At 40.4% G+C, this 284,164-nt stretch overlaps 8 protein-coding genes and 1 pseudogene across 27 annotated transcripts; 3 read left to right on the top strand and 6 right to left on the bottom strand.

Annotated features, from left to right (window-relative positions):
• Nucleotides 1-6,655: 6,655 nt before the first annotated feature.
• On the bottom strand, nucleotides 6,656-16,813 carry gata6 (GATA binding protein 6). 3 transcript variants are annotated; one of them, XM_074651598.1, is made up of 7 exons: nucleotides 16,673-16,813; nucleotides 13,910-14,831; nucleotides 12,203-12,375; nucleotides 9,934-10,059; nucleotides 9,720-9,807; nucleotides 9,526-9,623; nucleotides 6,656-8,762 (listed from the first exon to the last, which is right to left on the bottom strand). In XM_074651598.1, exons 2-7 carry the CDS (start codon nucleotides 14,763-14,765, stop codon nucleotides 8,601-8,603), a joined length of 1,503 nt encoding a protein of 500 aa, XP_074507699.1. In that variant the 5' UTR covers nucleotides 14,766-14,831; nucleotides 16,673-16,813; the 3' UTR covers nucleotides 6,656-8,600. The 3 variants fall into 3 exon arrangements, with proteins under 3 accessions (XP_074507699.1, XP_074507700.1, XP_074507701.1); XM_074651599.1 differs by lacking the exon at nucleotides 16,673-16,813 and adding an exon at nucleotides 16,264-16,445; XM_074651600.1 differs by lacking the exon at nucleotides 16,673-16,813 and adding an exon at nucleotides 15,519-15,590.
• A 26,062-nt stretch (nucleotides 16,814-42,875) lies between these two features.
• On the bottom strand, nucleotides 42,876-113,946 carry mib1 (MIB E3 ubiquitin protein ligase 1). Of its 11 annotated transcripts, none has more exons than XM_074651608.1 (22): nucleotides 113,078-113,946; nucleotides 111,431-111,602; nucleotides 106,773-106,902; nucleotides 100,489-100,593; nucleotides 99,381-99,447; nucleotides 97,898-98,102; nucleotides 96,096-96,279; nucleotides 94,596-94,740; nucleotides 94,341-94,474; nucleotides 92,325-92,432; nucleotides 91,968-92,165; nucleotides 91,699-91,850; nucleotides 59,379-59,511; nucleotides 58,235-58,321; nucleotides 57,606-57,764; nucleotides 54,738-54,919; nucleotides 53,159-53,348; nucleotides 52,976-53,054; nucleotides 52,692-52,865; nucleotides 51,105-51,176; nucleotides 50,275-50,375; nucleotides 42,876-43,028 (listed from the first exon to the last, which is right to left on the bottom strand). In XM_074651608.1, exons 1-22 carry the CDS (start codon nucleotides 113,304-113,306, stop codon nucleotides 43,005-43,007), a joined length of 3,030 nt encoding a protein of 1,009 aa, XP_074507709.1. In that variant the 5' UTR covers nucleotides 113,307-113,946; the 3' UTR covers nucleotides 42,876-43,004. The 11 variants fall into 11 exon arrangements, with proteins under 11 accessions (XP_074507709.1, XP_074507714.1, XP_074507708.1 ...); XM_074651607.1 differs by lacking the exon at nucleotides 42,876-43,028 and adding an exon at nucleotides 44,163-44,292; XM_074651602.1 differs by lacking the exon at nucleotides 42,876-43,028 and adding an exon at nucleotides 46,374-48,710.
• Nucleotides 113,947-117,417: 3,471 nt separating this feature from the next.
• On the top strand, nucleotides 117,418-131,627 carry abhd3 (abhydrolase domain containing 3, phospholipase). The gene is made up of 9 exons (XM_074651597.1): nucleotides 117,418-117,716; nucleotides 119,227-119,390; nucleotides 121,601-121,783; nucleotides 124,824-124,869; nucleotides 127,524-127,636; nucleotides 128,063-128,236; nucleotides 128,608-128,656; nucleotides 128,751-128,916; nucleotides 129,005-131,627. Exons 1-9 carry the CDS (start codon nucleotides 117,555-117,557, stop codon nucleotides 129,187-129,189), a joined length of 1,242 nt encoding a protein of 413 aa, XP_074507698.1. The 5' UTR covers nucleotides 117,418-117,554; the 3' UTR covers nucleotides 129,190-131,627.
• Nucleotides 131,628-134,730: 3,103 nt separating this feature from the next.
• greb1l (GREB1 like retinoic acid receptor coactivator) lies at nucleotides 134,731-188,616 on the bottom strand. Of its 5 annotated transcripts, none has more exons than XM_074651596.1 (34): nucleotides 188,428-188,616; nucleotides 163,922-164,033; nucleotides 160,082-160,241; nucleotides 159,373-159,546; nucleotides 158,983-159,159; nucleotides 158,618-158,794; nucleotides 158,395-158,517; nucleotides 156,538-156,660; nucleotides 154,558-154,695; nucleotides 154,299-154,427; nucleotides 153,569-153,706; nucleotides 152,394-152,579; nucleotides 151,891-152,190; nucleotides 151,652-151,780; nucleotides 150,691-150,825; nucleotides 150,246-150,443; nucleotides 149,954-150,134; nucleotides 149,229-149,418; nucleotides 147,488-147,621; nucleotides 146,987-147,329; nucleotides 146,343-146,458; nucleotides 145,300-145,532; nucleotides 144,635-145,200; nucleotides 144,425-144,530; nucleotides 144,148-144,294; nucleotides 143,465-143,598; nucleotides 143,098-143,259; nucleotides 142,714-142,918; nucleotides 140,514-140,676; nucleotides 140,121-140,336; nucleotides 139,895-140,036; nucleotides 139,607-139,807; nucleotides 138,844-138,982; nucleotides 134,731-137,166 (listed from the first exon to the last, which is right to left on the bottom strand). In XM_074651596.1, the coding sequence occupies exons 3-34, from the start codon at nucleotides 160,236-160,238 to the stop codon at nucleotides 137,003-137,005; spliced, it is 5,826 nt and encodes a 1,941-aa protein (XP_074507697.1). In that variant the 5' UTR covers nucleotides 160,239-160,241; nucleotides 163,922-164,033; nucleotides 188,428-188,616; the 3' UTR covers nucleotides 134,731-137,002. The 5 variants fall into 5 exon arrangements, with proteins under 5 accessions (XP_074507697.1, XP_074507693.1, XP_074507696.1 ...); XM_074651592.1 differs by having other exon boundaries at nucleotides 147,488-147,624; nucleotides 150,246-150,446; nucleotides 188,428-188,615; XM_074651595.1 differs by having other exon boundaries at nucleotides 150,246-150,446; nucleotides 188,428-188,615.
• A 6,325-nt stretch (nucleotides 188,617-194,941) lies between these two features.
• Nucleotides 194,942-231,807, top strand: rock1 (Rho-associated, coiled-coil containing protein kinase 1). 2 transcript variants are annotated; one of them, XM_074651591.1, is made up of 33 exons: nucleotides 194,942-195,803; nucleotides 208,124-208,205; nucleotides 210,544-210,644; nucleotides 210,848-210,985; nucleotides 211,128-211,303; nucleotides 212,938-213,022; nucleotides 213,195-213,339; nucleotides 214,128-214,266; nucleotides 214,492-214,583; nucleotides 215,524-215,683; nucleotides 216,609-216,684; nucleotides 216,800-216,888; nucleotides 217,237-217,285; nucleotides 217,533-217,668; nucleotides 219,257-219,348; nucleotides 219,493-219,739; nucleotides 220,736-220,842; nucleotides 221,005-221,155; nucleotides 222,263-222,423; nucleotides 222,550-222,734; nucleotides 223,306-223,375; nucleotides 223,462-223,565; nucleotides 223,918-224,083; nucleotides 224,189-224,282; nucleotides 224,369-224,457; nucleotides 224,546-224,737; nucleotides 224,830-224,995; nucleotides 227,495-227,565; nucleotides 227,698-227,786; nucleotides 227,941-228,019; nucleotides 228,190-228,451; nucleotides 229,383-229,590; nucleotides 230,227-231,807. In XM_074651591.1, exons 1-33 carry the CDS (start codon nucleotides 195,711-195,713, stop codon nucleotides 230,228-230,230), a joined length of 4,098 nt encoding a protein of 1,365 aa, XP_074507692.1. In that variant the 5' UTR covers nucleotides 194,942-195,710; the 3' UTR covers nucleotides 230,231-231,807. The 2 variants fall into 2 exon arrangements, with proteins under 2 accessions (XP_074507692.1, XP_074507691.1); XM_074651590.1 differs by having other exon boundaries at nucleotides 229,783-231,807.
• A 2,102-nt stretch (nucleotides 231,808-233,909) lies between these two features.
• On the top strand, nucleotides 233,910-243,253 carry usp14 (ubiquitin specific peptidase 14 (tRNA-guanine transglycosylase)). 2 transcript variants are annotated; one of them, XM_074651588.1, is made up of 16 exons: nucleotides 233,910-234,119; nucleotides 235,282-235,427; nucleotides 237,094-237,126; nucleotides 237,246-237,350; nucleotides 238,581-238,684; nucleotides 238,807-238,865; nucleotides 238,968-239,098; nucleotides 239,232-239,312; nucleotides 239,425-239,507; nucleotides 239,681-239,795; nucleotides 240,016-240,081; nucleotides 240,208-240,300; nucleotides 240,389-240,517; nucleotides 240,645-240,708; nucleotides 241,933-242,040; nucleotides 242,171-243,253. In XM_074651588.1, the coding sequence occupies exons 1-16, from the start codon at nucleotides 234,104-234,106 to the stop codon at nucleotides 242,314-242,316; spliced, it is 1,479 nt and encodes a 492-aa protein (XP_074507689.1). In that variant the 5' UTR covers nucleotides 233,910-234,103; the 3' UTR covers nucleotides 242,317-243,253. The 2 variants fall into 2 exon arrangements, with proteins under 2 accessions (XP_074507689.1, XP_074507690.1); XM_074651589.1 differs by having other exon boundaries at nucleotides 233,944-234,119; nucleotides 240,389-240,519; nucleotides 240,650-240,708; nucleotides 242,171-243,061.
• A 52-nt stretch (nucleotides 243,254-243,305) lies between these two features.
• On the bottom strand, nucleotides 243,306-250,349 carry thoc1 (THO complex 1). 2 transcript variants are annotated; one of them, XM_074651586.1, is made up of 21 exons: nucleotides 250,209-250,349; nucleotides 249,931-250,004; nucleotides 249,779-249,839; nucleotides 249,595-249,664; nucleotides 248,770-248,888; nucleotides 248,625-248,673; nucleotides 248,447-248,542; nucleotides 248,283-248,365; nucleotides 248,117-248,190; nucleotides 247,820-247,928; nucleotides 247,557-247,691; nucleotides 246,885-246,985; nucleotides 246,700-246,766; nucleotides 246,506-246,556; nucleotides 246,318-246,388; nucleotides 246,088-246,183; nucleotides 245,850-245,915; nucleotides 245,649-245,732; nucleotides 244,181-244,328; nucleotides 243,996-244,080; nucleotides 243,306-243,758 (listed from the first exon to the last, which is right to left on the bottom strand). In XM_074651586.1, exons 1-21 carry the CDS (start codon nucleotides 250,254-250,256, stop codon nucleotides 243,454-243,456), a joined length of 1,992 nt encoding a protein of 663 aa, XP_074507687.1. In that variant the 5' UTR covers nucleotides 250,257-250,349; the 3' UTR covers nucleotides 243,306-243,453. The 2 variants fall into 2 exon arrangements, with proteins under 2 accessions (XP_074507687.1, XP_074507688.1); XM_074651587.1 differs by having other exon boundaries at nucleotides 243,306-243,731.
• An 8,252-nt stretch (nucleotides 250,350-258,601) lies between these two features.
• LOC141776274 (aquaporin-1-like) lies at nucleotides 258,602-260,816 on the bottom strand (annotated as a pseudogene).
• A 6,477-nt stretch (nucleotides 260,817-267,293) lies between these two features.
• Nucleotides 267,294-269,645, bottom strand: LOC141777385 (aquaporin FA-CHIP-like). Its single transcript, XM_074651585.1, has 4 exons — nucleotides 269,212-269,645; nucleotides 268,392-268,553; nucleotides 268,114-268,194; nucleotides 267,294-267,837 (listed from the first exon to the last, which is right to left on the bottom strand). Exons 1-4 carry the CDS (start codon nucleotides 269,572-269,574, stop codon nucleotides 267,658-267,660), a joined length of 786 nt encoding a protein of 261 aa, XP_074507686.1. The 5' UTR covers nucleotides 269,575-269,645; the 3' UTR covers nucleotides 267,294-267,657.
• Between the last annotated feature and the right edge of the window lie 14,519 nt (nucleotides 269,646-284,164).

Below are 284,164 nucleotides of genomic sequence, written 5' to 3'. Positions count from 1 at the left end.
GGTTACCACGGTTTTGCACTCGGCGGGTCACGTTAGCACAGACTTGGAAAGGGAGGAGTGAGCGGAGGGGTACTCAGCTGGTTGCAATCTGCAACCACACCACTAGATGCCGCCAAATCCTACACACTGTACCTTTAACAGACATTTACTGAAATGAAAATCTTCGAGATTATTACTTTAATCAGTGTAGAAACACAGAACTCTCTTTTGAAAATCAACCTGCCGCGATTGACCAAACAATAACTTATCACTGTGATCCCAATGTAATCAATACAATAATGTTCAAATGTAAAAACATAGAGAATGACTAAAGGTTGGTAGTTGGCCAACTAACAGGCTACCCATTAGGAATACTCAAGCAAACTTCTGGTTCATCAAATTTTGAAGACTTTTCTGTACAGTTATTTTCACTTAATTTTCCCTCAAGTTCTTTAATGTGTCTGTTGGCTGGCAAAAGACTTCCACCCACTCTATTCAAAATACTGTATTAAAAAAAACACCAGATAATATATAGGAAACAGCTCAGTGCTATTGTCGTAGAAAGACAAAAAAACATCAACGTTTAAAACATCAATTTCAACTGAAATATATTTGTTATAGCAAAAGACACATTAAACAAACCCAGATCTATAACATAACCCTGTATTAATATAGGTTGCACAGTAGTAATCATGCTAGCAGCAGTATAGCGCGGCTAAATGACATTCGCCATGCAGTTTGTAGCGGGCAGAGTCTCCTGTAAGCCGCGGTGGATGTTTGCAAAGGACAATTTGGGTCATGGCTAGAAGGTAACTCTTGCAAAACTCTTTGGGCTGAAATTTTGCCTTTGTCTTTTCTCCAAATAAAGTTGACTAGCTTGGGAGTTTGTTTACAACCTGTATCTGACCGCTCAAGCTTGTAGCCCCGGTGTTGCCCTCATTCTTTTTTTAGCAATGTCACCACGTTTCAAGATCTCATCACTTTGGTGAGTATGTTATCATAAGAGACGGCTGAAGCTACGAAACCCAAGTTGTGATAGTTTTCCTGTAAGATGTTGGCTTTGTATATTCACTTCAAAATGAATATGAAATATTTTTTATATTTTGGTAATTTGTAAAAAGTAAAACACATAGTTTAACTAATCTGACTACAATGGCTGGTGAGATTTTAATGAGCAGCTATATCTTCTGTGTAGGAGCCTGCCATCCGTCAGCCTGTTATTTATTTTAGATGCTCATTTGGTTATCAGGAGCGTTCGTCAGAGAGACACCCAATCAGCAGGCAGGAGAGGAGCCTCGCTGGGCTCCTCTGTCAAACTGCTGCCGCATCCTACAATTCATCCCTCGTCTTCACTGTGTGGCTGCGCTGCTATCTTGAGCTGTAGATGAAAATGTATTACATTTCAAGACTTCAGTGAGCCAAATGGTGTTTACACAAGCATACCTCGTTCAAAAGTCCTAAAGTCTGAGATGTTGTGTTGCATTCTGGGTAGGAGGGGGGCTGGTAAAGTCCCATCAAACTTAACATAGCCCTCGGTTGACCCATATGACTAAAGCTATGACTCCATGCAGCAGATTCTCTAGAAGCCTGGAGACTCTTAGCTAAACGACTGATACCATTCAGGAAGGCACTGTTTCCCTCCCCCCACCCTCCCCTCCACCCATCCATCCATCCATCCATCCAAGTCAAACACAGACACACAAACACAAACATACAACATCATGGAACGTGGAAAAAAATCCCCCGTCTCTCGCCTCATTGTTTTATCTGTTTCACACCAGACCTGAACAATACAGATACTGGCAATGACAAACTGAAACAAAGATTTATGCCAACTATTTCCACAAAATGTAATCAATAGTGTATATTTCTCATCTAAAAAACTGAACTTTGTCCTCTCACAATCATGATTGACTTCTGATCATACATCACCAGGAGAGAATTTGCTCTCGCCGTCGACGTAATGATTAGCATATTGCTTGTTGACATATGCTTAATTGATTAAAACAGGCCTGCTGTGATTTCACTGTGTTTTGTTTTCAAAGGCCGGGGTTCTGACAGAAATACTCCGGGAAGTATTGCATTTGGCGGTGAGCTCGGGTTCCCATACACGAGAGCGCTGAACTTAATTCAAAACGCCTTGGACGCAAGGCTGACTGTTGGGCTAGTAGGAGAGGAGAGATAGCTGTAACCTTGCATTGAACTCCCAAGAATCTCAGCGTTCTCTTTGGATCGCAGCAGCAGAAAATACGAGTTACATGATTTAGTGGCTGAGTATCAAAGCTCAGACTTCTTTAGGGAGAGGGCTTTGTAATGAAATAACTTTCAGTTAGAGTCAGAGCTCTTACCTGACAAAACTGACATCACATTTTCTAAAAATATTCTACCAAAAGTTTAGATTTATTGACAATGCATGGAAAGTCACCATTCAACTAGGTGGCAGCAAGGGAGTTTCAATAGGAGGCCTAAACGCAGGCCATAATAAAGGAGGAATGGAGTAAATTGTACAGTTAATACATAAATCAAAAACAATAAATGATCAGGTAAATTAAATAAACAACGTGGGACTAGAAAGTTAGGCGTATAGAGGATATTGTCACAAAATATGTAGGCAAATTATTTTAATGTAAGGTTCAATATGTGGTGGTTGGATCACTCTTATTGAGAAGAAACAGCCAGATGGAGATGGATAACTTTCATAAAGGTAGAGTCGGTAACCAGCGAGAGTACACTAGATTAGAAAAATGATCCAACCGAAAAAGCGAGCCCAGTGTTGTCAACTCTTTTCCAATGAAAGTAGCAAGCAGCGCTAGCTCCAAAGGTCCTTAAATCCAGCCAGAAAGTCGTCAAGTCGGCAACACTGACAGTCCATCACTTCAGGACTCCCTCCAAAGCCACTCCCCCAAAATGATCATAATGAACATAAACAACGAACATGGCTGTTGTTGGTAGCGATGTTACGTGCTGTGCCAAGGCTTCAGAGCGTGTGTATACATTTGGAGAGGGTTATTTAACCTCCTTTCTGACAAGTTAGCATGACATGATTGGTACCAATGGATTCTTTAGGTCTTCTAGTTTCATGTCCTCTAGCTTTCAGACTACTGCCTCCTAAATACAGTAATGTTGGTCGGGATCCCACGGGTCTCAGAGGGTTAATCCTTTGAGCTAAAAGATATATGTCATCGTTCTACAGTTCCACTATTACAATCATGCTTTTAAACATATTTTTTTTAAAAAGGGAGCCTACCAAATCAAACACCGAACAATAATGGTCTCTCTCAGGTGTAAAGCCCAGGTGAGCTTCCCGCCCCTTTTTATGAACTCTGCTTCTTGCCTGGGACTCTCCTGGGTCCTAGTGCTTGTTAATTACCCTTCAACACTCCTATCGTTGACTCCATCATGAAACCAAAAATGGTCCTAAATAAGATAAATACATTTTATTAATACTCGTGAAATTTTGTCAAGAATTTATTACCACAGTGCTTCCACACTGTCCTCATTCAAACGCAAACTCTCTACAACTCTCCTTTACAATGACCTCCTGTTTGTGTTCTCCTGAGAGCCAGCTTGGCTCACCATTCATAGCCGAAAGTTCCCAGCAGTCTCTGCACCTTTAGGAGAAACAACAGATTGAACAAACACAAAATGCGAGCAGCTTTTTTACTGGCAGGCCAGGCATTTAATCGCAACGTCGTTTTATTTATCTTGAATGTTTGCACATCAGAGTAGAGCTTTATTTACTGTGCGTCCAGTACAACATGCTAAAATAGTCAGGTTCCCAATATACTGTACATGTATGTGTTATTTCTCGGCAGCATCTAGTCATCATTGTTTGATGAGGGATGGAGGACATATGGGCTACAGAGTTTCCATCAATCAAAGGACAAATATAAAAAAAAAAACTGAAGCAAACTGTCACTTGCCTCCAATAAAAGTAAAACCCAAGGCCAAACATTCAACCACCTCCTCACCTTGCCATCACTGTGGGATTGTTTTGTTGGTGATTGGGTGCAGTGAGGTCTTTGTCATGGAAAAAAATAATTCTAATCATCAGTCTTTCTTATAAGATCCCAACCACATGTACAATCATAAGGCCCCATGTTATATTTAAGGCTGTATTTTCCTTCATGTAGATTGACATTTAGGAAGGCAACAGGTGCTGTTGGAGTGGGAGATACAGAGAAAATACACTATATGTAATTTTGTATGGCAAAATGTCATACGTTATTGTATAGATAGTAGAAACTCTGTTTATGACGGTATGTCTGCTAATTCAGTAAATTAAATAGCTGAAAAATCAAGTTTCTACATCCAAAAAAATATAGAAATCCAACATCCCTATAGGAAAACTGTAGAGATGTGTCAATGAGATACACCGCATTACTATTGGTGCCAATACTGACCTTATTAAGCGGCTCACGTATCGACCATTGCATGACAGATCCACATTAAATACAGTTCCTTTGTCAATGTCATTATGAAATTCATTGTTTCCACTATAAGGTACATTATTCAGTCAAGGTGGCTCTCGACTCAGTTTTAAGCAACAACAGCAGTCCCTGGTCTCATGTTAAATGTGCAGAATACAGGATTGGGAGTGTTTCCACGGCTCTCAACATGGCGACGGCTGCTTGCAGCTAACGCAAGCCCCCAGGAAGAGTGCCAGTTGTTGATGCCAATTGTCAATTGTAGTATTGAAACTAGAAAATCTAAGGAATCCATTGGTACCAACCATGTCGTACTAGCTTGTCGTGAAGGAGGCTAAATAACGCTCCAAATTTGCGCTAAATTTTGGCAAGGAAAAACTGTTATGGCCATTTTCAAATATAGAGTGTTTGTTCCCAGGTAACTGGTGTAGCTTTTGATACTCTATTAGGTTAAAGTATTGTAGGTTGCCAAGGAGCTTTTCCTTTTTCATCAGAACAAATTCCTTTTGTCTTTTCCTCCACTTTGAGCCTTCAATCACATCTCCCATTAGGCCCTACTGTTTGTTCCGATTATAACTTCCTGGCATTTCTTACAACTCATACAATCACGTAATAACACGTCACTTTCCTTCAATAGAAGTGTCATTCGTTCCAACACCCAGCCTTCCCTGAACACACTCCCACTGTTTCTGTAATAAGTAACACACACGACATAGTATTATTTAGCTCTGAACCTTCCCCTTGTGTGTGTGCGTGTAACAAACTTCCTGTGAGTAAGTGGCTGCGAGATATATTTATGATGGGGTGGAGGAGGTGCCTTTATTCTTTCCTGTAGTGTTTGCTATAACTGAGAAGGCAAAAATGCTGTGTGGACATAGCTTTGAGAGCACAGTTTGGCTTTCTATGAATGTGACAAGGCGAATAAATCACAGAATCCAGAAATGGTTTATATGCACAAACTCACTTTCCATTAGAGATCTTTTTGATGGTACTCCCAATCTGAAAAGACTCCACGAGCAGGACGGCTATCATGTTTTCTAAGTGTTGTTTCTCCCAGAGTGTGCCCCCATGTCTGTCGAGGAAACCCAAAAGGGCTGAGTCAGAGATCCCATCTCTTCCGGAGGCAGGGCCAGCAGTGCTCCCCTTTGAAAGGCAACATGGAAAGATCAACGGGCATCTCCTGAGGGAGCCACTGGGACCATACTGGGCTGCTGCTGCCCCACGGCCAAACAGCCCTGGGGCCTGTAGTCTGCTGCTGCTGGGTTAGTCTTTGCTGTTTACTTTGGGAGGACTTTCAACCCTGAGCAGCCATCAAGATCTCTGCATTCTCCCTCTTTGTCTGTTTCTGTCTGCATCACTTATTATTCCCACTCTCTCCCCAGATCTGCAACCCTCATTCACAATTACATCCCATCACTTTACAGATAATAACTGTAAGCTCGCCGTTTGCATCACTCTATGTGAATGTGGTGGTTGATGTGACCCTCAGCTCATGCGAACATCCATCCACAGGGAGGATTTCTGTGCTGTTGTGTTTATATTTCCTCCCTCGCAGCACCATGGATACCAGTCAGACAGTGCCAAGGTAGGACCACCTCATAAATTCACAAACCTATAAATATTTGCTCGTGTTTTGAGTTCAGCACTAGTTTGCATTTACATATCTGAAGGTGGTTTTGTAATTTATCTGCACGGAGGCTCAAGGACTTAACGCCTGGTGGTCTCGGTACACGAATTGTGTTATATATATATATTTATATATAATACCCAGCAGCGAGTGAACACATGCCAAACGTTTCCATTTACAGCTGAACTCGACACCAGTAACACTAACACTGAAAAAATGCAACATTATGATGGATGGCTAAAACAAATGGCTGCATCATTCTAATGAAATGTCAAAAAAAAGTTTGACCTTTTTTGCAAATGAAAGAAAAACAATCACAATGTTCACCTCCAAACTGTGGATGTGGCTGTTGTGTTGTGCAGCACATTCCTCCACGCTCAATAAACTCAGTTAAATCAATATGTCAAAGAGCAGACAGATAACGCTAAGCCCAGACATAAATCTTAAGCATCTCTAAAAATCTTTTCATGTGGTATTACTCACAGGCCATATTCGCCTAAGTACAGTAAACATTGTGACAGGTACTTTGAGCTGCTGGTTCAAGAGGACACAGGAAAGTGGATTGTGCTTTGAGCCTTCAGGGGCCGGTAGAGAAAAGAGAAACTCTTAAGTAAAAAAGCTGTCAGGAACAATAAAGGTTTGCTTTAATGAAACATAAGCAGAATGTGGAGGCAAAAAGCTGGAAATCAAATTTTTTTTGGTTTGCAATTTAATTTTTTTTTTTTCCCAGGTCTTTATTTTTCCTCCCAATCATGAAAACATCCGAGAAAACAAAGCCAGTTTTTGTTCCTCCAGGGAGAAACAGGAGTTAAAACATGGCTATGATTGCCTCACACAAAAGTATGCCTGAGTAATATTAATATTATGCAAGAACACAGTTCTTTCCACAGCTTCGAAAATACTGATTATTTTTTTCTTTAAAACACAAACTAACTGTAAATTCATTTGCATCACCAGAACAATTTATTGGACTGAAATTTAAATAAAATAATTTGTTATAAAAAAAATAAAACAACAAAAACAGCAAAAAAAAAAGAATGCTAAAATAAACATGATATTTTTTTAAAAAAATAAATAAATCCAGAGAATGAATGACATTGCCCTTTTTGGATGTTGTGAGGAAGAAAAAAAGATAAGCAATAACCCTCTTTACGCCAAGTTTCACATGTAACTCATCAGATTGCCTTCATGATTGTGTTGTGGCCTGAATGCCTTTTTGAGCCTCCACCCACACTCTGCTGGAGGACAAACAGGGTGGAAAAACAAACATAATCTCTTTAATTTTGATTTTTGCATGCCACCCATGCAGCTGTGGATCCAAAATATATACCACAATGAGAAATATCACATTGTAATATAACACCCTTGCTTCCTTTATTCCCTTTTTCCACTATCGTCCACTTTAACACCTCATTGTGTGAAACTACTGGGCCGTTACACTCCCTTTAATCCTCACAGTCAAAGTCATCAAAGTAACATGAATTTGTTCAGAGGTGACCTCACTCTCCGCTTTTGGTCTAATTTTGGTATAAAATGACGCAATCGTACATGCTTGCATTGTGAAAGGTACACAGTTTACAGTGAGTCAGGTAGTGCATGCAGCCAACAGTCTTCTTTTGCAGTTTATGTCTTGTAACATAAAGGTCAGAAGGCCTCACAGCTATTCTGGGTGTGCTTTGTTCAAACAAGCCATCCAACTGCTTTACATGTCAAAGAGTTTTTGAGAATAGTACCTTAACGCTCCCCCAACAGCTGACAACATTTCAGTATCAAAAATTGGTCTGAAAGAGTTGATTATTTGCATTATTTTTTCAGTAAATAATTAAACAAAACCACTAGATGACATTTATACCCTGTTTAAACCAAACTAGTTTCAGTCAGATACAGTAAGAGCTTTCAGTGGAAAACATGTGCAGATTCAACACTATACTCTTCTACAAGAAAACAAAATTAGAAAAGAAGACATCAGAAATGGTTTAACTTCTACTCTATATTGATATCTTTATTAACAATCATAGCCATGTTTTCAACAATGGAAGATTTATAAATATTTTTTTTTCTTTTTGATTCATAAAAGTCGTCTTGGCACTTGTGGCATGATTCCAGTTTGTGGAAAGAAAACAAAAACAAAAATCTAAATGTCCTTAAAGAATATAGAGCTTTATGAAGCAGTGGTATCCAATCAACAGCTTGAGGAAATCCGTTATGTACATGATGGCTTTTTTTTTTTTTTGTTAGATCTGGTTCTGTGCCACGGTGGATGGGAGAGAGTGCATGGCCGGGTCCAGAAATCATCCACAGCAGGCCACCTGATTGATCATCTGGGCCTGGAGATTCCCTTTGTGTTTTCTTTAAGGCAACAATATCCCTCTTACACCAATCTGGAAACAGCTATTCCACGCTCGGTTCAGGCTCGCAGTGTGACTGAAGGTCGCCTTCTTCTCACCCTGTCTGACTCTTCTTGCATCAGCTGCGAGGAAGGAACCAAACATCGCCCCCCAAATACTTCCACACTACATCCAGACAAGAGGGGCCAGGGACTGCTGTCCTCCCAAAGATTTAGATGTTCAGGCTAAGGCCATGGGGCACCAGGGTTCCCCCCTCACTGCAGCTACATCTGATGGCTGGGACAGACCCACGCTGGTGTACAGGCTGTCCTGTCCCGGGTACTTCACCGCCGAGCCAGAGCCGGTTCCCTCCCCTGAGCTGGACAGCACGGACGAACTGACCTACAAAGCAAATATGCATCATTATTATTAGCCCTAATTGCATTTTCAAAGCAGACATTTCTTGTATAGAATAAGATGTCTCTATTTGGAATGTGATTCATGTTTGGCTTTTTGACTGAGATGCCAAAAAAAAGCACCAGATCCTGACTGAGCAATGTGGGGGCTCATCTCACTCTCATATTATTTATAGTGACACATAATGTGAGCATCAGCATGTGATCTTTTTTTTTTGTGCAAAAAAGCACCTGCTGTAAATGCTTTTAATGCTTTCAACGTGTTCATTACAAAGATATTCAACCCTGAGGATCCAACAAGGACAAAGTTTGACATTTAAAATTACTGTGAGAATGGTATTTTCAGGTTTTATTAAAAACAAACTTCAATTATAATAGGAAACATGTACATACTCGCCTTTATGTAGGCTATTTATCAAATTATTTTTCTTATTAGAAAAGTTTGAATAGCGTTTACTAATTTCATAATGTTTGTATATCTCATTTTTGTTGCATTGTTTTCCTTTTTTTTGTTATTGACTCAATATCACTGTAAATGATGGTCACCCACACTGATGTCTCCAGTATGAATAAATGTTGAATTAATAATATAGCTGATGCTTTGAATTCAAATGCAGCAGAATAATTATAATATACGTATATATTATAATTAATATATTATATATATATTAATAATATAGCTGATGCTTTGAATTCAAATGCAGTAGAATATATATATTTTATTTTTATTTTTTTAGATAGAAACTTACCCCTGACACCTGTCCAGAGGGAGAGCTGGTTTTCGAGCAGTCTTCTGAATTAGATGAAGATGTAGATGTGGGAGTCATAGAGACAGAGTTGTTATTTCCTAAAAAACAATTTAAAAAAATAATATTTGGTTAAATTATATACAAATAAAATTAAAGCAACAATTTGATGATAATTCTCCACAAGAGTGTCTCACCAGAGGATCCCTTTGCTTTATTCAAGGTCTTGGGTTTTCTTTTTCTTGTCTGGATTCCCTCTTTCTTCATGGCGAGAGGACGAGGAACCTGTACATTGCATCATTTTTTTGGAGCCCAGTTATTATTTTGTGATTTGCAAATGCGTTGATTTTGTCTAAGTGGAAAAATGACACGTTTGAAAGAGAAATGAAATGAAATGAAATCTCGACTCACCCCATGCAGTTTAGTGTAGAGACCACAAGCGTTACACACCGGCTCTCCCTCCGCGTTCCTGCGCCACAAAGTGGTCGTGCTGGTCTGACAGTTCGCGCAGGACAGGCCGATTCTTCTGGAGGTTGACTGGTGACCAAAACAAAACAACAAGTTCTTGAGTTTCTGTAGAAATTGCGTTGTGAATGCTGGATGCTGTAGAGCTGACGCTACGCTGTAATGCTGCCTTAAATGTTGTGAGAAGAAGGTGAAGAAGTCGGAATAGTTGGAAAAGTGGGAATGGGTTTAATTTGTATGAATATCATTGAAAAGTTGAATAATACCAATAGTGTATAAAAGATGTGGAATATGTGAAGGTTTTTGAATAGCTGACACTAAACTGCATTGCTGTCTTTAATCTGTATGAAGAAGGATACAGAATCAAAAGATTATCAATCAGTAAATAAAAGTTGTAATAACATGAAAAGCAGCTGAAGCCTTATAAATAGTTAGTTCTGAGTTCCCTGTTAAGAAAGTTACCTCCTTGGGCTTTTATTTTGAAAAAATAGGTGAATCCCTAGATTTCCTGTTCTAAGATGTGGAACATTTTACAGTTTGAATGGAGTTTCTATAAGTGAAAGTATTAATGAGCAGTGAGGAGTTGAAAATGCTTGAAAATGTTTAAATTCTGAACATTTCTTCCATTCATTTCAATGGAGAATGTTTGATGAATGAGAAAAGTAATAGCCATCGATTCCTAATTGAGCTGCACGTTTTGATGTTTGAATGGAGTTTCTATTTTGAAAAATGTGGAACGAGTAGCGATGCAAAAAAATGGTATGATGAAAAATAAAAATAAACTCAGTAGAATAACATATGTTGTGAATGCTTCCAGCATTCACACCAATAAATAATAGAATATCATTTTTGAGCGTGGGTGGGATACTTTGAGTCAGGGTGAGGATTGGAGTTAAACAAAATTAATAAATAAATAATGTCGTTAAAGGTCTATATATATATATATATATATATATATATATATATATATATATATATATATATATATATATATATATATATATATATATATATATATATATATATATGAATGCGCGTGTGGATATAGACATATGTATACTGTATGTATATATATCTATATATGAGGTTGGTTGCATGTATATGAATATGAACTTATCTCTTGACACTGCACTATTACAACGGGTAGTACTCTTTTTATATATATATATATATACATATATATATATATATATGTTGTTGCTGCTGTCTGTATGTCCCTTTACAAGTATGTGTATGTATTCCTTTAACCTTAAATTAAAAAAAAAAGGAAAAGAAAAAAACATTAAAAAGAAAATCAATTAATGATTATAATCAATATATAACTGGGACATATCAGAGAGGAAGGTGATATTAATAATAGATCTGTCAAGACTTGGGAGTCTTTGAGAAAATGTTTTTAAAGTGAAAGACACTCATTTAATTACAATTCAGCCATTCACGCCCTATTTCCTAAGAATAATACGAGCCCTATTAGGATCTCCATTTACTTACCGCTTTCCACAGGATGTTTATTCTCAAGGAGCCATCAGATTCCTAGTAAAAACTGTGCGTAATGCGCGTAATGGCACTAGGAAAAGATTTGCCCTTATTGTCATATTAAATCATTCAACAGAAGCACTGAATAGGGTGACAGATGAAGTGTTACTTTAACAAATCACTCCATGTAATGGGTGGTTTTTAATCCAATTAAATCAGTGTCTTCAATTCCGTTAAAATTAATTATGGGACATGTACTAATAAACCTCTAATATTATTTGGTAACGTGCTAAATGTCATCAATTTGCACAAATGTAGTCCTACTTTTCTGCCCATTTTACATGATCAGTCACAGATATAATGAAAAAACTAAATTATTAGAAGTTTGATATATCGCATAAAAACCTCACTTTTAACAGTCTCTTCTGCACTATATTCACTTCTTTTTAATAGTCGTGTATCACAGCTGTTACTCTGCACTATATTCACTTTTAACAGTTTTCTTCATCTCCTTGTGTTTTTATATCTGGTATATTTTTTTTTACTTTGCACTACTAACTTTTTTTACTAACATGTTTTGCATTATGGAACTGTGATGCTGGAAACTTGAATTTCCCTCAGGATCAATAAAGTTACTATCTATCTATCTATCTATCTATCTATCTTTTCTGCGTCAGACACTATGGATATCATCGCAGCCATTAGGCAGCAGGACATTGAGCTGTTAAGTGCTGCTTACCGTCCGTTTCTGTGGTTTAATTAATGGCCGGCTGAGTCCGTTCATCTTGCTGTAGAGGCCGCAGGCGTTGCAGAGAAAGTGTCCGGTGCCGTCGCGCCTCCAGAGCGGCGTGGAGATGGAGCCGCAGTTCACACACTCTCTGCCTTCACCCATGTCGTCCAGAATATCTGTAACTGGAAAAAATAAATAAATACTGGAATCAGCATATAACGCACGCATTTGAATAAACATGGAAATATGACAACAGGTTGTAATTTCATAAGGAAACTCATAAGGTTTCTCAGATATATAATATGCGAGTTGACAATAATCAATCAGATCCACTGATTATAAACCTGACACTCTTTCAATATATTTAAACTTTTTTTTGTTTACTTTTTAATATTATGTGTACACATATTTTGGTGAAATTTTAAATATAAGAATAAAATTGTTGTGGTACTTTATAAAAAACATAGTTTTGGGTGTTTTGAGCTCCACATGGAGATCAGCTTCTGTTACAAAAGTGTACTGGAGTTTCAAAAACACACTTCATGCCTTCTTCATTAAAGGATCATCATCATTAACCCAGACAGTTATTCCATCACTATTTGGCTTTTATTGCTATAATCCTATTTATATGGTTCTTATTGTAACTTGTCCCTTCAACTGCCCCTATGCCTTTAATATGTTTCCTTTGACTTAACTAATTAATTGGTTGTCTGTTGTATGTATGTATGTATGTATGGACTGGGAATGCTACAAATGAATTGCTCCCTTGGGGATAAATAAAGTTGTCTGAACTGAACAGAACTGAACTGAACTATGCCCATTGCATTTTGTTTCTCAGATATTGATATGCGAGGTGACACAAATTAAATCAGATCCACTGATTATAAACCTGACACTCTGTCAATACATTTATACTTTTTTGTTACTTTTTAATATTCTATATTTACACATATTTTGGGGAAATTTTAAATATAAGAATAATATTTTTGAGCTCAGGCCTCCACATGGAGATGAGCTTCTGTTACAAAATACGCACTGGAGTTTCAGTGCTTTGCGTAAAGACACTTCATGCCTTCTTCATTAAAGGATCATCATCATTATTATCCCAGACAGTTATTCCATCACTATTTGTCTTTTATTGCTATAATCCTATTTATATGGTTCTTATTGTAACTTGTCCCTCCAACTGCCCCCATGCCTTTAATATGTTTCCTTTGACTTAACTAATTAATTGGTTGTCTGTTGTATGTATGGATGTATGTATGGACTGGGAATGCTACAAATGAATTGCATTTTATTGTTATTATATTATTATTTTTATATATATATTCGTATTATTTATTATTATATTAAATTTTATTATTATTATATTATATTATTTTATTACTATTTTTTTATTTGAGTAAATAAAGTTGTCTGAACTGAACCAAACTGAACTGAAATAAGCCCATTGCATTTGTTTCTCAGATATTGATATGCGATATATTTGTTACTTTTTAATATTCTATATTTACACATATTTAGGTGAAATTTTAAATATAAGAATAATGTTTTTGTGCTTAGGCCTCCACATGGAGATCAGCTTCTGTTACAAAATACGCACTGGAGTTTCGGTGCTTTGCGTAAAGACACTTCATCCCTGATTAAAGGATCATCATCATTAACCCAGACAGTTATTCCATCACTATTCCCTTTGCATTTTTCTTCTCTTCTTACCTCCGTTTGGCCCTCTAACAAAGGGCGCCCCTCTGCTCTGCAAGGTGTGCAGCATGGTGTTGTCGAAATGTCCCCCTGTCGTCCACGGCGAGGGCAGCTGTGTGAGCTGCGGTGCAACGTAAGGAGAGTAGGGGCTCGAGTAGGTCGCGCTGAGAGGCCGAGAGAGGCCGTACTGGTCCCGGGTGTTAGAGTAGCTGGTAGTGGGCGTCCCGGTGTTCATGGGCGGACTGGGAGGATAGTGGAACCGACTGGAGGTGTGCGGACTCCCGGTGCCGTACGACGGGCTCTCCGGAGCCGCCTGCGACCACACCGAGTGGCTCGGCTGAGAAGAGCTGCTGGCCTGCAGGTAGGACAGGCTGGGGATCATGGGGCCCACCCGGGAGCTGGGCACGTACACCGGGGAGTTTGGGTTGGAGTGCATGTTATAACCACCAGAGGAGGAATCATATCCAGTCTGGCTCTGCGCTGCAGCTATAGCCAGCGTCTGGTACATGTCGGATGGGTCCACCAGCAGACTCGCCTTACAGTGGACCAGTTTACCTCCTCCCTGGTCTAAATCCGTAAACAGCGGGATGTCCTCCACGTTGCTAAGGGTGTTGTTATGGTGACCGAAGTGAACGTAGGAGTGTAGTGTTGATCTGCTGCTGTTGTCGGAGCGGCGGTGGTGGTGGTGTCCCAGAGAGTCGAGGTCGATGATCGGAGGTGTCCTCAGCTCGTCCGAGGTGGGACCGTCCCTCCTGCTGCTGTCTCCACCTCCACCACCAGACAGGTAGGAGGTCTGCTGCTCAGCCGGGGACCCTGGGCTGCTGGTGACTTCTCGCTTGACCATGGACCAGCTGTTTTCGGCCAGGTCCATCCAGGAGCACTTTCCATACACCGTTGGGGTTAACAACAAAAATCAGCCAGGGAGTAGTAGTCTACCCTATAAGGAAACAAATAAAAAAGAGTTGGGTTAGGATTGTATAAAGAAAAAGAAGAAAAGAAGCTTTTAAGCATGAGTTTTTTAAATGTGGTCCAAAAAAACATCTGGATTACTATACATTTCTGGAGAAATCTACCTAATCTGATGCGCTCGGCTCGTTTTCATCTTTTAAAAGAGAAGCAGCTTACATTTCCACAATATGAATCTGACTATATGCATGTCCACTGTGTCATCTCTTACTCCAATAAAAACGCATCCAATCCGCCATACTCCACATCAGGCGCTCTTAAAGAAGTGCACTGGATCTGTCCATGTCCAAATCTCTATCCCCCCACACGCACACACAATCAGAAGAAAAGCTTTTACGCATGAGTTTTTTTAAATGTGACCCCAAAAAAACATCTGGATTAAAAAAGATCGCTATAAATTTCTGGAGAAATCTACCTCTGATACGCTCGGCTCGTTTTCATCTTTTAAAAGAGCAGCAGTTTACATTTCCACAATATGAATCTGACTATGCATGTCCACTGTGTCATCTCTTAACTACAATAAAAAAAGAGTTGGAACTGTTGGGATTGTATAGGAAATCAGAAGAAAAAGAAGCTTTTACGCATGTGGAGTTTTTTAAATTGTGGCCCAAAAAACATCTGGATTAAAAAAGATCGCCATAAATTTCTGGAGATCTACCTCTGATACGCTCGGCTCGTTTTCATCCTTTAAAAGAGCAGCAGCTTACATTTCCACAATATGAATCTGACTATATGTATGTCCACTGAAATTGATTGTATAGGAAATCAGAAGAAAAGTGATCCGTTTCATTCCGAAAAAGTCAGCTTTTTCTCTAAACCAACATGGCTCAGTTCAAAATTTTGTTTCACAACAAAACTCCTCATCTCTCCTCTGACATCAGATGATTTTGCTGCCACTTTACACTTCATAGTGTTCAAACACAGAGAAAGAGAGACTGAAGTCTCATCTGTCACTGGATTTAAATTAATACCTCTGACTGCAGTAAAATGCAGAAAAATTAAAATAGTGCCCAGGTCCTAACATCTGTCATTAAAGGAATGTATAAAAATAAGACGCGTCTTCTGATTAATCTAAAAAATCAGGCTTTTACAGAGAAATTTGTAGCTTTTACGCATGTGGAGTTTTTTTAAATGTGGCCTCAAAAAAACATCTGGATTAAAAAAGCGATACAACTTTACTGTCAGTTTGCACTGCAATTCATTTTGTAACCATAGGCAGTTCAGTTTGAGAAAAAGTACACATACAATAGACATACTGTTACCATAGACAGACAGTTTGTGGAGTTTTTTAAATGTGGCCCTAAAAAACATCTGGATTAAAAAAGATCGCTAAATTTCTGGAGAAATCTACCTAATCTGATGCGCTCGGATCGTTTTCATCTTTTAAAAGAGCAGCAGCTTACATTTCCACAATATGAATATGACTATATGCGTGTCCACTGTGTCATCTCTTAACTCCAATAAAAACGCATCCAATCCGCACAGTGACTTCCATACTCCACATCAGGCGCTCTTAAAGACGCACTGGATCCGTCCATGTCCAAATCTCTGTCCTCCCACACAAAAGCACACACACATACACATATACAGATAGGAAACAAAACGCAATATGTCTTCACAGCAAAAGAGATAACCGTTTGATAAGACCCAAAAAGAGATAAGGGCTGAGAGAGGCAGGCTATAGAGCGATACAACACAATACCCCCGAAATGAGGATTTTAGGTTCCAGCTGCGCCAGATGTTTAGAGAGAGAAGACAGTAAAGAAAAAGAGAGAAGAGGAAGAGACATTATAGCCGCTTTCCAGCACATACCTTGCTATTTGTGTGCCATAGGTTTGCACGCAAAGTTCCTTAATAGTTGAGCCGCTGCTGCTTCTCTCCTGTGAAGTAATGGGAATCGTTGGTGCGGTCTGACTGACGAGGTTTATGAGAGGAGGCGCTTGTGTTGTGTTGGTCGGTGGCTGCAGGAGGCGGACCAATCATGAGGAGTCAGACTGAGTGAGTGAGCTGCTGGAACACGATGGGGGTGCCAGCCTATAAACTCCTCCAATCAATCACACCCAGAGAGAGAAAGAGAGAAAGAAAGAGAGAAAAGAGACGTTGATCATGTCTGAAACTTAAAAAAGAATAATTTGCAAAATGCAATCAGAGAGTTTTCAATAATTATACTTTTGGATAGATATGGAACTCCACCCTTCTCATGTCTTTTACTTTTAAATTGTATCAAATGTAATTCCTATAATCAATAACTAATACCAGTCTAAAGTTTAACCCCTATATATTAATATTTTTCCCCCAGTATTGTTATGCTGCTGTTTTTGCTCTACAACGTTGGTTTGGATTGTATTTTATTCAAAACTTTACGCTGATTAAAATGGTGGAATGTAACTTTTTTACTCAAGTACTGTATTTAAGTAAAAGTTTGGAGGTACTTTATTAGAGTGCTTAAATTTTAGAGAGACCTATTGTACTATTTACTGCACTATATTCATATGACAGCTTAGTTTCCCGATTATGATATTTACATAAAAAAATATATGATCTGTTAATAAAATAAAACAAATTATTACACAATTAAACTACCCAACAGTATGCAATTTAGTAAAAGTAGCTCCAACTTTTCCTCCCCATTAATGCACCATTAACAATAATAATCAAACAATATAACATATTTAACAATATATCACAGGGTTTGTCTGCATAAGATATATTATAATATCATAATATCCCTGTAATTTGACTTAAAACGTATTTTGAAAGCAAGGATAGAGTATTTTTACACTGTTCTTTTGCTACTTTTACTTTGGTAAAATATCTGAATACTTCCACCATTGGCTGATTATTGCATCAATATTAAAATGTTATTGACTTTGATTGATTCACAAAATTCACAATTACCACCAACTTTATATAGTGCTACATGTGTCATTGAGTAGAGTCGATTATTAATCAACTAATACAATATATTCTCTCAAGAGGTAATGTGACAAATTAAATGTTGACTTATTTGCGCATTTTTAATTCCCAGTCTGATCTGTATATTCCAGGTAAAAGTCTTGATTCAGGCTAAATGTCCTCCTCTTTGTTTATTCTCCTCGTGTTCACTGCGGTGATCAATAAATCTCCTCCTAATTAGTTTATTTAAGTCAGACGCTTTCATTGAGGATGAAACGCGACGAGCTGTGGCAGCTTTGAACCGCGATGATTCGCTCAGCCTGAATATACATAGTAGAGTAGTTCATATACATTATACATGGCGCTGAGTGAAGTGATCACAAGTAGAGAGAGGTGTCAATTGAATCATTCACTCACTCACATGCAGCAGCTCGTCCTCGTGCGTGTTCACCATCACAGAGGTTAACAAACAGACAACAGTTCATCACACTCACAACCATCCAGCTGCTGTTGGGTCTGTTTACAGGCTGTCTGGATAGAAGAGAGCTGAGAGCTCAGCACTAAAGAGCTGCACACAGATCTGAGCACTACACCATTTAAATACTACCAATACTAGTACCGATACTAGTACTAACACTACTAACTGGAGGCTGCACAGAGACCTGAGTACTCCAACATTTAATTACTACTAATACTAATCATAATACTAAAACTAATACTAGTACTAATACTGAACTGAAGGCTGCAGAGAGACCTAAGTACTCCAACATTTAATTACTACTGATACTAATACTAGTACTAGTACTAATACTAATACTGAACTGAAGGCTGCAGAGAGCCCTGAGTACTCCATCATTTAATTACTACTAATACTAATACTGATACTAATACTAATACTAGTACTAGTACTAATACTTATACTGAACTGAAGGCTGCAGAGAGACTTGAGTACTACATCATTTAATTACTACTAATACTAATACTAGTACTAATACTTATACTGAACTGAAGGCTGCAGAGAGACCTGAGTATTCCATCATTTAATTACTATTAATACTAATACTAGTACTAATACTTATACTGAACTGAAGGCTGCAGAGAGACTTGAGTACTACATCATTTAATTACTACTAATACTAATACTAGTACTAATACTTATACTGAACTGAAGGCTGCAGAGAGACCTGAGTACTACATCATTTAATTACTACTAATACTAATACTAGTACTAATACTTATACTGAACTGAAGGCTGCAGAGAGACCTGAGTATTCCATCATTTAATTACTATTAATACTGATACTGATACTAATACTAATACTAGTATAATACTAATACTGAACTGAAGGCTGCAGAGAGACCTAAGTACTCCATCATTTAATTATTACTACTAATAATACTAGTATTAATACTAATACTAGTATAATACTAATACTGAACTGAAGGCTGCAGAGAGAACTAAGTACTCCAACATTTAATTACTAATAATAATAATACTAGTACTAATACTAATACTGAACTGAAGGCTACATGGAGACCTCCAACATTTACTTTTAATAATATATTAATATTATTAGCCCACCACTATTACTGCTACTAACACTAGAGTCTGTACTGCAAACTGTGGACAACTATACTCACAGATGAATTGCTAAATTACCACTAATATATTGCTATTATATATAACTATATTACTAATATTTCTACTATTACTACTACTACTACTACTATTAGACTACAATGCTATTACTCTGCATACTGGGTGCCTGTGGACTTTTACTAAAGCTACTATTTCACAACATCCAGTCTTTACTGGAAGCTGCAGAGCTGGACTCACAATATAATAGCTACTAATGTATGGTATTGCAAATATTTATTATTATTATTATTATTACATTCAGAAGTTAGCAATTTTTTCAACTTGAATTCCAGCTATGTCACTACTGTTTCTATGGCTTCTACAAGCTTTCTACTTCTGCTACTACAACAACTACTACTAGAGCCACAACATACTATAATAATATGTTATTATTAGCCTGCTGTTACTGCTACTTTTTTATACTACTATTATTATTATTATTATTATTATTATTAATAATAATAATAATAAAAATAATAATAATAATATTTTTTTATATTGTTACAAATACTAGCCTACTACTATTATTCAACTATTCAAACTACTATTTCAAAAATTACATCATAGTAGCCTATTACATGTAATAGTGCTGCTAAAACTGCTGCTATACTGTTGCTTTGTCGCTGCCACTAATATTAAACATTAAAACACAATATTATTTTCTAAGAGGGAAATCATTCTACTAAAGCTGCCAGTGCTACTGAGTATATTTCTGCTGCTCTTAATGTCTAAATGGAGATAATATAACGATGGTCTGAAGTTGTCTGTGTGTCTATTTGTGAGCTGGATATGGAAATGAATATAAGTCTGATTGTAGACTGCAGTTCCAAGTTCCCATAACTTTAATAACTCTACTCACATTAATTTATTATATTTACGCATGCAGACACACAGTGCTGTCCTGTAGGTCTCACAGCTGTTCTCAGCTGGATCACTGTGAACAGCCAGAGAGAGATTTTGGAGATGTGATTGTATCAGAGGGAGTAAACCAAACCAACTACTGTCTCCATCCCATCGTCTCTCTCAGTGAGCAGTTGTCAGGGAGGTGCGAGATAATACAAAATCCTGTTGTTGTTTTTTCTTCTCCTCTCCTCTCTAACTTCTTCCTACTCACTGCTTGCTGGCTGCGGAGCCTCGACTTGATGAATGAGGTGTTTTCTCAGTGATGTCAAAGTGTGCTGCTCTGACACACGGAGCCTGAGAGGAGAAGTGGCAGGACGCCGCCCTGTCTCACAGTTTATCCGCAACACGGTCAAACACTGAAACACTGAAACTCTGCGGGCCTGCACGTCAGCCGCCGCAAAGAGACATAACAGGCCTCTAATCGAATTACCTCTCTCATGCATTCACTGGGAAAACACACACACATACTGTATATCTCGGAATTATAGACTAATAGCACTGCTGTGACTGCTGCCAATCATAATAATAATAATAATAATAATGATAATAATAATAATAATAATAATGATAATGATAATGATAATGATAATAATACAAATAATAATAACAAATACTACTACTACTAATAATAATAATATAACTATAACACCAATAATAAGAATAAAACGAACTAAAACTATAAAACAATAACAACAACAATAAGAGCAATAATAAGAATACAGTAATAATAATTAATTAATTATTCTAGCTGGTCCCACTGCGAGTATTATAGGCAACAATAATATAATATAATAACATTATAGCAATATTAGTTTCGTTAGAACAAAATAAAAAGAACCAACAACTATTACTACTACTACTATTATTACTATTACTATTACTACTACTACTACTAATAATAATAATAATAATTACAACAATAATACTAATAATTTAAAGGGAAATTCTAACCAATTGTCATATTAATTCACATTTTAAAGCCTCTGTTCCTCTTAAAATGATCGAAGTTTGTATTTGCATTGTTTTTTTCCTTTTTGCTGGTTTATCTGAATCCTGTTTGTTTCTTTCAGGAGGTGTACAGCTAATGGCCGACCCTCTTCAGGTGTCAGAGCCTTATATGTACCGACTTGATAATGATTATCTCCAACACTCCAGTCGTGTTACAGCCTGCTGCTGCTGATGAGCCAATACTGCTGCTATATGCACCATGTTATGGAGATAACAAGGAGCAACTGAGATTAGAGATCATTCACTACAACAAGGATTAATACCACACTATGAATTATTCATCATTGTGATTACTTTTTTTTTATTTATTTTTTTTTATTTAAAAACTGGCCCTGGATTGTGACTCAGTGAAAAAGCTGAATCAGTTTTGATTTCTTGGGTAATAAAAAGTGTTGTGGACATTTAACACGCCCTAAACACACGGAGGTCTGTGATGTCTCCATTATGATTAATGACAAACGACTGCAGCTTCATGTAAAACACGCAGGAAATAAGCTCAATTCATCATTTTAATCACCATTCAGCTATTTTACAGCATTTTCTTTTGTCTTTCAGACAATGACTGGTTGTATGTCGAGCCATACTGTACATAAGAGGCTCTTAATGGTAATATGGGAGGTTCGTTTTGATTTTAGGGAATTGTTTCAACTTGAATGGGGGACCTTTGCACCATAATGATCACAAAATAATTTTTGCTACCATCAAAATAAAATAACATTTTTCCTGATAATTTGACACTCAAAGGTCCTTTTGGCTAGACATGAGTTTTATCTGCTGATAATACTGCAGCTCGAATGTAAAAACAGAATTATTTAAGTACAGATATCACTCTGAATGATACACTGCTTGTATTTTAAACACACACACTTTCAGATTAAATATTATTTACTGATATTATAATGGACAATATGAGGAGCCTGATGACCTTTTTATAAACCAAACATTTTATTTTCATCATTTAAAAAAGTCCCAGGGAGATTAAATACTTAAAAAATATATAACTGACAGTATATCCAGTATAACAAATATAAACATTGATTCAGTGCACTCTACAGTACATTAAAAGGTGAGTTTTAAAGAAAGTTATCATTGTTTTCTAATAAAGACACTGAAACACTCAATTTCAAATTAAAATATACATTATGTTTGAATAAATGAATGAATGAATGAATAAATAAATAAATAAATGGCACATCCCCTCCCTATTGGGTTGTGTAGTGAAATTAGTAGTCCTCGTAAAAAATACAACTTTTCTTAAAACTCTGAATTGTTTTTTTCAAATAAAAATGATTGATTATTATATCATATTTTTGTGTGTAAGGATTACACTATATATTCTGAATCATTGCTATGTGCCATCACCTTAAAACGATTTTGATTTTAACTTCAGATTTAATGTTTTGTTTGTCTCTCATACTGAAACTGAAAAGAAAAGAAAACTCAACTCATGAATAAAGCTCCCATCAATTGTAAATGTGTAAATCCATACAGGATGCATCAGTTCAATCTGTCACTTTATGAGAGAAGTCTCTGAATTTGTCCTAACGTTAAATTAGCCACAGCACCTGTGAAAGCCATTTCCCTTATTTATTATCTCTGTGTCTTACTGCTGGTCTGGAGCCTTTAAAACATTGACCTATTTGCTCTTATTTTATGGAAGACACAGTTAAGTTTTATACTGTTTTTCTCTGTCCTTCTACTGAATGGCAGCCTGTCCAGAGCTGCTGGAGCAAAGGCTGCTGGGAGGCCGCCAGCTCAGACTCTCCTGTTTGAAGTGGTAGATGATTAAACGGGCTGTGACAGGTGTAAAAGCAACCTTTGTCATGTCAGACATGTACCGTCATTGCTTCCTCGGCTCGCCCACAACGGAACGCCCTGCTGCTCACCTGCTTGCTCACACCGAGTGTGTGTGGATGAATGAGTGTGTGTGTGTTGGAAGTAGATGTTCTGGTGGGGATTGGAGGGAACAATCCTGCACCATCACACTCACTGCCAGCATCATGCTGAATGATAAATACATTCATCCTCATTCGAGAGGTGCAAAGCTTGTTGTCTGTGTATATATGGTCTTGGGGTTAAAAACAAGTACATGAAATGCCACAAATGATGGTACACACTCCCGGGGGAACAGATGCATGTCTGTCTGTGACTTGAGAGAGATGGAGGCACATTTATCTGCTGTTATGGGTTATCATTTGTGTCTCCAGCAGCTCCAGTTTATCACTTCAGTGTCATGATGTCACATCAGTTTGACATCAGGGTTCATTTGACCTACACTCTCTTAACGTTGGCTCCAATCGTGCATCAGCTTGTATCATGAGCTGTTTCTATCATTTGTGCCGCTCTTGTCTTCAAGGACCCTGGATATCAGTGGGAATACTCCAAGATAAAAACTTTGTAAGATAATTCACTTTATGATTTGATATAAAATACAGGGCTTATTCTGTTATGGAGTCAAACGAAGCTTTGATAAAACAAACCGAGGCTACGCACACTGCCGTGTAATATGAGGGATTAAGTGGATTAGCAGAGCAAAGTCTTGCTGCATGTAATTATAATATTAATTTGCACACTCTTCAGGTTGTGCTTAGTCATATTGGATGTGGGATTAAGTGGATAAAGGAGCTCCTGTTGCTAGGATTATGAAATAAATGTGAACACTTTTCAAGCTGTGTTTCGGTTTTGATGTGGACTCTTCGATCAGCAGCAAGTTGTCTGCAAAAGATCCAAAGTCCATTTACTATTTTTAGATATCTTGATGGATGAGAGAGCTCCATTGATGCTTTTATTTTTGTGATTGCTTATTGTGACACATGGTAAATAGAGTTTGCTGTATTTCTGAATGAAAGTCAGGGGGATTAAGTGAAAAATGTCTGGCACTTACCTCTTAATATCTTAGTTCTTTTTAATTCCCATGAAGCTGACTCATAATTCCTTTTTGTTTAACAAGCAGTTGACTCATCTTCCAGGACCTCAGGGAAAGTTTTGGTCCCACGTCAAAGGAACCCGACCTGGAAGGAGCCAATAGTCAGATAAGCCCCCCCATCCATCACCTATAAAACTTAAGTGTTTAAAAAAGCCATTAAAACAAGATAAGGCATGAACAATTCAACACACTTAGCCACTGAATGCATTTACAATGTGATCACTACAGTGGAACTGTATTATGTGTTATTCGGGGAAAAAATGACCACAAAAGCAACATCGCCGGGCCAGAGCTGCAGGGAAACTGAAAAAACTCCCCTCTGCATCAAAACAAATGAAGATTAGAGTTTGTATTCGGCAAATTGTAGATCTGCTAGTGTAAAATGAGACACACATTTCATTTATGTCTTTTAGCCCAAGAAATGCCTTTGAAGTTCTCAAATTCTTTGGTGATTCTGTGATTTTGTAACTGAGTACCAGTAGAGTACCATAGGGGTCGCGACCCCTCCAATGGGTCACAAGATAAATCTAAGAGGCCACAAGATGATTTAATAAAGACATACTTTTATATTTTGAGAAATACTCATATTTACTTTCTTGACAAACAAAAGTTTCGGAGTTGGTGTGTGAACGCGATTGACCCAACGGGAGGTCGTATTCATTTTTAAACATGTGACAATTGCGGATGAAAAATACGGACTTGGTGTGCAAAGGCCTTAACTCTTGGCAAGAAAGCGAATAAGCACATTTCCCAAAACTATTTATAAAGTTTATGTTTTCCTGAATTTTCTCCAATCTTTATTGTTTTTGATAAGTTCTTCAGGCCTTTAAAAAAATTCCCACTATCAAATTGAAAAGGGAAAATCAGTTTCTGATTTGATGTTGACAACTTGCAGACACATGCAACAAGCACAACAAATGATTTGGAGATCAAAGCGAGGTCGAGTGTGGATGCCGAGTTTCAGACGCCAGGCCGCCTGTCTTTCTGTCTCTGGAAAACCGAGCCTCATCTCGTGTCTAGATGCATAGGCCGTGTTATTGTTTCCACGCTAACGCCTCCATCCTGTGGAGTCAGCCAGTCCCTCTCTATGTGTTTTGTCTCAGGAGAGAAGGTCAGGTCTCCGGTACACTTTGTGACTTTCCCTGAATCAGCTGTTTGGAGCCTCAGCTCGAGAGAAAACAACCTTGGGCAGAGGTGACGTCACTGATAGCAAAACACAGACAATTTGGAGGTGAGTGGGTGGTGGTGGTGGTGGTAGTGGTGGTGGTGGTGGTGGGGGTATGGAGGTTGGATACTTGGGCCTGGTACTGTAGTGGATTATGTACAGAGCAGCTGGCAGACCTTGCAGGCCCACTCATGCTTTCAAGGTCTAAGGAGGCTCAGCTGCTTGTTAGGAAGATATGAGAGGAGTGTGTGGTGCAACTAAAACAATCACCAATTGTTAGAATCTAAATTGGGGCAGATGGAGTAATATAGGTGCCAATTTTGGATGTTGACCAAGAAGAGATGTTTTTTTCAGAAGGAAAAAGCACATAACAAAATGTAATGCTTCAGTTTCAGGGTCCTGGTATGGTGCATGCTGGCTCACTGTCACACTATCATGGCTTACTGAATACAACTAGAATACAACAGAGCCATTGTTACTGTTATTAGTCAAATCTGTGCTTCTCCAACTATGACAAGTCAAAATGTCTGCTGTGAAAATAATATTGTTCCGTCTGAGAAGATGACATTTCTGTGTCATTTTAAAGTGTCAGTATTTACAAAAACAAATATTTTTTTCACTTTCCTCTAGTGGTATCTTATCAGGGTGAGGTATAGCTTATCTCTGAGATTACTGACTCTTTATCTGTATTCTTCTCTATCTATCTCTTTCCAAAAGAAGTTATTTATATGGACTTCTTCATGCACCTGCAACCTGTGTGTTTTGGATAATGTCTAAATGTAAATGTCTCTCTCCTCTCAATTCCTGTCATCTCTCTAACTTTTTTTTTCTCACTTTTATTTATTTAGGGGGGAGTTTCACTTCTCTTTTTCAGGAACGCCCTGATCACATTCACACAGTTACACATTTACACCTGGAAGCGGTCCAGTACAACCACAGTCTGATCTGCTGGCCAGCAGTTGGGGTTAAGGGCCTTGCTCAAGGTGACACCTCTGGTGACACCCATAGACTATATAAAATATGGACGTAGTCTCCGTGACGTCACCCATAGGTTTCTGAAGAGCCATTGTGAAGTTCAAAGTGGGCGGCTCTGACCTTAGCCATCTTGGCAGCGACGACACAGCATAACTCCCGGCTAATCCAAAAATGGGTTGCTCGTCGATGGAGCTGAGGCGGGCCCGGGTGACGCAGCAGAGCAGACAGTTAGCAGCTGTCGACCTGAGACGGCACCCACCTGTCGCTCAAAGCGGCCACGCCCTCAATTATGACTAACTTTATGTTTATGTAATCTAAACGGGTGAGTTATATAAAAATCTCCCCCCACATACAGTTGTCATGTTTATTTCTGCTGTAAAGTTTGCCATTTTAACATGGGGGTCTATGGGGATTGACTTGCATTTGGAGCCAGCCTCAAGTGCAGTTTTGGGCATTTGCTTCACTTCACAGCACCGGGGATTGCCGCTTGGTGACACCCAGATTTATCCTGCCGGTCCGGAGGGATTGAACCGACGACCTTTCGGTCACAAGCTCGCTTCTCTAGCCTTTAGGCCATCTCTGCCCATTTGTGTGCCCTCAAATAAGGGCCTATGTATGTAGCCACTGTCGCTGTTGAACGTGCCATCTTCAGAAGACGTCAACAAGAAGTTGAACAAAAAGCTCAGTAGTCTTCTGCTTTTGAACACACATCTAGCAAAGCCATTGTTAAATGTTAACACAGTGATTGCATGAAAATAGTTTTCTATTTAGTGATGAGATGAGGCAAATTATCCCATAGTTACTCTATATCACAAAACTAATGTAAGAATCACTGTGAGGTTTATAATTAAAGCAAGATATCATGTACAATACATCTGTCTACTGTTTGGGCGGTGCATATCAACAGGTCAAATCTGATATGAATTAAAACCTGTGCAGTAAGTATCTACAACATAACTCCTTGTATCAAGTCTAAATCAAGCTTTAAAGTGATTCATTTACAGAGACCACAGTCAACAGTTTTGATAAGTAGAAAGTAATTTCTTTCAGTTGTGGAAGAAGTCGAATTTTTTATTTAAGTAAAAGTAGTAACACCAAAGTGTAAAAATACTCTGTTACAAGTAAAAGTCCTGCATTCAAAATCCTACTACAAAAGTATTAGAATCAAAATTTACTTAAGTATCAAAAGTACTTATTATGCAGAACGGCCAACGTCAGAATGATATTATATTATTGGATTATAATTATTGCTGCATTGCTGTATATATCACATTAATATTGCAGCTGGTTATGGTGTGGCAAATTTGAAATACTTAACTGCTGGGCAGCTTAATATACAATAATATATCCTAATTTATTAGTCTATTCAGATTATTAAGACAAATATAAATCTGTAAAGTAACTAAAGCTGTCAGGTAAATGTAGCGCAGTAAAAAGTACAATATTTAGCAGAAAATAGAAATCTGGGACAAATGTCTCCAAGCCTGGGCAGATAAAACTAAAAACTATTGCTAGATACCACCAGAGGTAAATAAGAAAATAGTTTTTTTATGTAATTTGGGTGAACCGAACTTCTAAATGCACGCAGAAATAGCAGCAAGATTCAAAACAATGTTTCAAAGAAACTGCATCTCCAAGTAGGAAGTGCCCAAGTTTGGCCTTGACCTTCTGTAAATACAGTTAAACTTTCTTTCCAGGGCGAAAATGTGTTCAAATGTGTCTATAGCTTTTCAGCCAGAAGAACAAATAAGCCCTCGGAGATCTGATAAGATTTGAGCTTCACTCAAAGGGGTCTGGAGCTCCACCAGACATGGCCGCCTTTGCACTGCGCTTGTCCTTCCATGACCGTACAACCTCGCCTCTCACACTTAAACACACATCATGCAGACAAACACACACACAGCTCCCCTTCCGCACACATTAAACACACTCTCAGACCGACTTGGAGGTTTCTGTCGCCCTCTCCTTCACTTTAGTCAGTTGCCAGACAATGAAAACATTGAGAGGCAGTTTCTATGGCGTGACCAGGGCTTTTGTTTGATCGAAAAACATATGCATTCTACATGCTCCAATTATGGTTTTATCAGATCGCTGTCAAACACACCAATCATGCGCCTTCCTTTGTGCCCTCTCTAACGGTGTGTACTGTACCAAGCAGAGCAGTGGCTCGCTGTGTTTGCATGTTTGCCCATGGTGGGAGTATAATATCTCAGGCTGGTTTTGTGTCCCCGTTGGCGGAAAACACGCGGCTTAGTCGAAACACAATGTGTCACGATCCCTTCCACTTCACAGTAACAGATTGGTTTCGAATGCAGAACTTCCTTGTGTGAATGTTTTGGCAAAATTAAACACAAGCGGTGCTGACATTCTCCTATCCAGCAAACACATCCAGGTTTCTGCTTCGACCGCCACTACGAAAAAAAGGAGGCCATATCAGGCTGATCTGCAGCACGTAGTGTTAAAACTTTCATTGTGACTTGCACTGTACGCCTCAACAAAAGAGGCCAAGAAAGACACGGCTTCCGTTCAGTGTCAAAGTCACGTCCACATTGCCAGTTATTTCACAAGAACACTGTTATCATAACTTAAGTTATTTAACCCTAATATGAATATATAAAGACTGTATGGTACACCTGCAGCTGGAAAATTGTCGGTATAGATAATTTTCTAAACATTCAAACTGTCTTTAAGAATAAAAGACAAACTTCAAAAGTCTTCCAGTTTGACCCCAGCCCTTTGACACAAAGACAAACCCTGGCCAGTGAGCATGGTTTGTTTTACGCCATTCAGCAGCTTAGGTGCTTAGGCTCCACTAAGCCCAGTGTTTACAGATCTGCTAAAACGCAGCCTCATAGCCTCAATATGCTGCATCCATGGCAGACAGACATCGCTGAGGTCTGGACCGGCTGATATTATCCATGAAACATGATTAACATAACATGATAATGCTGGTGACTCAAGGCGAGGATGGAGCCGTCGTCACAGCCGGTATCGTCAGTGTGGCTCCATGACACAATGTGAATTGGAAAAACAAAATTTGTGGAACAACAGTAAAGAATACCACAGCTTGATATAAACGTCCCACGGGGGGAAAAAAATACAATCTGACCTAAAATTTTTAATTAAAAGGTGAAACACTGGCTGAAACTAAACCAAACGTGTGATCACTGATTTCTGATTGGGAACATACATATGTAAATTGATTGTAATATACAATGTTTTATTATGTGATTTTATGTATGATGTGGTATTAAAGAGACTGTTCCTTTAATAATATTTTAAATTTTTTAAATTAACTATTTATTCTATTCTATTTTTTAGCGTACTTTTAGCTTATTTATTAATGCCCTTAATTATTAGTTAATTACTTTATAGTTTTCACCAATTGTTTTGCACTGAATTTCTGAGTGGTGGATGTAAGAAACACAATTTCGTTTTTATGTGGAGCATAAAAATGACAAATAAAGGAATCTTGTTATAATCTTGTTATCTTGTTTATTTCTATTTTTTCTTAAAAAGCCTAACCAGGGACAAGGTCTGCAAATAAGCTACGGCTAGAAGTCCTAGCAGCAGTTGCACTTTAATTAAGTGTAGCAATGCCTACATGTATTGTCCCTGTCAAATAAATAAATAAATAAATAAATAAATAAATAAATAAATAATTAAATAAATAAATAATTAAATAAATAAATAAATAAATAAATAAATAAATAAATAAATAAATATCTTTTAGGATTTCTGCCTCCACTCCAATACAATGGAGAGGAATGGAATTTCCTTTGTGCACAAATGGCAATTTAAAAAAAAAAAAAAATGATTTCCAGAATTAGTGTCCATACGTGGAAGTCAGAAGGGATTGTTTCTTTGGTAGAAAGTACAAACTGTAATTTTTTATATCAGTGAACTGACCCTTTAAATAACATAAAAAGGTAAATGGGTAGCACCTAGGCTATTATTTTGTCCTCCTTGATTTTGAAATCTGGGATGTGCTACCCTATCACATTTTTATGCTTACTGGATTCAGGGTCTAGCACTTCACTGTGAATCCCGTTGTTGAGACCATAGACTGTATATAAAGATGGACGACATGACAGCTCCCCAATAGTGAGGCCAAAACATCTCGATCGCCCCCTGGTGGCAGGCTGCAGTATAGGTCATAAAGCCTACCCCCTCCATGTTAGTGAATGGGACATGGGCCAAACTAACAAGTCAAATTACACATCAAATACATTTTTATTTAATTTGTTTTATGTCATTTGAGGTAGTTCTCATCACACTGATGTATGTTCAGCATAATGTTTTCTGATAAGTTTGGTTTTAATTAGTTATTTGATGCTATAAAAAGGGGGTGAGACGTCATGATTGGCAGCTGTGAGTCTCTATCGAGCTGCGGCCGTACTCGGCTCATGATTCGTTTGAGCGGGTGACCTCGGTTCTACTGTCCGATCACTACTGCGCAGAGTCTGGCTCCAAAAACGTCAAAATCTCAAGATAGCAGCTCCCGTATTGGGGATATTTTGGCTTCACTTCTGTACAGTGGGAGGAAGTGGAGATGCGTCGTTTAAAAAAAGTCTGCACAGCTGAGTGCGGCTGCAAATAATAATTTATCAACACCTCAAATAATTAAGGTGTTGACTTTATTGACAAATAACAAGAATAGTTCACTTTGGGGGAAACTCGTTTTTGCTTTCTTGCTGAGAGTTCAACGTGAAGGTCAATATAACTAGCCGGGAGACGATTAGCTTAGCTTAGCATAAAGACTGGAAGTAGGGGAAACAGTTAGCCTGGTTCACTCCAACATTCAAAAGTTAAGTCTGTCTACACTACCAAAGCGTAATAATACTAGTAATAAACATGCTGTATCTCGTTTGTTTAATCTGTATAAAAACTGAAATGTAAAAATGTAAAAAATGTAAAACTCTTACGGGGAGTTACATGCTGTAAGGACGTATAAACGGAACTAACCCGCTGATTAAACAAACGACATAAGACGTGTTAATTTGTTGGTGAGCGTTAAGCTGCGTTCATACGAGCAACACAGCGACAATTCATTTTCAATTGAAGCCAATGACATGAAGCTACAAATTGAGGCCCAACACTTGTGGATGTGATGCGCTACAAATTGAGCTGGTCTCAACTTTTTTCAGCACTCCAATGATGCGGTGAAGCGTCAACCAATATGTTTGTTCCGTTCCATTTTAAAAAAATACCGTTAGCCAGTTCAGTGCTATTTCACGACATAATACGCCAACGAGCGCTTGAGCAACACTTTAATGGCGACTTGCCTACAATGTAGCTGGCCACGCTGGCCGTTTTGTTGCTCGTAGTATGAACATAGCATTAGAGGTGTTGCTAGACACATTGCTGAACAAAGGAGAGAGCTTGGCTAGCTGTTTCCCCCTGCTTCCAGTCTTTATGCTAAGCTAGGCTAATCGCCTCCTGGGTCTAGCTGTAAACAGACATCAGTTTGGTATCAATCTTCTCATCTAAGTCTAACAAAGTGAACTAGTGTATTCCACGAAATGTTAATCTATTTCTTTAGAGACATTTTCTCATCACTAGGACCAATTGGAAGCTCATAGCGGTTAATGACCAATAAAGTGCAAGAGTCTTTATCTTCCTGCTGTGCTATGTTTTGAAATATTACAACGTAATGTAGCATAAGCTCTTATCACCGAGCGGGTTCGCATTGCGGCACAACACCTTGACATTTCCTCATCTCTCAGCCTTGCTGTACATGTGCTGTGAGTCATTCATCAGTGTCATCTACACCTTAGACTTTTGCCCCACAGTAAAGCACCCGGGCCACTCCATGTCAAACATGGCTCCTCTTAACTTTGTACAAGACATATTTACGTCTCAGCGTTTTATGGCCCAAAAGGATAAAGGTCGTCGTGAAGGTCGTTCAGCGAGGGAGAGGACTGAACTGCGTGAACGAGTCTGCGTGGGAGAGAGGGAAGCAACGAGGGGGTTGAATAGAGGGAGGGAGAGGAAGAAGAATAAGAAAGAATTACGACTATAGAAGGGAGGCTGCTTTCCAACGCCCGCATGGCAAAGGCCGGAGTGTAAAAAGCCACACCGTAAGAGCGTGCACGCATGCAAACACACACCTAGAGGGATTCCTACCTGTGACTCAGGTCAGTGGGAGTCTCAAGAGCGAGAGGCGGTAATCAGTAACAGTGTTATATGGCTGTGTTAATAGTTAACATGGCCCCTGGAGGCTGTGCCCCTGGCCCAAGCACCTGCAGCCCCTTTCACAGGCATCATCCATGGAGAGAACAAATAGTCTGAATGCTTGTTGGGCACATCAGCTTTACATCAACCATCTCATCTGACATGCCAACAGGTGTTTGGTGAAAAACACTCCTAAAAGAAACTTTGGTTTTGCAGAACAGGGTCAGTTATTGGAGGTCAAACTTTGTTATTAGCTCCATAAAACTTTGGCATGCTCCGTAAAAAATTTACTGCTTCTTCTCTTCTCTTCTCTTCTCTTCTCTTCTCCTTTTCTCTTCTCTTCTCTTCTCTTCTCTTCTCTTCTCTTCTCTTCTCTTCTCTTCTCTTCTCTTCTCTTCTCTTCTCTTCTCTTCTCTTCTCTTCTCTTCTCTTCCAGCTTTCCTTCCAGGGTCATAGTAACTAGTGCTATCTGTCTGCCCGACTCCCCCAGATGGCCTTCTGGCTTCACACACAAATGAATATTTGACAAACACCTATGTCAAAAATCTGAGTAGCTGCTTTGAAATTAGCCCTCGCTTTCTATCGTCTCTCTCTCTCTCTCTCTCTCTGCACATAGACCCACAAGCAGGCATTGGCCCACACAGAAACACATGCCTCCCTTGGTTCTTGATAAACAGAGGCAGCATGAAATGGAGCTCAGGTCAGGATAACCTCATTGTGACCCACCGGCTCCATCTCCTGTACTGACCTCTCTCACCAGCTGCTGAGTGTGGCCTAGTCGGCCCATCCCTGCAGCCGGGTCAACCCCACACACACACACACACACACACACACACACACACACACACACACACACAACACAATGTAGACCAGTAGTGCAAAAAACTCCACAGCTTTCACGTCTCTTCTTTCTACAATCGGTTCGTGACACCTTTCTTCACTTCCGAGCCGAATTGATCAAGTCTCAAAGTCCGAGGGCTTGATGCGAACGTAATGGCAGTGACATCCAGAGAGCACTAAGGCAATGTTAATGCTTCTCTATCCGGGCAGATGGAGGTGTGTGTGTGTGTGCACAGCGCAAACAGACCCTTGTACCGAGGAGGCTAAGCTGGAGCACTCGGTAGTGTAAAAAAATCTGGGCTAATGTCTGTTTCTCCCACTAAATTGTTTTTTGATAAGGGAATATCTGGAGATAAGTGTTGTCACTATCCTATCTGAGAAGTGGAAGCCGGTTCGATAAATCTCCTGTGTAATCTAATAGGAGTCATGGGCAGTAGCTGCCATCCAGGGAATACTCTGTCTGTCTGTCTGTCTGTCTGTCTGCTGAAGTGAAGACTCACTCTGATTAAAGAACAGGAGAGAAGTTAGCCAACACGGCCAGCTTGTAAAAATTGATAACATCTTTACATTAAACAAATGACTATCGCTACTCATTCAGGATTACTTTGGATTTGTTGACATATTAAAGCAATACTGATAGCCTTTGTCAGTTGCCTAGTGACAGTATATCTCTGTTACGGCACACAGAGCCAAAAAAAGTGAGACAAAGTGGACAAATGTGGCATTTGTATTATATTCTGTGTAACTGAGGCAGGGCCAAGATGGTGAGGGAAATGTCAGATGTCAAATGGAAATGCCTTTATGATAACCACCTACACAGAGGATGTTTTTAAATTATCCAACCGAAAAACCAGCCCAGTGTTGCCAACTCTTCCAATTAAAGTAGCTAGCAGCACTAGCTCTAAACCTGGCGACACACCAACCCGACATCTGAGAACTGAGCAGCGACGAAGGCCGCATGTTGTGTCGCCTCACGTCACCTCTGTTTTGGCCGACAAGTTGCACCCAAGCACACCGCAACTACTACAGCTGACGGCCAGTTAGCGTGTACGTTCTGTGCCTGCGTGAGATGAAATAACTCTCCACACCAGCAAGTCGCGGTAGTCTGTATTCGTCATTCAAAAAAGGGAAACCGGAAGACCGAGGACTATACAAGCCGTTGTTATGATACGTACATGAAACAAAGCGGCCTTTGCCGACCATTTCCACACCACTCTCACTCACCACGTAGCTTCATTCCAGATGGATATATCGTTGTGAACATATCCGTGTATTGGAATGATCAGATGAGCTGAAGATGAAAAATTCAGATTTAGATTTAGATTCAGATTCAGACAACTTTATTGATCCCGAGAAGGGCAATTCAATTAAAAATGAGAGGAGCCTTCTGTGTTTTTTTTCTTGATGTTACTCATCGCCTTGCTTTCCTCACGTCCGTTTCTCTTCTCTTGCACTGATTAGTTAAAGCTGAACAGCCAATCAGGGTAATTTCTCTCACCAAAGGGCACCGCCAATCCAACATGCTGAATTGACCAAAAAACCTCCAACACGGGCAGACTAGAGCCGACGGTGGCGGACACACTGCAAAAACTAGGCCGATCGACGCTCACCGACGACCCCAAACTGTCCGACGGCCAACTGTCGGCTTGGTGTGTCGGGGCCTTTAAGTCCCTAAATCTAAAGAGAAAGTCACCAAGTTGGCAGTCCGCCTGTTCAGGCCTCCCTCTAAATTTAAAAAAAATTATCCAAACATTATCATTATGAACGTAAACAGCCCGTAAGCAGGTAGACAGGTCGTTCAACCATTATATCTGGACCTAATGAAATGATTAGACAGGCTTATTACAGTCCTTTTTTGTCAGAGCTTTTGATTTATTGATTGCTGTCGGCATGTAATGAGAATTTCAATACATACAACAAAAAAAAGGTTTCTAAAACACATTACCTACCCTAGCTTTAAGGTGCATAAAGTTGCAGAGAATCTTGTTTGAGACAGCTAATCCATCGCAGCAAACACTGAGCCGTTTCTATCTTTTTGTATTACCACTGTGAGGTTAACTGTGAGAAGCTGGGCAGTTTTTTGACAAACACTTCCTTGTTGGTGGATTTTACTGTGGAAAACTCCAACATCTGGGATTTGAAAGTCAGCAGCAGAAAAGCATTACATTTATGGGATATTACGTTGTCAGGAAATCAAACCTGGATGGCAAACAATATGCTAAAAAAAATACCGTCTAAAGTACCACAGAGGCTGAGAGCAACTGTTCTCCAGGTCTTTTTCTCTGTGACAACAATCTCTCTGAGCTGGAGGCAAGCAGGGTCTCCTCCCCCCGGTGACCCGAGCTCACAGGGGTTGGTGTTAAGTAAACTTTGTCAGCAACGCAACGATCTCCAGCAGAGAACTGTCTCTGTGCTCATCAGGAGACCTTCTCCGTGACCCCCACCTCTCCGCCTTGGCATTCCTCTCTGCCACACCACCTCCCTGACCCACCTCGTCTTCATCTCTCCCGCCCTCCCCCCCCCCGTCAGCCCCGCCATCCGTCCGTCGCCTTGGGTCCTGCTCTCTGTCCCAGCAGCCCGTGCGGCCGGCTGGTGTCTCCTCCGTTGGAGACAGCCTATCAGGGGCCTCACGTCATCTGTCTCCAGGACCTGACTGACATGTCGACCTCAGAGATTACCAGCTACTATCAGAGAAAGGGGGGTTGTCTGTGCTCCCTAAGTGGATGCTCCTTTCTCTCACCATAACACTGGTTGGGAACTGGAACCTGCTTGAAACTCTTATGTGGCGTTTTATCTGTCTGGGAGCTGCTCTGTTGATTCACTACAAGGTCTGCGGGGACAAAATGCCAGACAGTGACAGATATCAACTATCTTGGCCGGCGTAGACGCAGAGAGAAGAGAAAACCTCAAGCTTGTTGGTGGGTGCTGTAAACATCTAGCGAGTTTCTGCTGTCCATCCTAAAGGGGTTTGTAATAACAGCACGGAAAATGTGCCGGTCTGCTATCAAGGTCCAGATGCTGCGTTCCCAGGCTGCATGCTGAGACCTTCAACAACCCCGAATATTAACAGGGCGGTTGTTTGTGAAAATTCTTCCAGTGCAGGTTGAAAATCAATATTAGTCTCTTCCTTTTTTTCCCCGTAATAATTTAGTGGGAGTAACATCAGGTGTACAGAAACATATAAATAGAACACAAATGTAAATGACTGTCCCTCCATATTTTGGTATTTTTCCCCCAAAGCCCCCTCCCTCCCAACCCTCACCCATTGCTGATGCAAAAAGGATAAAGAACAAAAAACAAAGTTAAAGAAAAAAAAAATAATTAAAATAAAATAAATAATAATAAATAAAGTAAACTTTGACAGTAATAATATTTATAGGACAAATCTCAAACTACAAATAAAATTAAAGTAAATAATAATAAAAGTCAAAATTCTCTGAATTTCTCTCTTAAATGTGAATATTTTCTGGTTTCTTTCCTCCTTTATGACAGTAAACTGAATATCTTTGAGTTGTGGACAAAACAAGACATTTGAGGACGTCATCTTTGGTTTTGGGAAATGCTGATCAACGTGTTTCCCCATTTTCTGTCATTTTAGAGACCAAACAACTACGGTTTTCAAAGTTAACGCAATAATGCGTTATCGCAAATTTGTTTTAACACAACTAATTCCTTTAACGTATTAACGCAACTTGCGATTTTTAGGTTGTAGCTCAGTTTTAAAGTTAGAGTGAAGATACTGGCATCATATGAAACTAAAAAACCTAAAGAATCCATTGGTACCAATCATGTCATACTAGCTTGTCGCGAAGGAGGTTAAATAACACTCCAAACTTACGCAAAATTTTGGTGAGGAAAAACTGTCATGGCCATTTTCAACGGGGTCCCTTGACCTCTGACCTCAAGATATGGGAATGAAAATGGGTTCTATGGGTACCCACGAGTCTCCCCTTTACAGACATGCCCACTTTATGATAATCACATGCAGTTTGGGGCAAGTCATAGTCAAGTCAACACACTGACACACTGACAGCTGTTGTTGCTTGTTGGGCTTGAGTTTGCCGTGTTATGATTTTTGCATATTTTCTATGCTAAATGCAGTACCTGTGAGGGTTTCTGGACAATATTTGTCATTGTTTTTTGCTGTTAACTGATTTCCAATAATAAATATACACATACATTTGCATAAAGCAGCATATTTTCCCACTCCCATATTGATAAGAGTATTAAATACTTGACAAATCTTTAAGGTACATTTTGAACATCTATAAAATGTGTGATTAATTTGCCATTAATTGACTATCGAATATTTTTATCGACTGACAGCCCTACAAACAACTAATCAATTAATCGAGAAAATAATAGACAGATTAATCAACAATGACAATGATCGTTAGTTGCAGCCCAACAAATATGAGTGGTATCGATCTTCTTGTCTAACTCTCAGCAAGAAAGTGAATAAGCATATTTCCCCAAATGTCAAACCAACATTTGTTTTTCAGATGTTAGCCAGGTTCAACCTTCAAAACTGTCAAAACGTGACTTGAAAGGGTTGATAAAGTCTTTCCACAGGAGCCCTGCTATATAATCTAGCCTCCCTCTTTCTACATTGACTCTCCACCACATTAGAAAAAGACCTTCCTCTCTGCCAGGTGCTGTGAAGCCGGCTGACTCTCAAGCTCTCGTCATCGCTCTCTGTCTAGAACATGGAGCCCTGGGATATTTGTGTATCATGTATTGATTTGGAGGTACAACCCTTGGCTGTAAAACAAAGATAAAGAAGTTAGGCATTAACTATTTTTTTCCAGGGGTCACTCTGAGCTTGTTTCACATAGCTTGAACCCACCTGGAAAAAAAAAAAAAACACCAAAATGCCTGCCCGTGTGATGGACTCTGGAATATTGATTTTTCTCTCCGAACACAAAAAAAGGCCTTTGCTGCAGTCAGTATTTCACTCTGAGCTCAGATAGGGCTGCTACATTCCTGTCTACTCCCTCCAAGGTTACTGCCTGCTCGGCGGAGGCGAGCACCTGTCAGATGTACGCTTGTTTTGTTATACAACGTGTCTTTGTAGCATTTTGCTGTCTCCATAGAACCCCCTTTTTTCCTCCAGTAACAAGCAGAAATTGTAAGAAACAAAAAGAGTTGCTCAGGGGAATTCAGTAAACTCTGGCTCGGGGAGTTTCCTTGTTGTCTCTATCAGAGTTCACAAGGATTACAAACTGTTGAACTCTCTACTCGCATGTCGGCTTAAATACTGATCCCACAGCTAACCCCGTTTAGAAACCCTCACCTGGCACCCTGCAGGAGGACAGTGTCACCGACGCCTCCTTGTTTGCTTAGTTGAGAGTTAAATGTGATGAGGTTTGCACTTGTTGATTAAGTATGTCTACCCCATTGTTCTGCATAAGGTGTGAAATTAAGCACATCTAAAGAGAGACACTATTGGTTAATTATCTGAAGAATTTACTCTTATGTAACTAAGTACTGGAATGTAACTTAGTACATTTACTCAAGTGCTGTACTTAAGTACAATTTAGAGGTACTTGTATTTTACTTGAGTATTTCCATTTTCTGCTACTTTTTACTATTATTGTATGGAAATATTGTCATTTTTACTCCACTGCATTTATCAAACAGCTCTAGTTACTTTTTACATATCATGTGCTTATATAATATGATACTACTAATATACCCAGTAGTATATAACGTATCTAAAATTGAAACATTAAAATACTAATAACAGAATAATATAATATTCTATGATAATATAACAATTTGAAAGGATCCATTCTGCACAATGACTACTTTTACTTTACATACTTTAATTTTGTTGATAATACTTTTGTACTTTTACTTCAATACCATTCTGAATTTATTTATTTATTTTTCTATTATCATCTGTTTGTCTAAGTGTTTTTCTTTACTTTTTCTTTTGAGGTTATATTGTGTTTTACCTGTATTCATTTCATTTATCAGACAGCTTTAGTTACTTTTTACACATCATGTACTTATATAATATGATACTAATATACCCAGTAATATATAAAGTATCTAAAATTGTCTCTACATTGAAAAACTAAAATACTAATAACAGAATAATATAATATTCTATGATAATTTAACAATTTCAAAAGAGACATTCTGCAAAGTGACTACTTTTACTTTTCATATTTTAAGTACATTTTGCTGATGATACTTTTCTACTTTTTCTTAAGTAACATTTTGAATGCAGGACTTTTACTTGTAGTGGAGTATTTTTAGGCCATGGTTTTTCTACTTTTACTCAAGTTAAGGATCTGAGTATCTCTTCCACCACTGGATGTAACTGATAACACTATTGAACAGATCCTAATCATTTTTTATTATATTGTCATGTCATCATATTTTCGTGTTTGTTATCTGTATTTTGCCTGTATTAAATAAATTAAAAAAAACGGGATAATACTGGTAGTTATTAATGTTTCTTCAAGGAAATAAATCTAAAACACAAGCATACTAATATGAATTCTTTAAAAGTCATGGTTTCTGTGTTAGCGAATGCACTTAACCCATTTGTGCCCAAAGACTACTGTATATTTAGTATGATAAGGGAAAATGCCACAACATTTGTTCTTGAAATTTGGTACACACATAATTTGGGTAAGTATCTATCAGAACAACTTTTGAAGAAAAAGGCTCACATTGTGATTATTAAATGTTTTCCTTATTAAATATATTTTTTTTACACTTACACATGTGTGCATATCTTTGATATTCAACTTGTTATGAGTTCATAGATACCAAATACTTGATTGTGCTTCTTGTAGTTTCTGAGATACAGACATTTTCTTATAATAATAATAATAATACATTTTATCTGGTGGCGCCTTTCAGGATTATCATATCATCTTATCATACTATATCTAATATTTGGGCACATTGAACTACTGTTTCTTCCTAAAATATAATCTAATCTGTTGCAAAAACAGTCGTCCCATGTACCCAAATACTAGACATAGTATGATAAGAAAAACTCACTTTTCAGCCAAACAGTTTGACCGATTTTGAAAATATTTTCACATTTATGTTAAGGCAAAGGAAATTAAAAATGTCATGAAAAAAACACACGACTTATTTATGTGTTTTAAACCATTTTACGTGACTGGAAATGACTGGTGTGTTAGTGTTTGTAATCTAGCCTATAAAATTAATAGGTTGCAGCATTTCTAACCCTCGTCAGGAATCTTTTCAATCTCAGCATCAAAAGCACTCGACAGTTTACTGCCCAGGCAAAGGTTGCACCTCCACAGTTTTATAGAATTATTAAGTAAGCAATTATGATAACCCACTGTTTTAAAGATAATAAGATGATAAGGTTCTGCCAAACTCACACTGTAGTTTGCCCTCACGCTGCTCTTCCTGAGGAGGAAATCAATATCTTTTGCACTTAGGCCACTTCGTCCTCTTCACACACCAAGTGTTTATTTTACCTGCTGAGCATTAAAAGTTCCAGATGATCCACGGGAAATAATAATGTAGAAATGTGCCTCGTAGCTGCACGTTGTAATGGCCCTGCATGGCTAGTGGCATTTTATCAAAGCTCATAAACCTTGAATGACTATATATTGATAAAGGCTGTTTAAAGTGTCATTGGAACGATAACATTTGCACTGTAAATGTGGCTTGCAGGCTCCGGCCTCCAATCGTGCCGGGATGATAAGGACAGCGACTGACTGCGGCTACGAGCAACAGGTCAAAAGCCACACAATATCTGGTGTGGTGATGTTAAAAGCCAAGTTTTACTTTGTCAAAATCGTTAAACGGAGATAATTAAATCACCTCAGAATGAAAGCTGTGGGCCTTTAAAAGAGAAGCTAAATTAACTGTGATAATGCCAAAGTATCTGCAATTGATGCAATTTGTCCTTAAACACTGAACTGGGAGTAATTTGTATTGGGTAAGGAATACTGATGCAGCCGTCTGTTCTTATACCGAATGCACATTTATGTTTGTATAATACAAATGTAATTAGAAGTATATTTTTTTAAAATATTGTATTACATTTCCACACAATCTTATATCTCCAGGTGAATAGGGTAAAAAATTGAACTAATAGATATCATTAAACGTTCCCAGTTCATTACTTACATTAAGGCAATTATTTTTTGTATTACAAGTTTTCTGAAATTGAATATGCAAATGAGGCATTATCTTATCAAATATGTGCTAATTTGCATACATTTCCAGAACAGAAATCTGAACATTGGATAAAGCCAGGTTAAAAAATTCTTGGTTTTTACAGAGGGGATTTTGGATATCTCTTTTTTATCACTCCATAAATCATAAAATACTGTCAGCTATAAAAAAAACTATTTCCGCCATGTGAATAAAATATTCCATAAATCAGGCTGTGAATGATATATGAACAAACCCCTCTGCAAAAACCTTCAGAATATAGATAGGAATGAAAATGCAAAGTTTGGTGCATGTAAGTGCTACTGAAGTAGAGATTTCTGGCTCAGAGTCTGAGAAAGAAATCATTTTGAGAAAACGGCCTTTAAAGATATGGATTGTAAAATTTCATAAATTTTTGCAAGACACTACAGGTGAATAGGATAAAACAAAAAATAATTAATAGATATCACCATGAAACTTCCCCGGTTGATTACTTACATTAACACAATTCATTTTTTTTATCACAAGTTTTCTGAAATTTTATATTTAAATATGCAAATGAGGCATTATCTAATATTAAGTTTGGTTGAATTTAAGAGAAATCTACAGACGCAAACAGACAAAGTAGTAAAATAAACAGCTAAATGTGTATTTTGGATGTTTTCTTTCCACTAGTCTGAAAGACGACATGTTATGGAAGCAAAATAGCCCCAAATCTCAAAATTGACCATTTTTTTTGCCAGTTTTCTTACACACGTTACTTTTTGCTTCTTTTACTTATAGGAGTTTTATACCAACGCATACGGGAGTGTTGTTTGTGTTAATCTTCTCCCTCTGCATGCATAAATAACAACCACCCACCACTGAGAGAGAGATGGACGAGTGGTTTGACACTTTGCCCTGATCAATATCAATAAAGCAATCAGCACGTCAGGGGCCTATATGTTGTGAGGAGAGATCTGTAGGAGAGTTTATGGCTTTACTGTGGAGGTGGGGCTGCTGCTTTCAGGTACACCAACCCACCCTGCGAACACACAAACACATGAGTGCTTATATCACATTTGGAGACATTGAGTGAAACCAAATCCCTGAATGTTTGCGATAACTGCAGCCATGACTGAACTTTATTCTAACTGTAAATGAACCACAACAAAAACAGTTTATCGAATGTCCCAATTAAAAGTCCAAAAATTGGTCCCACAAATAAATCTTCAGGCCGTTCCCTTCTCCTCTGGTCCTCGAAGAGTCCAGACAGCTAGATTGCACTTTGCTCAGCCCTGCCATAAACCGAGACAATAAATCCAACCAGACTTCTGAACTGGATGACATGAGGCAGGAAGAGAGGGAGAGGACCTTCAGACAGCCAGCGATCGATTCCTTCCAACATGGAAGGAAAGCCCAAGTGGCCAAAATAGATGGGAAGAAGTGTTTCTCCCCTTTTCTTTTATCCGTGTGGTCCGACTCAAATCCAGGGAAGAATTGATTTCTGCAGGTTTTAAAAAAGGAAAAAGGAAACACTGACATTGAGAATTTGAAAAATAACGTTGTGTAAAAAAGAAATGTGTTGCAGATGGCAAAGATTCAAGGTCTAATACACTGACTTTGCCCTCTTTTCTGTTGGTCGAACGTATGCCAGACCTAGAAATCATTTTCCAATGAGACCTCATAAATCGATGCGGTGAAATCAGAAAAAATGCATCTAGTGTTCATTTGGTAAACCTTTTGTTTTGGATGCTGAATGATCTTCGCTTCTTGTTCTCTGGGCTTCAGTTTGGCTCAGACAGTTACTCATCAGACTGTTTCACACAAGGGGATCACAACATGTTTAGCTCAAGTTCTGAATCAAGACGTGGTAGTAAATTTAAACTGTTGCATTTCCTGCCGCCGGCCCCGAGGTGAGGATTAACAACTCGAGCCTGCAGCTCTGAAACAACTAGTGAATAACCTCTATAGATGAATGATGGTATCTCTGTCACACCAAAATAGAATGTGTCCAGCGTGACTTATTGTACATTTTCTTGATTTGTCCTCTGCACCACAAATAAAAAGTGCATCTATGACAGCGGAGGCCTGCAGTGTTTAGTCATTGGATGTACTGCCACCTTGTGATGCGCTCTGAAAGCTGCATGTCAAAGCCCTGTTGTCAGGGCTTCATTTTACAGTAAATGTGCAGTGAATGTATTCATTTCTGTCAGGTCATAACTTCAAAACCAGCGCCAAGGGCGAAGCCTGAGGGGGGAACGCGCTCTTTCCTCCCCCGCGGCCATGCTGACTCCACCGGCAGATGGATGTCACTGACCCTTCTCAGTGATCACAGCAGAGACTTGAAGCAGGGTCACAGTCACTCTCCCGATCGTGGTCGCCCGCTCTCCTCTCCAGGGGTCCAATTCATCTCTATCTTCTGCTCGGTGAAGCCTGCAGCTCCGAAGCCACCATCACTCACGCTCCGCAGGGCGGCCGGTGGATTAGCTGACCCCCCATGTGTGGGAGTAACAACCCCTGCAGTCCAGTCAGCAAACACTGCACTGCTGAGAACGGCATGCAGGCGTGGCAGTCAGGGATCCTCCCCAGGATCAGACCGCGGCCAGGGGAGAGATAGCGGCGTCTCCAGCAACCCTGACAGTCAGTCAGCACGGCAGGGCCAGTCTGGAAATGATGGACATCAGCCTGGTCCTGACATTCACCCCCCTGGATGTCTCTGTTCAGCATGCAGACTATTCGGATGGTTGAATTTTATGGTTTCTATGATTCTGACATGGCCAAAAGTAAAAGGACAAGCAAAAACTCTGGCCATTAATATGCTGCTAACCAGCCTTTTCTCCTATTCAGCCACAAGAGCATCAGTGAGGTCAGCCACTCATGGCAGGCTATAAAGGGCCTTCCTCAAGCTGTTGCCATCGGCAACTATTTTAAAAATGTATTCATCATTTTTGTAATTTATTAAGCATAAAATACAAACATATTCTGGGTCCAGCTTGATCCAGTTTTAGGATTTGTTGCCTTCACCTTGGGTTGGGGGAAATTGTGATGGGCATTTCTCACTATTTTGTGACTTTAATCAAGGAAATAATCAGCAGATTACTCGATAATGAAACTAAGCCTTTGATACAGCCCTACTTTTGGGTGATGGATAAAGCCATATCCCAGCTTCTGCAGGGTAACTAATACATCACTTCACTGCATATCACTCCGCCAAGCCAAACAGCTACTAACACTACAGGCAATGTGCAAACTAGAGCTGCAACGATTAATCAACTAGTTAATTAATCGTTAACTATTAATTGCATACTATTTTGATAATCGATTGATCAGTTTGAGTAATTTTTTAAGAAAGAAAAGTGAAAATGTTCTGATTCCAGCTTCTTAAATGTGAATATTTTCTGGTTTCTTTACTCCTCTGTGACAGTAAACTGAATATCTTTGAGTCGTGAACAAACAAGACATTTGAGGACGTCATCTTGGGCTTTTGGAAACACTGATGACATTTTTCAACATTTTCTGACATTTTATAGACCAAACAACTAATCGATTAATCGAGAAAATAATCAACAGTGAAAATAATCAACAGTGAAAATAATCAACAATGAAAATAATTGTTAGTTGCAGCCCTAATGCAAATGCTTCACAAAAACAGGGACATTTTGAACAGTAAAAATTACATAAAACGATTAATTAAAGAATGTCAATCATCCTAAAAAGCATTGGTAAAATGAGGTAATCTACAAAAATAATTATCATTTTACAACATCATTGTATGACAAAGCATTAAGATTTCCCTTGAGTGAAACTAAGGGGCCCAAACATTTAAAAAAGCTGCAGAAGTAAACATGTTGAAGCGACTGGAGTGTCCACTAGGGTCGTACTCGACCAAAGAAATTCTTAAGTCGATTGTTGTCGGCTAATCGATTAGTTGATTTAATCGACAGATCAGAGTTTCTCCACAAAGAATCACACAAAAGCACCACTTTAAATCTTGTGTTTACCAGAGATGTGCTCATAAGTTTCTTGGAAATAAGAAACCTTAGTCGACTAATCGACTAAGAGGAGGCAGCCCTAGTGTCCACATACTTATGGCCATATAGTGTATATATATATATTCTCCATGCAGGAAATGGTGACAAAGAGGCCAGCAGCATCATCTGCCATTCACGTCACTGTCTAACACTGTAACAGGTAAACCACATGAGGGCCCGTTGGTTTAAAGACAAGTACTTGAGTGTAAAATGACAAAGCACCACAGACATGACACCAGACGACACAGCGACCGTCTAGGACTCGCGCCAAGTCACAGAGATCTGAGAGGGAATGAAAAGGTGTCAGAGTCTCCCCTACAGTCAGCGTGCAGTGACGGAGCGAGAGGGGCGACAGCATGATGGATGCCTTTGTTATGAGCGGCCGCATGTGAGCCGAGGCCCCAAAGATGTCCAGGTTATGAATGGACTAGTCGATGAGCTAGAACATAAATGGCCTTTGGTCATAATTTCTTAGCGCTATAGGGAGATGTCACCGGCTTCACTGGAGAAGATGCATCACTCTATCTGGGTCTCCTGAGTGGTTTTACTTTACTCTTTTTTCCCCTCTCCTGATTAGCATAGCTGACCTATCACACGCTGGTGCTGAGTCATTATTAGGTGTTAGCATTTTCAATTAGCTCACACCTCCCATCTCTGCCACCCCGTCTCCCTCTGCGAAGGCAGACGCTGCACAGCAGGACAAAAGCAACAAAATGCTAATTTTCTGCTTTTAAAAGAGGATAACTACATCTGAGCTCGAGTTGGAAAACAAAACAAGCTCATGAAGAAGAAGTTAGAAAAACACTTCTAAATGTCCCCGTGGTTCATGTCGAACTTTATTTCAGCTATATGGTTGTTTTTAAAAGCACTTATTAGCAATACAGACTGAACGGTTTCCATGATACATGTCGTACTGCATATGTCAAAACATTCATGCCAAAGAAAAAAATACTACTGATACATTTCCAACAGGACAGTTAACAGGTATTGAAAATAAAGTACAAAATAGGCTTTTTTTCATAACAACCATAACAAGACAACACTACCATAAAGCGTATTAGTGCTTCTAGCTTAAAGTGTTATCATGATCAATGAAAAGAATCAAAACTGTTACTCAAAAAAAAGTTGCTTTCAGTCATAAAAGGGAAAGAAAAAAATGCTTGTATGCGGTTGCAAATCCCACATAGCGGAGCGAGCGAGCCACCTTTGCTGAGCCTCCACGTGGGCAACTGCCTTTTAAAAGAGGTAAGGCAAGTTCTGTCTTTAGAAAATCATTAGCTTTCCTCCCAAATAAAACACTGGTGAAAAGATACTTGACACTTTTGACAACAAAATGTCTTTTTTTTTCCTGCTTCACAAACAAACAGGTTAGGCTTACAGAGACCTATTTTTAGAGACTTCTACTGATGATTGCTAGAAAGCTATTGCCAACGAAAAAGCAAAAACGAAAAACATCACAAACGTATCTCAACATTAATATCAAAGCAGAATGTTAGAGATTTTTGAGGCTACATATTAGGAAGGCAGTGATACCTATAAATCCTATTTTTTTTGGGCAGCAATACAAAATAATTTATTCTACATTTTCATCTTAGTGTTCTAATAGATTGTACTCTCTAGCTCAATAAATGTTGATTTTTTGAGAAAAAGGAAATACACTTAAATAAAAAAAAAAAAAGTAATACAAGATAAAGAGCACCTTATCCCCATACATGTTATTTAACAAGTAGATTTTTGGAAGCAAATGGCACAGAGTCGTCAATGGTAAATTAGCAATGCTCGTTGAATTGTACATTTTTTTGTCAGACAATACCACCTCAAAGTTCAAACAGTTTAACATCAAGTTGTGACAAGATACTCTTGTTACAGAAGTGTTTTGCATCGTGTGAGTTTGTGTGTACAACAAACAGGTACAACTGGGGGGGCTGATCACTGGACAGAAGCTGAATGAGTTTGTGTTGAATCGCTACACGGCGGCGGAGGGATTCGCAGCCAAAAAAAAAGGGCGTTGCAACACCGCCACCGCCGCCGTTCTTGGTACAGCTTGGTAAACAAAGTACGGGTGTGGTGTGCTCCCTGGCAGTTACTACAACTCTATCTGTGTTTTAGCACTGAGCTGAAGTGGACCTCCAAAAAGTCAGCGCAGAAAAGAGCTTTTTTTTACCCTGACTCAGCTTTTCTAGTGCAAAACTGCCAACATCTGGTCTTCAACTGCGAGGACAGTCGGCATACAGCGTGTCACGACGGCCAAACTGAACACAGACATGAAGCTAAAACACTCACCGGACCTTTGAACAGTAATGTGTCACAAGTTTGCCATACTGTCGTGAAAAAATTAAGTACTTTAAGATCCACATCTGGAGCTTCCGATACCAAATACACGTGCATAAAGATTTACAAATACAATAAAACTCGACTGCAGCTGGCAATCGACTGCGACAGATGCGTGAGAACTTTACATCAAAAAAAGGTATCAGGCCGACCGCTACATCGCCTCCTTTACACTTCTGAAATTGCTCGGAGCCGTTTCTAGGATGAAATCCAGAAATGGGCCCCTCAAGTTCATATCCAAAAAGGAGCCGTCATGGACTCAATCAGAGAAAAGATCTTTCACATATCAAGTAAAAACAGAGACACAGAAAAGGAGAATGAGAAAGGGGGACGGCGGGAAAAGAAAGGTGGAGAGAAAACTGAGAAAACGGGTCGACGCCTACGATGCAAGCATCGTTCTTGCTCCAGTTAGGACACACGACAGAACAGCAAAACCGATATTTTTTTTCCTTGTTTTGCAACAGAAAATCCATCTGAACACAATCAAACCATTAAGAGAGCATTTGTTGTGTCCAATAAGACATTTGAGAACGCCCTTGGCTGGCTGACTCGGGTGCTGTGGGGATGGTCGAGCAGCGGCAGCAGCAGCAGCAGCTGGTGTGATTGTGGCTTTGCGGGCGCGGTGTCGGTGTTTAAGAGAAAGAGAAAGAGTCTGTAGGGAGAGAAAGAGAGGGGGGGGGGGTCTAGTAAAGGAGGATGCGGCGCTCGATGGCCTTGCGGCAGATGGGGCACTCGCTCATTCGGTCCCCACACAGCTGGCAGGTGCCGTGGCCGCACATGAAGATCATGTTCTTCAGCCGGTCCAGACACACCGGACACATAGTCTGCAATCACAGTTCAGGTTTTGTTGTGATAAAAAAGTCATTTCAACTTGCAAAAAAAACTTTATGATGCAGGCATCCGTTTGATCACACAACATTTTATATCACCCATTTTCATTTTATACTGCCGTAGTAGTTCACGAGCCACACCTGGTGGTTTGTGTCTATATAAAAAAAGTGTGACGCCACATCAAGGTAAAACATTATCTTTTAACAGAAATGGTAGAGCTCTGAATGTCCTGCAAAGCCTTGGTGCTAGTTACTATAGCAGCTTCTATAGCAGCTATTTGGTTTCATTCAGGGGGGAGTTTCACTGAGAGCAATGCTCTCTTCTTCAGGAACGCCCTGATCACATTCACACTTGGATCCAGTATAACCACAGTGTGATGTAAGGAGCGGCTCCACTGGAGCAGTCGGGGTTAAGGGCCTTGCTTAAGGGCACCTCAGTGGTGGTAATGAGGGATGCGGTCCGGGGGATTGAACCGACCACTGCCCCGTCATCAATTTGGTCTTAAAAATAAAAATAATTCTCAGTAGAGCTGAAATAATTAGCTGATTGATTCATTTGACAATCAAGCAAAAAATAATCATGGGCTGGGCGATATGGTCAAAGTCTTCTATCACGGTAAATATCATTTGATATCACGGTAACGGTATATATCACGATACATAGTGATAATCTGTAAATTCAATTAAGAAATGGTTAAATATAACCATACTGTACTTCATCACATTTGATTATTTTCTTCTTCTATTTGGAACTTCTACACAAACAAATACAACCGCTTCACATGAGACAACACTTGGGTTTAAAACAAAAGACTCAAAGGAGTAAAACAAAGGTCCTGATAACAATGTCAAGGTCATTTTAAGGTTAACAGGTGTAAATAAATTCCAGCTTGGCTTCAGTCAGCGATATAAAAATCACACAAATGTGTATTTTAGAGTATACCAAAACAACAGAAAGACGACTTTTCCTGCATGATTTGCTCATGTTTTATTTCAAAAAAGCTGACGATACAAAACAAACTACAGTGTGCAAATGTCTGGTAATCGTGTAACCGGAGTTCTTCCTTCATCTTGGGTTGGTTGGGATGCCTCCTCCTTCCTGCTGTGTGTTTACAACTTCACTCTCCTCCTCCGTGTCTGCCCAAATCACGTTACCTTGCGAGGAAGCTGGATTTGCGAGATCATGATATCGCGAGATCAAAAGAGAATCGTGAAATCCTGCAAGAATCATGCGAATTGCATGCCGCGGTGGAAACAGTATTGCCAAATCTCTACCGGTTGACACATTTCTACCGTTGCACGGTGTATACCGCCATATCGCCCCAACCCTATTTAAATCATTTATCAAGGAAAAAATGCTGCAGATTTAATGGCTCAAATGTGAAGAATTGCTTTGATATGATTTTAAGAGCAAATTGAAGACATCAACTGGGAACTTGTGATGGACATTTTTCACTATTTACCACTTTTTTAATCCATTTGGAAAAACCCTTCAATAGACTAATCAAATATAGGTGTGTGTGACCTCTGTCCTACAGTCCAGACAGTTTGGACTCACCTGTTCCTTGATGTCCTGGAGCTGTTGCTGTAGCTTCTGAACATCTGCGTTGACGTTGGTGTTGTCCTTGTCTCTCTGCAAGGCCGGGATGTTTCCGCTGGCTGTTTGGATGCGACAGCACACAGATATGTTGAGGGGGGGAAAAAAGGGAATTCAGTTACCAGCCGAGAGACTAGACAAATTAAGAGGCTGCGCCAGCGGCCACATCAACCTTCTCCTAATCCTCATAATGATAAACTATATTGCCAATAAAACTGAAAAGCAGCCACGCCGACATCGCCGTTCAGAAACAAGCTGGGAGCTAGATTTCTGTTTAAAACATGTGTTTTGTAAACAAGCGTGGATCACAAACACATGCACTGTGAATTTTAATGTTTGGCAGATCAAAATTTGGGCTCTAGCAGTCTGTGTTGGCATTCATTCTTAAAGGACTTGAATTCAATGTAATTATCTGAAACATAAACTGACACAGGCATCATACAACCCTATTGGCACTGTACGAGCCACAGGATGCATGAGTATAATGATACCAGTGTGAATATATTATCTGAGCACTCAACAAGAATTAGCTGGACTGAGGCCCTGTTGTGCACTCCAGACTGGCAAACATCTGCCAGAAACAGTGAGCACCAATGTGATTCTTATATACTGTATATCAGCATATACTGTTTAGTGTGTGTGTGTGTGTGTGTGTGTGTGTGTGTGTGTGTGTCACTGAAAAACAAAGGGAGGGGGGTTTAAGGGGAGGGGATGGGGGCCAGGGCAGCACTGGGGGGAGCTCTTTCAAAAAAGGGGTCTGATAAGGGAGGGGATCATAGAGGTATACTTACACCAACTTAGTGCCAGATTGTTGGGCTGGAGAAGATCCTGCGATCCCCCTGCCATAGTGTTAGAACTCCCTGCTGGGGATAACCAGTCACATTGTTATAGCGGGAGCGGTCCTCGCCAGCTCAACAGCTGGCCTGGGGACCAAAAACTACTCACTACAGCCTCTAAGGGAGGTTTCAGAGACAGGATTTGAAGAGAGAAAGCTAGCAAGTTGGAAACAGTGATCGAGGGGAAAGAAAGGGAAGCCTCCTCTGTGTGGAATTAATAGTTCAAATGCAGAGCGGCAAGTGGTTCCTCTCTTTGCCATCAGCCAACGCTAAAGCATGAGTCTAACGCCTGTTAGAAGTACATTACGTCAGAGAAGTAAGGGAAGTCAAAATAACCAAAGTGACAGATGAATCTCGTGCACTAGATTTGCTTTCGTAACAGACGTCGACAGTCAGTGTTACTGGGATGAAGGGAGAGGAGGTAAACAATCAATGCTGCCCCTTGCATGAGTGTATGTCGCTTTTTTTTGCACGTTTTGGTAACGACTGCTGCGAGTTCGATTTGCCAACAAGGTGACACGCGGAGAAATGTAAAGATATTTCAACATGAAGTTAGTGAACTTACAACAGTTTCCCTTTTAACTCAACATAAAAAATGTGGAAAACACGATAGGAATAACCACCGGTGAGATGCACCACTAAAAGAAGGTTATGGGCAATAAAACACTGTGTTCAACCTGTAGACAAGAAGATGGATTGTGAATGCAACCAAAAATAAATATACTTACACACTATATTAAATCACTAGCCGCTGGACAGTTCTGGGTAAAACTGATGACATTCAGGGCGTGTGTGCGACTGAAAGAACACGCTTGTTTATGTAAAATATGTTATCATTCCAAAACTGAAATGTTCTCCGAGGTAGGGGTTATAATTCACTTATTTTTCACATTCATGGGAGTATTAATATGCGTATTTATCATTATGACTACAGGTCGTTTAGCATATGTTTACAAATAAGTTCATCCATTTTTATGTGAACGTGATTAGTCAATCTCTTAAGAGGCCACCGAAACATCAATAAGGTAATCGGGTTGTCTGTATATTAGGACATTATTGTATTATTCAGTGCGGGTCAGCAAAACTCAATTTGGAAAATGGCTTCTGAGATCCTACATATAACAAGATTATGATCTGAAAACACAAAATCCTCTTTCTTTGGAGGATCTCTTTGGCAGCCAAGCACTTGTGAAGCCACTGTCCATATCAGCCAGAATCTAAATAGAAGCTACAACAAAATGAAATGATAAAAAAATGGATGCAAAGATTAAAAACATGCCAGATCTTGTAGTGGTAAAAGAAATAAGATTAACTGATTCAAATGTCTGACTTCATTTGTACATTTTCTAACAAGTCTACTAGGATGAAAAAACAACAACAAAAACAATGTATCAGTGATGCAAACAAAAGGAATAAAATGCGTAAGCAAGGCAGCGACAAAGCAAAAAGATAAAAGCAGATATTTTGAAAGAAGTGGAAACTAGAAAAGAAAGAAAGGGAAATTAAAAGAATTAAAAGGGAACGTGTGGAAGATTCACTCACTAAGGTCATCATCATCATCATCATCATCATCATCATCATCATCATCATCATCATCATCATCATCATCAGCGGCTTCATCCTCCATACCTTTCCCTCCACAGCAGAGAACAAAGGGAGTGCGGCGTTCTACCACAGCCCGGCACTGTACGCACTTCTTCATGAGGCTAGCACAGTCTGGTGACGACAACAAAACACACATTGGTCAGAACCTGAAAGCAAAGTTGATTCTGGGTACAGTGTGTTTTTTTATAATTCAGCAGCTGGTCAGAAGAGGTATAACTTACTCTCACAAGCGCACATGTGGCCACAGGGCTGGAACAAAACGGCTGCCTTTTTGTCAGAGCAGACTACGCACTCCTCAATCTGCAGGGGGGACAAATTAAAAAAAACAAAAGCGAATAAAAGTACCCACTCTTTATCGTGTATCTAGTTCTGCGTGGGACAGATAGTAGTACTGCTTCTGATACCTTAGTTCTGGACTGGACCTGATCCTTGCAGATGAGACACTTCTTGACACGAGGCGAGCAGAGGGAGCAGGTGGCGATGTGTCCGCAGGGCCCGAACAGAGTGTCTCTCTTCATGTCCGAACACACCATACACTCTTCCAGCGACTCGATGTTGCTGTTCAGAGACGGGCTGCGGGTGCCGACCTGGCCGCTGGAACATTGAGAATAAAAACCACGGTGTGTGTGAGAACAGAAGAGATTAAAAAAGGGAAGAGAGGCTGATGGAGAGCAAAGAAAATAGGGTGAGACAGAGAGAGACTAAATAAAGGAATAGAAGGAGAAGGAAACAAAGCCTTACATGAAACATTTTTAGCAAAGAATGGAAATCAATAAGGTCGCTGATGATTTTCCTGAGATGGTGCTCTCTTCTTTTTTTTCTGGGTCAGGTGTTATGCTTCCCGGCTGGTTCCGACTACACAATATTTTTGTCGGTTATGATGGTTCTATGTCAGATTTGGCGATTGAGAGTCATAAATTCTTGTCGCGACGTGGCCGAGAGACGTGACAGACTACACGCCGGACCCCGACCAATCATCGCTGGTCGTCTTTCGCGACGTGTGTGATGTCAAACTTAAAAAAGGCTGGGAAGTTGTTGCCATAGCTCCACAAATGTTTCCTCAATTTCACAATTCCACCTCACAGCACCAACATCGTTCCTCTTTAGCTTCGCCACAGTTTACAGTTGAGCGCGCCTGCGCAGCAGATCGCTCTGTGCTCCTATTGCTCAAAGTCACAGCTGTGATGAAATAATCAAACATGCTTGACTTTCTGTCGGGACGTCGTGAGGCGTCCCAGACACGGCGTCAGTTGTCGTCTACTATGCCACTCTACAAAAGATAAAATGATCGATTGTCGAACGAGCAGACACCATACGACGGCCGTGTCTGGTTAAAATCGGGCTGATATTGTGTAGTCTGAACCAGCCATTACAGTCACTGTGGGTGCATGAATATACTTAAAAACACATTCCTGTAATTTCATCCTTTTCATTCCTGTGTGTAGCAAAGGTTTTCTTCTTTGTTTAAAGAGTTTTTCAGAAGCATCGTAATGTCAGTTTGATGAGCAGTTAGGTGCTGTTTGGACACATGAATGTGAAAAGCAGAGGAAATAAATAAAATAGATCTAGGTCTCTAAATCTAGGTCTGTCTGACTGTTTTGATAGTTAATCCATAAAAACAGCGAAGCATAAAAAATGAACCCCCGTAACACCACAAGTTGATGACTTTTCACCTTATCTTTTGTACAAACAAACTAGATATGTGTTAACTATTGAGCTTTAGACATACTAGTTTACTTGCAGTCCAGGCATTACATTACATTCATACACTTTTGTCCAACTTACAACTCGAGAATACGCTTTGTACTGTTTCCCCCCCGTTTCCAGTCTTTACACTAAACTAAGCCAACTGCCTTTTTGTCTCCAGCTTCATATTTAACAGACAGACATGAGAGTGGTATTGATCTTCCCATCTAACTCCTGGCAGGAAGCAAATAGGTGTATTTCCTAAAATGTCAAACCGTTCCTTTAAGGGATGTTTACCTGCTCTTCTCTTTGTGACATTTGGCCAGAGCCTTGCAGAGGCTGGGGTCTGGACACAGGTCTAGAGGGGACTGGCCCTTCTTGTTACGAATGGTCAGGTCCGCTCCGTTGGCTGCCAGGAAGCAGGCGATGGATGCTGCACTCTTCTTCTCTGCCCCCTGGGTGCCCAAGCCCATGATTAACTGCAGGGAGCCAGACAGACACACGAAAACAGATACATCAGAGGCACATCAGGCACTTTTGACATAAAAGATTGTTTTCAAGTTCAATCCAGTGGGACCAGAGTCTCTACTTTCACTAGAGTAAAGAGCATGACGAGTAAGGACTCCTGATTTTAATATTAATCAGATGGCTTCAGAGTTAAATTCAGATGGACCATGTTAACGTATTATCAGATCACCACTAATTAGCCAGTCAAAGACATGCTTTAAGATGGCCGTCAGGCAGCGTGACCCCCCTCACCCCCCACCCAAAATCCCATTAACTGTCCCGTCTCTTTCTCCCTCCTCCAGCTCATCGCCTCCCTCAGTCTACCCCAACTCAAAGCCTCTCTCTCTCTCCAGCAATTTGGGCCTTCCATGTCTGATTGTCTTCAACCAGTAGCTTTTACATCTCTGCTGATGGAGCCATCGGGCCGGCTAATTCAATTCTCATCTTGAAGCAGAGGGGAGAGCTATGGGAGAGTGACCCAACTGCACATATCTCAATTAGGCCCGCTGTCTGTCTGTTCTGCTCCTCCGCGGGGAACCAGGGAGGGCAGGAAAGGGGGATAGAAGAGAGGATGCGGAGGAGACGAGAAAGAAGTAGGAGGGAGACAGAAGGTGACAGGTAAGTCTGTAGCTGCAGCTAGCCTTAAACTCGTCCCTGTAGGGATTAGTGATGTGGTGTTAACATGGAGCGGGTTCAGGTCTGACATGGCCTCTACAGAGGGACAAACTCATTCAGGCTGGTCAAGAGGCTGCAGCGAGCTGGTTGGCTGCTCCGTGCTGCTGCTGTCTGGATGATGGGCCGGTGCAGACTAGGCTGTCCAGTGATGCAGATGACGTGGGGGGACTAAGGAGAACTGAGCTTCCTGTCTGAGCCAGTGGTTCACTTACTGATCGTCAGACAGGTGTGTGTATACAGGTCCTGCAGAATGCTGCCAAGATAACTCTAAATATAATCAGCCAAAAGCATAAATGCTAAATGTCATGACATGATTACACTCTCTAATCTAAGTATTCAACTCTTGAAAAAGCAAACGTGCCTCATACTTCTGAAGGTGACTGCACACTCTACCTGATGCTTTAGAAGAAAAAAAGAAAATCCTACTGAATGTGGTTTGTGTGTTCTCTCGCGTTAAACCGATATAACGCGCTAACGTTCGTTTTAACGCCACTAATTTATTTAACGCATTAATGCAACTCTCGATTTTTAGGTTGTAGCGGGCTCGGTTTTAAAGCTAGAGTGAAGATACCGGCATCATAAGACATTAGAAAACCTAAGGAAACTCCGGTGTCTCCCGTTCCCTCCGGCCGCGGTCGGTAGGCTGAAGCAGGAAAACACAGTATCAGCATCGATTCACGGAGAGACCTTCGTCTGGTCAGCTAACATTACTGCCAAGCCGGTGAAATATAGAGTGATATTGTGGTTTTAGCTGACGTGTGTCGCCTCACTGTGTTGAGCGATGCTCGTTCATGTCTATGTAGAGCAAGCACAAGCGCGAGCCCGAGCAACAGGATGCTGACTTTCGTTGACTTAACGGCAACAGGTGTCGCTGTTAACAAGCAATTTCTGATTCTTACAAACAATCCCTTTAGTTTGTCTACTGATTGGTTATTTTTCCTGCTTTTTATTGTCATTCATTTTTTGTTGTATTTTTCGACATTATGTTAGCTTAGTTTCCTTTTTACCTTTTTTTGGTATTATTTGTTTTTCTCTTTATGTTGAGGGGAGATCCGTTGTATAAGCCTGAGGCTTCTTAACCTCTCCTGTCACATTTCTTATTTTTTCATTATCTGGATTTTATGAAGTCTTATGTGTTCAATTCAATTTTAAAAAAGAAAGTTCAATGTTTGCTCTTAGTTAGAAGTTAGAAGGGGTTAAAGTGAGTTAGCCAACCAGAATTACACGACCTTGCTCCCAACACAGATCTGACACTGTTAAGCTTTGGTATGAAAAGATAACCATGGGTTTCTATTACTGTGTGTTTACTCCAGAGTTATTATAGGATTACTAGAAACACAGTAGCCATTGGTGATGACTTGTTGCCCTCTCAACCATGAGTACTGCTCTTCAATCTCAAATACATAAAATCTGCAGCAAGTTGCAAAAGGTGCATTATTCTGTTTCATGCGCCGGGCTGTTGTATAAAGGAGGTAGCAACTGTCCCCAGGTGTGAATATGTTTGTATGTGCCTCAGCCCTGGAATACACTGGTGTCTTGTTCAGGGTGTCTCGTAGTGTTCTGTCAAATTTATGCTGGTAAGACCCTCAACAGGAAAAAGCAGGTGTAGAATATAAATGGGTTTTAAACGTTGAAGAGCCATGAGTGGCAGTTGAGCAATGGACGGTAGTTTAAAGTTAACATGCTGCATTAATGTGCGTGCCTTTTGTAGACAAATACATCGGGGAATGTTTAACTGAATCACATCAGCCTATTGGATAATGAGGTGCCACATTTCCTGCTTTCTACGATTGACCTCCAGGGTTTTCAGTTTGTTGTTTTCTTGTTGATAACTGCATCTCTTGGCTGTTAGACAACACACAAAGCGGTTTCATTTCACTGTAATGTTGTGATGCCTTATGATACCTTAAGGAACCTTGACCCAAGTAAACGACTGCCATCTAAGAGGACCAGTGAGGTGGTTAATAATAGATGTGTACGCACTGTGTTCTTTGAGGGTTCCCATGGCTCCACTTTGCTGACGTCCTGCATATCTTGGAGCTGTCGCAGTTGGGACAGCGTGTGGTGACGCAGTGCCTCATGAAGTGGTGTGTCCCCGTCCTTGTCCTGCACGTCGAGCTTGGCCTCTGCCCGCACCAGCAGCTGTTAAGAACGACACATAAATAAGCAGTCACGCAAACAGGCAGTCAAACAGAAACCCTAGCAATAACCATAAAGCAGCTTTAATTTTATGCTACAATGCAAATGCCACAGTGCTGATTTATAAGGTTGCTGCTCACAATGAGCTGCCTCGGTGTTGTACTCCCCAATTATGGAGTGCATTTTTTCTTGAGTCCACAAGATGGCAACGTGGCAATCTCAATCCAATACTACGCCAAATGACTCTAACCAAGACACTGCCTCAGAGCATTTCCCTACACAGCATCAATCTGAAGCAGGACTTTATCAACTGCAGGACATCCACCAGTGTAAATTAAATGTGGGGCTGCGCTGATGTACTGCTCCCCCTTTGTGTATACTCCAGAATGAGGGACTGATAGAGAGATAACTAGAGACAGTTTGTGGTGGAAGTGAAAATGATAGAAGCATAAGAAAGAAGAGGACCCACTAACCCGGACTATCTGGGTGTGTTGACGCTCCACCGCCAGGTGTAACGCCGTCTGCTGGTTGACGTTCTGGATGTCTAAGCTGGCACTGCCCTTGAAGGAGAGGAGCAAACACACACAATAAACATATGGACATTTGTGCATACATTAACAGCCAACCATAATGAGTCACACATACATTGTGTGCCCGTAAATATGTGATAAATGTAGACAAAAAAAATAATTCAGTTAAAAAGTAAAATAATTGTTCAGCACATGAAAGATTGTATTCTGGCTTTATGTGCCTTGACAGAACCTTCCTTCCTTCCTTCCTTCAACCCTGCCGACCAACAAAGTGTCACCTAGGGGGTTGGAAAAAAAAAAACGCATCCTACAATAACGCTGCATGTGATTGTCATTTCCAATTGCGAACACCTCAGCTGAGGAGATGTGGAGGGAAGATAAGCATTGTGATCAGGCAGTGTGTGAAATCCCCAAGTAATAAGACTGACTGACTGGCTGGCTGGGTTGGCTGGCTGGCAGGGAATCTGCAGTGCACCTTGTAGCGTGGTGCAATTTCTGAATAGAAAGCTGAGCCATCACTGCGAACCAGCCCATTGCAGGGACTTGGGAGGAAAAAAGGCCGTCCCCGGCTGAAAGAAAGGTAGCTTGCACAGCGAGCGTTCATGCGTTGGAATGTTGCAGCAACATTGCTGCCTTGCACCATATCCAAATTAACCCAGTTCACCGCTTGGTCAGGTGACTTCTGCTGTAAACTCCTGTATGTGTTAATCTTCAGAGAGTTAAACCTGCAATCTCAGAAGGGAAAAAGAGCATGAACCTATGATTGCAAGAGGAGGAGGATATGAGGGCCCAACAGCACTAAAGAATACCCCTGGCGGCTCTGTGAACCGTATGGATTCAATAAAAAAAAAAGGCACTTATAGCAGCTTCAACTGGTCTACAGCTTGCTGGCTGCAGGGAGTGCTGTAGAAGCTGCTCTTAATGGTCTGTAGGCAGGGAGAGCCAGAAGTTCAGGCTGAGCTGATGCAGCTATGCTTTGCGCTAATAATTGTAAACGAAAGGGGTCTCTTATGGAGTGTGAATAATTTTGATAAGCATGCATTCAAATGAGCTATTTATATGTCTATGAGTGCTTGTGTTTTGTTACCTGGTGCACCAACAGCTCAGCCACCTCCACGTGGTTGTTGAGGGCAGCCAGGTGCAGTGCGGTGTAACCGTCGTCCTTCTTCTCGTCTACGATCCAAGGCCTCGGGAGTTTAGATAGCAGCACACGCATGGCACTGCACAGAGGAGAAAGGGAGAAAAAAAGTGAGTGTTTGACGGTCTAAACTGGGAAGCATGACGGAAAAAGCCCAAGAAGGTACAGAAAGTATAGTCGATAGTTTCTGATGTAAACTGCCAAAACGAATGACTGAAAGTCGCATGCACTCTATGATAGCTGGGGGCCAGACACAAGCTGCTGTAAGCAAACACATCGCAGTGTCTGTACTGCTGATACACAGCATATTTCAACACTTTTTTTTTTTTTTACAGCAGAGCATATCCCATTTTCACACATAGGGACAAGAATACTAAATCAACTTAGGGAGGAGTTGCTTTCCCAAGCAGAGTGTTATTTACATCAAGCTCTGAGCGATACAAGAGCTGTGTTTTATTTTAGAGTACCCGTCCCCCTGCCATCTCTTCAGTTAAAAAAGAAAGCCACTTTTCCCTTGATGATGCGCAAAAGCGCCTATCATTGGGAGGCAAAATGGTAATTACACAAGGTTTAGCTGCATTCACTCAGGTCTCCTCCTGGGGATGAAGCAGGCAGGGTGAGAAGGGGGGCATTGTTTAAACAGCGCTGTTTAACAGAAGTAGCCTGGTGTGGTGAAAAGAGTCAGTCAGTTCTGTGCCATTGAAGGTCATTTAGAGGATGTGTGCCACAGAGAGAAGTGGCTGCAAAGACAACTGTACAAGAGTCACAGTGGGGATAGAGGGAGGTTGACTGTCACTTCCTACCATTGAAAAAAAAAAGAAACATCTGTTTTACTAGTAAATGGAAGCCACACATGTTTCCATTCCTTGTTAAATGCAAAGAACGCAAAAAAAGACAGAAGGGATACATTTAAAAAAAACTCCATGAGATTTGACTTAAGCAGTAAAACTGTTGTAATTATAAATAAACAGTTAACACCCTTCTTCTTACTAGATTTAGTTTAGTGTTGGAACTAAACCATTATCTTTTTACACCCAACCTCTACCTCTCTTCTTGCTTTAGCCCCTGGGCACACATCCAGGCATATGGTACATGAGAAGAGACGCATCCGTAATTTAGTGTGTGACCAGTGCATCAGTCGAGGACATGTGATGAGGAACAACGGTTACAAACGCAAACTCTTCAATTTGTGCAAATGCTATGGAATATAAAACAAGACACTTTAAAGCCATATCCCTGAACTGCTCTTCTCGCATCTTGTCTGTAGTTGGGTACACAATGTACCTTCAATAAGCATTAAAGCAGCAACGCTGGAGGGAACACTTCTGACCTTGATTAACCCTGAATAATCATGCAGGGCATATCTTTGAACTGCGACAAAAAGGGAGGCAGCCCATTTTACTCTGACTTTGATATGGCTGAACAGCCCCCCGAGCGAGCGCTGGAGTGTTTACATACACAACGGTGAGGTAAATAGGGTCGGAAACAGCACGGGGAGGAAATGGGCTCCAGCACAGAGCAAGGAGGCCACAGCCTGCCCTGCACAATCAATGGAAACTGTTAACTATTAAGACAGAGGAAAAGAGAGAAATGCAAACCAACATGCTGGCAGGCTTTCAGACTGAAGGTAATCAGGATGGCTGGTTCCCTGCGGGTTTTTTGCTAAACCTACAGCTTGTCTCCCTCCTTCTGGAGTAATGAAAGAGAGCATCATCAGCACAGCCTCTTGAGGAAAGCAGAGAAAGAGGGGCAGGGAGGCAGGGGAGTGGTGGGGGGAGGGGGGGGGGGCAGGCAGTCAGCACCTCTGTACGGACACAGATCCGGGGCTGGTGTACTGCTGCAGTGATGAACAGCGCAGCACACTGATCCCAGGCTCCCTCTTGCTCTCTCTCTCTCTCTCTCTCTCTCTCTCTCTACCTCTACCTCTCATTGCACAGAGGCTTTACGCACACACACACACCTGCATTGCTTGCAGCCATCTTCAACCACTTAATGCAGAGAAGCACTGCTTAAATGTGATAGCAACCGCACCCACTCTGCCTAATCTCACATTCGTAATGTGTCGCCTTTGTTACAAAGAATTACTTGCTTGCATGCTGTAGATTTACCATCTCAGGGGGGACTTTTTGAGTAATTTCATCCATGGCGCTCCCACTGGGTAGGAGTTGAGACTTAAAACAAGCAAATTATTCAAGAAAAAGACCTTGCCACATCAGATTCTTGCCTGAAGCTGTAACATAAAAACTTATTCCCAGCGGTTAAACACTGCACTCTTTTAGCTTTCTTTCAAGTGAGGCTGATAGACAATACAGGAATGCAGTTTTTTACTACAACTGTTTCCATCAGAATCAAGGGCAATTGTCCCACATAAAGCCTTTGTTCTTTTTGTGCCAATTTCCTTCCTCCTATTGGTGCAATGTATAACATTTGTGCGATCTGGATTGGCTGGAAATATCTCCTATATGTCGAACAGCTGGCCAATAAATGCACGCCTGCAACACTACAGGGGCAGACTGGCGCCTTCTAGTGTCAGAAGCAGGCACTTGAGTGCTGGGCAGGTGTTTGCTGGTGTAAGGAGCCCCTCCAATAGAGGTCTAGATTGACAGGCTCCCTGCCACGCTGGGCGAAATGGGCGGACATTAATATTAATGCCCCATACTGGCAATGCTGCATTGCAGTTAAGCTATTTGCTGTAAAGGCAGAAAAAAAAGAGAGTGAATTAAGAACCAAGAAATAAATCCTAGTTGTTTTTTTTTATCTCTTGAGTAAGTGATGTTAGCGGTGACCGAGGGTGGTGTGAGAGAAACTGTGAGTTGGCCCTTGAGGTAGGTTGTAGAGTGGCAGCTCAGGCTGCAGATCTTTTACTGAGCAGGAGACGCCGACTTGACCCGGGAGTTAACATTTAGACAACTCAGGTTATCTGCTACGAGAAGGAGGCAGATATTTAGAGTGAAGTGAGGATCCCCTTATAGCAACTGAACTTTAAAACCAATGCTGTGTGAATGCAGGAGGACGTGCAGCTGAGGGAAGGGAACGGTAGAGGAGAGAAGGGGAGACGTGATGGAACTGGGTCACCCTGTGAGAGATCTCAAGAGTCCCTGAGGAGAGCTACACCGGGGCCCGTTGTCTTGGGCTGCAATTTGTCATTGACCAGGACGCTCTCTGACGCCCTCAGCTCTGTGTGTGTCGGCGTTTGTCATTGTATGTAAGACAGCGGAAGCGTGCGTGTGCGTGCAATTGTGTGCGTGCAATTGTGTGTGTGTGAGTGTGAGCGTAGGGGTCGACAGGTCCCTTCTGCCGCCCTCGCCTGGCTGACAGCCATCTGTGTGGTGGTCAGTAGCCGTTATTACAACAGGAAGTGAGAGTCGGGGGACAATAACTTGGGTAGGACAGGGCAAAACGGGAACAGTCAACATCCAGCCTGAGATTAATGGCTGTGCACAAACATATGGTTACTCTGATGTAGGAGACGTGTTTGGCATACCGTCATCCATTAACCGAGGCTTCAAGCTCAAGAAAAGAGATTCTGCATCGGAAATTAGTCCCCAAAAAGTGCCACCTGCCTTGGAAAAATAAAATGCTTTATACAACTGATAATGGAAATGATCAGTGCTTATATGATCAAGCATACAGATCAGCTCTATACTGGTGGGTGTAAATACTCCGTACCCCAATACATTAACCAAAATGTTTGCAACCATCAAATTTCAGTCTTGACCTTGGAATACAATACAACTCAAGGTGCATTTACTAACTTTTACCAGAGCTTTAACCCTTGGAACTCTGCAATAGTAATGGTCCTTCAGTGCCTATATTGGTATTTTTCATTTCTCAAACTATCTTCAAACGCTTCATATCACTAAAATTTGTACAAGCTAAGCTACAAGGTTATGTCAGTCAATAAACTATTATAATTGATAAAGTACTGAAATTGTGTCAAATAAAATGTTACTAAATAAACACACAAAACAAACTGATCCGAAAGATTTCTAAATGTAGAAAAATTTAAATATTTCTTAACACTCCATAAATTATTTTAATTTCGCAATCTTTTTTGTTTCTGAGCTATGCTCATTTATAAGAGCAGATCGAGTGGAAAAGACGTTTTGATAGTTTCGTTACGTTCCACATGTAACGTAATGACGTCATCACAAGCGGAAAATGTGATAACGCGAAAAACAAAAGCCTTCGGTTTCTGCTGCAAAAAAAATGAATGCTGTAGTTATTATAGCTTGTATTTTACATTGATTTTAAACAGAACCATGCAAACAATGATCTCCGTACGGGGCAATACTCTGGCGCTACCGCACATTTCACCATGTTCACGAGCCTACAACGTAATGACGCGAAAGACAGAAGGGTTGCGTCCCAAATTCCACACTAACATGCTATTTAGTACGCTAAAATAGTATGTGCGATTTTTTAGTATGTCTGAGAGCTTAGTACGAAACCAATAGTACACATATTGCATACTATTTCTGGGGAAGTATTACAGTATGCTAACGCTGGACACTACGGCGGCATAAATATCCCACAATGCAATGCCGTAGGGACAACAACGTGCATAACGGACAGCTCTGTAATGTCAATAACGCTTCAATTTAACTGTAAGCATAAGATTTCACTTTGCTAGGCGTAATATATATTTTAAATTAATTCAGAATTTGATTCTGACAAACCGTTGTTTTGGTCACATGAGGTTGGCATGGGTTACTATGGTTACATGTCTCCAACCAGCAAGGAGGCTCTCAGGAAGTGACGATGTAAATTACAGTTCAGTGCGTCCGAAAAGATGAATTAATGCTCTAGCTATTATGGTTTTTATTTTAGATCGATTTAAACAGGATCATGCAAACAACAATCTCTCCGTGGCCGCCCACAGGATCCGTTTTTAAGGGTTAAACTGTATCATGGATGAAGATGTATTCTATCTGTACCACTTTTCAAACTTTAACAAAATGTGTTTAACTTATAAGCAAACGCGCACAAGACATCCTAAAAGTGCAGTGGATTAAATTGTAACAGCTACTAAGCTGGCATGTCGAAACATTCATCTCCATGACAACTGAGCAATTTCTATTCGCTGATGAACACCATTTGATACGGTTACAAGTCTTTGGGAAAAGAAGCTGGAGAGTGTGTCTTTAGTTTAAATCATTTTGTCAAAAATAGTTTTAGATGCCTAACCTTATCCAGACTGCCTTCGACAAACTTAGCTGGTCACAATGTACCATGAGGTTTGCCAATAATTCCTTCCCCAACACCGGTAGGACTTTCCCCCTGATGCAGAGTCCTTATTGGAGCAGCCTTTCGACTTTCGAGATGAGACGACTTCAGACGATACATGAGGTGTCAGCTCATCGGGGACAGGATCAATACTTTCAGGTCCTTTGAAATAGTGAACCCTGTTCCCAACAAATCATTCACAAATGCAACACACCAACCCCAAATGGAGCCCCCCTTCACCCATTCCCACCCCGGGCAGAGGAGACACTCTTCATCATGTGTGAGAGGTTTGGAAGGCACCGAGTCCTTAAGTCAGTGGCAGCTGGGAGGGTTAGAGACATAAAACTGTTCAGCATCTCACTGATCTTAAAACATGTCGCTGTGAATGATGATTATTTTTGAAAAGGTGTGTGAAAATCAGCATATTGTAATTCAAGTGTACTGATAGATAACTAGACTTCTGCACCTCCTCTTGGCTGTTTTCAGGCTTTAAAACAGTCTAGCTTGTGACGGAAGACTTTGGCCAATTTCAGAGAGAGAGAGAGAGCGTTCCTATTGGCTGTTCATTTAACGACGGCAGCTGTAAATCACTCGCATGGCGGCCGGGTAACAAACTTTCTCATTTTACAGCTAAACAGTAAACTACAAGATGTTTCTGAAAACATTTGAGGGTGATAAATAGGCATTACAGTAACAGAATATTGATTCATATTTGATCGGCGCAGCGTAGTGCAGATGCCATCAGGAGCACCGGAGGACACCAGAGATTTCTTTCAGATTACCTGTCTCATGCTCCACTGTCAGGATATAGTGACAGTTTTTTTTTTTAAATAACTTTATTTAAATCATATTTGCTCCAGTTCTACCCACTGCTGCATGTTTAGTGACAGCAGCAGTTATGCTGTCACTACATAACACAGCAGATATTGGACGCGACACATGATTTAAGCAGCCTATAATCCCCATACAAATATAACTAGTTGACTTTCAGAACCCCTTAAAAGTTCATCCAGGCCATCACTCCACCGCTAGAAGCAATTAGTTACCAGTTCACTTTGTCAGGGCCGTCCCACGGCTACTGGGCAGAGTAAATAAACAGATAGCGTCCGGGCCAGCAGTGCAGCAGTGAGAGCTGAGGACAAGAACCTAGCTGGCTCCGCTCAATAAAAAAAGCCTTTCATTACCATGCCGTGAAGAGAATAATTTTCCCTACAATGTGACCTTCCCCTGCCTGCCTGTACCTGAGGCCCCTGAGTGAGCATGCTTTTATTAAGGACTATTTGCATAAACCGGGAAGGGAAGGGGGAAGACGGGAACGAGGTGCATTTCTATAATGTTTTGGTTATCACTATAGCTATTGCCTGTGCCTTGAAGGTTGTTTAGGAGACGCCAGGTGCATTTTCAAGCATCTCAGGTACAGTTGTCTGTCCATTTGGGAAGTAGGTGGGGGCCTATAAAGACTTAGCTTTAATTAGCCTTAAATCACCTGGTATTATGGCGCGTCCTGATTCATAGAAGAAGGAGGCAGCAAGACAGTCAGAGAAGCCCAATGGCGCGTTAATGTCCCATTGGTTCGAGATGACCCAATTATTTTCCCCGTGCTACTCTTCCTTTGCACTTTATTCTCCTCAGCACCTTGAAAAAGCCTCATTCTCATTTCTGCAGCAGCCGTAATAGTCATAATATACATCCTTTTACCCAAAAAGCGCAAACTGACATAAAAGATAAAGCAAGGACATGCAGATTATATTAGAAAAAAAGAGATTCCTAAATCACGCACACTATGTCGAACAATCGCCCAATAGCATCACTACCTATAAAACAACCATGTGATTTATGAATGAACAACCCTTTTCACACTGGCTTGGGAAGGCCTGGGTCATAACTAATAGGTTGTGCATTCATCTTTAGTCTTTTGCTAGTGCAAATCTGGGAACAGTTGAACAAATATTAATAAAAACTGAATTGAAATGAACTTTAACTGAATGAAAATAACTCACAAGTAGTTGACCTGGGACTGACATAAAGGAGTGAACACACTTTGATAATGTGTAAAAAAACAGAGTATCATAAAAGATGACAAAACTACACGACAGGATTTAGTAACAGCACATTGAACGGTTGACTTGACGCGGGACAGAGTATACAAACCGAGACGCAGAAAATGAAAGCTGTAGCTCAAATAACTTATCAGACAAAAAGATACAGACAGATTTGAGTACGCCGTCACCAGAGCATCCACACTCACCGGCCTCTCTTTCCTGTCATTACAGTCATAGCGCCGCAAACAAGCTGCTAACAGAGCAAAGAAAGCCATCTCTAACTCCTTTTCTCACTCCCTTTGCTACAAACCTTTCTCTGACTGTAATCCAGAAATTAAATTCATGAAAACAAAACCTTGTCCACCAATTGACCAATTGTCAATATCTGCACACCTATGCACTTTGACATATCAATATATCTCGGATGCTGTTTAACATATTGTATGTACAGTATGTGTAATGTTTTTTATTGATGGGTGTGACGTCACCCATTGGTTTGTGGACATTTTGAAGCCTCAAGTTCGGCATCTTGGTCGTCACAATCTTGGTTTTTGGCCGTCGCCAGTTTGGCTTTTTGCTAAGTACAAACGAATGCTGAATAAGACATTTTTAGGTGCCCAAGATATCCCTTTGGAAACCTAAAGGCAACGTAGCACACATGCTCCATCTGTGTTTTTCTACAGTCCAAGAAACAAGACGCAGCAAATTTGTCTTTGGACATTTTTTGGAGGCTTTTTGTCAATGGTTGCTTTTTACGCAGGTGGACTTCAGCAAAAAAGTTCTTGCCCTCATCTCCACTTTGTTAAGTACCCTCTTGGCCTCACATTGAGATACAGAAAACCCTGAATTTGAACCATAATATGTATGTTTTCTAACCTGCTAGGTCATTAGCAGGCTGTGTGTGAAGCCACCATGTCATTTGTTTTTAGGACACAATCTAACCCACCAGAATCTAAATGACTTCTCACTCGTGAAGCCAATGTTTCATTTCTGACCGACAACTACTCTTTAATTGTGACTGAGATACTGGCTGTTTCGTGATTATAAAGTTTCTTTAAGTTTCAGTGAAACAAAAAATCAGACTTGCTCCCGCCTGGTGAAATTAACTGCAAGTGCTTCCACGCTGAGGTACAAAGCAGTAAATAGAACAGAGGGATTGACTGGGTTTTGCAGAGCGGTGGAGAATTCAGCCGTGCTGAAGGTCCTTCGATCGACAGCCACTCAGCAGCATGCCACACTGTCACCATACGGGCAGACGGTCTGAGAGGCTCCCATGATCTACAGTCTCACTGCAAATCTACCACGTTAAATCACCCCCCCCCCCCCCACTCCACTCCCTGGCCTGCCTCCCACCTTTCTGCCCCCACAAACACATTACGTTCACCATCCCCCTGAAACGCTCATTTCTGTATGTTGTAACCGGTGAGGGTCCCTTTACACACACAGCAAGCCGGCAGTACCAGTAAACAGAAAAACGAGGATAAAGCGCCATCAAATTCTCTTCCGCGGTAATTGGCAGAACAGATCCAAAGTGACACGAACAAGCTGCCACATTGCAGCTGATGAGTCTGACTTTTTCAGCAGTTACACTTTTAGGCACACCAGCAGAGGGAGAAGCTGTGGCTGACAAAAGCGGTTTGGTAATTAAAATCTATTGTTTGCAGAGGGAAATAATAGGGATCAAAGGGCCTTGTATCAGCTACTGCCTCCCCTAAGCACTGAGACAACAGGCCATATGCCCCAGAGCAGCACAGAAAATGTCTAACAGAGAGCTTTATAATGGCGGGGGAATGGAGCTTGTATGAACTATACATTACGCAGATAAGGCTCCATAGAAACTTACATGTATTCCACACAGATTCGTGATTCTACAGATGATGGTTTTCTCCAACAATTTTGCATGTAAGCCACTCCGCCCAAGCCCAATAATGTAATGCTTTTTTTTACTGTCGATTTTCTTCAGTATTCTTTGCATGTTCGGACACAAAGACTCACACATGCACAAGCACACCAAACGCCACAAACAAACACAACTCCTTATCCTCTCTGACCTGTCATACTGCATTTACATGGGAGCCACTGACTTCAGTGTCCGTACGGGGTTACCAAGGTAACCTGGTCTGCATTATTCAACAGCTAAGCTTGGTTTAGCTGTGAGCATCGGCCTGAATGTGTCCCTCAGAGTGCATTAGGGTTACTAATACTCCATCCGCTGACAAAAATTGTACATGTCTGGACATGGGATACTGAGCAGAAGTTTTTTGACACATCGCACAGGTGAACACCATTTCGAAGTTGTTCGCACAAGACTTGAAAATCAGCAATTTTGGCTCCCGAAACATTTGATATTGTTAAAACGGGTCACCAGTTCTAATCCTTCATTAGCTTCAGGGCTCGAAATTAACTTTTTTGACCATCGTCTCAAAATACAATTTAAATCATCCCAAATGAAAAGATGGCTCTCCAAATTATAAAATGACTGTTTTTCTACAATAAAATAATTTCCATAATTAATTAAAAGTGATACATGACATAAATAAAACACCATGTAAAATGATTAAATTATAAATTACTCTCGCAATTTTACATTGACAACTTTGTCAGAGATTGATACTGTTTTTTTTTTACTATTTATTATTGGAAATAAATTAACAACTCAAAACAATGACAAATATTGTCCAGAAACCCTCACAGGTACTGCATATAGCAGAAACAAACATGCTCAAATCATAACATGGCAAACTCAAGCCCAACAGGCAACAACAGCTGTCAGTGTGTCAGTGTGCTGACTTGACTATGACTTGCCCCAAACTGCATGTGATTATAATAAAGTGGGCATGTCTGTAAAGGGGAGACTCGTGGGTACCCATAGAACCCATTTTCATTCACATATCTTGAGGTCAGAGGTCAAGGGACCCCTTTGAAAATGGCCATGCCAGTTTTTCCTCACCCACATTTAGCTCAAATTTGGAGCGTTATTTTTACTCCTTCTCAACAATCTTGTATGACATTGTTGGTATCAATGAATTTATTTTTTTTATAGTTTCATATAGTACCAGTATCTCCACTCTAACTTTAAAGCCCGCCCACTACAATCTCCAAAAGATCGAATGGCGGCAGGGCATGATGCCGACCTGTCAGATTTTTAAGAGGTTAATTAAAAATCGCAAATTGCGTTACAGAAATTAGTGCCGTTATTGTCAGGTTAGCTTTGACAGCCCTAATAACAATATTCAATCACACGAGGTGGCCAGCTTAGTAAAATGTACTCAGTGACATGTTTTCTTGAGTTTTGTGTTGTGTGAAACCATATTTACTATACTGCAAGGTCTATTCTGGTGTTTTACATGCGCTCACTCAGCTAAGAAATGTGCAGCACACATAAAAAACACAAACCAAAGTACCATCACTGATGTTTAAGTACCATCAATACGCAAAAATAAATTCTATTACTTATTCCAATACATCAAGTAAATAGATAAACTACATTTGTTTTTAAATGGGGGGAGGAAATATTAAAGATGCCTGACAGCTGTGCTGTGGAAGTACATCACCTTGCTCTGTCATATTTATTACCTGCATTGCCGAGGCACTTAAAGTGCCACAAATAAATCCTGCTCTTTCTAGGTTTGGCAAGTGGGCAAAAAAAACATATCATCAGTGGTTATAGTGTCGTCACAATGCAAGCTTTTCTCTTTGCATGCTATAGTCACTTTCCCAAAAGCTCTTTATGTCCTTGAGTCCCTTCAGTAAGAGATGTACCCCTCCCTATCCCTCCATCCATCCCTTGATCCCTCGTTTCCTCCCTTTCCCCTCTATCCATCCATCCTTCCCTCCCTCTGCTACCCCCCGCCCCTCCCTCTTCCAACATGTGCTATAGCAACGTAGCAGCCAGGACTCAATGTTTCAGCTTGCCACAGGACAGACAGAGCATTACAGCACGGCTGAGCTTATCTATTGGCTCAGAGCCACTGTTGGCCCGGCCCTGGGAGGAAGTGTGGGCGTTCTGATTGGTCACAGGGGGATTGAGGCTTGTATCAGCTTGTCCTCTGGCTGATCTGTTGGACTGGTCCCAGCTCATACAGAGGTGGACACTGGGAGGGCATCTAGGATTGGGCGACTTTTCAATTAAGTCACAGTGCATGCTGCAGCAAACTGGTACCCAGGCTCTCTCAATGGACCAGTCGCTGCAGTACATCTTTAATGGGCACGCTCTTCAGTGAGCAATTTAACTAGAATAAGCTACAGCAATGCAGAGTCTAATTGAACAACTGAAGATAATAACAGATAATACTAAGGAGACGTATGTAATTGCAAACAATAAATCAGCAGTCTCTCTAGACTACATAGAGTATGTTATGATAATTGTCCAACATAGGGATTTTACCTCCCATCGTGGGCTCACTAAGTGCAGTTCATCTGGATTCCAAAGGTTACTTCGGCATATCTCTGCGTGCGATCAGTTATCTTTTAATGAATTACAGCCGTGTATACCCTTTCCCCCTGACCAAGTTTATCGCCTCCACCATCCTGCCATCAGGAATTATCGCATATTACTCTGTAAAAATGGCGATATCATACACACGGCAGATAAACAAACAACACTAATAGCCAAATCACTATGTCTAAGTGACATCCCACCTCAATTTTACCCTCTAAAACCTGAATATTCTTCCACCATGTCCTGCATGAATGTGTGTGTGTGTGTGCATATGAGCATATGGTGACAAGGAGGACCTCATACATTGTCCTCAGCAGCTACGACACCTTTCCTGTCACCTCTCTTTAGATCATCGATAGGGTTGTTGGCTGGTGCATCTGGCTGTCCTCACCTGTATTAACTTCTAAAATCGTACACACTTACAATCATAAAAAGACAGGCTAAGCATTAACAATATAAATTGTGCACGAGAATGCACGCGTCTACTTGAGTGGCCGACTGCCAAATAAACATAGCAGTGTACTGTGGGTGTGTGTGTGTGTGATGGTCTTGCACACATATGCACCCCTGCAGTGCATAAGTATTTGTGCAGTTTGTGAGTCACTTAACGGTTACACGCGGCGCCAGTAAAGCACAGTAAAAGATCAGAGGCACGAGAGGCAGAGGAGCTTCCCCTGCAGTGAGGCTGGAGGGAACAATGGGCTGCTGGATCAGAGCCTGACTGCCACTGGCTTCCCCCTCCAGCACCCAGGTAGGCTGGCCCATTCATAAATCACTTTTATTCCTCCAAGCGCTCAACAGCCTCACCTCTTCAAATGATGCACTGTGTTAGGGGATGAGGAGGGAGGGGCAGGGCGGGGGAAAGAGGAGGAGGAGGGGGGGTGTGGGGGAGGGAGAGGAGAGGAACTGATGAGAGAGATGAAGTAAGCACAAGGAAGAGCCAGGCCGATGGAGGGGGAGCATGGAGATTTACTGAAAAAGCACAAACTGGACTCATTAGAAATGTCTCTAATCCCTCTATGATGTTGACTGGTGGGCAGGAGCACAGAAAGGAGGAATTAAGACAAGCTGAAAGGCCAACCAAGACTTCTCCAGCAGGCTTGAAGCTCAAAACAAAAAAAAACTGGGGCTTCATCACCACCTGAAGCCTGAAACCAGAAGTCTCCGTACAAAACTTTTTAATCTGAGAGGAGACCTGCCTCTCATTTGTGTAAACTCAAAGGGATGAGCTCTCATCATATGAAAGAACCAAAAATACATGTTTTAAGGCCCTGACACACCAAGCCGGCGGTCAGCCGTCAGACAGTTTGGGGCCATCAGTGAGCGTCCGCCGCCCTAGTTTTTTCGGTGTGTCTTGAAACGTCGGATCTAGCCTGCCCGTGTCGGTGGTTTTTCGGCCGTAGGTCAGAGAAATCACGCTGATTGGCGATTTAGCTTAAACGGATCAGTGCACGAGAAGAGAAACAGAAGTGAGGAAAGCAAGCCAACGAGTAAAATCAAGAGGAAAAACACAGAAGGCTTTTCAAATTTTTCATCTTTATCTCATCTGATCATTCCAACACACGGATGTTTTCACAGCGACATGGCCATCTGGAGTGAAGCTAAGTGGTGAGTGAGAGTGGTGTGAAAATGGTCGGTAAACGCCGTTTACTCAGTGCTGAGTCAAAGTGAAAAAACTTTGATAGCAATATATTAAAATCCACGATTCCCTGCATAGAGGTGGCAGCTCTCGAGACGAAAAAGATAAGTTTGCTCCTTCGTACACGCCCCTCAGCAACCTATTTTCTGTTTAATTTGGTCCGCTTTCATTTGTGCACTGTGAAACCGAACCAGACTAAATAGAAAACAAACCAAAATGATCAATTTCACTCTGATTCAGACGAACAAAACAGACTATTGGCTTGTGAAACTGCATCCTGGGGGTACAAGCCTGCCATTGGCCACCTATTTCAGCTGGCATTCTCCTCATCTTCCGCTATCTGCGCTATCTATTTTGAGAGCACCGTCGCTGCATCCTATACTTAGCGTCACCCAAGACGATTGTGATTGGTTTAAAAAAATAAAAACAAGCCAGAGCAATTTTTTGCCCCTATACCAGAAGGACAATGTGTGCAGCCAGACCTTTCTTTAGCGCTGTCATAGGTTTGGCAATGACAGAATAGGCTTTCTGAAATTGATCAAAAGAAAGACTATTTAATGTCAACAAAGCTTTACAAATTTATATTAATTACGTACAAATAAATAAACAAAATCATTGATTGTTCACCCCTGCATGTCAATATTTAGTAGAGACACCTCTGGCAGCGATTATAGCCCTGACTCTATGTGTGAACACTGCCCAAGCTCCGTTATGGTGCATGAGATCTGTGAGAAACGAGCCATTTTAAAGTCCTGCCACAAATTCCTGATCAGAAGCCTGCTGCAGAGAATCATCCTCACAGCATGACGCTGCCACCACCACTCCGCTTCATTGTGGGGACTGTGTGTTTCTGCCAGTGTGCCTTGTTTGACTTGCGCCAAAACACAGCATTCACTCGTTGACTAACCAGCGGTGGGCCTTCCAGATAGAGTTGTGTTTAACCTAACATCACTTGTCACACACTGATCTCTACTTATTATCCAACATTTTATAAAATGTCTAAAAATACCATGGGTGATTTAAAAACTATTTCGTAGAGTGAATACTCTGCAATTATTTAAAAATAATATTTGTACTTAATTTAGATCAATAAATATAACGGCAGGAAACGATTAGCTTCAAATCTACAAGAAACATTTAATCAGCTATAATTAATGTTGCATTTTTTTCACCCACAATGCATCTACTGAACAATATAAAGCATCATTAAAACAGGCAATTTGTTGATCTCGCACCAATCTGTTTTTATTATTATAATTACTATCTAATTTGAATGGAGATATGTCTTAAGCACTACTCGTAGGGAATACAACACGTCCCGCCCCTTCATCCACTGAAAGAAAGCACATCCATTAGTCGACCCTTTTCTTATTGATCGATTAACTGCTCAGCTAAACATTCAGCCCGGCGCTATTCATCATGCTGGGAAGATGTAAGCCGTGCTGCTGAGTTTCAGGGGCAGATGGGATGTCGGGATGTAATTGAGATTAAACTGGTGGGTTGGGTGGCTGGAACCGGCAGGGTGGAGACCCACTGGGGGATACACAAAACACACAGGGCATTGTCGGTGGAGATGGTTATAAACCTAAACCAACTGAGTACGGAATTTATCAAGTCCAAATGCACATGTACTAGGGGATGGGATAAAAAAAATCAATACAGCATAGTATCGCGATATTTTGCTTGGCAATATTGTATCGATACATGGATGTCAAGTATCAAGCTTTTATTATATAAAATTATTAACCCCTTAACAATCTTGACTTAAACATTGCTTTCCTAATTTTGTAGAACAAAATGTAACAAATAAATACATAGATATACATTTTGTGAATTGTTATCTATTTTTAAAATAATAAATTGTACACCAGAAACTGGGTAAAAAATCTTAAAAATTAACTTAAAAGGGAATTAAAATTCCAATATATAATGTGTATAGTATATAAACAGAGCACTGAATTTAATAGATTGGTCCCATTGTCACCGATATCTGATCCAGCTCTTTGAGTCAGTATCGGCCCGACATCCGATCCGGTATCGTGCATCCCTAGTTAGCTTGTCGGGAAGAACGCTAGATAACGCTACAAAAGTTACCCGAAATTTTGGCGAGGAAAAAACTGGTATGGTCATTTTCAAAGGGGTTCCTTGACCTCTGACCTCAACATATGTGAATGAAAACTATAAGAGTGAAAACTGTATCTTATTAGACAAAACAGATGTCGACAAACTGCATATTTTGCAGTTGAAAAAAGGTAATAAATCGCAATATATCTTATTGCAATACAAAACATACTGCAAAATATTCAAAATTGCAATGAGATCGTATCGTGATAATATAGTATCATGGGGCCTCTGGTGATTCCTACCCCTAACATGTACAGTAAGTGTGTACTGTGTGTGTGTGTTTATACACAGTGTGTGAAAATGTCCACGATGTGAGAATTATGGCTGGCTGGAGCAATAACTGCAGGGCAATAACAGGTGGACGTTCACAGTTGCCATTTATATAGCTGCAATTCTGCATTTTGATTGGCCATGTGAGGTCATGTTTTGAGCAGACACATTAGCTCGGAATCCATTTTTGTCTCGCAAATGGTCAATTCTTGTAACAGCCGTAAAGATAATGTAATCGAAAAGCTATAAATTGCAGTGACAATGCATTAATTAAATTGGACACTTAAATTTATGCAGAATTATCTCCGCCATGGAAAAAGGACCAAGATATAACGGCGAGCGAGGGGCAGAATGACTGGGAGCTCGTTAAAAGGCTTATCAAATCAAAGGACGGTGAAATGCGTGACTTTTTTTTTTCTTTTCTGGCTCGTGAAAAACAACACTTTGACAAATGTTCACGGTGTATTGAGGGTATTTGTGAGTTTTCACAAGCTCATTCATTACATGCCAAAGGCTGGTTTCCATATGATTACCTTAAAGAGCATATTGGTGTGAAGAAAAACCTCCTCGTGGGGCATTGTGCAGTTATAATGCAGGTGGGGTAGGTAAGAGGACTTGTGTGCTGTCATTGAGGTATAAGAGGAGAGAAGGCGAGAGAGTGGAAAAGATAGGAGGGCACAGAGGACATTGCTTCCGTACAGTATAGATGAGCCCCGTGATGAGACCAACTAATTAAACAGATTCTTCAGTGGCCGCGCCTCGGGAAAGCTTGAAAAAGACACTTGAAAATTAATGAGAGCTCAAAAAGGAGAGAAAGCAAACCCAACTTTTCAGTGCCTCAGAGGTGAGGTTGCCGCTCGTCTCCCTGCATTGCCAAAAGCAGGATGAATAAATAGATAAATAAATGGGAAAACACAATAATATTTCCTGCCACGCTTCTCTGCGCTACACGTTCACCCTTTCCCTCTCCTCCATTTCTGGGATATCTAAGTATAGAGGTGAGCAGACGGAGGCTCTACCATAAGCAGCGTGTTCCAGCTCTATTTAAAAAGAAGAATGATAGAGACTAGGAGGTGGGGGGGGGTCAAAAGGACACAGAGAGTGAGGGGGTGGTATCAGAGGAGTTGGTGGAGTTGGTGGTGAAGGATGTAAAGCAGGGGAGGTGGGGGGGAACGAATCAAGAATATACAAGTGGAAGCACGAGAGACCACTTTATTTGGAGCTACTAAAAATAGCGCAGCAAATGGTAGCAGGGGCTAGCCGGCCTAACGCTCCTCTCTCCTTCCAGGCCGGTGGAATCGATAGGCAGGGAGCCGTAGGGGAGGCTTCCCGGAGCCTCTAGCCAACAGTTGCTGAGGGGGGGGATATGGAAGAGAGAGGGGAGGGGAGGTGAGGCAAGGAGAGGAGCAGAGTGGAGTGGAGCGGAGCAGGGAACTATTTTTTGCACTGCTTGACTAAATATGGTCAGGGAGGTGGTGAGACAAGACACAGGAGCAGCCCCGGCAACAGGGGCCGAGGCATGCTTCAAATGCTTGGCTTCCCACAAAGTGCTAACTGTTCAGCTTAGCCCTGCGCACTGTGGAGGTAGGAAGCAAGCCGTCGGCCGGGTTGACCTCGTGTCCCTAATTTGCTGCCACTGTGTTCTTCCCGTGCCCTCGGCAAACTGCAGCAGCATCTCCACTTGATCTTTCCCGAGTAAAAAGGGTGACCCTGGAGATTAAGAATGCATAAACTGCATATTGAAGATTCACAAAAAAAATGTCCAAAAATATCAAAAAGATATTGCAATATCCTCTGTCTCTAGTCCCCGACAATGGTAATCAAATTTGCATGGATCGCGAGGGACTATTAAAAGTACAGCTGTCTTCTACCGCAGAGGCACAGCCACCTCTTTTTTTTCTTCTTCTTTTTTTTTTTTTTTTTTAAATACCTCCATCACAATTCTGCTCTCAACCCATTCAGTAAACTCCCTCTTCTAAGATGCTGTATAAAGTTCCACTGAATAATAAAAGCGCATTTTAGGAGCAGAATAAAGCTCTGGGGCTATGTGTGTGTCGATGGAATAAGAAAAAAGGCAGGGTGGGAGGACGGTTGGTACACTTTCTGCCTCCTCCACCGACCAGGGCATCCTCCCAGCTCTCTCCCTCAGAATGCACATGATGGAGAGGAGAGTGCTGCAGATTTTTTTTCACCCCTCCTTTTCCCCCCTCTTCCCTCTCTGCCTCCCCTTTTTTTTTCAAATAGCAGCTCTTCATGTCAGCTCTACGTCTTCCTCTTCTAAAGGTATGACTTGTGTTTGTATGGGAATGTGTGTGTGTGTGTGTGTGTGTGTGTGTGTGTCCGCTTTCTCTCCTTTTCCCCCTCCCTGACTCTGGCGCTCAACCCGCCTGCCGCCACCCCTCCTCCCCCCCCAATCATAGAAGCTGATTCAGCGAGTCAGGCGTGCACCCGGCACACACGATGGCTGCAGCAGCTGGAGCGCTCTCTAGGTCATTATGGCTCTCTTCACTACGGGAAGAGGAGGAGAGGAGAGGAGGAGCAGCTCAGATGAGAAACTGATCTGACAGGTAATATATGCTCTTCCTTCGCTTTCGGACGGAGTTTACCCCCTGACGGGCCTTGACGTCTCCTGTCCTGCCTCTTCCCTCTCTCTTCTTCGGATGCGATCAGTTATTAACCGCATGGTTTGCCTGTGAGTCGCGGGGGAGTGGAATGCACTGTTCTGCAGCAGCAGCAGCACTGGGACAGAACTTAACCAGAGACAACCTTTGGGCTTTTTTTTCTCCTCTCTTGTTCCTCTTGTCTTTTAAAGGAAGGGAAGAAATAAAGGCTTTATAAAAAAGAAAAAGTATGGAGAGGAAGAAGATGCAGGAGGAGGTGGACCAGGGAAAAGGGAGGCTGGGGAGTTGCTATGGTCCACATGGATTTTAGCCCTTTTTTTGCACTCTCCACTCTATCTCTCTCATCTTGTTCTTTCTCCCTCCCTCCCTCTCTTGTCTTGCACTCTCTCTCTCTCTCTCTCTCTATCTCTCTCTTGTGTTCCTGGCACTGGCCGGACATGCTGCAGCAGCAGAGCTCTTTGGCTCATTAGGCTTCATGGTTGCAGCCCTGCCGCTATCTAATGACGGACTCGTTAACTCAGACCTGCACTGGTGTGGAGAGACATTCCCTTATGCACAATTCGCCCTCTGCGTCCGACAGCTTCCAAGACTCTTTTGTCACCATGACTAAGGATACTATAATTACTGGGACTTTTTAATGTCTTCTTTTTTTTTTTTTTGTCTCTTTTTTAAATATCTTTTTGGTTCTTTTTTGGTGAACCACTTTTCAATTTAACTGAGGGGGCAGGAGGAGGGGAGGGGGGGTCACTGCCATTCTTAATTGATGGGAGGTAAGTTTGAGGACACGTCACACTTTGAAGTCCAAGGTTGGCTGATTGGGGCGGGAGGATGGATGGAATGTGGCGACCAGAGGGATGACGAAGCATCAGAATAATGAACAGCGGGCAGGTCGGGAGCGCTGAACGGGGGGGGGAAAGCGGATTGACGGCACACAGCTGTGAGAAGTGTATTAACACAGATGTGGGTGGGTGTGGGGGGGGGGGGGTAGAATGGGCGGGAGGGGATATTGGGCAGCAATGGTTGGCTGAGTAGATGTGTGTCACCGGCTGAACCCACAGCACTTAGGGTAGTAACCCAGTTTCTTCTTCTCTCTCTCTCTCTCTCTGTAACGGATTGCTATAGGCTAGGCAGGGCATGCAGGGCACACAGTGCTGCAGTGCTATCGCCCAAACCAGAACAGACACTACACGTTCTCCAACCTCCATCCCGCTGTGTGTTGGAAGGAATTTCACCCCCCCTCTCTCCCATTTGCTCACCCTCTCGGGTGGCTGTGACATTTCCTAAACAGGACGTCACACCTTTAGGACCGGGCTCATCCGCCAACTGTCACCTCCAGTTCAACCTCCCCTCATTGCTATTCCAAACCCTTCCACTGCAAAAGAACACTGCACCAATTTTCCCATTTATTCTCTGCCACCAAGTCTCCAAACTTAAGCTAGTCTTTTTCCTAATCCATTTTTTTTTTCGCTTTACACCCGTTGCCTCAGCACGCAGCCTGCTGGCTAGCTAAGCGTGGTTGGAGGCAGTGTCGACTTGTGGAATGTGTTGGTCTGGGGCAAAGATTCATTAGAGACTTGCTGAACAATTCTCGCCACCATGCAAATGGTTATTGATCGGTTCCACCCCCCTCTGCAATAGAACAGCAGGCTTTCGCTGTAAACACAGACAGGTGAGGTTTGATCAGAGGAAAAGGGAAGTGAGAGAAGATGAACATAAAAACAGTGTGGGAAGAGAGAGAACAAGGTACAGAGAGAGAGAGAAAGAGAGAGGGAGAGAGAGAGAGAGAGAGAGGGTGGGGGGTGCTGTTGGGTGGGGGTATAGCCAGGACCAATCCACAAGTGCTGAGTGGGCATTAGCGCCTTCATGTGACCTATGGCCTGCCTCTGCGCCTAAAGCCCAAATCCTGCTCACAATAGCTTCCTGTTCCACTTGGATCACCCTCGTTTTCAAACATCAGCAGGCGCTCCAGCTAGCCGCCACTGGGGACGTTGCTGACACAAGAGGGACGGGGGGGACAGGCAGGAGCTACATATCGGTAAAAGTAGAGAGGTAGGAGAGGCTATAGAAAGCAGGGGGTGAAATAGGAGAACGAGATGGCGGCAGTGAGGGAGGCAGACTGAAAGAGAAGTGGGAGGAGAGAAGTGAAAATGTTTAGTGTGTCAGCGGGGCCAATCAGCTTATAGGTGCACCCCTGCTCCCAGGACACACGGTCCAGAGCAGATGATCATCATACAAGACAAGGTGCACACAGGAGGCACTTTACACCGTGGACTTTCTACCAAGGAGAAAACTCTTCCCATCTTTGCTGCCGTTTTTTTGTCCAACCCCTTAAATCTACCTCGACATTTTTCCTGGAAAGAGAAAAAGACCACCTTCTAACTGCAGTAAAAAAAAAAAGAAGGGCGCTTTATTCCTCCCCCTGGTTTCTCCCAGTTGTCTGGAGGACAGCGGGGGTCACCGGGACAGTCGACTATGGTATGGACTGCAAAACTTCTGTTATGTTCAGGGGCGGGGGGACTGGCTGCTCAGCCTTACATGGCAACCAAAGGAAAGCCTTGAGTGTTGAACTGAATTTACACTCAAAGTCACCTTACGGTGCAGACTACCATACTTGGGAGAGAGAACGGTGAGGAAAAAATGTTCTGCTCATAACTTCCTGACCTTGGCGAAAGGTGAGAGAATTTCATACCTAAGATTACCTCCTTGGTGTACATACTTCTTTATGTACCCATATGAACATATGATAGCTATGGAATGTAAAGAAGTATGTATTCTTGGTGAGGTGCTGGTCCTCGTTCTGAAAAAAAAAAATGATGTTGGGCAGCAATGTCTGTGTTTGTGCTTTGCAGATTGTTAATATGACTGTGATCATGGTGTGAGAGAAAATAGCAGGCAAAGTATAGAAAAAGAGAGAGAGAGAGAGAGCATGAATGTGAGTGGTAAGGCTCATACATTAGCTATACTGTCTCTGGGCAGTCTCACTGCAGCAATATTCACTGTAGGGAACTTACTGCTTTCTAAAACTGGCTGACTTGGCCAATAAAAACCTCTCATCCAAGATATGCCATCAATTCATTGGACAATTATGTAAGTTAGCATAAAATGATAGCAATCATGTTGCTCTGTCAGCAGTGTGTGAGTTTAGCGCACTACTTGCCACCTACACCAACTACGGGCAAATGGTCGCCTTGTGACATCGTCATATGAACAGGGCCTCCTTTCATTATTGGCCGATTTTACTGCATTACAGCCCTTGAAATTCAGCCAGCCACTTAGAACCAACTTCAGCGAGCAGTGCTCCTGACCATTAATACCATAATCTTTCCCTCCCAGTGCTCCCACATGGCTCAAAGGGGAAAAGAAAGCAAGGTGAATTGGACCAAAACTATGCCATTGTCGCTGGCTTTTTTTTTTTTTTTTTTCTTTAAACATGCAACTGAAAGAGCAGGAAATAGTTGCTGAGGAGGCAGAATGAAGAGGGACTGAGGTTGCTGCTGCTGCTGGCTCCATCCTACTGCTGTATCATATGGCTTCCGTGTTAACAATCTTGTGTGTTTAACTACGACTGCCCTCCCTTTATGCCGCTGCCCTTATCCGCACCCCCCTCCACCCCACATCAACCCGGCTGCCCCCGTGCTCCCCTCCCCTCCCCTTCCTCTGATTCCTGCTCTCATTGTTCACGTTTGCTATGCTTGCCAAATGCTTTGCCGGGCCGCATGGCAGTCAGATTAGACCATCAAAAAGTGACAATGCAGGATCAGAGTCAACTCTGGCCTGTCAGCTGATTCCAATTGTTGACTGCTTCAAACAAATAAAGGCAACAGAATATGGAGAGAGGCACGGAGAGAAGTGAAGCGAGGGGGGGGGGGGGGGGAGGTGGGGAGTAGTTTTGCATGGGGAGCTATTCATATCTAGCACTTTCACCTATTCTGACCCCCTCTCTGGCCTGTGCTAGGATCATAGACAATCCCTGTACCAGTTTTAGCACAGGTTTACCTCTCTTTAAACCCCTTTAATGTAGATACACCGCTCAACTAAAGGTCACTTTTTTCCACTTTGGCTCTGGCTTGAAAAAGCACATGAAAGAAATACTAAATAAAATAAACATAGACAATTAGGACCATTATTTCAAGTCAGTAATCCGCAACTATTTGAGGTCTGATCAACAAATTAGATAATACAACTTTAAAAAAACAGTAACCCTTGGATGAAACCGTGAAACTAAAACGCACAAAAGACCTGCATGTATAAATCGCTTCTTCATAAAATGAGATTTATATTTCCTTAATTACAACGTTTTCCGATGCGGCAGGCTGGGATGTATCAGTGCCTACAAAATTTCTCCCGCAGTGGAGCAATGAAAAGGTGTACGTACGTATGCCACTGTTGTACGACAGCTCTATTCTAATGAAATACAAGACACTTCAATCTGAGCTGATTAATATGCCCAGTGTAAGGCTGACTTACTCCATTCCCCTTCAATGAAAGAAATATCTAAGCGGAGATGACACGACTGAAACCAACGCTAACAATCTGCATTCTTTTCACCCTAGTTTACTGACGATGGTTAAAAATACTGAAGACAAAAAATAGTTTGTAGCCTATAAATCTCTTTCTGACGTTCCATAATTCAACGATAATCAGTTTACTGTCATAAAGGAGTAAAGAAACCAGCAAATATTCACATAGTTGACAAGTAATTGATTAATCGTTGCATCTCTAATTTAATTTAATAAAATAAATTAGAAAATAAAACAATTTTTTTTCTGAACAGAAAGGCCCACCTCACCTCAAACCTTTTTATGAGAGCATCAGAATGAAGCTGCATTTTTAGGCTTTTCAGTTTTTCCCCACTGTTCAGACCCATCTGCATGATATTCTGTCTCGCTCTCTCTTCTATCAAGTCATCAGAGGCCTGTCGGAGTGCATGGCTTGCATTGCATGTTCCTCCCAGGCCCTCAATAGCAACGACCTGCCTATCTGAGTGACAAACGCAGCAGATGCTGACATTATCAAATGCTGAGTGCCTGTCGTCCCCCCCTGCTTTTGCCCTGTTATGGCCCTCAGACGAGGTGAGCAGCCTGGCCACCTGACTCTGAGCGACTGCGTGTGTGTAAGTGAGCAAGCATGAACGTGCATGTGTATGTTACAAATAGACCTGCGTCTGGTGTGCCATATCAAGCTGGCCCTGCATTGACCTCCATCCTGTCTACAAGCAGTGCCGTATATCACTCAGCTGTCGCCGGCCACTCGGAGAACCTCATTCGTGCCTTGGCAGAAAAGTCAATAATTAGAACAGCTGACCTATGCTTCATATTCCTCTTGCAAAAATAGTGTCAACGGAACCGTTTGTAACGATTAATGATAATGAACTCTGACATAAATGTCACATAATTGTATCTTAATGCAATACTGCAGCAGTGAGATTAAAACAGAAAATACAAGGCGTGGTTAAAAATATGTGAAATGTTTGATGTTGCTCCAATATTAGGAGTGGTTTATTGAGCTTATGATTGACTACCATGAGCTTTAGGCACACATACAGAAAAACATAATCAAAGTTCTTTATGTGGGTGCTACTGTGATCATTTTTGTATTAGATAGATAGATTTTTAGTGGAAAATGTTACATTACTGTACTAGTGTAGAGCCCTGAAAGAGACATAAAATAATCTGCCCTCAGTCACTGTTCAAACGCTACCCTCTACACTACGAATCAGTCTCTAGGACTTAAATGACTGGTTTAAATTAATGTTGTGACTTGACACCCCAGAGTGCTGCTGTAGGAGCATGAGCGAGAGAGCTTGTGTACGTGGTTATGCCTCTGCATTTGTCTGTTGGCCGTCTCGGTGACCGCAGCGGCGGCGGCGTGCTTGCAGCAGGGCCCATCTGTCAGAGTCTGTAATTGCTTCATGACTCCAGGACATTTGACTCAAGTGCACTGCCACAGATTATTATTATCCTTTTCTCAGGGAGCAATTTTTCTCACTCTCTGGGAGGGGCGCAAGCATAAAAGTTAAAAAAAAAAAAGAAAAAGATAGCGAGGAGGATAAATAGACTGCCTGGGAGGCAGCAAAGGGGGAAGTTAGGTAAGGTTGATCAACTGTACCTGTGTGTTATTAGTGTGGTGGTAAATGGGGTGCTAAATGTAATGTGTGTCACACAGAATAGGTGAAGGTGAACAGGCAAGAGGGAAAAGCAGGAGAGGGAAGCAACTAGTGGGGTGGACATGGTGTGATGATCTCAGGTTTTAATAAGATGTTTAAATGCAACGTCTCTGCTCAGTGTGTCTCTGGCTCGTTCTTGGATGAAACCTTACTGCAGCAGAGCCTTTGAGACAGCTCACTTCCCTTCACAGCGGTCCCCATGTCCGTCTCTGAAAACAGTGATTCCACAATGCTTTGCTAAAGCTGGTAAAATGGAACCAAATCACCTCTTGAATGGATTTGGTCCCCTTCAACCAGCTGTAGCTATGCTTTGATGACTACAGGAGCTCCTTTTGCTGTTTGATGCCTTCGACAAAATCACTGTGATGGCAGCGGGCCACTCCCTGATGATGACTGGCTTATGGGCTTTCTTCTACCTACAACATCTGGAGTGTTCGGTAATTGTCATGTTCAATGCTGTCTCATTTTTTTGACTAATAAAGAAACCGATTCCCAGCTTCAAAACTTTTGGTATGGTCCACTTTCCTGACTGAGTGTTACCTCTCTGCCTCCAGCGGGCTTGATATTCTGACCACACTATCAGTAACTGTTTCAAAAATAGCAGGGGGTGGATGTGCAGCGTGCGCTATTTCAGAAACACAGCACTCACATGTCTGTACGGCTGTCTTGCTAAGACGCCTCCTAAACTGACTGTCACTGGATGCCAACAGTCAATTACACTGTGGGTGGGAATAGGCAAAGGAAGAAAAAATATAATGGAGACAGAATGCAGCCCAGCAGGGGAACAACAACGTTGTAAAGAGATCTAAAGACGGAATAAGACAATAAGAAATAAAAATAGGGGCAAAATATAGTTGTTTAGAGACTGTACATTACACGCATTCAATCTCTGTAGTCTCCTTCAAATGAAGCCTCCTGCAGTGATGTTGGACAGGCTGGGGTAGATGAGGGCCAGATGCTTTTGGCTACATCCACACTAATAAGTTTTAAAACACATAACTTTTGCTACGTTTATGCCTAACGTCCACATTACTCCAGAGTTTGAGCCCCTAAAACGGAGACTTTGGAAAAAGCTGCTTACCCCGTTTTAGTTTTAAAACTCCGGGATTGCGTTTAAGTCTGGACGGACATAAGCCTTTGAAAACGATGACGCAGACACACACGTTTGCTTCTTGATTTGGGCCTTATCAGTCATGATGTGTCATTCCCTGATTCGTCACGCCCCGTCACGTAAACCTCTTCCGGAAGAAGACAAACGACATCAGCCTCCACCACCAGTGGTTCATTTCAACATGGATAACGAGTTACAAGCGTTGCTGACCTTGTTGTCTATGCTAGCAGCTTTTGTGCAGTTAAGTTATGCATTTTATAATGCTACTACTGCCTACATGCGCAGGAGGCAAGCTATTATTCGAGCGCTTTACATCAATTCCCGTGTCCAGCGCTGAAACCGCGTTTTAAAACAAAAACATATTAGTGTGGATATAGCCTTAGAGCAGTGGTTGTCAACCAGGGGTCAGGGGTCTCCTACGGGCCACTGAGGGAGCTCCAGGGGGTCCCCAGAAAAATGGGGACTAATCATTTTCACTATTTAATTCAATATAGAAGTGAGCCCAATGTAAGTAAGAGTCATAAGAGTGACTATTCTGATCATAGGTTTCACTTCCTCCACAGTTATCTCCGCAACTGTAGTTGACAACTAACGATTATTTTCATCGTTGATTATGTTCTTGATTAATCAGTTAGTTGTTTGGTCTATAAAATGTCAGAAAATGGTGAAAAATGTTGATCAAGATGACGTCCTCAAATATCTTGTTTTGTCCACAACTCAATTTCTTTCTTAAAAAAAATACTCAAATCGATTATCAAAAATAAGTGGGGATTAATCTAATAGTTGACAACTAATCAATAAATCATTGCAGCTCCATTGACAACTTTAGAATTCTGGTCTTAATCATATCTAAAAACCAAAATCTTTTCAGATGGAGGTCCCTGAGGCAAATTCTTATCAAATGGGGGTCCGTGACCTGATGTGTGTCAATTTAGGGGTCCTTGACAGGAAAAAGGTTGAGAACCACTTCTCTAGAGGACTGGAGCTGAACGCACAAATCACAGCAGAAGACCGCAAACAGTTACAACCTCACACATTCCCTCCCTGTTACTGCAGAACAATCAGGCAGGTCAAACCAAACTCCCTTCACACTGTGTATCCCGACTACCCTCCTTTCCTTTTCTTTTCCTAATTTGGTGCTTAACACTATGTCACACTGACCTTTTCTTAAAATATACAACATAACCACGACAACAATCCTGAATTATTTGTTTCCGAAATTCATCTAAAAGCTGTAAATTCATCTAATTTGTCTCATTACACAAACTGATGTGAGGATGCGGGTCTAGCACATACAAATTATTTATTAAATTCGTTGTAAACAGCACTGTATTCTCCATTTCTTTTCAATTTAAAGTGTTTTCCATTGGACCAATAACCATGAAATCGATTTGGGTAATGTAAGAGGCACTAGCTTACTCAATTACGGTAGTCTGACTTGATTAGCCTAGTCTGAAATGAGCAAGACAGAGGGTGAAAAACTCCTAATTCAATCAATGGCAGCCATGAAGAACATGCGAATAAAGCGGCAAGCCTCTAGCAATGCAAACATTTGACCAATTTCGCAGATCCACCTCCACGGGGCCACCACAACTCTCTGTTACAATACTACCATTATGCTGCTGCCTATTAGTACTGACATTATATTGGGAATACTGCATTTTTGGAGCACAGTGTGAATGATTTGCAGAGCCCTCGACCACCATATGGGGTTTGCCTGTATGTCGCCATATTAAAGAGAAAGCTGAGCACTATATGAGAGAGGGAGGAGGGCAAATATTACGAGGAGGTGACACGAAAAAGGGTACAGACCGACGCTGCAGGGCTTGTTTGGAGCCCGTTTATGAGTCATGGGCTATTAATCGTATTGTTTACAGTATTGTAGCAGCTACTGGCTCCCAGCAGCCCGAGGGAAAGACACAGAGACGAGCCAGGCTCCCCTTGCAGGCTCGGGCTGCGGTAAACACACACAGGGAGAAAACACAACGTGGATGTTTTCGAGAAAGTCCTTTCTTCAACGCGTTACCACTAGTTATAACAGCACTTTCAATTTAGTGGCAATTGTAAAACTTAACAACTAGGTGTAATTTATGAGGAAATGCCTTTACACTCTGTAGTGCGTGTGAGTAATGAACGAGGTGAGATGTAGTAAAACTCCCCAGTTCCTGCCGCACCCCTGTTGGTAGACTTGATTTGTGTCTGTATTTGGGACTCCCAAGTTGAAAGATTCATCTGTCACCCACAGGGTTCTTCCTATGCGTCTTCCTCAATCTTTCTTTCCACCGCTGGAAGACCAAACAGCGCTCTTAAAACACATAACACACATTACACACACATACACACACACACACACACACACACCAGGGACTCTGACGCACTCTCTACTTGAGCCCAACAGCTAGTATTTGATGGTGATAACTTACACCACTTAGAAAGAGAAAACGTTTTTTTTTTCCTGTTTTACAGGAGTTGTATTGTCATAGTTTTGATGAGAAATTAGACTTGTTTAGGCCGTGTTTGCCAGGACATTCTGTGCCGGTGCGCAATCTAAACACGAGAGGAGGGAGAGCGAACCTACCATCAGGACATCAATCATTAACTAGAGGGGCTTCATGTCACATCCTTCATCCGAGGGGCTTCCGATCAACTTCCAACTCCGAGCACTTCGTCATGACAGTCGTCAAAGGCACTTTTTTGAAATATGATTGTATGGTAGGAATTCCTCTAAGCACTCAATCGAAACAACTGCCTCTCCACTAAAAACACACCAGACAAGGTACTTTCATTTCAACCTAGGGAGAGATTTTCGAGGGCTTTAGGACTTGTGGACTGTCTCCACGATATTGCAGGAGCTCGAGCGTGAAATAAAAGTAAATGGGCAGACTGGAGAAGGCAACATATATCTTCGTTTCTCTGAAGGCAAGGGGACAGAGCGTGGACTGAAGCAAGCGACACACTCTCACACACACACACACACACACAACACAACAGGAGCCCTGATACAGAAAATACTGTACTCCAGCACTTTTCACCGCTAAATCAATGAGTGCTACGGCGGACCAGCTTTACATTCTGAATCCTGGTTTACATATACGCATTACACACCCACTGCATTTTAATATTTATGATGCAAGCAATGTGTTTACACTCTGCCACTCAGTGACCTTTCCTAAATAAGTTGACTATTATTTATTAAAGATTAAAGCTGTGCAATAAAAGACAATACAGTAGCCTTGTAATATTTTTTTTTCCCTCACGGACAACAAAGTCAGACTGGGACTGCTGGCCAATTGTGTGTGAGATTTTTATATATTTTTTGTCATTTATTGGGTATAATTTCAAAAAGATTTAACATGTGGATCAATCATATAGACCCTTTTTTATTTAATTACATTTAATTATAGCATGTCAGGGATCATCAGCTCTGGAACGACCTGCCGAGGGGGATCGGTGGAGCAAGGTAGTTCTGTATCTTTTATATAATAAATAAGAAAAACACATTATTATAGACTTACTTTTACTTTAACTATTTATACTTTGTGCCCGTCTGCATTTTTTCTTGATGTTCATACTTTGTCTTTATTTGTTCATTTCATATTTATTTTTACCTTTTCTGATTTTGTCTTTTTTTTTTTTAAAGCACTGTATTTCTTTTTAAAATTGCCATGAAATTTGTTTTGTCATTTTATTACAACGACCACTTTAGAGCTGCAACGATTAGACGACTAGTCAATCAACAGAAAAATAAAAATAATCATCAACTATTTTGATAATATATTAACTGTTAAAGTAATTTTTACGCAAATACTCAAGTATGGAGATTTCCTGCTTTTCTCTGTTTTACATAATATTACTGAATATCTTTGTGTTTTGGACTGACAAAACAAGACATTTAAAGACATCACCGTGGACTTTGAGAACCAAGTATGGACAGTTTTCACTATTTTCTGACATTTTATAGACCAAACGATTAATCTATTATGAGAATAATCCCTCCCCCACAACCTGTATGTTACTTATAACTATTTGCCAAAACATTTCAATGGAGATTAACCCATTGACAACTGATTTTAGCCGTGATAAGCATTGTTTTGTGTTTTTATATAGTTATTCTTTATGTCTAAGTCAATCTGCAAATCAATTGGTCAGTGTAGCACACAAGAAACAGGACCTGGCTTTATACAATCTATTCAGCAGTGTGCCAGAGGTGGAGGGCTGGGTCTGGCCAGCTCGTGGCAGGTGGCAGGTGTTCCACAGCCCTCTGACCTCAATTCCATTTGTCCTCGTGCCAAACGAATGAATGCCAGTGAAGGGGAATGATGACATTTAGCCTAGGATAACCACGCTCATGCACAACCATACATGTACACACCGAAAGCGCTCAGCGCAGGAAGCAGCTGTTAACTTTTCTAGAAACCGCTCCAGTCTATATAACACTGACCCTGTAACGCCAATGTCCATCAATTTAAGACACCCCGGATGATCAACCTGATACAGACAGCCGTCTCACTGAGCCATCTTTAATATGCTCATGGTTGAGAGACAAGAATAAAGCAGCCAAAGAGTGGAGCAGTAACCTCCTACAGCTAGAAATAGCTATGGCCAAGGACAAGGCGAACTGCCGCTGCTGCTGCTGCTGAACGGGCCAGCCGCTTCAGACCAGCCTCTGCTCACAACACACGGTGACGGACCAGCATAACAGTAAAAGGAAACAACAAATGAACTTCAAGGACTATTAACTACATTGATAGAAAAAAAGTAAATGTAAGACAGATGCTTTGAAGGCCTCAAAGGTAGTCTAATGTCAATTTGAGACCATACCATCTGCTGGGGAGATGGATGAAGCCTATAGGCCTGCTTCAAGCTTCAATCAATGTCAAACTAAATTGAGATCCCAAGGTAAATTTTATAGAAGGATAAAATGGATAAAATGTGATCAGTGACATAGTGGAATTAAAGTCTTTAAACAACTTTTAAATTGAAGTGGAATCTGTGGAAGAATTTAAAATATTCATATAAAGTGGTCGATTTATTTTAGAAACTACCGTTTTAGACTTTTGGAGAATTTGGAGAAGTGGAAGCACAAGACTGCAGTAGTGTAATATTGGGATGTCAGAAGAACCGATACTTTGGTACCAAGTCATTGACAAAATTCTGAAAGCACGACGGTACTCGTTTTTCTACAATACCGCAGGTACCGTCAAGACTTGAGATTAACGGTGTCCCATCATCCCGGGGACGATAGAAAATGTGTTTGGGACGCAATAAACTCACCATTGACGCGCCCAGGGGACGCACCCTATTTTTCCCCTGATAATGCTACTTTGTGAACAACAAATCTGTGATGAAACAGACAGGACATGAGCTAATTAACATTAGCTCGTTAACTAGCTGATGCGTTTAGGCTCTCTTTAGTAAAAATTTGTATTCAGCGAAGGTAAATTCTAAAGTGATCATGATGTGTTCAAATGTAATCTTGTAAAATGTAGTTTTTGGTGAGAAATTTTAATAAATCCAGTGGTTTGAAGGAGATGTTTTTTGCAGAAATAGATAATAGAGAGGGATTCATGACCTGTTTCAAGCGCACATTCTGAAGTGCCATGCTTTTACATACTTATAATGCCTCAATAGGATCCTCTGCCAGTTAATCAGAATGTTCTATTTGTCTATGTCAATGACTGGACTTTGTCTATGTCTGACTCCTAGTTTAGACCTGTAGGTGGTTAACCAACATCTTTCATTCCAACGAAGGATGATTAAGTAACGGATTAGTAGTAACAGATTAGTGATTCTGCCACGACCTCTGTCCTCTGGCTGCTAAGAAGCAAAACATGAAGTGTAGTGGTTGTAGTTTTGACTAATATTTTCAAAGCTTTGATTTGGTGTGCTCATAATAATGCTCGGAAATGTATTTTTCTGGAGTTAAAGCTGTTTCAGTTGTGCTGAATATGCAGGACCAAATTATGCATCAGTTGAGTTACTATTTAATACCACGGCTGCACAATTAATCGAAAATAATCCCATATATACATTAATCAATTATGATTTTGGCTTCCCACAATTAAATGAACATGATTGACTGCAACATTGACGTTTAAAATGACTGCTCCGTTCATAGAGAACTCTGCTGCATATCAAATCAAGCGCTTCCTAAACTAACAGACAGTCACCAGGGGGCGATCAAGATGTTTGGGCTTCACTTTTGGGGAGCGATCATTCCACTGCGTGCAATCTGTGAAAAACGTTCCTGAATGTTGAGGCTGCAGTCCAGAGTAGTAGAGCAGACGTGCAAAACAAAAATGCACTGAAATCACACTAGTCTGGTGCCCATTCATACTTAGGTGCCATCAATCTGATTTCTCAATTTTTGATTTCCATACTTTCTACTGCACTATGAAATCTCTTTTCCAGTTGAGGAGTCTTGTGCATCAATGCTGAATCAGTCAAGAAAGAATCAGTGTGTGGACATTAGAAATATATAATATCTGTACCGAATCTGGGCTTTACTGAAAGCAGCCATTTATTGAGATCCTGAGGATACTGTTTCCACAGATTCCACTTAAACATGCCCTTGTTGACGCCAAATAGGTGTGACAGCGCTAGCAGGAGAGCAGGAAAGAGTCTCATACCTGGGGTTTCCTCGCAGGGCTGCATGATGCAAGGCATTGAAGCCGTTATTGTTGGTGATGGTGACATCAGCACCAGCCTCCAGCAGCACTGACAGCATGTCATCTCTCTTCTTGCTTATGGCATCGTGCAGGGGTGTGTCGCCCTCTGAATCCTAAAAAAGGTAAACCTTGTGTTACTTACTACTCTCATACTAATCTGTGATTCAGCCTAAAACGAACTCTCTACTGTGTTACAAAGCATTTCTTAAATAAGCTGTAGTGATAGATACCTGAAGGCTGGGGTGGCAGCCAAAGTCCAGCAGGGTTTTGACCACCTGCAGGTGGCCCTTGTTGACAGCTATGTGTAACGGAGTCTGCCTTCGCTTGTTCCTGGCATTCAAGTCAGCACCGCCCCTCTGCAGCACCTCAATGACAGAGCCCTCGTCACCAAAGGATGCGTGGTGCACTGCCCGGTCTCCATCTTTGTCCTGAGTACAGTGACACACCCGCATAATGACTCAGTGTTATGTCCGGAGTGGATTTTTTTTTTTCTTACATAGTGAAACACACTTAACATGGGCTAAGATGCCTTTTGTGATAATTAAGAATAGGGATGAGAGAGGAGAAATGTATTTAATTATACAAACCTCAGCTTCCAGGTCCACATTGTGTTTAAGCAGCAGCTTTAGGACGTCCACGTGACCGTTCTGACTGGCTGCCTGCATGGCGGTGTGTCCAGCACACTGCCCGTTCACCTGTCAACGCACCGAGAGGGAGAGCGTGTCAATGTCGTGTTTCATATTTAGATATGCATCTACTGAATTAGCTGTTCACCTGAGGGGCTGAGAGCTCAGCGAGGGCGTGTTTAAGCGTTTGTACATGTGGATGTGCATGCGCGGCTGTGTGTGTGCATGTTTCATCAGCAACTGCAGCACTGCAAAAACTCAGACCATAAATATTAATGTGGACTCCTTTGGGAGTCTCGAGACGTCTCTTGTCCTGGCAGGCGGATCACTTGGCCGAGCTCAGTGTGCTCAGCTTTAAGCAAATAATTCCACTGAAAGGCAGTAGGGCATCTGGCCAGCTTTCACCACTGACACACGCACTCATTCACTCTCTCTTGCTCTCTGAGTGAGGACAGTATTGCAGACTTGACGTAACCGGTTCTCATAACCTATACAGGGCACAGGCTTCTGTCCTGTGGCAAACGGCCGGGCCTGTAGCCTGTGTCGCAACGCAATCTGCAACCATGTGGGGTTTGTAGACCTCTGCTTGATTTTAAGAGTGAATCGGGTCTGTGCTGCAGTGCACACCAATGCTCCTCAGTGCCTCCTCTGGGCCTTGCCTTAATGCTTTTCAGATAGAGAGAGGTGCAGGAGTGGGAGGATCTCAGAGCCCTTTCCTGGGAGACTCTCAGCCTCCTCAATATACTGAAAGCAGAGCAGAGCACAGCCGGGGATATTCCAGCTCCAATTATCAATGTACTCAGATCTTTTGCAAATATTCAATGACAAAGTTACTTCATCAAAAACCTATCTAAAAATCCAGTAGGACTGGGACGATATAACTATATCCCGATTCAATACTATCACAATACTTGAGTGTCAATTCGGTATGTATTGTGATTTTTAAGTATTGCGATTCGATATTATGATTTATTGTGATTTTTGATAACCTTTTTTACACGAGACCATGGGAAAAAGTTTAATCATACACTTATAAGGACTTTTACTTTGGAAAATATCTAAATTGATATAGTAAGAATGTTTGATTTTCAGCATGTATGAAGTCAGAGATGTCCGGAAGTCAAATATATCAGTCATTGTTTTTTCTAAAACATTTCCCTCACAAATTAGTGGTTTTTTTTTTTTTATTATTTATAAGGTGCATTTAACATGTTTTTATACTTCTGGTGAATATAATCTTATTTCCATATATGTATTTTGTATATACAGTTCCTTTTGTTTACACCTTATTTTGAAAACCCGACGTAGTCATACGTGTATACTTCCGCTAACTTCGCCAAGTCCGTCGCTAGCTCTCCAATCAGCTCCGTTCTCTTTATAGATCCATGGTCAGCTCCATCGAGGCCGTTTGAATGCATTCAACATAAACGTCAGTATATGGGTGCTCTACAGTTGATGCGTCAACCGATTTGACCACGGAGATTTGAGTGACGGCTGGCAGCACAATATAACGTTTCCTGCCCAGGACAGAGTTAGCATGCACCTTTAGCCATGATGTCTAGCTCTGCTTTTTCCTTGCAATGTGTGAAACCCAAAGTGTTTCCATACTTTGCTGTGTGTGTAGTGTTTACCACTTTATATTTAAAATGTGAGCGTGCAGGCCGCATCCACGCAGAGCCTTCGACGTTTTCTACTTTCTACTTTCGGCTCGCTGCGGCCGACTGCATTTTGTTTTGGTTGACGTATAGGAGAACAGATATAACGTCACGTTACTCAGACTACGACAATAAAAGTGGTAACTTCCTTCTACCTCCACATCGACTCAAATGAAGCAATGCTATTGATTCTGTCATTAAAAGATCAATTTCAAAAAGGTAAATAAAATAAATCGCGATACATAGGTGAATTGATTTTTTTCCCCCCACCCCTAAAATCCAGAAGCTGCTCATACCAAAATACTGTATGTTGAGCACTTACATCCACATCCGGTCTCTTAAGGATGTCCTCCACCTTGGCCAGGTCGCCATTGGCTGCTGCCTTCACCAGCTCCTCATTGATGTCTCCGGACTCTTGTGTCTCAAATAGTTTCTTCAGCAACTGAGACAGACGCTCTGGCCAAACAGAGGGAAAACAGCAGAAAGTGATTGCGTGTAGGTGTCAGAGAGACAGGCAGTGAGGACAAAGAACTAAGACGACACTCTCTCTGTGTCAGTAGTGCTTGTTTATTCGTACCTCCAGAGGCGTTGCTGACAGCAGAGCCAGAGGGCGCAATCTTGGTGACAGCGGCGGGATTGTACGTCCAAGAAGTTCCGCACACCTCGACCTTCAGGTCACTGTCTGAGTAGATCTGCTGCACACGGCCCACCTTGCCAAGGGTCTGTTGGTAAATGTTGCGACAAACTCATTAGTGTATGGAGGGCTGTTGTCTTTGGGCTATGTTCTGTGTAACAGAGCCTGTAAGTGGCAGAGGAAAGATGGAGAGAGATTGTTAGAAAGAGCAAAATAATACGAGAGGGAGGGAAGGGTAAAGAGGAGAAAATACCAGCTCAACAAAGCAATTGTCCTACCCGATGCAGAAACAAAGCTAGTTGCAAAAATAAAACCTGACAGAAAAAGCGAAATATTACACATTTAAGCTGTGAGGACATTTACTTGCACGAGAAAGAAGATGGATTTAAAAGAAAGAAACCTTTCTACCGGCTAGACCATTCTTCATCTATACAGGCAATACAGAGAGGACAGAGCCAAATGCTTTCCAATTTTCAATCATATCATCTCGATCTTGGCTATATGAGAAAGAGGCACTTTGAGTCTGTCGAGCCCGGGTCTGGGTCTGTCCTGGAGGATGCCATCAATAACGGGGACTGCTGCAGTAGGAGCAGCAGCGGGCGACAAACAGCCGTGGTTAGTGATCAAAGCTACAACCCATCTCAGGGTTTTAAGGCTCATTAGCTGCTGAGGGGGGCCAGTTTGGCAGGGACAAGTGGCATATTGGAGGAGACTGGCGTTACATAACCTAAGGCGTGCTGGGCAGCGATGAACAAACTTCATAATAAGGGAAGAATAAAGTCGTGTCCAGAGCAAAGAAAGATAAATACAATAAAAAATTGGCAACAACACAGCCATAGAGAGATTTGAGGTGAGGAATCGTGTCTCTGCATGTTAGTAATACTGCAACATTTCTTTAAAGAAGATGACAGACTGGCACAGAGTGTGGGGGAGAACAGCAGAAAATTACACACAGCTAGATGGATTGAGCCTAATTTATAGAAGCTTCTCGCATACAAATTGTGTACTTGCGATGAAGTCCAAGTCGAAATTCTGTTTTTTTGTTGTTGTTTTTTTTTTTTAAATAATCACAAAAATGTCTGGTGCCAATATCAACAGCACTGTTTTTCTCACATTTTCAAGCACCCAACAGATTTTTCTTGTCAGGTTTAAATGAAATTGTCCAGTGTAATTTAGATTTGAAGATGTTTTGTCACTCACACAACTTCACAGCTACAGTCCAGTAGATAGTTTCATTTGACGTTGTACTATCCAGATAAATGCAATAAATCTACACGGACACATTTCTAAAAAATATTCTACATCTGTTCTTTGAAAATCAATCCTGAACATTTTACACATGTGTATGTCAGCATGACATTTAAACTGACATTTAACTAAAGAAGGCTCGGTGTGAGTGGTTAAATTTGTACAAATGTGTGTAAACATCTTTCAGGCTCTTACGGGTAGCATGGCCTCAGCCCACTCTCCATGGCCTCTTTGTAGCAGCTTGATGCGGTCGATGTCGTAGCAAATCTGGACCAGGTCTCCCACTACGAACTGGGAGGTGCCTCCCTCTGCCCCGGCTGCTACGTCACCGCTGCGCACCACGTTGGCCTTTGTCAGCACTGCTGGGTTGAATGTCCATCTGAGGATACAGAGATGAATGCATTCAAACAACTCTGACTAATTCACTTACAATTAATAAAATACGATACCTGATCAAGTATAGATTCTAAGCAGTCACATGGAGTATTTGTGGATTTGCAAGCCACGATTGAGTAATAAAAAATTATAAACTATAGAAAAAACCTTGTTTAAATGATCAATGTCAGACAGAGTAATGAGATAACATTGTTATAAATACTAGAAGCAGACTGAAAATTAGCAGTTAGGGTGCTAAGAAGATCCACTTTTAATCAGGATCAGAAATATTTTATTGATGCCTGGGGGCAAATTAGAACGTAACAGTTGCTCTTATATATATATATTTATATTAAAATGTAAATTATGTACATATGCAATATATAACACAATATATGTAGAGTAATATAAATAAATAACAAAATAAGAAATGAGAAATATGTACAAATTAGGGCTGTCAATCATTAAACTATTTAATTGTGATTAATTCCATGATTATCCATAGTTTATCACGATTAATCGCAAATTAATTGCAATTTTTTTTCTGTTCAAAATGTACCTTAAGGGGAGATTTGTCAAGTATTTAATACTCATATCAACATGGGAGTGGGCAAATCTGCTTGCTTTATGTAAATGTATGTACATATCTATTACTGGAAATCAATTAACAACACAAAACAATGACAAATATATCCCAGAAACCCTCACAGGTACTCAAGCCAAACAGGCAATAACAGCAGTGTGTCAGTGTGCTGACTTGACTATGACTTGCCCTAAACTGCATGTGATTATCATAAAGTGGGCATGTCTGTAAAGGGGAGACTCGTGGGTACCCATAGAACCCATTTTCATTCACATATCTTGAGGTCAGAGGTCAAGGAACCCCTTTGAAAATAGCCATGGCAGTTTTTCCTCACCAAAATGTAGTGTATGTTTGGAGCATTATTTGGCCTTCTTTTGCGACAAGCTAGTATAACCAATGGATTCCTTAGGATTTCTAGATTCATATGATGCCAGTATCTTCACTCTAGCTTTAAAACTGAGCCCACTACAACCTAAAAATCGCAAATTGCGTTAAAGAAATTATTGCCGTTAAAACAAATTTATGTAAACGCATTATCGCGTTAACTTTGACAGCCCTCGTACAAATATGTGCATTAAACACATACAATATATAACCACAGTGTAAATAAGTAAATAAAAAAATTAAAAAATGCTGATAAGTGGGATCTATCAAGAGTGTTAAATATAAATGGTGTAAAATAAATAGTGTAAATAACAATTAAATAAGAGTATTTCTTGAAATGTACAGTTTAAATGTAGTATTAATATCAGAGTATTGCACAGTTAAATTACTGCACAAATTATTGTACAGTTAAGTTAAGTTAAGTTAAACTATACTTTAAAACAAATTGACCACTATTTTTTAGAGAGTCTCATCTCTCAAGTGTTACAAACCATAATTTCATCTTGTAGTGAAGATGTTCGTAAGTGTGACTGAGCTAAGGTGAAAAGGGTTACATAAAACTCAATTTACGGGAAATTATGGTGATGAGATGCAGTTTCATTGGTTCCACTTCTTAGCAGCCAATAACTCTGAGCCAGTTTATGTAGGGACTCACCTGTTCCCACTGGGATACTGAACGACAATATCGTGATCTTCATCGATGCCGCATACTGTGCCGGTGGTGGTGAGCGTCTCAAACATGCCGTCGGTCCACCCACCGTGGCCGTGTTGGAGGGACTGAACGATCTCTAGGTCCAAGTCGATGTTGACCAGGTCTCCAATCTGGAGACCGCCCGGATTTCTGTTGCCATTCTGCTCACCTGGGAGATGAAGGTACAGTTAGGTCTATTAATAACAACATTTGTGTTACTAAACGTGCATCAATAAACAAAGTGATTTAAAACAGAATTATGGAGAGAAATATAGGAAAATACATTTTAGAGAAATAAATTCTGATAATTTTGTGAAAAAAATAGTATTACAAAACTTTTCAAGCCCATATGTGGTTGCAAATTGGTAACAACAAAACAGAGGTAAAGCATCACTACAAGTCGTAAGTGCTGCTATCTATGAATAATGTAATGACACTATCAAACCTAATGAGAGATTTCTGCTGCAGTGTTGAATCCAGATGTACAATTCATTAGGACTGTGCCATTGATCAAATTTAAATTACAATTACAATTTTGGCTTCCAACGATTATGAAAGCAAGATAATCGACATAAAATGATTATTGTGACGCATTCCGTTTTTCTCAATGATGCTCTCGTTTGATCTTGTGCTATAAATCCAGCGCACCCCTTTCCTTTACAGCTGTTTCTGGCATGCGTATTTCCTCCATGGCGGTGCGACGCAACTCTTGGTCGGCTTGGAAAGGCCCGGGTTGACGGTGGCCCTTTACAGAACCCCTCGCCCGGACCTCGCCCCTTAGCGCTCGCTGTGCCCTCTCTCCCTGCGGGAAGGGGCAGAGCTTCCTGCTCCTGGCGTGACCGTCAACCGGGGCGGACTGTCCTCAGTGCAGCTATGTCAGCAACCTACATTACCCGTCTTGAAACACAGACCCCAGTCTCGTTTACCATGTTTTTTGGGTGTGACTTTTTTTGCCGTGTCATCACTATTCATATCTATACAACCAATGCGTTTATGATTAAATTGTTTACTAGAGCACAGAGCTCTTCATAGATCTAGCCTCTTAATTTTCCTCTCAAAGTGCACCAGATTGATGCATTTAACTTTAAAATGTAGGCTACAAAATGCTCTTTTGAAATGCATGATGTCTCCAGAGTCAAAGAGTAATCGTGTTAAATAATCAGTGATCTCAATATTGACCACAATAATCGTGATTGTGATTTCTGCCATAATCGAGCAGCCCTACAATTCCTTCCTTCCTGGAATTCTTGGAATACTCTAACTGCATGACCCGAGTCTGTACTTGGCTTTGGGAGCCAGGTGACTATGCAGCGCTGCCATCTACTGGCCAAACACAATTAACTACAAGTGAAACTCCCCTAATGCCCTTGAATTCACTGCACCAGAACGATAGGTGAGAGAATTGGTGCAATAATGACGGTGGACACGGATCACAAGGCTTACTTACCTAAAACGGGACAGTGGTCTCTGTAAAAAGAGCCTCCTTTGGCATCCTGGACACATTTCAGGTCCGACTGAGAGAGAAAAGAGGCAAGGGGTTAGATAATTACCCGTGGTAATTCCATTAGAGGAGGGGCACGGTGATCATGAATAACGAAGCAGAGAATTTACACACTTCAAGCTGTGTAGTGTCAGTGTAGTTGCCTAGAATACCAACAATATCAGTGCCCTAAGGGTGAGGCAGGACAATGAAACATTACTACAGAGAGAAGGCATCGTATCATTTGTGATGACTCAGATGCGCAGCCACCGTGGCAGAGTTAGAGGGCAGAGATGATCGTGAAGCAGAGCAAACATTCCTCTGAACGGATGGAACACTAAAATACAACAAGTCCCAACAAATGAATAACTCAAGTCTATCCTACTGTATCGAGCCAGAAACACACTTTTGATCTTATGACGCTTTGAGCACAAAGCAGACATTACCAAACGGCAAAAGGTGTTGGCCTCGCTTGCTGCATTACTGTAGGAACATACCCTAATGTGCGCTACCTTTGTAGTTATTAGCAGGACTTAATCGCTGCCTTAATAACAAACAAAGTCAAAATAAAACAGTCAAGATGGGGGGTCGATTCCATGATTTATTTAATCCAGAGGCAGATGCCATCCACTTTTCTATCAGCCTATTAAAATAACAAAAGGGCAAATCTGTTATGCGACCGAGACACCCGATTGGCCTCTTTTGTAAAAAGGCAAGGGCAGTCTCCACCAATGAGGATGGTTCTTTTCATTTGAGACGCGTGTGTAGCCCGCGCCTGCAACAACCCCAAGAGAATGGCCCCCCTCCTTTAAAGTTGACCTCCATGTTCACTCTCTCCTCCCTAAAAAGCAGAAGGAACAGCTTGCCTTTATCATGCAGATATACCTTCCCCTTCCAGCTGCCTTTACAATGGCGCCTTACTCATGCTGGCTGCGTGGCTCTCACAAAGGCCTGGCAGCAAAAGAAAGAGCCTCAGCCCTGCGGTCAAACACAAAAGCCACCCGACAGCTGATCTTTTGTGCGTCTCTGCGTGTGTGTGAGTGAGCGTGAGGTTCAGGCCTGGAAGTTTGCTCACCATTCCCTCAAAGCCAACTCGGTACAGGTTCTTGGCCCCGTTGTCCCACAGTACGTAGGCAGCGCTGTGAGGGCTGGCTGCACTCCAGTCCTGGATCTCTGTCACCTGTGGAGGAGGAGGGGGAGGATGAGGGATGAGATGAGAAAGACAGATAAGGACACATTGAAAGCACATTGTTTTGAGTTTTAGGGCACTTTCACAAGCCAACATTCAGTCACGTTTTAATCTAACTCTGGTGCGGGTTCGTTTAGGCAGTTGTGAACGCAGTAATTGTACTCCAGTGAGGACCAAAACAAGTGGTCCGAGACTGCTTGGAGAGGTGGTCTCGGTCCGTTTCAAAGCGAACCAAAACACAGGCTGCCTGTGCGGGCATTTGTTGAGATGGACAAATGACAGGTTAACATGAGTGGGAGAGGACTGACCTGGACGTCTGCAGACGTCCAATGTTTGCTTGACATCTGGGCCAAAGAGAACATACAGAATATGCTAAATAAAGTGACGTTCATAAAGTCATTAAACTGGAGGAGAAAGTAAAAAAAAAACTTCGATAGCAATATATCAGTCAACACTCCCTGCATAGAAGTGGCAGCTTTCGAGACAGAAAAGATAAATTCGCTCCTTAGTACACGCTCCTCCACTTTAATTTGTGCACTGCGAAACCGAAACAGACTAAGAGACTAACTATAAAAGGAACCAAAAGTATTAATTTCACTCAGATTCGGACTACGGACTATGACTTGTGAAAGTTCCCTAAATCCTAATTTCATGATAATTTATTTACCAGCTGTTAATGAAAATAAAAGTTTTGGCATACTGTATGTGAAAATATAATATTGACCAGAAAGAGATCACTTTCTTCCTGGGTGCTTTTGAGCAGGTGTTTGGTGGCCAAATTGAAGGTCAGAGTAAAAGTTGAACAACAGAACAGCAACCCTGGAGCCAAGTACGTATTCCGTGTCTAGCTCAAAGACAAGGAGATGTCTGCTAAAACACAAGTTGAATTTGGGCTCCTCTAGTTGAAGGGTCCAACATCTTCTGTGCCACTTACGTGTCCACATGCTCCGTGCTTTCCACGCTCCCCATTCATTGTCTATGCAAGCAGCCGCGCAATGGATTCTGGTAGCGTGGCGTCGCGATTCGAGAGACTAGGCGTCACGACGCCCGCTCCTTATTTGCATTAAGTTGAGGTCCTGGCTACTTTATGCAAATCACGGACGTCCGACGCGACTCGCCGCCTCTCGAAACTCCCGATAATCTTTTAAACAAAACGTTGTCGAGCCAAAATAAAGACAGATTCAGCAACTGCATGGCTCATTTCTCGCCTCAAATGTTTTCAGAAACACATTTCGGTGAACTATTTACGTGAAATAAGAGAAGAAAGTTTCCAAACGAGCCTCCATACTGGTTCCGGTTTGAAAGCTGGGAGCAGCAGCCAACGGCGGGAAAGCGTTCGTCCAATCAGGAGCCGAGTGCCTTGTTTCTAGGGGCAGCCCACCAAGCGTCCAATGTTGGGAAGCGTCGCGTCCCCTCGTGATAAAAAACGCCCCTGTGGACACAGCCCACCAAGCGTCCAATGTTGGGAAGCGTCGCGTCCCCTCGTGATAAAAAACGCCCCTGTGGACACGTACCATAGGCTTGGAGTTTTTAGTGTAGTTGGGAGTTTAGTTTTTGCAAAATGTTGGCATACTGATGTAATAAATCTATACTTGGTAGTGTCAGACGCTCCGTATGCTCCACAGTCACTGTGTTTTGAATTCAAGTGAAGTTTAATTCCCTAACTACTGAGAAATATTAACAGTGGGATTCGTCAAGAACAAATTTGATTATACTTTGATTCTTGAGGTCACAATTCAATTTTGCTGTAATTCTCCCTGCATTGCAATCTCACAGTCAATACTAAACCTTTTATTGTCTTTTTTTTTTTTTTATTTAACCAGTTGAGAATAGTTGCAAAATCTCTAAGAATGTTTAAATTAAACTTTTGCAACCGTTACTGTGTTTGTTTCCAAAGACAAAACAAGACACAAGACAAAGGCAAGCCTAGTTCAGCCGGGCCAGAGACAGAGCCTGTGGGAAACATAGCTGACTGCTATCAGAACAAGGAACTTTTGAAACATGATTTTCTATCCAAAAATAGTAGAGGTCGACTGATAGGGGATTTTTAAAGTCTGATATAATAACGATAATTTGGGACAGGAAAAAGCTGATAGCCAATTAATTGGCCGATATCTTCTTTAATTCTGCAGCTGCCTAGTCGGCTACTTTTTTGTTTTTTGAAGATTATTTTTTTTGGCCAGTTTTTGCCTTTATTAGATAGAGAGACAGGGACAGTTGATGTGAAAGGGGGAGAGAGAGGGGATGAGCAAAGGGTCGCGGGTCGGATTCGAACCCCCGTCCTCTGCGGTAAGCACTCAGGCTTTGTACATGGTATGCCCGCTCTACCAGGTGAGCTACCAGGTGAGCTACCAGGGCGCCCAGTTGGCTACTTTTTGCATGCCGTTTTTAATAAATCAGTTTTTTCTCACTCCGTATTTAATCATTTTAAAGAGATTATCCTGAAGTGTAATTTTCTGACTACATCATCGGAAAATTTTCTTTTTATTTGCAATGGGCGATGCGCTGTTCTGTGACTTACAGTATGACTGGCTAGGATGCGTTTTTTGTACATTGTTAAATGCCACTATTGCAAACCATTAATGTTTGCGCATATTCCCGGGGTACGGAGGATCCTTAAGTGTGCGATTTCATTTCATGAATGCAGATTAATCGGCCAAACCGATTAACCGGTCTGCCTCTAAATGGTACGGTTTCAGAAGACTCTTCTTCCCTATCGAAAGGGAATTAGATGCACTTGTTATTCCGCTAATAAATAATTAACAAAAATTACAGTCTGGGTATCCAAATATGGTTAGCTGCATGAACTTGGTGAATTTAGGAAGGTCCTAAACAACACTATACATGTATGTTTCTATCGGTTAGCCAAACTGCAGTTGTAGTGTGCTTAGGTCAGCATGAAAAGCATTTTCTCTTCATCGTCATGCCAATTTAGTGGATATCTCCATTTCCAACATATATTTATTTTGAAATATACTGACAGTCAGGCTACGTTTTTTTTGCCAGGACAATTCCAGGCCCCCACAGTTTGAACAGAACTTGAAAATAGAAAAGGCTCTTCACAAAAAACTGTTAGCAAAAACTGTTAGCACTTTTAGAAGATACTTTGGAAAACACTCCTCTCATCACAGAAACCCAAAATATGATTAAATAACGTCATTAACCCTCTTCCTACAAAGATACAAAAAAACAAAACCTTTACAATTTAATAAATAAGACATGCATTACTTGTTCCCAGAGAGAAAGCTTAAGAAAAGGGAGAAAAGCTGCTCTTAAAAAATTAATAAATCAGTGTGAGTCTATCTTTTGACGGTCTCACATGCTTGTCCAGAGAGCCCAGAGTAAAGAGTTCATCAAAACCACCAAAAGCACTCCAACAAACACACCTGCCACTTTTTACACACACACACACAGCTTCTCTTGAGTTAGTACTTGTTGTAATACATTATGACTAATGCTGTACCCAACTTCTGTAGTGAGGACCAGCTCACAGCTTTTGGCTAAACAAAAAAACTGAAGGGCACTGTAAGCCAAGAAAAATGATGTGTTATAGGCATAAATAAGCAATGAGCTATGAATGGGGGACCGCAAAATCAATTCAAATTTGGAAGATGGGCTTGGGATTTTCACACCAGACAATTCTCTCTCCATCACAAGCAGCGCAACGCTTTCATCACGTTTAGAAAGTGTCAAGAGAAGAGCTGTATCGGAGTAAATTAATTCTTTAATTAAAAGCTGTGCCTTAAGTAAATACAGAAATCAAATAGTTAAATTATTTCCAGGCCCCTTACAGAGGTAATTGATTAATGGGCCTCGGGAGGTAATATTCATGCTAAACTAACGGAACATCTAAGCTGCAGGACATGCAATAGCAGTTTTCTTGAGAGCATATTGCTTACAGCATCATAAAACTGTAATGAGATATGCCATTAAATAACACAGCAAAATGAAGTCTTAAATTGCCTGGAGGGACTCTTAAATTGAACACTCTTGGGTCTGGACCAGAGTCAAAATACAAGCACTTTACAGCACATTTACAGTATAAATCTAAATAGAGTGTGCTAAACAAATGCAACCTCATCAGCCATTGCATTACTTTCTAATAATGTGTTTAAGCCTGGAATAACCTGCAGCAAGGAAGTCTGTTTATAGCCTCAGTTAAGATAAAAAGGAATCTGTGGAATTAAACCAAGGAGTAAAGGTATTTCAGTGGCGCGTTCTACTACCTCCTTTCATCATACAAAGTTACTATCATATTTTGATCATTTTCCAACACATTGCGACACTCATCAGACTATATTTTCCACTAAATCTGGATTATTGGCTATAGCTGCTGAAGTTTAACAACAGGGCTAACTTAGTATTCTTCACTTAAGGAAAATTGTGCTGAGTTGTGCTGTGTATTGGCAAGGATCTAGCGATACGACATGTATCATGATATAGGGTTGCAATACTTCAATATATTGCGATACTGTAAGTAAGATGATAAACTGTGATTTGAAAAACATGACGTGAAAATGAAAGTTTACTTTTTTTATGCAATCAGAACAGTGGGATCTGCAATTTGCAATCTTTACTTTCACTGATTTGTAACTCTTCACCCCAGCTAAAGGTGGCTGATATCAATATATTACTGACGCAGTGATATGAGACAATATATTGATTTTGGTTATTGTAGTGGTCGGGATGAGAGCCAGTACATCCAAGTCTGAGGCCATAGTTCTCTGCTGGAAAACGGTGGATTTCACCCCCCGACATGGGAGTGAGACACTCGGGGCCTTGTTCACGAGTGAGGGAAAAAATGGAGTGGGAGATGAACAGGCGGTTCGATGCGGAGTCTGCAGTTATGCGGGCGCTGTACCGGACCATTGTGGTGAAGAGGGAGCTGAGCCAGAAGGCAAAGCTCTTCGATTTACCGGTCCATCTACGTTCCAACCCTCACCTATGGTCATGAGCTGTGGGTAGTGACCGTAAGAATGAGATCGCGGATACAAGCGGCGGAAATGAGTTTCCTTTGTAGGGTGGCTGGGCTCAGACTTAGAGATCCGGAGGGAGCTCGGAGTAGAGACGCTGCTCCTTTGCGTTGAAAGGGGCCAGCTGAGGTGGTTCGGGCATCTGATCAGGACGCCTCCTGGACGCCTTAAGAGGTTTTCTGGGCACGTCCAACTGGTAAGAGGCCCAGGGGTTAGACCCAGAACATGCTAGAGAGATTATATATCTCGTCTGGCCTGGGAATGCCACGGGGTCCCCCAGGAAGACTTGAAAAACGATGCTGGCGAGAGGGACGTCTGGAATAACTTGTTAAGCCTGCTGCCCCCGAGACCCAGCCCCGGATAAGCGGAAGAAATTGGATGGATGGATGGAAGGTTATTGTAGTATCCATTACAGTGGATTGAAGATAAGAGATATATTTTTAATGACCTTAAAGGCTGCAGAACAAAACAATATAGTTATCTTCAACTTCAGCATAATGCTGCACACCTAGCTAGGCACCAGAGGACTGAACTGGACTGGATTGTGTTCTCGCTTGCCTGTAACATGTCCATGCTACAGACATGTTGAGTCAGGCAGTGCCCTTCCTGTTTTGGTTGAGGCTCCTGCACATTTCAAATCACATCATATCCTGAGATGCCAGTTTGTTTTTTCCTCCCTGAGATTGTTTAAGGCAAGGGATCCTTCTATGCAGCCCTTAGGGGTGGTCATGCTCCATTCAGTGGCACACATGTGGTTGTGATGATGGCCTCTGTCAGGCTCACCAAGGCTGCCTTATCTCCAGGGATGTATTATCCACTTAATTGTGCAGCTTTGAAGTTATAACAAAAAGCGGAGTTTGCCTGCATTTTTGGAACTGAATCATTTAGCAGTCATGTTCATTCAGCAAAAAACATTAAGATATCTCTACACTTGTACCTTATACCTCAAGCCCTCATGTGATGTAGAGACGTATTTGTAAAAAAGAAAAGTGGTAAAGATCCCATGCTTTTCACTACATGAGAAATAGTAAAACCAGAAACATCTTTCGAGCACTGGCCCAAGAAGGTGACTGACTTACTGGAGTCGATGTCTTATTGGCCTCAGTGCTCACTGATCTCATCTATATGATGTACATAATTACAGAACTGTTGGTCTGTGGGGGAAAAAAATGGGCAGAGTCTTGGGAGCTACCCTACCTTTCCTCTCCTTCCGTTGCCTCCATCTTGGTCTTCCCACTGCCAGTCCACTCCTCTCACCACCCGGCCACCAGTGAAAATCCCTCTGGCTGTGATTTTCTTCGACTTGCGACGTGATTCCAGAAGAACTCTGCTCGGATAAAAACAGAGAAAATGATTTTCATTTGGGTTAAGCTTTAATCACTCATGTGACACTGTCAGAGTATTCAACAGCAGGTGTTTACTCTGTTTACATGGATCCAATTATTAGCAAATATGCATTGCAGAGGGGATGCTATTGCCTCCCTCCTGCTACTTCATGTCCTCAACAGCCCTTCCTTGTGTGCCCACTGCTCTGGAGTCATGGTGTAAATTACTTTCAGCAAATGGGCATGGCTCCAGACTGACATTTTACATTGGTTGCACTGGTGCACCCAACTTTTGCATTTAGGTGCACCCAAAATGTAATACATTTTAAGCATTACTTTTTTGTCAGTTCCCACACACACACACACACACACACACACACACTGGTAATTTCTTAACACATCATGTAAATGATTAACAGGAATAAAGATGCACATTTATGTTTTTTAAGTCAGATGAGACCATCTCCGTTGGATCAGAAGGGCGCTGGAAGTAGGGCAGTGTATTGGCAAGAATCTTGTGATATGATACGTATCATGATACAGGGGTTACAATTCAATATATTGCGAGACTGTAAGAAAGGCGATATAGTTTGATTTTTTAAATCTAATTTTAGGAAAAATTTCATAGTATAAAAAACACATCGCCATATGAATACAATCAGATTAAACTTGCAATCAAAACAGTGGGATCTGCATTTGCATTTATCACAGTCCCTGTAACATCCTGAGGGCCCATCTCTTTGCAAATTAAATAAAGTATTGACAGAGTTCATCTTTGCATGTAAACTATTAATTAAAAATCAATAGTGCTTTTGAGAATCGATACAGTATCACAAAATATAATGTTGCGATAATCGATATTTTCGATATATACTTACACCCCAGCTTGAAGTGGGAGGTTCAAGGGGCCATTGGCCCCCCACTTTACGCCCCTGTCCCACATTGCGAACAATAGTAGATGAAGAAAAAAACGTGTGAAATGCCTCGCCACGCACGATTTGAGGCTCGCAGTACTACTGTGTGAAAATGCCCATGGCCGTGTTTAAGTGAAATCCACGTTAACATGCTAAGTTTGTATTGTATAGGAGGAGCGTAATGAGTGCATAGCGAGAGTGGGCGAGCGACAGAGAGAGGGATGCGCTCAGAGCAGATCAGCTGTTTGGCGATCATCTGAGCAGAGAAGAAATTAGCGGTAAAGTTGCATTGTGTTATTAAATGTATCCTACAGTGTCACACACACACACTTTTTCCCCCCATCTCCACTTCTGAAATTAATCCAGCGTCTCTGATCAGGATTAGGCATTTTACCGGGGACAGCAGGGGAGACAGGTGGTGGAGCAGTTACCTCCACCTATGATGTCGGCTGAGACAGGTGTAACGGGCACCGCAGCATATATATGATATTGCTAGAGTAGGAGTACAGGGCATGGTTTCGCACATACACACACAGAGACCGTCTTGCTAAATGTCAGACACACCGGTGGGACCAATGAAAATGTTTAGACGCACTTGACTGATTTTTGGTCGACACAGATGAAAAATCTTACTGTGAGCGTTTGGCCTTAACAGCTTCTAATCTGCTGTTTCAACCATGCAGTCGCTGACAAACCTCAACTGTCTCAGCATAGGGCAGCTGATGTTTGATGATAGCAAAACAAATCAAACCAGAAATACTGTATGTGTCAGAGTTGTAAGCAACACATCACTACTGACCTATATCTTTGCAGTTCTTTGAAATCACAAACACACCATTTCGCAGTGGCAGCTTTCTGGAGATCAAAGTGAATTGTGACTTTCTACTGCCTTTAGGAATGGTATTTCCATGTAGTTAAATTCAAGGAGCACGCTTTGCATCACTGAGTGGCAGGTGTCATGTTGTAACATCATGAATAACAATAATTTTTTGTAATCTCATGGCATTCACACGTCACTGACAATTCTCTTTTCATCCATACCCAACAATCATGGCGCTGCAAATGCAAATGAAAAGCCAGTGGTTAAGCAGTCAAATTTTTGTTTTACATTTTGATATCACTATAATGCAGTCTAAACTCCAGCTTAGCTACGAGCCTAACCAATGAAATGGTAAAAGCAATTAACAGCTGAGCTCTAACCATCAAACAAGTGTGAGCCTTGATCGTAGACGCGACAGCTGGACGGTGCAGGTCTAACCAATGCAAACCGCTTGTGGCCCCTAACCACTCCCTCTTCGGCGGTTAGCGACAGAATCTAATGTGGTGTAACAAAACACCCCACTACGCCGCCGGAGCAGTTTGAGCTGGGGAGACCCCCAGCACCCATTGTGCATTATGCAATGTCTGTCTCGGGGGAAATGAAGTCGTACTCAGTTGAAAAGGCTGCCAGCTGTTGGGCCATGTGTTCATTTACTAAACTATGGGATTTGGCTGAAATAGGCCTGAAATGGATGAAGCATCATCGCAGTACTGACAGTCTGTGTGATAACACAATCAAATGCAAGTTGTGGAATTTAGTGACTGTGTGCATGCTCACAAACAAGTCGAAATAATACAACTTTAAGTCAAATCAGTGACTGATTTGATTGCTTGTTTTTCCTACAACACATGAGCTACATTAATCTCCATGTAGAGCATCTTTGAATGCACAGAGTAATGCTGCCTCCAACAATTTGACTTCATCTTGTCTGTACATGAATTAATTGGTAGCAATGTTTGCACTTTCCACACACCACCACACCTAAAACATTGTTTCCACATGAAACGTTCTGTGATTTTTTACCATAAGACCTGAGTGTATACACACACACACACACACACACACACACACACACACACACACACACACACACACACACACACACACACACACACACACACACACACACACACACACACACACACACACACACACACACACACACAGTACTACCTCATGTAAGAATGGTATTTTGCTCAGATCCTTCGGTCTGATTACCAATGTTCATGCCCTAGACTGCCCAAACTGTAAAGGTTCTGAGCCAACTTCCATTGTCCTGACTAAAAACTAATTTTTACTTTTAGGTAAACTTTTAATTAGTCAACTTTTGGTAAGTCTAGCTAATGTCTTGCTGACAATGTCAACACTTCCTGAGAACGCTTGACAGTGAACCTACCGCTGTCTTCACTGCAAAACACCTTCACACTAAAATGAATCAATTGCCAGATACATGCAGGAAGTGCAGAGTTCATACAAATTGTAGTTTTACACATCGACATGAAGAGAAAGAGAAAAACAATCGGTCTCCGGCTGTGATAATGCCATTTGAGTGACAGAACTTCGCTCCAGGAAAATAGTGATAAGTTAAGCAATATTAAACACAGGTAGGGCTGGGCAATATATTGATATAAGTAATTTCATATTTTGATAATGGCATATATCATGATATAGCATGTTTTCTGGTAATTCAATAAATAAATAGTCTATATGAAATAACAACATGGTAAAGCTTATTTTTGTATACTCCTGTGTGGATTAAATACTTGCCAAATGAAAAGTACTGAGTATTTTCTAATTTAATTAGTGCAAAATGAACGTAACAGGTTCAAGTGAATTACAGAGAAAAATGAATAAATATTTCTAGCTATACACTGACTGTTTATGCATGCACACAAATACAGAGTAATCACAGTAAGACAATAGTTTGATTTAACTGCACTGTGGTATTCCCATAAGCAGAATTCTTATCAATTCAGATTTTCTGAGCAATTTAAGTTAGTGTGTGCTTGTTATTATCAATTTAGATGACGTAATAGTGTATCATGATATCACAATATATAATTTCATCAGGATACGATTCCTTTGAAAAATGATAGATTATCATATTGAATTATTGCCCAGCCCTAAGCACAAGAGACTGCTGTAGCACCCTGCTGCGACTGAATGAAGTGGAAACACTGGGCTAAACATGTCTAGTGTTATTCTTCATATTATTATATGATTAGTAACTTCTGGGACACACTTATAAGTCCTTTGTATTTAACAGGAGGCTGTCTTGCATAGTAATGTAGTCATAAATGTTCATTATCTATGTTCATCATACATGCAATTACAACGCTTTCTGCAGAGTCGAAGCTTTAAATTCTGAAATTTGAAAGTCAGCTGCAAAACAGACTTTTCTATCAATCTGCACTTTGTATCAAGTGAATATAGCCTTCTAAATACAAACATACAAAAACTAAAAAGATCTGGGAAATTTACTCAAATAAATTCCACAAATGGGAAGCGCTGCATTACTATAATTTTTAAAAAGGTACGGCTGGATCTTAAAACAAGGCTGAATTGTTGCCTGGCAACTGAGGGCTGGAAGCATAGAGATAGATTCTGTCTGAGAGGCAGGGCGCACAAAAGACTTCTCAAATGTCACACACACACACACACATAAAGCCAGGGAGTAAAAGGGTAGGCCAACCAATCACAATGAAGTGCATGGATTACCTGGCTACCTTGTGTCTATTTTATCAATGGTGGGTCTAAAGATGAGGCACAACACTGGCAAATGTTGGGCTAACTAACCTCTCACTGCCTGGGGTGGTGATCCTGTAGAAGCGGTGTCTCAGGTGATGCTTGTCTCCATGGTAACAGGTTGTGCAAAGGTCGTAATTGGTGCACTCAGCACATTTCCAGCGAATACCAATGATGGGCTGTTGACGGCAGGTGTCACACATGGTTCCATCATGCTTGATGCCTGGGGGGGGCAGTATTGGTCAACATTAATACATTGGGGTTGTATATTGTATGATATTACATTGTATATCAGTTGTTATCAACAATATGTATACTAGCTGTGCATAAAAAAGAAGAAAAAAAATGTCAATATGCAATCTGAACACTGTATTTTACATAGTTTGACATAATTGTGTGCACTATGAAATTTGTCCATATTCCCTATATTCATTCTCACAAAATCTGACACCTGTTAATGTGAGAACAGCTATACTCATTTTGGCGTTACGGTCTTTAAATCACTCTCTTCTCAAGATGCTGTTGATACTTCAGAAACATGTATAAAGAACTATCAAAAACTCAGCCGCTCCTCATCCCATGACTACATCACCAGGTGAATATATAAAGAACTTAAATGAATGGGATACATGCTGAAAAGTGTAACTGTGTTGGCATGTAATACTATGACAAGTGCAGACAGATGAAGCTAAACAATGGTGAAGTGATCCTTAATCTTTATATGTCCATGCTTACATCAGTACATCCTACTGATATATATGTGTATAATGTTGATAAATGTTTTCCTCTCAATGTGCAAATTTGAAATCATATCTCCCAAAGCTTATTTGCATATCTTGTACACCAGTGCTGTCTGTGACATACATCTGTTCAGACAGGACGTATTTAAATTTATACATTTTTATACATATACGCTGAAAGTTTCTTCAATTATTTTGAATGGCAGATATTTTGCCTTACCACTGTAATCTAAACTTTTAATTACAGCATCAACTTGTCTGGATCAATCTCATTCCTGCACTCACACAAAGGCCAACACATGTTTATGTATATACTGTATGTCGCCAATGTGTCCCTGATTTGTGTGCCCTAGGGTGTTGTTTGTGTTTTATTTATTTATTTATTATTTGGTTTGTTTTGTTCTCCTTTCAGTACTTATGTTCTTTGTATTTGCTTGTCTCCATTTTCGTTTGCCCTTAGCTCCTAGTATTGTCTGTTTTTGTTGATATATATATAAAAAATGAAGCATGATACACACCCCACAGAAGTCTGTATCACTAACATGCACATGCTTCTTAATAAACATATTTGAATTTATTTCAAATATGTCTTTGAAAGACACTACTTGTCTTTAAATGAGTATGAAAGTCTTGGGTAAACAAAATCAACTGATTGACTTATATAGCGCCTTTCAGAAAGAGTGCTGTGTAGGAAGAGTCAGCTGAGATCATGGGCCTTGATGAACAGGTGGTGTTGAACACTGAAAAGTTTCCAATTATTTTGAATGGCAGAGACTTTGCCTTACCATTGTAATCTTAGCTTTTAATTACAGCAACAACAATCTCATGCCTGCACTCACTAAAAGGCCAACAAAAGGGGACCAGCATCTTGTATGTTAAAGCAAACCTATTTTGCATTGAAAGACATTACTAAATGAAAAGTCTTGTGCAAACAAAATCAACTGATTGTAAAAGTTACCTGTTGGAGCACTGTCTAATATCCTCACGTCGTAAGCCCCAGAGCACCGGTAGTTAGCAGCAGTCCCATTATCCCAGACGACCACCACCTCCTCTGGACTTTCAAAACTCCTCACGGTGCCGACATGTCCCTCTCCTCCATCCTGCTTGCCCCACTTCCAGTCAGGTCCGCGGACGACTCTGGCTCCGACTCCCTCCATCATAGCTCGGTTATTCCTGCCGGTAGTCATGTTTACAAAAAAAAAGGGGATGTGCAAAAACACCAAAAACAACAAGTTCAAAAAAAAGCTAGCAGCTCTTTGCCAGCTAGGAGTCGGTTTCCAAATGCAAAGTGTGAGCAAGTCCTAACAGGAAAGAGACTGGAACAATCCACAAAGCTAGCCTGCTAGCTCAGTAGCTCAGTTAGCTACCTAAGGAGGCTCCTACAGAAACTATCCCACAAAGCTAACCTTAACTACACCCTAGCGCCTCCTCTGGTGTTGCATTTGAGAGACTAATGTCACCCGAAAAAGCACAGCAAGTGTCAAAAAACAGCTCCACTCTCCTCCACACAGAACACTGCCTCCTCTTCAACTTAGCACAAGCTAGCAGAGCCGAGTTGCTAAGCTACCTAGCAAGATAAAACCTCTCCTGGCTAGCAAGTCCTTTTCTCTGTTGAAGGTAAATGTAGTCCTTTGTCCTTATTATTGTTGTTGTTGTCTGAGGTGATGAAAATCCCATCCAAAGGTGTTCCCCTTTGTCAGCCCAGAGATGGTTCCCTGGAGGAGTCAACTCAGAATAAACGCGTCGCCATTATTGTCAATCATCGTTTCAGACCCTCAGACCAGACTGCTGAGCAACAACTAGCTCCGGAGATAGCCGACAAAACCCGAAGACGACGCGAGGCTGGGGGAAAACAAGCCCGAAATCCAGATGATGCGCATGCGCAGCATCTGCAATGTGCAAGCACCTGTTCAGCTCTGTGTGTTGATAATAAAAAAATCATAATACAGACAGATATTTGTGAATTGTTATTGTTAAATAGTCTGCCAATCAGAACAATAATTTAAACTCTTATAAATGTCTTGATTTGCACAGACAAGTAGGCTACACACACCAAATTAATCACAAACAATCATTGGGTATGGGTACGAGGAGATTTGAGCACATCACTTCAGTTTTAGCTGCACTTCGCTGGTTGCCTGTCAAATTTAGAATTGATTTTAAGATTTTATTATTAACTTTTAAAGCTCTGCATGGTTTGTCACCAAGCTACATCACTGAGCTCCTTACACCCTATGTGCCACCGTCTAACCTGAGGTCCTCTGACTTGGCTCTACAGGTTGTACCTCAGCTCTACTCGCAATTTTAAATCTCTTTTAAAAACCCATTTTTATAAAAAGGCTTTTTTAACTCCATAAGGTAACAGCTTGGTGCACCTTTTCCCACACCTTATATTGTCCTCTTTTGGCTTATGTGTAGTAACTTATTGTTTTGATACCACTGGTTACGGGTTTTAGTTGTCTCATTTGGTCTTTATGTTTTTTATTTTTATTGTTGTTTTTATTTTGTCTGTATTTCATTGTATCTGTGCAAGCACTTTGAAACTATGTTTAGAAAGGTGCTATACAAATAAAGATTATTATTATTATTATTATTATTATTATTATTGTACTGTATATTATAGTACAAAAAAATATATATGTTTTTTTTTGTCTAGTCGTGGGAACATATACAAAACCGACACTGATTATCTAATTAATTTATTAAATACATACCACCTTATACTTAAGAATGAATTTACTCTGCATCCAAGCATACACACTAGATATATTGTCTACAGTGGATTTATAGTGGTGTCATTATGACTGTCTGACCTGATGGCTGCTGACATTAATTCAAATACTCAGAATTAAATCAGATCCGGCCCACAGAGAAGAAATAGCAGCAGCCGGAGTATGTCAAAAGCCACCAGCTGGTATTAGTGAATGGAATATTTTTCTCTCATTTAAAGGCAATGTAATTAATTTTACTGATGAAGTTATTCATTGTTATTAATCGATTAATTGGCATATTAGATTATCTTTATTTAAATTTTGTATTAATTGATCATAATCAACAACTTGTTAAGTTGAAGTCTGTAACTTTTTCAGTGACACATCAAAACTCCATACACAGATAGAATACAGAAGCATTATTCAACGAAGAATATTAAGTCCAATAATAAATACTCCAGGGATGTTACAATGATTTGAAGTATGTTTACCCAGTGACTCCAAAGTCCAGAAGATGAGGTTGACAAGGCCACTTGTATTTTCATCCATATCTAGCGTCAACCTAAAATTTGCCACATTTTATTAATCCTTTCCTCACGATCCGATGTTAACTCCATTTACATGTTGTTTTAAGTCATATCAGACTCACCAGATACTGCATATGTTATAATCTGATAATACCAAAACACGTTTATTGTAGACTCATTTTGAAATCAGACAAACCATGGTGGGCCTTGATTAGAATAGCACACTATAGGGCCCCATTTTTTTCCACTCTCTGTGCATTGTGTAAGTAGCTTATTAGCAGCAATTTACCTAGTACAATTCACCATATAAGGCAAATATGAACTGAAATTTAAAAAAGGCCATAAAAGATTTGAACTCAGGGCTTTTCTCTACAAGATGTGGCTCCAAGATTAGATAATAATAATACAGGTGTTGTATAGTTAATTAAGTTACCACAAACTAATTGCCATTCAAAAAAAATAAATTACTTTATGTATTTTTATTTATTTTGTCTGTATATGTGTATAGTGTATGTGATCTATTATTTCATGTGCGTAGTGTTTCACTAATTTTGGTGTCACTGCTGCTTTAAGTCTTGTTGTAACTGTTGCCATTAGTGTGATATTGGTTATTTCCTTTATTTTTCTTACTGGAAAATGGATGAAAAAATAGAAGGCTACTCATTTGCTCTGTGATTTATATTCCTTGCAATGTTCTTCCAATTCAAAAATAAAAATAAAAAGATTAGCCCACATGACCACGTTTTTCCGCACTGTGTGCATTTTGTAAGTGTTAAGAAAAAAATGCATGTGTAAAATACACTATATAAGGCCAATATGAACTGAAATAATAATAAAAAAAAAAGGCCTCAAACATAGATTTCAACTCAGGGCTCTTCTCTACAAGATGGGGTCCTTAAGATAGGTAAAAAAATACAGGTGTTGCCTTAAGGCACCAATCATTTCAGTTTATAATGTGCTTTACATTCTCCGTTAATTAAATTACCACAAACTAATTGCCACAACCTTGAGTCTTTGGGGCCCCCTGTGGGTCTGTAGCCCCCTGGGGCAGTTATAGTTAGCCTGCTTTGCCTGGTTGTTGTTAATTCAGTTACACTGTGTGCAGAAGTTTCCACTGCAGTAAATACATGATCCCTTTTTTTCCAGAAGCTGAAGGTGTTCAGTGATGTTCATGCTGTCTTTGCAAGTATCTATTTAATTGTCTGTGGTTGAGTTATATTATATATATATGCATGCACACAAATACAGAGTAATCACAGTAAGACAATAGTTTGATTTAACTGCATTGTGGTATTCCCATAAGCAGAATTCTAATCAATTCAGATTTTCTGATCAATTTGAGTTAGTGTGTGCTTGTTATTATCAATTTAGATGACGTAATAGTGTATCATGATATCTCGATATATAACTTCATCATGATACGATTCCTTTGTAAAAAGATAAATTATCATATTGAATTATTGCCCAGCCCTAAGCACAAGAGACTGCTGTAGCACCCTGCTGCGACGGAATGAAGTGGAAACACTGGGCTAAACATGTCTGGTGTTATTCTTCATATTATTATATGATTAGTAACTTCTGGGACACACTTATGAGTCCTTTGTATTTAACAGGAGGCTGTCTTGCATAGTAACGTAGTCAAAAATGTTCATTATCTATGTTCATCATACATGCAATTACAACGCTTTCTGCAGAGTCGAAGCTTTAAATTCTGAAATTTGAAAGTCAGCTGCAAAACAGACTTTTCTATCAATCTGCACTTTGTATCAAGTGAATATAGCCTTCTGAATACAAACATACAAAAACTAAAAAGATCTGGGAAATTTACTTAACAGGAAGCTGTCTTGCATAGTATATATATATACATATATATATATATATTATCCCCACTGAAGACAGTACAGATGCTGAGACTGCAGCGCCGCATGGTGCACATCCCCTCTGCAGCCTGCAGGAGGCGACAGACAGACTGACTGACTGACTAGTTTGTGAGCGGCTCCACTGATATCTGGTTAAAGAGCGCCACCTCTCCGTTGATACGTGTACTTATATAAATATATATAAATATCTCCACCACATCAGGTCCCCTTGACTGTCTCCTTCACAGTGGGCTTCGCAGGCAGACAGACACACAGCTGACTTTCCACCGAGCTGGCCGCTTGTCCTTGCACTACGGGGGATAAACAGGGACCTTGCAATGATCTCTCTGGACTTCAATTTCAACATTTTGACCAGGGATCTGTCACATTATCTGGAAAATCAGGTGAAAGTTGGTCTATTCGGATCGGGAGTCGGACTGTCTCTGGTGCTGGGCTTTAGCGCAGCGTACACCTGCTACTATCTGCTCTCAGTAGCCAAGGTAACGTTAATTTAGGCTTTATATCCCTATATATACAGTATATCCCTATATCCCTATAATAAAACCACTGTGTGTGCTTTTCATGGAGCAGCAGCAGCATCACCATCACTGATGATACTCGACCGGTGCATTTTGCTGATGGAGGTTTCTATTATAGGTTGCATCTGTCTGTCCAGCTGTGGTGGGCTATAACCTACTGTATGTTACACGCGCCTGCACATGTGGGCTGATGCATCTCAGGAAGATATAAAGACACACGTTTTCATGGCGCATATTATTACCTCAAATTAATATTATCTACATCCATGTGTTATATAACTACATTAAAATCAATCCGTAGCAGGACGGTTACAGTTAGCTGTATATAGGCTAACATTACACGGTTGCTGGATGTTAGCTAGACATGCCGGGGGAAGGTTTTCTGTAATAATGCATGGTAGGTTGCCATAGCAGGCAGAGGCTCACACTCACTGGGTTGATTTTATGTAGTAGTAATAATAATAATAATAATAATAATAATAATACAAATAATAATAATGCATGTTTATGCATGAACTTGAATTTAATATTAGATACAATTGTAATATTAATTCAATATAACACAATATAATATAATATAACGCAATATAATATGACATAATATGATATAATATAATATAACACAATATAATATAGTATAATATGATATAATATGATATAATATAACATAACATAATATGATATAATATAATATACCACAATATAATATGACATAATATGATATAACACAATATAATATAATATAATATAATATAACATAACATGATATGATATAATATAATATAATATAATATAACACAATATAATATAATATAATATAACGCAATATAATATAATATAATATAACACAATATAATATAATATAATATAATACATATTATATTATATATAATAATAAATGTTAATCTGTTTGAATTCACATTTAAATGAACTGGATTTAATGCCACATTGCCAGTCAGCCCAACATATCCTCCAGTGGAATGATTTATAATAGACTAAATTATGCAACAAATCCATATTGTTAAAAATGTACAACTGCAGGGCTAATGCATGCCTAATTTTTATTATTATTATTATGTTGAAGTGTAATAGAGACCTTAAATGCAGGTTCATGTTGATCGTGTGTTTCAGTATCAACCAGTTGGATGCTTATTCATGTATTACAAATGAAATCTTCTCTATTTTAAGTGTTATTTGGTTTTGTTTTGCTGATCTGCATCAGAGGATTTGAAGTTAAGTTTAGAGACAACAATGCAACAAGCTATGCAATTTAAGACAATCATTTAGATTTTTCTTTTTTTTAACAACATATGATGTAACAAAACATGGCTCAGAGCTATACAATGTTTTATTACAACATTTATTTATATTTATATTTAAAACATATTTATTGCAAAAAAATAAAGAAGTCACTTTTTGGACTCTATAATATAACCTGTATTTTCACTCTTCTTTCGCCTGTGTTTTGCAGAAGCCACAGCTCATCTCGGGGGGTAAGAAGTTCTACCACTTCCTGAGGGAGCAATGTCCCGTAGTGTCAGAAACCTACTACCCCACCTTTTGGTGCTGGGAGAGCCGCATCCAGACTCTGCTGAGACCCTTTGTCACAGCCAAACCGGGGGTCGTCTACAGAAAGTAAGTCCTCGCTATTACTGACATACTAATTATCCATCACACAAGTTTTTTTGTTTCCCCACAACTATACGAATTTATTTCTCCTTGCAAGCAGACACGCTTCACCTGGTTAATATGTGCGTTTGAACTCATAAAACAGCTTCAGTCAAAGAGGTCATAGAGATAAGTGTGAAGCATGCAAACTAGAAAGTTCACCTTTGACATAGTACAGTACATGTGCATTTACAATGGCAGTTTTAAAGGCCACTGCAGTAAGTTCCATGGCCACAGTGTAAAGCATTATTAAGAACATTCAAAGATTTGCTTGGCCACTGAGAAACTGCCATTGTTTCTTGATTTCTTTCTTCCCAGTTTCACAACTGGAAACAAAAAAACCCAGTCTTGTTCTTAGCCAAGATTCAAAGGCTCAGAGGAGAAAGAGATCTTTTGTGCCACGATGCAGGCTCGGGCCGCCCAGCCTACTCCCTCTCAATGTACATTCTGTTGAAGATTAATTGCCACTGCATTCCTTACCCCCTGCACACATTCAGGAGATTAAAATGAATTAAGAGAGACTTATTTTTCATTATTACTATTTATAACAGATTTATCCGTATTACATTCTCACGTAATTTGTTTCATGTATTCAGACGTTCCCTAATTTCCATTGCCATGATATTTGGCTAAGTGTACGTGTGTGAATATACAGTATAAATTGTACATGTAGTTATTATGAGATATAATCGTGAGTTGTTTGTCAGCCAGGTACTCGGGGTTGGAGAAAGAAAAAAGAAATTCCTATAATTGAGCTTTTGCTTTGTTCACCTTTAACATAAAAGCTAAACATTAACCGCAACCTAAACAAGAATTAAAATTGATTAATTTAAAATCAATCAGCACAGGCACTGTTCATCACTGGATTTTGGTGTCTCATCATTTGTCTGTCCCAATAAACATTCACATTAGGTTTGCCGCGGTAGTCGGTGTTACCGGTGTTACCGTTGTTACACGGTGTTACACGGTGTTACACGGTGTTCGGGCAAACGCCGTTTACATTACTTGCCCCCTTCCCCCACCCTCGCTTTGCTTTTTGTCATAGAATTAACCCCCTTTTTTTCATTTTCATTTTCATTTTCGCGTATCAGCGCCCACGTTCATCAAATAAAAAAACAAAAAATTAATGAATTAAAATGAAAATACTCAGTGTGTTATAAATACTTTGTCGGACGACAGACGCTACAATTATAAACTGAAAGTGTCTGCTTTCACTTCTCTGGAGTCAGATTTCACTTATCACGTGACGAGAGTAACGAGAGTTGACCGACCAGACAATGGCGGAGGATTTGGTGTCCCATTTGGCAAGCTTAAATATGTAAACATTTCAAATGTGTCCCATTTTATTTCCTGTTGCAGTGCAGAAGGAACATATAAAAGAAGGAAGGTCATTACATCATTGTGAAACCATTTTAATTTTGCAAGTATAAAGGTCTAGATTTATAGAGGCATATCAAATTTGCAGGGTGAAATTCCACTCATCTCATTGTCCGAGCGAAGGATTAGCACAAGGTCCCCTCCCACTGTGTACGCCAGTCACTCTGGATTGGCCCTCACTGACTTTAAAGTCTAGCTCCAGGTGCATATTTCATGGCGGTTCTGTAATTTCATGCTGATGTCGTTACCGCCGGTCGGCCGGCCAAGTTGGCTCACCGGCGACTGTGTGTGTGTGTGTGTGTGTGTGTGTGTGTGTGTGTGTGTGTGTGTGTGCAGTGCGGGTTTTAAAATGCACTAGCGCTGGGACTGAATGACCTCATCTGCCAGGCTATGGTTGTATAGCCCAGAAATTGATTGACTATAAGAGCCCACTGGTGCAATGCCCTCCTCCTTATCTTAACTTTGCTGTGTGTTGCAAAGCACGCTGACAAGATAATCACAAGGGAAATGAGGCAGCTGTAAGTGAGTGTCCTTCTCACATATCCAGTTCCCCTTTGGGAGCACTTGTGATGGATGCAATGAAGAAGTCGCTTCACCTGGAACTGAACAGAAAAAAATATTAATTGTGCGGAGAATGAAGCCAGAGAACTTTAACAATATTAATGACCATTCACTGAGCAGATCTTATCGGTGTTGTCCTGTGTGTATGCTTGAGACAAATGAATCACTACATAGAGATACATAATAAAGAAGATAATATCCGTCTGTTGCTGAGTTGCGTGTCTCGCTCATCTCTGCAGTGAGCTCATAAAGGCAGCAGATGGAGGACAGATCTCTTTGGACTGGTTCGACAACGACGACAGCCTCTCTCATCCCGACCCCGCCACCAGGCCCACAGTCCTCCTCCTCCCGGGTCTGACCGGCACCAGCCGAGAGTCCTACATCCTGCACATGGTCCAGCAGAGCCGTGATCTGGGCTATAGGTGGGTGGTCTTGGCTGGACGGCCTGGCTGAGGTCCAGCACTGAGTGAGACATTCAGGGCACTCTCTCTGCCTTATGCTCTAATTTGTGATTTTGTCCAAATACCTCAGCAATCACACCAATATTGATTAAAAGGTAAAACCCGACACCAACATTTGTGATGATTTTGTAGCTTTTATATAACGCGTGCAAGAGTGCCAGGGGTTATTTCAGGTGAAGTGCACAAATAAAGTGGGCAGCTAAGCTCTGTGTCAAGAGTTGCTTTTGTAAATCGCCAAACGTAGCACAAGCTCGAAAGAGTTGCAGAGGGTTGCAGTTTTTCCCCCCTTCTTCTCCTCTCTCCAAGAGGCCCTTCCTCCGTGTTCCCTGCACTCATTCTTTCACCCAGATTTGGGAAGGCATGGCAAACTCAGCATCTTCCACCCCTCACCCCTGTCTGTGTAGCTTAATGAATTACAGCTTATCCCGGTACAAGCTTTGCAGCTTAGCCCAGACCAGCTTCCGAGTCTATGCTGCAGTGTGTGTTTAAGCACACCCCCCCCCATGCACACACCTCCCCGTCCTCTCGCCCACCCTGCTGCTGAGTTACACTGACCGTAACAGCAGGTCTGACTCCAGGTAATAGATGAGAGGAGGGATGCTGATGCCTTTGCTCTGCAGAACAGACAGAATGCTCTTCACACAGCTGTGCCTCCCTGCACGTCTCATCATATTCCCAGTTCAGTTTTTTTTAAGTAAGGAACTTTTGTTTAAAGGAATTTGGGCCACCGTGCTCCATAGTCGGTAACTTGTAGCGACAACAAAGAAACAAGCTTACTAGAGTTGGTAAATGTTTTTCTTCCTTGTACAGATGCTTTTGGTTAAAAAGCAAACTCTTGAATTTAGGGCTGCAATTAAAAAATATTTTCATAATTGATTAACCTGCCAATTATTTCCTTGTTTCCAGCTAATTAATCTTTTTGTCTATAAAATGACAGAAAATTGTGAAAAATGCCCATGACAATTTCCCAGAGCTCTAAAATGACATATTCAAATTGCATGTTTCGTCTGACCAAGAGTTGAAAACTTAAAGATATTCAGTTCATATCATCATCAATCGTATAAAAAAGTAAAGCAGAAACATTTTTTGAACATTTTATGTAGACAATTCTTTTTTTTTAAATAATATATCTGCAGAGCTTTTAGAAAGGTGCCGAAATCTTTTTTTATTATGATTGTGAATTAAAGGGATTGTTTGTAACTTCTTACACGTATAAATCATTGCGGGTCGCTGTCCCATGCGCGCTCGCGTGTGGCTACGCTGTTCAGACAAGACTCCAACACAAACTACACGGACGCACCAAAACCGCAAAGTTATATCTAGTGAAGCCCGTCTACCAAAACAGTGTTGGCCGCAGTCGGAGGACGCAGGGGAGACCGTAGCTTTGGTCTCCAGGTCCGGAGTCTCTGCTCCTCTGCTCCTCTGCCTGCCTGCCTGCCTTCACTCACACACCGCGCTCGTTCTCGCTCTTTCACTTCACTCTCACATGCATGCGCTCACACTACACACTGTAAAAGAGTTAGTTTAGCTCTGAGAATATCTAGTGAAAGTGGACGTTTGTGCAGAAATAAATGCTGCAGCTCCTCCAGACCAACAGAGGTTTCCCGTGTCTTGTGAAGTGACGGGGCACCGCAGCGAGTTACGTTATCGTCTCTGACCAAAACTCCGGTGTCTCCCCTGTTCCCTTCAGCCGCTGTCGGGAGGCTGAGCAGGAAAAGCCAACACTAGGATCAGCATTGATTCATGAAGAGACCTTCGTCTGGTCAGCTAACATTACTGCCAAGCAGGTGAAATATAGAGGGATATTGTGGTTTTAGCTGACGTGTGTTGCCTCACTGTTTTGATCGATGCTCGTTCATGTCTATGTAGAGCGAGCACAAGCGCGAGTGCGAGCAACAGGACGCTGACTTTCGTTGACTTAACGGCCACAGGTGTCGCTGTTAACAAGCAATTTCTGATTTTACAAACAGTCCCTTTAATAATTAAAAAAAAATGAGCGGGTCCAAAATATTACGTTTGGTTCCCACTTCTAACAAGGCTTCTAACAAAGTGTGACATCTAGTGGCTGAGTGTTATCAATGTAATCAATAGCACCTTTAATAAGCTGGTACCATCAAAAATAGTTGCTGATTCATTTTCTAGACTAATCGACTAATCGTTTCAGCTCTATCTGAACTTCTTTCAGCTACAATCTAAGATGAAGCGATTAATGGAATCATTTAGGAAACTGATAACTTATAAGAATTAGGGCTGTCAAAGTTAACGCAAAATCGTTTTAACGCCAGTAATTTATTTAACGCATTAACACAATCGTTCTGTCAGAGGTTGTAGCGAGCTCAGTTTTAAAGCTAGAGTGAAGATACTGGCATCATATGAAACTAGAAAACCTAAAGAATCCATTGGTAGCAACATGTCATACTAGCTTGTCGTGAAGGAGGTTAAATAATGCTCAAAATTTGTGCTAAATTTTGGCGAGGAAAAACTGGCATGGCCATTTTCAAAGGGGTCCCTTGACCTCTGACCTCAAGATACGTGAACGAAAATGGTTTCTATGGGTACCCACAAGTCTCCCCTTTACAGATATGCCCACTTTATGATAATCACATGCAGTTTGGGGCAAATCATAGTCAAGTCAGCACACTGACACACTGACAGCTGTTGTTGCCTGTTGGGCTGCAGTTTGCCATGTTATGATTTGAGCATATTTTCTATGCTAAATGCAGTACCTGTGAGGGTTTCTGGACAATATTTGTCATTGTTTTTTGTTGTAAATTGATTTTCAATAATAAATATATACATACATTTGCATAAAACAAGAATATTTGGTCACTCCCATGTTGATAAAAGTATTAAATACCTGAGAAATCCCTCTTTAAGGTACATTTTGAACAGATAAAAAATGTGCAATTTATTTTTAATCATGGACAATCGTGATTAATCGCGATTAAATATTTGAATCGATTGACAGCCCTAATAAGAGTATATGTTTTGTGTATTTCAGATGTGTGGTATTCAACAACAGAGGGGTTTCCGGTGAAACGCTGCTGGTAAGAATCTAACGTGTGTCATCGTTTTTAAACTATCATTCTTTGTTATGTCATGTCTTCATTTGTCTCGTCCATATTCAGAAAGACAGACATGTGTACGGGATAAAAAGGACTGCTGTCAGTGCGTCAGCTTCCCAGTAGAGTTGTCCTTTTCCTAGACTCAGCCAGTACAGAGCACGTCTATTCCACACGTGTCACAGGGAGCCCTAAGCGGATGCTGCACAGACAATGTTGTTGCACATCAGGGATTAAGTTGCAGGCAGATACTGTATTTTAATGCCGATACACAGAAATATGACCTCGCCGAGCACGTGCCGTTCTGACACCTATCTTAATCTGTCCTCTTACACCCGGCCGGGTATATTTAGCCAACAAAATGAGCCCGAGCACTGATAGCACAAAGCAAGCCCACCGTGTTTTAATGTCGTCTTTGGAACAGAGGCACGTTCTTTATGGATGAATGTATCACCCCGATCTAATCACACCATCACTACCGTACAGAGATCTCATTCATAGCACACATGGTGTTTCATTACCGGCCGGGATTGCCCACAATCAATCTAATGTTCCTCTTAGTGGGTGTAAATCTGAACCAGTGGCTGATCTGTGACCTGCTGTTGTCTTTGTCGTATTCTGTCTCAGCTGCAAAAAAAATTGTAAAAGCGACACTAAAGCAAAGTGTCAGTTTGATTTAAACATGTATTCTAGGTCATATCCAGAATTTAGTTGTCTCAGCTAAAAGTTGAAACTGTCTAACCTTGGCTCTGTACCAAGTGGTGGTGGAAAGGCTGGGATTTTCTCCCTCATTTCACTTGGGAGTTGTGCTGTTCTATGCAAATGATGTAGCATTTGTACGCCCCTGTGATTGTTTTCTCTGTGTCCACTTAGTGTGAATATCGTGCATTGTTTAAATAGGCCAGCGCTTTAGTTTAGAGTGACTCGCTGTGTGAAAGATGCCCCCCTGCCTCAAAAGACTGTCCTGAGTGCGAGTGCCCTATTTCTAGACCTCGTAAAAAGCCTATTACGTTACCCTTTCCTGTGGAGTAGCTTTGCTGTGCAAATATTTCCCCCTTACTATTGGTATTATGTTTCTCTTTTAAATATGTTAAGTGATTATTTAGTTTGTAAGTTTAGCTGTTTCACTGCAGAGTCCAAAAGTTGTGCAGGCCTATTAGAGGAACCTTTAGAGAGTAGAAAAACAGGAATTTGCTTTGCCCGTGTTTCTGCTTGAATCTTAATGAAGGGCTGAAGAGTTGACAGCATCCTGAGGAATTGGACTTGTTAAATAGGCTCCTTCGAGTTCAAGCTGCTTTGTTATATAATGTTAAGTAACCTGCTCTGCCTGACAAACTGTTTCAAGTTGAAAAGGGATTCTACCCTTTTAACCAAAAATCATAGAACTGTTGACCTCTATCATAGGCTGAATAGATAACAACGATAATATAATCTTTTTCAAGATAAGCTGTAAAGTCATAGCTTTACGACATTAGAGGCAGATGTCACCCTTTCTTGGCTTGCAAAAATAACAATTTAATTTATATGCAGTAGGTCATAGAAATAAAAATCTGCTGTTGACACCTTTACTCTCTGTCTGCTTGTATGTATGTATGTACAGTATGTCTGTATGTCCTTAGATTTTCTCAACAACCGTTCATCCAATCAACTTCACACTTGATGGGCATATTGCTCAGGACCGAAGGAAGAGCAGTGTCGAGTGTGAAGTTGTTTGGATGAGCGGTTCTCGAGAAAGCAGCAAGCAGCAACACCGTAGGTCAAGGCAATCGGCACCTTCTGAATGGCACGTTTTGAATGGGCACTGCACTAGTAGTCATAATAACAGAAATTACCAATTGTTACATAATTATTGTACATTTTAAAGGTAGAGAATCAAGTTGGCTGCTTAGGACTAATGATTAGTTTCATTTTCCCAAGGTGAAGCCTTCAAATGTCTTGTTTTGTCTAACCAACAGTCCAAATTTAAAGCTAGGATTGGAAGCCTTTCCGCTTATTTTTCACCTATTCTACAGACTAAATGCTTAAATAAAACATTAGACAAAAGTGAAAAATCCTTGTTTAAGTTTTCCAGAGTCTTTAAATATCTTGTTTTGTTTGAAAAAACAGCCAAAAACCCGGAGATATTCCCTTTACTTTGGCAGAAGACTAAGAAAAATGTCAAATAGTCACATTTGAGAAGCTAGAACCAGTGAATAGTTGGCATTTTTGGTTAAAAAAAATACTATAATTATTTCAGCTCTAGCTTAATATGCCTTTTGGATCATATTATTTGACTTCTGTCAGAGCTTCTTGCATCACTGTACAGCCCCATCAGGAAACAGTAACTGATCTTCCCTGAAGATGGAAAATACCATGAGCAGCCTAACAGTGATAGACTCTATAGGTCCACCTCCTTTGCTGCTATCTCTCCCTGTCAATAACAAATGTCGCCCAGGGAGATTGTGTCTGCTGCTATATATTAATCTGTAAACTCTTTGTCCTGTGTCATGTCTGTGTGTCTCAGATAGTTTTTTACTTAGTTTGTTTCTTAATATTCACCCAATATGGTCCAAAAGCATAATGCTTCAACTCTTAACATTGACTAGAGATAGAGAGACAGAAAGAAAAGAGTGACTCTGTTGTCTTCCCGTCCCACCCAGACCCCGAGGACCTACTGTGCAGCCAACACAGAGGATCTGGAGACTGTTATTGAGCACATCCAGAGGACTGATGAAGCTGCTCCAATCATGGCTGCTGGAGTATCAATGGGCGGGTAATGAAGCCACTCACTACCATCTGACTGGACACTGCTAACAAATCTCAGAATGTGACTTAAAGCTGTACAAGACATCTTCACACTTCACACATCGGTCGGTGACTCAGTGGAAACTTGAAAACTAAAAAATATGAACTGCAATACCCAGAAATCACCAGACATAACATAATCCAGCATTAGTAAACTACTCATAACTCACATTTACTTCACATTTACATATACTAATATAAATCCAGTATCAGTCGGGCTATATTAGTGCTTTATTATGGTCCCAGTTGTTTAATGCAGCATGCCAAAGAAGGTGTTTTTTACTGCACAGCACTAATCCCATGAGAAATGAAGGATTGGTTAGAAATGGAACATGTTCCAATCCCTGTTTTTCCCCCCATCTGTCCCGTCCTCTCGCCCTCACTCCGTATTCAGGATGATGCTGGCCAACTACTTGGGGCGCAAAGGCCGGGAGACCTGTCTGAGAGGGGTCGTCGTCTTCTCAGCAGGCTGGGATGTGTTCGAGTGCACCGCTTCGCTGGAAAAACCCCTGGACCGTTTCCTCTTCAACTCCTACCTCACCAGCTGCCTACAAGCGTCTGTGCACAGGTCAGACGGGGCGGGATTAACGCGGCCGCTAACTTACTGCTAGTGCTATAGGGAAGCTTGAATAAGTGGGTTTTACGTATTTGTTTTTTATGTGTTAATCAAAGGTTTGCGTTCCATATTTAAAAAAAAAAGCCTGCCTGGCAACGTTTTTGCAATTATAATACCCACAATATAATCCAATCTGTGTATTAACATGGGCGTGATATAAATGCACAGTAAGGCTTTTGTAGTACTACTTGGAAAGCTGAGCTTGATTGCTGTTTCATTATGCTGTTACAACCTTGTCAGCATATTCAAGGGACATGTTCAGATGCAAATCATTTCACCTAACAGTTGTCGGTGACAGTTTTATTTTTAATCTCCCCCTGCAGACACAGACCAGTGCTGGAAAAGTGTTACGACATCGATCATGTCATGAAGGTTGGGATTATTTATAGTGACATTTAGCCGTAAATGCTAATTCAACAACGTAGACGTTTAAATTTTAATCATCCTACTCGGTCCCTCCCTACAGGCAAAGACCATTCGAGAGTTTGACGAGAGGTTCACTTCCATAATGTTTGGTTATCCTACCAATGACGACTACTACCATGATGCCAGTCCTGTCCACAGGCTGAAATCTGTGCAGGTGCCAATGCTGTGTCTGAACGCTGCTGATGATGTCTTTTCCCCGTCTCACGGTGAGTGGCACAACTCATTTTAATGGCATGAATAATGAAAATCTAGTCCCCCGGAGAAGACAAACAGGACCCTGTGTTTCCGTTGCAGCCATTCCAGTGGAGGCAGTGAAGAAGAATCCCAACCTGGCCCTTCTCATTACCTGTCACGGCGGCCATATCGGTTTCCTGGAGGGCCTGTGGCCTCGACGGAGCACGTACATGGACCGAGTCTTCAAGCAGTTTGCTAAGGCCGTCATCGAACAAGGCAGCGGACTCCAAGACCTCTCCTTATAAGAGAACTTAACAAAGTTTGACTTCCTCTCTCGTATGCCTTTCTTCTTTCTTTCCTTCCTTCCTTTAATCGTTTCTTTCATCCATCTTTCCTTGTTGCATTCCATCCTTTATTCCCTCCTTTTCTCAGTCAATTATTACTTGTTTTTCTTCCTACCTTCCTTCCTTTGACCTTTTTCCCTCTTTTACTCTTGCCCTTCATCCCACCTTCTCTGCATTCCATCCATCCTTCATTCCTTCCCTCTCTACCTAACCCTATTCTACCTACTTCCTTCCTTCCATTGACCTTCTTTTATCGTTGCCCTCCATCCCTCCGTCCCATTCTTCCTCCCGCCACAAGCAAAAAATAACATTCTCTCTCATTTTGAAGGGCACATCTTATTGATCGCAGCATTTGTGTCGCATTCATTTATTTATTCCACGCAGCTAACAAGTCATTGTATATAATCACGCTGTCAGTGGTATGTTTATTAAAAAAAAGAAGCATAGCTGCTCATGTCACCGTTGAAAAGATGAACGCATCTCAGTCAGTTGCATTAGCTAGCTAACAAATTCTGCGATTACCTTGTGCAATCATTTTCTTTTGAAGTTAACACAAGTACTGTACATGAAAATCCAATCATCTTGAACCTTTAGTACTTATATCAGTAGGATTTTAGCCCTCAGGGATTTTCTTTATGTACTCATACTTCCTGTGTAAATTTGTTTTGTCAATCATTCTCCTTTAGTTTGTATTTTCTTTGTTTAAAGGTAGATGTTATTTACCAGTTGACATACGGTTCTTTCTTTTCTTTAAGGTAATAGTTTGATATTTTGGGATATACGCTTATTTGCGTTCTTGCGGAGAGTTAAATGCGAAGATTGATACCACTTTCATGTCTAAGCTAGCCGATTAGCTTAGCTTAGCATAAAGACTGGAAGCAGGTGACAAAATCCACCTATGAGCAGACAGATTTTTTTTACTATTGGTTTCCCACTGCTTCCAGTCTTTATGCTAAGCTAAGCTAAGCTCACCGGCTGCCTCATATTTAAAGAGGACCTACTATGCTTTCTGCGCTTTTTCCCTTTCTTTTAGTGTCTTATATCTTTTTTTGTGCATGTAAAAGGTCTGCAAAGTTACAAAGCCCAAAGTCCATGCCAAAAAACACTGCTCCTGAACTGCCTGAAACGCCTCGCTTGAAGTCCCCCTTTTGTTCCATAACATGGTGATGTCACCAAGTAACACATTTGCTTAATACCTGCCTAACGGCTAGTTTGGCCCTCAAACAAAGCTAGTTAGAGCGGAGCTGGAGCGGAGTCCGAAGAGTTTGGTTCGGTTGACCAATCACAACAGAGTGGGCCAGCTGACCAATAGGAGCAGACTGGGCTCAAACAGAGCGTTTCAGGCAGAGGGTGAAACGAGGTGCTGCAGCACAGCCAGTATGAGAAAAATAAAGCGTTTTTTGAACATTAAAGCATGTTAACATGTTCTAGTAGAAACCCAAAATACAAGTATGAACCTGAAAATGAACATAACAGGTCTTCTTTAAGTGGTATCAATCTCCTCATCCAACTCTCGGCAAGAAAGCGAATGAGCGTATTTCCCAAAATGTCGATCCTGTCCTTCCTTAACCTTCTGCATGCACTTTTATTTTCACACATTCTACCTTTTACGCACACCAAATAGTTCTACAAATGTATAATATGGCGAATAACTCATTAATGACAAGGAATGTGAAATTGCACTATTTTAGTTGATATACTACCATGCCTCTAATTCCTTAATGCAAGGCACTTCATTTCATACGATATATGAAAGTATATCCCAAAGGCCGAACAGAGCAGTATATAAATTCCATGAGGTTTTCTTTGTGACGGTGTTGGTGGTTAGTTCTGTAAGTAAGTCTGAGGGTGCTAGATACAGTGATGTGAATGAAGTAACGCACATAGGAGTGTACATATTGGTTGTTTGAAGGATGTTCCTTTACAATATGCATAGTATTGTTAGTGGAACCTGGTCGTCAGTCGCTTTTTGGTTTCGTTTCGCCAACAATGATCAAGTGGCTGGCTACCGCGTATGAGTTGGCATCGATGGAACGATCAGATGTGACTGGCGGCCAGATTTTCCGTAACGCACTGCATGAAGGATTTTGACTTCCTGTTCCTGTGGAATTTTGGTGTCTCTTTGTTCTGCCAAGTTGTCCATTGAGTAGCATGTGTCACATCATGTCCTGAACCCTTAACATCACTTCTGTAGCACAAAGGACATGTTGTTTGTTTTTTCATAGGAGGCTGCATTTCATTTTGTACACTATACATAAAAAAAGAAGAAACATCATGTCTAACGTGTGCAGCAATAAGATTTTTAAATTTAAAAATTGTCTCTATAGTATAATATGCACATTATCACCATGAGTGTAATACGCTGTATTTAATAAATTATTAAACAGAGTCTAGGTCCATTTGTCTGCTGTCTCAAATGCTTTTAATGTATTAACTCAATATTGGATTGCCCGACTGACCGTGTACGGCAGGTTAGAAAAATTTACTGCAATTGTCAGCAGTTTTCTTTCTTTCCTTCTTTCTTTCTTTCTTTCTTTCTTTCTTTCTTTCTTTCTTTCTTTCTTTCTTTCTCTGTCTATAACAATGGGGTTTTACGAGTGTTGTAGTACTCGAGATCGGTCTCAAGACCATTTTTTGAAGTTCTTGGATCAACCGCACTTTTACTACTCATGGATCTCGATCTCAGACAAAGAGGACTCTATAGATAGAGGATTTTATTTCAAGAACGGTCAAGATCTCAACTGCAGGGATACCACTAAATTGCCTGTGCATTGTCTGATATATTTGTTAACATCATTATAATGATTGTTCATAGAAAACAAAGGAAAATTCCCACAAAATAAAATTCACCTCTGCAATGCCTTTTGATTATTTTATTAAGACATTTGTTTTGGTATACTTATACATACACACATATACGTACACTACATATGGCAATAAAAGAGGTGAAAGAAGAGGAATTTTCATTTGTTTACTGTTCCACATTTTATTGTGTGTCATGCAGTGTGGGACTCGCACTGGTCTTGGTCTTGTCTTGGTCTCAACCCCTCAAGTTTCTGTCTCGATACACTCCGGTCTTGGTCATGACTTGGTCACGGATTAGGTGGTGTTGACTACAACACTGGGTTTTACTTTGGTGGTGCTCAGTCTGATCAGTCACCTGAGGTGTCAAGCTCACGCAGGACTTCCTCCCCACCTCACAGACTCGTTCCCAGAAGTCAAGGCATTTGACAGTCCACCTCTTGAGCTGGCTTACTGCATGACCAGCAGCAGCAGCGTGTCACTGCAGGGTCACCCTCCCTCTCCTCCTCACATCACAGTCTGGAGGGTTTGGCTCCCTGGAATTGACTCACTCCACACTCACGGGCTTAGCCGCTGATAGGATATGCATAGCTACGCAATAGTGGATGTGATCCACCCAAAGGCAAACTGTAATCCTCCGGCACTCCACTTACCTTCACCCCAACCCCCCCGCAATAAGCCCACAGACAGATGAGCTTTGGTTTTAGCGAGATGGTTTATGGAAGCCTGAGAGTAATTAGAGTAGACTGCCAAGAGGGATGAGTGATTTACTGCTGGTTACCAAAATTGATATTATGTGGCAGGAATCCCTCTATTATGAATGGTGTTGATATCTCTGCTCATGTGAGGATGTGCACTGCATAATTATATAGTTATAGATCCATAAATGATGGAATCAAATTATATTTCACAGCAGTATTGCACACTTTTAATCGTGTCAGTGTTTGAAAGTAGTTTAATAATAATTACTGAATCGCCCGAGGACTCAATCACTGAAAGAAATGTCAGAATTATCAAGAGACATTTTCTCATTCCCTCAAAGGATTTGTTGAAATATATAGTTTATTTAATCAGGAAGACACATGAAACCTGAGTACAGAAACAAATATTAATTTAATACAATAAAAATAAATAATAATGATAATGACATAAAAATATAGTTATACAATTTAAATATTTAAATATATTTAAATATATATACATACAGACAACAGCAAGCCAAGTTATGAATATTTTTTTTCTGAAATATCCATGACGTAGTTAAAAAAAAAGAGATAAAAACACAAGCATTATATGTAAAACAGACACAGCTAAAATCAATAGAACCTCCAACCAAATTTTTTGAATTGCCCTATTGATATCAGTGTGTCAAGTTTCAGTTTACTCTGTAAATGATTCCAGACAAATGGGGCAAAATAACTGAAGACTGTCTTTCCAAGATTAATATTTACTGCAGGAACATAGAAATATCAGCTAAAAGAAAGGAAACTGTGTACCACATGTAAAACGACAGCATAATCGAGAGAAGCCAAAAAAGGCTGATCTTAACATATTGTACGGTTGCAGTCATGAAACAGTCAATTACCCTTTGCCCCCTTTTTAAGCATGGGAATTCACAAATGAATCACTTTGGGACTTCTAAAATCTCTCAGGCCTCCTGCAACATCTTTCTGCTTTTCTCCAAAGAGCAATTATGATGAGCAAGAATCAGCATGCCGGCAACTCTCTCCTGCCCTCGCTTCCTTATCCTACCCTGACTGCAGCTGGCTGAAAATAGCCCTGTGTTATATCACACAGGGGTTGTAGGTTGATGGAAAGTGTGCTCTAATATTACTTTGCAGGGAGCTGAAATAGTACTGTCCCTGGACCAACAATGCCCCTGTGCCCTTACAGCGAAGCAGCCATTAAGAAGCCATTTCTGCTCTTGATAATGAGAGTCGTTGTGCAAAGTCACAGCGTGGCTACAGAGGTGGTGAGGTGAGACAGATATCAGGAAAGGAGGTGACTGGGAAATGAGCAAGGTCCTGGGATTTACTCTGAAACAGAATAAATATATCTGTGATTGAATGGACGCAGAGGTGAGTGCATAAAGATTGGTATTAATTCACTCGCAGCACACTAGAATGCGCAGCAGGTACATGAGAAGCACACTAAAATAACACAGAAATCAGAGGTTAAAGGGGCACGCTACCAATTTTACACATGGAGTTCAGTTTACTAATCACCATGAATATTATTCAGCCTGTCAAAACATTTGTATATAATGTCTTATAAGGCTCTGGAGAGAGCTTTCCAAAGTAAAAAAAACAACATAACCCTGATGATGTCATCAGGGGCATACCATATTCACGTTTTCTGGAGTTGCACTCAACTAGAGCTTTTCTGGGACTGTGTCAATGCAACTGTAAAAGACATTATGCCACAACGTTCCACTAGAAATCAAAAGATAGAATAAAAAAATAAAATAATAATAAAAAGGATAAAAATCAATAGAATTCTGTGGATTTTAATAATCTTGTGCTGCACAGTGTGAATTTGTACAAAGGTGGGGTTAAATATGGAATAACTGGAAATTACAATGTATATTTCTGTCCTCCGAGTACCCTATTCATCCTATATGTTATACTGTATTTGTGCTATTGTCACAGGTGAAGACCTTATACATATTCAAGCTTAAAAGAAAGAAAAACAAAACGTGAATGATTTTAGAAGTCATTTTATTACATTCATAAATTTCCAACAACAATAGCATGGCTCTAATGTCATTATGTTCACAGCCTGCAACCACAATGGTAAACATGAGGTAGATCAGCCAGACACCAAGGCTACCGCTGGGCTGCGCATGGTTCTCAAACACATTTCAGTGAAGATTGTGAGAGCAAGTTGCATATTAAGTGTTAAATTATTAACAAGAAAGACACATTCTATGGACCATTGGCGTTTAAGTTAAAGTTTTGATCACCAGTCTTATATTTGGACTAATTTTGGGGTTCATTTAGTAGTGGGAAACATTATTTTTTTTCTGCTGGTAACTTGTATAGTGCAAGTTCACATTTCCTACCCCCAGTGACATTCAGTAGATCTAAGAATCATTCGTTCGGGTCCTGTGCAAAGCCTTCATGGATGGTTTTTGAAGAGGACACACTCCCTCGGTTTAAGCGAGCTCAGCATGCAATCAAATATTACACTTCAATATGATTATCAGTCCAAAATGCTTGTCAAATAAATAAGAATCCCTCATGGACCTGATTTTCATTTTCAATAAAAACCCAACGCAAGAACAGGAAGGGATACAGACATTATGGTTAAGGACTCATCTAGGTAGATTCTTCTTGTCTTTGCAACATAACACAAAAATGCAGAAAGACATCGTGACCAAAATATACTGGCAAAAGTTACACAAGACTAAAAAAAACATCAGTAACCCTCAGTGGTTAAGGGGATGATATAATATATTATTAATGTAAACAAAGCTTTAAACAGTACAGTAGTCCGAAATCCAATTATTTCACTTTGCTTCAATCAGACAAACGACATTTCTTCGCCTCATAGTTAAATGGTTTCTTCATTCTCATTGGTCCGAAAAAAATTAGTGACTTGAGCAGTGACTGTGTGAAAACGTCACTTAAGGCATATTCTTTGGACAACCCTGTGCGGAAACATATAAAAACATTCTACTTTCAAGTATATGAAATGATCTGGTCAGCTGCTTTTGACAGTGTGTAACCCTTTTTCTCTGTTTTGGGGGACAAAAAGATGGCAGATTGTGAGTTTAATATGTGGACGGTGGCCAAAACCATCAGTGTACAATCAGCCTCAGAACATTGTAGCAGGCACAGTCAGTAACAGGATATTTGGCAGTGAAGAGGCTTGCTTATTATATGGCATTTACTGACGTTAATGTGATTAAAATACCCAGTATTCAAGTCAGTAAAAGCCTAAATACAAAAAAATGTAGAACATACCAGTAAACTAGTGTTAATCCACGCTGCTCCGTCTGATTGGCATTAAACATTGTAAAAGTAAAACCCTGCGTTTTGGACAACAGACCTGCTTCATAGTTGTATATTCAAACCTTAATAGAACATTAACATACTACATTCTTGAAAGGACACAACTTGCACTTCTCTTTTGCTGTGAATAAAGTCTTTGGATAAATGAACGTGTCACTCGCACAGCTCCCCGTCATTGTTTCAGGATTATCGATGCCACATAAATATCTTTAGAGGCACAAGAGAAAAGTCCGTTTGCAGTTTAAATGATTGATGAATACAGGTCAACCTCTATGTTAATACTTCTTTAAATGCAGTGAGCTGACGTTTTATAGTCAATAGGCTTTGGTGGAGTTTGTGAGGACGGACAAGGAAAGCGAAGGGGGAAAAGGCAAGGGGGCAGCTGAGGATGTCTTTGGTGCACAACACAAGTAAATAATGCCAAAAATACACGGTGAACTCGGAGAAAAAGCTTTACCCCTTTAAGCGGCCTCTCTTGTATCCGCCTTTAAAACCCTGAGATAAACACGTATGTCCAGAACGGGACATACTGCAGTCAAAGTACATATATTATGTACACATACAATCTTCAAATAGTCGTTGATCAGAGATCGTCCGTTTTGGCGCACAACAAATAAAGTTCAGTTTCAGCTGTGCTTTTTTTTCTCACCACAGCAAAGTCTTTTTTTCAGTAGAAGCTCAAGTGGAGACAAGCCCAGCTACAAGCAAGAGTTAAAACACGCACCGGCTCTCTACAGAGACGGGCGTAGTGCACTGTGGCAGTAAAGGTGAAAGGGAAGCCATATTAGGTGGCTTTGTGTCCACTTGTGGGGCACTTTGGATGTTCTGCTCCAGCGTATAATCCTCTCTGGACCTTCTGTTTGGAATGGCAAGAATTGTGATTGCTGGCATGTTTGGAATCAAATCTATTCTCGTTTTTCTGATTGTGTGTCCTGCAACATGAGCAGGATGTTTCAGGTTCAAACATGTCGGCCAGTCAGAAAATAGAGGGGCCTGTCCTCGCTGCAGTTGGCTGTCTGGAACTCGTCCCGCAGGCGGAATTGCCACTCGTCCTCCAGCTCTAGTCGGACGATGGTCTGACGCAGCGAACTTCGGTCCTGGCAGATCACGCAGAGAGTGGCGCCTGTGGACACGATAAAACAAATCAGAACCTGAGTCTAAAAGGCCTGCTAGTATCCCCTAGAGGCTGTGCTGCTTACTACATTTATCAGGGTTAATGTTTTTTTTTGTTTTCTAATTGAATGATCTAACTCACTGGTTCCCAACCTGGGGGTTCCGACCCCCATTAGGGGTCACCAAAGGTCATTTCTGTGAGAAGAACTAAATTAAATAGTTATTTTTAAAGTTTAGATTATTATTTAGGATATAAACAGGATAAAGGCCCTGGTGAAGACCTGAACACAAGCTATATTCACAGTCCTTTCTCTCTGCTAAACAGCCTCGTCCTGCATTTACGCAGTTAAAACAACCAAAGACCTGATAGAACAATGGCCAAGCGTCAGGAAGAAGAAAACACTGATTGTGTCAAAACTGAAGCCTATTAAGTAAGACGTATGTATGATTGTTAAAAAAAAACATAATATAGATAATTGCATTAAAGTTCTTAAAAATAACAGGAAAACTCATCTCTAATGCAATATTCACAGGAAATAATCTGCTCAAAATTCATCCAAATCACCTGTTTTACACAAACTTCCTGTGGTTATTGCGGTCATTTTTGGGGTTAATTGTACAATTTATCAGTTGTTCTGTGCTGTTATTGTTATGCATCAAATATAATATGAAATATCCGTAAAATATGTGACTTAGTCAGGGGTCGGCTGTTTACTCAATGATAGAAAAAGGGGTCCCTTAAAGGGACTGTTTGTAACTTTGTAAGCATATAAATGTAGCGGGTCGTCACACATGCGCGCTCGCATATGCGCGTTCGCGTCTAGCCGCTGTGCCCTCCTCCTCTGCCTGCTCGCCTTCACTCAGACAGCGCGCGCGTTCTCGCTCAGCTCGCTTCACCTCTAGACGTGAACGCGCGCTCACTACACACTGCAGAAGAGTTAGTTTAGCTCTGAGAATATCTAGTGAATGTACAGGGGACGTTTGTGCAGAAATAACTGCTGCAGCTCCTCCAGACCAACAGAGGTTTCCCGTGTCTTGTGAAGTGACGGAGCTCTACAGAGAGTTACGTTGTCATCTCGTTACCGACCGGGTGCCGGTGTCTCCTCTGCTCTCTCCGGCTGCGGGCGGAGAGAGCAGGGAGACACGCTGCAGAGCCCCGCTGCCTCAGCCTGCACTTAGGCAGGAAAAGCCAACACTAGGATCAGATCTAAATCATATTCATGGAGAGACCTTCGTCTGGTCAGCTAACATTACTGCCAAGCAGCTGAAATATAGAGTGATATTGTGCTTTTAGCTGACGTGTGTCGCCTCACTGTTTTGAGCGATACTCGTTCAGGTATATTTAGAGCGAGCAAGCGCGAGCCCGACGCTGACTTTCATTGATTTCATGGCCACAGGTGTCGCTGTTAACAAGCATTTCTGAAAGTTACAAATAGTCCCTTTAAGGAAAAAAGTTGTGAACCATTGATCTAACTGGTCATATGCATTAAGTTTTTAATATTAATTGTTCTTGACTTACTGGTCAGAAAGACACAAGAATATTTACAAAGGCATGCCCCAATGTCAACATACAGTAGTGTCATTTACCGCGTGAACCACTGTGGTATAAGAAGTAGATGATATAACAACAGAGACAACAACAACAACAGAAGCAGTGGCATTAAACACGACTGAACTGATGCGTCACCTTTGAGGAAGCGGAACTTCTTGAGGAGTCCAGAGACGACGAAGGAGTCACAGAGGTAAAGCAGCAGGCCGCTGAACAGCAGGCTCTGGTGGTTCAGGTTGGTGGAGTGTGGACGAGAGTTGATGTAGCACACAGAAATCTGTCACAGAAGATACGACAAGATACAACTTCATTAATTCTACTCAAGCAAACTAAAGGAAACATGAAGTGTTTAGGTCACAATTAATGAAATAACCATTATGAAACCTTCATAAATCATGTGGGGAGCTATTGGGAGAGTCTTTACAAGCAGATTTATAGGTTGCATCATGATTTATTTCCGAAAACACAAGAAATGTGTCTAGGCATGCAAGTAAGGAAGGTGTGCAGAGCGCGTCACCTTGTGTGCACAAATGCATTGTTAGCATTCGGTGTTTGCACATGTGCGTGTATGCAGGTCAGGATGTTCTGAGCAAAACAGATGGTGAAATCGTGCAACATGTTTCTCCGAATAAAGCGAAATCCTACAAACTTTAGGCTTATAAAAAACATTTGAAATAAACTCAGTCAGCAGGTTTTTTCTTATTTTTGTCACAGTTAACACTTTAGAAATCCCCCTAAAACAGTAGTACAGTTACAGTATGTACAAATATATGAAATTCAGCACATGGCTTCCATCCCAAAAGAGGTTTTCACAATAGTTTGGCTGTTAATTCTTCCTGTGGGTTTAAGAAAAAATTGTCTCTTCTCCTGCTTTCAACTGCAACCTCCTGGGAGCGCTCACCTCCGGGCTGATGTTGAGGTAGCTGTCGATGGACAGAACTGGGTTGTTCCTGTTCTGAACGGCCTTCGGAAACAGTCTGTGGCTGCAGCTTTGCAGGAACCTTTCAAGCAAGAACTGGGCCGGGGCGTCCAGGAGGGTCTGCTCGCTGTCTGGGGCGCAAACGTACTGCGGCGGGCTGATTGCGGTGGGGTTTTCTATTTCCTATTATAGAGAAGAAAGCAGTTTAGTGTTAGATGGTGTTTCATGCTAATACATTCACTAGAAATCCACTTACAAATGGGAACCTACCATGAGTTTAGGTTTGACCAGGAAGTCTTTGTTTCCCCCGACTGGAATGTGTTTCTTCAAGAGGCTGAAGTAGTTGAAGCGACACAGCAGCAGCCCACTGCTGTTCACCCTCAGATTAAAGTCCACCTCCTCACAGCTATACCTGCACATAGGACCAAAACAGCAGAAGATTAAGGCCACTGCACAAACGTGTGACTGATTGTGGCACAATCCTCCACTAACTTACCGATTAAGGTCGTATTGAACATTCTGCGTCAGGTCCACATTAAGCATGACAAAGTCGTGGAGGTGACACCGGCTGAAGGGCTGGCCGGGTGACTTGCGAGCCAGGCTGCTGCTCCACCTGCGCGTGCCGCACATAGCGTACAGGGAGATCTTCGGTGTGGTTTCCATATGCTGCAGCACCGTCTTCAGTGACACGTTGGTTCCATCTGATGTCTCACTGAAAGAGAAAAAAGATGACAGGGCACACATGAGCACATTTGTTTTAGGGACAACACAGTTTAAAAATCACATTATTTTCCTTACTTTTCATTAACGAGGGTCTCTTCAATTATAACTCTAAAAACTCAGCAACTCCTCTCTCGGCAAACTTTACAAAATCAAAAACAATTACTACCTGCTGTCTGCCGGCTGGTGGGTGTTCCACAGCACGCAGGAGTCGTCCATCATGACGATGAAAGGCCATACATCTTGCCTCTTGACACCTTGCTCCTCCAGTCGGTTTCTCTCCAGCTCCAGGTTATGATATGACAGCTCTTTGATCATGAAGCGAGCGGCACCTTGAACAGACAGAAGCACATGTGTCAATTTTCTTCTATTACACCTGCAACCAAAACACAGTGCTGCAGGAGGTAATAAGCAGTGCAAATGTAATTTAAAAGCTGAGCACTACAATTGCATGGTGTGTGTATATCAACTTTTGTATAGTTTTGAATTTCTAATTAGTTTTTATTTTATTGAGTTTTGACTTTTTGATTTTAGTTTTGTTTTCAGAGTGTGTTTGCTAGTTTAGTTTTTATATATTTAGTTTCACGGTAGTTTTAGTTTTTTTTTGTTAGGGCCAGCTATAATGTCTCAGAAGTATGCAGCTATATAAAAAATACATGGTTGGAGAACTGTGTAGGAATGGCCATAATGTTTTATGTTTAATATTCACGCTACTTTAGTGAAGCAATTGCGATATAGCGCCATCTCCTAGAATGTCAAGTCCGTTCAGATTCTGTGGTTCAATGTCAAGAGAGTTCACAGAAATTCATGCCGTCTTCTTTTTTCGGAAGTCATATATTAAAGTTAAAAAAAACTAAAAATGAATTTATGTACATTTTTATTCTAGTTTTTACCCAGGCAATATCGTTTCAGTTTAGTTTTAGTTTTTCTTTAAGAATACAGTTTTTATTTAGTTTCAGTTGACTACAAATATTTTTCACTGCTTATTTTTTTTTTAAGTTTCAATTTTAGTTTATTATAATAAACCTGGTGTCAATGCATTACTTATTTACAAGTGAACTCTTGCAGTTCAGAACATGAATCTACTATTTACAGCACAAATTGTGCAGGGTTTATCCTGAACAGAAATGTTGGCAGGCGGCCACGTTGACACTCAAGGTCATGTTGAGACTAAACAGGTGAAAGTGTGATCCCTGTTGCTGTCTATTTAATTTAGTCACACCCATTTCAGACGGGCCATGCACCTGATTGGCTGACATACAAATCAGGCTATTATGCTGTAGATGTTTTCATACATGATGGTCACACTCCAACGGGGTAAAACAACATTTAACCTTTTACCTACTGTAATCAAACGTGACTGACTGTAATAAATAATAAATATATGACCTGGGTGGTTCACTCACTGTAATAAATCACTGATTATCAGCAGAGATAAATTGAGAGGTGATAGTAGCGCTATGGAGCAATCTTGTTATGAATCGGTCTCTGTTTGGTTTGTATCATGCACGCACATGAGGACGTATGTTCCTGCATTTTGATGAGAAACACTGAATGTAAACATAACTTACATTTGTTAACAAGAAAACTCCACAGGGGTACCTTCTTTAACTTTCTTTAAGTTTAGAAAAATGAGGAAAGCATTGGGGAGATTTAGTTTGTTGTGTTTTTGTGACCAAATAGTTTTCTACTAATTCGATTAAAAGTTCTGGAAACTGCTCAGAAAGCCCCTTATTGAAAATATACCATAGATACTGTGAATGCCCTAGGTCTCTAGTTTGTGCCTGTGAAGTTTCATGAAGCTGTGATTATCCCAGAGGTCACCACAGGTCATTTTATACAGTGAGGTCAAGTTTCAAGAAATGGTCTCGCTACAATGAAACGTCTACTCTGGGAACTAACATCATCACACATGAATACAATTGGGCTCAGTGGATCCACAAGAGTCTCAACTTTACAGTAATACCCAATTTATGCAATTCCAAGACTGTTTAGGGACCCCTGTATGCAGAAACATTCAAATAGAGCATTTTAGAATAGGTGAAAATAACACATTTATACTGCATTAAGAAACTTAATTTCTGTGCCAAACTGCATGTGATTATCATAAAGTGGGCATGTCTGTAAAGGGGAGACTCGTGGGTACCCATAGAATCCATTTTCATTCACATATCTTGAGGTCAGAGGTCAAAGGACACCTGTGAATATGGCCATGGCAGTTTTTCACTCGCCAAAATGTAGCCTAAGTTTCATGTGAAATCTAGCAGTGTCTTCACTCTAGCTTTAAGACTGAGCCCGCTCATGTTGGTTTGGGATCACCGGCGATCGCGCGGTCCTCAGAGGGTTAATTAAGCCAGTAAGCTGCTCACCAACTCCCGTGTTGTTGAACATAGCCGGCAGGACGAGCAAGATGTGGTTGGGCCAGTACTTTCTGTAGTGGGGCATCTCAAATTGCTTGACCACCAGAATGTGCAGATGAAAGGCGCCCTCCATGGCGTGGTAAATGTTGAGCAGGCCGTGCTCCTGGCGTCCTGTCGTCGGGGTGAAGATCGGACTCTTTAACAGATCAGGGTCCTAGAGACAGACACAGAGAGAAGAAGGTAGAGTAAAAACTAAAAAAGTAAAGTTGTGACCAAAAACAATATCTGACACGTTGATTTGTGATGCCTCCGTTTTGAGTCCATCCTCTCCAGACATATAAAGTTCATACATACACACACACAAACACTCCCACATGTATACAGTAAACTAACCTTGATGGAGACAAGAGGCAGGCGCATGCTCTCCAGGTGGCTGCCCTGCTGACTGAAGACAAAGTGCTGCTCCTTGGCTTTGGGAATGACAAACTGAAGCTGGACCTCTTCCCCCAGCATGGACGAGCAGAAGGTGAAAGCATGGAAGGTGCACTCCGACAGCTGCAACACACAAATATACACACACATGCATTATTAACACAGAGAGATCACCACTAAGCATGACTACGGAGAGTAAAAAACAAGCTCTCAAGCTTTCAAAGTATTTTGACAGGTTTGGATATCTGATGTGTGTCTGTAAGTCAGCAGTGTTTGAAGCCCAAAGAGGCATCAGATGAGTGTCTTTAGATGTTTGATGTGCACTCACCTGTGTGGCTGGGCCTGCTTCACAGTAGTGGTGACACTGTTCACAGTGATGAAAGGCATTGTGGGTGGCAAACCGGCTCAGACGTATGGACTTGGTCACTCGTTTGGCTGGTGTATCGCCTTCTTGCTTAAAATCTGCAGATCGCAAAAATTGAACATGTTCACGCTTATACTTTGAGGTAACATTTTTTTTTAAGTTAAATCAAATTAAAGAGGACCTATTATGCTTTTGTGCTTTTTCTCTTTCCTTTAGTGTTTATATCTTTTTTTTGTGGATGTTAAAGGTTTGCAATGTTACAAAGCCTAAAGTCCACGTCAAAAGGAGTTACTCTCCACCACAGAAACACTGCTCCTGAACTGCCTGAAACGCCTTGCTTGAAGTCCTGCCTTTTCTTCCGTAACGTGGTGATGTCACCAAGTAACACATCTGCATAACTGCTAGTTTGGCATGCCCTCAAAAAAAAATTAGTTACAGCGGAGATGGAGCGGAGTCCAAAGAGTTTGGTTCGGTTCGGTACAGATGATGAGAAAAATAAAGCGTTTTTTTAAAGATGAATCATGTAAATATGTTCATAATAAGCATAATAGGTCCTCTTTACTACCAATGTTGTATTTACAAAGGCTGATTAAAATGTCTAACTCAGAGACTGCCTCTCTGCTGTGTGTTTGCATATTTCTGCTGACCTTTCAAGCACTTTGGCATCTTGTCAGTGTAAACAGGGCTGGCCTTCCTGAACTTAGGGTCCCGGGGGTAGGGGTCAAAGGGCAGCTTTCGCACTTCCTCTATGTCAGGCAGCTGGGTATTTACGAGAATTGCAACCTCTGATGTTTCTGGAGATGAAAAGAACACGAAAAGATGAGAACAAAAACTAAAATCACCACCGTGAAAAAGACATTTAGTTCCTCGTTATATCTATGGTGTATTTAAAGCCATATGAGGTCAGAATAAATGAGTCTTCACCTTCTTCCTCCTCCTCTTCCTCATCATACACATCTACCTCCAACAGTCTGATGAGCATTCGAAATAGGATACGAAGAAACTGCAGATAGGCGCCAGTTTTTCCCACCTAACAAAGGACAAAAAAAATGTTACAATGACAATTCAATCCAGATGCATAATTAATATAATATACATATTGGTCCTTATATGCACCTATACTTGTTTTGTTACCTGTGGGGGTCCACTGAGCAGCAGGCGTCGTGGATGCGGCCCAGATGGAGCTTCGTAATCGGCGTGATGCTGCCTGGCGATGGTCCACTGGCGGTAGTACATGCTCTGCTCTGCCCCCTGCAGGTTGTGGGTGACGAGCGGCCTCAGCGGGCTGCTCCACGCCATGTCAGCATGAGGCAGCAGGGAGTAGGAGCTCAGCTGACTCCCCGACTCCCCCGCCAGCAGGTTGTACGCCGCCCGCGACATTATGACCGTCCGCGCCGACACACGAGGGGGCTTGGGGTCTCGGCCACACTGCGTGGACTGGCTGGGCCTCTGGGTGGAGGAGGAAGACGGGGAGGGGGAGGAAGAGGAGGAGCTGGAGTAAAGAGAGGGAGGGGCTTTGGAGGCTTTGGTGGGGTTGGAGGAGAACTGGCTTCCCAGGGAATCGCACTCCTGTTTGAAGCCTTGCGTTAGTGTGCCTATGTCCGAGGTGGTGGCACCTTCGGGTGGGCAGGAGGAGGTGGAGGGCTTCTGGAAGGAGTCGGCAACGTCGGATGAACTGACACCGTTCTCTGCCAAAGAGCCTGAGTGGAGACATGAAGCGAGTAAAGAAGATAAATACAAATACGTCTGGTGTTTGAATCTGTAATCCCTCAGTGTCTCAGTGAGGTTCAGGGACTCACCAGAGGTTCTAGTTGCAGCGCTGCCGTTGCTCTGAGGCCTTTCCAGCTCATCTCCATCATTCAAGCTGGTAGTGGCCTTCTCTACATCTGATTCCCGGGGGGCCATGGCCTTCTTGGGCTCCTGGACTACGCCCATGGACACATAGGTGCAGGCCAGACCCACCTCCTGCTCCAGGGCTGTACGAGTCAGGTAGCTGGAGTCTATCAGACGCAGGTCGCTGTATTTCAGAGACCTAGAAGGGTCAAAGTGGAAGGAGAAGGATTTTTGTTGAGAAAAGGTCATATATTTTTTCATTTTTGTTGAATCCGTATTTCTATGTTCTCCCCACAAGTCTTTAATTTTTATTAAAGAGGACATATTATGCTTATTTTCAGGTGCATACTTGTATGCAAAAGCCCACTATGTTGTGATTGGTCAGCCGAGCCAAACCCTTTGGACTCCGCTCCAGCTCTGCTCTAACTAGCTTTGTTTGAGGACGTGCCAAACTAGCTGCAAGGCAGGTATTATGCAAATGTTACTTGGTGACATCACCACGTTACAGAAGTAAAGGTGGGACTTCAAGCAAGGCGTTTCAGGCAGTTCAGGGGCAGTGTTTCTGTGGGGGAGAGTAACTCCATTTGGCGTGGACTTTAGGCTTTGTAACTTTGCAGACCTTTTACATGCACAAAAAACTATGTAAGACACTGAAGGAAAGGAAAAAAGCACAAAAGCATAATAGGTCCTCTTTAAAAGACCATTTTATTTGAGCCAAAATGCTCAAATTGGATTCAATCATCAAGTTTTAATGCTTGTGCTACAAATCTAACATGGTTTACTGATGCTGACTGAACACTGTTACTCAACCCAGGACTGGCACACTGCGTGCAGGACAAAACGTAACTGGACCTCCCTTGTAGAGAAGACAACCCGCACTGTGTGAATGTAAATGCGTAAGATAACACTGGGAGGGTAGAAAAAAGTCAAGGCAACGGCACACCAAGAGGAATTATAGATGAGCTAAAAGGAAACGTACTATACGGGGTATTGTGGCGTATGAGCTTACCTGGGGAAAGTTTCTCCAAGAGGGTCCTTCCCTGTGAGGATGACGATGCAGGGCAGCCCCTCCAGATCCTCATACGTGTGCGGCACCCAGTCTTCAATCTCACAGCCTCTCCACGCCTACAGCAAAACACAATTATTACATGTTTACTGTTTAGTTATGTATCATTCAGAAGTTGACCAATAATGCCTGGATTTAGATATGAAATAGGATATCTAAGACGTTTTTTCCCCTTTATTGCAGATATTATGTACAAATTTAATAGAAACATTTATAAAACATTTTTCTAAATGCCTCATTTTAAGCAAGGTCCCATATTATTTAAAAGGTGAAGGAGTCACACTGTTCAAAGGAGCTAAGAATAGAAGTCTAAAAGCATTCGCTGGCAGGGTTTCAGTGGTTTAAATGAGGTTTAGGATTAATCTCAATAATCTAAGAGAAAAAGAGATAAGTGAATCTAAGAATGAAGTCAATTCCCTGATAATTACTTCAGATGTTACATTCAGATCCTGATCTATTCAAACACTGAGTGTTTCACTCATGGATCTGATTTCCTCAACACATCTTGCTTGAATAAACCACAGTAGCGTTGTATAAATGTTATTAAAATGTTCTGTTTTTTATGACTGGTTGCATGTCTTTCTCACCTTGAGGCGGTTGGTGAAGTTCCTGGGCAGGTTGAGTTCAGAGGCCGGGCTTCCCAGCAGCACGGCGAAGCACAACTGGAGCCCCAGTTTGTCCCTCACGTCCTCCAGTCGCTCCCGGGCCAGCATCGCCAGCTGCAGCGAGGGGACTCGAACCAGCAGCATGTGGCCCCGGCCCTGGGAGCCCTCTCTGCTCGGGGCGTTGATCAGGTCCTCCACCATGGCTAGGGTCTCTGGGGTTATGTGGTCTCTCAGAGATGGGGACGAGGTCAGGGCCATCATAGCCTCGGTGTACTGCTGAATCAGCAGGTAGCTGCGGATCACCATGCTGTGTAGGTGCGGATGTCTGGGACGCAAACACGGGAGTTTGTTAGTGTGAGCTTTATAGTTGATTATAACATCTTTTGTTTCTTGACCTACTCACTGCCAGTAAAAATTACACACAACTATAAGATTTGATATTGGGTGACAATATGTTAATTTATGTGATGACACCACGCTGACCTCTCCAGCAGCGTGTGGACCATCTTCTCAAAGGCATCATCACAGCGCAGGATGGGGCTGGCCACGCCCCACTGCAGGGAGCTGCTGTAGTCCCTCAGGCCAAAGTAGAGCAACTCATTAGGAGACTGCTCCACCTGCTGGAAGACAAGAACATGGCATACTCTCTTAAATGTCAATACCTTTAGTTTTTTTTTCCGCATTTACACAATCACTATACTGCACCAAATGTGGTGTTGAAAAGCAGAACTAGTGTACTGAGCATTTAATGAGTCTTGTTTCATTGCATGATGCTTGCAAATTTCCCCATGGGGACAATAAAAGTTACTCGACTCACTCTGAAGCTAAGTGAGTGCTTTGACTTCATTATTATTTGCCCTCTAAAATTAGCAGTCCCCAACCTTTTTGGCCTGTGACCCCTTAAAATGTCACAAATGTCTACTTGCCACCCATCATCAACTGTTGCATATGTCTATGGGTCATGATGAGCAAGACAACAAAAGAAGTAAAAGTAACTATTTGGGTAATCTTCTACAGGCCTGAATGTTAGGCAGTAATTCGCAATAAAAAAAAGCAAAAAATAGACTCTAATCTTTGTTTTTTCTTTGCTCTAATCATAAGAGGAATGTCTGAAAAATGATGATTTTGTGCAACACATTTTTTAATCTGGTTTAATCAGTTTAGTGCTCTAAATATTGTCATCCGGACATCAGTATTATGTAGTGTTACTGTAAATTCAGCTGAATATAATGATGACAATAGCTAGTAAAGCATGACATTAACTGAAACAAATAAAATATTAAATATCTCAATTTGAGTTTTGTAGTAAATATCAGTAGGACTAACCTAAATCCCTTTTAGTCAATGTAAACTACTAACTACTAATTACAACCAAACACACAATGACCTGAAACCAGAACATTTATATATTTGAAGTAGGGCTGTCAAAGTTAACGCGATAATAATATGTTAACACAAATTTGTTTTAACGCCACTAATTTCTTTAATGCATTAATGCAACTTGCGATTTTTAGGTTGTTAAAGCTAAGCACACTGACACACTGACAGCTGTTGTTGCCTGTTGGTCTTGTTTTGTTTGCCATGTTACGATTTGAGCATATTTTTTTAACGCTAAATGCAGTACCTGTGAGGGTTTCTGGACAATATTTGTCATTGTTTTGTGTTGTTAATTGATTTTTAGTAATAAATACATGTTGATAAGAGTATTAAATGATTGACAAATCTCCCTTTAAGGTACATTTTGAACAGTTAAAAAATGTGCGAGTAATCGCGATTCAATATTAACTGATTGACAGCCCTAATACAGTTACAGCGTGACAAATGTATGGTAATGGTTAAAGCAATGATACATGTATAGTAATGGTTTAAGCAGTTACAGTCGGGGGCCTTTGTCACATTATACTTATACTATAAGATATTTAATTTAATATCAAAAGTCAATAAGGATCAAGTTGCTTCTCCTTTAAGTATAAGTGCACTTTGAGTCCACCAGGTGGAGTAGCTAAACCACAGCTGTCACAAACTGGTCCTCTGCATGCTGCCATCATGTTGAAATTTAACAACATTTAGAAATAAAATAGCTCAGATGTCAAAATATCCCTGTATGACTTTCACTGAACTATGCCTCTTTACAGGAATGTAGCATTAGACTCCCTTTAATAATGACTTGCAGGCCTTTTCTTACACCTTCAGAACATTTTTGGGGTGTTGAAATAATACTCACCAGACTTTCGTTGGAGGACCAGTGGACTTCGTTGTGGATGCTGATGCGGGACTGGTGGGTCTGCAGTGTGTGCGGGAAGCAGCTGACCTGCAGGACCAGGAGGTTCATGGCGTCTAGGACTTCCTGGCAGTTCACCACCCGGTCGGCCAAACCCTGCAGCTCGCCGTGGCACACAGAGCCTGACAGAGCACTGGAAAGGGAGTAGGGCAAAGTGTTTGAAACACCTGTGAGGGATATTCTGAGTTCATAACATTTAAGATGGATGCAAATAACAACTCTATTAGGGACATGAAGGCTTTTACATTTGCTGTGCTAAATGCCCAGGTGTGTTGTAGGTCATTCCTAAGAAAAACCCTTCTGGAAAACAGGAAGTGTTCTAATCTATTTTAGTTTGTTTCAGGGACAACAGCAGCTTGCTTGGTACAAATGTCAAACTGCATCAGCACAAAATCCAGCAAACAATGTGGATCAAATATCACTTTGAACCAAATATGTCTAAAAATAATTAAATAAAAACAGAGATCTCTAATTATCTGGCCTACGTTTGACCAAAATTCAAGGTTATAGACGCTAATGCTTTCTGTTCACTTGCTTGCAGCTGTTCTCCTCCCTCCACTTTAATCAGTGTATAAAGAGGACAAGGCTAGATTTGCAGCCGTAACAACTCATCTTTTCACACAGCTTTAGGAGCAAAAATAGTGTCAGTCGGCGGAGTCGTCTAATACCTTGTAAGGTCGACGTGCGAGTTGTCGTGAATGAGGACAAACAGGGTGTAGGGGTTCTGCTTGACTTTCCTCATGAAGGCTTCCATCTTGGCGTGGACGTCGCCGTCCAGACGCACCACGTACTTGTCTGATTTCTGGTGGGCCGAGCAGACGTCTTCGACTCCCAGATCGACAAGCACTCCTGATCAAAAACATACAAAGAAATTCATATTTAATCTTGTCGTCCTAACTTAGTGAAACGCCACTGCTAGAATATTAGGTCTCTGGCATGGAAAGTTTAAAAGATCTGAACCTGATTGTCGGATGCGCTGTGCCGTCTGGTGAACCAGAATGTGAGATGGAGGGACCAGAACAAGAAAGTCCACTTTACAAAATCGCCCTAAGTCGAGGTTCTGGGTTCCTGAGTCAGCGATGGAGCAGACTTGAGAGAGGAGGCTCCGAGCCACGCTCAGCTGGGTCGGATAGATCTGGAAGACCTTATCTAAAAGCTCTGCTACAGGAAAACAAAGAGGGAGAAAGTATTAGTATAGTTATCAATTTAATGTGCAACAACAAAGAATTACCTCAAGTGAAACAGACATGTTAAGTTGTGGAGAATATTGCTAACAATAAATGTATTGTAATTTAATGAATCTGGTCATCTGCTGCAGAAAAACCATAAATATGGCACGGATAACATAATTACAGTCTACAGGTGAGCCAAGCAGTTCAGCGAGTATGATTGAGAGCAGTCTAACCTCTGTCTGAGGGTGGTGACATGCTGGCAGCCTCCTGGGAGTGGATGTGGTCAGTGACATCGCCCTGGTAGGGCTGAATGACCTGGCCCTTCCGTCTGCGCTGGTATCGCACCAGCTGTTTGTCCAGATTGTCCCCTAAAAAAAACACCGGTCAACATTAGTCACACACAGAGACACAGAGCCAGGAACAGAAGCTGCTGCAACACAAATAATCTCCGCAAAATGCAGCACGGTTATTGTGAAACATAGATACAGAAATGCAGTTATCATACGAATCATATCAAACTGATGTGTGACAACATGTTTTATTTTAGTCCTTGATATTCTTCATATTCATATTCAACATCTCAGTGTCTTGTGATCAATTTAGTGGTACTATGTGCTAGAATGTAATCGGTATGTGATATTTTTTAATAAGTCTGAAACCTTAGTATAAAACCAGTAGTACGTGAATTGCATACTATTTCCGGTAAAATATTACAGCATGCAAACGCTGGACATTACGGCAGCATACATATCCCACAATGCAATACAGTAGTGACGATAACGTTCATAACAGACGTTGACGTACAGCTCTGTAACATAAATAACGCTTCAATTTAATTGTAAGTATAAGATTTCACCAGCCGTAATATATATTCTAAATGAGTTCAGACACAAATCGTCGTTTTGGTCACATGAGATTGACACGGGTTACCATAGTTATACATCTCCAACCGGCAAGGAGGCTCTCAGGAAGAGACGTCGTAAATTACTGCTCAGTGCGTCCAAAAAGATACATACTACTGTTTATTCACACATGTTGAACGATAGTACACATACTGAGTATGTGGTGCATAGTATGCGATTTTGGACGCAGCCTTTGTATTTTTTTAAATCTCTTGGAATACCTCCTTCATCAAACAACTATGACAAAAAAACAAAAAACAATAAGCACATGTTGTATGAACGCAGCACTCACCTAGTGACGTGGTTTTGAAGTGAGATGCCAAGACGCTGACTTTCCCTGTGATGAGTTCGTAGCTGATCTCCTTCAGAAACTCATTGGTTGTCAGCATACCTTCAGCTAAGGCCCGTGCTTGGTACTTTCCTGTGTCCAACACACAAGATTATTATTATTATTATAGCATTAACATACATATTGTGCATAGATTGGTTGAGGTAAATAAGGTAAAGTTTAATGATTTCATATACACTCACCCAAAACGAGCACACAGAACTCGTTGCCGCTCATTTTAGAGGCACATATGATAACTACATATGTTGGCAGGCACTTCTGGTGGTGAGGACTGTCACTAAGAGAACGAAGTGACTCCGAGATGCCCTCTCCCAGAGAGTTGTGGGTAACCACGACTTGGACGCTGCCCCCTGAGACGCTTGCTTCCAGCCGAGCCAACCAGGGAAGCTGAGACGGGGAGATGGCGGGACCCCTGGGACAGCACAGCATGGCCTTCAAAACTATCTGCTCCAGCTCCTCCCTCAGAGGAATCTGCACCGAGCCTGCACGAAAATATGAAAAGACATACACTGATATAGAAGCATGCATGTAACAAAGTTAGACAACAATGTTTCTGTTTAAATAAGACACCAGAACCTCCCGCTCATCCACCCCACTACCCCTGTGTGTAGTGATAACAGCAAATATGTCAGTAAAAATGCCAGTGACAGAGAGGCTTCCTTGTGTGTGTGAGTTTGCTGCTTACCTAAACGTGCAAGATACTGTAAAGTGAGCAGAATCATTGTCTCCACACAGAGAAGCTGGTTGCTGTTGAGGCCCAACGTCCCCAAGGTTTTCTCCGTCAGCTGGCTGCTCTTATAGCAGCTGACCAGCAGAGGGCTCACCACGATGTCCCCAACATTCCCATAGAAATAAGGTAAAGTGCCATGCCCTGAGAAGAAAGGTCATCATTAGATAAAACATATAGCAGCTAGAAAATATGGGACAACAACAAATAACAACAACTTCATTATTTGTTCGGCGGAATTGTAAAACTGTGTATACAGATAAACATTATGGCTATAAGCTTGATATTTAGACACTTTAAATATACAAAATAAAACAATACACAATATTTCAATACAGGTACAAGTATGACAGGAAATTGCAAACTAATAAATAAAAAAATTAAATCATTTTTTTCAAATATTCTGTGAGCTGATATACAGAAAAGCCTTGGAAAAACTGGAAAATCTGTTTACACCAGGAACATACAATGTTTTTTTTAATTGCAGTGCAACAGGGCTGCAACTAACGATTATTTTCATTGTTTATTAATCTGCTGATTAGTTCTTCAATCTATAAAATGTTGATCAGTCCTAAAATGTTTTGTTTTTTTCCACAACTCATAGATAATCCGTTAACTGTCATAGAGGAGTAAAGAAACCAGAAAATATTCACTTTTATGAAGCTGGAATCAGAGAATTTTGACTTAAAATGAACAAAATGTAATAAAATAAATTCAATACAAATTTAAATTGATGTAATAGTTGACAGCTAATCGATTAATCGTTGCAGCTCTACAGTGTACAGAATATATAAAAAATATATTTAACAAAATGTAGGGTAGGTAAACCTACTTAAATTCACTTTACTCATCTTTTCACTGAAATTGAGTTAAACTAACTTTTACAGTTGAAACATTAAATAAGTTGTATCACACAGTGTTATGATGGACATTTGTCATTTGAAAAAGTTAACTATTCATACTTTTTGAAAAGACTTTATCGTTGGTCGGCTTCCTGATAATTTACTCGGTGGTAAAACATGCTCTGTTTCTGTTTTTCCTTACACTGATTAAAAATTTTTTGATATGCCCTGCAGGATGATATTTAGTTTGCAGCATTAAGAAGGAGCAGATCACTGTAATAAAGCTCGTACCGATGAGGATGACAGGGCGAACGCCTGAAGAGTTGAGCAGGTTGTCGGGAACGATGACCGTCTCTCCGGCGGTGACAGGTTGGGGCTGAATGACTCCTGACACTGGTGGCTGAGGAGAGGACACTCCTAATACGGCACCTGGAGGGAAATAAAGGAATTACATGTCAATACTAAGACTAATCACTGTCGCGTAAGTTCAATTTTAACATATTAGTGTTTTACATTATCGAGAAAGAAACACTGCGGCAGTATTTGTGGCTGTTGTACTGTGATCACAGACATTTTATAAATGAAGGAAGAAAAATCAGGACAGACAATTTATTTGAAATGACGCTTATATAACCACAATTACATGATGGTGGCAGAAATCTTCCTCAATCATGTAATTTTATTTTAACCATTTCTGCAACAAGCTCTCCAGCTCTATCTCCATGGAGATACTGGGTGAATCATCCCTAACAACCAGAGAACATCAGGGATGTGGCTTACTCATCCCCAACCCAGAGGGAGAGGAGAGAGGGGTGTGGGGGGTTATCGACAACACAGACTTTGCTCCTAACGTCACAGAAAACACACTTCTATACACACACATGCTTACACACACACATATGTACACACTGTGAAGTGAGTTAAAAAGAAGACACATGACATAAGAGGGTCAATTTACAACCCATCTCACACTGACTCATCGCATTACAGCTCAAAGAGCTGATTGGGTTCAGGAACTGACCTGGAGAGCAAACTATCGGCCGGATGGCTGGCACGGGGACGGCCGTCGGTGGTGGGACGGGTACCAACGAGTTGGGATGCCAGCTTCGATGGCGTTTCTTTGGAGGACCAGAGGCCATGGCTGTGGATACTGAACACCCAAAACAGACACAGAGAACAACGTCAACACAGAAAATAGAGCAAAAACAAAATGAATGTATAACATACTGCGCTTCTAAAACATATGCAACTTTATTTTCTCTTCAGACAGAATGACTTACCAGGACTGTCTCCTAAGTCAGCAGTGCGATACCCCTGAACTTGAGGCCCTAAAGAGACCTGTGAAGGGCTCAGTAAGGGAGGACGCCCATCAATACCCATGCCATTTGTCGGTCCGTTCACCCTCAGAGCTGTGGGTACTAGAGACACACACGTATGCACATGAATACACACACTAATACACTAGTCTAGATAGTGAAGACTTTATATTTTACTATGTTTAGACTATGTGTTTAATGATTGTGGAAACAAGACTCCTGCCAGAGACAGTTCAGTACAGTCTATGGTTCAGAAAGAGCATATTTGCTACAACCATGCTAATGTCAGCAGCTCTGTGAGGCTGCAAGTAGGCACAGCAGTGCTTTAAAGGTGCTCTATACGATATCTAGAGCATTAATATAGCAGCAAACAACTGTTTGCTATGTAATGTTAAAGATAAAGGGTAGTAATGTCTACCTGAGCAGAGAATGAAGTAGCTTAGCTATCGCCATGTTGAGAGCCGTGCGGAGGCAATAGAAATGCTCTGATGGGGTCGTGTTTACCGTGTTCACGAGAGGTGTCCATATGAACGCCCTCCTCTTGTGGTATTCACGACTTCATAAGTGGAAAGCTTCTGAAAGCTCCGAATTCAAGAGTTGCGAACATGTTTGTTGACGTTGTCAGATTTGGCGGAGGCCATGGAAGTTAATTTTTCGGTGCATAATAAGATAATATATTGTAATTTTAGTCGTATATTGTTCTTCTTCGTATTTATATAATAGGTCTGAGGACAATGTTGATATTCCCAATGACCTCATCTTTTTTTCTCATTATGCCTTTGCATTTCCTGCATTATGTTACCCGCTTGCTAGCTTGCTAAATTGTTAGCCTTTGTGGCTTCTAGACTCCGACAGTAAATAGCATATCGTGTACACAACTTTCCTTGTTGTAAATACGAGCTCACGAGTTTCATTTGAAGGCACCATCAAACTCATTCAACTAACATCAGCAGGCTAACATGCACTCAGTGACAATGCTAGCAGGTGTAATATAATATTATTTTAATTATTAAATTAATTAAAAATGATCATAATATAATGTTTACCATGGTCACAATCTTAGCAACATTTGCTAATTAGTACAAAACACAAAGTACAGTCGAGGCTGATGACAATTTAATTCGTTTTGCAATTATATAGCCGAGTCATGAACTGAAATATTGAAATTTTTTACAAACTTAAACTTCGACCTGATGATGGCACTAAAGCTAAAGTTATTAGATCAGCAACATAATTAGGACTCATCCTCTGGGCACTATGCTTTATGGCAATCCAAAACGTTGTTGAGATTTAAATATAAAAATATTTTCGCAGCTGTAACTATCTGCTGAGCAATACATAAAAATGATTCAGCACCAACAGGGACTTATTGATTTCCTATACATGAACGTCTATTGCCAATGACCGGATTGGACGTTTTGCAATCTCATATTCACTGTGTTTGCAATACACTAAAACATTGATTGGTGTATGTGTAGCCTTTGCTTGTCAATATCACAACCTTGTAAAGGAGCTAATGGATAGCAAAGCCTTAACAAGTCATTACAGCATTCCTTCCTTCAGTATTGATTGGTGTGCACACACACATGCATCTGTTTGTGTGTGCAGGTCACGTGTGTTTGTTTGTGTGTGTGTGTGTGTGTGTGTCTAAACAGGCCGTAGCAGAGGTTAATCTGGGCTCTGTGGTCAGTCAGGGCTCCATCTGCCTTACGCTGAAACACGTAGCTAAGCAACCATTTCCAGCATACGTACAAGGCCATTTAAGTGTCACTCACATAAGGGCTGATCAGCATCCATGCACTGTCAAAGCCTGGATGCAACTAGGAATATGGACTAAAATGTGGTGTATGTTATTGTGTGTTTCATCTGAATAGGAAGATTAATAATGCAGCCAAAGTAAAGCACAAAGCAGAGGGGAAATAGACTGATGAAAAGCAGCTTCACCTATTGGTAGAGTCTTGTTTCCAGATGTGGATGACAGAGGTTTGAGGAAACTGCAGTCTCTGCCGAGGTCCTGACTCCCAAAAAAGACAGAGGATGCTTGCGTCGTTCTGGTGGGTGGAGAATCTGGAGGTAAAAACAAGTTGATAAATTTAGGAATAATATATATAACACTCACCAACTCCCTGCAGTCTTAACACTCATTGTTCCCCTGATTGGTCATTTGGCTGCCTTCCTGCTAAAAATCAAATGCTAACAGACTCTTCTGTCTGTATCCTATGTCAGCTGCACAGTGCAAACAAACCACCGCTCTCCTTTTCATTAATCATTCCAGGATAAACAGTCATTTGGAGCGGAGGTGGAGAAGCGCATGTTACTGTGTTTAGCCTCTTGGCTTGTTCAGTGTCAGCGACCTCTTTGGGAGCAGGGTGTACCTGAAGGTCGCAGTCAGGCGAGGGTTATTTCAACAACAGCTCAGCTGTCTAACACATTAATGTGTGAGATCTCTGCTGACAGGCAGCTTCCAGGTTCAGGGAACAAATCAATACTATATAAATCTTTTTTTTTTCAATCAAAGATGGAACAGCCGCTCTTGTTGTGTGAGAGGTCAGAGAAGAAACAGCTCCTTATAGAGAGGCAGAATCTGTCTCGCAGTTATGTGACATTTAACTGTTGGTTGACCTGAAATCATTCAGGCCTTTATTTCATGACACTGTTAAAATTTATACTTGGGGTGACCTCATTTAACAAACAGGGACAGAAATAAATTGTGTTCTGTAAAGAAGTATGCTACTCACAGTTCTTTTTTGGCTTAAAAACATGGCAACATGTCAAGACACCGCAACAACACTGCTAATAACAATAACAAAAATATACTGAAAAGGTTATTTACTATTGATGGAATATCAAAAAAATTAGATGAAACACAACCAACGAAAGCCTCCTCTTTATCACAAACTCACTCATAAACAGCAGTATGCAGTGTAGCGGTTCAGGCGCTGCTCACCTAATAAATATCAGGGTTTAGCCACCGCCACCTGTCTCTATGGCAACAACATAAACCTATCAGCAAAAAATCAACCAACGCAATAACTCTTTTTGGTGAAATATATACATTTTGGTTAATATTAAGAAGAATGGAGGCAATCGATTCTACATAACTTTAGTCTGTTTTTAGTCTGTTTACATGTTATATAATCATCAGAAGTTAATCCATGTAGAGCTGCAACCATTAATCAATTAGTTGTCAACTGTTAAATTAATCACCAACTATTTTGATAATCGATTAACCGGTTTGAGTAGGTTTTTTTGGAGAAAAAAATCATTCCAGCTTCTTAAATGTGAATATTTTCTGGTTTCTTTACTCCTCTATAACAGTAAACTGAATATCTTTGAGTTGTGGACAAAACAAGACATTTGAGGACGTCATCTTGGGCTTTAGGAAACACTGATTGACATTTTTCACCATATTCTGACATTTTATAGACCAAACAACTTATCGATTAATTGACAATGAAAATAATTGTTATTTGTAGCCATAAATCCATGTTAGCCTGAAGGGGACCGCTAAATCTTGCAATTAGAGCTGTCAAATTTTACGCCATAATAATGCTGGTGTTTGGCTTGAGTTTGCCATGTTATGATTTGAGCATTTATTTTAATGCTAAATGCAGTTAATTGATTCCCAATAATAAATATATACATACATTTGCATAAAGCAAGCATATTTGACCACTCCCATGTTGATCAGAGTATTAAATACTCGACAAGTCTCCCTTTAAGGTACATTTTGAACAGATAAAAGATGTGTGATTAAATATTTGTATCGATTGACAGCCCTTCTTCTGCATGCAGTCTCACCTGAGAGGGAGAAGGGAGAGGAACTGTGTCCGCTGGCTCCTCCATTTTCTTTGCTGCTGTGAGAGGAGGACGAGCTGGGTTTGGACGTCGACGCGCTGCTGGAGAACTGGCGGGTTTTACAGTCTGAGGAGGAACAGAGAGGAATGAGAAAAAAACTGTAAACAATACGTAACAAGACAGAAGTGTAACATTAATGCAGAATTGAAAAGCTGGGATGTTTTACCTTTCCAGCAGATGAGGGGTCCTTTGCACAGAGCACCCTGAGAGTTCTTCACCAGGTAGTATTTTAAGTGCTTCTGCTTCTTGGGCTGGGTGGATAACTTCAGGTTGATGTGATTCGAAAACTCAGTGAAGTATCTGAAACCCTTCTCCCCACAGCCCACACAGTTTCCTGAAAAACCTGGAAGTAATGCAACAAAAAAAAAACAAGATTATTGTATTAACATTATTTACAAATATTTACAGTCCAGTCTGGTGTTTTGCCAGCACAGCGCGTATTCATTCATTAAATTCTACCAGGAATTTTAAAATGATGCTGATAGCTATCGTGTCATTCACTCTGATCTCAGACCAGGAGAACAGACTGACCTAAAAGTGCATTCTTCCCATTCTCGTCAGGCAAAAAGCGGCGGTCCACGGCACACGCCAGGATGTGCTCGGGGACGCTGGGGGACTTGGCGCCGACCAGCTCGAAGCCTGCTGTGACTTCGATGAGCTCCGTTGCTATGGAGACCAGGCGGAGGTCCTTGCCGGCCTGACAGAACCCTGAGGAGGAGGAAGGATGAAACAGATGTGACATTTAAAGAAGAAATAAAGAAGGACTTCAGGGTGGATTGGATAGTTTATGAAAACAAATCATATCTTCCATAATTCTATCATCTTTAATATGTTTGTACTTCATTCTAAATAAAGGTTTTAGTGTTTCAATATAAATATTTTTAGTTTTTACAGTCCAAATCAAGGCGGTTTTGGGGTTACCGTCCAGTGTGCAGCAGCCGTCGGGGACGGGGGCCTGTAGGTAGGGAAGCGGAGGGCTGCTGCTGTCTGAGTCATCCTCGTCCTCCAGCTCCTCCGGATCGTTGGAAGAGTGGCCGTTCGTGAGCTCGTGGCCCGGCGGCTCCCCACCATGGAGGTCAGCTTTCGGCTTAATGTCTGATGGACATTTTAAACCAGATTATTTTATGGGTAACAATGTATTTTACAGGCAAATTCCTAATAATTATCTAGTAAGTTTGCTGGAAAGAACTATGTAAGTTGACACTAATTATAGGGAGCAAATTATGGAACCTAGAGAGTCTTTTAATCAGTGCACAGCAGGTCAGCGGAACAGGCAAAACATTTGTCCAAAAGTAAACATGCAATTCAACATGAATGAAAAAGTACTAATAATACATGAATTCATTTTTATATGGGTTTAAATTGAGCTGTTCTTTCAAGGAAATTCTTATTTCCTGTATAATTAGTACCAAATAACTAGCAAACTTCCAAGGAAATGATTAGAAAATACAGACCCAACAATATGACAAACAACAACATGACCACAGTTTTGACTCAATGTTGATAATGTGTCAGTACTTTGGGTGGAAACATCAGTACTTTCATATGTACGTGCATATGTTTTTTCAAATGTAGACCAGAGGTGCATGACAAGAAAATCATTAGTGATGTAGACATGACAGTTTCCTACCTTCCATGTTACCAGGATACGGCTCCGGCTCAAGGTAAAGCTGTGTGAAGATGGGCTGCGGATCGCCGCTGCTAGAGCGCAGCGATGCCTCAATAGAGTTGTGGAGAGCCTCTTCAAATCGAGCAGACTTCAGCTGCCCGGCGTATGAATTCCCCATTATCTGTGAGAGCAAAAGAGAAGCAGGATGATGAGCAAAAGATGCACAGTCATGGTACCGTTTATCTCCATTCATTGATTAGTTCCTTACATAAGAACAGCGAGCTCTGCAGATGGCAAACCAGCAGCAGGTGTCTCGTGTTTTCAAATGAACACAGCTGTATTCTTCTGAGGGTTATGATCAGTGTACGCCAGTTGGCTTTTTATTCAATATTAGATATCAATCAGTGCTTCAGTCACAATTTAAAGACTCTCTCACTCTGCCATTTTATAGACCAAACTATTAATCGGTCAATCAAGAAAATAATCATCAAATGAATGATCTTAAGTTGCAGCCCTATTGTATATGTATGGAGAATGGAAGCTGCCCAAATCAAAAATAAATAACTTGATGAATACATTTTTTTTCCCAGCTCTATTCTCTTTACTGAAGAACATGTCAGACGCGAAAACATTTTTATCCAAAGAAAATAAAGAAAATAATACAGAAATAAATACATTTTGGGAAATAAATAAGGGGAAAAATGTAATGGGAAAATAATGCATAAATAAATACATAAATTAAAAAAATTAATGAATATATTTAAAAAATAATTTTAAATAACTAAAATAAATAAATATATATATATATATATATATATATATATATATATATATATATTAAAAATAAAAATAAATAAATAAATGAATAAAAGAGAAATTTAAATAGGAATGTAAATAAATAGGAAAAAAAGGTAAATAAATAAAGAAGCATATTAAAACTGAAATATCAATTCATGTCATATTTTATCAATTAATGAATGCCTATATTAGTACATTTAATGGCATATAAATTAATTTATCGAGTCATTTATTTATTTATTTATTTTTGGATTTTGGCAGCTTTCGTCCTCCATATAATGTATATGTGAGTGTACTGTCCTGCCATAAATGTGTCTGGTTCACCAGAGGTTCCTGCAAATAATAAGAGGAGCTACTATGAAAAATCACACACACATGCACTCAACATATGTATGCTTGCAATCACACACACACACACACACACACACACACACACACACACACACACACACACACACACACACACAGTTTCTAAAACATAATGGCCAAGGCCAATGGCTTTTTTCTCTCTTGTTTTGACTCTTTCTCCCTCTGCCTGCTCTGCCCCCGTGCCCCCTCCACCCCAGTGTCCACTGGGGGACATCTGCCGGGGTCGGCTGTGTGGGCCTGAGAGGTTGGCTGGCTCTCTGGTGGCAGCTGGCAGCTGGACAGAGGGCCAAGGATGTAGCCTCAAAGAAGAGAGCACAAGAAAGAGACAGAGAGGGGAAGAAAGAGACACAGAAAGAGAAAGAAAGAGACACAGAAAGAGAAAGAAAGAGAGACAGAAAGCACTGACCACTGGCTGTGCTGGTGTCCATTCATTGCACAATGGAGCTTCCTACTCAAACTCCCATTCCTCAGTTTGTCATAACATTTCACTCAATCTGTTTTTAATACCAAGCCAGTAATCAAGAGTGTTCAAACGGTTGGAATAAAGGGGGTTTTGGCTGCTTTCCTGACACACGAGTTTGGCCTGAAGTGCCTCCCGGGTTTGTCCTTGGACTACATCTAACTGGTGCAAACCGGCGGTGTGGTTCATCAACACTGGAGCAGCCAAGTCGAGGGCCAGGTTGAACACTTCAGCTGTTTGGGAAAAGCTCAAACTCCCCATTCTGGCAGCTGTTGAAGCATTTGTGTGTTGTACCTTTACTTTTGATGATAATAAGTTGTATAAGTGACCTAAATTTGAGGTCAGACTTGAGTAATTATTTAACTAAACTGGCCTTTCAGAACTGTTTTTTTTTCCAACCCAACATTAGCCTTGGATTGTAGATGTTTATTTTTCATGTGTTGCTATGAAGCAGCTTTTAAAAATAGTATTCATTTCGTTAGAGGGAAAGGTGCACAAATTAGAAATGTAGCCGCAGCAATATGCTAAATGAAAATATGACATAAAACTATTCACAAAAGTGAAATAATTTAAAGTGGTAATCCTTCAGATTTCAGTCCTGGTTAATTTAGAATTAATTTAAAATAGATGAGTGAAAACAATGAAACTTTGCTCAGAGTTTAGCAGTCTGGAGTCATTTTGTTGATACATGAACATGATACATAGTGCTCCTGACAGCATCTGCAAGATTTCACAGACCAGAGGGAAACAAGCAGTAAGAGCTGATCTGAGGTCCGCTGTCCATCTGCTGTCTATGAGAGCCGGCTGTCAATCACTCGCAAACTCCGACCAAACGGTCAAACTAGGCAGCGTTGATCATCACCACAGACATTTTATAATACTGCAAATGTACATATATATAAATATTGCACTTTCATCATAGGCCATAGGCTCAGTCACCATTGAGAGACCTCCTTCAGCGATAGATAGTGACTTAACAGACATTCATTTTAATGAAAATCTTTGAGATTGCCACTTTAAGCTATTTTGCTCCTAACATAGGCCAATGAAAAATCAATCATGTGTTAGATTTGTAGATTAATTGATTACAACTACTTTTTTTTTAATTACAGCTGCAAGTAACAATTCCTTTCAATATCGATTAATCTGATTATCTTCTCAGTTAATCGATGAGTCGTTTTCTCTATAAAATGTCAGAAATACCCCATGGGGAGGTCTTCAAATGTGTTGTTTAGCACAACCAATTGTCCAACACCTAAAGATATTTAGTTTTCTTTTCTAGGAATGAAATCAATGATTTCTTTTAGTTGTACTGTTCATACTGTAGCACGGTCAGTGAATCAATATCTAGTAGATACAGAGTGTCTTTTGGCCACACAGAAACCCTGAACCTTTTTATTTTGTCAATACTGGGCAGAGTGGGAATCAAATTGGAGCTGCCTTTCTCCGCCTGGACAGGTTCCAGACCCTGTGTTTACCTAACAACCTTCCTGAGGAGGAACCTGACCAACCCAGACAAAAGACAAGATTAACATTGCCTGACTGTGCTGTCAAAGAGATAAGCAGCTTAACAGATTGAAGCTACAGTATTTTTTGCTTAACTGATGGAGGAAGGTTGCTGCACAGAGAGACAAAGACAGACGGGGGGGTGAAAAAAAAGAAAAGAAATGAGTGCTTGAAGGCGTTTTTAAGCAGCCGCTGCCTGTTCGATTGTGAAGTCAAAAGAGGCTCTGGAGGCTCCTCTTGGCTGGCTGACCCTCAAGCCTCAGAGGACAGATTTGCCATTAACCTCGCGCAGGCCGAAGGTGAACAACAGAGGATGACCTTTTATCACTTGCGCAACTTAAAACAAAGCGTGACTGTTGTAGAGGTTGCTTAGCGGATGCTTCTGGGGTGTGACTCAGGTGGTTGCTAAGGTCAGATGTAGTGGCGGGGAGGGCGTTTCAGGTGAGTCAGCGGCTGCTTGATGGATGGTCAAACATGATGAGTGGACTCAGTTTAGTGTTCAAAGACTAGTGGCTTAAAAAGAGGCGACTTTAAAAACCGGTCAGATGGTCAGTCAAGGCCGTTCCTCGGCTCCTGGGTGGCATCAACAGATTGCATGAATGTGACCTCGGGTCAAAGTGAGGTAGTCTAATCTCCACTCAGTAGAGTTGAGAGAACCAAGACAGAGAAATTATGATAACACAGACACTGAAATTAATTTCCAACAGATGAGCATTGAAAACACTCACGTTGTCGGATTGTTCCCAGGCGTGAAGGGACTCGTTCACCTCTGCTACATGCTGGATCGCTACCACTCAGCGGAAACTTTCAGCAGAGACGTTCCACTCAGTGCTTCGAGACCTGGGGGAGAGCACGGAGATAACACAAATGAAACATTTTATACCTCCTGAAAGATATGCTGTAGCATACCGGCGTTAGGTTTTCTCTAAGTAACCAGTATGATACAATTGTGTTAATCTGGATTTATTAAAAACTCAGCAAACAGGGTCCCGAAAACCAATTTTGAGCAACAAATATCAGGCTAAAACCCCCAAAGACATTCATTTTAACAAGTAATTCAGTGTTTGATTCAGCTTTCAACACTTATTTTTCCCAAAATATGGAAACAAAAATCACATATATTAGCCAACTTGTTCCCACTGCATTCTCACATTACAGGAATTTTCAAGAAATCAATCTCATTGAGACAACGTGACATGCTTTTCTTGAAAAGACACTCTCAATAAATTATGTAAAATGACAGATCAAGGCAGATTGCTGCATTATATCTCAAGAAAAGTACAATTTATTCTGGAAAATTTTTGAAAGGATATTTGTGCTGTTGCAGATATTTTACTTCTGCAACAGCAGAAATAAAATATATATATTTTTTGCAGGATAAAAACAACGCTGAGTTAATTTGCCATTATATGGAAAGCCAAAAAACATTAACAGTTTACAGTCTGGTAATATCTATTTTTCCTCAAACATGAAAAAAATCAGTAACTACTTTTTCTTGCATTCTCACATTACATTTCTTGAAAAGACACTCTCAAAACATGATGTAAAAAGACAGATTGTTGCAGTATATCTCAAGAAATTTCTATTTATTCTGGAAATTATTGAAAGGTATTTTTTTTAACAAACTTTTGACAAACAGCTGAAATTAAAAAAAATATGATTGTAGGACTTAGTCAATTAATAGTAATTTAATAAAAATAAATTTGCAGGATAAAAACAATGCTGAGGTAATGTTCCATTGTATGGAAAGCTGCAGTATATCTCAGGATTAATGAAAGGATATTTTTTTATCAAACTTTTGACAAACTGCTGAAATAAAAAATTAGATTGTAGGTCAGTAATTTAATAGTTATAAATGTGCAAGATAAAACCAACGTTGAGGTAATTTGCCATTGTATGTTAAGCCCAAACCCTAACTTGTTTTCATGTATGCTCCAGAAAGTCTCCAGGTCACCACGGTCTATAGAACATGCCCTTTCACAAAATGAATGGGTGCACTTATGGCCACTCAAACATTAACAGCAGCTCCTACCATGGCATATGTACTCACTACTCCAAGGCTATAAGGCGTTATGTGACACCGCGTGCCCGGGGCTATTTTCATAAAACACAATTGGGTGTTTTAGTTTGTAGCTGCGCTCACTTCACACACAGTCGCTCCACTCTGAATGGATTTGCCGGTTACTTTGACCCTTTGACACAGTATTGTTTAGCCACTCAGGCTCTGATATAACGCAAGCAAAGTTCCCCTCAAAGCACACGGGCTGTCACAATCTACCCAGTCATCACTTCTGACTGTGTGGTGCTGCTCTATAAGAGGGAGGTCAGTCTGGGGGTCCAAGTCCTCCAAAAGGCAAGTGTACATAAGCTGGTTCAACTTGCATTAACTGACCACGACGTAACTTATTTTGTCAATGATTAGCCAGCTTGATACAGATGATCAAGGCAAAGAGTTAAAAAGGTCAATATATGTCAGACAGAAACCTACTGAATTGCTTACTGAAAGAAAATTATACCAGAATTCAATGTGAAATGTACTATTCTGGCTAAAGCACCATAACACAAGTTCATGCTTTCCCCTCCACTGGGTGTTCCCACAACAGTCTCTGCTAATTACCCCGGGAGCAGAGTCTTGAAATATTTTGATGCTTATCTAGTCGTGACGAGATAGACGACACAGAAGGAGACGCAGATGGCTCCCGAGATGAAGACGAAGGAGCCGTTACACGAGCTCAGCCTGAGGTGCTTAATGAGGTTCCAGTAATGACATTTGAGGGGAATGTTTAGGCCGACGCGATGGTTTGACTGGATTCAAGGCAATGGTTAAACACACACACACACACACAGACACACACACCGTGTAATGCAAGTGCAACTGCATGTGCATACACACCCAGTTTATGTAAATCATACAGTCAAACGGCTGTGTGTCATACCCACAAAGAAAAAAAATGTATATAGGAAGTAGCAGGAAGTTTGATAATATTGCAGTTAAGGAATATCTAATTTGAGTATTGTTCCAAATTGTTCCATTAACTTTTGTTAAAACACTTTTTTTGTACAAATGCAACCATGAAATTGCTTAAAAAATCCCCATTATGGCTGATATTTTACATTGAAGACCATAATCAAAAGTCCCTTTTAGTCAAAAAAGACGTTTATTTATTTGCAATTACTGAAGGGTGGAAAGAAAAAAGTTTAAAAGTGTATGAATGTTGCAGGTAAGGATAGATTTTGATCACTGCTAATGTTAAATTGAGGTATTAATATTCTTCAAATGTAAAATATGGCACTAAGACAAAGGCACACATTAATGTAAATACAACTTAAAGAATCTAGCATGAATGTTCATATTCTTTACATTTTCTATAATTGGTATGTTTTGTTAAGTGCAAATGGTCACACTTTTGGCTCACATGTTGTAAATTAAAGCTCATAAAAGGTATCCCAAACATTCTTTAGATATCTCACTCTAATTGAGCTGATCTTACTTTTAAACCTGCCTTTCCTTCTTTTGTTTCTCCCTCAACTAACTGCATACATGTAACTACATGACAGTGTTTACACTAGAGGGAGAGAGGCAGGATCTCGACCTGGTTTGATCACATTCTGAGTCAGCAGACCCTTCAAGTCAACGCCAAACACATTTCCAAATGAATGTGGAGAAATCCTCCTGCTCTTTTATTCACTTTCCACATAAATATCTGATAAAAAGAAGCTGTTGATACTGTCCATACAGTTCAAAGCTGCTCAATAAACACCTACAGTGACCTAAAAACGAGTTAATTCGGAATTTATTTAAATATTCTGTTTTACTTCAGTCATTAAAATAACCGCAGATAAGATGTTAATGAAAATTTGATAAGTATCTAACACCTCAATTGTCATGCATTAACATTTTAAGTCCATGCCAATAGGTGAAATGCGAAAGAGAGCTGTTAACATTAGAAAAGCTGCGGTGAAAAGACACTGCCCATCAGACATGAGAGAAAGGGGGGATGGGATAAGAAATGAGCAAAAAAAAAAAAAGACAAACATCCCTCCACGCTGTCTAAATTAGGTGCTAAAAGCCCATCTCATTAATGCTACATCAGGGCCACATGTGATGTGACACACAGATAAAAATAAAAGCGTCTCCTGTACCTTCCATGACTACTGGACCAGCAGATGAAGCTCTTAAAATCCAAATAAAATGCAGTAAATTCCAAATGTGAAGGCAGCTTTTTCTCAGATTAAAGTCCAATTTAGATGATGTAAATCCTTCTGGGAAAAAGAAAAGTTGATATCCAGGCAGCATATGGAGTTTCACTCGTCTCTGGTATGCCTCAAGTCACCTTTGTCATGATACTCTATAGAGAGGAATGGGAATCCCACTCTTTCCCTCAGAGCAGCAGAAACCCTCCCTCTCTCTCTCTCTCTCTCTCACTCACAAACAAACACACACACACACACACACACACACACACACACACACACCAACACACACACAGACCCCTCCCCCTATCCCTATGCCCTCCTCTGTCCTGTGCCATTTGCCAAGGAGGGGGGGAATCCACCGGGGGCTCATTCATCTTGGCCCCGCTGACCCCCTGTGGTGACAGATGCTCTTGGAGGCCTGCGGAGCTGTGAGGAGGGGGGGGGGGGGGGACAAAGAAGAAGGTCCCGCATTTCCCCGCTGCCACACAGCCGCGGCGCCCTGCCACGCGTGACCCCCAGCACGCCAAGACACTGAGTCAGGTGGATGTTTTCATTTTCTGGAAAAAGGGCGGAGGGCAGGGTTGGGGGGGTAAATCAAACTTTCGCTCTCACGCTCTCTTGCTGCTGACACACTCAATTTTTTTTTTTTTATTGGGGGCCAATTCAGGAGACAGGAGAATCCGTCCCCAGAATGTCAGGTCAGCTTGAGCATTTTGTCTTGGTAGCCTCGCCCGGGATTGACCCCACACTGGGATTTTTACTCCCGCTATAAATACCAGTGGCTCATCTGGTCAAAATAAATAAACGGAGATGCACCGCAAATCAACAGGCGCTGGCAGATGTTAGGGATTCATTAGAGCCTATAGTGATCAGGGCTGTAGCACCTCATCATGATATCGCTAAATGGAGAGGGGTGCTCATTTCCAGGAAGGGCTCCAGAGTGAAGTTAGTTATGTGTCACATCAATGCTAAAACATTCAAGTCGTACATACAACATCGGAGCAAAATGTCAAACTTACTTCCAGATATGAGACTAAATCACTCTTCCCTTGAGTTCTTATAGTATTTAGACATTAAGGATTTACAATCTCATAGAGCAGCAACGATTAATCGATTAGTTGTCAACTATTAAATACATCGGCAACTTTTTTTTGATAATCGATTAATCGGTTTGAGTAATTTTTTAAGAAAAAAAGTCAAAATTCTGATTCCCGCCTTTCCCTTACAGAGAAAATGCGCAAAGATTGTGGTCCAGCGTTGGAAACCTCCTCCTGATATTTCAAGTATTCACTGGCTTTGGAGCTTTTTGGACATTTCTTATCTGGAACTGTCATCAGCAAGAGTCAATGATCCACAACACAATTATAATGTGGACAAACTTGATATCTAACTGAAAAGATCTTCCATCTAAATAAGGATGGTCTGTCTGTGTGGATATCACTATCCTGTTGGTTGGTGGAAGGGAGAGGCGTGGACTGAGGGGTTAGTGGGAGAGGGATGGGGGTTGAGGGTTTACTGGGTGAAATGATTGAAATGTTCAAAATGTAATCGGCAACCTCTTGTTCTGTCTGTGATTTCTTGGTGTTACAATAATGGTTGAAATAAAAAAATAAGTGATAGATAAAGTTAAAAATTCTCTGATTCCAGCTTCTTGAATGTGAATATTTCCTGGTTTCTTTACTCCTCTATTACAGTAAACTGGATATCTTTGAATTGTGGACAAAAACGAGACATTTGAGGACGTCATCTTGGGCTTTGGGAAACACTGATACACATTATTCACCATTTTCTGACATTTTATAGACCAAACAACTAATTGATTAATCAAGAAAAGAATCATAAATTGCAGCCCTACAATCTAATATCAACTATTACATTTTAAATCTTCAATCTTTTTCTATTCAAGGTGGCTGAAATTCTGTAACACACTTAACGTAATCATTTACTGTGGCTGTCTCACGCATGTAAAGTTACAGTAGTATTCGCCCTAAAAAGACTCCTGTGTCTGTTTTCCTGCCGACTAATTGATGCCAAGTAAAGTCAGCAAGAATTTGTCGGGTAAATAGTAGGTTTGAGTGAACTCACATCTACTTGATGGCAGGGAAGAAGCACTCACCATTTACCATGACACAGCATCTTTAGTAGGGCTGCCCCCACTTAGTCAATTAGTCAACTAATCGGTCGTTTTGGTCTTAGTCGACTAAGATTTATTTAGTAGATTATTTGTTTTTTATGCTTTTTCAAGAAACTTATGAGCACATCTCTGGTAAACACAAGATTTAAAGTGGTGCTTTTGTGTGAGTCTGTGTGGAGAAACTCAGTTTTCAGTTTTTAAATCTGTCGATTAAATCAACTAATTGATTAGTCGACAAAATCGTATGAGTGTTAGTCGTCTAAGGTTATTTTTTGGTCGAGGACGGCCCTAATTTTGAGGTCTTTAATACCAATATTTCGCCACAAATGAATCGATTAGATTCATGAAGAGTTGAAATTGCTTTTATTGAGATGAGAGGAAGAAAATGCGAATGTATCGTTGGGTTTTTGTGTGAACTTTAACAGAAAATACCTTCTTAAAATGTAAAATAATAATAGCAATTAATGATTACAATAAACCCTGCTTAAAAACTGTCATATTATCAACATCTCCCTTTAGGTTTCTTGCTTCGCTGAGCCGTGTGACTGCTGTTCCAGTTCATTACCATGGACACACAGTCAACAGTTGTTTTAATCAAGTCGTGTGCAGCTCTTCTCACCTCCTCTCCAATGGTTATATTGGGGCACCGTCAGTGCGACGGCGGCTGTAAACCACCAAGCGAGCCAATCAGGGCCTCCATTAGTCCTTCATGCACTCGTTTCTCTCAATCAGCCACATTTGTCTAAACATTGGGCTTGAGTTTGACTGTGAAATTTGTCCGGCTGTTGCTGAAATTAGACCACACATGGGAGCCCATCGGTGAGTCTCGAGCAGTGCTTTCGGATTATATTTGACATATTTAAGTGATAGACATATTGTGAATTAACTTATCAGGTGTTACATAAGTGAAATGTCTTAAGCGTAGCCACAAGTTCAGCTGGGGGAAAAGAGCTGTCAGTGTGATTTATGTCCGAGCCCCTGACTTTGACGCGGCCTGTCTTAAATAGCCCATTTAGAACGGAGATAATGAGTAAACCCGGCATTTTCTTTGGCCTCAAAAGACACTGTGCAAAAAGAACAAAACAAAAGAGTGTGGATTGAATGCTCGCCCGCCCCCCAAGCCCATCCTTCACCGCTGCATTGAGCTCCTGCTAAAGTCTCTGACAAAGGGGAAGTATCCCTGCCACCGCCACCTGAGGAAAGACGAGTCACATGATCAGCCGTGTGGGGGGTTTCTGGGAGAGGGGTTCTTCCTCTCTTGGGATTCCCAGAGGAGCGCCGCAGCTTTTGTGTTAGCTGACTCAGCAAATAGCTGCCTAACCTACAGCACATTAGGATGGCTTCAACTGGTTACGTAACACGGCACGGTTGAGGCTCTGATGAGCATGAGGATGAACCGACAAATCGAGACATGAGAGATCAGGTGGTGGAGGAAGTACAGCAACCGAGGTGCCAACTAGCACGTCTGACTCTTATAATAAGAAAACAATCCTGCAGCTCAAATGTCAGAAAAACAAAACAAGAAAACAAAACCTCCACCATGTGAAAATTCCCGCGACGGAATAACCCTTTTCTACCTGCTTCACGTGGGCTACCTGACGCCAAAGGTGTGAGGACTCGCACTGCTGTTTACTATCCGGGTGGCTTTAATTTCCTTATAAAAGCCCCACACAACCTTCTCCAAAACCCCCCCTCCACCCGCGCCTCGGGACTACCTGCTGGGCCCTGAAGTGCAAATCGGCGCTAGTGAGGATAGCAGATGAGCTAAGGTCATTCATGGCTTTCCAGTGGGCCACACAAACAAAGGGCAAACATTCCTAGCTGAATGCCATTGCTGAAGCAACAGAGAGAAAGAGAGGGAGACAGAGCAGGGCTCAGTGGAGATAATAGCCTGAGGGTGCATGTGTGTGTGTGCGTGTGTGTGTGTGTGTATGTGTGTGTGTGTTCTAGGGGATTATCTGTGGAACTATAAAGTGGGGTGAACCAGGGTTTAAGGCCTGGTGTGACCAGAGGGAACGGGGGCAGGGTACAGGGCCCTGCAAAGGAGAGGCGGACAAAAGGAGCATTTGGGCAGATGAAGAAGTCATCATCATTAAGCCACTGGAAGTTTACTGTCCAGTTATAAAACTCATTTCAAAATTAGGGGCTTGGGGGGTGCGTGTGAAAGGGCAGCAGGGCCGGTGGAGGCCTGCGAGGGGCTGGAGGGCGGTCGGTGTGGTGGCTCGCTGAGGAACAGTAGCGCTAATTTATTAGGGGACAAGAGGCCTTTGTGTTAACACCAGGTTGATTGGAGTGGTGACCTTGCCACACACTCTGGCCCGCAGCGGATGAGTTTAAGGGCAAGGCATTTAACCTTAAACTAAATGTGAGCCGCGGACAAAGGCCGGCATCGTTTAATGGCACGGGTCCAAGCAAACAGATAGCTGACGCAGCACAAATGGAAAACAAGCCTAAGTAACCAACTTATGGATAACACTTTAGACGGTTTACAGTAAAATTATAACTAATATTACAGCAATATTACTCGATAAAAAAAAAAGATTTCTTGTTTTATTAAATAAATGGTGATCATGTTAATTGTAATGTAGTCAAAGTTTTGGGTGTTTCAGACAACCAGAAAACTTCTTTTTATACTCAAGAATAGGGCTGCAACTAATAATAATTTTCATTATGTATTATTTTCTTGATAAATTAGTTAATATTTTGTCTTTAAAATTCCACAAAATAGTGAACATTGCCCACTATAATTATCCTGCACCCAAGGAAGTGTATTCAAATAGCTTTTTTTTTGTGTCTAACCAGCTGTCCAAAATCTAATTCAGTTTAGAGCTGCAACGATTAATCGATTAGTTATTCTAGTTAGTTAGTTAACTATTAAATTAATCACCAAATATTTTGATAATCGATTAATCGCTTCTAAGTCATTTTTGAAGAAAAAAAAGTCAAAATGTTCTGATTCCAGCGTCTTAAATGTGAATATTTTCTGGTTTCTTTACTCCTCTATGACAGTAAACTGAATATCTTTGAGTTGTGGACATAAGACATTTGAGGACTTCATCTTGGGCTTTGGGACACACTGATCAACAGTTTTCACCCTTTTCTGACATTTTATAGACCAAACAACTAATCGAGTAATCGAGAATAAAATCAACAGATTAATCGACAATGAAAATTATCGTTAGTCGCAGCGCTAATTCAGTTTACTAAGATATATGACAAAGAAAAGCAGCAAATATTCACATTACAGAAGCTGGAACCAGAGAATGTTTGACCTTTTTGCTTGAACTAATTAATCGATTAGTGAAATAGTTACAGATTTTCGTCGATCGACTAATCAACTAATTGTTTCAGCTCAACACAAAATGATGCCTTCACTTACGTTTTTCACACAGCTGACCAAAACAATGCAACTGGACAATGGCTAGTTAAATGTTTTGTGTTATTGTGGTGATTCTAAATAAACATGTTCTAGAAATGAAAGTTAATACAATATATCGCCAGCTGTGACTATTTTGATTAGAAACTGATCACATATCTAATTTTCTTCCAATTTCATCCCCATAAGAAAAGGTAAAAAGCTCAAATTCCACCATGTTTTGCCAGAAATGTCAGTCCTTTGCTAATGTGACCAGTAAGCAGAGGTCAGTTCTCATGGCCAATAGAATAAGTGAAGGACGAGTGACAGTTTACAACGCTGTTCATGACTGTGTAATAAAAAGGAAGGCCTGTCAGTGAACCCAATCTGCATTTTACAGCGCTGCCGGGTTGAACGTCAGTTCACCTATAGTCCGAACAACAGGGAGAGACACAGGACCCTAATGCATTTATGGACTTATTCAGCGAAGCCATATTGAATAAGACAACAATGAGTTCTATTTCATACTGTAAAGCTGTCAGCAGCAGTGGTCAAACACCGGTCAATGGTAAAGGGCAAGAGGAGGGGAAGGAGAAAAACAAGTTAAAAACATGAGCAGCTGCTAGATTTTAGCTTTAAATAATCCCAAACCTTCTATTTCTTTACAAAAGAAGGTCAAATTAATCTTATTGTACATGAATTCACTTATTCACCAGTTCCTTAATTATAGCCTGTATCTTATTCTGATCCTCCACCATATCGCCACATCTTCTTCTAACATCTGGTCCACACCTAATGGCTCATCCCAGAGCAGATCTTTGATGCTGGTTGACCAGGCCTTGTCCTGGCCATAAACTGTTGTTTAGACAGCCCTGTTTGTTATGGGGTGTAAAAGGAGAGCCATGGATCACGTTGAGAGGGCCAACACTATCAAAACACGGACTCTTATCAGATGACAGATCTAGCAAAGGGTTCAGGTTCTGTTTCCAGGGGCTGGCCTGATCTGCGCTCCACGTCACGCGTCAGGCAGACGGAGGTGACGTGATAATAATAACGGGGGATTTCAGAGATGATCACCGTGTCAGTTAACCTTTCAAAAACCTAGAGCCTGACCAATTTGGTGCCCTAGGCAAGATTTTAGCTGGTGGCCAGTTCCACCACCAACCATTGAGTTCAATATATTCAAACAGAAACTGAATAGCTTTATGTCTTTGAGATTAAGCAGATTACACTTAAAAGAAGAAAAAAAATAGGGCCTATTTAATAGGTTACATAGTTATGTTGGTGTGGGCTTTTTTTGTAATATTTTGAAATAGCACCATTAAAATAGTATTAGTAAAAAATAGTAAAAGGTATATATATATATATATATATATATATATTTTTTTCCTCCCTCATTTTGGGCACCCTTAGCATTCGCCTATGCCGCCTATGTCTAGGGCCGGCTCTGCAAAAACCAAATACATTAGGATGGTTTTGTATTGTTTAACCTCAGTTTTGGTAGCAATACCAAAAACATATGTGTGTCAAAATAATCTCAACTCAATTTATGATCTTCACTTTATTTTATGGTTATGTCATTGCTGAATATTTTCCTGGTAGTAAATATATCTTATTAACAAAAATACTGAATAAGACAATGAATATGACAGCTTTCGTACTGGACCCCTTTTCATACTCGATGCTACAAACACATTTGTAGGGCTGCAACTAACAATTATTGTCGATTAATCTGTTGATTATTTTCTCGATTAATCGATTAGTTGTTTGGTTATAAAATGTCAGAAAATTGTGAAAAATGTCGATCATTGTTTTCCAAAGCCCAAGATGACGTCCTCAAATGTCTTGTTTTGTCCACAAATCAAAGATATTCAGTTTACTGTCATAGAGGAGTAAAGAAACCAGAAAACATTCACATTTAAGAAGCTAGAATAAGAGAATTATCTCTTTTTTTTAATAAAAAAAATGACTCAAACGGACTAATCGATTATCAAATTAGTTGGTGATTAATTTAATAGTTGACAACTTATCAATTAATTGTTGCAGCTCTACACATTTTGATCGGTTCTCCAAAAGTACCCTGCTCTAGAGCTGAAACAATTAGTCGATTAATCGATTAACTGATACAGAAAATTAATTAATTGTTTTATACCTTTTTACAAGACTACAACAGCTGGTTTCAGCTTCTTAAATATAAGAATTTGCTTTTCTTTGTCTTATGTGATTGTAAGCTTCAGGAAAGTCAAATGGGCATTTTTCACTATCATCTGACATTTTATAGGTGATTAATGAATTAACTGAGAAATAATTAGCACATTAATTGATAATGAAAACAGCTATTAGTTTCAGCCCTACCCTGCTCTACCCAAAGTCACGTCAAAGATAAAGACGTCAATTGTCTGTGTCTATTGCCACTAAACATTTTGGAAACTTTTTCTAAATAAAGGAATATAAATAAAAGGCACTGATACAAAAGACAGGCGATCCACTCAAAGCTGAGACAAAGTTCTTCCCTGAAAAGTTCACACAACTGACACACTAACTCAATTTAGCCAAGCATCAGCACTGAGCACTCATGGAGGGGACATAAGAAAGAGGTCTGTTGTGTTTATCAGGCGTCCAGAGAGAGACCCACCTTCCACAATAGGACCTCTCCTTTCTTTTCCTTCCTGAAAAAAAGTCTCGGCCACCTTGAATCCATTTGAGTGACACCGTGACAAAGAGGCTTCTCAGTGTCCCGACGAAGGCGCCTCCTCCCCTTTCCCTCTAAACTTCCTTACCGGGCGATCAGCTGGATCCATCATGTCTCTCTTCCTGACCCCAGGCGGCATCGCTGCATCAGCAGCACCCCACCCCCGTCACCCCCCCCTCGCTCTTATACCACATCCCCTCCATCACCCCCCACCCTCCGGATTAATAAGCACCAGGTTGCCCTCGGTGACAGGACCCACACTTAAATCCCATCAGTCCTCCTTACTGCAGCAAGAGCCATGGCATCAGCAGGACTCTTTTTTTGTCTTAATGGGACAATGGAAGCAGAGCTGTCCTTTGTTGAGGGCTTGACCCCACACACAAACCGTGCTGATGTGAAAAAGTGACAGTAAACCTATTCAGGCCTTGTTGCACTTCATCCTGCACTGATCCCTCTGAGAGATGAGATACTTTACCAACTGGCAGATGTGACAGTTAAGACAGGGCTCCTTATACCAGGTAGAAATATTAAAAACGGTTAATACGGCACTCAGGTGCCAAGTGATAGAGATTCTGAATAAAAAGAAGAGAACAATGTTAGGACTTCAAATGTGTTCCTTCTTTCTTTTCAGCCATGTTCCTTAAAACAGCCAGGATGCTGAAGTTAATGGATAAGTGGGCCATTTGAAAATGTTTCACAATGTTCCTACTCAGCACCAAAACATGGGTAATTTTTGTTTAAAAGAATTATCTTTTATACCTAAGCACAGAGCAAGTTTGTCCAAGCCACATATTTTTCCAACCGTATTTGTAGCTTTCTACATTTACTCTGGGCTGTGAGTAACTCATAGGCTTCAGTAAAGACACACAACTTCACTCTTTCAGCTTAACATCAGACTCCCAGCTCTGCCATTACACCCATTACTCTTACATTTACAACAGTAAATAATGCTGCAAGTGAAATAATAACTGTTGGAGTAATGATAAATTAATGCCACAACAGTACAAAATTCTATCAAAAATATTCCAATGAAATTAAGGGTGAGAACCAGAGGGGCGTTGGTGACATTTTAGGTGAAAATTAGTTATATATATGTCAAATAAAAGCTCCTGATGAGCTCTTTCTATGGCCAAAAGGGCACATGAGAAGTCTAAACCAATCCAGAGATGTTAATCAAAAACCAAAAGACCTACTATTGAATACACTGAAGTATTTGGGGCCTAAGTGCACTTAAAAAAAAAGGGAAAAAAAAAATATTTTTTAACAAATTTAAATTAATTAATTAATAAGTTATGAAGTTTTAATATTAAAGATTGGATTTAATAAACAAAGTCACAATGTGTGGTCATTTTTTCTTTTGGCCCTCCTGTAAAGTTGGTCAAATGTCACTTATGCCCTTCTGGTTCTCACCCCTCAATTAATGCACCACAGTGTGTGTTATGCTGCAGCATAAATGAGTAGACGAGAAGATCAATATCACTCTCATGTCCCCTCAAGATAAGGCTACAGCCAGGAGCCGATTACCTTAGCTTAGCATGCGGAAACAGCTGGCTCTGTTAGAGAGGGCAGCGGTTTGTACCTACGGCGACTGCAGGTTGCATTTTGTATTTTTGTCCACAGAATGAGGACAAAAATTGCATAAGCAGTTTAAGCATTCCTATCTTGGCCCTGCTGCTCTTATCACAGGGGACAAAGACAGAGAGAGACTCTTTGCACGTGAATATGTGCTTTTTTCTTATCGAAGCATGAAGCTGAGCTTCCGGAGATCTGAAGGACAAAACATAACATTCGGATGGGTGTCAAATTAAAGGAAGAACTGACAAAGTGTCTGATTAAAGTGTCAGACACAGTCTCTGTCTATCTATACTGTGGGGATGAATGCCATTCTCCCAAAAGATACTCCCTCATTGGGCGTTTTAATGATGATGGTGGAGAGCGCTGCCTAAAGCCTGATTTATGGCTGTCGTAGTGAAGCCGGCGCGAGGTTACGCACACCAGAAAGTTACGTCATCGTGGCTTTCGTGTGGTGCACCTCTGAATTTTTGTAACTACGCGCCCACTGCGCACGCTGCACTTTTCATTTCAACATGGACGCCTATGAGGGAAGACTGGCCGAGACATCTCTACAACTGTTCATTGAGACAGTCACATGACATTAAGAAAGAAATAGGCAACACACTGGGGAAAGAAAAGGCTTTTTGCTGTGAAAGAATATGAGATTGTTTTGTAGTGGGGAAGCGACAGTAATAATTACAATACACCAATGCAGTGGCGGTACGTCGGTGTTTAGTGTTTACTACTGTTGCCAGGCAGCCAACTTTCCTTTCCGGTAACACTCATTGACTTCTTGCTTATCCACAGAATATTTTGTTTGTACCCCCCCTCCCTTGCGTTTCGGAGCATATTGCAGCGAACGATGCCTTGAGCGTAAACGCCTCTGTGCATACATGCTCGCACCATCTACGGAGGCCCGCGCCACGGTGTCTCGCGCGAGTATAAAGCTTAACAGTTATTCAACTGGGCTTAGATCAGGTGATTACAAAGGCCATAGCATAAGGTTCACAGCATTTTCTTATTAATCACACATTAAAGGTGGTAAATTCGAGATTCAGAGCATTTATATTGCCTCCACATGGTTCTAAACATGGCGACAGTAGCTCGCACTAACAGTGCAAACAACGGCAACAGTGCTGACAGAGCTAACAGTGTTTACCTGGGGGGGGGGGGGGGGGGGGGGGGGGGGGGAGTGCTATGATGGCATTATCAGCTGTAAACACCGTATGAGCGCAGTGCAGAGCGGCGGCCGTAAGCTAGCCAGTGGGGCAAGCTCACATGCACAAACATGCACACACAGTGACTTCATTCTCTGCCCAGGTAGACATTACTCCTCTATAGTGTTACATAGCAAATAGTTGTTTGATGCTATATTAATGCTGTGGATGTCGTATAGGGAACCTTTAACTGTATGGGATCTGCATTTCTTATGTTTCCAGACTCATTTACTCATGGGTTTCCTGTATTTTGCCACCTGTCTTGTGAAAAGGACTGACTGAATACAAATACACGACTGTTACATACGCTTCATATGTCCAAGTCTCTCTCTCTCTCACACACACAGCCCTCTGTGTTCTTCTTAGCCACGGCTTAAATTGACATGTAACAATGTCTAGCTAGGCACACAACTGGTTTCACTGAATTAGTTTGATGAAAAATGCTAATGCGTGCTTTAATGCTATTGATTTTACCAGTAAGTCAATACACAGATCTACAGAGAAAATCAATGCAGAATTCTTAATTTTCAATACTTTTCTATGCCTGTTTTTTTTCTGCTTTGGCTCGAGATGCAAACGTGCACACAGAGGGAATGAAAAGAGAGAGAGAATGACCTCCCCTGCCACAGAGGAACGTTGAGTCCTCACAGCAGAGGTCTGGGTCTTGGTCACCGTAGCCTTGGACACACTGTGACAGCCTATGGAAACACAGCCCTCTCCCCCACAAACCCTGGCAGCATCAACACACGCTGACATTGTGTTTCAATATGAGGAGGGAGGGAGAGTGAGAGTGAATGTCCTGTTTGGCATGGTGTTTGTGTGTGTGTGTGTGTGTGTGTGTGTGTGTGTGTGTGTGTGTGTGTGTGTGTGTGTGTGTGTGTGTGTGTGTATCAGCAGGGTGATTTTTGGGACAATATTATTTGGGCAAAAGCAATGATGCTGCTCTGCTGTGCTGATGTGGGAAATCTGGCTACAAGCCGGAGTGTTTCCAGCTGTTGCTAGCACACGTCCTGCTCCTTCACAACAATGATACACAACATCGCAGGATGTTTCATAGTTTTGTAACCTTTTTAAGAATGACAATTAACCATGTGTATCAGATAAAACTGCAATAAAATCTTACATTTATCAGAATTAATCACCGGTAAAAACCAGTGGGCTACCTCCGGGTCTGAAAAGTGAAGCCAATGTGGAAGTGCCTTAAACTTGCATTCTTTCTAATAGCCAGCAGGGGGCGACTCCTCTGGTTGCAAAAAGAAGTCTGATTGTATAGAAGTCTATGAGAAAACGACCCTACATACATTCTTTCATTCATTATCCGTAACCGCTTATCCCATCCGGGCTGCGGGGGGGGGCTGGAGCCCTGGACAGGTGTCACGCTCACATTCAGACCTACGGGAAATTTAGAGTTAACGATTAACCTAACCTGCATGTCTTTGGACTGTGGGAGGAGAACGGAGAACCCGGAGAAAACCCACGCTAACACGCGGAGAACATGCAAACTCCAAAACAGAAGAGTCCAAAGCCGGATTCGAGCCTGCGACCCTCTTGCTGTGACGCGACAGTGCTAACCACTGCACCGCCGCGTGCACAATTTGCCCATTATACATCATACATGGGGTAAATATTTTAATATTTTTTTTTTTACAGATTTCCCACTGTGTCCTATATGAGTATACCGCAAGTCGTCTCACTCATATTAGTTGTGGAATGTAAAAACAGAGGCTTTTCTGCAGCTGGCACGGATTCAAAGCACAGTGAAAGTATTATAATAAATGCAGGGGATGATTACCGATGTGCCAAACTGCCACGTTAATCAATAAATAAAAATCCAACACTGTGATGAATTATTGAAACGTCGTAAACAAATCTTTGAAACTTGTAGCAGAGGGCAAAACAATGAAATTTAACCGTTAACTTTCTATCAGTCTATTACACTACAATCTGCGGCAAAGCACACTGTGCCCTATAAAAAGAACATGATATCTACAAGAGCAGTAATTTACGGCCGCAGGTACTGTGTTCCACTGGGGTTGGCATCCGTGCACGGGAGGAGAAATGGAGGGGGGGGCTGGGGTAGGGTGGTGGTGGGGGGGCAGCGGTACACCCTGTGAGAACACACTGTTCCACAACAGTACTGTGCGAGAGGGGATTCTCAGCTCTATGCTTTCCAGGTTTCAAAGGCAAAGAATGGGGATATATTATTACAAAGAGCTCTCCACGGAGCAACGTGCACACTTTGCTCTTCATGAGCTTACACTGATGTAATGGAGCCCATAAAAATCCAAGAGATTGATCTAAAAAAAGAAAAAAAAAAAAAGAAAGGAGGAACACTGTAGACACGAGATAAGCACTTCATCCCACAATCCGACTGTGATGAGATTCAAGATACGACGGCTGTTATTAACCTTTTTTTTATTACGCCTGCCAAATGAAAGAGTTCAACTCAGGGAACAAAAGACTGATAATTCCTCCTTCACCTTGATATGCCATCACCCACACACACACACATACCGGCGACCCTTTGACTTTGCTCTGGACGCGCTTCCCGCCGAACGACTTCGGGGCACGTCCACATAAGGTCCATTCATTTCTGTCAGGGAGCTATTTCAACTTTGATCTGGAGGAATTGAGTGAAATGGAGGTTTAGCTTTGTATTTAGATGGCTCTACAAAATACTTTCTTAACAGTGCCATGAAAAGAGTTGCATGAATAGGATTAAGTATAATTAATGTTAGAGAGAAATGAGGGTGTAAAGAAACTAGGGAATGGGTTCAGTGAGTCATTTGGTCAAACCAGGAGATCCAGCGGTGACAGATAAGAACCTGCCATGCATGTCAGAATCAGAGATAACTAACAGGACAACAGGAAGTGCCATCTACCGGGGTCGTGTTCCACTCATGCATTAATGTACACACACACACAGACACGCACACACACACAGCCTCCCTTGCAACAAAGAGCAGGATGTTCAGGCCAGTGTTTTGGGCTATACTCCTACATATTGCTTGTCCCACCTTCCTGACTCTGAGTTCCTTTCATCCATCACTGAAAGCCACATTCTTAAAGCCTGAGAGGCATTTTTTCTTTTTCAGCTCAGAGGAATTTCATCCCTTTCCTCTTCATTCCTCTGAGTAGGCCGTAAACACAGAGGCGTGACTCACACCCAACAGGACAAATTCATGGTCAGCCATTCAGTTAAACTACTTAGTTAATGAATCTTCAGACAGCGTGTGTTACAGTAATATGCCTCCACTGAGCTGAACGCATGCAATGTCTGAGATAATACAACAAGAGATCAATGAGATTTGGGGTTAAATGTGTGGTAGCTTTTGGAATTCATTCTAGGTAAAATAAAATTAATTCAAATGTGCTTTACTTTTTCACTATGCTTCATTGAAATGTACAGTACAATTGTGTTACTCAAATCCACAAAATCATAAGCTGGTTCTCAGTTCAATACTACAAACTAACTGTGAATGTGAAAACACCATAGACAGTAAGACAACAAAGAGGAGGCAAAATGCTTAATATTTTTATATTTTTTTGTGCACTGGATTGTGGAACAACAGGGCTGCAACTAACTTATGTTATTATTTTCTTCAACAAATCATTTAGTATATAAAATTACAGAAAATAGTTTAAAGAAATGTGCATCACAATTTCCCATGACCCAAGATGACCTATTTAAAATGCTTGTTTTGTCCAACCAAAAGTCGAAACCTCAAAATATTCACTTTGCTATAAAAGACAGACAGACTGAAGATACATTTGACATTTACATTTGGGAAGCTGGAAATAATGAGTTTTTGGCATTTTTGCTTAAAAAAAATGACTTAAACAATTAATCAATTATTAAAATTGTTGTTGATTAATTTTATTGATTTACTAATTGACTTAATTGACTAATTGTTTCAGCTCTGAACTAAAAATAAATGAATGAGTGAATTTAAATATTTCTGACTCTTGTCACTTTTCCAGTGACACTCAATGGTTAATATGCAGTATGAGCACAGCTACACAACTCGTTTTAAACAATAAAACAAGAATAAAGAAAATAGCATAAAAAGAAAAAACAATTGACAGAAATAAAAAATAAAATAAAAATAAATAAAATAAAATAAAAACAATTGTTCTGCTTCCTGCAGGTGAAACTAAGATATAACAGCTGATGGTGGAGGGCTTTGAGGAGGAAGCCCCACCCCCACCAGAGGGATCAATGCACATAAATGGAAGAGGTCGCAGACCTTTGACATCTCCTTTCAGCCGGGGGAGGGGCACGGGCCTTTGTGAGATTGGCTTTAATGATCCAATTGTCGACTTGTGTCATGCACCTCCATACAGTACACAGTTTGTGTCAGACTGTCCTCCACCCTGTGCACGCTCCCCCCTTTACTGTGTGTCCATCCACTAAACCGTCTAGAAATAAGTGTGACGGTGGAATAAAAAAACTCTGTATCTCACTTGCTGTCTGCATCCAGCTGCCTTGCTTCGCTCTTCATCACCCCCACATCTGCTTTAACCTCTTCTCCCATATCTTCCCTTCCTCAGCCTGCCCGAGCTCCTCTGCAGACCTTATCTGTGCTTTCCCTCCCTCCTCTTTCATGCTGCATTTTTTTGAAGAGAGAGATCACTCTAAAAGGCCAAGGCAGGAGAAGATGACCCCTTTCTAAGATACTTTGATGCATTTGTGTTCCACGGAAACCAAATGGACAAGATAGCGAGAAGCAAAACACGACATACATATCTAATATTCTGATTTTGGTTGAATGAGAGGTTCAAGATACACACACAAACTATTCAAATACTGCTTTTGAGTAATATAACTTTAACATCTGACTCCCTGCTACAGACAGAAAGACAAACAACCCTGACACCACCATTACAGTATGTGAATATTTGTCTCTCTTTTACTTACACAACACTGACATTACCAGTGGACACGGTGTTCCTGGCATTCTTGACCCTCAATAAAAAAGGACAGGTTAAAAGTTTACTGGCATCCATGCGGAACACATCTGGCTCTGCAGATCAGCACGAAGATCTTCTTTTAATTCTGGCGTCTCTTGTAATCGGCCACTAAACAGTTCAGCCCATATCTGATGTACAATGACCTCGCTGTGGAAATTATTAGCTAATTCTATCTATTCAATTCAGATCCTGAGCAGCCCGAATGATTCTGACTTACATTAGATAATACATAAACAACACTACATAAAGCATTAGAATGCTCTTAGACACTAATGAAACCATAATAATAATAAAATAATATGACATATAATAGGGGGAGTTTTTACATAATGAATACTTTTACTTTGATAATAGCATATTTCGCTTATAACACTTGCATGCACTTTTACTTAACTAGTAAGATTTTGCATACGGGACTTTTACTTGTAACTTGCTGCCCTCTCTTAGTTGATTAGTCGACTAATTGGTTGTTTTGGTCTTAGTCGACTAAGATTTCTTTAGTCGATTAGTCATTTTTATGCTTTTTCATGCGGAATCATTTATTTCCAAGATACTTATGAGCACATCTCTGGTAAACATATGATTTAAAGTGGCGCTTTTGTGTGATTCTTTGTGAAGAAACAGTTTTATAGATTAAATCAACTAATCGATTAGTCGACATTATTGATATTATAGTATTTAATTAGGGCTGTCCTCAACCAAATAAATTCTTAATCGACTAATCGATTAATTGATTGGATCAACAGATCTGTAAAACTGGGTTTCTCCAAAAAGAATCACACAAAAGCACCACTTTAAATCGTGTGTTTACCAAGAGGGGGCAGTCCTATATTTGATTATCTACTTTCAGATCATAGAGTGTTTTAATAACACAATCATCTCTCCATGACAACATATTGAGGCAAAAAGGGACAATTTGATTTCTGTCCTCTGTCTCAGCAGTTTGGATGAATGACGGCTATTTTGAAGACCACCTGTCTTCTGGGTCCTGTCGCATCGCGCTCAAAAAAGTGTGAAACAATAGCACTGATCCCTCTGGTTGGGATTTAGTCCCTTGTACCATCTGTACTCGGGATCAGAGAAGCTCACAATCACTCAGAAGAACCTCTGAAAGGATCAAGAGAAGCATCTGCCTCCATTGCTGCGACTGGTCCCAGTGGTGTTTTTGTGATCTAAACTGGTACTGCGAATGATAAACGCCAGGGTGTTTCATGTCAAAGATTTTCCCTCACTGATCAATATTTAAAATGATAATGTTTCTGGAGCTGCAGCGGAAACTGAAACCTCTTTGTTACTGACTGGATCGGTAATCAATTGTTATGTACGCCTTTTTGTCATGACACCGAACACAAATCCGAGTGATCTTTCACACGCTAGTTTGTCATAACAGAGAGAAATAATTAGCGTGAATGAAAAATGTTGGCTTAAACAGAAAATAAACAGAAACGCTGAGGGACAACTGAGCAAAACACAAGGCATAAACAGCAAAAGAGGAGTCCTGATGTGCTCCAAATGATAGTGAGGGAATAATGAGGGGACATAAATCAATCTGTTGCCCTGGCGACAATTGTCTTATGTACAAATGGATGTGAAGTAGTCGTCTATCCACAGCTTGATCGAGCTCGTTTCATGTGAGAGATGACATGTTGCATTTTTTCTAAAACCTCTTTGCCTCACAGCAGGTCTACTGCACGATAAAACAACTCTGAATGAGGCCAAAAATAGAGGGAAGCATTAACATAACAAGATAAGAGGTTGACAAAACAGCATAAAAAGATGAATTATTTTATTTTTTGAGGGATGAGCCACAACTACTGTACAGTGCTTAATTTTTAGTTAGATATATCTCATTTTGGTTGATTATAATTGCTAAAAATATCCTTTTGAGTTTGACATTTTTCAATATTATGAGTTTACAAACTTCCCTGAGCCAATTTACAACTCATTTTGAGAAATGAAAGATTATGACGCCACAATCACACAAAGAAAAACGCCTCAACAACCCAAGGCCTTCACAAAGCCACATGGGAAGGAGATGATGTCTCCTTCAAGGCTAAAGAGAGAAACCTGTCCGAGGGCAGGAGTGGTGTGTCACGGGGGCCTTACTACTTATCTCCTCCCAGATTAACTCCCAATTGTTCCGCGGGAACAAAGGCAGCCGGGGAGGAAACCAGCCCCCCGAGGGCCAGATGGTCAGCGTTCAGAGCCCCCTGACCCCTCCAGCCCTCGGCCTCTCTGACAGGGCTGCGCGTGCTCTGCAGGCGAGACGGGCCACCCAGCCAACTCTCAATCCACACTCTCCATGTACAGAGCATGCACTCACATGACACTGTAGTGATGATTCTCTTTAATAGACTTTCAGAGGGTGTTTAGTTGCAGAAGACAACCATGAATGTCAGCTATCACAAATCTGCAGTTAAAGGCACCGATCAGGCTTTAAGAGCAGGGATGCACCGACATCGGATATTTGGGCCGATACTGACTCAAATAGCTGGATCGGTTATCGTGACAGTGGAGCCGTTCATTTCAATTCTATGTTTACGTCTGATTACATGTGCGCGTACTACGTCATGCATCCTGCAGCACGTCAGTAGAGCGCATAGTTGAGGGAGCTACCAACAGACATGTCAGCTGTTTGGAGGTATTTCACGCGTGCTACGCCAACAAGCTCTACAGTTACTCACTGAAAAGCCGGTGTTTGAAGGGGTGGCTACATTTAAAAAGTTTTACACTTGAATTGTAATAATTTTTAAGATTTTTTTTTACCAAGTTGCTGGTGCATGATTTATTATTTTAATAATAAATAACAATTCACAAAATGTATATTAATGTATTTATTTGGAAAGCAAAGTTTAAGTGAGGCCTGATGTTGCTTCGGTCGGCTGTCAGACATGTTTGGGGCCGTCTAGTTTGTGCAGTGTGTTCCGCGCTGTCGGCTCTAGCCTGCCCGCGTTGGAGCTTTTTCGGCCGATTCAGCGTGTTGAATCGGCGGCGGAGCCCGTCGGTGAGAGAAATCACTCTGATTGGCTGTTCAGCTTAAAGGAATCAGTGCACGAGAAGAGAAACGGAAGTTAGGAAAGCAAGCCAACGAGTAAAGTCAAATGGAAAAACACAGAAGGCTGGTGGGCGAGAGTGGTGTGAAACGTTGCTTTATTTCATGTACGTTTCATAACAACAGCTTGTATATCCACAGTCCTCGGTTTCCCTTTTTGAATGAAGAATACAGACTACCGCCACCTGCTGGTAGGGAGTTATTTCATCTCACACAGGCGCAGAACGTACGTGGTAGTTGGCCGTGGGCTGTAGTCTTTGCGGTGTGTTCGAGTGCAAGTTTTTGGCCAAGACAAAGGCGACGTAAGGCGACGCAACAGGCAGCCTTCATCGCCGCTATTTCTACGATGTCGGCTTGGTGCGTCCCTGCAGCTTTACATATAATGATCCCATTCACTTCCTCACAGTGAGGAATACAGCTTATTATTATCGGTACTCGTCGGACGATACCCAAAGCCCAGGTATCGGTATCGGGACTGAAAAAGTGGGATTGGTGCATCCCTGTTTTAGATATATTTCTAATCATGGATACAAATATTTTAAAGCTCAAAAGAGTGAATTTCTATGCAGCCGGACTAGAAATGGTTCATTGTTAAAATGCTGCTTTCATGTTCAGTATTTGACATTACAGTTGCCGTATCATCAGTAAAATGAACTACTCTGCTGTAGTTTGTAGGATCATGTAATGTGCATGTAACTGTCATTAGCTCTAGTGACATTTAGAAAGTATTCTTTACTGTAGAAGGGAGTGGAGAGAGGAGGAATGCAACCTTTGGGACATGAAACATGGAATGTCAGATTAGATGTAGTCAAGACAGACTGGTTTGTCTGTAATTACAATCATAAACCACCAGAAAACATCGCCTGCATGGCTGTGGTTATCTGATATGACTTTATCTGAGCTGCTGAAGACCTGTTTCAACACTCAGCCTCAGGCAACTGTAACAGTATGCCGCAGACAAACATGTAAATTAGTGGCCTGGTTCCAGGTATATTTGACATGACAATAACAATGATTAATGAGCAGGAGTGACAGAAAGATTACATAAGATGATACAAATCTGCTTTTTAAGGCAGCACAGGCTTATCTACATTGTTTTAAATAGCCATGAGATAAATTATACGACTACTGCTGATCTAAAATAAAGTTTCACTGGACTTCATTGCTGCGTACAAAGTTTGACAAAAGATAAATCCCACACTGACACTTATATTACACTGCAAGATAGGTTAATTACTACATATAGCCTACATAATTATAGTAATTTGTGCAAATATACTGGAGCAAATAATGAAAAAAAAACATGTTTTTTTAAACCTACTCATGCTGTATTTCAGAGCATGCAAACATTACATATTACAGACTTTGCTTATGATTTTATTATAATTGCCTCTTGTTATACTTTTTTTTCCCCCAGGCCATCAGACTTTTAAATAGATAATTCATAAAGCACCTTCTCACACAAAAAGTACCTCAATCATACATCTTATACTGTATATACTGTATATGGTCTTAATGTATATATTCTTAATATGCCTTGTACAAAGTATTTCCTTTTATAAATAAATATATATATATTATATAATCTAAAATTATAAATCCCACACTGACACTTACATTACACTGCAAGATAGGTTAATTACTACATATAGCCTACATAATTATAGTAATTTATGCAAATATACTGGAGCAAATAATGAAAAAAAAACATGTTTTTTTTTTTTTTAAACCTACTCATGCTGTATTTCCGAGCATGCAAACAGCCTTATTACAGACTTTGCTTATGATTTGACTTGTTATACTTTAACTTATCCCTTCCTATAAAACATCCTGCAGTTTCTTCAGCAGGAGCTTTAATGCTGAATGGTGAAATAAACTTTAGGCAGCATCTGTTTCAGCCCGACACCATGCAGACTGCAGCAGCGGCAGTAGTGCGACCATTACTGTAGCAGCCTGATCAGGTTTATGATCACTAACATGCTTTCTTATCATGACATGTGATTTTTTTTACGCACGTGAGAGGATACAGTAAAGAAAAGCAAGCAGCAGCGCGCACGCCTACCTTTATCCACGCGGAGACGCGGCCATGTAGTCCACGTAGAAGAATCGGGTCTGCTGTGGGTTTAGATTCGCGTCCCTGGCTCGTACACCACCACCAACCACCAACAGCAGCACCACCACTACACCGCTGCTGCTGCTGCTGCTCTGCTCGCTTTGCTGCTCCGCTACAGCTGATCTGCGCACGGAGGGAGCCGCCAGGTGACGTCAGGACATTACTGTATACGTTTGGTTCAGTTTAGCTTGTTGCTCCGCTTGGAGGATATATCAAAAACCACAGAAGAAGACAGACTCATACGTCACAAATGTAACCAATTAAACGAACTAAGGCTAATTAACCCGGTAAAATTAAGTTGAAATGTGCAGTGAGGAGGAAAACACAGTCTATTATTATATATGAATATATAAACTATTCCCCCATTATAAATGTTATACTGTGATTTTATTTATTTTTTATTTATCGTGGTGTACAAATATGGAACACCAAAATACATGTTATCATGAGCTCGTTATCCTTAGAACATTTTAAAAGGAAATTATCATCACATTTTATTCATGATGTCTAATTATCTTTTGATATGTTTAGATATATTTTCTTTTCTTATGTACTGTTTTTTGTATGTATTTCATTGTTTTTATTGGATTTGTTTTCCACTGTTTGGTTAGGGTTTTTCTGCACATTTTGTGTACTTCTTGTTGTTGTTTAACTTTTGTTTAAAATTATGTTAGTTTAGGTCATTCTTCCTTTTTTGTTATAGTTTTTTTTTCCTCCTGGGGTTTGGGGGAGGTCCTTTATATAAGCCTTTGGTGACTTCTTGACCTCTACTGACACATTTCTTGTTTTTTTTTCATTGGCTGGATTTTGTGCAGTTTTATACAGTATATGTACAAATAAATAAATAAATTAAAAAAAATGTAAAGCAACAAAAACAGTTCACCTGACAATGTCATGGACATAGCTATAGGGTGGAGTCGGGTAAAATGGGATACTTTTTGGTAAATGGTTTATAAGACCATCAAATAAGCTATGCATGAGATCTAATTATATTTTTTATAAATGGAGGTAAAACTTAATTTTATAGGTCAAATTTCATGATAATTAGGTGATAATTAGCAAGAAACCTATTTGAAATTTCTTTGGAATTACTGCCAAATTACCCCAATATTTACCTCAAAATCTATCGAAAATTACTTTATTATAAACATTATTTAATAACTATATTCCGCTATTTCCCAATAGCTGGTCTTTTATTTAATACATTTCCAGGGAAAAGAATACAAAGTTAATTGATATGCTTTATTTCCATGTCTGCTGATAAATAGATAATAATTAGCAAATAACTTAGTTGAAATTTCTTTAAAAGAAAACCTCCCTGAATCATAACATTAGCTACCAGGTTACATTTGTGTAGACAATAAGTCACACAATGGTGAGATTTGTGCCTGATCAGAAGTGTCTTTTATTAGTTTTGGTTGTCCACCTCTGATGAAGAGCAGAGCACAGCCACTTCTCAAGCCTAAGGGTCCTATTTTAACCATTACATGCTATTTTAGCATATAATTATGAAATAATGTTTATAATAAAGTCATTTTCGATACATTTTGAGATAAATATTGGGGTAATTTGGCAGTAATCCAAAGAAATTTCAAATAGATTACTTGCTAATTATCACCTAATTACCATGAAATTTGCCAACCTGTAAAATGAAGTGTTACCTACATTGGCATTGGTCTCTTGAATATTTATGTATTAAAGAAATGTGAAAAAGTATCATTGTTTTGGAGTTATGAGAGTTAGAGTGTCAGCAGGTTCCCTCTTGAGCTACGACACAATGTTCAAGTAAAATGGGCCAATATAAAAAGACAATAAAAACATAGAAATTTCAGCTGAAATCATTTTGGTGTGCGATAGTAACAACAGAATAAATATATTTCATACAATAAAAAAATTAAACAAATCAAGTCTTGTTAGGTTTTGTCCTGCGTTCCCTTCAAACACTGTCTGCAATGCATAATTAAAAAAAAAAAAAATTAAGATTTTGCTTGCATACATATCTAGACCGATGGACCTGTTTTGCAACCTCAATTTCTGTGTAACTGCTGTTTAAAAGTGTGTGTATATATGGCCCAATTTCACTGACATGGTTAAGCTAAAATGGGCCAGTACCTAAAATTACTTTTTTTTTCACAAAAATCTCCATTTGTTTTTGTTTTAACTTTTTATTTGAATGAGCATGTCAAAACATTGCTCATAGTCATTTTGCTTTGCTTGTTAGCTTACTTAGAATTACTTTATCATCCTTATTAGTTATGTCATGCTCACTTACCCTCCAATTTCTCTGACATGCTTCATGTAACACTATGCCCTGCCCATATTATCAACCTCAGACCAATCAAAACTATTTTTTACATGTCAACTAGTGTTGAAGCAACAATGCAAGATCAGTTATTGTGATTGGCTGTAAAATGTTAAAGGGCTATGATGCTCCAAACTTATCTGGCCCATTTTACCTGACTCCACCTTACCTGAATTAGGAAAGGAATCAAACAAATAAAGAAACAAATAGACCAAATAAATAAATCAAACATGCAAACAAAGTAAAAAAAAAAAGTATGAATCATTAATTCACTGATACATAGGCTATATACATAGACCTGCACACATACATTACCTCCATATAGGCTACATACATACATACATACATACATATTACCTCAATATAGGCTACATACATACATACATACATACATACAAACATACATACATACATATATATACGTACATACATACATACATACATATAACCTCCATATAGGCTACATACATACATACACACACATATTTTCTCCATATAGGCTACATAGATACATACACACATACGTACTACCTCGATATATACTACATACATACGTACATACATATATACACACATACATATTACCTCCATATAGGCGACATACATACACACACACACACACACACACACACACACATAAATGCATACACACATACATGCATGACACTATATATTACAAGATTATTATTAGCCAACCTATAAGCTTAATATTATTTTGAAACTGTATAGGCTATACATGCCTGCACCTGCATGAAGTTTCTATAAACATAAGGTAACCTATGTACAGTATTTCTCACACGTATGGTCTCTGAGGTTAAACATGTCTCGGCAGGCAGAAATACAAAACTGATGCATTGAGTTCTGGCTAAACTGCGGAGGGCTTCCTAGGTTGCACAAAAAACATCTTTTCAAAAAACTGTACTTTTTTTTTTTTTTATATATATATATATATAAATTGATATAAATAATAAATGGGGCATGCGACAGCAGGTTCAGGAAACACTTTTATTTCAAAGCCATAAAAGTCAAAATCATGGGCCTCAAGTTTCTGAACAGACTCACCATAAAGGTTGTACAACAACGCCCTCTGTTGGCTGACATGAGGAACAAACACAGACTCGGAGAGGATCACTGCTGAACAGAAAAAAAGAGAAAGAGATTTTATTGGTGTAAACTCACACAAAGTCCTTACAGTTATTAATTTTATATTATCATTAAAGGATTACATCAAAGCAGCAGTGGGTAGAATTGGAGCAAATATGATTAAAAAAAGTTTCATATTATCAGTTGATATCATGTGCCTCTGTGTCCTCCGGTGCTCCAAATGGCATCTACAAGATTTCACAGACCGGAGGAAAACAAGCAGTCTGAGCTGAGCTGGAGCCTGCCGTCTCTGATCAGCTGTCAATCACTCGCGAACTCTGATCAAATGGTCAAACTAGGCAGCGCTGATCAAATATGAATCAATATTCTGTTACTGTAACGCGTATTTCTCGCCTCAAATGTTTTCAGAAACATCTTGCAGTGTACTGTTTAGCTGTAAAACGAGAAAGTTTGATTGGAGTTTGTGAGTGATTTACAGCTTCCTCCGTTGAATGAACAGCCAATAGGAACGCTCTCTCACTGAAATGACCTTTGATTGGTCAAAGTCTTCCGTCACGGGCTAGATTTTTTAAAGCCTGAAAACAGAGCCATGATAAGGTGCAGAAGTCTAGTTATCTCTCAGAGCACTTGAATTACAATATGCTGAAAGGTTAATATGGAATTTTTGCCCAATGATGCCAACAACATATTCTGCCAACTGCAGGTTTAAAGTTAGGCACAAAAACAGCAAATATTTCTAAATTCCACATGAACCATTTTCATTACTCAATAGAATAATGAATAGGATATTTAATTATGATCCAAAAACATGAGCATCTGCAGCAGCCATGTGGATAATGTCACTGAATAGAATAAGATAAGATAAGATTAGATATTCCTTTATTAGTCCCGCAGTTGGGAAATTTGCAGTGTACAGCAGCAAAGGGGATAGTGCAATAAACAAGATGCATCAGCTAACACAATAAAAAAAGAGCTAAACAAAGTGCAACAAAAGTATAGAAGTATAAAATAAGAGCAGTATATACAGTATTGACAATAAACAGACTATTAACAAAATTGCAAAGTGGAAAATGATATTGCACAGTGAGAATTACATGAAATTCCGCCTGAAAAATATCAGGTTATTGTCAGAATATAATTGAACTTTTGGAAATCTTACTTTGAGTAAAAAGTCTAATATTTCCCTCTGAGATGTAGAAGTAGAAAGTAGCAGAACATGGAAATACTCAAGTAAAGTAGAAGTACCTCAAAATTGTATTTAAGTACTTAGTTACATTCCACCACTGAGTACATTTTATACTGTTGTGTTTTTCAAAGCATTATTTACTCTTCCTGTTGGAATACAATAATTGTTAATTATTTTCTGCAAAGTAGTAATGTGTTTTTGATACCTCCACTTTTGTTTGATGTTTGCTGAAATTGATTGGATGTGGCACAGCCCCACCAAGAAAAAACAGCCGCTTCTGATAATGAATAGGCTATTTAATTATGATCCAGAAACATGAGCATCTGCAGCCATGAGGATAATGTCACTGAATAGAATACAATATAATTGAACTTTTTTAAATCTTTACAATAAATATTAATTACCTGCTCCTCTATTTCAGAATCTCCAGATTCTTACTATTTATGATATCAATATTTCTCAAATAAGTGTATTTATTTATAAGATACTTTCTGGTGGAAGTAATCCTGAGCAGTTCAAGACTTAGTTTAAAACAAACTCTCAGGTCCATTCTTACTCAACCCGTCAATCTCTAGATCTTCATCCTCCTAAATTCCTCACTAGTAGAGGTACATTTTCGATAAGATTTAGGGGAACCAAATTATAGAGTAGTTTTTCACATCTATCAATAAACTGTTCATCTGTCAAATGTTTCAAATGTCGCTTAAAGGGTCATTTAATTGCTGTCGTGTAATTGCTTTCCCCCATGTTGTCCATGTATCTGTTTTTATGTTTTTTATTTTTTCCCACTTACAATGTTGTTTGGTTACCCAAAAGTCTTTATAGATATTTAAATCAATATCCTCCTCACAAACACTAACCATACACTTCCACGCAACACACACACACACTTGTTTTTTTATATATATTTACTGTATTGTTATTTTTGTTATTATATATATCTTGTCCTAATTGTTTTGTTATCACTATTATGTAGTCATATTATTTCTTTATATTAATCTTGTCTCTAGGTGGAAGCCCAGTGGGTTTTTTGCCTCTTCCTGCATTGTATATTATTCTTTTTTTTTTGTTTTGTTATGTTGTGTAGTCTTAAATTGGGCAACATAAATGTGCATTGTTATTGCAATTGCATTGTATATGCAAATGTTATTGGTGTTATTATATATATCTTGCTCTAATTGTTTGTTATCACTATTATGTTGTCATATTATTTCTTTATATTAATCTTGTCTCTAGGTGGAGGCTTCAGATAAACCCAGTGTTTTTTTGCCTCTTCCTGCACTGTATATTATTTTATTTTTTTTGTTATGTTGTATAGTCTTAAATTGTGCAAAACAAATAAACAATAAACAAACAATAAACAATAAACAATATTGTTATTGTATTCAAAGAAAAATGTCCACTGATAATGAATAGGCTATTTAATTATGATCCAGAAACAGGAGCAGCCATGTGGATGATGTCACTGAATATAATATAATATAATATAACTTTTTGGAAATCTTCACAATAAATATTAATTACCGTATATTATGTTTTTCTCCTCCCTCTGATCTTTTCAAGGACATCCTCACATTGACATAGTAACATTTGGTGAACTGCAGCATGTATAATCAAGTTATTGTCAGAATATAATTGAACTTCTCGAAATCTTCACATTAAATATGAATTACCGTTTATTATGTTTTTCTTCTCAAACCTCTGATGGCAGCTTTTCAAAGAGATCCTCACATTGACATAGTAACATTTGGTGACCTGCAACATGTTGCCATCATCATCATCATCATCATCATCATCATCATCAGTCTGTGTGAACTCTTTTTGAATGCGCCTCGACACGGCGCATGCGCAGTGCTTGACATTTTGAAGTCGCTTCTCCGGGGTGTTTGAACAGGAAGGCGGACATGTTAGCCAGGCTGTGGAAGAAAATCGGGCATCGTCTGCTGGTTTTTCCGAAAACTAACACACATCTAAACCTAAGCCTTGGATCTGAGAGATAAAACAGCAGCGTGGACAAGGGAACAATCAATGAGACAATACAGCGCGAGGATAGCAACGGACGGTTGCGTAGTAACGACACACCGTGTTTAAAACTGAGCGAAATTTTTTGGAAGAAGAAGCAGAAGTTTTTTTTTGTTTCCCACCACTTCTACTTTTGAGCTGTCAGAATCTATTGTCGTTTTTCTTGCTTGCAAAAGGGGCCCTTGCACAGCTATGGGAACAGGCCTGGACTAAACCTTCCCCACCAAACACAACAAAACATTGAAGTTGTAATAGTTTGGATGAACATTGTAAGCCTCCTCAGTGGCATCCTGCGGAGGAGGCTGACTGGCTAATCTGTCGCCGCATTTATCTTTTACTTGCCACTGAAGAAGAAGTTGTACTGCTGAGGAAAAAAAAAACATCTTTTGGAGTCTGAAAAATGTGGCTTTTGTACATCCAACGCGACCTTAAACGTTTCATGGTGTGTGAAAGCCCGAGGAGAAGGATGTGTTTCCTCTGAAGCAGTCAAAAGTTCACACGAAGAAGAAGAAGAAAGGGGACGTTTGGCTAGCTAGCTGCTAGGCTGCTAAAGCTAGCTAGCCAGTGAAGCTGTGTGTTTTTTGTTCATCGTGACTTGAGTTTAACAGCACAAAAACAATGTCTGCTGGGGAAAGTATGGCGGCTCGGTTTGAGAAAATCGATGCCATGTTGAAGGACCCAAAGTCAGAAGTAAACACGGATTGTCTTCTGGTAAGTTTGTAGCTTGCTTGCTAGCTAACTAGCTAAGTTGCTAGGCAGCTAGCCGAGTCAACCATTTGGGCTCAGTCTACTTCTTGGAGCAGAAAGACCAACAAGTCGTCTCAATTGTGTCTGAAGGAATGTGCTGGTATTGTATGGTTAGCCTCAAACACTTAATAATGACCAAACACCTGTGTGTATGTGTGTGTGATCGTATATCCTCCTAGTTATCCTATCTTATCTATCCTAGTTAAAAAAAAGTGTCTTCCAATTACCCTTTTCTGTGATTTCCTTCCTATTTAGGGTTAAAAAGGAAATTAACAATTTAGAGCTTGTTAAACTTTATTTTTATTGTCCACTGTAGTGGACTACAGGACTATTTCAGTGTGAAAAGACCAAAAAAAATGAACATATTATGGCTGTAGAGTGATATTAAACCAAGAATACATTCAAATTGATTTAAAAAAAGCAAAACACATGCCATATCACTGGAAAGCATAGGATGTCCTCTTTACAATACACCAGGGGTTGATAGAGTAAGTCAAAAGAGTAAGAGGATATGCATGTGGACAAAATGTCCACTACAGAGGACACATGTCAATGGACTGGGTCTCAGGAGGATATAGTAAGGATTTGCAAAAAGAAAACAATCAGCAGAATCTTTTGGTATTCTGCAGTCAAAAACAATGATCCTGTAATTGCTAGCAGTAGGATTGACGTTTAACTGAGAGTACTAGCTCCAATAACTAATTAAAAAGCAATGGTAACTGAACTAGACTGACAGATGGCAACCGTGTCCCTGTACAGACAATACAGACCCCACTTTGTCAGATTATTTTTGTTGACTAGGCCAGTTAAAACACGTTATTAGAGCTGATCAGCTGTTTGTTTGTTTGTTTGTTTGTTTGTTTATTTAGAGCCCCATTAACTTTTGCATAGCAGCAGCTATTTTTCCTGGGGTCCACATAGTTTACATGGTGACAATACAAAAATACACATTCACACTACTCATCATACACTAACATGACACATTGTAATACACGTCAACTATAAATAAAACAATAACAACTGACACAGTTTAAATAACAAAACCACAAAGAAAATAGAAAGGCTCCGACTGAATTTATCATGATCTAACAGATAAATATCATCATTTAACATGGATGCCCATAATACCCTTACACACCAAAGAATACTTATTTATTACTAAAGTTTCTTCTTAAGTAATGTTCTTTTAGTGTTTTTTTTAAAACCATATATATCATTTTGTTGTGTAATATGCTGTATTGTTTTGCTTGCCACCCACTACAAACTGATAATGCTTTGTGATGTCACTAGTGTGCTTTTTTTTCTCAGACCAATAGGAAGTAGGTGGTTAGGTGTGCTCACTGTTTAGTCTAGATTTACTTATCAAAAGCTTCATTTGAAGTGATAGGCTGCCCTGCAAGCCTGTTGTAACCTGCAGGCCTCCAGCTGCATCAGTAGTACACCTGCTGGCTGGAGTTGGCTGCTTCCTGTCTATATGAAGTGTCTGAGGAAAGAAGAAGAAGGCGGCTGCTGCCTGCCACGTGCTGAATCCTAAAGCAACACCTTCATAGGATTTTTATTACATGCAGCATGTAGGAGCTGACTCACCGTGCAGTGGATGCCACGGGGATGTTGTTGTGTCAAGTGTTTGTTGATATCAGGATCATTTCGGCTTGGGTGACAGTGACACTGAGTGTTTTCACAAGGATTGGGCTCTCTTGGTGACTCACGGGAGCAGTTGCACTCAGATGTTTAGTGTGATGAAACGGTTTGATGTTTGCAGATGTGAGTTTTCGCCTGCTCTGATTAAAACTTCAGTAGGCAGAAAGTTTTGGCATCATTTGGCAAAAATTCCATTCAGCATATTGTAATTCAAGTGTTCTGAGAGAAAACTACACTTCTGCACCTCCTCATGGCTCTGTTTTCAGGCTTTAAAAAAATCTGGTCCGTGACGGGAGACTTTGGCCAATCACAGGTCATTTCAGAGATATTGTTTCTATTGAGCGTTCCTATTGGCTGTGCTTGGTATTTCCTCAACTGATCTCAACATGGCTGCCGGGTCATTTTCAGAAACATCTTGTAGTGTACTGTTTAGCTGAGGAGAGGGACATTTGAGGAGAGAAATAGGCATTACAGTAACAGAATATTGATTCATATTTGATAAGCGTTGCCTAGTTTGACCGTTTGATCAGAGTTTGTGAGTGATTGACAGTTGCTCAGAGATGGCAGACTCTAGCTCGGCTCTGATTGGTTGTTTTCCTCTGGTCTGTGAAAACTTGCAGATGCCATTAGGAGCGCCGGTGGACACAGAGGCACATTCTTTTATTATCAGATTACCTGTCTCATGCACTACTTTATAAAAAATTGTTATGCCGACATAACAAATGGCAATATCCGTCTGAGAATAACTAATAATGATTAATGTTGAATATGAATAATGAATAACGTTGTCGAATTATTCCTTATTTCAAGGGCTATTTTGGGATTTATACTTTATTATACATACTTGTATATAAAAAACAACTACTAAAAAACGCAGCATTCGAGTACTGATTTGGAGGTTGAATACCATGGCAGTGGTCGTCGAAGCTTTGAAGCATTCGGGTCAGCCCTACTGGTAGTTCTAAGTCTGCTTATACAGTAGTTTCATTATAACTCATTCAGGTGTTGTTCACATAAGGTCACACTCTTTGATTAATGATTCCTGTATCTTGATTGTATGATATGGGATGTGTATTAGCAGCATGCAGACTGACTTGCCAAGCAAAGGGAAGCAGTCTGTTTTGGGGAGGGGGCTTGTCCTAAAACCCCACCCACACACACCCAACTTGAAGTGTTTGTGTACAGGCTGCTGTCTTTTGAAAAGAAAACTTGCTTAGTCTCCGTGACCTCCCATCCTGTTGCAGAAAGAGGCAATTAAACTCACCTAAAAAAAAAGTGCACACGCTCTGCATTTTTAATGGCAAAAAGCTGTGGGGACTGTTCCTGCTGGCAGCCACACACACAAGGGTGTTGTTCCTCTTTTTTTCCCCTTTCTGCAATCTCGCCTGATCAATGAATGGAGGCCTTTTGCTGAGGGCTCTCTCTGCCACCATGCAACTCCACCCACAGCTTAATAAAATTCCATGCTGCTAATCAAATAACCTCTTGTCTTTGACTGGCCCGGAGTTCCCTGTGTGTCCCAGAGCCATTCTGCACGTCTGGAGAGAGAGTCGAGACTAAGGCAGGCAGCTCTGAGGTAGCTGGGTGTGGGCTCTTCTCTCTACCCATAAACCAAAATTATGTGGACTGAAGACTCATGTTTCTGAAGGCCGTGAATCAGGACATTTAACTCATAAAGCAGCCTACATGCTCGGCTATGAGTAATAGGTTCCATCAGAATGCACAATGCAAGCCTTTTACTGGCCATGTTTCTGTACCTGAGTGAGTCGTGCTCTCCGTCTGAAGTATAGCACTACATTTTTCCAATAGAAGCCTCGTCTGTGTTGTGTGTGATGGTGACATTTGGCCTGCACCTTACCTCTCAGCTCTGGGCTGGCCCATTGAGCACAGTTTTCCAACCCTGTCGCCCTTATCTTCACCCCCTAAATAAATCCTGCTTGGAGAGGAGAGCGCCTTATCTGGATGGGCTGCCCCCTCCCCAGTGATTGTGCTCCAGGCAGGCCTCTGAGAGCCAATCTGGACAGACAGAATTCCTGACATTGTGATGTGAAAGCTCACTGACATTATGGGGCCTGACCATTGTCCATATGTGTATTTTCTTTTGGCAACAATCAATATCTTGCATCAAATCATCTTATCAAATGCTCACCTTAGTTGGAGTCTTTGAAAGTTGTCATAGAAGAATTGTGTTTGTCAATCTATCAAAATATTGACTGGAAAGTGCGAGTTGCTTTTCCACTTGGTCCTTCAGTGTTAGTCTGTAATTATTTGGTAAATTAGAATGGTTGAGTTGATATGTTTGAACTTGTTTTGCAAGGGTTTGCCTCTATTTGAGATATACAGTATAAAGGCCTTTGTCTTTGTTCCTACTTTGACACTCGGGGTGCGTTGGCTTCTCTGCGTTTTGATCCCTCTTTCATCTGCTATTTGGACTCTAAATCTGTAATAAGAGTAATTACAGGAAACGGCAAAGCTAGTAAACCAGATTTGTAGACAGTGGGCGACTGTGCACATGCTGCATGTACATGTTAGGGTGGACGCTCTTTATTTTTGAAGTGATTTAGAATATCAGTCGAACAAGCTGAAATTACTAAATCAACAACACCAAGTGGTACATAATAGATCATGTGGTCGGCCGCTGTGATACAAAAGGGCAAAAGGAGCTTTGTGCAAATTCATATATGCTTTTAAATTTCAGTCTATAGAGCGGTGCAGGGATGACGTATTTTTGAACGCCAACCCGGAAGTTGGCCAGTGGGATTTTTCCATTGGCTTTTGGATTATTGCAGAAAAAAAGCTCTGTGGCAAACAAACGTTTATGATACTTACACATTTTGTACAGCAAGATAATCTTCACAAACAACGAGGCCGTAAAGGCTGACGAGTCGGCGTGATGATGTTTTGTAGTCTCATTAAGCCACTTGTTAGCAACCGCCTTTTTTAAGACACGTAAAGGCTTCAAAATTCACAAGTGGGATATTTACTATTATATTGTTGAACAAAATGTGAAAATCTTTTAAGCTTGTGTTAACTACAGACCTTATTTCAGGCATCATTCAAATAACCCAATGACTTCTAGACGAGGGAACCGGAAGTGCTAAAATGCTGACTCATTTCTGGGTTTTAGGTCTCATTCCTGCAGCACTTTATTACAGTACCTATGAGCCAATTTACAGATGAAGAAATGCTTTATTAAATGAATGATATAATTAAAATCCTATTTGCAGTTTCAAATTAGATTTCGTCCCACAACAGTATTTATGATGACTAATTGAAGGAGGCGCTTACGTCATTATAACTAGTTAATGGTGCTGCGTGGCAAAGAAAGCTATGGAATACAAAATGCTACTGTGAAAGGGTTTCCTTGTTTATGTTCAGTTATTTTGTTCTTTCACCTCCAATTATGGCTCCGTTGCCACAGTCAGAATGTGGCATGTTTTTCCATTTCAAGCAAAATTCAGCCCATTTCTCAGAGTTATTCAAAGGAAACTGTCATGTAGCAAAACCAGGGTCTACAAATGCTGCCCATGAAGAGCTTTGGTACGGGCAGAGCAGAGGAACAGTTTCAGTCACAACTGCCTACATTTGAGCCTTGAGAATGATTTGTAGAAGCATTTTACTGGCGTGCCTGCTAATTGCCTTGCATAGACAATCTGCTATGGCCCAACTTGAGTAACAGCCAGTAAGAGTACAGTCAATCCTTGTCTTGCCTGGCCTTGTATTAGTGACCTTTGCCTTTAATTGGACAAACCTTACCTGTAAGGTGTTGCCAGCACAGATAATACAGCTATAATCTGTATTTGGCTCTAGACATAGAGACAGATCTGCACAGTTTTGACAGAGGGCGATGATTACCAATATTTACACTTTTTACAAGGTGAACCCAGTACTTTTTATTTGACATATAACCCGAAGGTTTAGTAAAATCGAATTTTTTCAACCTCATTTTCTGTAACTTATTCATTTGTAGCTATGTTATCGTTCTTTGAAGGACCATTCTGGTGGTTTTCTACGTGTAAGCCTGTTATGTTGCGTACAATTTGCTTATACTTTACATTAATCGTGACGGTTTAATAAAGAATGCTATAAGATTTTAGATTGATTTACTGTCCATTGTTTTCAGGTTATGCCAGTGCAGTTCATATAATAGTATTGTGATATTGATGCCCACCCTTGTTATTGTCGGATGGTAACGCAGCTGCCAGGATACACTGATTTGGAAACTCATACTGGAGTCTTGAATATCGCAGCATCCTTGAATGCGCCACCTTTTTTTTTTGCCAAATGGTCCCCGCTCACAGCTATGTTATACCCTGTAAAGCTAATGTACAGTGTACAGATTACCTATGTCAAGCATGCTATCATATTCATAGCTAAAATATAGAAAAGTTTTGTCCTTTTTAATGATAAGTTAAACTTGAAAACCATGTATTTGTGGTCACGGTTATTGTCAGCATTTCATCCATCCCTATTGTCAGAAAGGTTCAGGGCTGTCAGTTGTAAACTGCTCTCCTCAGCTATTCAGCTAAGGGAACAACAATTGGCTGAGCTATTTGTAGCTCTACATTCCCTCAGCTGACTGATTATGTTCAGGAATGCATACTAAAATGATCCAGTCTTTTAATAATGGAACGCTCTTCCCTTTGATTCACCCATTGAACTTTACAGCGTCCTGCTTTTCTTTCATCTGAATTCTTAAGGGCTACACCCCCTCCCCGTTAACTTTGTCCCACTTAACAGAGGACTCTGCGACCCCTGTCCAGGGAAGATGGTCCAAATGAGTTGATGTTTAATAAGATGGCTATTTGTTGGGGCGAGGTCAGAAATCCAGGCAGAGTTTTTGCTTGAGAATCCAGAGCTCGGTCAGTGTGGAAACACGTGAGTTCTCTCCACCGTTGGAATAACTCAATTATATTTTGACGTGAAAGCGTTTGTGACAGTGAATCTCGCTCACTGGGACCTCATAAGGAAATGGAATGCCCCTGTTTTGCCACCCCTGGGTTCACTGTCACTGCCATTTATCATTTATTTAGAGTTGTTAGATATGCAGTCTTTCTAGGTAAGTGGGATTTTCTGTCATTAGATATTATGTACAGCAGGAGAGTGTGCTAAAGGAGTTTGGACCAAGAACTTAGTTAAAAAAAATCTCTCAGCGATACCAAATTGATCAATCCCAAAGCAGATGGCTATGTATTCCCTTATAATTCCACTTCTTTCTGACATATTAGAAAGTTATAGCCGCGAGGAAGCAACGTGGTGTTTCACGCTTTTCATCGGTTTGTATGATCACGTGTGTGTTTACATGGGCACAGCCTGCGATGGGTCTGCCTTTATTTGCATGGCAAACTGAACGTCCGTCTGCACAATGGCTCACATGTGGAAAGCATATTGTCTTAAAGAGGTGGCAGAAAAGGAAGTGAGGAGCAGGGCTCGACTTTGGGCCAGTCCACATGCCTTGTGCTGGCATGCAGAAAGGGGATGATGTGGCTGAGTCTCCCATGGAAATTTTAACTCAGACTTTAAATGTCTGGAAAAGAGCTTGTGTGTTGTGTGCGTGGATTTCTCTCCCCTAAAGCCTAAAGAAATAATTGCCATATGTAATGTCAACCACTGGCTTGTGCTTTTTTTTTTTTTTATAACTATACTTTTTTTTTTTTTACATATATAATTACCACATTTCATTAATAGGGTGATGAGATGGTTTTCATGTTATTATTTAGTAATCCCAGGGATGTGTCGCCCTCTGGCTGAAGCAGCATCAGCAGAAATAGGATAACATGGAGTCCTGCAAGCTCTGCTTTGGTTTCCCAGCAATTTTTTTTTTTTTCCCCAACACTGCCACATAATGAAACATAGCCTGTGGACTGCTACCACCCAATGCTTTTTGCACTTGAATGACTTTTATGCATGGTTTTGCTCTGCTTCTAAAAGGGTTGATTATTAGAGTATTGCATATTTTCTATTTTAACATTTTAACTTTTTAGATTAATTAATATTGTCATATGCTCTTGCCTGGTTGATTCAGGACTATACAGTGATTGAGGATATGTCAGAGGCTAAAGGCTAAATCCACATGCATTTAATATTTAGATCCCCCCCCCCCTGGTGTATTATTATTTATCTGCACTTGTGCAGCATTTTCTTTTCCATTTTGTGCTGCACATTTTTATCATTGATGCCCCGGGCTTTTTCCTTCTGTTTGCCTGGAACGCAGACAGAAACTCCTGAGCCCTTGGAAATTTTCAGCTGCAATAAGTGCGGTTGAAGTGCTTATCTAGGAACAGTTTCATCGCTGGAAATTACTCAGAATTAGTAGCTAAGAAAGAGCTTTGTCAGTGATCCTGAACCTCATATTTGTTAGCGTAGCCTGGAGCTGATGTTGTCTGTGCTACTGGATGCTCCATCTGGCCCTGCAGCAGAGTGGTCTGATATCTAAAGCCAGATAGTAACGGATGATGTTTGGTTACTGACCCTCAACCTTGATGATCACAAACCAGTCAGTAGTGGCTACTTATATTTGATATATTGAGCCTGATGACCCTGCTTCTCTCTCTCTCTCTCTCTCTGTGTGTGTGTGTGTGTGTGTGTGTGTGTGTGTGTGTGTGTGTGTGTGTGTGTGTGTGTGTGTGTGTGTGTGTGTGTGTGTGTGTGTGTGTGTGTGTGTGTGTGTGTGTGTGTGTGTGTGTGTGTGTGTGTGTGTGTGTGTGTGTGTGTGTGTGTGTGTGTGTGTGTGTGTGTGTGTGTGTGTGTGTGTGTGTGTGTGTGTGTGTGTGTGTGTGTGTGTGTGTGTGTGTGTGTGTGTGTGTGTGTGGTGTTTTTGAGCAAAATACAGTCACACTTTGGCTGCTTGATATTGCAGATAAATATACGGATACACTGATGTTTGAGGCATTCAGGTACACCTCTTAGGGTTGGTCAATATGGCTCTACCGTGAGACGATGTAAATTTGTCTACAGGTAGAGATTTTGCCATACCGTTATAGCTATCATTTTAATATCTCTGGGTGGCCATTGTAGGTAGTCTTGCATAGGGATGTCACGAGAACCGATACTTTGGTACCAAGTTGATGCCAAAATGCTGAAAACGTTACGGTCCTTGTTTTAGGCACCGGGGAGGCGTGAGACTAACAGCGTCTAAAATACAAAAGGGCGCTGTAAACTCACTATTGACACGTCCATAGGACGCACCCTATTTTTTTCCCTGATAATGCTACATCGTGAACAGCAAATCCGTGCTGAAATCGGCAGGATGCGAGCTAGTTAACGTTAGCTGTTAGCAGCCGGTGGGCAGCACAGTCCTGCACAGAGCTAACAGCTAAACGGAGGTTGCACTGAGTTTCCTTATGATGCATTCAAAGCTCAATACAGTAAAAAAATAAGTTATCATGCTGTGTTCAAATGTTTACTTTTATGGGAGAAACCTGAATCGTGGAATTTCACTATTATTGATAACGACTACTAAATTTCACATCCCAAGTCTTGCAAATTAATGAGCAGGACCGCATTATGGCAATAATTGATTTTTCCATCAGTGTCGGGTATCAAATATGCTGGAATAACCACTTCATTCATAAATAGTTTCTCAGTTGATTCACCAGAAAATCTGCTAATCACTAGGCCTATATCATGAAAGAAAAAGCATATCTTGATATTGAGGATTTTCTCTATATTGCTCACTCCTAACACCTCTGTATCTATGAAGATAGCTGACACAGAGATGCCAATGCTGAGATTCAAACCTGGAACAGTTGCTGCTCACACACCCAGTGCTAGACACTTACCGCTTGAGATTGCTAATTTCATGTTGTACAGTTTGTTCCTTAAATCCACTTTGTTCTAAATTCTCGGTTCTTCTACACGCTACAGTGTTTCTCTGACTAAACCACGCTCTTTTGTCACACTGGTGTTCCCGTAGGAGACTCTTAGCGTGGCCGTCTTCCGATTTTTCTTTGTTTTTTCCTTCATTTGTTCTACTATTGGACCAGCCAGCCCCACATGCGCCAGCCCTCCACTCCTTCCTCCTTTCCGTCATACTGCTGATTGAAAATAAGGCTCGCTGTGTGACTCTGTACTTGGGATGGATTTTTTTTTTTTTTCCTCCCTTCCTTCACTTTTTGTTGAGAACTTGTTTGGCCACATACCTAAAATAGCTCTCTGACGTGTACAGTCCTGTTAAGGAATGTTACTGTGGCTGTCCAGAGCTCTCTGCGGCAGGAAGTTATGCAAACGTGCATTGCTGAGCACAGAGCCTTGTGATTAGGGTCCTGAAGGACTCGGTTCTTCAGCTCTTTTTTTTTTTTTTTTTTTTCCAGTGCAGGCTGGTTGGATATACTGTATGGCCAACAAGGCTCCCTTTTTCTCCCAGCCTATGGTCTGTCTTGTATAAATTCTCCTTCCTGACTTTTTGAGCAGATGATGTCTCTCCTCTCAGCTCAGCCATGTGTGTCGATCACAGCCTACCCTGTCATTAATTTCCCACATTCTGTCTACGTTGCTTTTGTTCTTTCCACCAGCCATTCTTCACCTCCCATTTCTCCTTTTCCCCTCCCATCTGCCTTTTCCCCTGCTTCCACCCATCCCGCAGGGCACTTGCTTGTTTTATGTCTCATAGAAGAGGGGGGGGGGGTGGAGTTATGGCCCTGACCTCCAGTGCTGAGCAGCAGCAGCAGCAGAGTTACTTAAGAGGATTCCTCGCCTTGTCTGAGCTGCTGATTCACCATGTGTCATCATTGTTGTTGCTCAGAGATGCAAAAAGAAATCCTCTGAATATTTAACAGAACATCATTCAAAATACAGGAATGACAAGATTCTTGCTATGATAGTGAATTCAGACAATGATGTAACTTATGTCAACAAGTGAAATATATTTTATAGACAAATCAGCTGTAATATTTATATCTGACATTTGGAAGAAAGAAACTGTAGGCTAAGTGACCCATGGCGAAGTGTCAGAAGATGCTCAGTTTCAACATCTGGCACGCACCCGCCAGAGGGAATGCACAACAGTATGTGGTGTTCAAGTGCTCGAGTGCCTGTCTTCTTTCAGCCATTCTGGATTATTGAAGATTAGATTAAATCCCGCCAGTGGCATTTATGCTCCTGCCAAGCCAGAGACAATCTAGCCGGTCCTGCATGTTTGTAGCTCTTGGAATTCCGACATTGTAGCTGTCGCATCATAATAAAGGTTTTTATAACTAACAGGGATGATGCTGCTCAAGTTGTCATGAAATGGTTTCTTGTGGGGGGTCAGTGGGAGTTGCAGCACTGTATTGTGAAGTCACACAGTTGACCTCACTGTACAGTTATTGTGAGGCACCACCCTGCTGCCTTAGTCATCAAAAGGTACTTAGTTCCTTCAGTTGCTTTTATTAGAAGCTTTACCAGGGTGGGACATCCAGCCAAAATCTACCAGGCACTCGCTTTTTACATCAGCCATTTCTTTTGCAAACACATGGAGTGTGTTTACATGGACATGAGTATCCCGGTTGTGATCATATTCGGGATATAATGTTTACATAAAACGTAAAATGTTGTAAAGTAGATGTTGGTTGACTGTTTAGATGGAATAACAGAAAGTTTACGAGCAGGCCGCCATGTTGTTGTCTGTTTGAAATGGCAAGCAGAAAACCAGGGACCAATCACGTGCATTCGACGAGAGGGTACGTCACCACTTGAATGGCATGTTGAGTTGAGCAGCGCATCCCCTAGTGTCCTTGCTGGACCTGGTAGACATGTATCACTGGATTTAACATTATAGACATGACCACTGACTATTTGTATAACAATTTAGCCACAAATTCACAGACTGACCATACACGCTCCAGCCATATACTCGGTTCTGAACGAGTCTTCTTTGTATTTCCGTCAGTTGACTCATGTCCATGTAAACGCATTCATTGTAGAACTGCATGTTTGCTTACTGGCATCAGCAGTATGACTCGTAAAAACGTGTTTCTGGTCAGCAGCTGACTCAAGCCCTTAAGACGTAATAACCTTTCTCAGAATGCATATGCTCTCATGGGCAGATGTACACTTTCAACTGTACGACTATCAGTAACCCTGACAACAATAAAACCAGACATGTTTCTTTACTTGTTTTGGCAATTGGCTTTGTAACAGTAGGTGATGCTGCAGCCTCTTATAACAACACAAATGAGTGCTTGAGATATCAGTTCAGCCCTTTCATACATTTGTTTGAAACAGCAACATTTTCTTCCTAATTCCTCAGATGCATTTATAGATGCATGGCATGAATTTTAAAGATTTTCTGCCAGCATTACAGCAATGATTTTGTGAATTTAAATTGACCTTAGTACTGTCCATAGCAGGCGACATGCAAGACATGCTTTGAGGGGCCGTGATCGGTTATTAATCACTTTAAGAACCTGTGAATGTTTAAAGTAGCACTGAAATCTGGATAGTTGTAATAAGCTAAAGCCCTCCTAGACATCATTAATGTAATCCAGACTGGAAGCCCACTGATTTACTGCTTCATGCAGAAGTCTATTCAAAGCCATTCTTCAGAGACCAACAGCTAAACAGGACGCTGTTTGCTTTTTACATGTTGTGTGTGTGATGTCGCTGGAGAGGTAGACACTGTAGCTTTGTTTGCCTGCTTGTTAACCCTTCTCCTCTCCCCGCAGGATGGCTTGGACGCGCTGGTGTACGACCTCGACTTCCCTGCCCTGAGGAAAAACAAGAGCATTGACAACTTTTTGAGTAGATGTAAGTAGCTCACGTCATGCTTTTACCCTTATGTCCGTCCATGTCTTTCGCTCGAACCATTTGTGTTTGCGGACCCTGTTACATATGGGTATAAGCATAGGCTCAGAAAAAGAAGGCGGTTTTTGGGTCACCGCTTCTATGTAGGCTTGGACACAATAGGTGTCTGCTGCTCAGTGTCCCCAACAAAGGGGCTTTCATAAATGGCTGGTGACCCACATGATGCCGATCGCGATGGCTTCTCTTTTTCACAGTGCCATCAGACTGGGGGAACCCCGTAACTGAAATACCAATCAAAGGCGGATAGTGAGGCTAAATGTACCTTTCCTTGACAGATCTAGTAGAACTGCCCAATTCTTTGCATTTACAGCCAGCAATGTCTGGTGTGGGGGCAGAGCATTGGTGTTCTATTTTGGGGTTATACGTCTTTTAATTTCCTGGATTACATACAGACAAACGTATAATTTAACCAAAACTAAACTAAACAACAAATGTGTACTCCCACTCCTCCTGTTATAACTCATCACATCATCCCTCCCTTTGTGGCATGTACAGTTTTGTAGCCTTCACTGTTCATTTTCCTTGGTTTCTCAAGAATTCCTCCCCAGTAAATAAACGTTTCACTGAAATCTATTGAGATTCATATTCATGTGCATTATTGATCGTGTAGTGCCGGCTTTCATGGTGAAATCAGACAGCCCTTTCCAACGGGGAACTGAAGCCGTTATATCGTTATCTTCAAAGCCATTATACCAGACTCCATTCACAAAAACAGTAATTTTGCCTTGCTATTTTTGTGTGACTTTCGGATCACAACCAACGTGGCGTCCACACAGCAGTAGATTGCTTAGCTTACGTGCCAGTACTCCTGTCTGCTTCTCCATCTTCTCTTACTATATGTAACGCTGATACACTGACTATAAGGTTGGATATATATTGTACATGTAGCAGCGTCCTCGAGCAGAAACCGAGGTCAGGTCATGTGAGAAAAAGTTTTTAGAATGGCTTGGGAAAATAGAATTTTGATGCTAAAACATACATACTTTGATCAAAATTTTAATGTTCACATTTGAATACATAAGGAACACCACTGGGAAGCTACAGAATGATATAAAAAACTACAAAAACAAACAAAAAATAAATAATCGACCCGCCCTTTAAGGTGTCACTAAATGAGTGGGGACATCCTGCCTCATGGCTGAGAGGTTTATTTTTGTCCATATAATGACTTCTCTTGCAGTCTAAACTGGGCTTTTTTTTTTTATCAATATCAGGCAAACTAAAATTTAGTGTTTCATATTTGATGATCAACCCAACCTACTGTAAACCCCCCGGCTGAAACTGCCATTAGGTATCTCCTCAATTACTCTTGCTACAGCACTTTTGTGTGTAGCAGCCAAGTGTTGGAGATGCATTGATGGATGTGGACTAATGGACTAGCTGTCTTGTGAGATGCTGGTAGTAGCATGCATTGCCTAAAGGGCTCTTTACTCTGAATCCTCTCCTCCATTCATTGTGCTTTGCACCCCGATCACATCATCTGATGCTCTATTGGATGTATGCAGGCAGGGCCCTACTGGAAATAATCCTCCTCCACCCCCACACACATGCAAATACACACAGTATATCTCTGTAACGGCAACATAAAATCCTATTTGTACCATTTCTAAACATGGTTTATGTGTCTTTTTGCTCCTCTGGGATTTTTCTTGATCCCGGGAACCTAGTATGCTCGCAGTGGAAATGACTCACTCCTAAATGTTCTTATTCTAATAACTCAGGCCTTGCTTTTTATTTTTAGATCAATTGAACTCGCATGCCCCCGCATCCCCTCTTTTCCATGCGTTCCAGTGCCAGTTGTGACCCATGTGAATTGAACATTATCCCCCCCTTAGTTCAACTATGACCAAATTTGGTTGAACAGTGAATACTATCTCCCCTAGGGGAGCACACATTGTTACATCGGGGAGAGGCCAACTCTCAGTAAGCAACAAACAGCAGCTCTCAGCTGTGCAGAGACGCTGTCAGCTTTTTCTGATCCGTTTTCCAACAGACTGGATGTTCACTATGAAAGTCAACCGCTGTTATACTGTATGTAGACGTTATGTGACACTTAAATGATGTTGGGTAATAAATAAAAGGGGTGGTGGATCTCCCATACAAAATGCAACCACTGGAAACTGTACTTTAATAACGAAAAAAAACCATACTCTGCAAGCTCTCTCAGGCACCGTATACTGCATTAACGTGAAGGAAAAGACTCCTCTTAAAGGTCAATACAACAACTTCTATAGCTTCGATTTTCTATTAACATCTGTCTTTACTTGTTGTTTTTTTCCAGACAAGGAAACCATTAGTAAAATTCGTGATCTACGCATGAAAGCAGTGGACTATGAGGTGGTTAAAGTTATTGGGAGGGGAGCATTTGGAGAGGTGCAATTGGTAAGAATGCCATTTTGTGTTTTTTTTTAAATAACGCTGTCTATATTACTTATACCACTGCAACTTTCTTAAAGGTTTATAGTCAGTATTTTGTCTTTATTAGTTAAAAAAATAATCAAATATTCCTTATGTGTTGCTCTAAAACAATGTTTGTTTATGAGTACTTGAATACGCCTAATTTGATTGTCACCTCTTCCATCCAGGTAAGACACAAAGCCACATGCAAGGTATACGCCATGAAGCTGCTGAGCAAGTTTGAGATGATCAAGAGGTCGGACTCTGCTTTCTTTTGGGAGGAGAGGGACATCATGGCTTTTGCCGACAGCTCTTGGGTGGTGCAGGTATGATGTGGTAGAAAGAAGGCATCTAAAACCTAGTGTGGTGTTACTATATGTCGTATATGTAAGAGATTTTTTTGACTTTTGACTGGCTTTGTTTATTCTTTGTTTTAACTAATTATGTCTTTTATCTTCTATTCTGCAGCTCTTTTTTGCATTCCAAGACGACCGCTACCTCTACATGGTGATGGAATATATGCCGGGCGGCGACTTGGTTAACTTGATGAGTAACTATGACGTCCCGGAGAAGTGGGCCCGCTTTTACACGGCCGAAGTGGTGCTGGCTTTGGACGGGATCCACTCCATGGGCTTCATTCACAGGTAACAACAAAACTTCTCCCCGTCTCATTTGTGTTTGTCGGTTTGATTTTCAGATTGGCTGCAATAAAACGCATTGATGTGATTCATTTCTGATGGAAAATGTTATGTCTTACATCTGTGAGGCAGTCCCTACGGTAGTGGTTCTCAAACTGTGGGGCATGACGGGTGGGGCGCGCATGACCGGGGGAAAATGTGATGCACAATTCGTATTTTGACATAAGATTCTTTTTCCCAGCGGAGCAGTAAACAAAGCAGTTCTTTATACAGCAATGTTGTTCATTCAGACAGTCTGTAGGTTTACAGAATGGACAGATATTTGACAGGGACAAAAAGAAAAACAGACGATGTTTCGGGGAGAAACAAGACAACGTGCTCATCTGATGGTAATCAAAAGAAAATATGACGAAGTAGGGCTGCACCGAGTAGTTTGAAGCTTCATTCCTAACGTTGACATTATAGTTATTATTAAACTTACAGAAAAATTAGCCTACCTTCCAACTCCTTCTTTCCTCCTCTCTCTCAAACACACACAGAGCAATTGACGCGGCGTTCCGTCGGCGTTCTCTGTAAACGCCTGTAAACGCCTCAGTCCAAAAGTCAAAGATTATTGAAAAAAGAGAGATCTTAATTATTTCCAAAATTCGTTACTGGTTGTTATCTAACAGGGGGGGCCTGAAAATATTTCTTCCTCCAAAGGGAGTCGGGGGGGGGGTGACAGAAAAAGTTTGAGAACCACTGCCCTAAGGTTTCGTAGTCTGTTTTGTATTGCCTCTGAAACCTCATCCGAAGTAAACGCGTAAAATCATTTATCTTTTATGGTCCTTGACAACTGGGAGATATGCAGTAGGATCTATAAGGTGTGGTGGCAGGAAGTCTAGGGTCAGATGCACTGTTTTTAGCATAAATACCAGTTATTTGCTAGTGTTCTTCTAACTATAGGTGTCATGCTGCATTACTGCTTGTTTAAATGTATGCTTTCCCAACATTACAGCGTCATATATCATGCATTTTTTCCCCCTAATATCTGACTTCTCTACCTGTATTTATAACCCGTTATAGGTTTTAAAATGAGTTTTCTGTTGTGATTTATATGACTATTATATGATTAATTTTAAATTGTTATTAGAGTTGCTTCTGTTCAGTTCAGTCCCATGATGTTGGCTGTAGATCTGTAATGTATATTGGAGTAGTAAGTTAACCAATCTCATATTTTTATGATATCATTTCTACACACAGCAGCCGTGGAATATTTGTTCCTTTTGTAAAAATGCTTACTGATGTTGTTCTACACACCAAGCTCTGTGCACGGCTGCAATGGTGGAAAATTCACACCATGACATTCGTGTTAAATAGCTCTCTGCTATTTTCCCATTAGCTCGCTGGAAGTTCTAGTGAAAAAGAAATGTGAAGAAAACATAAATTCACTCTCTGGGGTCCCAGCCTCCTTCATACCTCATTACCTCTGACCTATTGCTGCAGAACGCTGCAGCACTTGCGATTTGGAGAGCTGTTTTTTTGGCACCCTCAAGCAGCTCTAACCGTAACTACACATAAACGCATGCAACGTGCGTGAGTTTGATGTTTTGTGTGTGTGTTGTTATGTGTTTGATATCACTGTATTTTTGCCTCCTCAGGGATGTGAAGCCTGATAACATGTTGCTAGACAAAGCAGGCCACTTAAAACTGGCCGACTTTGGGACCTGCATGAAAATGAACAAGGTATCACATTTCCGTCACCATAATGAATCACACCACATACATTATGAATATGATATTTTAAGTGGTTTTGCTGATTATTTAGGTCGATGAAAAACATTCTTGGTTTTTGACAGACAGGATTCATTATTACAAAGATGAAACTGCTGATTTTTAAAATGTTTCTCCTCTTCAGGATGGTATGGTACGATGCGACACAGCAGTGGGAACTCCAGACTACATTTCGCCCGAGGTACTGAAATCCCAAGGAGGAGACGGCTATTATGGCCGAGAGTGTGACTGGTGGTCAGTTGGAGTGTTCCTGTACGAAATGCTAGTTGGTGAGTTTTTGATTAAATATTTCCTGTAAATGTCAACATTAATGTTATTATACCAGTCTAGGGTTGTCACAATACCAGATATTTAGTAGCAGATACCAATACCAGTGAAATTTCATGATGCTCTATCAATTCGATACTGCAGTAAAAAGCAAAAGTAAAACAATATATCCCATGAACTTCAACATACGCTGCTTTATTACCATTAGCATTCAAGTCATTAAGTTAAACAAGTCATAATTCCCTCTCTATTATCCACTTTACATTGCTGTGAATACATCTCCTTCAAACAACTGGATTTATTCTAGTTTCTCACCAAAAATGACATTTTACAAGATTACATTTGAACACATAGTGATACAATTTTTTTTTACTGAACAGAGCCTGAACGCATCATAATATAAATCGATGGCATCTCTCGTTAACGTTAGCTGTTAGCTCCATGCAGGACTGTGCTGCTTACCAGCTGATAACGGCTAACGATAACTAGCTCTTAGTTTCGAGCCCTGACGATAGAAAAACGAGTACTGTAACGTTTTCAGAATTTTGGCATTGACTTGGTACCGAAGTATCGGCTCTTGTGATATCCCTATACCTGTCATAATTCTTATTAATAGTATGAAGTTTATGTTAAAAAACATCAAAAAATCTGTTTCTACCTTTCTCTCCATTAGTGAGACTCTGAAGCTTTCTAGTATATGTTTTGTATGTTTCACACAGTTTGTTCTTACTGTGAACATATCTTGTCCACAGTATCATATTATCTCTTGTTTGTTTTGTGTTGTGTGCAGGCGACACTCCTTTCTATGCAGACTCCCTGGTGGGGACCTACAGCAAAATTATGAACCACAAGAATGCCCTGACCTTCCCCGACGACAGCGACATCTCCAATGACGCCAAGAATCTCATCTGTGCTTTCCTGACTGACAGGTTAGATAGTGGCATGCTAAGCATTGGAAGTGCCATTTGAAGTGGGTTCTTATCATTATAGCCTTTCCTTGTTTAGGCATTGATTGTTTCCCAGTGTAGAGGACCCTCAGTGGAAAGAATCTTGATTGACAGAGATATTTAAGAACTGCTTCTACTGGTGTTCTGAAAATCACACACATAACTGTTCAAGAATCAAGCTAAGTGTGTCCTCCTTGACCCCCACAGGGAAGTTCGACTCGGCCGTAACGGTGTAGATGAGATCAAGAGGCATCCTTTCTTCAAGAATGACCAGTGGACGTGGGAGAACATCAGAGACAGTAAGAGCATTTTCACCGTTAAGATTACGGATTACTTTCACACCTCCCATTTCATTTGGCAACCTGCTCACTGTTACTGCAATCATGTAGCCAGCGATCATGTTTTCCATTTGACCTACTACAGACACTTGCAGGAAATTCTTGCAGACGAGCCATTCATTCAGTATCCTTTCCAAGACTTAACGTGATTCCTGCTCCGAGGCATAATTGGCAGCGCAGCGCTTTTTGAGGCCAACAACGGGGAAGCAGTCCCATCGCAAATGTTAATGCGCCGGGGATTGACGCTGGAGCAGAGAGAGATTAGAAATGTAGGGCTAAATCCAGGAGCTATAGTCAGTTCTTTAGTGGCTTTATGTTTAATACTTTACTAGGCTGAAGTCAGCACTTTGGTGTCGTTCCACTGGCTGAGCAGCTCTGCTAGCTGGCTGCTTTCCCTTGTTTTAAAGAGAGTTTCAAAGGAGATCTGTGATCCAGAAAAACTCTGCAGAGGAAAGTGAAACACTTGTTTCTGTGTTTCTGATCTACCTGGAAGGTCATCTACTTCAAAATACAGTTATGACAGATTATAAAAGAAACGATTTATTGAAAATAATAGAGGCAAAAAGAAGTAAAAAAACATGATTTGGGTTAACTGACCATTTTCAAGGCCTAATATGAGCATGTAAATCACAGTTATATTTGTATATGTTATTAATGATGAAGAATGAGCATTTTGCTTGTTAACAGATCTTAATAAACATTCTATGCTTATTTTACTGCTGTGTTTACTGATGTAAACAAAACAATCATTTCCAGAGGGTCTTCTGCTGAAACCTGTGTTTTACATTTTGGTTGAATCATGGACTGTGCCTTTAACACACAGTGATTTATCATCTGTAATGAACTGGGGTGGCCCTGTCTGTCATCATGAATCTTCCGTGTTTTCTTACCCCGTGTGTAGCGGCTGCCCCGGTAGTGCCTGAGCTGAGCAGCGACGTCGACACCAGTAACTTTGATGACATCGAGGAGGATCGGGGAGAGGAGGAGACCTTCCCCATACCAAAGGCCTTTGTGGGCAACCAGCTCCCCTTCGTAGGCTTCACTTACTACAGCAGCCAGCAGTGAGTCTGCCAGACACGTTTATAATCGACATGCAGCGCTGTTGATTTGATTTCTTGTGACACTTAATTGCCCACATAAGTGCAAATGTTTTTACAGTGATGTATCTGTACTGATGACATGATGCATTGTTCAGTAAGTATTCCCAAGTCTTAAAGGGGAACACCACTTACAAGTAAATTAAGAATTCCAATATGTTATTTCCATGGCCGGGGGAAGTCCAATCAGTACTTATGAACATGAGCTCCTCTCTCTCAAAGCCAGAAACCAGAGAAGTAAGTCTCAAACTTGTGATATCATAGAGTATAAAGTCTGGAGCTGCTCCATAGACAATGAACGGGAGACTGATTTTATGGACGCACAGAATGTTTGTTTTCTTTTTTAATACCCACATGTGCTTTGTTATATTGTAGTGTTGTCAGTTGTGAAACATAAAATGTTCCCATATACTGAGAACATTCCCCTAGGTGCTCCCAGTGTCATCAAGAACATCTCTCCCTATCAATTGTCTATGGAGCAGCGCCAGACTTTATACCCAATGACATCACAAGTTTGAGTTTTAGAGCTGTAGTTTTTGGATTTGAGCGAGAGCTGTTTTTTGGACTGGCTTAGACCATAGGATTAACATGTATGAATTTTGAAAATGGGTGTAGTTCCCCTTTAAAATGACTTGTGACTTCAGTAGCAATCCATAGAGAGCACTGTTTTCATGGTAGAAATGAATTTGTCATAGTAGACATTGTTTGAATACCTTATTCTATAGCAAATTTTGCAGATATGTTAACTCTTCCATTGTCGTGTAAATGCTCCTGCAATTTAAAATGTTGTTCTACTTATTTCTTCTGTGAAATAGTTTTCACCCTGAGGAGAGGTTTTAATATAACGCTTGTGATTATATTTCAATAATAAAACATGTCCTGTTTCCAGCATTGTTCGCAGCTCCACCGCCGCCAGAAAGGCCAGCGACAAACGTAGCAGCTCCACAAAGGAAGACAAGAGTCATGTCAGTAGAAGTGATGTAGAATATCTGCCAAATTCTTCAATTTCCCTTAATGCAGTTGTATGCATTATCTGTCTGTATCTATGAAGATCTAAGATAGTTTATTTCGTGTTTTTAGCTGGAAAACCTGCAGAAGAGGATCTACCAGCTGGAGGAGCAGCTCCATAGTGAGATGCAGCTGAAGGATGAGTTGGAGCAGAAATGCAGGTATGGAACCAGACTTTTAATCACACACAAAAAGGTAGCGGCTTACGTAGTCAAAGCAAAGACAAGATGCAAGATAGACAATAGCATTACAGAGGGAGGTTTAGTCAGAAGATATAAATATTTACTTCTAAAAAAATAGTTTTTCTAGTTAAATTGGGACATTTGTAAATGCGAAAAGGGCCATAGATAAGTTATTATGACATGGTGTCAATGTTTTATTAACCCCCTGGATGCATGTTTATTCATAAAGAGTAAACCAGACGTTAGTACACGGCAATGAACATGAGATTTTTATTCAAGAGACATTCAATGTAGTTAAGTATTTTTCTCAAATTGTGTTCTCCCCAGGACGTCAAACACCAAGATCGACAAGATCATGAAAGAACTGGATGAAGAGGTGACCCTTTTTTTCTCTCAAAAGTCTTCTTATGGACAAATTATAAATGTGCGATGTTCGCTTCTTTAATTGCAATTATGTTCATAAAAAGAACTTACCTCTGCAGCTTGTTGTTTTGGTAATAACATCTAAAAAGTGTGATGATAGAATCACACGATGAAGCTGAATAGATGACTGTTCAGGGGCTGGATTAAGGACGGGTTTCTTCCTGCTACATCACAGCCGCTCTGTTGTTCCTTTGCCACAGGCGAACCTGAGGAAGAACGCGGAGGGCAGCATGTCTGGGTTGGAGAAGGACAAGATCATGCTGCAGCACAGATTCACAGAGTACCAAAGAAAAGCTGACCAGGATGCAGAGAAGAGACGCAATTTGGAGAATGAGGGTAAAGATAATGAGGTGCTGCTGATGTATGATTCAGACACCGTGCAATTAAAGTCTAATTGTAGAGTGAAGCGCGGAAGCAGTCGGTATTTGAGTTTTGTTTCATGTTGATGCCCTATGCACTCAGCATCACTTGATCTGGTCAAGACATATGCCCCCACATGGATTAACTGGTATCCTGGTGTGACCTTCACCCTGCTCACTGCTAACTACACATCTGGTTAACTGTTAAACCATGCACATGTTTATCGGACTTTCCTTTTAATTTGCAACAGAAGACAGCACTAAATGGATTAACAAGCAATAAACTGTTAGAGTTGAAGACTTGATATGCTGTGCATGTCATTTAGAGCGGAGGATTTATGGTACGTCTCCACAGGATTCATCCTTTCCACACTTCCCATTCATTGTCTATGTAAGCAGCCATGCAATGCATTCTGGCAGCGTAGTGTTGCGTTTTTGAGAGACGGACAGTCCCGTTTCGTGAGCCTCGTTTGCATAAAGTTGAGGTCTAGGCTACTTTATGCAAATCAGGGGGCGTCTAGTGTGACTCACCGCCTCCGGAAACTACCGAAAAACTTTTGAACTAACCGTTGTCGATCTAAAATAAAGACGGATTCAGCAACTGCATGACTTATTTCTTGCCTAAAATGTTTTCAGAAACACATTTTGGTGAACATTTTTGTAATATACGAGAAAAAAGTTTCCAAAGTAGCCGCCATGTTGGTTCTGGTTTGAAAGATGGGAGCAGCAGCCCACGAGGGAAAGCGTTCCTCCAATCGGGTGTCTTGTGGCAGCCCATTGAGAGTCCAATGCTGGGAAGCAAGACAATAATAGTCATAATAATAATAAATTTTATTTGGTGACACCTTACAGGACACCCAAGGACACCTTACAAAGATAAAATAATAAACAGCCAGACACGACGAAGACACTAGCAGAGCAAACATAACGAGAGACGATGTCTTGCGTCCAAAAACGCCCCCGTGGACACGTACCACTAGTTTGGGATTGGTCAGGATGGTCTCTTCCGACTTCGGTGTGTTCATGAGCTTTAAGTCGTAATGTGGAAACAACATGGATGCTACAAAAAAGATGTGTTGTATTTTTATTGCTGAGAGCGTTTAAGCAACACACTATCCAAGTATGCTGAAACAGTTTGAAGCTTTATATTGGTGGTTTTGTCCCATACTTGTTGCTGCACCAGTGCATTCCCTGAAACCACTAAAATATTGCGTTACCTGACTTGTTATCAGGGTTGATGCTAATAAATAACTTTTCTAACTAATCTAGGTCATTATATGTGGACAGCAACTAACGGTTACAACCTAATGCCATATTACAAATTACATGTGGATAGAAAATTGATATGCAATATGTGACTTAATAAAGAGTTTCTTACCATCAAACCAATATTTACTTTCGCCCACTATGTTTCTGCGTAAGTGCCGTCAACTCGGCAAGTCGTGTACAAAAATGTTGTTGTTCTGACTTTAAGGTACTCATAATTCCGACACCACATGAATCTAGCATTAAATGAAGCCCTTAAGTGAAGTCTTAATTTATTTCCCGTCTGCTTTTTTTTCTAGTGTCGACTTTGAAGGAGCAGCTTGAAGATATGAGGAGGATCAGCCAGAACTCTCAGGCCTCAAATGACAAGGTCGTCCAGCTGCAGAATCAGGTACTGTATATAATAGACACACATGCACGCTGCACACACACACACACACACACACACACACACACACACACACAGTCTGAACTAGTGGATGACGATGCATTCAACTTAATTTCCCCTCCTGGCCCTCTCCGTTTTGATTGACAGATGGAAGAGGCCAACGACCTCCTGCGTGCAGAGTCGGACACGGCGGCGAGACTGAGGAAGAGCCACACAGAGATGGCTAAGTCGATGAGCCAGTTGGAGAGCTTGAACCGCGAGCTGCAGGAGAGGAGCCGCGGGGCGGACGGGGAGAAGGCCCAGTTGGAGAAGGAAGTGCTGCTTCTTCAGAGCACCCTGGACTCGGAGAGGAGGAACTACAGCATGGGCTCAGAGGAGATCAGGGAGCTGCAAGGTGACACATACTGTATATGATGACACTGACAAAGACAGGGGTGTATAAAGTACCTAAGAGAAAAGAAAAGGGCAGAATTTGAATTTATTAAACCGTCTCAGTGTGGTTAAGTATAACTCTTTTAATCTCATTCAGACATTTGAGACAGCTTCGGAAATTCCACATAAAAGAACACTCTCCCACTGATGTGTGAGACATGCCCAAGCACCGACAATGCCCACAGCAGTCCCATCAGTCACTGATATATCTCTCAGCTCTCCTAATGCGAACAAGCTTCTGAAAGTCCTAGAATTAGTGAGGAAGGAAGCACTGTGATGGAGGGACTTTGAAAGACACTTAAAAGTCAGAACAGTCAAGCACAGTATGTCAAACAAGTATTGGGCCTTTTTTTGTGGTGAAAGTTCTAAACATTGAAATGTATGAAATCAGAATCATAATTAGAAATTGATCATCATTGATCCCCAGGGGGAAATTGGGACGTTATAGTTGCTCTTATATAAAAGCATAAAGAAATGTAAGAAAATAGAAATAAAGGAGTATGGGACAATGTAAATTATGTACATAATGCTACAGTGTATAACAAAATATATGTAAAGAAATATAAATAATAATAAAAATAAGAAGAAATTAGAAATATAAGAATATGTGCATCAAATACATACAATATATAACCACAGTGCAAATAAGTAAATTCAAATTGCTGAGAGGTGGGATTTATAAAATGTGTTAACTATAAATGCCAGAATAGTATGAATACAAATTAAATAAGAATATTTAATATAAGAGTATTACACAGTTGAACTATTGTACATTTTATTGTACAGTTTAATCCTTATTGCACATAAGAATAATAAAACAATTATGGAGTAGTAGCTGCATAATAATAAGAATCTTCAGAATAATAATATGAAGGCTGAATGGCTGTAATAAAAAGGGTTTTGTGTATATCATAAACACCATGAAAGTGACTATTTGTGTTTTATCATCCGTTCTCAGCGAGGATGACAGGGCTGCAAGAAGACAACAAAAACTTGAAGCACAGCCTCGCCAAAGTGGAGACAGAACGCAAACAGAGCCAGGAGAGGAGCAACAACCTGGAGAAGGTATACACAAGAAGTACTAGTAGTAATACTTGTGCAGATACGCATGTGCTTCCACCCTGTAGAATTTTAGGAATTGCTGTTATTTCTAGTTATATCATCTATTAGATGACGGGACAGTTGTGTGTCCAGCTTGCCTTCATGTTGTTTGCCTGGTGCCCACAGGAAAAGAACAACCTGGAGATCGACCTGAACTACAAACTGAAGACCTTGCAGCAGCGTCTGGAGCAGGAGCAGACTGAACACAGGGTGACGCGGGCACAGCTCACTGACAAATACGAGTCTATTGAAGAAGCCAAATCAGCTGCCATGAATGGTATGCCAGTACTATGTCGGAGCATGCCCTGGCTGCTCCACTGTTTATCTCTCTGCTTTTTTCTACTTGCCTCCTTCTTTTTCTTGAATCCTATTTGAACGTCTTCGTCTTTTCATTTTTATCGCCTCTCCACCTTTTATTTTAATTAACTTCTTTCTGACCTGTTCCTGTTTCATCTGTCTCGTCTACCATCTGATCTGACTCACCTGCAGGGGATGTTTGGGTGGGAGGAATTCAGGGAGTGTAAGCCAGACAGCATGTCAGGACAGCGCCTCATTGCATATTAATGCAGGACTCTAAAGCAGTTTTTTTTTGCAGTAGAATGATGATGTGTCCGGGTGAAAAAGGCACATGATAGTTCTCTTGCTAATAATTAAGGCTCATTACTGGCAATGATTTTTACCAAAAGGTTTAAGGACATTTTTTTCATCTGGATTTTATGTCCCCATCTATTAACACGTTGTTGTGTTGCCTGCTCCAAAGACATGATGTAGTTTACAGAAAACAAATGCCTTAGAACAAACCCAGCTCAGAGTAAGGCCTTAGTAATCGAACATGAATAGAAAAATGGTGAGAAAATGCATATTAGCTGCTGAAAATCAAATTTTGTGTTAATCCAGCTCTGTCACATTTGTTCTACTGATACTCAGACATTGATAAATGATCACAACACATAGTATTCTTGCTGTTTCTGTTCCCCCATTTAGTTATTAAATGTGGAAGGGAACTGTCTGAATAAGTGCCTATCGTACAGTTGAATTCTTCAGTGTGAATTCAGCGTTACGAAGTTGATATTCTGAGAGAGAGATAACTGGTTGCTTTGTGTACTCAACCGTAAGGCTAAAACGTGTCGGATGCTCTTGGAAAATGTGGGAAAAAAACATGATAGACCAGAACGCAATCCAGGCACTCCAAAATATTAAAACAAGTGGCGAACGAGGAAGGAAATATATTAAAAAGCCTTTATTATGGTGGCTAAATCACTGAAAAAGCCAACATGTTTCAACAACTGTAGGTCTTCGTCAGGGCTTTCAACGATGATTGATATTCTGTCAGTTGGCAGTAGAACAGGGAATTGACTGTTTCTCTGTCACTGCCCTACTCCAGCTGTTACGCAGAAGATATCCGAGGAGAACGGCGCGAGGATGCGAGCGGAGTGCCGGATAGTGGAGGTCGAGAAGCAGTGCTCCATGTTAGAGTTTGACCTCAAGCAGTCTGTGCAGAAGATGGAGCAGCTGATGAAGCAAAAAGAGAGGCTGGAAGATGAGGTAAGTAGTCCCTCTCACTCTGGCTTTTAATATTCAGCTGCATTAAATAAAGATGCCTCTGCGTACAGCTTAATGTGCCTTTTATCAGTGACACATCACAACCTCTCATGTGTCGTCCTTCCCCAGGTGAAGAATCTGCGGATACAGGGAGATCAGGAGTCGAGCAAGCGCGTACAGTCTCAGAGCGAGCTGAAGAACCGCCTGCAGGAGGTGGACCGTCTACGGTGTTCGGAGAAGCAGCTCAAACAGGAGATCAACACGGCGCTAGAGAGCAAACGCTCGCTGGAGTTCCAGCTGGCGCAGCTAACCAAGTGAGCGGCATTCCTGCACGAGAATGTTATCCATCCACTAATCACTTTACCATTGTCTCCTTGCAATTTGTATAAAATAAACAGAATAGAAATGATAATAAATAGAATAAACACTTGTATTATGTTTATTAGGAAAATGTAAGGTTACCTACACCGTTGTGCCAGTTAATAGAACTGTGAAATTAGCTGGCAGGAGCTGCAGCCAGGAGCTCTAATTTTCTGTTATTGCTGCAATGGCCAGTAATGCTCTTTGGAAGTCAAGGCGTAAATTGCCCTACAATTGCCTGCTATTTCCAAATAAGTGCTATTATTCCAGCTTAGAGGGCGACCATGCCAAAGCTGTTCTGCAACAGTGTTTACATCAGAGGATTAGAGTTTAGAGTCCAGCTCCATCCACTCCGTTGCTAATCCTCTGGCCAGCGCTGCAGCCCGTGCCGCTGGCTGTGGTGCGAGTGCACGGACTCTGTTTGTCTGGTGCTGTTTGCTCAAATTTGTGAATGTGTCAAATTAGATAGAATTAATGAAGAAATGGAAATAAAGTACTTAATGCATTTGGTTGATGTGTTGACAGACAATACAGAGGCAACGAGGGACAGATGAGGGAACTTCAGGACCAGCTTGAGGCCGAACAGTATTTTTCTGTAAGTATGAGTCTCGGTTCTCCAATGTCCTCTTTATTAAAATGTGAAAGCCACTGGCTAAACTGTCTGTCTGTCCTCCCCCTCAGACGCTTTACAAAACTCAGGTCAAGGAACTAAAAGAGGAGATTGAGGAAAGGAACCGGCAGGTACAAGACGCTCATAAAAAGGTGCAGGAGTTGTGCAGTGAAAGGTAAGAGACTCAGTTCTATTGTGGCCTCAAGGCAATCACTTTATTGATGCAACCACACAAATATCAGCTCATGGTTTTATGTCCTATTGTTTTGAGCTCTTTTTTGTTTGCAATCTGTTTTATTTGATTTTTTTTGTACACGAATACACAACACAACATTGGCAAAGACATATGCTACCAATACGTATTAATCCTCCCAAAATATAGGAATATCAGCAAGTCATAGAGTCATGAAGCCCAAAGGCAAAAATGAAAAAAGAAAATAAGAATGATATATTTGAAAATACGTACTTGCAAAAGTCACAACTAAATTAAGAAAACAAACCTAAATTTTGTTTTCTTCTGGGCAAAGGGACTCCCTGTCTGCCCAGCTGGATCTGACGGTGACCAAGGCCGAGTCGGAGCAGCTTGCCCGGGCGCTGCAGGAGGAACAGTACTATGAGCTCGACCAGGAGAACAAGAAGGCGATGAGTAGACATAAGCAGGAGGTCGGGGAAAGGGAGTCTACTATTTCACGGGTGAGCAAATCCTCCCTCCGCAATGAATATTATGTTGTACGTGCAACTGAATTTATTGTCTCAATTTTGAGTGGAAAAGGGGATAATATGGATGTTTCTCTGCAGCTTGAGGAATCCAATAAAACTCTGACCAAAGATGTGGAGAACCTCAGCAAAGAGAAGTCGGAGTTAAATGAGAAGCTCAGCACTCAGGATGAAGGTACTGTCCCTTTGTTGACCTCCACGTCTCTTTTCTGCATTATAATTATGTTGTTGCAGAAAAGCTGAGTCTCTTTTTCTTGACAGAGTATGAAGCTCAGAAGGAAGAGATTGCGAATACAATCAAGGCCAACTACGATAAGGTCCTCAACACAGAGCGCACACTGAAGACTCAGGTAAAGATGTTTTAGTCTGAAGGTATTTGCAAATAATGCAAATGGAGAACGGTGACTGATGAGCTATTTAACTGCTTTAATATATCAGGCGGTGAACAAGCTGGCAGAGATCATGAACCGCAAGGACATGAAGCTGGACCAGAAGAAGAAGGGCAGCACTGCCGACCTGCGGAAGAAGGAGAAGGAGAACCGCAAACTCCAGCTGGAACTTAACCAGGAGAAGGAGAAGTTTAACCACATGGCCATCAAGTATCAGAAGGAGTTGAGCGAGATGCAGGGGGTAAGTTAAAGAGGTTTCAGAACACTAGAGCCCAGTAAAATCACAGATTGCCCTTGTTTTTAACCCACATCTCATGGCTTTGCCGCCAACAGCAACTGGTAGAGGAATCCACGTATCGCAACGAGCTGCAGATGCAGCTGGACAGCAAGGAGAGCGACATCGAGCAGCTTCGGGAGAAACTGAACGACCTGACTCAGCGCATGGAAAACTCTAGTGTCACCAGCCTGCAGACAGATGAGACGGACAGCAACCTCGCAGGTAGGATCACCACCACAAGGCCTCACTGGACACTGCTGCTGCTACTTTTACTACACATCAAAAAAACTCAGGTCCAAAATGCAGGACTCCTCTGCGTCTATTAAAGCCCCCCTCCAGTGTATTTTGGCATTTCTATAATATTTTATATTTATTTGAGTCATTTCTTGTCTAAGTTGATTAGCCAAAATGTTTGCCAATTTCTTTTTGGACAAATAACTTAATTTTGTGCTCAAAGTTGAAAAAAAAAAAGAAGAAGAAGGTTGTTGGTAAAATGGGAATACGACGTATGACTATAGTAGAAGCTGCAAGTTATGTCATCCACCAAGCTGCAGGCGCACTCATGCTCGTTTGAGTCTGAGAAGCGGCAAACCTATAAATCTGTTTATCATTCTGTTGGTTTGTCTTTCTAGTTAGTTAGTTAGGTGTAGTTAGCAGAAACTGAGGGTTTTCCTTTTATTTTTAGTTTCCTCCACCTTACTTTAGTGTGTTTATTTTCACCATGGCAATTGTGTGTGCGTTGAACGGGGTGAAATCAACGTAGTGAATTACACAAAATAACACACTTACTGTCACTCTCACTTGCTCTCTTCTTTACCGTCTCCCGCTGGAGATAAATTAACAGAAAGCAGCCGAGGCAGCCCGTCTGGAGGGGGGCTTTAAGTCTCTAAATAGTCTGGGAATTGCACAGAAAGATGTTAAGTATTGAAGGAGTCTTGTTCAAAAACAACAAAACAATGAAAATAGTTTTATGGGTTTTAAAATGTTGGTGTTTTGTTTACTGTTTTAGATATGTTTCACCTTGTGGATCCAAAAAGTAAACCCACCAACTTGCCATGCTATTAGCATCTTGTGGCCATTAGAAAGAAAGCAACTGCGGCCCTCTTGTTTTTAAAATATCAAATTATGAGTTTGAATGGTTATGTTTGTATTGAGTGAGCTCAAGTTTAGACATCTTATCTTATTAACAAAACGTTGTACTTCCTTTGGGGGATGCTGCCTTTTTGTTCAGGTAACGTCTTTTGTCGTGGTCGAAATCGGTCCGTTTCTCAGTTTCTGTACTTTTTGTGTATAGCGTTGAATCTACGCTTTCAGGGTGGTCTAAGAAATGATTCAGTGTTAGGAGCCTTGTGTATATTTAAGACCTAGTATCAGGTGTTTATTGAACAGACTATTGAACAGGTGCCTGTGGTTTTAGGTTTAGAAAGCTGAGGCAATCTTTCAATTTTGTTTTTAAAGCCACGCTGCCACACTGATGATTAACATCTGTTCAAAATTCATGATTGTACCCTCCTCTGACACATATCTTTCTTTACAAATGTGCCTTATTCCAGGTCTGTTTTCATATATTCTGTGGTTAAATCATTCTCTCTTTATTTCCCTCATGTCCAGTCGGTTCTCTTCTTATCTTTGTAACGTCTATTCCTTTCCCTCTGTGAGTAACTGAGTGGACGAGCCCCTCTTGCCTGGCCTGTGCTGCTGCAGCTATTGTGTTTGTGTCTTTTTGCCCCTGATTTTTTTTTTTTTTAAGTATTCTTTTCCTGGAGGTGAGAAATCTCCTCCCATCTTTTTTGGGGGAATTCAACAAGACTTTTGAAAGACGTCTGATGGAGTGGAGAGAAAAAAAAATATCTGTCAAAACAGTCAGACCAACAAAATTTGATAAGACAAACTTTAACGGGATGTTAAAGCAAAGAGTGAACTTGCTTGATGTCACACAAGGTCAGCCTCAACGGTAAAGTAACCACATCAGATCAGAGGTTACCGTCATACTAGACTACGCCCTGTGTGAGGTTTACAGCCTCACTCTCAGCACCTTTCAAAACGTGTCTTGAAACTGAAAGCACCGTTTGTTTGTTTTTTATTCATGGGACTGTGTGCTTCAAACACTTAACACTCTTAGTGGGGTTTTTTTTGTCGGCATGTTCACCTAGAAGTTTTTGGACACAAAGACCTCCCTCACGTTCAGTAGACAAGCCCCTCTTAGTTCACTGCTCCCGTTTAACTTGTGTTCTTTCAGCTGCATGCACTTGAAAATTGTAATTTTAGCACCAAATAATGGATAAAACCTGCAATGCACATGGTTGTTTCTGTGAAAGGAGTGAGTGATCAAGCTACTTGAGAGAAAATAAATACTAATTCTTGCAGCAAAAGTCTTATTGAAGAGCTTTTTAACATAATTTGAAATGATAAAATCTGCTAACATGCTGTAAAAAGGACTTAACCCATGTGTAACATGTTCCTCCTGCATGGGGAGTGTGTAGTAGCAGCATGGGATATCTAAACTCATCTCTAATCACCTACTCCAGTGCAGTCACATTAACGCTGGCAGAACTCCTTAAGGGGTTCACTTGGTGTTTTGAAACAATTATGACCTTTGTCAGTTAACTTTTCATTTTTTCCCCAAGTTGAGTTTTAGATTTAAACACTGCATGGCCTTTTTTTCCCCACAGTGCATTTGATTCATTGCATAGATTTGTAATTTTTTTGACTGCTTTTCAGAATCTAGATTGGAGGGTTGGCTGTCCATTCCTAACCGTGCTAATATCAAGCGATACGGATGGAAGAAGCAGGTATGTCGTGTGTTTTTATTTGGTGTTTCCTCTGCGCACCTGCATTGTGTTGAAGTCTTGTGTTGAGAATGCTGCCTGTCCCTCGAGGGCAATATCCGTCTTCCTCTCATTATCCTGTTTTAATATTTGCAGTATGTGGTAGTGAGCAGCAAGAAGATTCTGTTCTACAACGACGAGCAGGATAAGGAACAGTCCAACCCCTCAATGGTACTAGATATCGAGTAAGTACTTTTTACTTTTGTGCTCATTTTTGATGGTCAAAGTTTTGCTGAAAAAATACTGCTGCAAGAAAAAGAGCTCATGTTGCAGGGGTTGTGTTTACAGGTTAGTGAAAGTAATAGTGTTATTGATTGATTTTTGTACCTTCTCATACAGCAAACTGTTTCACGTGAGACCAGTCACACAAGGAGACGTGTACCGAGCGGAGACGGAAGAGATTCCGAGGATATTCCAGGTTGGACGCTTCTTCCTGTGCTCTCTGGATTTTCATGTTTTGCGTTCTGTTTGTTTTCTGATTCCTTGAAGCTCTGTTCAGCCCCAGAAATGCTTATTTTAGTGCAGAGTGTTTTTGACGGAGGCCCTTTCTCTCTCTCTCTCTCTCTCTCTTTCTCTGTCTGTATTCAGATTCTGTATGCCAATGAGGGAGAGTGCAGGAAGGAGGCGGACATGGAGACGGTCCCTCAGGGCGACAAGACCAACTGTCTCCCACACAAAGGCCACGAGTTCATCCCCACGTTATATCACTTCCCTTCCAACTGCGAGGCCTGCTCCAAGCCTCTGTGGCACGTCTTCAAGCCGCCCCCGGCGCTGGAGTGTCGCCGCTGCCACGTCAAGTGCCACAAGGACCACCTCGACAAAAAGGAGGACGTTATTGCTCCTTGCAAAAGTAAGTCCTTGGGTGTCTAAGCAGTTCTGATGAACAAGAAGACCAGCTATCATGTTTTACAGTACTTTCCAGAAATTACTGTATAAACAACATTGACTCTTGAAGAGTTTGAGTTACATGTGGCACATAAGTTACTTGCTGCTTTCGGAACTTAAAGGACCCCTGTGGCGTTTCCTTGTTAAAAAACTAAATTAAGTTTACATTCAGTGTTACTCACCAAAACGCATTGTGTGTATCCTTGAGGCCTAACACACATGTTGAATGCATTTCCTTCCTCATAAAACACTTGCCTTTTTAAAAAAAAAAATCATACATGGTTTACATCAATGTTTAGCAGCTATCAAACTGCGTATTGGGAATCGTGAAATTTCACTGGTATTTCACTTTGTATTGACTACTAAATTTCTAGTATCGTGACATCCCTACTGCCACCTGTTGATCAGTGGAATAGCGTGTATTGTGTCACAGGCGTACATATGCATCCTAGTTCACGTGCATAAGATAAACAAAACTCAGAAAATGAGCTTCACAGTGCTACTAGAGGTCAAAAACTTCACAAAGACCCTTTAATATTGCATAACACAACCAAAATAATAATAAATAAATAAATACATTTAATTTAGAATTAAAAACAAAACAAGTTGTCAGATATATAAATGTAATGTATGTGTGAGCAGTATAGTCAGTGACTTCATACAGTAAATACAGCCACACCCTTTACTAACTTTACCATGAAGTAGAGCTTAAACAATTAATCTTTTATAGTAAACTGAATGTGTTTGGGTTTTGGACTGTTGATTGAGCAAAACAAGCTGTTTTTTTCTTTTGTTTTAGTGGCTAACCTTTACATGCGTGGTAGTTTTTTGAGGTCACATTTGTCAGAAACTGATTCTTGATCTGCACACTGAACACTTTGTGCCCTCCCTTGCAGTAAACTACGATGTGACCTCTGCCCGGGACATGCTCCTGCTGGCTCTGACCCAAGATGAGCAGAAGAAATGGATCGGCCACCTCGGAAAGAAGATTCCCAAAACCCCACCATCCACATTTTCAAGAGCCTCTCCTCGGTCTATGTCCACGCGCTCTGGACCAAACCAGTCCTTCCGCAAGAACCCTAAAAGCAATACAGGAAAGCTGAGGTAACTTGACAATCTGTGACCGGTATCTAGGCTTTTCACATATTTGCATGACATACAATGAGGCACTGTACTGTTGTTTTAGGCAGTAAGTGAGGGTGTTGCTGCAGTCAGAAGTCTTATTATATCCCATCTGGTGGGCTGAGATGTGGTCAAGTCAGTCGCGTGACCTGCTGTTTGTCTCCTGTGTTGTAGCAGAGCGCAGTCCAGCCTCCAAGCAGCAGACACAACATCCAGCACTTGTTGACAGGAACTTCTTCAGAAAGTGTTGATGTGTTTTTTTAGACTTTTCTCTACAGCTTTTCTATTTATTAATATTGTTACTGGGTGTTTCTAACACGAGACACTTCCTGGTTGGTTGGTTGCTTGTTTGACTCCTGGGCTCTTTCCAGTTGACACTTGGGATTTTTTCTAATTGGCACTAATGTGTTGTCGGGTTCAGTAACTAACTTAAACACTCGTTAGAATGGTCCGCATAAAGGATTTTTACCTGTCAAACATGATGCAAAGGTCTTAACGGTGTCGCCGTGTCTGTAAACCAGCTTTTCCGTTGTATGTTGACTTAGATCGGCTTACTAACCAGGGTAAAGATATTGTGTCTCTCTTTTACTGGACACCTGTCTCTGCTTTTTGTTTCAGCTAACCATCTGAACCGTTTTCTGGACTCTAAACTTTCCCTCCTTCCTCATCCTCAAAAAACGGAGAAACCTGTATTACATAGAAAATTCATTAAAAAAGAAAGAGTATATCAATAAATATCCAGCGCTGGAAAATTGCAACACATGTCAGACACAATGGCATCATGGACATTAAGAGGCCTGATACCCGCCCCCCAACTCCTCCGCCACCTTTCCACATTCAAGAGATAACCGCCATTCAACTCAACAGACTTGCAGCTCTCCATTTCTACCAGAAGATGGCACACTCGTTCTTGAACTAAAGATGGACAGTGGAGCGATAGAGGGACTCATGTCATGGAGACATTCTGTGTTTCATATTATGTGACAGTTATGATGGAAATGGGAAGGTAAAAGGGGGTTTTGCTGGGACTCCTGCAAGTATGTGTTCAGTTTAAGGTACTGTCATACAGGGATTGCAGATCTGCAGTGACTCAGGGGTGGAGAATGAATATCTATTTTATAATTTTCTTTCCCCCACCTGACAGATACTCAAGCTTAAATGCAAGCAAACTTCTGTTTCCAGCTTCAAAAAACAATGACTGATGCCTTCATCTAATATCTTTGGCCTTTGTTGCCTTTATTCTTATCACTCTGCAAGTCACTTATCAGGTTTTGGACAGAGTATTGGGACAAAAGTATTAGACGTTTTGAGTATTGAGTGAGGAGCATGCAAGATCATCATTTAAATCTATGCATTATTTTTATTATTATAATTATTTTTATTGCTCCAAGCCATAAGGAATATTCCATTGTAATGGCATATAGGAGTCCTAAAACTTAACTGATTTTTTTTTCTGTTTATTTGGTACATTGTCTCTGTAATATTTTTTTTTTCTTGTATTGTTTATTTTTTTGTAATGTATTGCCTTACATTGATTCATAGATACATGGTTCAAAAGGAAAACATTAAGTTAACAAATGTAAAACTGCACTGTTTGAATTGTAAATTATTTGTAGACTAAACAGGTGTAGCATTTGGCCCACCTAGTGCCTTAACGTTTGGATATTGATTTTACTGCCATATCTGTTTTTCTTTTTCTTTTTCTTTTTTTCCTCCAAAACAAGACAAATCTTAACTCTTCCATCATTTATTTTTTAAGAAATCGCCACACGTTTTGTGGTTTTATCGGAACTTCTTTTCTCTGGTTTGAATATATAAAATATATATATTAGATTACCTCTTTATGGACACATTGCAATAGAGTTAGCGTGTCAAAACAAAGTCCCTAGACTCGGTTCATATCACAAGACAAATTTCGGGATGGTGTACCTAAAGCGAGCCCACCTGTGTCAATGATTGTCCTTAACAATTACAAGTTGTTTCTCTAACACGGTCCCGTTAATGCAAACCCCCCACAGTGTATATAATGAGAGAGACATAAGGATTATGGAATACCTCCGCAATCTTTTTATTTGTAACTTTTTGTTCAGTTAAAAAAAGCACTGGAACTATGATCTACTCTTGTCTTGGATAATTTGCATGGTTAATTGCATTGGAGTCCGCACTGATGGATATGTCAATAAACATATCTTTATCATTCATTGGATACTAGTTTTCACTACAGATACCCATCCTGGGTTTCATATTTGTGTTCATTTAATTGAGAATTTGTTTGGGAATATGTAGCACACCATCAACCAACTTGTCAAGGGCCCTAAAGTGGGCTCTGGGTTTTCATTTCTAATCTTGATCAAATGTAATTTTGTGACCATTATTTCAGTGTTTAATCAAATTACCTCACAATTAATATTGGGCTAGATAGTAGCTTAGAAAAACTGTACACACTACACACAGAATATAAGGAATAAGGGGCCAAGCAGATTAATCCATCCATGGTGCCTCAGTCATGAGGATACACAGGCTCAGGTGAGTTTTTATATGGTGGTGGAGAAAAAAAATCACCTGCTATAAGTGTTGTGGACTGAGGCAAGGCAAGGCAAGGCAGCTTTATTTGTAGAGCACATTTCAGCAACAGGGCAATTCAAAGTGCTTTACATAAACATTCAAGAACATTGCGACAAAGTGCAAAAGAACATTAAGACATAATTAAAACAGTTATAAAAACATTCAAGATTAGAAAATGAAAACAAGCTAGGATAGAAGCTAAAATATAATATAACACACAAGAGTAAAAGCTCTAGTGCAGTATAATATCATTATCTGGTTTAATAAAAAGGCAGCAGCAAACAACGTTTTAAGCTTTGATTTAAAAGAACTCAGAGTTGGAGTTGGTCCTGCAGGTTTCTGGGAGTTTGTTCCAAACATTTGGTGCATAAAAACTGAACGCTGCTTCTGCATGTTTAGTTCTGACTCTGGGGACACTAAGCAGACCTGATCCAGATGACCTGAGAGGTCTGGATGGTTCATAACATAGCAGAGAATCAGAAATGTATTTTGGCCCTAAATCATTTAGTGCTTTGTAAACCAGCAGCAGTATTTTGAAATCAGTTCTGAGAGAGACAGGGAGCCAGTGTAGAGACCTCAGAACTGGACTGATATGATCCACTTTCTTGGTGAGGACTCTAGCAGCAGCATTCTGAATCAGCTGCTAATGGGCTCTCTCTCTCACACACACACACGAGCATACTTGTAAATATGCATCTGACTGACATTTTTTCCTCTTTCACATTTTATGTAATCAGGGAATGAAATTAGCACCTGCCACCTGACAAATCACAGGGTAAATGTTGGCTGTGGCAGGTGAAAAATTTCAGGTCACCTGCCACCATGGCAGACAGGTTTTCCTTATATTAAGAAATATTATTTTTAAAAAGCTATTCTAAAGCCTAAATTAAATTTATGGTAACACTTCATTTTACAGGTCCACAAATTTCATGGTATTTAGGTGATAATTAGCAAGTAACCTATTTGAAATTTCTTTGGAATTACTGCCAAATTACTACAATATTTACCTCAAAATGTATCGAAAATGACTATTATAAACATTATTTAATAATTGTATGCTAAAATAGCATATAATGGTTAAAATAGGGCCTTAAGCTTGATAAGCGGCTGTGCTGAGTTTTTTAAGAAATTTAAAATGTATTTGCTAATTATGATTTATTTATCAGCAGACATGGAAATAAAGCATATCAATTAACTTTGTATTATTTTCCTGGAAATGTATTAAATAAATTACCAACTTTTGGGAAATAGCGGAATATAGTTATTAAATAATGTTTATAATAAAGCAATTTTCGATACATTTTGAGGTAAATATTGGGGTAATTTGGCAGTAATTCCAAAGAAATTTCAAATAGGTTTCTTATGGTTACCTCCATTTATAAAACATATATATAATTAGATCTTCTGCATAGCTTATTTGATGGTCTTATAAACCATTTACCAAAAAGTAGCCCATTTTACATGACTCCACCCTATAGCTATGTCCATGACATTGTAAAGTGGACTGTTTTTATTTTTTTTAAATTTATTTGCACATATATAAAACTGCACAAAATCTAATCTAAAATTTTTTTATTGAAAATTACTTAATTACTTAGTTTCATAACATACTGACTGAGCAAACATCAGTAACAACAACAACTCCTCTCCTCATATAAATGCTGTAATGAATGTTCCTGGATGATCTGTGCAACCATGATCAGGGTGCGTGTGTGTGTGTAGTCTGGGTGCATTGCATTGCGGCAGGATGGCTAGCAGATGTCAGCACGCATCGATCGGCTTCCCAGCGTGTTGTTGCAGCGTCATTGTGTTTGAATGAAGTTCAGACTGGAGAACGAACAGCTAGCTCAACTCCTTCACATCGCGCCCCGGTCGGTGGACTGAAACAGGACAAAAACAAAGACTTGAGGAAGTAAAAAGGTTGCCAAACATGCCGGTGTTTACAGGTATGATGTTAATCTAATACAACCCGTTACTTGCACATTGAAAGAGGCTTTAGAAATCTGCACTCTCACACGTGTTTGTTTGTAACGAAGAAAATGACATTTAGAATGCTAACGTGGCTAGCTTATAGCATGCTAACGGTGGTCTGTCAGTGTTGTTACAACAAAAAGCAATATATTTAGAGACAGGAGGACATATAGAAGTGTTACACTGCTGCCACAGTGTGTTAGTAGAGTTTACAGGAGGTGTTGTATGCGACTCTAACTGGCATCTAAACATCAACCAGCTAGCTACTGCGGCTAAGTGCCAGCTAGGTTAGCATGCTAACACTTAGCTAACTAAGTGAGGTGGTGGTTTAAACTAGTTATTTAAAGCAGTTATTTATCATCACAACTAAACCTCTTTAACTGTATGCTTGTTCTACCTCAACCCATGAACATGTCTTATTTTATACCCGTATGAAACAGAATCACGCCTTTTATTAGCTTAAGTAGCCATGCTAACCAAGCTAGCCATGCTAACCAAGCTAGCCATGCTAACCAAGCTAGCCTTGCTAGCATGCTAACGAAGCTAACTTTGCTAGCCATGCTAACCAAGCTAGTCTTGCTAGCATGCTAACGAAGCTAACTTTGCTAGCCAAGCTAACCAAGCTAGCCTTGGGTTAGCAAGGTTAGCTTGCTAACCCAAGTTAGTAAATTAGTAAGTAAGTAGTAATTGCTTTAAATAACTAGTTAAAACCACCACCTTACTTGCCATGCTAACCAGGCTAGCCTTGCTAACCCAAGCTAGCTTTGCTAACCAAGCTAGCCATGTCATGAGTTAGCCTTAATAAAGACTTGTGGATTATTGAAAGCAAACGATGGTTATAGAACTTTCCTTTTTTAACATGATCCTAATCTTATGTGGATGTTTTAAATGCCGTTTTATCTCATTGCATTGGCAGCAGAAACAGCTGTAACGTTATCTATATGTATGCTTTCACTTTTGCCTTTAGCTCGGCAGTCAGTTGGACTGAAGCTAGCTGTCTGATGGAGCAAACTCACTGTTGCTAACTAACTGCTGTGTCATACATTGGCAGCAGTTTGACTGAGTTATGGTGTTTCCCTGTATCACTCCCTCTGGTAAGCTAACGTGTGGGTATGTGTACTTTTCTTTTTTCCCCAGTAAATGTGAAATGGGGCAAAGAGAAGTTTGATGCAGTAGAGCTGAACACTGAGGAACCACCCATGGTCTTCAAGGCTCAGCTCTTCGCCCTGACAGGAGTTCAGCCAGACCGACAGAAGGTCATGGTGAAAGGAGGCACTCTGAAGGTACTGATATGAACAACAACACAACACTAATCTTGGTTCTGAGGTGCATGTGAAACAATACTGTGCTGCAGGTTTTCTTTTGTTAAAAGGATTTTGGCAAGTATACTATGTTTTTTTTCTTGTTCACAAATCCCACGAAAAGACAAAAAACAACTATTGGAGACAAAGGAGGACGGTCTGCAGGACAGATAATAATGCACACAGTGCACTTTCATAGACTAAGCTACTGGAGTTACCCTGCACTATACTCATTTTTAACAGTCTCTTCTGCACTAAATTCACTTTTCTAATAGTCATGTATCACAGCTGTTACTCTGCACTATATTCAGTTTTAATAGTTTTCTTCATCTCCTTGTATTTTTATATCTGGTATATTTTTTTTGTACTTTGCACTACTAACTTTTTTACTGCCTTTTTACTAACATGTTTTGCACTTTGGAACTGTGATGCTGGAAACTTGAGTTTCCCTCGGGATCAATAAAGTTACTATCTATCTATCTATTGATCCAACTAACAAGCATTGCCTGCATAGCCAAAGCCTGTCATAGCATTATCGATTTACACAGGCTATAATGGCTAATAGATAGAGAGGGTCGTCAACCATTTGGAAGGTTGGCTGTTCGATTCCCAGCTCCTTTAAGTTAATTACTTGGACAGGATAATTAACTCCAAATTTCTCCCAAAGTGTATGAATGAGTATTTAGATTAGGTTTGTACCTTGCATGGCAGCCTCTGCCATCATTGTATGAATGTGTTTGCGAATGGGTGAATGCTGACGTGTAGTGTAAAACGCTTGGAGTGGTCGGAAGACTGGAAAGGCCCTATATAAATGCAAGTCCATATACCATTGAGCATTGTCCAAAAACAATTAAAACACACCAATGAGCCACACCACTGCATGCAGTGACCTGTTCTGCTGTTATAGATATTCACAAGACAAACATATGTGCATTATTCCACAGCTGAAAATAGTAGTAAACAAATGCACTATTTACTCCTGTTTGAGTTAGGGCTGTGTATTGGCAAGAATCTGGCGACACACTAAATATCATGATATATATATATTTAGTTTTAGATATAATTGTGATACTGTAAGCGAGGCGATATATGCTTACCATATGCATAAAATCTGAGTAAAAAAAAGTTAACTTTTTCATACAATCTCAACAGTGGGATCTGCATTTGCCTTAATCAGTCTCTAACATCAAACATCACAGCACTACTTTGAGAGGGCACGTAGACTGAGAGAGTGCATCTCTTTACAAATGAAATAAAGTATTGACTTAGTCCATCTTTGCATGTAAACTGTTATTAATGAAAAATCAATAATGCGTTTTTGAGAATTGATACAGTATCACAAAACATATTGCAATATTTTCTATATTTTCTTACACCCCTAGTTTGAGTAGTGTTTATTGAAAACTACAATGCCCAGCTGTTGTAGGAATGTACTGAGCATTTTGCTTTTAAATGAAACCATGTGACAAATAGGCTTGAGTTCCACAAACAGGGTAGAGAAGTTGGAAAGTATTGAGAGATGAACTGACACATTGTTGGTTTTGTTCTTTTCGTGTTTTTTTTGTTGACTATAAGAAAAAAATAATCGCAGCCACCTTGTCATTCAACTGTTATTAACAAGCTAACCAATGTCCTGTCCTTATTCTAGGATGATGAGTGGGGGAACATTAAACTGAAAAATGTGAGTATTTAAGATGTGTTTAAATGCATATAAGAAGTATTTCTTAGTTCACAGAGCTATACCACCAAATGCATTTTAAAAAGTAAGTGAATGTCTGTATAATTGTGCTCTTTTTGTAGGGAATGACTCTACTGATGATGGGCTCAGCAGAAGCCCTGCCTGAGGAGCCTGCTGTCCGGCCCATGTTTGTAGAGGACATGACTGAGGAGCAGTTGGCCTCAGCGGTGAGTAAGCTTGCAAATTACCAGTATGCCTAAAACAAATATGGTGATTGCTGTTTTCCGTGCTGACTTGGCCAGTTAAACATCTTTACCAAATAGAGAACATAATACATTAAATATACAGTAGTATGCTGTATGCCCTATTGGGAGGTCAGCTTCTTAAAATGAGAAGATTCGTCAGGTCAGCATTTGTGTTGATCTAACAAATCAAGCTGCAGTCAGAAAGCTGTTTTGTTATCGTCATGAATTATGGCACTTTTTACAAAAATGTTTTTACTGCGGAGGGATTGTGCACTGAACACTTAATGCATGTGAACTACAAACTGCTGTGTAACTTATACTGTGCTGCTGTTTCGTCTGCAGTCACATTTCGGTTAGGAAATTGTCAGTTCCTCAAAGCAAAGAGTCCTGTTATAAACGTAGCTGATTTGTGAAATCCACAAAAATGTAATTATTTCATATGGTAACCGGTCCCCATAGCAGCCCTCACAACGCTGTAACTTCTGCGCACTAATGGAAACTCTGGGATACTGTAATTAAGACTGTAAATTAAAGATAAATTCAACTAAAAATTCATTAAAAAAGGAAAAAACGCAAATGCAAACAATTTCTAATTAGCTGTGCAATGTTCCCAAAGTTATGAAATTAGAATAACTGTTCTCCAGGTCTGGAAATGGTTTTGAATTTCCACAATGTTTTGGAAAAGTTTTGAATATACATTGATTTTGCTATTGTTTAAAATATGTTCATAAAAATCCCAAGACATGTCTTAACATTACACAAAATAAGGTTCCTTGTATTACTAATTAAAAATCTAGTGCTGCGCTGCATGACCGTTGAAATGTCACTTATATCACGTGATACAAAAGTCATAGTATGTAAAAAATGTAATGAAAAAAGTCTTAGTATAGTGTGTTGAAAAAAGTCAGTCATACTATAGTGTGTCAAATAATGAAATGAAAAAAATCATACTATAGCATGTCGAAAAATGTCATGCAAAAAAGTCACATTTTAGTATGTCGAGAAATGTCGCGAAAAAATGTCATAGTATAGTGTGTCGAAAAATGTCAGTTATACTATAAAAAAAGTAATACATGTATAGAATGTCGTCGAAAAAGTCTAAAAAAATGTCTAGTATGTTGAAAAATGTAAAAACAAAAAGTCATAGTATAGTATGTTGAAAAATACCTTTATATCTGTAGAGGAACTTATCCTTCTCTTTGTTATTTTCAGATGGAGCTGCCTTGTGGTCTGACAAACTTGGGCAACACCTGTTACATGAATGCCACAGTGCAGTGTCTGCGCTCTGTGCCAGAGCTCAAAACTGCACTCAGAAGGTGGGTTTTCTGCTATTATTGGGTCTCAGAATATAATACGAGAGTATAAAGAAACACTGTTTAAGTTATTGAAATGCACTGCTGGAAATTAGCTTTTTGTTTTCATCTCTCTCTCCCTTTAGGTATGCAGGTGCTCTGCGATCTTCAGGGGCAAATGCACCATCACAATACATCACAGCAGGTATGAGGCATAGTGGATTGATTACCATTTGAAGGCATATACTAATGTCTTCAACTTACTAATGCATATAAAATTAATATGTATACATCCTTGCATCCTCAGCCCTTCGTGACCTGTATGAGACCATGGAAAAGACCTCATCTAGCCTGCCACCCATCATTCTGCTGCAGTTCCTTCACATGGCCTTTCCACAGTTTGCTGAGAAGGGGGACCAGGGACAGTACCTCCAGCAGGTGAGAAATGCAGCCATGCCATGTGCCTTGTACCTGCTTTCTTCTAATAAACTTTGAATGAAAAATATCAGGATATGATCTCACTTCTTGGCATTGTTTGCTTCAATTACTTATTCATCTTTTGTTCTCTCAGGATGCCAACGAGTGCTGGCTGCAGATGATGAGAGTGCTTCAGCAAAAGTTGGAGCCACTAGAGCCAGAGACATCCATGGAGGTGAAATCTATTGTTCTCTTTACCTTGTGTTGTTTTATGATGAAAGGATGAGAGTAATTGATAGTTGGTTGTAGACGAATTCCATTTTTGCTTTTTGTCTTCCAATCTTTAGACCGAGGCTGAGAGCGGAGCTGCCTCTGCCTCTACAAAGAAGAACTTAATCGACCAGTATTTCGGCGTAGAATTCGAAACTGCGTATCCTTGCAGCATGCCTTTTTGTTTATCGCATCTTTCGACGTCTTATATCTTGCTTCAGTATGGTTTGATTTGTTTAAGGAGTGGTGTGTAGTGTCATAGTTGTAACCAGCGAAGTCTCTCAGCTGTGTGACATTTACTCCGCTGGACTTTTTCTTAACTCGCCTGTTCAGTATGAAATGCACAGAGGCTGAGGATGAGGAGCCAATCAAGGGCAAGGAAAGCCAGCTCCAGCTCAGTTGCTTCATCAACCAAGAAGTCAAATACCTTGCAACAGGACTAAGACTGGTACGTATCAGACTCCAAAAACAAAACGCAGCTGAATAAATTTCTAAATGTATGGAAAGAGGGGTAAACTTGGGTATCTTGAATATTTAAAACTATACTTGGATGATTTATGTTTGTCCAGAGAGAAAGAAACAAGTACAACATTCTTATGACAAACTGGAATGTGGTTCTTCAGGGTAACAAGGATTAAATCATATTTCTGCCTGTTCTATCTCTCCAGAGACTGCAGGAAGAAATCACAAAAATGTCTCCATCCTTGGAAAGAAATGCGCTGTATATAAAATCTGTAAGTTTTTCCTTTTCCTTTTAATTTTCTCTTGGACATTTGAAAGAAGTGGTCTTGCTTACTGCTATCTTTACAAACATGAGTTCATTGAGTATATTCTGAAATGTTTTCTACCTCTCCATCTAGTCAAAGCTCAGCCGTCTCCCTGCCTACTTGACTGTTCAAATGGTCCGATTTTTCTACAAAGAGAAGGAGTCTGTCAATGCAAAAGTCCTTAAGGTTTGTCTTGAGCCTTCACAATTTCTAATTATAACAGGGCTCACTATTGTTAACGCAGAGTCTAACATATTGTCTGTTTTTTTTGAAGGATGTCAAGTTCCCACTCATGCTGGATGTCTATGAGCTGTGCACCGCGGAGCTCCAGGAGAAAATGCAGCCAATCAGGTCAAAGTTCAAGGAGGTCGAGGACAAGAACCTAGAGAACCAGCAGAAAAAGGTAAGGCCCATCTATATCGTATTGTCTCGCTACCTTTCAGGTAGCAGAAAAGCTCCCACTTTATCAAACAGTGCGATTACCATTTGTGTAGTTTCTCACATTTCTGTTTGTTTGGTTTTTGCATTAGGTGGTGGTGGTGAAGAAGCCAAATGCAGCAAAAGCGAAATATGAGCCTTTCTCATGCCCTGATGGTATGTTGGGACATGACGCTGACACCCTCTGTACACTTTTTAAAGGGGGAATCCACACAAAAACACTGCCAAAAACATGCAATTGTGGATACATCATAACATTTTTCATGTAATGCATTTATCACAATGCATACGAGGAAAGATAGAGGCACACAAAAAAAAAATCTGATTCCAGGCACTCACGAGGATGCTTAAGAAATAAGATCCTTTAATCAATACATCCATTCTAAAAATACACAGTATAGGCACATTTTATAACAGCATATGAATCTGAAATCCAGAATCACAGAAAATGCTTGTGTTCAGATTTTACAATCTTCCACAAACATTCAGCAATAAATCTATTGTTGAAAAGGCAGATAGCCGTTTTCTCATATTGTGCTAATACTATTGCTTGTTGCACTTACCAAAGGTCAAAATGAAATGTCAAATCTCAAAGGTGCCGTGTCCACCAAAGCGTTTCTTTTTATCCCAGCGTTTTGTTTCAGCTGAGAGGCTTTGGTTTGCGTCTGGTTGCTATGATACGGAATATCCGCTGAAGTAAACATGTCAGCACAAGGTAGAGGACTTGAAGGAAAGGCTGACGGTTTATGTGGGTTCATTAGATTTTGTGGGCAAAGAAACATCTTGGCGGAGTACGATCGTTCTGTCCAGATACAGATTCAGATACATTTTATTATCCCACATGGGGAAATTCGTTTGGTCCAGTGCTCCAGACATGTAAAGTCTACAGTAAAAAACAATAGCATAACATACACAATAAGAGTGCAACATAGCCTACTCATAATAATAAACACATTTAATCACGTCTTTGTAGTAGGCCGTTTGTCCCGCCCCCCCCTCCAGTGTGATTGGACAACTGGGTAAAAAGTGACGAACATAGCGTTTTACCCAAAGTTGAATATTTTTCAACTCTCGGCGACCTGAAAAAAAATCGCCAAATGTGCAGCACTCTGCGAAAAATGGACACCCAGTGCCTCATCATGCTGCTGGCGTTTTTACCATAGTGTAAATACGTGGCATTAAAAAATACGCTGGACTCAGGAAACAAACGCTTTGGTGGAAACAGCCCCTAAATTCTCCCACAATGCTGAGCACCACACTGGGGTATCTAGCAGTGTAATGGCATTTGAGGGTCGAGTTTCCCCTTTTTAAGGTCTGCTATTTCAGTCAATTATTAGCCAAAGTTGCAGGACCTCTGACATGCTGCTGTTTATCCCACAGACCTCGGTTCCAACAACAGCGGCTACTACGACCTGCAGGCTGTGCTGACACACCAAGGCCGCTCTAGCTCATCAGGTCACTATGTGGGATGGGTCAAGAGGAAAGAAGGTAAGCAGTTGTTCTACACTGCATAATGAATAAGATCATACACAAATCATAAAAGCACAGTGGAACTAAATCCCAAGTGTACACAGATGTTCAGGAACTTAATACTTCCTGTGGTCTCTGCCTCCATCAGATGAGTGGGTCAAGTTTGACGACGACAAGGTGAGTCTGGTGTCTCCAGAGGATATCCTGCGACTGTCCGGTGGCGGGGACTGGCATATAGCATACGTTCTACTGTACGGCCCCCGGCGGCTGGAAATACTTGAAGAGGAACAGTAGCTGTGGAAGATTTCCTAGAAGACAAAGACAACATCCAACACGCATACGAAAATGCCATTTCTAAGCACTGTCTGCATAGATGTGCAATAAAACTGGTGTCTTTAAAGATTTGATGACCTTAATTTTTTTGTTTTTGTTTTTGTAACCAACACGGATGCTTGTAAAACAAATTCTGTCAAATGGTGTTAAATATTCAACTATAGTGGGCTTTGAAAATGGAGATATGACGAGAGGCAATCTCTGGACTGGCTCCTTGAAAGAGGGCTTAAAGTCTGGCTCTGCAGTTTCATTAAATGTTTTATACACATTGTATATTTTTTAAAGCCTTTGATAAGGTGCTCATATCATAAAAGCAAAATATTTCTCTTTAGTCATTTAATCAACTTGTACAAAAAGGCCTAGCCAAGCTGTTGTCCTCGACATTCTGGCTTGTATCTTCTCAGATGTATTATGGAGATTTTCACTTAACACTGTAAAAGACTTGCCCTTGTTCACCTGTTGGCCCTCTGGGGAAACTCGGGTTCAATCTCAGGTCTTTTCTTAAGTGCTTGGCTCGCGTCATCTCCTGGAATTGTTCTTAAATGTATTGACAGATGAGGTTCTTTCTGCCAAATCTTCACTAATGCTTTTTTGGGGGAAGTGTGTTGGGGAACTGGTTTAGAACAGGCTGCCCTTGTGATGAACTGTGTGTGGTTAAATAAAGACTTGAGATTCAACCATGATGGTTTGCTCAACAAGCCTTGAACATTGTTTTTGACTGACACTGATTTCAGCCTTTGACATCTCCACTCTTAAAAGGCTATGCTTCACTTTGTTTCTCCTTGCAGGTCTCCATAACACCCTGCCACAATGTGTAAGACCTAAACATCAACACTCTGTAATAAGTTATTGACTGATTGCTTTTCATAGGTGGTGAAAATAAACTGTTATACCAAAATGTGAGATTCTTTAATGTGAGCCTGGGATCATAATGAATAGTCTGACACATGTTTTCTTTAAAAAAAAACATTTATTGGATTTTATACAGTGAAAAACTTGAGTTTCAACCTATACTACATACAAAAAATGTTAAGTCTCCAATTGTTTTTGGTGTGACAAAGGATGCTGCAACAATATGGAGGTCATGAATGATCTACCTTAAGCCTCACTGAGGTTGTCTGCAATCTGGGAGAACCCTGCAGCGTTCAGAGCTGTGACCAGGCTCTCCACAGTAGCTTGTGTTCCCTCTCTGTCCTGCCAGGCTACGAGCAGCAGTTTGGCCTGCATGTTGACATCTTCGCTGTCCGTTTCAATCTCTCGCAACTCTGCCGCCTTCACCTCCAAATGAGACGCCAGCATCTTCCACTGAGCGCCCAGTTTGGCTGCTATGTCATCCATCTGCTGGTTTGACACCATCTTGCTTTGTATGCTCGGACCTGTAAGAAAGACAATAGACTCTTGATCTAAAAAAGGGTGGAAATGAGCGGATAAGGTGATTAAATCATCGAAACTAGGATCTAGAAAATACAGAGGGCAAGCTGAGGGAAGGATAAACTGGAGTATGTTCAATTTTAGTTGAAGATGCATGTTAGAATATACAATATATACATACATTTAAAACTAAAAACAGATGGATATGAAAATATAGGTAATGGCTGAGCTGAATGGTGATGAGGTATTGAGTTGAAAAAGTGACTCACTGTCATTGCTGTCTTTGAGAAGATTGTCTCCATTATCGTCGTCATCCTCTTCTCCGGTCTTGATCTCTTCAGAGGGAATATCCTTCTGCACATATGGGATGAAAATCACAATATCAGCATATGTCAAAAGCTTTTGGATGAATACTGTTTTTTTGTTGTTTTTTTTAAGTTAAAAAAATTCTCACCGGCAATTCTTTGGCCAGTTTGCTGACCATGCTGTCTAGGTAGTCTGCCAGGCTCTTGAACTTCTGGTTAGTTGGTTGAAAGAAGTGCGGACTTCTCCTGGACAGCAGCCTCAGAGCGCGCCAGCCGTAGTTTGGGTTCCGCACAGCCCTTCATTGTTTTACAGGAAGACACAGAAGAGTCACACAAACGCATACGGAGAAGAGAATAGAAAGAACGCATTGCAGATGAATACCTCCGCCATCCAGTCAAATTGTAGTTTATATCCGTGTCTGTCCAACATGTCATCACTTCCATAATTTCAAAAAAGTCATAATATAGTATGTTGAAAAAAAATTCTTAAAGTATAGTATGTAGAGAAAAATAAAGAAAGTCATAGTATAGTATGTCATAAAAAAGTCATAGTATACGATGTCAAAAAATGTCAAAGTATAGTATGTCGAAAAAATTAAAAAGTCATAGTATAGTATATAGAGAAAAATAAAAAATAAAGTATAGTATGTTGAAAAAAAGTAATATTATAGTATGTAAATTTTTTTTTAAGTCATAGTATAGTTGGCGAAAAAATAAAGTCATAGTATAGTATGTAGAGAAAAATAAAAAAGTCATAGTATAGTATGTCGAAAAATGTAAAAAAAAAAAAAAGTTAATAGTACAGTATGTCAAAAAATAAATAAAAAAAGTCATAGTATAGTATGTTGAAAAATGTCATGAAAAAGTAATTGTATAGTATGTAAAAAAAAAAAGCAAATAAAAAAAAATTCAAAAATGTCATGAAAAAAAGTCATAGTATGTCATAAAAAGTAATTGTATAGTATGTAAAAAAATGTGTGAAAAATGTCATGAAAAAAAGTCAAAGTACAGTATGTCATAAAAATAAAAATAAAAGCTATTGTATAGTAAGTTATAAAGATGTCATTGTATAGTATTCCATAAAAAAGTCATAGAATAGTATGCCATAAAAATGCTTTCGTATAGTATGTTATAAAAAGGTCAAAAATGTCACAGGATAGTATGCTATAAAAAAAAGTCATAAAAATGTCATAGCACAGTTTGCCATAAAATGTCATAGTATAGTAAGTCATAAAAAATGTCTTAACTGTCATAACTAGAATTACAGCCTCGCAGTTGTATGCCTCCGTCAACCAGTCTATTTGCAGTTCACACCCATGTCTGTCCAAAATGTCATCACTTCATCATTTAATCATATTAGATATTTGTGTGGAATTGTCATAATATAGCATATGAATTCTTGAGTTATGGTCAAAAACGTGTTTTGTGAGATCACAGTGACCTTCGAACACCAAAGTGTAATCACAACCCAAAAACATAATGCCTCCGGCCACAGCTGTCGCGGAGGCATACAAACTGGGAATGAAGCCTGTAATGCTCCTTTGGGGCAAAAGCTCTTTCCCACTTTTAAACTGACTTACAAAAGTTCTGATGACACATGTCACAATGCAAACTTACTTGTACTCATCCTCCACCATATTAGTAGGATCGGCCTGTTCAATGGCCTCTGCAAAGAATTCATCCAGTGACGGCATGAACTCCCTGAATGAAAGACATCAGATTTAAAAAACAACAACACACACAAACACCATTTTCTGATACGTACAAAAAGGTAAATGTGAGTGTAGATGAGAACTGCCTCCTTCCGTTTCCACTGACCTGCTCTCTGACCTGCAAGCGTCCATGTTGTTCTGGTTCAGGTTCCACAGCCGAGTCAACTCATCACTAACGAAACACAGAAGAGTGTGAATTATGGAAGAAAAAACTACATGATCTGCAATTAATTATTCATGATAGATCTCTTTTCATTTGTCTCCACATATTGCAGACAAACACATGACCTGCACAGAGTATTTTTGCAGGATAGAGGCTTACTATTACAGAGGTAAGCACATACTTTCCCATGAAGATCTTGCAGTCCGGCCCTTTTCCAAGGAAGTCTTCTGGAGCTTGTCTTTTCCTGGTGGGTCTTTTGGGTTTGTCATCTACTGTCCTGTTAAAGAGGGAAAAAGTGTGACCATAACTGTAATTTTGGCATGCCACACCACAATCTACTAGTAGATGTACAAATCAATCAGAAAACATAGTTATCTGCCATGATTACATTGTAAGGTTAGACTGCTGTACCTTTCTTTCACAAAGCTCGGGCATCCCTCATTTTTCCAGCCATTCCAGTTCTCCTCCGTGTTGAGGATGTGCTGTCAAGAAGAACAGCGTCACTAGTGTACGGAGAACTCTAACAACAAACTTGACAGAATGTGAACGGACGAGCTTCATTTAATATATAATAATAGTATTCACAAAGATTGGCTTACTTCAACCATGGTGGCAAACTTGTCTCCATCAGGAGGGATCTCTCTCAGCAGCTACAAGGGGAAGGTCACAGATTAATACAGGCTTGCTTTCCTCTCTCCGGACGCCATGACAGGTAAGTCTTGAAATCAAAACTGGAAAGACAGTGATGCACATTTATTTATAGTATAGTACGTCAGAGTGATTTAGGACTGACCTGATAAACCAGTTTAGTTGTCTCTTCAATCCACGTAGTCTGGTCATCATTCAGAATACAGCTGGAGCTGCACGAAGACAAAGACATTACAAAATATGAACCCCCGACAACTGATGACTGTGTTTTTAATCACACACATTTTTTTGTTTACCATTCTACAAAGTCAGAGCAGAGATATGCTTCACCTTTTGAACTTAACCTGACCCTTCAGGTACTGGAAGAGGATGAGGTACTGCAGTAGAATGTGCCGTCTGAAGTTGCTATCACTGAGCTGCAAGTCCATCAGCTGGAAATGAAGAATTATTATTAATTATTATTATTATTACCAAGTGGAATGTAATATCTCATCTAGACTAAACAGAAAATGATGTGACTTTATTATGTGACCTTGATTAACTGCCAATGTGTAAGAGCTACTCAAGTACATATTCATATTTGGTAAAAATGTTTATGTTGGCGTGACATTACATAATTTCAGATAATATTTAAGTTTATACTACAGTTATTGTATAGTTTGAATAGCGTATGCTAAGGTTATGTTTTTTACCATTATCATGTTATAAAGTGCTAAAATACAGAGTTTATTATTTACGAAGGGGTGATCGTGCCGTAATGCAGTTTTTAGTGAGCATGGCCAAGAAAGGGTTGGACAACGTGAGAAGGTGCTGAGAAGTCTGCTTAAGTTTGGATCACAATAAGTTTTTGACTGCGTGATACCTTGTGATGAGAACAGATTATAGCGCATTAGGATATCAAGTTGGCAATTGACCGGGTGAGATGTAATTTGGAGGAACTTGGAGCATGCTAAAAAACAGCTACTACACAATTATTTCTGGACTGAAAAAGAGTTTTCTCACCTTCTCGCTTGTTAGAAACTTGGCAAAGTAGACGTGCTCTCCTGCAGATGCTCTCAGCTCCTCCAGCTTTCTCTTAGAGGCCTGCATGTCATCCAGTTTATAGCTCTTGAACACTGCCAAGGTCTCATCTGAGAACTGTTCAGGGCAAACAGGAATTCACATGGGCAGTGAGACATTGCTTTTTAGCATCTACTTTAATATCTCTTATGATCTGACAAAATGGAGAGGAAGGGTGTAAAATGTTCTATGCTAATGCGCATTACCTTCAGGAATGTCATCCACGAGAATTTATCGTAACACTGCACAGGGTTTCTGAAGTAGTCCTGTAGTGTCCAGAACTTTCTGTACAAGTTGTAGTCAATTGGAATGGAACTGAAAGAAATAATAGATGCAGTTTTCACAACAAGCAAATCTGTCATTTACACATACAGTATATATATATATGAAAAAAAAAAATATATATATATATATATATATATATATATATATATATATATATATATATATATATTTTTTTTTTTTTTTTTTCCTGTGTATTTTAAAGCATGACTTTCACTTACCATGGTGCAGGAGCATCATCCTCTCCCATTTCTCCTTCCTCCACCTCCATGCCATCTTCCTTTTCTTCTGTGTGCTATAAACATGGAACCATGAAATAAGATTAAACTCAAATTTTTAGATTACATTTCTAAAAATTCTCACCGTCATAAGGTGACAATACTTTACCTTCTGGCCGAGAGTGCTTTCTTGTTCATTTTTGTTGAACACTGTTATATTCTCCAGATTAAACTGGCTCTGCAGATTGAGACCTGGAATAAACACAAATTATCCGGGAGGGGTTGATATTGTCTTATTTATTCAAAAATAACATACACAAATGCAGTATTTACCTGATTTTTCAGACAGAGGGAAAAGACGTGCCAGGAAAAGCTGGATTCGCCCGCAGAATACAGTATTCTGGGATTTGGAAAGTCTCCTTAAAAGATCTACACAGATTGAGAAGTGTGTTACAAACATGTTGAAACATAATAGTTTTGTTCATCAACAAGAATGAAAAAGGATCCTTACCATTACACATCCTCAACAAGTAGTTCTTCCCGGCAGTGTAAAAAGAGTTCTAGGGAAAGGACGAGTACAGACAGTGATTAAATGATCTGTATTATGCTGGAGAAATACTTCAACTGCCTTTGCCGAGAGGTTGTAGCTTACTTACTGATTTCCATGTGGAGACATTCTCCTCGACAAAGGAGAATATTTTGTCACACTGGTCGAGAGGAAGACAGTCGAGTACATCTCCCAGCAGGACGAAAGGAGTTGTAGCAGTACAGATACCTACATGAAGAGAGTGAAACCAGACAGCAAAAGCTTGATCACAAGTATTAAGCTTTGTGTGAGGTGAGAAAGCTTGCTCGAAAGACTTAAGGCACACTGTGGAACAGTTTGTATGTAGTCAGAACACTGTCTGTACTGATGCACATGACAACAATATTAGTGACATTAATGTGTGGCAGGAGTAGCAATGACCGTTAAATTGATAAATGTGAATAGGATACAATTTAAGATCAACCTCATGTCACATGTAAGAACACATACAGTACTACAATGAAATTAAGTTGGCAACTACGCAAATAAGAGCACTTTGATGACAAAGATATAATGGACAGAGGTAAACAAGTGTAAAAGCAGAGTAGCAGGTAAGGGACATTCAAGGTTTTAGACTTTGAAAATAAATAAATAAATAAAATTAATTTAAAAGGAATCAAAAAGTCACTAACATAAGATGGAGCGAGGTTAGGTAATGCCTTGACAATAAGAACTGTACTCCAATCTTTCAAATATATGCAGCTGTTAATGTCTCAATTTAGTTTTTACTTTCTTTTCTATCATTTAGGAAGATGCATAGTGTGTGGTGTCTTTCTTTGACCATCAAATGCTTAAAGTCTAGTATAAACAAAGCAATGATCAGACACAAAAACAAGTATTCCTTCATTCACTGTTGTCTTTCCACACAAGTCAAATACACAGAAGGGTAACATACCTTCTGTAACTGCATCAATACTCAGGTAGATGAGAGACAAGTATTCATCACAGTTCACCTTCTGTTCAACCTGCACACACACACACACACAAAACACAACAATGTCAGGCTTTCGCACACAGCCTGGTTCATTTAACGAGCTTTATTGAAATAAAAATAAGAGATGAGCAGCTGATTTACTTACAATCTGATCCCCAAGGACACCCCTCAGCGCCTGGTCCAGCGTGGTCTTCTTCTCTGTCTCACTGTAACACACAGAGACAGTGAAGTTAAGTCAAAAGACTCATTCATGTATTCATAACTTACACATACAGCAGCTAAATGAACATTACTTACTTCCCAGGGAACTGGGTGAACGTGTTTATCAAAGGTTTGCTGTTTTTACCAACCAGGGCATGTCTGGCAGAAGCCTGCAGGTGTTTGAGAGAGAAGACAACATGAAGCGTTAGTTAGCATTAGCTACCTGTTAGCTGTGAGAACACTGACGTCATCTAACAGAACACTAACACGCGATAACTCGCAATAACAAGCCTGCCGTCTAGTTAGCTGTGATGATAATTACGGGATGTAGTTCATAATAACACTTGTTTTTAATTCAGAAAGTCAGTTCTTACGGTAAATTTGTCTTTAGCGTCGACAAAATTGAATAAGGACGGAGACATCTCTACACCATGGCAACCGGAACTGCGCTTCACGCCTTCCGGTTTCTTCTTGTGGAGGCGCGGTGCGTTCAGGGTCTCTCTCCCTGAGTCGGAATATATGCGGTTAATTGTTATAACTGTTATTATAAGTCTAATTATTATTAGAGTTAATTATGTTCCTTGCTCATTTATTTAGTTATTTCCTTCCCTATGCTTCCCCTTAGTTAGCCTTAGTTAAATACTTACTTTTTTTTTTTTTAATTTGTGTATTTATTTGTGTATATGCTGTATGTGTATGTATGTGTATGTATGTGTATATATGCATGTATGTATATGTATATACTGTATATATATATATATATATATATATTTCATTAACCTCTCCTCTCTCCATGTATCCACTCTATAGACCCAACACCAAGGCACATGCTCGTACGCACGCTCATGCGCCCACACACACACACACACACACACACACACACACACCATTTGGTTCTATCGTCCTATGGCAGAAATGTGATAACTGGCCTGTATTCACTGTTCTTGTTGTCCTCTTGTTGTTGCGTTAATGTATTGTCTTTTGTCTTGCAATTAAAAAAAAGGAATATACTGTTAATGATAATATAATAATATGTATTTTGTCATTTTAAATCTATTTTGTTTAAAGGAACTATTTGTAACTTTCAGAAATGCTTCTTAACAGCAACACCTGTGGCCGTGAAATCAACGAAAGTCAGCGTCGGGCTCGCGCTTGCTCGCTCTCAATATACCTGAACGAGCATCACTCAAAACAGTGAGGCGACACACGTCAGCTAAAACCACAATATCACTCTATATTTCAGCTGCTTGGCAGTAATGTTAGCTGACCAGTCGAAGGTCTCTCCATGAACATGATTTAGATCTGATCCTAGTGTTGGCTTTTGCCTAAGTGCAGGCTGAGGCAGCGGAGCTCTCCAGCGTGTCTCCCTGCTCTCTCCGCCCGCAGCCGGAGAGAGCAGAGGAGACACCGGCACCCGGTAGGTAACGAGAAGACTACGTAACTCTCTGCAGAGCTCCGTCACTTCACAAGACACGGAAAACCTCTGTTGGTCTGGAGGAGCTGCAGCAGTTATTTCTGCACAAACGTCCCCTGTACATTCACTAGATATTCTCAGAGCTAAACTAACTCTTCTGCAGTGAGGAGTGAGCGCGCGTTCACGTCTAGAGGTGGAGCGAGCTGAGCTGTCTGAGTGAAGGCGAGCAGGCAGAGGAGGAGGGTACAGCGGCTACACGCGAACGCGCATATGCGAGCGCGCATGTGTGATGACCCGCTACATTTATGCGCGTACAAAGTTACAAATAGTCCCTTTAATATCACAGCTCAGTTGTAACATTAAATTCTGCTATTATTAAATATGTCTAGAGACACGTGCATGAATCTGCTCAGTAACTAGATTATATTTAATTGTTAGTTCATGTTTTTGCCTTAAAGTTAAACCAGAAGTAACGCAGCAAGGTCTGTGCCACCTACTATAATGTGTTTTATATGAAAAGCGACAAATACCACCATCATAAAGAAATCTTATTTGTTGCAGAATTAAAAAAAAATATCAGACTCAGTTACAGCAGCGATTTGCTTGTAGCCTGGTGAAACTACACACGTGAGAGAGCTTTCCAAATACACTGATTATTAACTAACACTTCAAATACATGTTGTTGTTCTTTTTTAATCAAAAAATGTGTGAAACTATCACGCCCTAGTGTGCAGGAAAGGTATGAGGGGGCTAAGTGATATCGCTCAAACATGGTTGTAAATGGGTGATATTTGGGGTTTATTTGGCTCTGTCTGAGAGGCCTGAGTGAAATTGCAAAGGATATAGCTTTTGGAAAGTTATTCATTCTCATATTAGGATGTTAGTCTAACTTTAATCAACATGCAGGCCCAAATCCATTTAAGACCAGAGGGCGGCAGTGTTGCACACTATTTTGGTCCAATATAGTTGAAGCTGTCAGATCATTCACTGCTGTGTTAACGCACATGAAGTACTAAGAGGTGGATGTGTGTGTGTTTGTGTCCGTGTGTGGACGTTCTGTCCCCATGGCAGGATAAACCTGAAATCCACCCTTTCCTGATGATAATCCCTGTAGCATTTTACATAATATGGGCATGCAGCTACTGACATGACATTTCACTTCATAAATTTATTTTCAATACTTCACTGCAATGAAAAAGGCTCTCTGTTTTACTTATTAATTGTTGGTCAGATAATGTTACATTGGATGTGTCCTTAGTGGTCAGGGTCCTGGTTAGAGACTTGCATGACTAAAGTAATTTTTGACGTCTTTATGAGTAGGTTTCACAGAGGTCACAGCTGTCATATTAGTGTGTTTTTATGCATGTGTGTCTGATTGTGAGTGAACCCTTCTGTGTGTTATGTGCATGCAATTTAAATTACAACTGCACTGAGCTGCAGGGCATGATTTTTTACAGGATTTACTGTTCAACAATGTCACACAGCACATTAAGGCCAGCAGAGCATTACACTGTGACGTCAATCATTAAAGGCCCAATTTGTCATTTTTACATACACTTTCAAGGTGTATTCATCACATACAAAATTGATTTCATTATAACATGACTCTTTTTTCAGAATCAGAATCAGACTTTATTCAAATTATTGCAAACATTATTGATGTAAACAAACCTTTAACACCAGAAAAACATCAATAACCTGGATTCGGTTGTTGCTAAGTGTTAGTCTGTGCTTTGAAACACCTGTTAATCAATTTGAGAGTGATAATCCCTTGTTTTGAATTTTGGTGGTGGGGTGTGCCTTTGGTTTACATATGAATCACAGACTCATGCCTTTAACTTTTGACAGAACCAATGTGAACACTGTGGCCTGTTTTGATCTGTGTTTACCAAGCAGTTTCGCAGGTCAGGGCTTCTGAAGTAGATTGTAGTAGTGGGACCATTCACCTTCTGCACCCTCTGACAAGTGTTTATAGCCCTGCCGTTACAAAGGCTGTTAACTGAACCTAAAGGTGTTGCGCTGTACACTAAAGCTGTGAAAATGTAGGCCAGTAGTGTCATCTAGAACGAGCTGAGGGAGGATTTTCATCACATCTGGTCACAGGGGTCACAGTGGTCATAAAAAGGGGAAGTGAGAATTGTTTTACTCTGCAGTTTTGATTGGCACCTTCTTTTCTCATACACAGAGATCCACACGTATTTCATCAGAAATCTAACTGTGCTCCATCCCCATACAGCCCCCCCTTTCTGACACAGCGTTTATGTAACCTTTTCCAAAAACTGATGAAAAGCAGAGGGAGTGAGCATGGCAAGTAGCTCGCAGATAAGGGCAGGCATCAGTCATTAGGTTGAGATGGGGTGAAGTAGGGGGGTTAAATGGGGTGAGGGTGGGGGGGGGGTTAAAGTTACTCTATACTGTATGTACCGCTGGGTTTTAAGGAAGCTGGTGCATGTCCCTTTGAATGCAGGTGTTACTCCATTTCTTTTTTGACAGTAATTCCCATGAAAAGACCAAAGCCAACAATGTGTTAGTCTGTCTCCCCCTGTCTGTGGGGCTTAGCCCCCCCATGTTCCTTCTGAAGACTTAAATCTTTAAGAACAGGTCACAAATATAAACTTTACTTTTAAAAAAGGCTCAGTAATTTCCTTAAACAGCTGGACACTGTAGCTTTCAGCAAATATTACCCAAAAAGAAGTAAATAGTGATTTTTTTAGACTTTTTTCAGTCGTGGATTAATAACATTTGCAGAGCTAGTGAGTATTTACTTTAACAGGACGATGTAAGATAAGATAAGATAAGATAAGATAAGATAAGATAAGATAAGATAAGATAAGATAAGATAAGATAAGATAAGATAAGATAAGATAAGATAAGATGAACCTTTATTAATCCCCGGAGGGAAATTCAGGTGTCAAAGCAGCAACATCAGCAAACAGAGTGAATCACAGGAGAGGTAAAGGTATACAAAAATTCTAAAGACAATAATACAGATATAAAAGATACAGAGTGAATGGGTGAACATAGTGTGTACAGTCCGTCAATAAATAAATGTATGTGGGATTTGACTAGAACTATACTATGGTTCCCATGTTCATTGTAATGAAGCAACATGTTAGTGAGTGTGGCTCACTGATGATGTGTTTTTGAGGTCTGTGGCAAAGAGGAAGTTACACCAGGCTTTGGCTAGTAGGATAAATTAATTGATGGTTTTGAAATGTGTTGACGATAGAAATATATAGAACTGTGCCAGTCTTATCCTTTAAAGTTACAATCTCGAAGATCTCCGTTTTGTGATAAGCGGTAATTACAGGTGTGTTTATGATCTCACTTCCCGTCTGTGCACCCCTTGGGATTTTTCCTGTTAATGTTGCCACAGACACCCAGTTTGTAACACTACAAATGCAAAGGCTTTTATCAGTGGGTCATAGGCTCAATCACCACTGTGTTATCACATCCGGTGATAGATAGTGACTTTATCAGACATTTATTTGAAAGAAAATCTTCAAGATTATTACTTTAAAGATACAGTGTGTAGGATTTGGCGGCATCTAGCGGTGTGGCTGCCGATGGCAACCAACTGAGTACCCCTCTGCTAACTCCTCCCTTTCCAAGACTGCGGTAACGTTAGCTGCTGAGTGCAAAACCGTGGTAACGCCGTTCGCCTCGCTCAGAGGCCATCCTCACGATAATAACACTACTTTAGGAGCAACAGAAGTCAGACGGCAGCTGGCGGTACCATGGTTTTACGCTGTGCGCCTCACGTTACTGCAGTTTCACAAGCGTGACAGAGAACTACAGTGGCCTTCAGGTAACGTCAAAACGTGAAAGGCTCTCTCTAGAGCCAGTGTTTGTCCATTCTGGGCTACTGTAGAAACATGGCGGAGCAACACGGTGGACTTCGTGAAGAGGAACCGCTCACTATGTAGATATGAAGGGCTCTTAATTTCAGGTGATTATACACTAATGAAAACATAGTTCTGAATATTATATTCCATTTATGCTAATAGAGCCGATGAAATGTTACGCACTGTTCCTTTAATGTATTACTATTAATTTGTAAAGTGAAAATAAAGGAGGCTGGTTTTCTATCACAGCAGCTGTTGAGAATATTCAGGATGTGTGTTAGATAGGCAGTAGTGTTGGCTAGAATATTATACTGTTAACTTGTTGTCACTCTGAAATCAGGTTAAGCCTTCATTCCCAATGGTTTATTTTGTCTAGATAAACATAATGAGAGGACCACTGGACACTCTCCCATGCCACGCCAATGGAATAATCAAGCCGAACACAAGAGCCAAAAGATTTGATGAAGGACGGTCTCAGACAAAATGACCGAGGGGCAACAAAAAGAGCATTGTCCGCGTTGTTGCAGACAAACTTCAAAACAAGAGGCTCAACACAATGCTCTGACCTCTGGGGTTAAGCACACAAAGAAAGGAGATTTTTAGATTGGCCGCCGTCACATGAGCGGCCTCTGAAAATCCCACCATAAAAAATCATGTGGAGAAGTGTCATGTCGTATAAGTGAGATAAACCCATCAGCACAGCGATCCTTCAAGCGCAGTGCACTTAAGTAGGTCTATGAGGAGCCAAACTGACAGAGTTTTGGTTTTTACCAGAGCAGAGAAATATTCCTCCTCGAAGGGAGGAAGGCCATAAAGAATGATGTATATACTGAATGTAGATCTTTATTCTGATTGTTCCAACCATTTGCAATTAAATATAATTAAATATATTGATTTATGCAGGCTCTGCAGGTCCTTATAGCCTCTTCTCCATCTGTTGGGTTTATGCTTAATGTTGCAGTAAAGTTTGTGGGTGATTTTCCATCGTGGATTTCACCTCCCTAGTGTGGCAATAAATGGAACATGGACCTGCCAATATAACAAAATGTACACCTTTAATCCCTCTCAAGGCATTGTAAAAAAATTGGGACACAGACATTTTGTTAATGATCATCTCACACGGAGCAGAATAATGGGAATGCTCAACAAGGGGATGTGCATCCAACCACAGCGGCCATTCTGCTCCTGATTGGTGCTTAAACCAACAATCGCTTGCGCCTACTTAGACGACCTTGGTCAGATCGCCCGCAGACCGCAAGGACTTCTGTTGAGGAATTAGTATAAAGTCACTTGGTGGTTATTCAATGATTAGCCAAGGGTGTGGGCACCATCAAATACGCATAAGCCATAAAATGGGATGTGAGAGGAGACGTGTGCGTAGAGTGAGAAAGGACATTCTTGTGACTCAGCCAAAGAGGAAATCACCATGATCTCCATGACATCTTGTGTAATTATGTTTTTTTTTTTCTTTTTCGTATGATGAATCTTAAGTGCCTTTATGTGATCCACATCCTCCTGTTGTTACAGAGAGATATTTGGGCCTGTCGCCAAACACCTTGAATAGAATAAAACAGTACGTGATACATTATAGAAACTAATGTCGAGGTCAAGCAGATCTAAATATAAATTGTTATTGCGGTAACCCCATAATGTAAATAAGGATATGTTGACCTTACTTTGAACGTTGCAAATTATTTGAATTATTTAGAATTATTGGAATTATTGGAATTATTAATATTTTTTTTTTTCGTGTGATGAATCTTAAGTGCTTTTATGTGATCCACATCCTCCTGTTGTTACAGAAAGATTTTTGGGACTGTCGCCAAACACCTTGAATAGAATTATACAGTACGTGATACATTATAGAAACTAATGTCGAGGTCAAGCAGATCTAAATATAAATTGTTATTGCGGTAACCCCATAATGTAAATAAGGATATGTTGACCTTACTTTGAACTTTGCAAATTATTTGAATCATTCACAATTATTGGAATTATTTAAAATTATTGGATTTATTATTAATTATTTAAATTGAGACAAAAAACACTGAAACTGGATGGAAAAGAAACATATTATATTTATTGGTTAAAAATACACACATGATAAAAACAGCTACAAAAACACTAGAAAAATACAAATATAGCAATATTTAAAGCCTGTCTGTAAATCATCTGTTGTTTATAGATGTGCTTGCAGACAAAAAAGCCATTTGTTCAGTTTTTTGGCCCTGGGCTGCTATTGCCTTCTCAGTTATTTCTACTGCATCGTTTTCATCTTCTGGACCATTAAGCAGAATGTACCTGCACATACTGAAGTTTTGTGGATACAGAAGGAAATATAAGAGCTGCCGCTGCTGCTGCTGCTGCTGCTGTGTCACCACACATCGACCCCCAGCCAGTACACCTGGAATGAAAGCAGAGATCAGGAACATTTGTCTGTGACAAAATAAAATGGGATTTTTAGATGGAAAGCTTCAAAGTGTTTGCTGATATTACCCAGCGGTTGTCCAGTTTCACTACTTATCAGAGCTGGTCCACAGGAGCCAGCAGGATTGATACCACATCCGGAGAAACTTATCTGTAAATTATTCAACACATTTTATTCATTGAATGGAATAATTCATGTCAGTAGTTGGGAATATGTAGCTAGCTTATGCATGTCTAAATTAATTGTGAAGGTCATTCGTACAATCACAAGGTAACCTTACAGTACTATCAGATGCAGTCTTTTGACATCCAGAATTTAGTGAGATTTTTAGATGTGTTGATTGACCAAAATTTTAACAGCATTATGTCGTGATTTTAAACTCTTTTCAAGGCCACATTATATATGTTAGTTTTGGCACCAGCAATGTAGGTCGTGACCTCTCTGCTACATTGCCAGGAAAATACACTTACAAAAATGATTTACACAACTTAACATGACACTTGCATAGCCGTCGTTGCAATTGTGATTTACTGCACTTGCTTTCTGACCTGCTGGCACACACACGCTGCCAAATTACGTAACAAAGCATGGGGGACAAGTCTTGAATCATGACAGTTCCTGCCAAACACAGGAAATCTGTATTGGCGAAGGAGCAGTGGTCTCGAGTAGACCCTCACCAACACTGACAGAGCTTCACATCACTACAAATGGACTCAAAAAGTACCAACACTTCTGACAGTCTTAACAAAAATCTAACATTCAAATATTCAGCATATTGATATTTGTATTTGAATAGCATCTCTGACCCTTGTCTGCCCCTACAGTGCTTATTTTTGCAGAAGTGGTAACCTTCTCCTTTAACAGTCTCCTCTATTGTATAAATTTGTCTCCTGAAATTCTAATATCTGAGCCGGTGTGGCGACGGCCAGCGACACCGTCAGCTCCTGAGAACATCGTTCTCATATTTTCCAATGATTGCAGATATACAGATGAATATGAACAATAACATACCAACACATTCTGCAGCCACAGGCTTCCAAAACTCATCTCTGATTCAACATGTAGGTGCCTCAGTATTTATAGTGAAGAGGTTTGTGGGCAGAGGGGACGAGAAAAGAGATGAGAGAGGAAAAAGATGTGATGCACATGATCTCCGGTCACAGTCACATTTGAGCATTAGAGAGAAGATGAAACTCCTGTTACAAAAGCATTTTAATTGATACAAAAAAGGCATTATACAGTAGACATTTCCACTCAGATTTGCTCCTTTGACTATTCTCCAACATCCTCCAGAAAGGGCTCACAAATTTCATTTTGTGTTGAGACACAGCAGAACAGGACTCTCGTTTTTTCATGGCAGGGCTCATCTTTGGGGGCCAGCACATAATTATACAGAATAGCTGCTACCACACCGGCTCTTATCGGTCCTGCCCAGTACCCCTGAAAAACAAACAATAGGACTGTTTCAATAGGAATAACTCATGAATCCAAAACATGATTTACAGCTCTGCAATAAAATGATCATCAAAAGATTCCTGCTAATTGCAGGCCCCAAGGATCGAGCTGGGTTAATACCGCATCCTGTGTAGCTGATCTGTAAACCATATCAGAGGGAAACACCCACTCTAACATCAGCCTAATTTACGGCCAGTTCATCCAATGCCAATCCATTGTATCAGGCCACAGCAAGATGGAGAAACCATCTAGCAAATTAATGAGGATGGAAATGTGTTGATATACTCACACCAGCAAGGTGTCCCAGCCAGAATCCGATCGCCAGAAGTGAAAATCCACTGACGTCAAGTGTCTTGTTGGTGACTGCGAGTACACAGCTTATTCCATTTAGCTGTAACAGAGGAGAAAACATTCAGTTTGCGCTGCCTCTTTTGTTAATTATAATTAAGGGATTCTTTTGCATCCACTTCAGCAACTCTTGCATCATGAAAAAGCCCTTAGAAACATAAAATGGAACCAAGCACGCTGCTAAAAAAACAGTTGGACCTTGCTTTAGTCCTTAAATTTCTCCAGAGGACGGCACAAGCTTTTATCCAATAAACACTCCCCAGTGAGAGAAAGCCTGCCTTTGTTGCACGACAGGTACAATCCAGGAGTGATGATCAAAATTTGACATTTAAACAACTTATTGCCAGCAGTTAGCTAATGTGGAAGTGTTATAGATTAGAACACAAAACTTTAGACAATGAGCTTTTACAAGCAAAATTAGATCAGACTGGAAGTCAATTCCCTAAATGCCACTGAATCTGAGCAGTACATCTCATTCATTAAGGGGAGCATTACTCAGAGAAATTGGAAACACATGGGTTCCACCATACCTTTATTAACACCAAGTGAATGTGTAGTATCTGGGCTGATACCGTACACAATGGCACTGCCAGCCACTGCTCCCAAAATCTGAGCAATAATGTAGAAAAAGGCTCTGAGCATGCTCATCTCGCAGCTGGCCAGCAGGCCCAGGGTGATGGCAGGGTCCAGGTGGGTGCCGCTGATGTGACCTATACACTGAGCTATTGTGGCGATGGCCAAGCCAAAGGCAAACAACACCTTTATCTCCTGGTCGGGGTAAGAATTGTTTCGGTCCCCTATTGCAGCCGAGAGGCCGATGAAGATAAAGATGATCATGCCCTCCAAATTTCTGACATGGCTACTCAGATAACGCCCGCTTCATGCTTACAAACAGTGTTTTAGTGATACACCAAGACTGTGGCACTGCAGGCAGAGATTTGGTTCCACCAGCAAGCCAATTGAAAACATCATGAGTGACATGTGTGAGGCTTCAAAAAAATCAGGCCTGATTAGAAGCAGCTGAGAGATGTGCTTTTCAACCAGTGAGAATGACCTCCAACGTCTCCTGTTCTGTTCAGTACTTTTCCAGTTTAACAGAAAGCGTTGCTGCCTTTACTGTTATTCACAACTCATTAGAGGCCGCACCAAACTGTCACTTTGTGTGAGAAGGATGATGGAGGATATGTTAGAGCAGCAGTGGGTAGAAATGGAGCAAATATGATTTAAAAAAGTTATTTTTATAAAACGGTCACTACATCCTGACAGTAGTGCAGGAGACAGGTAATCTGAAAAAAATCATGTGCCTCTGTGTCCTCCGGTGCTCCTAAAGGCATCTGCAAGATTTCACAGACCGGAGGAAAACAACCAATCAGAGCCGAGCGGGAGCCTGCCGTCTCTGAGCAGCTGTCAATCACTCGCAAACTCCGATCAAAAAGTCAAACTAGGCAGCGCAGATCAAATATGAATCAATATTCTGTTACTGTAATGCCTATTTCTCTCCTCAAATGTTCCTCTCCTCAGCTAAACAGTACACTACAAGATGTTTCTGAAAACATTTGAGAGAAGAAATAGGCATTACAGTAACAGAATATTGATTCATATTCGATCAGCGCTGCTTAGTTTGACCGTTTGATCGGAGTTTGCGAGTGAATGACAGCTTCCTCCGTTGATTGAGCAACCAATAGGAACGCTCTCTCTCTCTCTGAAATGACCTGTGATTGGTCAAAGTCTCCCGTCACGGGCTAGATTTTTTTAAAGCCTGAAAACAGAGCCATGAGGAGGTGCAGAAGTCTGGTTATCTCTCAGAACACTTGAATTACAATAAGCTGAAAGGTTATTATGGAATTATTTTGTTTTTATGGAAGAAAAAAGTGCATTATAGTACAAAATACCACATGCAGACACATGTATAATTCAATCCATGCTTGAGCCAATTGTTAATTAGCATTTTTTTTATTATTATTGCTGTAACATAAAATTTTAAATATGTTATCCTTCCATTTGATCCAGGAATTTAAAAGGCATCTTATTGTTATTTGGCTTAATTCCATGCAAACAAGCTATCAGATGTGTGAAGGACATTCCTTGCCCATTACTTTTTGCAAGTCTTCAGAATGGTCGGTTTTCTTATCTTTCCATCTACTTATTCTATTCTGAGCCCTGTGTCACGCAGGGCCGGCTGCATTGAAGTTAACATCAGTCATGTGCTGCTGTGAAGGAAACGGGACCTTTTGAATTCACAACAAGGAAACCAGCCACCCTTTCTGCCTTTCTGTGTGAACGGACTGACAGGTTAAAGGGTCACGCTGCTTCTTGTCTTCTTGTCAGCAGAAAGACAGGGAAACCTGTCAAAGCATCACCTTTGACTTGGGCAACAATGCTTCACCCAAAAAGAAGAGGACATCCCCATTTTTCTTTCTAAAAGAAATGTAGCTTTACTTAAAAAATTTTGCCAAATATCTCTGGATTTCATTAATTCAGTAATTTATTTATATTCTAAAATGGAATCGTTGTTTCCATCTTCTGTCTGAGATTTGTCTGAGACTGTTTTCAAACATTTAAAACCACACTACAGATGTGTTGCAGTTGTGACTACATAGCATTTGCAGCCAAGATACCTGAGATGAGAGATGATGACATCAGTGAGAGGATGAGGGATTTATTTCTTCAGCAGGATGGAAGAGGTGTACGGTAATATACTGCACATAGTAAAACGCATGTGATAGGAGAGTGGAGAGATAATCGTGGACAGGAAGGACGAAGGTTATGCTTTCTATGAGCAAGAGCAGCTCCACGGGCCTGCCAACTCTCCTGTCAGCCAATATTTAATCTGTTGAAAAAACACCTTTTTTTTTCTTTTGGTACGTGCATATCTGATACTATACTACTCTACCGTAGAGCATTTCATAAGCCCCACTTCCACCCTGCATCCACTGACCTGTAGGCTCTGAGTCTAGCAGGGAGAGAAGAGGTCAGCAGGTCAACTCTGTACATATTCTACAGTCACATGATAATCTAGTCCATGAGTTGGCTGACTGAACTTGAGCTGTAGTATAATTATCACATCAGCCACCAAATCAATACACAGCAGGATTTGCTCATCTCTCAGCAACACATTATGTTTGTTATGCAATGGGTAATAATACAGAAATGCACCTATTGAAATACAAATCACCACGGAAATGTAAAATAATGTTTAAATGCTGCAGTCCAGGGGGTTAACCTCCATTCCAAATTACTGAAGCTGGCAAATTAATTCAAGTAACATTTAGGCCAGTGGGGCCAAAACAGAAACGCAAGCCGAAGGCAAACATCTAATGTATTGTATTGTATTATTAAGATGGAAAATGGTTCTAGGATCCCAAATTCCCATTGAACTGCCTTTTGCCTGTGTGCCACTGTCTCTGCCTCTCCAGGTTTTTCTGATCTCATTCACGTCAAACTGACTTCCTGCACAAAGTGTCACTCTTCCCGTCGTACTCAGATTATGAAAAATGATTAATAATAGGAATCCTACATATTTAATGAACATTTTACCAAAAAAAAAAGAAAACATAAACAGCGATTTATATTATATCTTTTTTTAAAATTAATTTCTGGCGGACCAAAACAAACCTTATGGCGTGCCAACTTTGGCCTGAGGGTCCCACTTTGGGAAGCCCGGATTTAGGCGATCGATTTAACTAAATTAGCTAAAGATATTAAGCTTATTGCCATAAGCCAATATGTCCACATGTTTAGGGCTAAGATGTGATACAAATAAATAATAATCACATGAGGATAACATTTGGGCTTTTGACCAGTTTGTCAATGGTTCTGACTGGACTTGATATATATATATACATATATATATACATATATATATATATGTATATATATACATATATATATATATGTATATATATATATACATATATATATATATATATATCTTTTTTTCACAGAGCTATTTTAGTGTTTTAATGCAGGTTTTTAGAAGAAAAAAAAATCAGTTGAAAAAAGTGCTTAAAATAAAACTGTATATAAAGTAGAGTATATAGTATCATAACAGTTGCAGAAACAGCTGTGGTATGAAATTATCAAGCAGATACAACTAATTTCCGACCTGTCGATTAGTCAGAAAGAAGTTATTAGATGAGAGATGCTTTGGTTGAGGACGGTATTAGGCCAACCAAAACCTGTTTTGATCCTGTGTCAGTGGGAACACCTCATCACGTGTGCCCTCCACTCACCCATGATGTTCACACAAACCCTGACTTTCACATCCCATCCCCCCAAACCAAGTCTTCCATAGACATAAATAACATTGAGTTGAAGGTTTTCTGAAGAACCCATGAGAGGATTTATTATTGTGGTCTGTCATGAGAGTTGGACCTCAACCTAACTCAAAGAATAAACACGGAGAATGTAATCATGCAGAAATGGAAGCAAGTCAAGTATATAATCAATATGAATGCTGGTCTGTTAAGCAGAGTAAAATTGTACTTAGAACTTCAAAGGTTTTCCCTCCCAGTTGTTTAATAAGTGAAAACACAAAATCATAATCATGGTGAATAAACCGCAAGTGTAAACAGAAAAAAAACATTAATTTAAGATGGTGATAAATTAGTTTCTAGTGTTCAGTGAGTCCAGCTTGGATTTGTCTGTAAATCTCCAGCAGTTCATCTAGAGTCCAGGTCCAAAGCTTGAGTCGACATCCCAGTCCCAGTGCAGTTGTCCATCCAGTCTGTCGGGAAAAAAAGACTCCTACTGAGCCTTGGAGGTTTTCCTTAAATTAGGATTTTAATCACATCCTATTTTCCTATCACACATCCCCCACTCCCAGTAATGTCATTTGGTTTATTTCACATACCATGGAGCCCTTTTGTATCTAGGAGCAACCAGAATGACTGACAGCCACTCCTGCCTTATTCTTGCCAAAAAAGAGGGAGGTTTTGGCTTGAAAGCAAGACCCATCAGGTTCTCCGTGGCCTTCATGTCATGGATGGACCTGAGTTCTTCCTGCTTAATAATGTACACAGTTTGGACATAAGTCTTTACCTACACATCCTTCTTATAATACTCTGACACAGGGTTTTACAACTCTGGAAAGTTATCATGACAGCAAACAATTTTAACTTTTGGTACAGTCCAGCAAAAATTTAGCTTTTTTAGAGAAAGGGTGGCTCAGAGAAATCTACAGTATGCGCTGTTTCTTGGCTGCTGGGCAGAAAGAAACACTCACCAACATGCTCAACCTGCCACTGGATCTGTTGAAAACATGAGTGAGAGAAGCTATCCATCAATCAGCAACAACAGCTGGGAGGTGCAGAGAAAACACAATGAAATTGGAAGGATAGTTGAGAATCCAGGGCCAACATTTAGGAAAATATTCCTCAAGGATTCATACTGGACCCTTCTCAACTTAGATTATCACCGTGAGGAGAATTCTCAGTTACAGTTTAGGCTGATTAGGCCCAGATCAGTTATTTGACCATTTAAATTACAGGTGTATTCACAAATACAACTGAAGAGGCTATAGAGACTATAGTGCACACACACACTCACTGATTTAATCAACCTTGACACCATTACACTAATACCTCACTAATAACTCTGAATTAGCTCTTGTCTAATCTTTGCATGTGTTTTTAAAGACCTGTAAATCAGTCTGGGTGTGATAACACGTTCTGATCCTGTTTTCATTTTTTTTTAGTGTTGACCTTTTGTTTGTTTTCTTGTTTCTTCAGCTTTACACGTGTCTGACTTTCCTGTGAGGAAGTCTGCTCTCTCACTGTTTTTCTTTCTCTCCTGCACAGCTTGAGGTCACCTGTCCTTTGGTTTTCTGTAGTTTGCTTTTCTTCTTTGTTAATGCATTATGCATCATTTGATCAGCATGTAGCTTTCATAGCATCCACCAAATACAGTATAGGCTATCATTATTTTGCTCAATTGTCCTGGCTTTGAGAAATACAGAAGCTGAAACATGCTGGCCAATGAATAATAAATTGGATGATTTGGCTGCAGTTCTTCAGGAATGCAGACCTCTGTACACTCATTTCTTATCAGATAAATCCAAGACCGGATTACCAGCTGGGCACACCTCAGGGGCCTCAGACCTCTGGAGGCTCCAGGTTCACAGGAAGAGGCCCTGGGGCCCCCTAAAAGGTTAATTTGGCCATGAATGCATCTATGTGTTTTCATCTGGAAATATTCTGGAAAAAACAAGTATCTCAATTCCAAAATCGCTCCGGCTGGTGGGCGGTGCTTGGTATTTCCTCAACTTATCTCACTGCCGGGTCACAAACTTTCTCATTTTACAGCAAAACAGTACACTACAAGATGTTTCTGAAAACATTTGAGGCAAGAAATAGTCATTACAGAAACAAAATATTGATTCATATTTGATCAGCGCTACCTAGTTTGACCATTTGATCGAAGTTTGCAAGTGATTGACAACCGGCTCATAGACGGCAGGCTCCAGCTCGGCTCTGATTGGTTGTTTTCCTCCGGTCTGTGAAATCTTGCAGATGCCATTAGGAGCACTGGAGGACACAGAGGCACATGATTTTTTTTTCAGATTACCTGTCTCATGCACTACTGTCAGGAAATGGTGACCGTTTGTGGTGTTCGGGGTCAGTGGGACCCGTTTTCAATGTTTACTAAAAGAAAAATGATGTGATTCATTATTTGTTCAACCTCAGACTCATTGGCCGTGGCTCATTTTCTATGAAGAACATTCAAAAGAACAAATTTTTCAATGACTGCATACTGTACACCCCCCTACACAATTATATTACATATGTGATGTTCGGGTCCTCTGGACTCCCGAGGGAGATAAATGTGTGGAAATTGCAGGTGCTGTGTACAGTACAGTGTGTGTGTGTGTGTGTGTGTGTGCGTGTGTGTGTGTGTGCGTGTGTGTGTGTTTGTGTGTGTGTTTGTTTCTATTTGTGTGTGAGTTTTGTCTTTCTGCTCCTGCTGTTCCCGCATGAGGTTGTTACATTTCAAGCACCGACACCTGTCTGCTCCCACTTTCCCGCACATTTTACCCTCTGTCTTACGGGAACTAATCTATATTTTCTCACACTATATCCCAAATTGGCTGTGTGGCTCCTTATCGCAATCGATCAAGATGGTGAAAAGACTCTCTGCTCAGAGGGCTTTAGAAATGATTTTAGAAGAGAAAGAACTTTTGGAAGATGAAGATGAAGAGTTTTCAGAATATTAGGATCACATTTTCTGTCAATTCAGAGTCTGACAATGAGTATGAAGAAGAGGATGAGACTGACCATCAGGCAGCTCCAAAAACGAGCCCCTCAGCAGCCAGCAAGTGGAGAAATATGGATGTCAAAAAATGCAACACACACACAGTAAAACTCTGCCCCTCATATGCTGTATAAACTGGCATGAATAGGCTATGTGTTCAATGGGGTTCGTGTTGTGTAGACTGACATGAATTTCTAATTAAGTTCAAAGAAATATAACATCAATAAAAACATTGTTTAATTTATATTTGTTCAAGATAAAGGTTTTTTTCCACCCATATCTTTATTATAATTGATTTTTATTTTTTATTACATTTTATCACAAAAAATAAATAGCACTTTTGTTCATAAATAATATCCTACAGAAGTAAATGGCATATATTAACCATATGCTGTCTATATTGCTTGTAATTGGGATAAAGTAAACATCTGTTAAGTATTTTTACATAAATTGTTATGGCTGTATTGATTTGAAACCCCAATAATGGGGTGGGTCCAACCGACCGGCGGACATTGGCTGAGTAACAAAAACATGAACCCCACACAAGGGTTAACAAGATAATAGTAATATATACCAATATGCCAATACCAATATATAGCAATACATATATAAGTAAGTGTTTTTCTGTGTTCAATAATTTTAAGGATTTGTATGCCTGCTTGGTTAGTCCTGATTGCACAAAGGAAAAATCAAATCAAGAAAGCACATAAAGTAACAGCTGTTAACAACAAGTGTTTTATTTACTTAAAAAAGTGAGAGACATTTCAAGAGTGTAAAATACATTATCCATCAGAAATACAACGTGGTACAGACACATAGAGTATACAAAAAAAATGGCTCATCATTAGAATACTGATATGGGAAAACATTTCAGCACACTGCTCTGTCCTTGACTCGTATGCTTGAGCAGCTTGGGTTCAAACGAAGGAGTGAATTAGAAAGAGATGCTAACTGACCCGTTACCGCAATCCTCATTGGTATTTGAAAACAGCCCAAAAACATCTTACACTAAATTCAATAGTTTTTTTTATTTTACAGGAGCATAAACATGTACAATGAAACTAAGTGGCCGTGACTGCGTGGGACTATTTCGACGTCATCTCCACAGTCGCGTTGTCGTTGCCTCCGTTAACCTCGTAGTCGCCCACGGGGCCGCTGACCAGGACCTTCATGCGCTCGGGAAAGTCGTCGAATTTGGGGGACAGCAGGAAGTCGTAAATGAGAGCTGCTGCTACGCCGCCGCACATTGGCCCCACCCAGTACACCTGTAATGGACAACTCTGATCAATCTCTGGATCGACAACCTTTGTCATGTGTGAACTCATCGTTATCACAGAAAGATATAGATTCCAGTCAAGTTCAAAAGGTTGACTTTTGTCGATCTCTCAGTCGGGCTAATTGTAAAACAATAGGAACGCTATAACTGATTAACTCGTGAGGGAGGATTCACAGGTAATGGAGTCATCTGTCTGTTATGGAGTTATTGAATTATTTGCGCTTGACATGTAATATGCATGCAGAAAAATGTGACTCTGACTTACCCAGTGGTCCGTGAAATCGTTCAGGATCAAAGCCGGACCAAAGGAGCGAGCGGGATTGATGCCACAGCCGGTGTAGCTGATCTGTGATCAACAACAAAGAGATAGCATAAGGGGATATCTTCAGCTACATGCTCTGCTGGTATAATAGAGTCAGGGGTGCTGGGGTGTTAGATAAAACAATAAGAGCTCTATCATATCTGTTGCTTGTTTATATTGCTCAAATGTACTGTGCCTAATCCTAGATAAAGTTTCGGAGATGGTTCTGAGGTGCAACTTACAGCTGCCAAGTGTCCCAGACAGACAGAGAGGCCAATGGCCAAGGGTGCTGAGCCGGTGACATCACGCCGCCTTTTATCAGTGACTGCAATGACACACAGCACGAGCTGGAAGGTTGCCAGGAGCTCTATGCCCACGCCTTGGCTGGGAGTGACACCGTTGAGCTGCAAGAGTCAGAGAGAGGAATCCAAAACAACAACAGTTTGTCAGTTAGACGAATAGTTTCCCACCACGACCACTTCCCATTTAGCAGCCGCTGGCAAGTCTGACAGCAACTTGGCGCGAGGCTCCAGAGTGCCACATTGCTTGTTCATTCTTCATTTGTGGAAAACTTGATCATTGTTATTCAGTGTAGTAGTATTTAGCTGTGGTGTGTACACTGTGTGTGGGGTGCAGTGAGCTGATATCATGCCTTGACACTCACAAGCTTTTTTGGTTAGAAGACAGCTGATGTTACAGATAAGTCAATGAAAAGTAGTGTAGTATTTTAGTATGCAAAACCCCCAAATTTACCAAAACAGCTGAGGAGAAATGTCAAAGAGTTGACATTGCATATTTTTCATCACTTTCAGCTGTTGCAGCGTGGTGTGCTTTAATCATGTGTCATCACTATTTAATAATAACCAATGAGAGAATATACAAAGAACAACACAAACGGTGCCAAATGAAGTACCTACATCCTCACAAAAGGTCAACTTTAGATCACAAATGCACTTTAAATATGCACTGTTGCATCACATTTCTTAGTGGTGTTGGATGTTTCAGAGCTTTAAATCACATTTTATCACATGTTCTGACAGCAGTAATATGAAATGTACTCACAGAGTTAAGTCCCAGTGCATCAGTGCCATTTGGACGTGCTCCATACACAATGCCACTGGCCAGAGCTGAACCCAGCATCTGGGCCACAATGTACATGACCGCCTTCAACACGCTGATCTGGCAGCTGGCGAGCATCCCAAGGGTGACTGCAGGATTCAGGTGGGCTCCACTGATGTGGCCTAAACTCTGGGCCAGCGTGGCGATGGCCAGTCCGAAGGCCAGCGACACCTTCACCTCCTGGTCCGGGTTCTTGTTGTTCGGGTTCCCAATAGCCGTGGAGATGCTGAGGAAAATGAAAAGAGTCATGCCGACCAGTTCGGCCAGGACGGCCCTCCAGAAATCCTTGCTCTTGAACTCCCTCATGGTGGTGGATGTGTGGCTGTAGGTTCGAGCTGTGTAAAGCGTGTGTGTACTCACAAACAACAGCAGCAGGCTGCATATATAAGGCCTGTGCTGATAATGGTCAGTGGGCGGGCTTTAAAACTACTGAAAGAGAGGGCCACGCTGAATTAATGAGAAATCCAAAAGACTGGTCTCTCACTTCCCTCCCTCTGCTCCTTCACCCTCCCTCCTCCTCCTCCTCTCCCTGTCCCTCTCCCAGTTCCTCCCTGTGCACCACTTTCTGGTCTTTGGACTTTTCTGAGCAATAGAAATGGGTCTTGAAATAGCTGCATCCAAAGGTAAAGTTTCCACTCCAACAAGCATTTAAAGATTTAGTGCAGATGAAACTATTTTTGCTTTAAATCCAGATGAATTATAAACACTTTAAGTTTAATTTGTCCCAATTTATGTTTGTGCTTTATCTGTAAAAAGATAAAACTTTGCATAATTGTGTCTTGTGCTCCTTAATCACACCGTGGATCACTGACAGCACATAAGGGAGAACCAGAGAGAAGCCAGGCAACTCCCAAATAAAGTCATTTCAGGTCTCACCCTTCCCTCCACAGACAAGGTTGTCAAGCTTTTACAAGACCACCCAAATAACATCCCACATGCCAGCTCCGAGACACACTTTGACACAAAGAGAGAGAATCAAAATAACAGTTGAGAGAATAAAAAAAAAATGCATTTATTGCCAAAATGGCCAAAAAATACAAAACAAGCTTAAGCTTTTTTAGCTTTAATTGGATTAAATTGGTATTCGTCTCTTACAAAACAAGCAAAAAGAGGACAATTAAAGGAGACAGATTTTAGCAACCTAAAAAAAAACAATCTACATGTTATTTTTTTAAGTGGAGAGAGAATTTGGACACATTTCTAGTAGATGGAGCAACAATAACTCAGTAACTGAAAGGATGTCTTTGCTAAATAATTATTAGATGTATCGTAGAGGAAAAAGTTGGAGCAGGGTAAAACATCAACTTTGAGAAATGAGCTGCCTGTTGCACCTGGACCCCAACTGGAGGGGGTGTGACAACAAACAGCACACAAGCCGCTGCAAAAATCTGTCATTTACTTTGCTACTAGTTTGTAGTGTTTTTTCTCGTTTAACACATTTAGTTATTTAATTTCTGAGGATATTAAGAGTCTGAATCAAACAAGTTTAACTGTCTTAACGAAACACATGATTTCCAGAGGTTTAATGCGACTGCAACATTATAAAACCTGAAGCATTTACAGTACAAGTGTAATACATTTACAGTAGCAAATTATGTTTTAAGCAGCATCAAAGGCATATGAGGGGAAGTGTTCTGTCCTTAAACCAATGTATGACCTTTTAATTATTAACTGTGCCAGCTTGTACTCTTACAAGCTCATATTGGCACATTCCTGAAGGGTGACTGGGCGGGGGATAGTGACTGAACAAAACGCAAAACCATTGCTTAATTTTAAGGATGTCTTCCATGGAACTTGCTCTTACACAACATGACTAATGCTACTGAGCTCAGTACCGTGTCATCACTTGGTCAGTCTGCGTAGATTGTGACAATAGTCTCTTATTTAAATGGAATTGCTTATTAATTGAATCTTCATGTGATTCAAGCATTATTATATTAGTCACTTCTTCATTTTATGCATAATATGGACAATATCTGTTTTGACGTTCATATTATATCACACCAAATGTTCAACCGGGACACACCTACAACTCTGTTGGGGCATTTGTCAGTAAGGAATGGTGACATATTCTCTTTAGTCCATGCACATAATAAATATGTAAGATATACTGCAGCACAATTAGTTATTAGCTGGCATACTTAAGTCTCTAGCCTCATGAAAGAAGCATTTTCTACATGCGTCATTTTGCATTTCAAGCTCCGTTCAGCAGCTGTTTACTTTTATCAGTAGGCTATAAGCCAGTGGTGGAAGAAGTATTCAGATCCGATACAACAATGTAAAAACACTCCATTGCAAGTAAAAGTCCCACATTCAAAATTAGTAAAAGTTAAGTAAAAGCACACAATTATTATCAGCTAAACTAATGCAAATTATCAAAAGTAAAACAACTATTTAAGAAGCAATAAAAGGGCACATTATTTTTTTATTTTATGCATATGGCCCTAACAAGCATTTTATACTGATTCTATTATTTCCTATCCTGTTTAATCTGTGATAATGCACTTCATTATATAGGATATATGTTTTGTATATAAAATCTTTATCTGCAAAGTAAAAAATACTGACTGTCAAGTACAAAAATACAACATTATCCTGTAAAATGATGTGGAGTTCAATTATAAAGAAGCAGAAAATGGAAAGTAAAGTAGAAGTACAACAAAATTATAGTAAAGTAAGTAGTACAGTTACCGAGTGCTGCACATCCAAGCAGTTCTTTAGCAGGACTTTTAGTTTGTTTTTAGTCGTTTATCAGGCTGCATCTTTGTGATAGTACCAATATTAATGCAAGAAAAGTTAGTGCTGACATGTTTACATGTCTGCAATGTTAACAGTAGCATGTTAATGATAGCATTAAACCAAAATAGCCTGATGGACAGCAGATGACGCTGCTGATGAACACAATAGGCTAAATGTGGTTACTGTGAAAGTTCAGTTCAGTGACCTGAGTTTTACCTGCTTGATAATTGAGTTAATGCCAACAGGAAGCATTTTATTAGTGCAACAAAATAGGAGAAGGAAAATGGAACTTTATTTTTGGCATTGATCACTGTAGCTTTTCCTCCACTGTTAGCCAAGACATTATGCAACATGTAGTAAATAACAAACAAATGTTTTGCCTTCATATTATTGTTTGACCTTACCGGAGCATCAAAAGGGTGTTAGAAATTAGATTATAATACTTTTAAAGATTGACAAATAATCCAAGTGTTTGGTTATGGTTAACGTGTTTTTGACTATTCTAATTTATAAGTGAGGACTGGTGCACTGAGGACCAACTGACTCTTATCTGTTACTTGCAGGGCCACATCTTCAAATGAAATCCTGAACTGAAGAGATCAATGTGGCTGGATATAGAGGAACATCTCTCAGACTAGTTCTCAAGCTATTTTGACCCAGGTCTTCTCTTGCATACCGGATGCAATTAAGTGCTACACGTGTTTACGACCCCTTCAATGGATCTAGTGTGCATGAGTGGCATTGGAGCAAAAACAAATTCCAGGGACAGGTGTGGCCCGAGGTCTGGGTTGAGAAAAAGTGTTATGATGGAAACAGTGAATAAACTGTGTGTAAGATGGAGTGGTGAAAGTTTGGTTCATGGCCAGAGACGTGCAGCGCACAAGCAGCACAGTCAATATGATAGGGGGTTTGGAGCCATGCAGTCATATTGACAATCACACCAGCTCCTCTCAGTCCCTTTACAAGCAGTGTGCTGCCAAGGTGAACTGACAGCAGCAGAGAGAAGTTGTACAAGTAATGACTTACTAACATTTAAAAAAAAAAAAGAAGCTAACTCGATGGCTGATGAAAGAGCTAATAAATTATTTATTAATCGACATTCGTCACTATTCACTGGTCACATCTGATAAATATTTTCTATGTGTGCTTACTTCAGTCGCCTTTTCTGATGTGACTTTGTAAAGAATGAAATGAATTTCGAGCAGATTTACAAAGTGAGATATCCAAAAGCAATCAGGGACATGTTGGCAATACTCAGCAAAGTCATTCAAATAATATCAGAGAATGAGGATCTGGAAAATGTAGGGTAGGATTACATAATATAGTATGTAACCTACAGTTGTGCAGTTTTGTCATTAACTAGGTGCTGTCATTAACAAGCTGCTTAAACCTGAGATAACCAAGATTATCTCTGTGGATAACTGAAATGCATGTACATCAAGATAACCCCTGAAGTGCAAAAACATGAACCATGGTTCCTTTGAAGAAGGCACTGCCCTGTTCTGTCCTCAAAAAATAAGTATATTTACTGTCCATTATATTCAACACTATTTTAATATTTACATTTATATTAGGGCTGCCTCATTTGCGACAAGCTAATATGATATGACAATGGATTCCTTAGGTTCTAGTTTCATATGATGCCAGTATCTTCTTTCTAGCTTTAAAACTGTTTTTTTAGAGGTTAATTAAAAATCACAAGTTGTGTTAATGCATTAAAGAAATTAGTGCCGTTAAAATTAATTTGTGTCAACGCGTTATCGCGTTATCTTTGACAGCCCTAATATATATATATTTATCATTACCTCAATCTGAAGTCAACTGTAACTTAAAAAAAACTAAAAACAAGTGTGACTCAACAGAACCATTCACATAAACATTATGGACTTTTGTCATTTTCATGTCCATCGTATTCCTTTTGTGGCGCAGAAGATGAACATCAACAACCATCACGTGTGGCCTGTTACTTTCCTAATCTTTGCACATCAGGTACGGTGATTGCACAAATATTTTACAGTTTACCTGATAGATATCTCTGCATCTTATCACACTTTCAGAGCACTCCATCTTTGCTTATATCTTCTCTAAACCATACATTTGCTGGAGCTTGTGGAGGGACGTCACTTTTGAGGTGCTCAGATCACGAGAAGAGGAATGTGGAGAATGCTTGAAAAACACACAAAGTGTAAACACATTGAGGAGCCCTGTGTGAGTAATTTATGTAAGAGTTGAACTAAATGTTCTGAAAACCTTTAAAATTACCAGCTAACGGAACTGACGGCTCTAACAGCACCTTGTCAAGGGGAGGTCAAGGTCACGGTGGGCTTGATTATCACATTTGGTGTTTAGGTTCAAAGGTGACACATACCATACACAGAGGTCGCCGCTGGTACCCCACAATAATCCAACTATGCATGCAGATTGTACACACAGCCATAAATAATGGTACAAACTGCAATAAAAGTCGGCAGATTTATTAAAAAGTAGTAAATAACTGCAAAGTGAAACCCTCTCCAACTTGAGAAGAAATAGATTTTTTTTCATTTTCTGAAAAGTGAGGTGCATTCAAGTGGAATTGTCTCTTATTTAAAATGAAAATGGTTGCTTAGAAATTGTGCTGTTTTTCAAAACATTGCTGTTTGCTTCAATATTTCAACATTTTAATCTGCAGCCAGCAGCTGAAATTTACTGTTGGGTGGATGTGAGAGGAGGGAGTTCCTCTCTTTAAAAAAACAAAAACAAACTTTATGCAAGAGTGCACTAGTTCATTTCCAACTCCTTACTCATCTGCATTATAACAATATCAATATTCTTGCACTAAAAGAAAAGCAGAAAGGAAAAAAACAAACACAAAAATGTATTCTCATCTAAAAGAGATGTGAAAATAGATGAGTTAGCTTCTCTGTGAAGGCAGAACATGATGGATGAATTGTGGTTTCCAAATAGATGTTTGAAGCCCTTTTTCATAATTTGCCAGACCACAATAAATAACAAAACTGATTTAGTAAAGCATGACGGGAAAGAGTCATCATGGTTTGGCTTCACTTTATCACTTTCAGACGTCAATCTCCCCCTTCCTTTCAACACCGTTTCTTCAAAAGCGATACAAAATATTACAATGTGCTTAAAAAGGGGAAGATGGAATCAAACTATACACATTCTCTGAGAGTTGTGTTTGGGAAAACTGGCGCGGGTTGGTGGTTGAACAAACAGACTGGTGGGTTAAACGTTGAGGACGCAGAAATCCAGTGACCCACGAAACCGCCTGTGACAGTTAGGAACTCATTTTACTAATTGCTCAAACTTATCTAATTACAGTCTGGTCACAAGGTATTTTGTGTCTTCACAGCAAAACAAATACGACACACGGCGTGCATCATCTCCTGATGCATGATTAAACTTTTTGTTGAGGCCGCAATAGAAACAAAAATAATTTACAAGGTTGATAAATTTGTTTCCTAAAACAGATGTTTTGATAAAGAGAGGTTATTCTTCACGGTGACCTCACACTGACAAGGAGAGCAATGTAGCTACAAGCGTGTGAAAACGGACAGAGCCAAAAGAGCCAAATTAAAGGCTCCGATTCTTTACCATGTGTTTGACTGTCATGATGCCCAGAAATCATCCAAACACACACTCTCGCCCCCCCTGCACACATTCTGAAATCATCACAGCTTCTTAGCAAATCACAATCATGAGACTGCTGCTACTTAGGCAGTTCGGGTCAGTGCGCTGGTGAGCCGCCCCAGACTGGATTATATAACCAACATGAACCATCTCAAAATAAAGAGGCCTGGCCCAAATTAGCCTGTTATCTTCTCATTATTGTTTGAATATCAAAATGATCAGAAGAGGATACATAAATTCCTGCAGATTCTCACGCATGTCAGGCTATTTTTAAGCTTGTTTATGACTGATCAGTTTTTTCCCCTGCGCCGAAATAACCTTCCGTCCAGATATTGTTCGAAAAGACAGGTGAATTATGACATCCCAGAAAATTTCCTGCCGCCCTCTGCGTCACTTTTATTTGTTTATAAAATATCCAAGGTGTAATGTTTGGCGTGGTTGCTCAGGATAGGGAAGCATTAGCAGGTTTCTAATGTCGCTTTAATGGTTTTTGGCTTATCGGACTTCCACAGTGGGAATGCAATTAGCGAGTTAGAAGGTGAAACTGTTTATTTTTGCAACCAAACCATCATAGGATATCCTCTTATTCTGCATGTGTCTGTGACAGAAGAACAGCAGCACATTTGCATGCCTCTCCGCGCCATCATTGATCATCCATTTTGGCAGGACGTCAGCGTGTGAATTCCTTCAGGCAAAACTGTTGCGGATCTGTTGTTTGTTCGTGAAATGGATTTTTTGGTGTGACAGCTGTGTGAATAAATAAACACAATATAACTCAACACTTGAGTTGAGTATTCAGCTACTTTATCTCTGTGAAGGAAAGGTGAAAAAAACTCTTCAGTGCAACAAATGGTTTTGTTCACACCCTCGGATTGTTTTACAACAGTTGCAACAGCGTAGTGTCTTATCTGTGGCGAGTTCATATAACTTTAAACATTAACCGATTAGTCTTTGAAGGGATTTTGTGCTCGCTAGATGAGACTTCCTCTGGGCTTTAAATGAGGCAGCTGTGGTGAATTGTCAAGATTTATTTCAGTTCAACTCTTTTTGTTTCTTTGAAATGAAGTGCACCCAACCAACCTCAGCAATTTGGTCCTGGGCTGACGCCTAACATGTGTCTATCTCCGAAGAGATTTATATTTGTGTTCTCTTGAGACCGGCTGACTCACCAACACACAGGGGGCCTTTTATTGGGAGGATCAGTTCAGCTCAATTGTTGCGTGTGGTTCTTTGCCTATTTATTACCATTGTAAAGGCCTTTGCCTGTGTCCCCCCACCTCTACAGAACCTATACAAAAACATTTCTGAAAGGCTTAGACAGGGGTCTGTGGTGCCATGGCAACAGCTCCAACATTATAGACTTCTTCCCGCTTTCGGAGATCATGTTTTACGCATCTCTGTGGCGAGATCACCAAGGAGACCTTTATGACTAATCACATTATAGGATTTTAGCACAGCTCTGTGGCTCATTGATGAACATTGATCGCTGTGAACGGGAAAATGTGAGATTGATATAATCAATAAAAACTAACATGTTTGGAAAATTAAATGAATTGATCGTTCAAATGACATAACATTTGCTCTCAGTTATGGATAAAGATTATTTTACAATGGCTTCACACGTTGTAGAATAACAATGTCGTGTGTAGTATAGCTGTCTCCCAATAAAACCTTTCTTCCTCCCAAGAGGAGACTTTGTTGGGACTTTATGGCGAGCTGCCATCCTGGATGCTCTGGGATAACATTAACTTCTCTGGCATGAAAACAAGTTTATAAAAGAATAAAATTCAGGCGTGCCAACTGATAAGGATGGACTCCGTACTGTCGGTAAGCTTATCTCTGGCTTTAATCCAATAGGGATAATGATATAGCATTAACATTAACCTCCCTTGTGAGGCCGATTTGATTTGATGTGTTTATTTACATTCCTTGTCGGGTAACAGCTGGAACAGTGCTCAGTGAGAGATAAAATTGTTTTCATTGATTTATAAGGTACTGCATATCCATCTGCACATCTCTGCAATCCAAATATCACACACTGCATGTGCATAAGCACATTTCATTTAAATCAGAGTTATTCACAGTTTTCACCACTTGCGGGCAGTGGAGCAAGCTGTAACACTGATATTTTGTCACCCTTTAAATCGTTATGGGGAACATGTTAGCAAACTACGGCAAGCCACCGGGTTCAGCAGGCCTGCATGTAAACAATACAAGTGTTAACGCAGATGCACAGCTGCAAGCAACAACTTTCCTGTGATTTAGGTGTTGTTGTTGTTTTGTTTTATTATCATTATTAGCCACAGCCGTATCAATCAGTTCAATGTATCCTCATACAACGGTTCGTATGATATCTTACGAAAAGTTATTTCTCATTTCTCGTGCGTTTTCCTACAAATGTCCAGCAACACCCGCTTGTTTTTTCAAAATAAACTTCTGTCTCCACAGGAAACAACTAGGCTAGGTTTAGGCAACAAAACTACTTAGTTAGGAAAAGATCATAGTTTGCGTTAAAACATCTCCGTAGTTAAGTACAGAAGATACGTGACATATAAATCAACGTTGACTTCTGGTTTCACACGGGGCTCCAACAGTGTTCAGGGCGAAAGTCGGGTGTTTTTTGACCTCCTCCTCCTCCCTATGCAACGCTTATCGCTCTTTATACTTCCTAGTTCACAATTACAGTACGTGGATTACGTACAAATTCATGTTGTGGGATATACACAAATTACAGTGCATTACTTGTAATCCACTTTGTGGGTAAAGCTACGACTGTGTTTGAGAACAACCTGAACAGTTACGTATTTCACACATCCAGCAGACATGTAGCAACATCAGCATTCATTTGGATTCGTGTTTCTTTCCAATTAGTGAGCATAAGTCCGATATTCACTCTTCTTTTAGCTCTCTTTTGGTCTCCACTAACTCCTGAGGGATTTATATGGTTCTTAATAGCTCCACTATGTTCACCAGCTAGTTGCTGACAGGTTAAGGTTGATGAGGGCTGTGAGACTGAACCAAAACAATAAAGTTGCTGGCTGCAAAATCAAAACACTGAGCTGAAAGATGCTAAAACGCTCCATGGAGCTGAGGGGAACCAGAGTTGTTAATTGTCATAATCTCATTACTTCACTCATATTCATTTGATCCATTGTTAAAGAGGACCTGTTATGCTTTTTCCCTTTCCTTCAATGTGTTATATAGTTTTTTTGTGTATGTAAAATGTCTGCAAAGCTACAAAGGCCAAAGTCCACGCCAAAAGGAGTTACTCTCCCCCACAGAAACACTGCTCCTGAACTACCTGAAAGGCCTTGCTTGAAGTCCCGCCTTTTCTTCCGTAACATGGCGATGTCACCAAATAACAAATTTGCATAATACTTGCCTTGCGGTTAGTTTATCACGCCCTCAAACAAAGCTAGTTAGAGCGGAGCTGGAGCAGAGTCCAAAGAGTTTGGTTTGCTTGACCAATCACAACAGACTGCACTTTTCGGAACAATATTTGGGATGATAAAAAAACAAAACGGTGATGTGCATTCTGTGGACAAAAAACATATCCCTCCAATAAACAAACAATTTTTCATCAGATGCTAAACTGCTTTTATGACAGATGAACTCATCATCTGGGGAGGTTTGGCTTGCAACGAAATAGTGGTATCAGGGTGATCTTTTATTTCAAACAGAGCAGCACTGCCAGTTATTTATGACAACCTATATATACATAATATGTAGACATAAATTGTGGGAAGACCTCCCTATACCATGGGTAGTAAATCTTAGTAGTAATATATATCATTACAACATTCATTCATTCAAGCCACCTCCGCAACTCTAAAGTGCTTGAGATAAGAAACAGGATTAACCAGTGGTACCACTGTCTCGGCTGACTTATTTCAGAACTAACCAAATAATCAGCCTGGATTTTACAGTGAGATAAAAAAGCCCTGTAACAATTTAATATCCAAGCTTGGAGCTTATTAATAAAAACTAAATAAAATAACAATCACACTGCAGGACCAACTCTGAGGAAAACACAAACAGATTTAATCAAAGTGAATGTAAATGTTATGGCAAAACATCTCAATGACATATCAGAGTCTGCAGAAATCTTAAATTGAATGCTACATATAAGTATACATGACAAAAGGGCTTTAACTTAACGTATCTCAAAGCCTATGCGAGGAGTAAAGTAACACAAGGTTCTCTGACCGAAAGTGTTGATTTATACATTGAGTCACTAAGCTTGGATTGAGTCAAGAAAATTGTGATAACAACACTGATGGCGTAATCTTTATTTTTTTTGTTCGCCTCCTCCCACATGGAGGTCAAAGCCTTGCATCTGCAACAGAGCCACATCCCTTAGAGGTGTTAGGACTCTACATGAGGGTGGACACTTGCTGTCATGGGAGGTTGACCCTCTGGCCTTTGTAGTGAAGACTCCCTTTTTACCAAACCTCCTGCTGCTCACAGAGGCTGTCAGAAAATGTCTTTTGAAGTTGTTTTGAGTAAAAAGACAGTCGTTCGTGTTTGTCAAATCCCAAATATCTTTTAAAAAAAAAAAACTTTATTTAAGCAATATTTAAAAAAATTAAATGAAAATAAAAATAAATAAATAGAAGAAAATGAAGAACAAATAAATAAAGTAAAATGAAATAAAAGCAAGGAGAAACAGACATACAAACAGACAAAATAATAATAATAGTAGTAGTAATAATGATAATAATAATAATAATAACAATAATAATAATAATTAATAATTATAGCAATAAATAGGAGAAAAGAGGAAGAGAAGAATAAGAAAAAAGCATAAAAGGAAAAAAAAAACATGATTGGTACATGAGCCATGGGGGAAAAATGCAACAACAAAACACAACAACAACAATAAAGAAAAACATAGTCAATACATGGGCCTTTAAAAATGTATTTTAGTTCATATGGTTACAGTGTTCATTCCCAAATGTCATTACTAATATAATATTATATATATATTATATATTTTGTGATCACATTCAATTCCAATTAACAGACAACTGCAGGTTTATAAATGATGGAGATGCAACATATATGTGTGGTTACAACTGATAAGCTCAAGACAAATTCAAGATTCTGTCTGAATGAAGAGGGGTCATTAAGTCTGATATTACTGTCAGTCAGTACATCTGTTCAGTGCAGAATGTGTGGATGCACAAGAGAGTAGGTGTGGGTGTGTGTAAGGGTGTGTAAGGCCATCTGTTTTTATACCGAGGAGGGAAACAATGAAACCAAATTAGACTATGCCCTAAGAGACAATCAGTTGGAGGCCAGAAATTATGACAACATAAGTGACTTCCTTATCATATAGTTAGCTTCATTATAGCACACATGGCAATGGGCGAGACATTGTGCTTAATGTACAACATAATCAAGAAGGAACACAAATGACGCTATACATATGTTCCCTCTGTAAGTGTACTTCGGACCGAAGTTTCATGGGAGAGGAGCTGGAAGACAATGGTTGCAAATGTGGTCAGCAATCATTTGGGACATGTCCTCAAATATTTTTAATCTCACAGAGAGCATCTGAAGTTCAATCTGGAGTCCCACCGCAACGCAAAAGGTCCATAAATTTTCTCTCCTTGTGGTTCCCAAGCTGAAAACAAAAATGTTTTCATGGAGCGGTTAGTGTCGATGTGATGAAACTGTGATGTGTGATGAAAGTGATGAAACTGACACTGAGAAGAAGCAACAAAAGTCCCACTGAACTGTTCCTGCTCCTCTTTCCTGATCACTTCATATTACAGAATATCATGTGGGTTTATTAGTTTATTGATTATGATTCGATAGGGAATTTTTAAATATCAAAATGGATCCTTCCATTTACAGTATGCTCATTTATGCTTGTTTGGTGTTTTTATATGAATATATATATATATATATATATATATTTGTCATTAAAAAGATATAAAACAAAGAATAGTTTTCCCTAATGGTATGTTTTAATGAATGTTTAAAATCTGTCTCATGATACCAAGTTCATAATTTTACATTTTGTAATAATTCTAAAATGCCATAGGTTTTTCTGTCACATTAAGATTTTAATTGCATGCCTTATTTTACCAGTAAGAAATATCAGTATTAATGAAAGGTACACCCTACCACAAACTGCTGTGAACTAATATCTAAAGGCCTGTACACATCGGGGGGGGCGTGACGAATAAACAACACAAAAATGCAAAATTATCACCTGCGAATATTATATGTCTAGGGCTTTTATTGTGAAAGGTTAGAGGTTGAAAGAAGTAATAAAGTTTGCCGTCCTGGTTCGGACTATGGAGCTTCTGTGTTTCATAAATATATGCGCAACTCAAACCGTTGCGCACAATGTGATTGGTTGATGCCTTTATTTGTGGTACGAAAACTCAGAAAATCCACATTGTTCTGAAAAAAATAACGGCACGTTTTCGCCACGTAATATTCACGTTCTGTGTGAAAGTATTCATGACAAAAACAACAGTTCAAAAAATATATTGATGGGCGAATTAATTGCACAAAAAACGTCATCGGTGTGCAGTGGCGGTAAGTCGATCATATTTGTTAAAGGGACTGTTTTTAAGAATCAGAAATTGGTTGTAACAGTGACACCTGTGGCCGTTAAGTCAACGGAAGTCAGTGTCCTGTTTCTCACGCTCGCCCGTGTGCACGTGCTATGTGAATATGAGCGAGCATTCGTTACAAGAACGCTCTCTCCACCGCCAAATCCTCCTACTACTCCAACTTCTTCAGCCTCCGAAAACCCTCCCCCCAAACACCTCCACTGATCACTGCACTGCCTTTCTGCAATTCTTTGAAAACAAAATCAACACCATCCACCAACAGCTCGCCTCATCCTGCACCTCCCCATGTGACCCTCCCTGGATGGCAACCTCCTGCCAACCACTCATCAGCACCCTCTCTAACTTCACACCAGCAACGGAATCTACCATCACTGAGCTCATCCATAAAGCCAAACCCACTACCTGTCAGCTCGATCCCCTCCCCACAATCCTCGTCAAAGCCTGTCTGCCCTCCATCTCCCCTATGATCACAAGAATCATTAACTCCTCCCTCACCACCGGTATTGTACCCCCCACCCTCAAAACTGCTGCAATTACACCAACCCTCAAAAAACCCGGTTCTGACCCAGCTGATCTGAACCACTACAGGCCCATCTCCAACCTCACCTTCATCTCCAAAACCCTTGAGAGAGTGGTCGCCGCCCAACTTCAGTCCCACCTCAACTCAAACAACCTCCATGAACCCTTCCAATCTGGTTTCCGCCCCGAACACAGTACTGAAACAGCCCTGGTCAAAATCAGAAACGACCTCCTCCGTGCAGCTGACTCTGGACTGCTCACCATCCTCATCCTCCTCGATCTCACTGCTGCCTTTGACACCATCTCCCACCCACTACTCATCACACGTCTGACTGATATTGGTATCACTGGTGTTGCACTCACATGGTTCTCCTCATACCTCACGACAGACAACAATTTGTAAAACTGGGCAATCACAGGTCAAGGTGTTCCGCTGTTTCACTGGGTGTCCCCCAGGGGTCAGTATTGGGTCCACTCCTATTTATCATTTACCTCCTTCCCCTTGGCACTATCCTCCGTCATCACAATGTCCTATTCCACTGTTATGCCGACGACACACAGGTCTACATTTCAACTACACCCACTGCTGCCCTGCCACCCGCCTCCCTCACCACCTGCCTTCAACACATCAGGAGCTGGATGAGCAGGAACTTTTTAAAACTCAACAGCAATAAAACCGAGGCCCTGCTCATCGGCTCCAAAAACAACATCTCCAAATCTCATCACACCACTGCTCCTAACCTCACCATTGATGGCTTCTCAGTACCGTTCACCACCCATGTTAAGAGCCTTGGGGTCACCCTGGACAGCACCCTCTCCTTCACATCCCACATAAAAAACGTCACCCGGACTGCCTTCTTCCACCTCCGCAACATCTCCAGACTCCGCCCATCCCTGTCCCACTCCAGCACTGAAATCCTGGTTCACGCTTTTGTCACATCCCGGATCGACTATTGCAACACTGTCCTCTCTGGCATTCCCATCAAACTACTCAACAGACTCCAAATCATTCAGAACTCTGCCGCCCGGATCATCACCTGCACCAAATCCTCCGACCACATCACCCCCATCCTCATCCAGCTGCACTGGCTCCCTGTTAAATCCCGGATCGACTACAAAAACCTTCTGCTTACCTACAAAGCCCTCCATAACCTCGCCCCCTCCTACCTCACAGACCTCCTTCAGGAGTACACCCCTTCCCGTTCCCTCCGCTCATCATCAGCCGGACTTTTGACCACCCCCACCTCACGCCTCAGCACCATGGGAGCCAGGGCATTCAGCTGCTCTGCTCCCAGGTTATGGAACTCACTCCCCCCACACATCCGGCAGTCTGACAATATCACATCATTCAAATCCCTCCTCAAAACCCACCTGTTTAAACTGGCCTACTCTCTCTAGTACTCATCATCACCCATCCTATG

This window comes from Sebastes fasciatus, chromosome 11 (assembly GCF_043250625.1).
Source record: "Sebastes fasciatus isolate fSebFas1 chromosome 11, fSebFas1.pri, whole genome shotgun sequence".
NCBI lineage: Eukaryota > Metazoa > Chordata > Actinopteri > Perciformes > Sebastidae > Sebastes > Sebastes fasciatus.
This window is presented reverse-complemented; position numbering and strand designations above follow the sequence as displayed.

What these genes read in the sequence shown, in the direction of transcription:
- gata6 (XM_074651598.1), bottom strand. Translation starts at nt 14,765, where the DNA reads ATGGACCTGGCCGAAAACAGCTGGTCCATGGTCAAGCGAGAAGTCACC. An exon ending in TTAAACCACAGAAACGGACG is followed by an intron (nt 10,060 to 12,202) that starts GTAAGCAGCACT and finishes TTTGGTCACCAG; the next exon opens with TCAACCTCCAGAAGAATCGG. An exon ending in CCTCTGGACAGGTGTCAGGG is followed by an intron (nt 8,763 to 9,525) that starts GTAAGTTTCTAT and finishes TTTGCTTTGTAG; the next exon opens with GTCAGTTCGTCCGTGCTGTC.
- mib1 (XM_074651602.1), bottom strand. Translation starts at nt 113,306, where the DNA reads ATGACTACCGGCAGGAATAACCGAGCTATGATGGAGGGAGTCGGAGCC. An exon ending in CAGTATCCCAGTGGGAACAG is followed by an intron (nt 96,280 to 97,897) that starts GTGAGTCCCTAC and finishes CTGTATCCTCAG; the next exon opens with ATGGACATTCAACCCAGCAG. An exon ending in CCACATGTGCGCTTGTGAGA is followed by an intron (nt 52,866 to 52,975) that starts GTAAGTTATACC and finishes TGTCGTCACCAG; the next exon opens with ACTGTGCTAGCCTCATGAAG.
- abhd3 (XM_074651597.1), top strand. Translation starts at nt 117,555, where the DNA reads ATGATCTCTCTGGACTTCAATTTCAACATTTTGACCAGGGATCTGTCA. An exon ending in GCTGGAGTATCAATGGGCGG is followed by an intron (nt 127,637 to 128,062) that starts GTAATGAAGCCA and finishes CTCCGTATTCAG; the next exon opens with GATGATGCTGGCCAACTACT. An exon ending in TGTCTTTTCCCCGTCTCACG is followed by an intron (nt 128,917 to 129,004) that starts GTGAGTGGCACA and finishes TTTCCGTTGCAG; the next exon opens with CCATTCCAGTGGAGGCAGTG.
- greb1l (XM_074651592.1), bottom strand. Translation starts at nt 160,238, where the DNA reads ATGGGGAATTCATACGCCGGGCAGCTGAAGTCTGCTCGATTTGAAGAG. An exon ending in GTATCCTGGTAACATGGAAG is followed by an intron (nt 159,547 to 160,081) that starts GTAGGAAACTGT and finishes AATGTCCATCAG; the next exon opens with ACATTAAGCCGAAAGCTGAC. An exon ending in ACCCCTCATCTGCTGGAAAG is followed by an intron (nt 158,518 to 158,617) that starts GTAAAACATCCC and finishes GTTCCTCCTCAG; the next exon opens with ACTGTAAAACCCGCCAGTTC.
- rock1 (XM_074651590.1), top strand. Translation starts at nt 195,711, where the DNA reads ATGTCTGCTGGGGAAAGTATGGCGGCTCGGTTTGAGAAAATCGATGCC. An exon ending in TAAACACGGATTGTCTTCTG is followed by an intron (nt 195,804 to 208,123) that starts GTAAGTTTGTAG and finishes CTCTCCCCGCAG; the next exon opens with GATGGCTTGGACGCGCTGGT. An exon ending in CGTTATTGCTCCTTGCAAAA is followed by an intron (nt 228,452 to 229,382) that starts GTAAGTCCTTGG and finishes CCTCCCTTGCAG; the next exon opens with TAAACTACGATGTGACCTCT.
- usp14 (XM_074651588.1), top strand. An exon ending in AGCCAGAGACATCCATGGAG is followed by an intron (nt 239,313 to 239,424) that starts GTGAAATCTATT and finishes TCCAATCTTTAG; the next exon opens with ACCGAGGCTGAGAGCGGAGC. An exon ending in TTGCAACAGGACTAAGACTG is followed by an intron (nt 239,796 to 240,015) that starts GTACGTATCAGA and finishes CTATCTCTCCAG; the next exon opens with AGACTGCAGGAAGAAATCAC.
- thoc1 (XM_074651586.1), bottom strand. Translation starts at nt 250,256, where the DNA reads ATGTCTCCGTCCTTATTCAATTTTGTCGACGCTAAAGACAAATTTACC. An exon ending in TATTGATGCAGTTACAGAAG is followed by an intron (nt 248,889 to 249,594) that starts GTATGTTACCCT and finishes CTCTTCATGTAG; the next exon opens with GTATCTGTACTGCTACAACT. An exon ending in AACTGGCCAAAGAATTGCCG is followed by an intron (nt 244,081 to 244,180) that starts GTGAGAATTTTT and finishes CCATATGTGCAG; the next exon opens with AAGGATATTCCCTCTGAAGA.
- LOC141777385 (XM_074651585.1), bottom strand. Translation starts at nt 269,574, where the DNA reads ATGAGGGAGTTCAAGAGCAAGGATTTCTGGAGGGCCGTCCTGGCCGAA. An exon ending in ATGCACTGGGACTTAACTCT is followed by an intron (nt 268,554 to 269,211) that starts GTGAGTACATTT and finishes TGACTCTTGCAG; the next exon opens with CTCAACGGTGTCACTCCCAG. An exon ending in ACGATTTCACGGACCACTGG is followed by an intron (nt 267,838 to 268,113) that starts GTAAGTCAGAGT and finishes TGTCCATTACAG; the next exon opens with GTGTACTGGGTGGGGCCAAT.